This window comes from Aotus nancymaae, unplaced genomic scaffold (genome assembly GCF_030222135.1).
Source record: "Aotus nancymaae isolate 86718 unplaced genomic scaffold, 86718_ANA_hifiasm-v0.15.2.pri h1tg000040l, whole genome shotgun sequence".
Taxonomy (NCBI): Eukaryota; Metazoa; Chordata; class Mammalia; order Primates; family Aotidae; genus Aotus; species Aotus nancymaae.
In genome coordinates this window covers 130657305-130925826 of record NW_026988454.1, presented here as the reverse complement: position 1 = coordinate 130925826, position 268522 = coordinate 130657305, and the positions used below count along the sequence as shown (strand labels likewise).

The 268522-nt window shown below is 50.3% G+C and overlaps 22 protein-coding genes, 2 long non-coding RNA genes, 3 other non-coding genes and 1 pseudogene across 49 annotated transcripts; 14 read left to right on the top strand and 14 right to left on the bottom strand.

The window, feature by feature from the left end:
* The first annotated feature begins 883 nt into the window (after positions 1–883).
* On the top strand, positions 884–3181 carry LY6G5B (lymphocyte antigen 6 family member G5B). Of its 2 annotated transcripts, XM_012436670.2 has the most exons (3): positions 884–941; positions 1092–1220; positions 1806–3181. In XM_012436670.2, exons 1-3 carry the CDS (start codon positions 884–886, stop codon positions 2204–2206), a joined length of 588 nt encoding a protein of 195 aa, XP_012292093.2. In that variant the 3' UTR covers positions 2207–3181. The 2 variants fall into 2 exon arrangements, with proteins under 2 accessions (XP_012292093.2, XP_012292092.2); XM_012436669.2 differs by lacking the exon at positions 884–941 and having other exon boundaries at positions 957–1220.
* Positions 3182–4736: 1555 nt separating this feature from the next.
* On the bottom strand, positions 4737–9379 carry LY6G5C (lymphocyte antigen 6 family member G5C). The gene is made up of 3 exons (XM_012436675.3): positions 8434–9379; positions 7292–7459; positions 4737–5143 (listed from the first exon to the last, which is right to left on the bottom strand). The coding sequence occupies exons 1-3, from the start codon at positions 8549–8551 to the stop codon at positions 5007–5009; spliced, it is 423 nt and encodes a 140-aa protein (XP_012292098.2). The 5' UTR covers positions 8552–9379; the 3' UTR covers positions 4737–5006.
* Positions 9380–14394: 5015 nt separating this feature from the next.
* ABHD16A (abhydrolase domain containing 16A, phospholipase) lies at positions 14395–30500 on the bottom strand. 3 transcript variants are annotated; one of them, XM_012436676.2, is made up of 20 exons: positions 30303–30500; positions 29240–29296; positions 28423–28489; positions 28091–28177; positions 24696–24781; positions 21407–21480; positions 21070–21192; positions 19857–19971; positions 19631–19732; positions 18605–18668; positions 18146–18195; positions 17648–17771; positions 16768–16872; positions 16471–16534; positions 15679–15735; positions 15471–15533; positions 15256–15332; positions 15077–15175; positions 14932–14978; positions 14395–14729 (listed from the first exon to the last, which is right to left on the bottom strand). In XM_012436676.2, exons 1-20 carry the CDS (start codon positions 30432–30434, stop codon positions 14646–14648), a joined length of 1677 nt encoding a protein of 558 aa, XP_012292099.1. In that variant the 5' UTR covers positions 30435–30500; the 3' UTR covers positions 14395–14645. The 3 variants fall into 3 exon arrangements, with proteins under 3 accessions (XP_012292099.1, XP_012292100.1, XP_064217300.1); XM_012436677.2 differs by lacking the exon at positions 30303–30500 and adding an exon at positions 29769–30231; XM_064361230.1 differs by lacking the exons at positions 28423–28489; positions 30303–30500.
* A 4275-nt stretch (positions 30501–34775) lies between these two features.
* LY6G6F (lymphocyte antigen 6 family member G6F) lies at positions 34776–38310 on the top strand. Its single transcript, XM_012436679.1, has 6 exons — positions 34776–34856; positions 35354–35683; positions 35767–36030; positions 37474–37647; positions 37816–37882; positions 38035–38310. Exons 1-6 carry the CDS (start codon positions 34802–34804, stop codon positions 38057–38059), a joined length of 915 nt encoding a protein of 304 aa, XP_012292102.1. The 5' UTR covers positions 34776–34801; the 3' UTR covers positions 38060–38310.
* Positions 38311–39802: 1492 nt separating this feature from the next.
* On the bottom strand, positions 39803–41258 carry LOC105706351 (lymphocyte antigen 6G6e-like). The gene is made up of 3 exons (XM_012436683.2): positions 40940–41258; positions 40123–40248; positions 39803–40023 (listed from the first exon to the last, which is right to left on the bottom strand). Exons 1-3 carry the CDS (start codon positions 40989–40991, stop codon positions 39803–39805), a joined length of 399 nt encoding a protein of 132 aa, XP_012292106.1. The 5' UTR covers positions 40992–41258.
* Positions 41259–42882: 1624 nt separating this feature from the next.
* Positions 42883–45439, top strand: LY6G6D (lymphocyte antigen 6 family member G6D). The gene is made up of 3 exons (XM_012436680.2): positions 42883–42972; positions 43064–43186; positions 44812–45439. Exons 1-3 carry the CDS (start codon positions 42918–42920, stop codon positions 45033–45035), a joined length of 402 nt encoding a protein of 133 aa, XP_012292103.1. The 5' UTR covers positions 42883–42917; the 3' UTR covers positions 45036–45439.
* Positions 45440–46206: 767 nt separating this feature from the next.
* Positions 46207–50049, bottom strand: LY6G6C (lymphocyte antigen 6 family member G6C). Its single transcript, XM_012436684.2, has 3 exons — positions 49768–50049; positions 47943–48053; positions 46207–46874 (listed from the first exon to the last, which is right to left on the bottom strand). The coding sequence occupies exons 1-3, from the start codon at positions 49817–49819 to the stop codon at positions 46660–46662; spliced, it is 378 nt and encodes a 125-aa protein (XP_012292107.1). The 5' UTR covers positions 49820–50049; the 3' UTR covers positions 46207–46659.
* Positions 50050–51569: 1520 nt separating this feature from the next.
* On the top strand, positions 51570–54554 carry MPIG6B (megakaryocyte and platelet inhibitory receptor G6b). Of its 3 annotated transcripts, none has more exons than XM_012436685.3 (6): positions 51570–51630; positions 51823–52170; positions 52327–52435; positions 52787–52827; positions 52969–53048; positions 53176–54554. In XM_012436685.3, the coding sequence occupies exons 1-6, from the start codon at positions 51570–51572 to the stop codon at positions 53278–53280; spliced, it is 744 nt and encodes a 247-aa protein (XP_012292108.1). In that variant the 3' UTR covers positions 53281–54554. The 3 variants fall into 3 exon arrangements, with proteins under 3 accessions (XP_012292108.1, XP_012292109.1, XP_012292110.1); XM_012436686.3 differs by having other exon boundaries at positions 52950–53048; XM_012436687.3 differs by lacking the exon at positions 52327–52435 and having other exon boundaries at positions 52950–53048.
* Positions 54555–55753: 1199 nt separating this feature from the next.
* On the bottom strand, positions 55754–59229 carry DDAH2 (DDAH family member 2, ADMA-independent). 2 transcript variants are annotated; one of them, XM_012436688.2, is made up of 7 exons: positions 58784–59229; positions 57601–57960; positions 57380–57479; positions 57180–57253; positions 56902–57021; positions 56275–56424; positions 55754–56072 (listed from the first exon to the last, which is right to left on the bottom strand). In XM_012436688.2, exons 2-7 carry the CDS (start codon positions 57895–57897, stop codon positions 55956–55958), a joined length of 858 nt encoding a protein of 285 aa, XP_012292111.1. In that variant the 5' UTR covers positions 57898–57960; positions 58784–59229; the 3' UTR covers positions 55754–55955. The 2 variants fall into 2 exon arrangements, with proteins under 2 accessions (XP_012292111.1, XP_064217298.1); XM_064361228.1 differs by lacking the exon at positions 58784–59229 and adding an exon at positions 58459–58771.
* A 93-nt stretch (positions 59230–59322) lies between these two features.
* CLIC1 (chloride intracellular channel 1) lies at positions 59323–66175 on the bottom strand. 2 transcript variants are annotated; one of them, XM_064361229.1, is made up of 7 exons: positions 65654–66175; positions 65129–65217; positions 63157–63266; positions 62837–62962; positions 62566–62672; positions 61266–61447; positions 59323–59727 (listed from the first exon to the last, which is right to left on the bottom strand). In XM_064361229.1, exons 2-7 carry the CDS (start codon positions 65165–65167, stop codon positions 59566–59568), a joined length of 726 nt encoding a protein of 241 aa, XP_064217299.1. In that variant the 5' UTR covers positions 65168–65217; positions 65654–66175; the 3' UTR covers positions 59323–59565. The 2 variants fall into 2 exon arrangements, with proteins under 2 accessions (XP_064217299.1, XP_012292112.1); XM_012436689.3 differs by lacking the exon at positions 65654–66175 and having other exon boundaries at positions 65129–65392.
* Positions 66176–69154: 2979 nt separating this feature from the next.
* On the top strand, positions 69155–91813 carry MSH5 (mutS homolog 5). Of its 5 annotated transcripts, XM_012436695.2 has the most exons (25): positions 69155–69207; positions 69597–69756; positions 70288–70411; positions 72259–72339; positions 72490–72552; positions 73433–73554; positions 73741–73850; positions 74108–74143; positions 74824–74906; positions 76963–77008; positions 82922–83060; positions 83184–83246; positions 87299–87427; positions 87716–87788; positions 87932–88041; positions 88259–88339; positions 88586–88673; positions 88949–89138; positions 89253–89379; positions 89838–89987; positions 90467–90541; positions 90752–90895; positions 91099–91236; positions 91398–91471; positions 91701–91813. In XM_012436695.2, exons 2-25 carry the CDS (start codon positions 69604–69606, stop codon positions 91810–91812), a joined length of 2511 nt encoding a protein of 836 aa, XP_012292118.1. In that variant the 5' UTR covers positions 69155–69207; positions 69597–69603; the 3' UTR covers position 91813. The 5 variants fall into 5 exon arrangements, with proteins under 5 accessions (XP_012292118.1, XP_064217293.1, XP_064217292.1 ...); XM_064361223.1 differs by lacking the exon at positions 89838–89987 and having other exon boundaries at positions 69168–69207; XM_064361222.1 differs by lacking the exon at positions 89838–89987 and having other exon boundaries at positions 69168–69207; positions 90464–90541.
* Positions 91064–106714, bottom strand: VWA7 (von Willebrand factor A domain containing 7). The gene is made up of 18 exons (XM_012436692.2): positions 106363–106714; positions 105799–106047; positions 104914–105195; positions 104281–104377; positions 103162–103272; positions 101920–102115; positions 101655–101824; positions 99539–99651; positions 99210–99326; positions 98241–98426; positions 97122–97254; positions 96862–97014; positions 96658–96750; positions 95984–96285; positions 95766–95905; positions 95401–95575; positions 95059–95287; positions 91064–91448 (listed from the first exon to the last, which is right to left on the bottom strand). Exons 2-17 carry the CDS (start codon positions 106030–106032, stop codon positions 95114–95116), a joined length of 2676 nt encoding a protein of 891 aa, XP_012292115.1. The 5' UTR covers positions 106033–106047; positions 106363–106714; the 3' UTR covers positions 91064–91448; positions 95059–95113.
* On the top strand, positions 91937–94145 carry SAPCD1 (suppressor APC domain containing 1). 2 transcript variants are annotated; one of them, XM_012436699.3, is made up of 5 exons: positions 91937–92453; positions 92700–92840; positions 93355–93450; positions 93557–93646; positions 93732–94145. In XM_012436699.3, the coding sequence occupies exons 1-5, from the start codon at positions 92340–92342 to the stop codon at positions 93825–93827; spliced, it is 537 nt and encodes a 178-aa protein (XP_012292122.1). In that variant the 5' UTR covers positions 91937–92339; the 3' UTR covers positions 93828–94145. The 2 variants fall into 2 exon arrangements, with proteins under 2 accessions (XP_012292122.1, XP_064217297.1); XM_064361227.1 differs by having other exon boundaries at positions 92278–92453; positions 93557–93816.
* Positions 106715–106769: 55 nt separating the features above from the next.
* Positions 106770–122664, bottom strand: VARS1 (valyl-tRNA synthetase 1). Of its 3 annotated transcripts, none has more exons than XM_012436691.2 (30): positions 122458–122664; positions 121734–122153; positions 120169–120303; positions 119940–120078; positions 119576–119700; positions 119399–119483; positions 119057–119157; positions 118801–118928; positions 114845–115009; positions 114522–114603; positions 113881–114000; positions 113680–113788; positions 113500–113594; positions 112359–112449; positions 111984–112108; positions 111794–111897; positions 111550–111708; positions 111356–111446; positions 111116–111221; positions 110960–111030; positions 110750–110875; positions 110287–110391; positions 110138–110206; positions 109973–110051; positions 109714–109841; positions 109261–109416; positions 108871–109077; positions 108688–108799; positions 108230–108555; positions 106770–106913 (listed from the first exon to the last, which is right to left on the bottom strand). In XM_012436691.2, the coding sequence occupies exons 2-30, from the start codon at positions 122118–122120 to the stop codon at positions 106845–106847; spliced, it is 3795 nt and encodes a 1264-aa protein (XP_012292114.1). In that variant the 5' UTR covers positions 122121–122153; positions 122458–122664; the 3' UTR covers positions 106770–106844. The 3 variants fall into 3 exon arrangements, with proteins under 3 accessions (XP_012292114.1, XP_012292113.1, XP_064217291.1); XM_012436690.2 differs by having other exon boundaries at positions 119399–119486; positions 122458–122541; XM_064361221.1 differs by lacking the exon at positions 122458–122664 and having other exon boundaries at positions 119399–119486; positions 121734–122183.
* Positions 122665–124039: 1375 nt separating this feature from the next.
* On the bottom strand, positions 124040–128862 carry LSM2 (LSM2 homolog, U6 small nuclear RNA and mRNA degradation associated). Its single transcript, XM_012436700.3, has 5 exons — positions 128694–128862; positions 128029–128096; positions 124792–124822; positions 124615–124674; positions 124040–124506 (listed from the first exon to the last, which is right to left on the bottom strand). The coding sequence occupies exons 1-5, from the start codon at positions 128694–128696 to the stop codon at positions 124381–124383; spliced, it is 288 nt and encodes a 95-aa protein (XP_012292123.1). The 5' UTR covers positions 128697–128862; the 3' UTR covers positions 124040–124380.
* On the top strand, positions 124363–128640 carry LOC105706363 (uncharacterized). Its single transcript, XR_001104816.2, has 3 exons — positions 124363–124719; positions 128228–128450; positions 128562–128640. It is a non-coding gene; the product is annotated as an uncharacterized LOC105706363 (long non-coding RNA).
* Positions 128863–134518: 5656 nt separating the features above from the next.
* On the bottom strand, positions 134519–140283 carry LOC105706364 (heat shock 70 kDa protein 1-like). 2 transcript variants are annotated; one of them, XM_012436701.2, is made up of 2 exons: positions 139871–140283; positions 134519–136887 (listed from the first exon to the last, which is right to left on the bottom strand). In XM_012436701.2, the coding sequence occupies exon 2, from the start codon at positions 136872–136874 to the stop codon at positions 134949–134951; it is 1926 nt and encodes a 641-aa protein (XP_012292124.1). In that variant the 5' UTR covers positions 136875–136887; positions 139871–140283; the 3' UTR covers positions 134519–134948. The 2 variants fall into 2 exon arrangements, with proteins under 2 accessions (XP_012292124.1, XP_012292126.1); XM_012436703.2 differs by lacking the exon at positions 139871–140283 and adding an exon at positions 138663–138744 and having other exon boundaries at positions 134532–136887.
* Positions 140284–140549: 266 nt separating this feature from the next.
* Positions 140550–142965, top strand: LOC105706366 (heat shock 70 kDa protein 1A). Its single transcript, XM_012436705.3, has one exon. It carries the CDS (start codon positions 140756–140758, stop codon positions 142679–142681), a length of 1926 nt encoding a protein of 641 aa, XP_012292128.1. The 5' UTR covers positions 140550–140755; the 3' UTR covers positions 142682–142965.
* Positions 142966–152373: 9408 nt separating this feature from the next.
* LOC105706365 (heat shock 70 kDa protein 1A) lies at positions 152374–154881 on the top strand. The gene has a single exon (XM_012436704.3). The coding sequence runs from the start codon at positions 152590–152592 to the stop codon at positions 154513–154515; it is 1926 nt and encodes a 641-aa protein (XP_012292127.2). The 5' UTR covers positions 152374–152589; the 3' UTR covers positions 154516–154881.
* A 6477-nt stretch (positions 154882–161358) lies between these two features.
* LOC135268574 (small nucleolar RNA SNORD48) lies at positions 161359–161421 on the top strand. Its single transcript, XR_010336878.1, has one exon. It is a non-coding gene; the product is annotated as a small nucleolar RNA SNORD48 (small nucleolar RNA).
* A 1721-nt stretch (positions 161422–163142) lies between these two features.
* LOC135268569 (small nucleolar RNA SNORD52) lies at positions 163143–163209 on the top strand. The gene has a single exon (XR_010336873.1). It is a non-coding gene; the product is annotated as a small nucleolar RNA SNORD52 (small nucleolar RNA).
* Positions 163210–163532: 323 nt separating this feature from the next.
* On the top strand, positions 163533–163612 carry LOC135268607 (small nucleolar RNA ZL8). Its single transcript, XR_010336908.1, has one exon. It is a non-coding gene; the product is annotated as a small nucleolar RNA ZL8 (small nucleolar RNA).
* A 6394-nt stretch (positions 163613–170006) lies between these two features.
* On the top strand, positions 170007–175534 carry LOC135268395 (small ribosomal subunit protein uS12-like; annotated as a pseudogene).
* An 11552-nt stretch (positions 175535–187086) lies between these two features.
* Positions 187087–191460, bottom strand: NEU1 (neuraminidase 1). Its single transcript, XM_012436706.2, has 6 exons — positions 191210–191460; positions 190626–190818; positions 189354–189616; positions 188334–188516; positions 187938–188160; positions 187087–187841 (listed from the first exon to the last, which is right to left on the bottom strand). The coding sequence occupies exons 1-6, from the start codon at positions 191369–191371 to the stop codon at positions 187615–187617; spliced, it is 1251 nt and encodes a 416-aa protein (XP_012292129.1). The 5' UTR covers positions 191372–191460; the 3' UTR covers positions 187087–187614.
* A 316-nt stretch (positions 191461–191776) lies between these two features.
* Positions 191777–208063, bottom strand: SLC44A4 (solute carrier family 44 member 4). Of its 4 annotated transcripts, none has more exons than XM_012436708.2 (21): positions 207996–208061; positions 206077–206125; positions 204664–204737; positions 204461–204539; positions 203571–203634; positions 203363–203488; positions 203093–203153; positions 201555–201642; positions 201394–201477; positions 200892–201127; positions 200684–200783; positions 199931–200023; positions 199549–199651; positions 195376–195629; positions 195192–195286; positions 194989–195092; positions 194805–194878; positions 194505–194575; positions 194311–194405; positions 194145–194229; positions 191777–192331 (listed from the first exon to the last, which is right to left on the bottom strand). In XM_012436708.2, exons 1-21 carry the CDS (start codon positions 208030–208032, stop codon positions 192210–192212), a joined length of 2094 nt encoding a protein of 697 aa, XP_012292131.1. In that variant the 5' UTR covers positions 208033–208061; the 3' UTR covers positions 191777–192209. The 4 variants fall into 4 exon arrangements, with proteins under 4 accessions (XP_012292131.1, XP_012292130.1, XP_064217289.1 ...); XM_012436707.2 differs by having other exon boundaries at positions 203571–203670; positions 207996–208056; XM_064361219.1 differs by having other exon boundaries at positions 203571–203670; positions 204664–204687; positions 207996–208056.
* A 769-nt stretch (positions 208064–208832) lies between these two features.
* On the bottom strand, positions 208833–225933 carry EHMT2 (euchromatic histone lysine methyltransferase 2). Of its 4 annotated transcripts, XM_021667101.2 has the most exons (28): positions 225871–225933; positions 225158–225224; positions 224841–225059; positions 224502–224755; positions 221035–221119; positions 220903–220943; positions 220616–220771; positions 218401–218538; positions 218161–218275; positions 217901–218002; positions 217532–217680; positions 217296–217439; positions 216970–217205; positions 216708–216890; positions 216512–216594; positions 215938–216044; positions 215721–215843; positions 215528–215629; positions 213921–214025; positions 213656–213810; positions 213403–213570; positions 212816–212960; positions 212366–212443; positions 211871–211986; positions 211668–211754; positions 210086–210164; positions 209740–209915; positions 208833–209337 (listed from the first exon to the last, which is right to left on the bottom strand). In XM_021667101.2, the coding sequence occupies exons 1-28, from the start codon at positions 225910–225912 to the stop codon at positions 209157–209159; spliced, it is 3636 nt and encodes a 1211-aa protein (XP_021522776.1). In that variant the 5' UTR covers positions 225913–225933; the 3' UTR covers positions 208833–209156. The 4 variants fall into 4 exon arrangements, with proteins under 4 accessions (XP_021522776.1, XP_012292133.2, XP_021522777.1 ...); XM_012436710.3 differs by having other exon boundaries at positions 225158–225933; XM_021667102.2 differs by lacking the exon at positions 217901–218002.
* Positions 225934–226187: 254 nt separating this feature from the next.
* LOC135268394 (uncharacterized) lies at positions 226188–231515 on the top strand. Its single transcript, XR_010336749.1, has 3 exons — positions 226188–228018; positions 229202–229362; positions 231176–231515. It is a non-coding gene; the product is annotated as an uncharacterized LOC135268394 (long non-coding RNA).
* Positions 227761–246025, bottom strand: ZBTB12 (zinc finger and BTB domain containing 12). Of its 2 annotated transcripts, none has more exons than XM_012436720.3 (2): positions 230060–230302; positions 227761–229548 (listed from the first exon to the last, which is right to left on the bottom strand). In XM_012436720.3, exon 2 carries the CDS (start codon positions 229526–229528, stop codon positions 228149–228151), a length of 1380 nt encoding a protein of 459 aa, XP_012292143.1. In that variant the 5' UTR covers positions 229529–229548; positions 230060–230302; the 3' UTR covers positions 227761–228148. The 2 variants fall into 2 exon arrangements, with proteins under 2 accessions (XP_012292143.1, XP_012292144.1); XM_012436721.3 differs by lacking the exon at positions 230060–230302 and adding an exon at positions 245546–246025 and having other exon boundaries at positions 228120–229548.
* Between the last annotated feature and the right edge of the window lie 22497 nt (positions 246026–268522).

Here is a 268522-nt window from a genome sequence, read left to right as displayed (position 1 = left end):
GCCACCGCGCCCGGCTTACTCCATCTCTTTTTTTGAGACAGAGTTTTGCTCTTGTTGCCCAGGCTGGAGTGCAATGGCTCAATCTCAGCTCACTGCATACTCCGCCTCCCAGTTTCAAGCAATTCTCATGCCTCAGCCTCCCAAGTAGCTGGAATTACAGGCATGCACCACTAAGCCCAGCTAATTTTGTATTTTTTAAGTAGAAACGAGGTTTCTCCACGTTGGTCTCAAACTCCTGACCTCAGGTGATCTGCCCGCCTTGGCCTCCCAAAGTGCTGGGATTATTAGGTGTGAGCCACTGCGCCCGGCCTAGTTTTGATTTTAAAGTAAAAGTAGCCCTAAAGTCAGTATAACTAAAGGGTGGAACGAGGTGGGACAAGGTCTAGAGTTGCTGCTCGGTGATGTCTGTGTGCCTCCTGTTGGGGGAGCTGAGACTGCGGATGGTTGGTTTCCTGGCTAGTTTCTCCCAACACAGTGGGCACTGGCTCTGTTGTATGAGGAAGACAGCACATAGTGGCAGAGATAGACTCTAACCCATGGACTTTCCATGGGAGGGAATAGGCCTTTGGAGGGTATGCAGGACCAAGGTAGACACTGGATAAAGAACCAGGTAGTGCCCAGGTATTGCCCCATCTGGGACATTGCTCCCACACTCAGGAACCAGACCTTGTGGGTGAGGACACACTGTCCCTCCTGCCAAATTAATAACTTCCTCCCCAGCCAGAATCCTGCAGCAGGCAGGAATATAGCTCTGCACTTAACAGTAGCTCCTGCTCAGACCTTGTCAAAACCACCCTACAGCTCACAATTAAGGAGCGTGGTCACAGGAAGGTGGGGTTTCAGGGCATCCCTCAGAAACTGCCCGTCTCCCCAGAATTCCATAATGAAGGCCCATGTGCTTGTAGGTGTGCTGGTCATGGTGGGCTTCGCGGTGGGAAAGGGTAAGTGGGGCCCAGGGGCAGGGAGGGAGGGAGGGGTAACTGAGTTTAGGATGGGGGTGGAGCTTGGCTGTGGATACTTGGGCTTCCTACTGGCCAGGGTATTTGAGAGTGAGCCAGTGCCCCCATTTATCCTTTCTTCTGCCTCCCCAGTTCCTGTTCCCGACATCCGGACCTGCCACTTCTGCCTCTTAGAAGACCCTTCTGTAGGATGCATTTCAGGCTCAGAGAAGTATACCATCAGCAGCTCATCCCCATGCATGGCGATCACCATCTATTATGGTAAATAAGCTCCCAGGAAGGGGCTGCTAGTGGAGCAGCCAATGGCTTGGTCTCCTCTCCTCTCAGATCAGGGCTGCTCCAGGTGTGGGGTACAAGAAGAGAGGAGGGGCCAAGCGTAGTGGCTCATGCCTGTAACCCTAGCACTTTGGGAGGCTGAGGCCGGTGGATCACTTAAGCTCTGGAGTTCAAGACCAGCCTAGGCAACATAATGAGACCCCGTCTCTACAGAAAAATAGCTAGGCATGGTGGTGTGCACCTGTAATCCCAGCTACTCGGGAGGCTGAGGTGAGAGGATCTCTTGAACCCAGGAGGCAGAGGTTGCAGTGAGCCGAGATTCCACCACTGCACGCCAGCCTGGGTGACAGAGTGAGACCCTGTCTCAAAAAAATAAAAAAGAAGAGAGAAGGATCTTGGAAGGAGTCTAAGGTTCTAGGGGGCCAGCAGAGCTCACTTTTCTAGCTTTTTTTTTGAAGGAGTGTGGGTTAGAAGTCAGGTCTGGGTGAGAGATGGGGAAAGTCAGTGGCTGGCGTTTGTGGACTATAGGAAGCTGTTGGAAGAGGTTATCAGCTTTCCCCTCTTCCTCAGATGTCAAGGTTCACTTCATCATTCGAGGCTGTGGACAGTACAATTCCTACCGCTGCCATGAAAAACGCAACACCTGCTTCGCGGAGTACTGGTATCAGGCCCAGTGCTGCCAGTATGATTATTGCAACTCCTGGTCAAGCCCCCAGCTCCAGAGCTCCCAGCTGGAGCCCGGTGACAGGCCCCTGGCCCTGCCTCTGTCTGACTGGCAGATTCAGTGGTTCTACCAGGCCCTGAACCTCTCACTGCCCCTCCCCAGTTTCCATGCTGGGAAGGAGCCTAATAACCTGGACCCCGTGGCCACACTGCCCCTGAACCTGGGCTTGTCTTTTGCTGACCTGTGCCGCACGTATTTGTTCCTCAATAGTTCAGGACTTTTGGTTCTTCCCCAGGCTGGACTCTGACACCTCACCCTTCCTGAATTCCACTCTGTGCAAGTGTCTCTCTCTGACCCTCAGCATCCTGCACTCCCCTCTCTGAAAACACCCATGTTCTTTGGTCAGTGATTTCTTAGGCCTCCCTCTGTTGTACCACCAGCATCTATATGCTTTTAGTGTAATTTCTCTCTTGAACACTGATACTATTCTTCCTCCTAGAAAATAATCTCTAGTGTGGATTCTGCCCAGACAGGCTGACCTGGGAAAGTCACAGTGGATTCTCCATTCCTTCTCCATTATGAGTGTTCCAGTATCCCCTATCCCTTTCAATCTGGTCACTTCCTTATTTAGATCTAGCTCTTTTTCCTCTGTCTTGTCCCTGTCTCTAAGACCCACTACCAGACTGAACTTGCAGCAAGAAGGATAAGGAGGCCAGGCACGGTGGCTCATGCCTGTAATCCCAGCACTTTGGGAAGCAGAGGCGGGTAGATCACTTGAGGTGGGGAGTTTGAGACCAACCCGGCCAACATGGTAAAACCTTGTCTCTACTAAAAATACAAAAAATTAGCCGGGTGTGGTGGCGCACCTCTCAAATCCCTGAGTAGCATCCTGCTACTCAGGATGCTGAGGCAGAAGAATTGCTTGAACTTGGGAGGCAGAGGTTGTAGTGAGCCAAGATCACACCACTGCACTCCAGCCTAGACAACAGAGTGAGACTGTCTCAAAAAAAAAAAAAAGGTGAGGAGGAATAGAATTCTATGCAGATGTCCTGACTGGGCAATCTTGTGTCCCTGCCTCACTGTCTCTACCACCCCGCTTTTGTCCTGGTCTTGTTCTCTCTTCTGTCCTCTCTTGTCAGTCTCTGGCCTCCTCAGCCCCCTTTCCCCTCACTGAGTCCTGACACCCACCTCCTTAGGGGCCTGTGAGAGGAGAGGGAAGGGTGTGTCTTGCTCAGCTCCATGTCCCCTGTTTTCCTCCACAATAAACTGGGACTGGGCTAAATCTGTGTCACATTGTTTGTGGGGTCAGGCTCAGGTGTGGGCAGGTATAAACAGGTTAAAGAGAGTTAATGCCAGGTGTGGTGGCTCACACCTGTAATTCCCAGCACTTTGGGAGGCCAAGGCAGACAGATCACCTGAGGTCGGGAGTTCAAGACCACCCCAAACAACATGGAGAAACCCCGTCTCTACTAAAAATAGAAAACTGACCAGGCATGGTGGCACATGCCTGTAATCCCAGCTACTGGGGAGGCTGAGGCAGGAGAACTGCTTGAACCTGGGAGGCTTAGGTTGCAGTGAGCCATTGCACACCAGCCTGGGTAGCAAGAGCGAAACTCCATCTCAAAAAAAAAAAACGGTTAATGAGGTGTGGGATGCAGATAGGGTTGCAGGGCCCTTTCCATTGCACTTGGCCTTTGTGTGGCTTCCTCTCGGCCTTCCCTAAAGGGTACACATCCTTCCCCACCCTCTGCTCAGCTGGAGATCAAAGCATAGGGACTGTGGGTCTTCCCAGCTTTAAACATACCCTACAAAACCTAGAAAGAACATTAAACCCTGAAGATGCCAGGTCTTTTCACTTAAAAGAAATTGGCCGGGCTGGGCGCGGTGGCTCACGCCTATAATCCCAGCACTTTGGGAGGCCGAGGCGGGTGGATCACGAGGTCAAGAGATGGAGACCATCCTGGTCAACATGGTGAAACCCCGTCTCTACTAAAAATACAAAAATTAGCTGGGCATGGTGGTACATGCCTGTAGTCCCAGCTACTCAGGAGGCTAAGGCAGAAGAATTGCTTGAACCCAGGAGGCGGAGGTTGCAGTGAGCCAAGATCGCGCCATTGCACTCCAGCCTGGGTAACGAGCAAAACTCCGTCTCAAAAAAAAAAAAAAAAAAAGTAGCATTCTCTGCCCGGGCGTGGCTCATGCCTGTAATCCCAGCCCTTTGGGAGGCCAAGGCAGGCAGATCACTTGAGGTCAGGGGTTCGAGACCAGCCTGGCCAATATGAAACCCCATCTCTACTAATAAAATACAAAAAATTAGCCAGCCATGGTGATATGTGCTTGTAATCCCAGCTGCTCATGAGGCTGAGGCAGAAGAATTGCTTGAACCAGGGAGGCAGAGGTTGCAGTGAGCCAAGTTCACACCACTGCTCTCCGGTCTGGGAGACAGTGAGACTCCATCTCAAAAAAAGAGTGGCCTTTCTGCAGAGAGGTGGGACAATAAAAAATTTAAAAAAAAAAAAGAGTGGCCTTCTCGCCCACCTCCTTCTATCTGGGCCTGGTCCTTTTGCCGCCCCCACTGCCACCAATATAGCCCTCTAAACCCTTCAGCCCCCACACAGCTCTGGTCTGACAGCACTGCCGAGGATGCCCTGGTGTTCACCATAGGAGTGCTTTCATTTCATCTTCCCCTTTTAGGGTCTAGAGCTGAATCACATACCAAGGCAGGGCAGGAGCAGAGCTCAGCAGGGCTAGGGACCCCTACCTGCCCCCATGATAGGGCAGTCAGGCAGGTATACCTCCCTCAGCCTTCACCTCCACCAGAAGAAAGAGACAAACCGAACAGTTTGCACACAAATTTATTTTGGAGAAACACCCAGTGACTAGGGACAAGAGAGGAAACCTGGGGGGGCGGGACTGGGGGGTGCAGAGTTGGAGTAAGGGTGTTGAAGGGCGTCAACCAAGAGGAAGACCAAGGCTGGGGTCCCATGACTGGAGGGAGGCAAAGAGAGCCGGTATGAAGGACCAGAAGTCCTGGCCAACCCCGGATAGAAGTCAGGAAGGTGGCTGGAAACTGATGGAATTTTATGCCAAAGGTTGTTGCAGTCACTCTAAGGTATAGTGCCCTCTGTTTTGAGGGTCATTGCAGAAATCCAGAAGCCAGAAACCGGAGAAGTTCGGGTATTCGAACAATCACTTATCTGCTCCTTACTTTGGCAGTCACTCACCATGATGTCAGAACCACTGACTGGGGAAGGACCACAGGCACCAGTGATACAGAGGTCCCTGGGAAGAGCCCCAAATCCTCTCATCCCCTCACTCATAAACCAAAATAAAGAAAAAGAAAAGATTCCTGAGCCGGGCGCGGTGGCTCACGCCTGTAATCCTAGCACTTTGGGAGGCTGAGGTGGGTGGATCACCTGAGGTCAGGAGTTCAAGACCAGCCTGGCCATCATGGTGAAACCCCATCTTTTAAAAAAAAGAAAAGAAAAAAGATTTCTGGAGTTAGGCAAAGGTGGAGCTGCCCAGTGTTCACCAGTCATGGAACTCCATTGAAGTTCCTTCCCATGCAAGGCTGGAGGAAAAGAGCCATTTGAAGTGTATTGGTTGGAGGGAGAGCTGGGACTTACTGAGCCAAGTGGGAAGAACTAGCACCATAGGAGCATGTGAGTAAAAGCTGGGAAATGTTTTGGAGGTTGAATGGCAGGAAGGAGGTATTTTGTCATTATTTTTCAGACCAAAAGTAAGAATAAGATGATGTCTCCTGCTGTTATAGGTAATAGAGAAAAATCTTTGTGCCTGCATCCCAAGAAGTCATGTACAGGGATGTTTGCTGCTGCCCTGCTTGAGAGAAATAGCCTAAATGCCCATCCACAGTGGGATGGGGAAATCAGCTGTGATATGCCCATGCTATAGGGCAGCACACAGCAGGTCAATAAAACAAGGAAGCTGTTTACAAACTGACATTGAAACATTCAGTTCCCCTGTTAAGTGCAGAATAATGTTTACAATGGGATGCTATCTTGGGGGGAAAGAAGAGGTGAAAAAATACTAAACAGCATATTTGTGCAGGGTAGAATGTGCACAAAACATTGCGGGAGGGGTCATCCTTTTTTTTTTTAAAAAAAGTGGCTACATGTGCAGGGGAGCCAGGTGGGTTAGGGTAGTAGTGGGAGGCTTTGCATTGATGGTATCATATACTCTGATATTTGACCCATGTCTATGCATCAGCTATGTTAAAAGGGTAACGAGGATTTGAACACAGGCAGCTGCATGCAGTGGTTGTTCAGAGCACCATCTCTGGAGCCATCACAAATCCTGGCTCAGCTTTTGTGAGACTGGGGCAAGGTTATGACCTTTCTGCATCTCTGTTTCCTCATCTGTAAAATGGGGATGGTAATCATACCTGCCTCAGTAGATTGCAAGTGTTTAGAACAGTGCCTAGCACATATTATTTATTATGCTTTTCTAACTGAAGAAAGGTAGGGATCTGTAGAAGAGCAGGCATCAAGAAAGAGTCAATTTTCAACAAGGTGGAGATGTCCAGTGGCCAACAGGATATGAGGAGAGCTGTTTGACATAACATTCAGATTCAGAAGGAAGGGCTATGTGGCTGCTGGTTGAAGGCAGCAAAGCAGGTAAAATCCTCTGGGGAGAGTATATGAAGTGGGAAGGCAGCTAAGGACCAAACCTTGGTGAACATGAACCAGTAAGGGTCAGAGAGAATAAGACTCCGTGGAGGAGACTGAAGAAGCAGTGGAGGATGCAGGAGAAAGCAACGCCAGCAGTAACTGCAGAGAGATGGGAGAGCAGGCAGCTTGAGGACAGGCAAGGGCACCTGGAGATCTGGAGGGTCCCCGTCAAGGCTGGGCACCTTGATAGAGTGGAAGCTACTCAGCTACAGACTGAGGAGAGAAGGTAGTGGAAGTGGAGATAGAGTGGCTCTGAAGAAAAGGAAAGAGAGGCTGGGTGCAGTGGCTCATGCCTGTAATCCCAGCACTTTGGGAGGCCGAGGCAGGTGGATCACCTGAGGTCAGGAGTTTGAGACCAGCCTGGCAAACATAGCCAATCCCCATCTCTACTAAAAATACAAAAAATTAGCCAGTTCATGGTGATGCGCACCTGTCATCCCAGCTGCTTGGGAGGCTGAGGCATGAGAATTGCTTGAACTGGGGAGGTGAACGTAGTGAGGAGGTTGTAGTGAGCCAAGATCGTGCCATTGCACTACAGCCTGAGCAACAGACCCAGATACTGTCTCAGGAAAAAAAAAAAAAAAAAAAAGGACAGACAGGGTTGTTGGAGCAGTGTCTTATGGGATCTTGGGGTGCAGTTTAGGAGGCTGAGAGAGTTTCAGTTTGGGAGAGTGCTGGGCCCACAGCAGGAGAAGACCACTTACTGTTCTTTATGTGGAGAGTGATGCAGCTGCTGCCAGCTGGGGTGAGGCAGATGTCAGATCCCAGAAGGCACCCTAGCTCCTTGGTCTCCAAGAGGCATCGGTAGCAGCGCAGGTATTTGGGGAATGGAAGTGGTTGAGGGGGTTCCCAATTGATAGGAACAAACTTACCTAGAATACAGAGAAGTGCTGACCCCACTGACACCCCATTCTCCCTCACACCCCACCACTGCCTGATTCCAGGCCACTCAATCCCACTGTTCCTTCACTTCCTATCTCAGAAAACCACTAAAGCCCCAATTCTCTGCTTCCTTCCCCAACTGCAAGTATATACATCCCCTCTTTCCTGTGGTCCTAAGCCCAGAGCACAGGTTAGCCAGTCCCCAGACCCAGCAGAGCACTTGGTGTGAGGCAGAGTTAAGTGCTAAACAAATGCTTTGAATCCCGTGTCTCTTTGGCTGGTGCTTTGCAAGTGGGGAGGCCAGCAGGCTGGACTGTCTTGTTCTATCCTGTGGATTCTGATTCTGTCATCCAGCACACTCCTTAACCCTCCCTATTCTGTGTTGCTCTCAGATCTGGAGAGTATTTTCTTCAGTATCTCTATTCAGGTCACTGCTGTGGAGTGAGACAGCCCTGGGGTGGTCACTAGAAATCTCCTTCAGAGGCTGGGTGCAGTGGCTCACACCTATAATCCCAGCACTTTGGGAGGCCGAGGTGGGCAGATCACCTGAGGTCAGGGGATCCAGAGCAGCCTGGTCAACATGGTGATACCCCCATCTCTACTAAAAATACAAAAATTAGCTGGTCGTGGTGGCTTGTGCCTGTAATCCCAGCTACTTGGGAGGCTAAGGCATGAGAATCGCTTGAACCTGGGAGGTGGAGGTTGCAGTGAGCTGAGATCACACCACTGCACTCCAGCCTGGGAGACAGAGTGAGACTCAATCTAAAAAAGAGAAAGAAAGAACTATCCTTCAGAGTGCACATCAGTCCATGAGCAGGCATTCCTTACCAAACCCATCCATCCCATCTCTCCTCCTGCCTGGGTTTACCTGAGCGTCCTGGACAGATGTACCCAGACGCTTGGTGTCTGTGGGTTTCTCCATCCATAGGCCAGGAGACCCTTCTGACCCCTTAGAGCCACTTACCAAACGCCAAACTCATCATGACCAGCACTATTAAGACCATGTACAGGGCTTGGGGGGTGCTGTGGAGGCACAGAGGCCCCAGACTCTGGCTCCTTGCAGGGCCTGCCATAAAATGCATGACTGCCTGCTGGCCTCCAGTGTGGGCTTATATTGGTGGAAGAGTGGTTGGCCTGGAGGAAGGAGAGAGGCAACACCAGCTTAGGGTGGAAATCAGTGCCAGGCCAGCCAGAAGATCAGAATGTCCTCAGCCACAGCCACTCTGGTGCATAACATCCTGCTTGAGGGCAGGGGCCCAGCAATAGGGGAATGAGAGGGGGAACTTTCTTTCCTATTAAGTGAACAGATGTTTATTGAATCACTGCATCAGGTGTTGGGATACAACCGTGCACAAAATCTCCACCCTAACAGGGCACAGTCTAGTAGGGGAGACAAGTCAACCAGCAATGATGTGGGGAGGGTAGAGTGCTGCCAGGAGCACCTGGACAGTTAAACCCCTGACCAGAGAGATTTCGGCAGAGGAGTAACTTGATCTGATTTCTGTTTGTAAAGGATTGCCATGGCTGCACATTGCACTTGGGGCAAGAGTGGAGGCTGCCGGGAAGTAGAACGCTATTCCCAAGTCCGGTCACGAGATGGCGGACTGGTCCAGCAGAAGACCGGCAGGGACGAGGAGGCTAGGCTCGTGAACCTGAGATGTATTTAGAACACGACAGATTTGCTTTTGGACTGAACGATGAGTGAGGGAACGGGAGTAGGCTTGCATAAGTGAGTGGCACCATTTTCCAAGATAGGAAACGTGGTTTGTCTAAAAAAAAAAAGCAAATGGGGTGCCCAGTCCCACTTCCCATACCCTGGGACACCTGTCAGGCATCCCAAAATGAAGACACCTGGATCCCAAGCGACACGTACTCAGTTCAGTGTCCCCTTGGGACACTGGATTCCAGGAACCCAGCGCCTTTCCCCACCTCATCCTTGTTCCTGCCCCACCTAAGCAGCTGCGGCTCAGTGGGTCTGATCTCCAGCGCCCACAGAATCTGGCGCTGCGCGTTCGCTCTCCGCGCTTGACTGCACCTCAGAGCTCCAGTAGGACGCGGGGGCGGCCCCTGCCCAAGCTCTGTTCCCTGGGGAAGAAACCTGGGAAGAGCGAACCACGCTTAGGGACCCAAGCGTCCGGCCCCAGCGGACACTCGAAGCCCGGCGCCGCTCCCCAGGCAGGCGGCGCCTTAGCGCCACCCTCCCTCCCAGGCGAATTCTGGAGATCGCCGCCCCAGGTGTCTCACCCATTTCCTCCCCTGGGGACCCCCTGGGCTCCCCAACTTCACCTACACGGTCCTCACCCTGCCAGGTCAGTCTTGACTCGGAGACTCAGGGTTTTTACTTTTAGGGTCGTTGGGCTACGGGTTGGGGGGAAGAGGGAGATTCTTAGCGTCCAGGAACTACATCACCTGCTCCAATTTCCCGTCTGAAGCTTCGGGTCGAGGCTTCGAACTCGGTTTCTCTGCTACCTCCCAGACTATGCAAGAATTATCCAGTCTTTAGGATAAGGGGGAAGATGGGAAGAAACAGACAGAAGAAGCCCTCCTAGAAACTGTGCGGGAAGGAAGAAATATGAGAGGAAACCGCAAGCCACTGAGCGCACCCCCTCCCCCCCGCCCACCCCGAGAACCTTGGAATGAATGAATTTAAAAACTGTATTAGGGCGAAGCTTGTTGGCTCACAACTGTTATCCCATCACTTTGGGAGGCCGAGGCGGGAAGATATTTTGAGCCCAGGAGTTCGCGACCAGTCTGGGAAACTTAGCGAGACCCTATCTCTAGAAAAATAAATAAATAAATAAAAAATAAAGTAGAAAAAAATTAGCCAGGCATGGTGGTGCGCGCCTGTAGCCCCAGCTACTCGGGAGGCTGAGGTGGGAGGATCGCTTGAGCCCAGGAGGTCGAGGCTGCAGTGATTGCACCACAGCTGTCTCAAATAACAATATTGATAATGCTTTTAAAACAAAATAAATTGGCCGGTCGCGGTGGTTCGCCCCTGAAATCCCAGCACTTTGGGAGGCCAAGGTGGGCGGATCATTCGAGGTCAGGAGTTCGCAACCAGCCTGACCACCATGGTGAAACCCCGTCTCTACCAAAAATACAAAAGTATTAGCCAGGAGTGGTGGCGCCTGTAGTCCCAGCTACTCTGGAGGCTGAGGCAGGAGAATCGCTTGAACCCGGGAGGTGGAGATTGCAGTGAGCCGAGATCACACCACTGCACTCCAGCCTGGGCGACAGCCTCCGTCTAAATAAATAAATAGAGTAAAATAAATTGTATTAGAGAAAAGACAGAGTAATGGAGAACTGGGGAGGAGTTGCAGGCACCAACATAAATGTCTTGAATGAGTGAGTACACAGAGTGATAGACAAAAAGAAACAGAGAGCCAAGCCTCCTTTTAAAGCGAAGAGGGCAAAGGCGAAGCAGAGGGGAACCTCACAGCGCCCTCTGAAGCTCCCTCTCGAATATAAGCGCAACGAAAAGGCCAAGGACTAGAGGCTTTGCGAGGCTGAGGCTGGGCTTCCGGAGGCGATCGCCCTGAGAGGTCCGGGAGGACTTGCTGTGGAGTTACAGAGACCGTGGGTCTTGAGGGAACCTGGGGGCAAGACACTCCCCCAATATTCGCAGGGTATTTCCCCGAATTACTATTTCGGGGAGGGGTGAGGTCGTAGCAGGGAGGGGCCTTCTTCGGAGGGGGCGTGGCCTCCGAGTCATTAATCCCGCCTTTGTTTCATTTTGCTCCTCCCCTGACCACGCGGCAGGACAAGCTCAGGCCGCGCTAAGAGCACCGAGAGTTCGTTTCCATGGTGACGGGTTCCGCGGACGTTTTCCTGGGGTGAAAAGAAAGGGCGTTGCAATAGTCGCCATGGCGACAGCAGCAGTTGACGGTATCCTTGCTGAGTGCTCCTACCTAGGGTTAAGGGATACCTGAGGGTAAGCAACCGAATTCCGAAACCAAGGCGGCGGGGGACCGAACGCCAGGGTTAGGGGAATGGGGCGTGGTAAACGAGGGGCGGGGCTGTAGATGACCCGGCCGGGGAGGGCCAGGGTCTGTTGAGGGAGCGGCTCCAGACTGCTTTCTGGAGAGGAACCAGAGAGAGGGACTTTAACCTAAATGTAAATGAATGACTGGATTCCTGAAGGAGCTGGTATGGCGTGTCAATTGGATGGATGGATGGATGGATGGATGGATGGATGGATGGATGGATGGAAACTTGGCTATCGCCCCACCCTCCTGGGCCCTCCACCTCAGAAGCCCTCACTTGCTTATGACAGCTATGGGAGGAGCATATAGGAAAGACACACGCCTCTCCTAGGAGCATATAGGACACACAGCTATAGGAAAGACACACGCCTCTCCTAGGAGCAAACCCTCAACCCAAACAGGCAGCCCAAAGCCAGTCGAGCACCTCACACTGGAGGCACTCAGGACGAAACCTAGGTCAATGAGACAGGGTAGGATGAGGCTTCTTGGCCCAGCCAGGAACCACTTCTTCCCAGGTTTCCCGTCCATGGTCTAACTTTCCTTTCTCCCAGCGCTGTCTTCTCTCCTAGTTTGCCCAGCTCCTCAGGGTTCCTGGACTTTCAGGCCTCACCTGGTGCCCTGCATAGCAGGGTCCAGTGCCCCAACAACTGTGGGGGTCTGTATCCCTGCTGATCATCCCCTGGAACTGCAGGAACTTTGCTATATAGGGTGAGGAGTGGACAGAGGCCTGGTCCCACCCCTGGGTGTGAATTGGTTCTGAAAACAAACACAGCTGCTCTTAACCTTATTGCATGGAGAGTAATCTGAAGTAGGCTGAGGCCACTGGGTGGGGGGTTCAGAATTCACGTTGAACCTCCCTTTCCCTACAATATTTCAGGTATCTAAGGACTCCTCAGGGCATCCACTGTTCTTTACAATTACATGCAGGAAGATGGGGGAAAGTGGCAGTAGGGCAGGTCAGCAGAGTCCCTAATGGCTGTGTCCAGGGAGGGATGTCCTTTGTCCCCAGGGTATGGGAGGTAAGACTGGCATCCCCTATTTGCTTTTTTTTTTTTGAGACAGAGTCTCACTCTGTCACCCAAGCTGGAGTGCAGTGGCATGATCACACAGCTCACTGCGGCCTCCACCTACTGTGATCCTCAACCAAGTGATCCTCTTACCTCAGCCTCTAGAATAGCTGGGACCACGGATGCATGCCTTGCTAATTTTTTTTTTTTTTTTTTTGAGATGGAGTCTCACTCTGTCACTCAGGCTGGAGTGCAGTGGTGCGATCTTGGCTCACTGCAACGTCTGCCTCCCAGGCTCAAGCGGTTCTCCTGCCTTAGTCTCCCAAGTAGCTGGGACTACAGGCTTGCACCACCACGCCTGCTAATTTTTTTATTTTTAGTAGAGACGGGGTTTTACCATATTGGTCAGGCTGGTCTTGAACTCCTGACCTCATGATCCACCCACCTTGGCCTCCCAAAGCACTGAGATTACAGGTGTGAGACACCATGCCTGACCAATTTTTAAATTTTTTGTAGAGATGGAGTCCCCCTATGTTGTCCAGTCCAGTCTTGAACTTTTAGGCTCAAGTGATCTTCCTGCCCCAGCCTCCCAAAGTGCTGGTATTACAGATGTGAGCCGCTATACCCAGCAGCTATTTGCATTTAAGGCGTTTCCCTTAGCTGAACAAAAATTTGGTTTCTAGGGGATTAACTGTTCTGTTGGATCTGGGAGGGTGGGATTCAGAACTATGCAGTGGTCCCAGAGCTTCATTTCCACACTTCCCAGTATTTGCCCCCTGGAATGGAACAGAGGAGAGGGGCACCAGTATCAGCTGTCTACCTGTTTGCTAATGGTAGAACATTATGGAGCTGTGGTCACCTCCCTCTTCTAACTCCAAATTTCAGGCGTCACATCACCTGAGAAGTCTCAGATCCCTACTTCCAGTGGAGACTCAGTATACATTCCCTTAAGGAGTTGCAGTGCTAATGTGGGTACACAGAGCCTCTGCTCCCAGGATTACAGAAGAGCTTCATGCACTGGGGTTGGAGAAGACACAGAAATTTAGCCAGAGACTGTATCTAGGACATCAGAACATTGTCACCCACATTAAGCATCTTTCTCAAAACAATGAACTCAGGGTGATAAACCTTGGGGTCTTTCATTTGGAAAAGAGAAGTTTCCAAATGAAGAAAGCAGCCAGGCAACAAACCAATGGGTGGAAGAGGGACCCATTCACTGTGTTCCACAAGGTCCAAAGATTAGAGATAGATGGAAGTTATGGGGAACCAATTTCCTCAGGTACAACCTAAGCATCTTCTAACAGAGCTGTCCAAAAGGCAAAGTATGGCTCTGAGAACACACAAGTCCTTGGCACCTGGCCCTCAGTCCCTGGCAGGGCCTGTGTTTGTTAAGCTGCAAAAAGGCTGTGAGGACAGAGACTTGATGACATGGCCAGGTGGGTGTGCAGGGTTTGCTGCATAAGACATGGGAAGCAGGCCCTTCTTCACTCCTCATAGAGATAACAAGAGGTGAGCAAGGAAAACTGGGGGGTACTGCTAGTAACACCATGCAGGTCGAACCTGGAAACCAGTAGAAGGGCTGGGTAGGTGAAATTGGATCCTAGAAAGCTTATGAGCTATAAGCAGGAGGGGGCAACCATGGACTTCTGGGGTGGTTGTATGTAGGAAGAACTGAGAAAGGAGGCAAGAGGGGCCAGGGAGGCTGCACAGTTGTGGTAACAGTAGCATACCAGGGAAGGGGGAGGTTTGGGGAGCCGCTGCCTGAGGATAGCTCAGGTTGGGGGCTGAAGGCCTCGGGGGACACAGATGGGAAGGGTTATATTAGCTGTCTAGAGTTAGGGTTTCCCAAAGCCCAGCCCTTTGGGGCCTCTGCTCTCCCCACTACCTGCCCCTGGCTCCCTAGACACTTGAGAAGTCATACAATTAGCCAGATAGTAGAAAAAATACCTTTTTATTAATTATTAGGAATAATCCATTCATGTAATGCAGGATGTATGTTGGAGAAGGTTAAGTACAGCCACACGAATGAGGCGAGACGTGCAAGAGAACAGTGGTGAGAAGGGGGATGTTCCCCCACTTTCCACAAACTATAAACAGCAACATGAACACAGAGAATCACAAATAAGAGGGTCTTTCCTCATGTCTCCTCTCACCCCATTCTTCCATAATGAGTCCCAGTGTGGTCCCTAGAGGTGCCAGGGCATCTGGAAGTTCTGGGCTGGGAGTGGGGTGCAGTGAGTGGCCTCAAAATTGTGCAGATGCTTCCGAGCCTGAGGATAGGAGGTGGGATGGGAGGGGTACAGAGCACTGTAGGGAGGGGCAGCCACTGGACTCCCTCCCTATCCTCTGCCTCTGCACCCATTCTATAAAAGCTGCCACTTTCAATGACTATAGGGTATCCCCAGTCCCTAGTCCCCATATGTGAGCCCTGGCCATTCAGGAATCCTTCCCACTTCCCACTCCTTAGCTCACCAGAAATAAAGCCAGCTGCCGCCGTCCATCTGCACTCATGTCCTCCCCTGCGGAGAGGAGGTGCTCAAAACAGGCCACACCATCTGGGTATTCATCCCCTTCCTAGGCTCTTCCCATCCCCTCTCCTGCCCCAGGACCTCCTTACCCACGCTCCAGGGGAAGTCAGGCCCATGTTCTGCCTGGTAGGAGCGGAGGACGGACAGACACCAGTCCTCTTCCACCTCCCATCGGCTGTAAATTGAGGCTGGTTAGGGAGAGATGACAGCCAGTCAGCAACCTGACCTTGCTGGGCCCCGCCCCAAGTCTCACTGGATCCCTTCTCACCTTCCTCCAGCTGTGAGGAGGCCTCCAACCACTGCCTCACCACTTGAAGACCCTCCTCTGCCATCACTCGGGGATACCTGTGGAGTAAGTGCCGAGACAGGTCAGGGCTGAATTTTTTTCATTCCCCATCCCTGAACCTTCCTCCCTCCTTCCCTGTGCTGGTGTCAATATCTGTGTGTACACTGCCCCCAGGGTGCACACACCCTGGCTCTCACCGATGCTGCAGGAGCTTCAGCAGGAGGTCATTGCCTCGGTTGGACATGATGTCCTCAGGAACCCTGGGGGTGAGAAGAATGTACCCTGGAGGGGCTGGAAGTTAGGAAGAAGAGTCTAGATACCTGGGTTTATGGTGGGCAGAGGTGGGAGGGGCAAGTTCCTGGCCATCTCTGGGATTCGAGAGGGCAGAGGTTCCCAGGCACTCACGTAGTGGTGATGATCTCATCCTTGGTTCTCCGGATCAGCAGTACAGGACCCTGGTATCTTCAGAGAACAGAGCAGTGGGAAGGGAGAGCAGAGGGAGACAGGTGACAACTGGCCCACCCCCGTCCCTGCACTGGTAGCATTCTTACCTCTTGCTACAGCACAGCCTGTGGCCTAGCCCTTCACTCAGGGGTGAGAGGGAATATTTAAGAATGGGCATGGTTCAGGCTGGGCACCATGGCCCATGCCTGTAAATCCCAGCATTTTGGGAGGCCGAGGCGGGCGGATCACCTGAGGTTGGGAGTTTGAGACCACCCTGACCAACATGGAGAAACCCTGTCTCTACTAAAAGAAAATACAAAATCAGCTGGGTGTGGTGGCGCATGCTGGTAATCTCAGCTACTCAGCAGGCTGAGGCAGGAGAATCACTTGAACCCGGGAGGCAGAGGTTGCAATGAGCCGAGATTTCGCCATTGCACTCCAGCCTAGGCAATAAGAGTGAGACTCCGTCTCAGGGAAAAAAAAAAAAAAAAAGGGCATGGGTCAAAGTCTGGCCCTGCAGGGAGACCCCTGCTGTGCCAGGCCTTAACCCTTTGGTTGCCAAATCCTGGGGTGGTCCAGGGTCCCAGGGCACATGGGAGGGGTTAGGCCAGTTGAGGTGGTGCAGGGTCACTCAGGGGATGGCCAGTGGCCATTTACCAACTTGCACTTTAGTACTAATTTCAGCGTTTGAGCACCCAGCAGAGCTGTATGGGGGGGGCAGGTGTTTAATGCTGGACGCTGGCCAGCCCTCACCTGCACAGCTGCTCCGTGTTGTTTAGATTGAGATGCTGCCTCACAGTCCTGGTCACCAGGCCCCCTAGAGTGGGATAAAGGTGAAAGGATGGCAGAGACAAAGCCCTTGCCCAACATAAAGGTCCTCACTGTTCATGGAGAAAGAAAACTGAGGTCCCCAGACAAAAGAGTCCTCCTGCTTCTAACAATGGGGCAACCTACTCTCCACCCAAGGAAAAGGGAGCCATCTCAGTTGGAACAGTTCCCAATTCCAGCCCACCCCTTCCCTGGAAGGGCAGGCCGGGGAGCTGCACTCACTCCAGCTGTCTGGCATGACCTTCAAGGCCAAGGGCACCAAGTCATCAAAGGAGGCATCCAGGATCACGGCACTAACATCTGGGTAGGACATGGCTGCCCACGTGGCTGGTACCAGGGCAGGGAAGAAGAGTAAGAACTGAGAAAGGCTCCTTCCTCCCACCACCTACGCTCTTATCCCACTGACGCTATAGGCCAACCCCACTCCCCCGACTACGTTAACCCTTTTTTCTTTCTTTCTTTTTTTTTTTTTGAGACGGAGTCTTGCCCTGTTGCCCAGGCTGGAGTGCAATGGTGCGATCTCAGCTCACTGCAACCTCCGCCTCCAGGGTTTAAGCAATTCTCCTTCCTCAGTCTCCCGAGTAGCTGGGATTACAGGCGTGCGCCAACATGCCCGGATAATTTTTGTATCTTTAGTAGGGATGGGGTTTCATCATATTGGCCAGCTGGTCTGGAACTCCTGATGTTGTGATCTGCCCACCTCAGTCTCCCAAAATGTTGGGATTACAGGCGTAAGCCACCATGCCCGGCCCCCCTTGTTTTTTTCTTAACCTCCTTTACTTGGTCAGGGATCTATCTGGAGAGGGTGGAGACAGAACACTGGAGACAGTGCACTGAAGACAATGGGCAGGAAACAGTCACGTTCCCTGATCTCCCCACCCAGGACCCGGGTCTGCTTTTCCTTTTAATGACTGGGCAAAAGGGAAGGAAAGGTGAAGTGTATACAAATAGGGTAGCTTCTTCCAGGCCCACTCAGAGATTCTACTTCCTCTCTTTTCTTCCTTGAGCCTCCACCCCACCTCAGGGCCACCAGTGCATTTTCCCACCTCTCCTGGGTGGGCATGAATGTGTCTATAGTGGGGGATGGGAAGGAGGCTGGTACCAGTGAAGCCACCGATGGACCAGGCATAGATGATGATGTCCTGGGGCTGGAAGCCCAGGCGGTGGATGGCAAACTGGACCACCACATCCATGGCATTGGCCTCATTCTGTGGGAACGGCACCCCCTGCAGGAGGAAGTGCAAAGGCAGGGGTGTGTCACCACCAAAGGCCAGCTCACCTGTCCTTTCCAATGTGGACCCCTCCTACAGCCATCTGGGACAGACAGAGAAGGTGTAGAAGGAAGGGGTGGTAGGAGAGGCTGTTCTCTCCAGAAGACGGATGTGTACAATGAGATCCACCTCCTCCTCTCCTGCCAGCCCCCCACTGCAGGGATGGGAGCATGGCTCCTAATGTTGCCTTCACAACCTCCTAGCCCCCAGCCCTCAGGTGAATGGGAGGCCCTTCAAGAAATCCACAGCCCCTCTCCTCCCTCCAATGGCTGACCAGAGGGAGACAGACATAATTCAGGAAAAGGAAGGGATTCCTGAGATGGTCTCACCGTGCTTCCAGCAAAGCCTGGATGATTCCAGCCCAGGACTGAATATCCAGCTGTAACACAGGGGGAGGAGGGACTGAGACCTTGTGGCCCACACCCCTCTCTCCAGCCCTGGGGGAAGGAAGAACAGATGGACCCCCCCAGCTTAGAGGCAAATAACTCCAAGCCTTCCCGGAATAGGAGATGACACCAAAGGTTCTGAGGCAGCACAGGGAGAGGCATGTGATTGTGTGGGGTATGTGGTAGGGGAATGGAACAGAATGAAAAGCACAACAGTTAGGGACAGAGGCCAGGGGAGGGATGTAGGGTTATCAAAGCAAATGGCAAGTGAATTTTTCCCTAAAGCTGAAAGACTCAAAACCTCATCCAGAGAAAAGTGGAGGCCAGGGTAGGTCATCAGTGTGGGAGGCAGGGACATTCCCTTCAAAGGGCAGAGATGAGGAGACTGAGTCACCATCTTACCTTCCAGAGGTGTGGAGACGCAGCCCACCTCATAGAACCCAGCATTCCCCTCACAGCAGATCACCTAGGAAGGAGGCAGGAAGGAAGGGCTCAGGGGCCAAGTTGGAACTGAAAAACTCCCTTTGGGCTGGGAGGGCAACCCATGAAGAGCTTTGCAGGGAAGAGGAAAGGGCAGGTTCCTGTTTTCTCCAAGGGGAATGGAAGCTTCTCATTCCACAGGGTCCATAAGAGGAGAAGCAAAGGGATTACAAATACCCCTCAGAGGCTGAAGTGCTCAACCACCCAGCCGTGTCCACTTTTCCTTGGAAGATTACCAGCTGGAACTCTCAGGAAGGGGACTATGGAGATGTTTTTCCTTTATAGTTTTCGGGTCTGTTATCTTCTGTGACCATTGCTCCTGTGTGGTATGCTGACTGCTCTCCCCATCCCTCTCTGGGCTCGTCTTATGGTCAGATAAACTCCAATGCCATGGTACCCCAAGCTGAAGCCCACGGATGGTGGGATTTGCATGAACTCTCATGGCAGATGGGCAGCGCCAGGACTAGAACTGAGTTCTCTAGACTCCTGGCTTAGTGTTCTTTCCAGGGCTGCTTCCTGGAGGCAGGAGACTTTGAAGCCAGGCTGCCTGGGTTCAAATACCAGCTCTAACACTTACTGTGTGGTCCAGGAAAGGTTTTCTGTGCCTCAGTTTCATCTCCTGTAAAATGGGCTAATATAAACAATACCTATCTCACGGGATTGTTGTGAGAATTAAATATATATGCTTCATATATCTATGATAATTAAATATATATAAAGTGTGGAATGCTATTTAATATTAGTTTTTGGTCCTTGAATGTCGCCCCTCCTTCATCTGTTTCTCTATCACAAGGTTTCACTACATCACAGGGTCTTTAGGGTAGAGCTAGGAGATGGGACTATCCCCAGTAGTGGTTCCTTAGGGGAGGTGCTATAGCACGGGGGTCCCCAGACCTCCACTGCTTTCCTCATACTCACTCCACCTCTGGGCTCCCTGCTCCCTCTTACCAGCTTCTGTCCCTGGGGCTCAGCTGTCCCCCGTCGGTCTACAAACATGGTGTCAATCTCATTGCCATCACAGGCCAGCAGCTTTGCCCGGCGCCCGTTACACTGAGCAGGGGAGATGCAATGGCCAGGTTGCAAGGGGCAGGAGGCCACATCACAGGGATGGGGTGGGGTGGGATGAGGGTCAGAGGGAAGGGCGTTGGGGGATGGGTGGGCAGGGAAGCCTCACCTCTTCCACCAGTCGGGCCTGGCCCTGCAGCAGCACAGGCATGAGGGCTTTCTGGAGCAGGTACACAGAGCCTGGATACAGCATCCGGCGCCCCAGGGTGTGCGCCACCAGGTAGCTGTGGGGAACACAGGTTAACAAACCCTAACCTTGGTGGGGCCTGGGGACTGTGCTGGGGACCATCACGGCCCTAGCACTCACAGACTGTGAGGCCTGCTTCACCCCTGACCTTCACAGCTTTACTTTCCTCTTTCAAGCCTTAATGAAGTATGTACCAGGCTGATGTTTTTCAAACTCTTCTTACTGCAACCTTTGTAAGATAAACATTTTATATTGTGGCTCAGTGCATGCATATCCTGTATGTACAGAATTCTATGAGAAAACTTTTTATATATAATAAGTAAATGCAAAGTTATTATCAGATCATGATTCTGTTAATATATAAGTACAACATATTAAAAGTCCCCAAATAAATAATACTTTAAAGAAGGATGGTTATAATTCAAAACCTCAAATATGGCTTGCCTTCCTGACCAATTAGCACACTGTCAACAACCAACCACTAAGTCCACCCTGTTCTTTGGTATTCTAGAAGCTGCCTCCTAACTCCCAGCAATAGAAAATTCCCAGTGTCTGTTCCACTGTAAGATATAGGTGGTTATTTCCATTCCTTCTGACATCATCAGTACCCACGACTGAGCTTTATTTGGGATTTTCCATGTGCTCTCAGGCACCCAGGCAAGGCAGGAGCCCTTCAGAACATGTTGCCTTACTTAATCTCCTCAGCAACCCTGTAGGGCAGGTTCATCACAGGTGCAGACACCGAGGCGCACAGGGGCCAGGAGCCAAGGTAGAATAACAATGAGGCAGAGGGGCCACGATGGGTACACAGATGCCACCAGAGCCCGCCCCAGCTACAGGTGTGTATCCTCTCCACCCCCACCCACCCTTACTGCTCCTTCTCGGCCTCACTGAAGGAGCTTTTGTTCATATCCCAGTTCTTCGTCTGCTACACTTGAGACTCCAGACCTCTCGGCGCCTCTTTTCTTCAAACATTAATGTGGATAAAAACGACTTTGCCACAAATTATATATACAAAGCATATGACACTAGGCCCAATGAGTGACAGCTATTTTACAATGAAGTGCCCACTCCCACAGCCCTCCCGCCACGACCCCTCCACCCCAACGGGCCTCTCCTCCCTGTTGTTTCCCACCTGGTGATCTGACAAGGCAGTTTCTTAACCCGGTTGAGGAGGGTGTCTGCCGTCCCCCGGTGCAGGGGCTCTGGGCGAAGCAGGGCCACACCTCGGCGGGAAGGGCCCCCTCGAGACTCCTTCCTGAGGAAGGGAAAGATGCAGGGAAGGATGGGGTCAGGAGCAGCAAGCTGGTCGTCTGAGGTCTGGAGGACAGTGGGGGTCTAGGAACAGCAAAACGGCACTAGAAGCAGGCACTATGATCTGAGAGGGCATGAAGGTAGGGGGACAGGGCAGGGCAGGGATTATCTGGGATGATTCCAAGGGGAGGGACAGAGCAAAAGAACTGGGGCCTCACCGGCTGCTGGGTTCTTCCCAGTGGAAGTCCACTGGCCAGCTCCGGAAGTCAAAGTTGTAGTTGGCAAGCTGCCTCTGCGGTGGGCATGTGATAAAGAGGGGAGGAAAGGGGGAACTGAGAACTCAGGGGAGACCCTCCTACCCACCATCAACAACACCTTCGTTATGCAGGGTTCTGATCCCCACACATTAGGGGAAACTAAGCAGAGGTCAATACCCTCCCAATTCTCAGATGGAAATATTTTTTTTTTGAGACAGGGTCTCGTTCTGTCACCCAGGCTGGAGTGCTATAGCATGATCTTGGCTCATCACAACCTCGGCCTCCTGGGTTCAAGTGATTTTTCTGACTCAGCCTCCCAAATAGCTGGGATAACAGGTGCCTGCCACCATGCCCAGCTAATTTTTGTATTTTTTAGTAGAGACAGGATTTCACCATGCCGGTCAGGTTGGTCTTAACTCCTGACCTCAGGTGATCCACCCACCTCGGCCTCCCAAAGTGCTGGGATTACAGGCATGAGCCACCGTGCCTGGTGCAGATGGAAAATTCTAACAGGACCAGAAAATCAGGCGAGATGGTGTGCCCAATCAGGCATCAGGACTGGCCTGTCTGCCCTCTTCCAAGCTGGGAACCTAACATTCTGCTTTTCTAAAAATCTAAGTCTGACCCACCCCTAGGAGGAGTGGCTGAAGGTGCTAGTGCTTTTGAGTGAGGGGGTGGTAGGGACCCACTGGCTGGTCACAGTCTATTCCCCAACCTGAGTCCCTTATAGGGTGCTGCCTTGGAGGCTCAGAAATCTCCCAGCAGATCACACCAACAGACCCAAGGTTGAGTGAGACAGAGAGAAGGGAAGTCACGCCCACAGTGGGCTCTTCTACACGTGGGGCCACCCCTTGAAGGAAGCTCTGACTTCCATCCTCACAACTACCTCCCTTCCCTCAACTCTTGCAGCCATGGCTCAGTGCTGCCCTACAGACCACCTGAGCCTTGGGTCACCCCACTGAGCCAGTCTGCATGCCCCCCACCTTTTTTTTTTTTTTGAGACAGGGTCTCATGCTGTTGCCCAGGATGGAGTGCAGTTGGTACAATCATAGCTCACTGTAGCCTCTAAGTCCCAGGCCCAAGTGATCCTCCTACCTCAGCCTCTGGAGTAGCTGGGACTACAGACATGTGCTACCATGCCCAGCTAATTTTTTTTCTTTTTTGAGACAGAGTCTTGTTCTGTCGGCTAGGCTGGAGTGCAATGATCTCAGCTCACTGCAACCTCTGCCTCATGGGTTCAATTGATTCTCCTGCCTCAGCCTCCTGAGTAGCTGGGACTACAGACGTGTATCACCACACCTGGTTAATTTTTGTATTTTTAGTAGAGACGGGGTTTTACCATGTTGGCTAGGCTGGTCTCAATCTCTTGACCTCGTGATCCACCTGCCTTGGCCTCTGGCCTCCCAGAGTGCTGAGATTACAGGCATGTGCCATCGCACCCAGCCCCAGCTAATTTTTAAAATTTTCTTTAGAGACAAGGTCTTACTATGTTACCCAGGCTGGTCTCAAACTCCTGGGCTGAAGCGATCCTCCTGCCTCATCCTCCCAAAGTGCTAGGATTATAGGCATGAACCACCTCGCTGGTTCCACATGTTTTTTGAGGGCAGTGGGAGCTGTGTCTTAATACTCGACTGTATTCGTCCCCCATCCCCTGAGCTCCCAGCATTCTATTTTGAGGGTTGTTCTTTATTTTCTGCACAGAAATTTTTTTACATTTCAAAATGACTAAGGGAGAACAATAGAAAAATTATACAAAAAGGTAAATGGCAAAACAAAACAAGATGAATAAAAGCGAATCTCAGGCAGGCTTTGCTCAGACCTGCTCTCAAACCTGGACTTAGCCACTTTCTTGCTCTATGACTCTGAATGGGTCACTTAACCTCTTTTTGCCTCTGTTTCCTCAGATTCACAAATGAGGGTAATAATGCCACCTCACTCAGCTGTTGTGAAGATCAGACAAATGCCTCAGCCAGCAGCGTAGTACAGAGGGCATCATTACACAGCTCCATAAATAGTGTGGAGTAGCCAGGAATGCGATGATGGTGGTCATAGCTGTTTGATCCCAGAAACTCTCCATAACAGGAGAGAGCTTTATGGGGCCCCAAAGCCCATCCTCAAAGATAATCACAGTCTAGCATCAGCCAGCCTGGCACAACTTCCAAGACACTGAGCCCTAGCTTTTCTCCCTCCTGGCACCATGCTGTACTCCCAGGCACAGGAGTGGACATACCTGTCCATCTTGTCCCATCTATAAACAAGGCTAGCATGGTATTAAATGCACACAACAAAAATAAACATTTATAGAACCAAGCTGCTATGATACAGAGAAAACTACCTTCTAAGAAACACTGTAGGCCAGGTGTGGCAGCTCACGCCTGTAATCCCAGCACTCTGGGAGGCCAAGGCAGGTGGACCACCTGAGGTCAGGAGTTCAAGACCAGCTTGACCAACATGGTGAAACCCCATCTCTACTAAAAATATAAAAATTAGCTGGGCGTGGTGGCATGTGCCTATAATCCCAGCTACTTGGGAGGCTGAGGCAGGAGAATTGTTTGAACCCAGGAGGCAGAGGTTGCAGTAAGTTGAAATTGTGCTACTGCACTCTAGCCTGGGCAACAAAAGTGAAACTCTGTCTCAAAAAAAAAAAAATACTGTGGGCCAGGCACAGTGGCTCACACCTATAATCCCAGCAGTATGGGAGATAGAGGCAGACGGATCACCTGAGGTCAGGAGTTCGAGACCAGCCTGGCCAACATGGTGAAACCCTGTCTCTACTAAAAATGCCAATAATTAGCTGGGCATAGTGGTAGGCACCTGTAATCCCAGCTACTCAGGAGGCTGAGACAGGAGAATTGCTTGAACCTGGGAGGCGGAGGTTGCAGTGAGCCAAGATCGCGCCATTGCACTCCAGCCTGGGCAACAAGAGCAAAACTCCATTTCAAAAAAGAAAAAAAGAGAAAAGAAACATTGTGAAATGTTTCTACATTTAGCCAGTTCTTTCAGGTGAGGGAGGGGGAAGATCGTTCTAGCAGAATATTCCATTAGAAGTGGTAGGGAGGAAAAATTCCTTAGGTGGACAGTTCACTAATGGAGGGGAGAAGGGATACAGCAATGTGCAAGCAAACACCCAGTGTGGTGGGTGGTAAAATACACCTCCTCTTCCTGCAGAAGCCAGTGCTTGGTGCTCTGAGGGACAACTGAGGAAGCTGCTATCAGGCACCTATACGGCACTTTTCCTAGAGCCTCTCACCTTGTTTTCTGAAGACTGGTTCCGATGTGTTGCTTCCAAGATGGTGATGAACTGTCGGTACTGGGGGTTGGTCCAGCGGCCAATGCCTGGCAGAGAAAGGACAGGAAACAGTGCTAGGAAAACTGGGAAACAGAATGCCTAGGTTTTAGGAAAAGAATTGAAGGTGGGCTAGAGAAGGCCCTGGAAGAAGAGGTGAAAGAAAAAGGAACTGAAGGCATAGGATGTGGAGAAATAGACCTGAGCCAACCCCCTTCCTCCATATCCAGCAACTGGCTATAGGATGCTTCTTCTCCCTAGCTTCTGCAGCTTATGTCTTTATAGATGATCCCTAACCTACCATCTTCCAGAATGTTCATTTTCCTCACTCTTTAAACACTATCATATAATCCTACTGTTCTCCCCTGCGAAAATTAAATTTCTCTGTTTTTCACTGCTGCTCTTTTCCAATGCTTGCTTTCTGCCTCTCTTCTGTATAGTCTAGCCCCTTGCCGTCTGGCTTCATAGTCTCCGACTCCTGCCCATAATTACTTCCTCACTGAATCCCTGACTCTTCCATCCTCATTCTCTCCGACTGTACCACTCAGCATTCTCCCTGTCCCTCAAGAATCCTCCTGCCTTTGCTTCCTGGGCCCATCCTTGATTCCTTCCAATTCCTGAACGGTTCCTCTCCTGACTCCTTTCTGCTTTCCTCTCTGAATCAGAAGCAACTCAGTGCTGACTTGCTCTTTTCTCTTCAATCAAACACTCAGTGATTGCGTCCACTCTCCTTTCACTGCTGAGGCATCTCAAATCCTAACTTCTCTCCTCACTGACCTGGCAGGTGTCATGTGCCAAGCAGACACTGTACTATACACTGGAGACTCAGCAGGAAATGAGATACACAGCTTCTGGCTCTCTGAGAGCAGGCATTCTGGTTGGGGTAAGGTACAGCCAGGAGAAGACAGTACACAAGAACATTTCAGAGAGGAATGAGTGCTACAAAGAAAATAGAAGAATGAACCAGAACTCTGTGTCATCAATGGTAGTTCCCCAAAACGAGATGATGAGAGAATGAAGTGTGCGGCAGAATGATTTGTATGCAGTGACATTTATTCCAAAATGTAAAATGCACAATACATATTGTTTATAAATACCATATTTCACAGATTCTAAGATGCTCCACTCATAAACTGGGAGTTAAAAAAAAAACAAAGAAAAAAAGATTCTAAGATGCATATGTTTTAACCCTTGAAAACTCTGAAATTAGTATTCATTTTACAATTGATGGCAGCTTAGACTTGAGAAATATGTTTCATAAAAGTATGAAAGTATGTGCCAGAAAAAAAAAAAAACCCACACCAAATGACAATTATTACTTCTGAGGAAAGAGGAAGATGGCACTGAAAGGATCCCAATGGGAACGCCAACCCTAACTGGAGTGCTTTAGATTTTGCTGACCGAAAGCATTTAAAGCAAATATCACAGAACTATGTATTTTTAAAAATCACAAAACTATATCTAAAAAAATTAAAAATATTTTGTTCTCTCGACTTTTCTGTATTTTTTCTTTTCTTTTTTTTTGAGACAGAGTTTTGCTCTTGTTGCCCAGGCTGGAGTGCAATGGCGCGATCTCGGCTCACTGCGATCTCGGCTCACTGCAACCTCTGCCTCCCAGGTTCAAGTGATTTTCCGGCGCCGCCTCCTTAGTAGCTGGGATTACAAGCGCCTGCTACCATGCCCAGCTAATTTTTTCTGTGTTTTTTTCTAAATTAAAAATAAATAAAATAAAATAAGACAAAACTGAGTAGTGGGAGCTACTTTCAGACACGGTGGTCAGGGAAGGCCTCTCTGAGGAGAGAGCCCAGCCCTGCAGAGATTAGGGGGCAGAACACCTCAGGCAGAAGGTCCTGGACCCAACTGCGGCCATCCAGCCCCTACCGCACCATCCCCATGCTCAAGCATCCCACATCACCTGACTGTCATCAAATGCACCCACTAGGGCTTGGTGATCTGTTCTGCCTCTTAATTTTTTTAAATTATGAGATATAACTTACGTACATAAAACATATATTCAGTTTAAAAAATACAAAGCAAACATTCACTTGACTATCACCTAGGTCAACAAAGGGAACACAGCCACCTCTCAGCAGGAATCTCCTCCATTCTGTACTCCCCCACCCAGGTAATCACTCTCCTGACTTTCAAGAAAACCATGCCCTTGTTGTCTTTAGTGTTCTACTTCAAACATGTGCATCCCTTTTGAATTTTACATAAATGAAAACATACTGCATACAATATTTTGTGGTTAGCTTCTATTTAACACAACATTTGAGAAATTCATCTGCATTGCTTTTGTTTTTCTGGAGACAGAGTCTTGCTTTGTCACCCAGGCTGGAGTGCAGTGGTGCTATCTTGGCTCACTGCAACCTCTCCCCCCAGGTTCAAGCAATTCTCATGCCTTAGCCTCCCCAGCAGCTAGGACTACAGGCATGCGCCACCATGCCCAGCTAATTTTTTTGTATTTTATTTTATTAATTTTTTTCTGAGATGGAGTCTTGCTCTGTTGCCCAGGATGGAGTGCAGTGGCATAATCTTGGCTCACTGCAACCTCTGCCTCCTGGGTTCAAGCAATTCTACTGGCTCAGCCTCCCAAATAGCTGGGATTACAGGCACCCGCCACCATACCTGGCTAATTTTTTTTGTATGTTTAGTAGAGATGGGGTTTCACCATGTTGGACAGGCTGGTCTCAAACTCCTGACCTCTGGTGATCTGCCCACCTTACCCTACCAAACTGCTAGGATTACAGGCATGAGCCACTGCACCCAGCTTCATCTGCATTGTTGAGCGTAGCTATAGTATATCTGCATTGCTATATAGTGTTCTGTTGCATGGCTATTGCACAGAACATATTTTATCCATCCTATTGATAGCCACTGGAGTTGTTTCCAGTGTAGGATTATTACAAATAGTGTTGTATGCTGTATTCTTGTACATATATATTGTTTATACATGTGCAGGAGTTTCACTAGTGCGGATACATATATAGAATTGTTGTAGGGTATATGCATCTTTTCTAGATAATAGCAGCCAGGCATGGTGGCTCACATCTATAATCCCAGTACTTTAGGGAAGCTGAAGTAGGAGGATCACTTTGAGCTCAGGAGTTTCAGACCATCCTAGACAACATGGTGAGACCCTGTCTGTACACGCACAAAAAAAAGGTAACAGCAAACTTTTTCGTTATTTTGTCATATTTATTACCCAAGTCTTTTGAGGAAAAGATCATGCCTTAAACTATATTCTCTTTAGTGATTCCCTCTCAGGGCCCATCACTAAACTGTATTTGCAGAAGGTACTTAATATTTACCCAGCGACAGTGACAGATAGATTCAAACCAGGTTTCCTCTCTACCTACCTCGGAGGCAGGCCACACCTGCCAGAAGTAGTAGCAATGTCCCAGCATAGTGAGAAAACGGCACCACTTTGGACAAACTCAAGTAACCTGGGAAGGGAGAGGGACAATGTGAGACCCTCTCCACAATGCCCCTCAGCTCCTCTTCCCAGTTCAGCCCCAACCTCCACCCGACACTCCCTCTTTGGAACAGCCATACCCTAAGAGGAAGAAGATGCCTGATGGAAGAGGGAAGCCAAGCCATCCTCACAGGTCCCCTCTCCTCTTTAGGGAGCTGGCTCATCTGCCAACAACATGCCCATTTGCTGCCCCACCACCTTTGAAACCACACTGACCTTTCCTGTACAAGTAGAAGAAGGCGAAGGGAGAGGAGTAATAAGAGATGGACCAGAATACTGAAGCCTGCAGCAGAGAGACAGGGACAGGCAATCAATACACACACACACACACACACACACACACACACACACACACACACACGCCTGCCATTCTAGGCCTACACTTCTGAGCAAGATGGGTAACCTGAGGGATATCGTATAGAGTATTTGGTGTATGACACCATGCACACAATAGGTGCTCGATATTTGTTGAAAAGTAGTGTGTCAGTGTAATGGAGGCTGGGAAAACTAGGTACAGGCTCTATTTTGTTCCTCTGGAATTATGAAAGAATTATGTCTTCCATCTCCAGACATAATTCCATCACATTTAAAGGCCAGTCTCTCTGTCTGCTCAAGTTAATCAAGCCTTTTCAATTGGCCCTGCTCAGGGCAGCCCCTGGCCTGGTCCCCAAGAGATGCGCAAACATCACCATAGGAACTGTGCCAGAAAGAACAGCTGTCCCTGCAGCCAAAGAGGTTAGTTGCCAGGGAGGACAGGTCACTGGGGAACTGCAGGACGCACCTGAAGATGGTCCCAAAAGTAAACATGTTTTCCTCACGGCTCAGGCTGCCTCAGAGAAAGCAATGCTACATGCCAAAGGGGAGTGCCAAGTATGCACACTTAGAGTATGTCTGTGTGTCTGTGTTGGAGAGGTCTGTTGCAGAGCCCAGAGCATCCCCCACCGCAGGTGTGCTACTGCTCCTAGGAGGGCTAAGTTCAAGAGGATAGGTGGGTCTGAAAGATGCAGAGTCCCAGATGCCAGGGTAGACATACCAGTGCCAGGATGCTGTCAGCATGTTTCTCCAGGGCACGGGGCTGATAGTACGTATCCTGCCAAAACAGATGGCCTCCTTAAGGACCCTGCCCATTGGCAGGTCTTTCCCCTTCCCTTTCAGAAGCCCTGCTGCTTGTCCTCCAGTTCTAGCCTCATTGACTATTTCTCTTGAGACATCCCTGGCCCCCACAGAAACCCCTCTTCCTCACCCTCACCCTGAATCTGATTTCCCAGCCCTGATCATGGGAACACAGGGAGCTGGATTTGGAAGCAAAAGTGAAAGCAGCATTGGACGATTTTTGCTCCTTTCCACAGATCAATTTCAAATGGATTGCAGGCACGTGCATATGGGGAGAAGGGTTAGAGAAGAAAGGAAAGACACCAAGACAATTCTAAGAGGGAAAGAAAAGCATCAGAAATAAGAGTAGTTGACTAAGAGAATGTGGGTAGGAGCGGGCAGTTTGTAGGAGACAGTAACACAATGTGAGACAATTGATAAAAAGAAAGAGAATATTTAGAACAGCCTACCACCACTCGCCAGCTCTCCAGCATACAATGACTCTGGGGTCTCCAGGCTAAGTTGGGCGGGGGTTATGGGGAGGACGGGGGATACATGATCTGTAAAAGTCATTCTGAAATTCAAGGCCAGGGTAAAGGGAAGATAAAAACGGAGCGGGGGGAGGCACGAAGAGACATTGAGGAAGAGAAAATTGGGAGTTTGACAGCAAAATTCACCGGCTCCCCAGTCCACGCAGGGTCTCTTCCAGGGCTTAAGACTCAACTAGGACCAGCACGAACCACGACAGACAGGGTGGGGGGACGCGGAAAGGAAAGAACAAGGAGTGGTAGTCGGAATGAGAAAGCGGTAAAGAGCGAAAAAGAAAGGAGGCGGCCAGTCCGTAGGCGTGACTTTAACCCAGGAAGCACACAGAGCGCAGACTTTGCGGACAACTGGCTTGACAAGCAGACTCCCCTTATTTCCCCTCATGGGCACTTCTAGGGAGCAAAGGCCGTAAAGGGTTTGGACTGTACCACGTTCTTCGGCGGGGGGGAACGACTCACCCAGGAGCTGGAATGGGGGGCAGTGATTGCCGTTGGCGTCTCGGGGACGCTGGCCGGGGCCCTTTCGGAGTCCCTCTCCCGGTAGATTTTGTAGAGCCGAGGGCCTAGGACGCAGCTCAGCAGCTTCGCCATAGCCCCGGCTCGGGCCGCTGCTCTTCCAGCAGCAGGTCCCCCTGCCGGCCCCGCCCTCCTCTGCCTTTTGAGGTGTTGTGTGCCCTTGACGTCAACTCGTACTGGCTCCGCCTCCGGGCGAATCGCGACATTTTCAGTGCTTCCTGAGAAGAGTTTCGCGCAGTTGGGGCTACGGGTACAGCAGCGGTCCTAAATTAGTGGAAGATTTTGGAACGCGGAGAATTAGAAAATTATTAGGCATAGTTCAATAACTTTTTTATGTCTCATTGGCAGACTCTAGAGCGACAGCGGAAACAAGGAATGAGATTAAAAGCACTTGACAACAGTAATAGAAAAGACAAGATGTCTGGGAATATATCTAGTATAAGAAATGCAAGATTTTATGAAGAAAACTATAAAAAATTGTTGAAAGGTAAACTGGCCCGGCGCGGTGGCTCATGCCTGTAATCCCAGCACTTTGGAAGGCCGAAGCGGGTGGATCACTTGAGGCCAGTAGTTCGAGACCAGCCTGGCCAACATGATAAAACCATGTTTTTGTATTTTTATTTACTAAAAGTACAAAAATTAGCCCGGCGTGAGTGGCACGCGCCTGTAATCCTGGCTACTCGGGAGGGCGAGGCATGAGAATCTCTTGAACCCGGGAGGCAGAGGTTGCAGTGAGCCAATATCGTGCTACTGCACTCCAGCCTTGGCGACAGAGCAAAACTCCGTGCATATTTCTAAAGAAATAAATAATTGTAAACAACAACAAAAAAAAAGATGACGGAAGAAGAAGAAGAAATAAATAAATGTAAACTGGCCCAGCATGGTGGCTCACGCCTGTAATTCCACCACTTTCGGTGGCCGAAGGAGGATTGCTTGCGCCCAGAAGTTCCAGCCCAGGCAACATAGTGAGACCTGATCTCTACACAAAATACCAAAGGGGGCAAAAAAAAAAAAAAAAAAAAAAAAAAAAAAAGGGCGGGGTGTGGTGGTGTGCACCTGCAGTCCCAGCTACTCAGGAGGCCGAGGTGGGTTGCTTGAGCCCAAGAGTTGAGATAGCGCCACGCACTCCAACCTGGGTGACAGAGCCAGACCCTGTCTCAAAATAATAATAGAAAAAGTAAAAAAAACTTTATTTTTTTTAAGACAGAGTCTCAGCTGGGCGTGGTGGTTCATGCCTGTAATCCCAGCACTTTGGGAGGCTGAGGCAGGTGGATCACGAGGTCAGGAGCTCGAGACCAGCCTGGCCAATATGGTGAAACCCCGTTTCTACTAAAAATACAAAAATTAGCCAGGTGTTATGGTGTGCACCTGTAGACCCAGCTACTCGGGAGACTGAGGCAGAAGAACCACTTGAACCCAGGAGGTGGAGGTTGCACTGAGCTGAGACTGAGCCACTGCACTCCAGCCTGGGCAACAGAGCGAGACTCTGTCTCAAAAAAAAAAAAAAAAAAAAAAAAAAAGACAAAGTCTCCCTCTGTGGCCCAGGCTGGAGTGCAGTGGGGCATGATCTCAGCTGACTGCAATCCCAGCCTCCCAGGTTGAAGCGATTCTCCTGCCTCAGCTTCTCTAGTAGCTGGGCTTACAGGCGCCCACCAATGCGCTCAGCTAGCTTTGTGTGTGTGTATTTTTAGTGGAGATGGGGTTTCACCGTGTTGGCCAGGCTGGTCTCGAACTCCTGACCTCAAATGATCCACCCACCTTGGCCTCCCAAAGTGCTGGGATTACAGGTGTGAGTCACCTCGCCTGGCCAGCCACCGCACCTGACTTATATCTGACTTTTTTTTTTTTTTTTGAGACAGAGTCTCACTCTGTTGTTAGGCGCCAGGCTAGAGTGCAGTGGCGTGATCTCGGCTCATTGCAACCTCCACCTCCTGGGTTCAAGCAATTCTCCTGCCTCAGCCTCCCAAGTAGCTGGGACTACAGGCGCTCACCACCACGCCCAGCTACTTTTTGTATTTTAGTAGAGATGGGGTTTCCCCATGTTGGCCAGGATGGTCTCAATCTCTTGACCTTGTGATCCTCCCGCCTCAGCCTCCCAAAGTGCTGAGATTACAGGCGTGAGCCACCACACTCAGCCATATCTGACTTTTAAAATTTTATTTAATTTATTTTTTTGAGACAGAGTCTCACTCTGTTGCCCACGCTGTAGTGCAGTGGCATTATCTTGGTTCGCTGTAACCTCTGCCTATGGGGTTTAAGGGATTCTCCTGCCTCAGGCTTCTAAATAGCTGGAATTTCAGGTGTGTGCCACCATGCCTGGCTAATTTTTGTTTTGTTGAGGCAGAGCCTCATCCTGTCACCCAGGCTAGAGTGCAGTGGTGATCTTGGCTCACTGCAACCGCCGCCTCCCAGGTTCAAGCGATTCTCCTGCCTCAGCCTCCAGAGTAGCTGGGTTTACAGGTGCCCGCCACCATGCCCACCTAATTTTTGTATTTTTAGTAGAGACAGGGTTTCACCATGTTGACCCTGCTGGTCTCAAACTCCTGGCCTCAAGTGATCCACCAGCCTCTGCCTCCCAAAGTGTTGAGATTACAGGTGTAAGCCACGGTGCCTGGCCTTTATTTTTAGAGTTGAGATCTTTCTCTGTCGCCCAGCCTCAAACTTCTGGCTTCAATCAGCCCTTCCACCTTGGCCTCCCAAAGTGTTAGGATTACGGACATGAGCCACCATGCCTGCCCAGGCTTCTTTTACTCTCACTATGTTGTGAGATTCAACCTTGTTGCAAATCACTGAGTTTGTTCATTCTCATTGCTGATCAGTGTTCCACTGTGTTAATATACCACAGTTTTTCCATTATATAGCTGTACTTCGTATAGTTTTTGGTATGTATGGAATATTTTGTCAAAATAATTTTTAAAATAAATAAATTACATGTTAAAACTATAATAACTGCATGATGGGCTGGGCATGGTGGCTCATGCCTGTAATCCCAGCACTTTGGGAGGCCGAGGTGGGTGGATCACGAGGTCAAGAGATTGAGACCATCCTGGCCAACATGGTGAAACCCCGTCTCTACTAAGAATACAAAAAATTAGCCGGGTATGATGGCACGTGCCTGTGGTCCCAGCTACTCGGGAGGCTGAGGCAGAAGAATCGCTTGAACCCAGGAGGCAGAGGTTGCAGTGAGCTGAGATTGCGCAACTGCACTCCAGCCTGGCGACAGAGCAAGACTCCGTCTCAAAAAAAATAAAAATAAAAATAAAAAAAATAACTGCATGATGATCTTCCTTAGAGTTTTTGCTAGCTGGATGTAGTAGTTTACACCTGTAATCCCAGCACTTTGGGAGGCCGAGGTGGGGGGATCATGAGGTCAGGAGTTCGAGACCAGCCTGTCCAATATGGTGAAACAAACACTTTTTCTACTAAAAAATACAAAAATTATATGGGCGTGGTGGCACATGCCTATAGTCCCAGCTACTTGGGAGGCTGAGGCAGGAGGATTGCTTGAACCCAGTAGGCAAAGGTTGCAGTGAGCCAAGATTGTGCCCCTGCACTCCAGCCTGAGTGAGACTCCGTCTCAAAAAAAAAAAAGTTTTTGCCATTCAGAAGGATGAATCAGTCCGTGTTAGCCTTCTCCATGAGTAATAATGTACTCCTCAGGGGTTCAGAAGAGGTCTGCCGTATGCCAGACAACCACAGGGAAAGTCATTCCAAATCATTTACAGGACACTGACTGGATACACAGTCTTGTGCTGGGTTCTATGGAGGACCAACATGAAAACTCAGTTTCTTCACTCATGACTGACATTTCTTTTCTTCTTTTTTTTTTTTTTTTTGGTGAGACAAAGTCTTGCTCTGTCACCCAGGCTGGAGTGCAGTAGCATGATCTTGGCTCACTGCAGCCTCCACCTCCCAGGTTCAAGCAATTCTGGTGCCTCTCAACTTCCTGAGTAGCTGAGATTATAGGCACATGTCACCACACAAGTGTAATTTTTGTATTTTTTGTAGAGACCGGGTTTCGCCATGTTAGTCAGGCTGGTCTCGAACTCCTGACCTCAAGTGATCCACCCAACTCATGGCTGACATTTCTTAGGCATGAAAGAGACCTCAGAATGTACTTCTAGACTGACAGGAGCTACACAGGCAGGACCACTTCCCTGCATGGAAAGTTGTTACTTGAGCCTTCTAACTGATACAGAATCAGAAGAGCAAAAAGGTCATCTTCAGAGTGGCCTGGACTGGGTCCTTTTCCCTCCAGGACAGAAAGGTGATGGTCACTTTTTCCCTAGTAGACATGCAGATGGGCTTTATCTCCCCAGCATTCCCATCCCCTCCAGAGGCCCATGTCACCCCAGACCCACGAGTGTGGACCTTTATCTGGACTCTGCTTCCTCTCTGGGGATACCAGGTCTTGGAGCAAGAGAACTTGGCAGGCTCTCTCCATGGCGGTCCTATTCCTCCTCCTGTTCCTATGTGGAACTCCCCAGGCTGCTGCAGGTAAGGGGCAAAAGGTAGGGAATTCCTTAGCTATTTGCAAGATGGGGAAGGACTGCTGCTCTTTCTCCTAGGAGCCTGGAGAAGGCATCTGACTTGAAGATAGAATTACTCCAACCAACCTCCTCCTGCCTCTGACACTAGGGAAGATCCAGAGGCAAGGAGGGTCCAGGTTATGCGTTTCCTTTATAAAATACGAAGAATGAGTAAATGCTTCCAGAAAAGTAGAAATGATTAGAAGAGATGTGGGCATTTGCCAATTCTTCCAGCTTTTTCACTCTCGCCCTCAGACCCCCTCACTGGCCGGCAGGGAAGGGAGGAAAGCCCTTACCCTCTTCTCCCCACCTATCTTATTTTTGTAGCTGTCACTTGAGAAATGTGGTCACCAGCCAGGTCCATGCTGGGGGACCCCAGAAGGAGAAGAAGCCAGGGTTGAAGATCAAATGAGGGGTTGTTGATCTGATGGAGGTCTCTGGCCTCATACAACCCTCTTCCCACAGACAACATCCAGGCCATCTATGTGGCCTTGGGGGAGGCAGTGGAGCTGCCATGTCCCTCACCACCCACTGTACATGGGGATGGACACCTGTCTTGGTTCCGCAGCCCTGGAGCAGGCTCCTTCACCACCCTGGTAGCCCAAGTCCAATTGGGCAGGCCAGCCCCAGACCCTGGCAAACCAGGTAGGGAATCCAGGCTCAAACTGCTGGGGAACTATTCTTTGTGGCTGGAGGGCTCCAAGGAGGAAGATGCCGGGCGATACTGGTGTGCTGTGCTGGGTCAGCACCACAACTATCAGAACTGGAGGGTGTACGACGTCTCGGTGCTCAAAGGTGAGTGGGGGCATGCAGACCAGGGGCCACTGTGGGCTAGGAAGTCTGGGCGAAGAACTGAGGGGTCCTTCTCTTCCCCACAGGATTCCAGTTATCTGCAAAGGCTGCAGACGGATCCTCCTGCAATGTCCTTGTGTGCTCTGTGGTCCCCACCAGACGCATGGACTCTGTGACCTGGATGGAAGGGAAGGGTCCCGTGAAGGGCCGTGTTCAGTCCTTCTGGGGCAATGAGGCTGCCCTGCTCTTGGTGTGTCCTGGGGAGGGGCTTCCTGAGTCCAGGAGCCGAAGATCAAGAATCATCCGCTGCCTCGTGACTCACAACAAAGGGGTCAGCTTTAGCCTGGGAGGTAAACTGAGGGAGGAGATGGAAAGGGATGTTCTTCCACCTCATCCTCCCAAGTAGCTGGGATTACAGGCGCCTGCCACCATGACTGGCTAATTTTTTGTATTTTTAGTAGAGATGAGGTTTCACCATTTTGACCAGGCTGGTCTCGAACTCCTGACCTCCAGTGATCTGCCCACCTTGGTCTCCCAAAGTGCTGGGATTACAGGCATGAGCCACCATGCCTGGCCCTAATTTTTAAATTTTTTGTAGAGACAGGGTCTCATTATATTGCCCAGTCTGGTTTCAAACTGCTAGCCTCAAATGATCCTCCTGCCTTGACCTTTCAAAGTGTTAGGGTTACAGGCATGAGCTACCACACCTGGCTGTTTTTACTTGAGAGGGTGAATTACTATGAAGGGTGTGAGGGGAAAGTGTAGTTATGGCTGGTGGTCTGCTCTGTAGTTGGGTGTCCATGTGTGAGCAGGGGGCATTCCATTCTCTATTTTTTTTTTTTTTTAGTTGACAGGATGGGGTCCCATTCTCTATTTTTTATTTTATTTTATTATTAGGCCGGGCTCTGTGGCTCATGTCTGTAATCCCAGCACTTTTGGAGGCCAAGGCGGATGGATCACCTGAGGTCGGGAGTTCAAGACCAGCCTGACCAACGTGGAGAAATCCCGTCTCTACTAAAAATACAAAATTAGCTGGGCGTGGTGGCGCATACCTGTAATCCCAGCTACTCAGGAGGCTGGGGCAGGAGGATCACTTGAATCCAGGAGGTGGAGGTTGCAGTGAGCTGAGATCATCCCATTGCACTCCAGCCTGGGCAACAAGAGCGAAATTCCATCTCAATGAAAATAAAAATAAAAATTAAAAAATTGTATTTTTAGTAGAGACAGGGCTGGAGTGCAATCGTGCAATCTCAGCTCACTGCAACCTCTGCCACCTCCCAGGTTCAAGCTGTTCTCCTGCCTCAGCCTCCCAGGTAGCTGGGATTACAAGCATGTGGCACCATGCCCAGCTAATTTTGTATTTTTAGTAGAGACGGGGTTTCTCCATGTTGGTCAGGCTGGTCTCGAACTCCTGACCTCAGGTGATCCTCCAGCCTTGGCCTCCCAAAGTGCTGGGATTATAGGCTTGAGCCACCACCCCCAATTTTTATATTTTTAGTAGAGACAGGGTTTCATCATATGTTGACCAGGCTGGTCTTGAACTCCTAACCTCAAATGATCTGCCTGCCTTCGCCTCCTAAAGGCATGAGCCACCATGCCCCACCGCCATTCTCTATTTGTTAGCCCAGGGGTGAGGGTGAGAGGCCTGGAAAGGGGCAGAGTAGTGTGGAGGATACTGCGGGCAGGGAAGCTTACAAAGTCTTCTGTTGGAAGAGCCCACCAGACTACGGAGGGGAAGCCTCTCTTTGGGGAACAGGGACAGGGCCCCTCACTGCCTCCCTCCCATCCCTCAGGTCTGGCCCTTACTACAGCCTCCATGGATGCCTCTCCTGCCCTCTGCACCCCTTCCACGGACTGGGACATGCCTTGGATTCTGATGCTACTGCTCACAATGGGCCAGGGAGTCATCATCCTGGCCCTCAGCATTGTGCTCTGGAGGCAGAGGGTCCATGGGGCTCCAGGCAGAGGTGAGTCCCTCCCTTCCTGAGGGAAGAAGAGAGCATGTGGGTATGAGGCAAAGGCCTAGGCTTGTACCCTGCCTCTGTACCCCATCTCCTCCGGGGGTGGGCAAGGAACACAGCTCTAAGTTGTCTGTTGACTTCTCTTCTGTACCCCTGATGGCTCCTTCTCCCCAGATGCCTCGATTCCTCAGTTCAAACCCGAAATCCAGGTCTATGAGAACATCCATTTGGCCCGTCTTGGGTGAGGAACAACTGGGGGACAGAGGCTTAAATCCCGGAGGGGACTGGGGATGGAAGAGGAAACCCTGGGATTGGGTTGGGGATGGAGCCCTCCTTCCTGAGGACATGGAGAGTAGAGGTACCTTTAATCTGTTTCTCTGGAAAACCTCACAGCCCACCTGCCCACAAGACCAGGTGATCTTGGTGACATCTGCTGGGAAGTGTGACCTGCTGTCTCACTGGCCGTCTAGCACCTGCAGGATTCCCTGACAACCTCGGCAAGCAGGGGCAGGACTTAGAGTTCGACTTCATAGTCCAGCTGGCCTCCAGCAGCCACCAAGCTGTATATGGGGAAGGGTGGGGACTGAAGGGAAGGAGGAACATTATTCTGTGATGTCACCTACAAAAAAGTTTGGTCTCCTGTCTTGTAGCAGTCAGTGGACGGATGGCCCTGAGCTCATAGTACTGTGGGGTGGAGGGGAACCTGAGGTTGCTGGTGGGGGCAAGGAGGATGGCTGTGGGCAGGGAGGAGACAGGAATCTGGAGACTTGAGCAGTGGTGGGGAATCAGTTGCAGGGGAGCTGAAGGACAAATGGGAAAAACGGGAAGAGAGAGAGGGGAAGAGACTCAAGTCAGAGAAAGTGGAAAGAGATGGACAGAGAGAGAAAAATAGAAGCACAAAGTGGGAGGATGGAGGGGCAGAGAAAATGGCAAGAAAACTCAACTCATCTCTAAATTAAGCCAGACCCCCACTACCCCATGTCTTATCCTCACAAAGAAGAGAGGGAAGAAGCACTTTCAATCAACCCGACTTCCTCACATGCAAGGGGAGGGAACTGAGTCAGGATAGAGATGCCTGCGCTCGGCTCCCAGCCCGGGGCCGCCTCCTTATCCTTCCTTATCCTAGGCACACAGTCATCCCTGCGGCACTCCACCGGGGCATTCAGAGCATGTGAGCAGCTATTACCACCCTGGCACTTCCTCCCTGCTGCCCTGGGGTCACACCCTATCTCCCGGGGCAGAGGGAGTGTCTCCCGGGGCTGGCAGGCCCAGGGGGGTGTGTAATTCATTGGGCCAGGGCCATGCTGGGATATCTGTGAACCATGGGCAAGTCTGGGCTGGTGAAGCAGGGCAGGGTATTGATGCTCCCAACCTGGCCATTCCGCAGTCTCAGGCAGAAAGGAGCTGGGCTCCCAGCCACACCCTCACGAGCAGCTCCATCAGGTGCCCTTTTGTGTCTCTGCCCAAGCTTGGGCCTAAATGGAGAAAAGCTTTCTGAGAACTCTCGACTAAAGACTTCATGATGCAGGGGCTTAAACTAAGCCACTGGCAGGAAAGAGGACGCGAATAACACAGATGGAAGATGAGGGGAGTGCGGTGGTCCAGGCTCCAGCTCCAGCCCAACCCACCAAGCAGCTAGTTTGCTCTTAGAGCACACACACACACACACACACACACACACACACACACACACACACACTCTGCAGTATCTGCAGTATTACTGGACTCCTAGATAGATCTTTTATTAAAGGTAGTCTTCATAGCTCCCCAAGCCCTCTGTCCTGAGTTCCTGACCTACCACATTAGTCTTTCCTAGCAAGACTCTCCTCCTTACCATACCTGATGCCCCTTTGATCCCCTTGCCCGAGACCCACAGTGTCATCAAGATGCCTGCCTTGCCAGTGATCTGGGCTGATGGGGCATCAGCAATGGGCATCTAGAAAAGATAAAAGACACAGAATAGGTGTTCTTTATGAGGCTGGACTCTGGCCAGGTCCCTCCCCAGGCCCTGTGAGGGGTCTGTGAGGGTGCTGGCTGAGAGATCTGAGGTCTCCATACAAAATTAGGTTCTCGGGCATGTTTCAAAGTGTCTGTGCAGGTGTTTCCAGGGCCGAGGTGATGGCCGAGGAATCCCGGGTTGGGGGCTGCAGATCCACCGAGGCTAGTAGAAGAGGTGTCCTCTCCCGGTGAAGCTGGCCACGAGGAGGGGCAGGGAGGTGAGGAGGCTGGGGAGCTGCCGTGGGGAAGTGGCCCCATTGCACAGGTCCTGCTCACAGCAGTGGTGCCTCATGGTGTAGGAGCGAAGCCAGTAGGTGGCATGGCCCAGCAGAGGGCACTGGGCCCTTGGGAGGCAGCCTTTCCGCTGGATGATCTCACTCTGGTCTGTGGGACAAAGGAGGCATACTGAGGCGGAGGCCACAGGAAAGGTGGGATGGATGGAGGTAGGGAGCCGCCAGCAGGGCCACTGGACCAGAGTCCTACCTGAGGTGCCGATACTGATGCCGCAAGCTTCATCGTCCTGACACTCAGTGGGAACAGGGTAGCAGGGTTTGGCGAAGCCGCAGGTGTAACAGTGGAGCCTTCCCCGGGCAGGGGATGTGGTGAGACCTGTTGAGGCAGCAGAGATTAGGGAAGTGGGAGAGGCAAACCCTCCTTGTGGGGCAGGCAGAGGCCAGGTCCAGGAGAGGGACAGCAGAGAGAGGTGACATGCTAGGTGGAGAGAGGCAAGCTGTGCAACAAGGGAGGAAAGCAGACAGAAGTAGAAAAACAGACACAGAGAAGGGAGGGGAGGTGATGCAGGAAAAGAGACAGAGACAGAGGAAAGAGGGGTACATGGATTGAGAGTCGCGAAGACATGATCAGAAGCCACGAGAATCAGACCAACTTTTATGTTGAGTGACACAAAAAGCCAGACTTGGCAGCAGGGAGGTGGAGAGTAGAGGGGGTCTGGACGGGGGCGCGCCAGAAACAGATAAGAAAATAGAAATTGACATTGACCAAGAGGCCCAGCATAGAAGCAAGAGGTAAAATAAAGGACAGGGGAGACGGGGCAGGTCAAAGATGGAGCAAGGAGGCAACAGTTATTCTCAAATGCCTTTGAAAGGAAACTCTTCCTTTCCCACCTCATCAGGCTGGCCTTCCCAGTGGCTGGCCTCCCTGAAGTCCCCCACTCTCCCAGCTCTCTTCTTGGCCTCTTCCAGCGCCCCCACCCCTCTCCTCCCCAGCCCTCAGGTTCCTCCACATGCCCTGTCCCCGCCCACAGCCCCCTGACCCCTGAAGGTCCCCAGCCCACCCTTACCCAGTGTCCCACAGAGGAACAGGACACAGAGGAAGATGCTGGAGGTGCCCATGGCCAGACCCAGGCTGAGGAATCTGGGAGAGGTGATCTGCACCCTGAGATCCCAGGATTTGTAGAGTTGGAGCCTTTGAGCAAGACAGGGAGGAACCCGTAAACAAACACACCTAGGGAGTGAGTTTGGGGTCGGAACCGTGACTGGATTCTCCAGCCTGGCAGCGAGGCTCCAGCCTGCCCCTAAAAGGAGTCTGCCCTTGCCTGGAGGGTCTCCTCTGCTCTCTCTGTGTGTTGTCTCTGTAACTTAGCTTCCTCTCCTGCTCCTGAGTTGTGTCTGTCGCCCTCCCTCCAACTCTCCCTCCCTCCTCATGTCTCAAGCTGCTCCGTGACTCTCTCAGCTTCTCTCCGTCTTTGTTTTCTCTGTCTTTCTCCCTCAATGCTTTCATGTCTCTGAAGGTCACCCTCCTAAACAGCTCTGGCCTGAATCTGTTTGAGTGTGGAATCAACAATACCCCCACCCACCCACCCACACACACAAAGCCCAGCTGTGTAAGGGCGGACCCCACCTAGCTTCAGATGCCTTTGATCCCCCCAAGCTTCAACATTCCTACCCCATAATTATCCCTGCCAGTTTTACTACCTTGGAGGAAAGAAATAATCATGGGTGGGGCTGGAGGGCCGGATATGCTTGCACTGGGGAGAAATCACTAGAAAGGAAGGCGTGGATAGGATTTGGGGTAGGGGTAGTGTGGCAGAGCCTAGAAGACTGGGGTCGAAGAGATTGGGAAGGAGGAAGGCCCCATTTGGGGAATCAGATCCAGCATGTACCCGGAGGAGTAAGACTAGGAACAGGGAGTGGGGACAGGGGAGACACAGGCACCCAGGAGAGCAGCTCTTTTCAAAAACACTGATCTTGCTGGGTACATGCCCATGAGAAAGAAACTCAGTATAGGCCAGGTGCGGTGGCTCACGCCTGTAATCCCAGCACTTTGGAAGGCCAAGGCGGGTGGATCACGAGGTCAAGAGATTGAGACCATCCTGGTCAACATGGTGAAAGCCCATCTCCACTAAAAATACAAAAATTAGCTGGGCATGGTGGCGCGTGCCTGTAATCCCAGCTACTCAGGAGGCTGAGGCAGGAGAATTGCCTGAACCCGGGAGGCGGAGGTTGCGGTGAGCTGAGATCGTGCCATTGCGCTCCGGCTTGGGTAACAAGAGTGAAACTCCGTCTCAAAAAAAAAAAAAAAAAAGAAAAAAAAAGAAACTCAGTATATCAAACACACACACACAAAAAAAACAAAAAAAACATTGATCTCAGGACCTCTTTACACTTTTCAAAGTTACTTAAGACTCTCAAGAGATTTTCTTTATGAGGTTATATCAACATTTACTATATTAAAAATTAAAACAGATCATTTAAAGTAGGTATTTATTGATTTATTTAAACAACAATAATAAAATATTACACGTTAACAAAATATAGTTTTGTGAAAAATAACTATGATTTCTCCACAGCACAGTGAGAAGAAGAGCATTGCTTTGCATTTTTGTGAATCTAATGTCAGGCTGCATGGGAGATGCCTGGGTTTTCCTATCGCTTCTGCATTCAGTCTTTTGGGATATGTTGTTTTCATTGAAGTCTAGTATATGAAGAAAATCTGACCTTACACAGATAATTGCAAAAGGAAGCCCCTCAAGGACCCTGTGAAAGGGTCTCGGGGGCCCCCAGGGATTCTTGGTCCACAGTTTCAGAACTGCTGCTGAGGATAAAGGAGTTTGAGGACTCCAGAAGATGCTGAGAGCATGCCATGGGGCCCCTCCCTGTCCCCACTGGGGTCCCTGGTGCCTGCTAGGGGAGACTCTTTCCTCCTTTTTTATAGCCCTATAAAACTCAAGGCAAGGAGGATATAAGGCTGACAGAGCTGGGCTGGGGAGGGGGGTGGGCGGGAGGTAGAATCAGGTAGACTGACACAGGCAGACTGCAATGAACCTCCAGTTTGTTGGGATTTTGCTCAGCTCCCTGCTGGGGGCTGCCTTGGGTAAGGAGGCGGCCAGCTAGTCTCTCGCACAGGCCTATTGCCAGCAGGCGCCACCGAGGGCCCAGGTCCAGCGCCTCTTTTCTCCTGCCAGGAAACCGAATGCGGTGCCAGGACTGCGGTGGAAGCTCCAGCAGCTCTTGTAAAGAGGCCGTGACTACCTGTGGTGAGGGCAGACCGCAGCCAGGCCTGGAACAGATCAAGCTACCTGGAAACCGTGAGTCCTCAGTTTCTTCCTCTTCCCGTAGCCTTTCCCTCCCTCCAGCCCCACGTCAATCCTTCTGGCTTCCAGAATCCTCCAGGCTCAGTCTGGCTCTGAGCAGATGGTGTGGCTGTCAGAGGAGAGCAGTCTGTACCCCTTCTGGCTCCTGGCATGGAGCCCCCAAGAGGCCCACAGTCCTTGTGCCTCTCCTTGTGCCCCACCTCCCCACTCCTTACTCTCCCAAAAGAATCTCATAGGCCCATTAGGTCACAAATGAAAAGCTTTGGCCTTGAAAGGCCAAAATTAAAAGCAAACTTCGAATTTCCGGCATTAGCTAAGGACCGGGGAGGGGTGTGTGTGTGTTTGTGTGTGTGTGTGTGTGTGTGTGTGTACATTATTTTAATATTTTATTTTAACATAATTTTGGATTGACAGAAAAATTGCAGAAATTTTTGGCATCTCCTAATGCTAACATCTTACATAACCATAGTACAATTATCAAAACCACAAAATAACATTGATATAATACTACTAACTAATCTACAGACTTTATTTGATTTAGCAGAATCTCATATTGCATTTAGTTCTCATGTCTTTTTAGTCTCCTCTGATCTGGGCCAGTTCTGTTTTTCTTTGTTTTTTATGACCCTGACACATTTGAAGAGCCCTGATAAATTATTTTATACCTGGAGTTTAAAATATCACTTTTAGGGCCAGTGCAGTGACTTATACCTGCAATCCCAGCACTTTAGGAGGCCAAGGTGGGAGGACCACTTGAGCCCAGGAGTTGAGACCAGCCTAGGCAACATAGGGAGACTCTGTCTCTAAAAAAAAAAAAAAAAAGATTCCTTGAGCAGGGCACCGTGGCTCATGCCTGTAATCCCAGCACTTTGGGAGGCCGAGGCAGGTGGATCACCTGAGATCAGAAGTTCAAGACCAGCCTGGCCAACATGGGTAAACCCTGTCTCTACTAAAAATACAAAAATTAGCCAGGCGTGGTGGCGCTGCCTGTAGTCTCAGCTACACAGGAGGCTGAGGCAGGAAAATCACTTGAACTCAGGAGGCAGAGGTTGAGTGAGCCAAGATTGCACCACAGTGCTCCAGCCTGGGCGACTGAGTGAGACTCCATCTCAAAAAAAAAAAATTAGCTGGGCGTGGTGGCACATACCTGTAGTCCCAGCTATTCAGGGGGCCGAAGAGGAAAGATTGCTTTAGCCTGGGAGGTTGAGGTTACAATGAGCCATGGTCATGCCACTACACTCCAGTCTGGGTGACAGAGCAAGATCTTGTCTCTAAAAATAAATAAATAAAATCATTTTTAGATTTTAAAACATTTACATATATTTGATATACTAAAATTACAGAATGTCCCTCGATTTTTATTTATCTGATATTTTGCCGTAAGATTGAGGTCATGCATTTTCAGCAAGAATATGCAGAAGTGATGTTGCGTCCTTCTCACTGCGTCACATCAGGAGTTTACAATGTCAATGCGTTAACTTTGATCACTTGGTTTCAGGGAGGTGTTTTTTAAGGGGGCAGAAAATCCCTTTGGGCTCCTTGAAATCATATCTGCTCTGCCCCAGAAGGCAAGTCCTGAAGCCAGGAGTCCAACACCCCAGTCTCGTTCTTTCTCTCAGCCTCAGTGACCTTGATTCATCAACATCCAGCCTGCGTGGCAGCCCATCATTGCAATCAAGTGGAAACAGAGTCGGTGGGAGACGTGACTTATCCAGCCCACAGGGACTGCTACCTTGGAGACATGTGCAGCAGCGCCGTGGCAAGCCATGTGGCCCCTGCATGCATTTTGGCTGCAGCAGCTACTGCCCTGGGCTGGCTCTTGCCAGGACTGTGGAGGGGGTAGTGGGAGTAGGGGTAGAGAAGGGAGCAAGGGAGCAAGGGTCGTCCGAACATCTAAAATGAGAAGACAAGCATTATTTTCTGAGCCATTAAAATCTATGGACCACTCTACAGCTGACTGGAAAACTGCATCTATCTTTTGTTGATAGGTGGGCTAAAAGGGTAATATGGGGCATCCACGTTCTAGTTTGGGGGTTACCAAGCAGCAGTGGGCTTAATTACAGTGGTGCACCACTTAACCAACTAAACGCCAAAAGACAATGGCTTATCTGCCCTCCATGGCTCCTGGATCCTGTTGCTGAGTTGAATCTTCCTTAGTAATGAGATTCACTGAGTGGGGTTGCCAGGGTTTCGTGAGCCTGAGTCTGTGTTTGCTCCCCTTTCTCCCATTTGCAACTTGGCTCCCAATACGACTATTTTCAATTGAGAAAAGAAATGTAGTCTGGGTATGGTGGCTCGCATCTATAATCCCAGCACTTTGGGAGGCTGAGACGGGTGGATCATGAGGTTAGGAGACTGAGACCATTCTGGTTAACATGGTGAAACCCCGTCTCCACTAAAAATAGTCCCAGCTACTCGGGAGCTGAGGCAGGAGAATCGCTTGAACCTGGGAGGCAGAGGTTGCAGTGAGCCGAGATTGCATCACTGCACTCCAGCCTGGGCAACAGAGCGAGACTCCATCTTAAAAAATGAAGAAAAGATAAAGAACGGGGATCTGGGGGAAGAAAATGAAAAGAAAAGAAAAGAAAAAAGTAATGTAAAAACTGTGATAGGAGAGCTGCTTGGTGCCCTACTTAGTAACCAGGCCAAGTGAGGCCTCTGACTTTAACGTGACAGAAACTGAGGAAACAGGGTCTCAGGCCCCATCCCGGTGTGCCTCTCTTATCCTTTCTGGAGAGCCCTCAAGCCAGGCTGCACTTTATTCTTGGCAATACATCAGGGGTGTGGCCTAAATTTAGGATATGAGTTGTTTCTCCAAACACTGGGGCTTGTGTGCCACCTGGAGACACTGGAAGGGAGGACGAAGACCTGAAAAACCTGTTTCTCCATTTGCCCCAGCCTCAGCCTCCCAGGGAACATCCCTGAAGGATTCCTGTGTAAGGGTGGGAGACTGAGTGTTAGTTGCTGGGAGGTGACCTGACCCTTAGGTCTTCCGATAATAAATGCACATTTCATCAGACTCAGACATTTATTACTCAAAACGGAAAGAGGTGAGTATGGGGATGGGGTACGTATGGGAGCCTGGGTTTGGGGAGTCAGCCCTGTACAGTGAGGTCATCAGGTCCTTGTGGGAGCCTTCACTGGGGACAAGACAGAAACCCCATTTCAGGCCCAGATCCCAATCCCTCCTCAAGTAGGGGACAGTAGAGTGTAGGAAGCAAAGTGGGGAGTCCTTCTAGGAGCCAGTGGAAGCTCTGGAACGAAATGGGAAGGGACTCAGAAAAAGCTGACTGGAGGTTGTGAGGTGGGAAGGATAGGATGGATGAGGAGACCACTTTGGAACACTGTTTAATTAAAGAAATGGGAGCTAGGGAGGGACCACTCTGTAAAGCCAGGGGATACGGGGACACAGGGAGAGAGGCTCAGGCCAAGGCAGGTGGGAGGAGGGGCAGCCGATGGAGTGAGTCTCACTGCAGCAGCCAAAGTCCAAGGCCAGCCAAGGAGGTGAGGAAGACAAGGCCCAGGGCCGGAGTGGGCCGGGGGCCGGCGCTGTTGCAGTTGTCCTTGTTGCAGCAGGTGGTGTTATAGGTCAGGCCCAGCTTGCGGTTGGTTTGGTTGAAGGCCTCATGACAGGGCTCTTCTGGTGTGCCACAGCGCAGGTTGGAGAAAACCCACATCTTACCTAGGGGTGGGAATGGGCAGGGAGTCAGCTAGGATGGGCACCTGGCATGCCTGTGTCCACCTCCCCACCCCTTCCACTCGCCCAGGCTTCCTTCCTTCCCATCTCTGTCCGGGGCCCTCCCCTTCTCTTTTCTCAGTCTGATCTTCTTCCTGCACTTCGTCATCCCCACTCCCCGAATCCTGGTTCTATCACTTGCTGGCGGTTAGGCCTTGGACCTGTTACTGTCTCTTTTTTTTTTTTTTGAGATGGAGTTTCACTCTTGTTGCCAGGCTGGAGTGCAGTGGTGTGATCTCAGCTCACCGAAACCCCTGCCTCCAGGGTTCAAACGATTCTCCTGCCTCAGCCTCCTTAGTATCTGAGATCACAGGTGTGTGCCATCATACCTGGCTAATTTTGTATTTTTAGTAGAGACGGGGTTTCTCCATGTTGTCCAGGCTAATTTCAGATTCCTGACCTCAGGTGATCCACCTGCTTCTGCCTCCCACAGTGCTGGGATTACAGGCGTGAGCCACCACGCCTGGCCATTTTTTTTTTTTTTTAAGATAGTCTCACTCTTGCCCAGGCTGGAGTACAGTGGCACAATCTCAGCTTGCTGCAATCTCTGCCTCCTGGGTTAAGCGATTCTCCTGCCTCAGCCTCCCAAGAAGCTGGGATTACAGGTGCCCACAACGTGCAGCTAATTTTTGTGCTTTTAGTACAAATGGAGTTTCACCATGTTGACCAGGCTGGTCTCAAACTCCTGACCTCAAGTGATCTGCCCGCCTTGGCCTCTCAAAGTCCTGGGATTACAGGCATGAGCCATCATGCTCAGCTGTGTTACTCTCTCTTTGTGAGGCTGTTTCCTCAATAGAATAATAGCACCCACATCTTAAGGTTGTCATGAACATTAATTTTTAAAAAGGCATGCAAAAACATAGGATGTTGCCTGGCACACAATCATCTTTGGGCAAATATTATCATTGCTATAATTCTCTGTTTCTCCACCTCAGTCTTGCCCCATTTGGGCCTCAGTCCTGGCCATAGAGTCTCCCACCTCCCTGCTCTCCCCACGAAGGAAGGGGATGTTACCAAGGTATGCATGTGTTGTCAGGCATTGCTGTCCTGGCTCCAGGCGGCAGGACTGCCGGTCCACACAGCCCAGCACAGGGACCTTGTAGCAGGAGTGACAGCGAATGTCAGCTGGGGAGACATAAGTCAGGCTGAGGTGATGGGGTCTCTGACTTACCTTGAGATAACGCTGAGCTGGGGTGGGGGTGGAGGGTGGAGAAGAGCCTATCAGGTAGGTGCTCCAACCTGTTTGGCTGTTTGGTCTAGTAGGGACAGAACAGGTGAGTGACGCAGGGAAAATGGAAAGTGGGCGGCAGGTGAAGGTAGAGTTGCTGCTTTGTGAAAGGTGCGCGCCCTACATATCTCCCTTCACTCCACCCCATCTGGAGATGAGTCAAGAGGGACAGAGCTATGAACAAAAACAAGAAGCTGGGGATAGATGGAATGTGAGCAAGGTACCGTGGGGAAATAATGTGGGTGGAGGAGGAGACGGAGACCTGAAAGAAGGAGAAATAATGAAAATGACAATCGGTCGGGTGCGGTGGCTCACGCCTGTAATCCCAGCACTTTGGGAGGCTGAGGCAGGTGAATCATGAGGTCAGGAGTTTGAGACCATCCTGGCCAATATGGTGAAACCCCGGTCTCTACTAAAAATACAACAATTAGCTGGGCATGGTGGCATGTGCCTGTAATCCCAGCTACTCGGGAGGCTGAGGCAAGAAATCGCCTGAACCAGGGAGTCGGAAGTTGCAGTGAGTGGAGATGGCACTACTGCACTCCAGCCTGGCGACAGAGCAAGACCCTGTCTCAAAAAAAAAAGAAAAATCATGAAGGTTACAACACTGTCAGAAATGCCTTGGAACTTGAGGCTGGCAAAGAAAGCCATCTGTGGCCAGCTGTAGCAATTTACAGTTTACTCTTCACCTCCTGGAGCTGGCAAGAGCATGGGAAGAGGAACCAGACCTGAATAGAATCCTCTCACCCCCGTAGCTCTTCAGCAGAAAGGAATAATACCCGAGAGACAGATCACCAGATTCCATCTGAGCACCTTATCAAAATGGAGAGGGTGGATACCGAAGGCAGCACCCCGAAGTTCCTGCTTCAGCTAATTCAAGGTTTGGGCTGGCAAGATTTGGTGACACAGGGTTCAAGGGTGGAGGAGCCTTGTAAGTGTACCTCAGTGAAACCCAACTCACCCTGGAGGTGAGTGGCCCGGGTGTCCTCTCTTTAGAAGGTTCAAGAAAACGCTCTATTTCTATGGAGGCTCTTAGATGTCACTGGAACCATCTAGAAAGCTTGTATCCCGAGTAGGGGAGGTGGTATGCAACCCAGGGGGAAGTAGAGGGTATCTAGGAAAGGCCATGGTTGAGAGACTGAATATCTAAGTCCCTGATGGAGTAGATGGGAAGGGTAGGCTACAAAAGGAGCCTGGAGCTGGATGCCTAGGACTTTGAGAGGACACCTGAGCACAGCAGATAGAGGAGAAGGCAGGTGAGCTAGATTCTGGAGAGCTGCATATTGAAGTGGGGCTGGTTGGGGAACTGGACACCAGAGTTTCCAAGGAGGGGACACCTTGGAGTGGGGAACAGGGGACCCAGAGCCCTGGCAGGTGAGAAAAGTGGGTCTTTCTGGGAGGTGGGGAAGATGGATGGCAAGCTGACTTTTTGAGAAATAGAGCAAGGAGGCTGTCATAGGGAAGCCTGGTCTTGGTGGCACAGGAGAGCTGAGCCAGTTGGGGCTGGGGGTGTTGGGATCCTGAGTGGTGGGTAGGGCAGGGCAGTGGGTAGAGCAGGGTGTAAAGGTCCTGACCAGGCAAACCAGGTCCTTGGGGCCCCCAGGTACTCACCTGAGACCCAGTAGAGCAGAGCAGACAGGGTGAGCAGCAGAAGGCCTTTCATGGCGAGGGTCCTGAGAATGGTGGCAGCCACAGGAGCTGATAGAGTAGATTTTGGAAGATCTGGCTCTGGGAGTTGGGTGACCTTTTTGGAACTTATAAACCCAAAGGCTCCTCCCTTCCCTGCATCTGGTAGCCCCTCCCTTCTCACTTACTACATAGCTGACCAGAGAAAAGACAAGGGGTGGGGAGGCACTGAGCAGGACTGAGTGGGGAGTAGGGATGGGAGAGAGGGATGGGGGAGGGCAGGTGCCACTAGTGGCCAACACCATTGTGGTTCTTGGTTTCAGGCCAAGATACCCCTCCTGGCCCCCAGCTAAGAGTCCTGCTGCTCAGTCCTGTGAAGGAGCATCATCAAAGTCCTCTGTGATTTATAGTGTCCATGGTGGTAGCTTCTGCTGGTTCCTGGGAAACGGACAATGGGATGTGGCCCAAATTAATTGCTGAATTTGGGTCCCTGCTGGGCATTGATAGTGGCATGCTGGCAGAAACTGAGGAGGGAATGGGTCAAATTATCTCCATTCAGCCCCCACTTGGCCTTTCCAATGCCCGCTCAGCCACGGGATGGATTTGTGACTCACTGATGGCTTCTGGGATGCCATAGCAACAGAGGCAGGGGCTGGGGCTGCTCGTCCAGGAGAGCCACTGCAGGTCTGCTAAGTAGGGGCTGGCTCAGGCCCCCATGAAGGTTCTCAGGACCTCACCCCGGCTCTACTTGCGCTTGGTGTGGCCTTGTTGCTCCAGTCCAGTGGTAGCAATTGTCCTAGGTGTGGCTGTGTGCACCTGCACCAAAGCACCTCCCCAATCAAAACCTGCCAACTTGGGCAGGGCACCAAGGCAGGAGGAACAGCGTGGGCACAGAGAGGTGAGGCAGAAGCTAAAATAAGAATAGAAACAGTTAAAAAAAAAAAAAAAAAAAGAATAGAAACAGTTGGCTGGGCGCGGTGGTTCCTGCCTGTAATCCCGGCACTTTGGGAGGCTGAGGCGGGCGGATGACCTGAGGTCAGGAGTTCGAGACCAGCCTGGCCAACATGGAGAAACCCCGTCTCTACTAAAAATACAAAAATTAGCTGGGTGTGGTAGCAGGTGTCTGTAATCCCAGCTACTTGGGAGGCTGAGGCAGGATAATCGCTTGAAACCAGAAGGCAGAGATTGAGGTGAGCCGAGATTGTGCCATTGCACTCCAGCCTGGGCGACAAGAGTAAGACTTTGTCTCAAAAAAAAAAAGAAAGAAAGAAAAGAAAAAGAAATAATAGAAATAGTAATAACAGCAAGCACTTACATAGTGATCCTATGTGTTCTAGGCAGTTTACATGTATAACTTTATTTAGTTCTCAAAATGCCCTACAAAACAGGGATTTTTGTTGTTTTTGAGACAGGGTCTGGCTGGCTCTGTTACCCAGGCTGGAGTGCAGTGGCCTGATCACAGTTCACTGCAACCTCAACCTCCTGAGCTCAAGGGATCCTCCCACGTCAGCCTCACCAGTAGCTAGGATTACAGGAGCGCCTGTAAAGTTAAGCAGGCAAAAGCATTTGTGTAAATGGCCCAAGCACGCGTTTTAAGTGAGCACTGTTTGAGGACTCTGAGTTTGCCTGTGAGGATTCCCAAAGGGATCTGGGCAGCTGGTGGCACCTCCCCCTCTCTTATCGGAGCCCCCCAGCCCCTCCGTTCTCCCCAGCCCCAGCTTCCCTCCGGTTCCTTCCCCCTACCCTATGCTGATTAGCTCGCAGCCTCTCCTCACCACATCCTTACTATGGCTGTGTTTCTGCAGCTGTTACTGCTGCTGCACTCAACGGCCCAAGGGAACCCTGGGGGTAAGTGAACCCTGGGAGAGTTGTGATAGACTCAGAGGGGCTGAGGCAAGAAAGGGGGCGCCTAGTAGGGTGTCGTGTGTGGGAAGATTCAAGATGGCTGGAGTGCAGAAGACAGAAGAGAAAGAGGAGAAGGGATGGGGTGTCGTCTTGCCCTATGGACCTGCCCTAACCACAGCCTCCGCCCTCCCCTAGCTTCTCTGGAGGGCCACCCTGGGGACCGGGTGAATCTCTCATGCGTAGGAGTCTCTCACCCCATCCGCTGGGTCTGGGCGCCCAGCTTCCCGGCCTGCAAGGGCCTGTCCAAAGGACGCCGGCCAATCCTGTGGGCCTCTTCCAGCGGGACCCCCACCGTGCCTCCCCTCCAGCCCTTCGTTGGCCGCCTACGCTCCCTGGAGTCTGGTATCCGGCGGCTGGAGCTCCTCTTGAGTGTGGGGGACTCGGGCACCTTTTTCTGCAAGGGCCGCCACGAGGACGAGAGCCGTACAGTGCTTCACGTGCTGGGGGACAGGGCCTATTGCAAGGCCCCGGGGCCTACCCACGGTAGGTCCAAGGCCTGTGAGTTCAAGAATACTTAACTCCCACACAGACCCGTAGGAGGGAAGAGGGCCTTGGCTGGGGGTTCTTGAGTGGGCGAGCTGGCTCTCTGTCATCATACCCCTGACCTCAGCGTCCCTTCCCGCCACGCCGTTCCCCCAGGGTCCGCCGTTCCCCCAGGGTCCGTGTATCCTCAGCTCCTGATCCCGCTGCTCGGCGCTGGGCTGGTGCTGGGACTGGGAGCTTTGGGCCTTGCCTGGTGGCTGCACAGGTGAGCAAGAGCCTGGTTAAATGGGGAGTGACCAGAGGTGGAAGGGGCAGGACCAGAACCTTCGCGAAAGAGAGAGCTAGACCTAGAGCCCTTGCCCTGAGTTGGAGAAGAATGGGAGAGGTGGAAGGTGGGAGCGAGGCCACTGGCTGGTGAGTGCAGCCCCGCCAGAGGAGATGAGCTGGAAGTGCAGCGGGGTCAGAGCCTGGGCTGGACTATCTGTGGGGGTAGAGTCTAAGTTGTTTCCGGTCTGAGACTTCAAGTTGCTGGACTGTCCTTGGCACGGCCTGAATTCCAGGAGAACCAGTAAGACGAGACTGGTGACTCTCGAAGACTCTTATATGTCCCTTACAGGCGCCTGCCCCCGCAGCCGATTCGACCACTCCCTAGATTTGGTGAGACTAACTCCACCCAATTTTCTTTCTCCTACACGCCCGCCCACTCCCCACCCCTCAGTTCCTGAGTCTGAGCCCTTGCTGGGAGCAGACAAGTTGGTCACCTTCTCTCCATCCTTCAGCTCTGTCCCCCCCACATAGCTCCACTTGTGAAAGCCGAGCCCCAGAGAGCAGTAAAGAAGGAAGAGCCCAAGATTCCAGGGGACCTGGACCAGGAACCGGTAAGGGCTTGGGGATGGAAAGGGGGCTGGCCAGAATGTCTGAGGAAAATGGACCAAAAAAAAAAAAGGCCTGAATCCCAAGGAAGACTGTGGGAACCATCTTGTCTTCCTCTCCTTCCTCCTCCAGAGCCTTCACTACGCGGATCTGGACCATCTGGCCCTCAGCAGGCCCCGACGGCTGTCCACAGTGGACCCTGCTGATACTTCCACCATCTATGCAGTTGTAGTTTGAAGGGAAGCCCTTAGTCCAAACCTCCCAAGCTGGGGGCTCCCAGCTCCCCATAATCCCTCTCCCCTCCCTGATCTCTCACCTGGAAGAGGAAGGCACCATGGTATAGCAATAAGCGCTAGACTGGAAGTCGGGAGACCTGGGTTCTAGGCTGTCTCTGCCACTGATGTTACTCCTAAACTTACTCCCATGTCTTCCATAACCTTCATGTCTCCCTCACCACCGTTGTCCCCTCTATACCCAGTCAAGCCCTATCTCCTATCTTAAGACATTAGTAACTCCCAGACAGTTGCCTTATCTCTTCCCTTCCCTTCACTGTCAAGCTTTGGAACCAGGGGCACACACCTGCCTCTTCCATTTTCTTCTCCTTCACTCTATCCCCACTGCTCATCTGTCGAAATTGCCTGTCTGCTCTTCATAAGGTTGCCAATGGCGTCCTAATAACCACACCCAGTAGACATTTTTAGCATTCATCTGGTTTGACCTCTGATTACTCCATTCTTTTTTTTTTTTTTTTTTTTTGAGTCAGAGTCTCACTCTGTCGCCAGGCACCAGGCTGGAGTGCAGTGGCACGATCTTGGCTCACTGCAACCTCCACCTCCTGGGTTCAAGCAATTCTCCTGCCTCAGCCTCTCAGGTAGCTGGGACTACAGGCTCACGCCACCACACCCAGCTAATTTTTTTGTATTTTTAGTAGAGACGGGTTTCACCATGTTAGCCAGGATGGTCTCGATCTCTTGACCTCGTGATTTGCCCGCCTCGGCCTCCCAAAGTGCTGGGATTACAGGCTTGAGCCACCGCGCCCGGCTACTCCATTCTTTAAGCTCTGTTTTTCTTTGCTGCTGGTGTTTTCTTTTTGGACTCCTTCCTTGCTCCATATCCCCACAGTACTTACTCCCCACCATTCTAGGTTTGTTCCTTTCTCCTCCTTTCTCTTCTTCTAGCACACTCTCATCCAGTCAGTCCTCAGCCCCTACCTCTGCAAATGACACCCAGAACTCTCTCTGGCTCAGATCTCAGATTTGGGATTAACAAACTTCCCCTTAGACATTCTGCCTGACTGGCCTCAGGCATTTTTGCTCTCTGGATGTCAAACCTAACTCATTGTCATCTCTGAAGCCACTCACTTAACTCTCCTCTGCATTCTCTCCTTAACAACCCAGTTGCAGGCAGGGCACGGTGGCTCATGCCTGTAATCCCAGCACTTTGGAAGTCCGGGATGGGCGATCACGAGGTCAGGAGATTGATGCCATCCTGGCCAACATGGTGAAACCCCGTCTCTACTAAAAATACAAAAATTAGCTGAGTGTGGTGGTGCTTGCCTGTAATCCCAGCTACCTGGGAGGCTGAGGCAGGAGAATTGCTTGAACCAGGGAGTTGGAGGTTGCTGTGAGCCAAGATCCCAGTTGCCCATCCCAGAAACTGGGAGTCATGCAGGCCTCCTTCTTCTCTCACTCCCACACAATGAGCCATCAAATCCAGTCTTTCTATCTTAACATCACTGTCAAACCCACACTCTATTCCATGCCCAGTGCTGCCATGTGAATGTACTCTCCTCACTTCCTTCCTAGATGACCCATAGCCCCACCTCATCCTCCTACCCTTGCTTTCCTCCCTGAAGTCAGAAAGATCCTCCTCAAGAGATAACTGCTCCTGACAGCCCATATTACAGAACCGAAGTACTCTCCTTAGCTTCAGCTCTGTGCCCATGTGCCCTGGCTTTGGATACAAGGTACTACAGCACTTTGTCCATTCTCCAGGCTTATTTCTGTCATTTCACATGCACATCTTAGAAAATGCCAGCCTCAGAGAATTCTCTCTAGCCCCAAAATGTCTTTGCCCAGTGCAATTCCTTCTTCCTGTATTACCCCTTTCCCTCCTCCACACTACCTGCCTGGCTAATTCTTATTTATCCTCAGTCCAAGTGTGGCCTTTTCTAGGAAGCTGACCCTTCTTGCCCACTTTTGCATATACTTTGATGCCCTAGGACACACCCCCCTTATTTCCCTCATAGAAATAGCCTCTTGTAAATTGTTCCATTACAACCTGTATTTCAATTTGTAAGAAATTTGCGTGTACTGTGAGCCCCCCAACATCAGGAGACTGACCCTTTGGATGTCATTGCTAAGCCTCAGTAAATGAATGAATGAATGAAAATGAATGTCCCTGGAAGTGTCACTTCTTTTTCTTTATCAAACAGGGGTGGACTGGTAATCTACCAGTCTCTGAATCATCTGACACTCAGTGAGTGACCCACCCATACACTCTCTTCTCTGCCCTGGACACATTTCCCATGATAGACATTCTGCCTTGTCCATCTTGTGCCCAAGCACGTATGACATGATTGGGCAATGAGTTGGCAAGTGCCTAACAAGTTTTTTGAATGAGAGGCCTTCTTCCCTGCACTGACCCCAACCTCAGGTTTCATCCCTGCCCTATCCCTTTGCCCCAGTAAAACACCAGTCACAGCCCAGTCTAAAAGATCAATTCTATTTTATTGGTTCTGAGAGGGAGGACTCACCCAGTGGACCCTATCCTTTTCCCCACACTCTGCCCTCCCCCCATATTGAGGCTGTCTCCCTACTACTGCCTACTCAGCATTCTCTATCTAACCCTCCTTCCCCTTCTATTCCCTATACTGTCCTACCCTTGGCCAGCAGGACCCCAAGGCCAGATGCTCAGCTGTGGGGGCGTGTGCTAAGCACCAAGCAGAGGGAGCTGAGCCCAGCGCCAGCCTTCTCCAGTTCTGAGCAGGATACAGGTACCAGGGTGACATCAGAGAGCTTCTGCAGTGCCTGCACAGGGAGGACACAGGGAAGACATGGAGTGGGTAGAGGGGAGTAGGACCTCGAGGCCAGAGCCAGGCCACTCTTCCAGCCAGCTCAGAGTGGCCCCACCCAGGCTTCTAGAGAAGGCACCCTTCCTCCCTCCCACTCAGAAAGCCTGAAACTCTTTTCTCCGATGGTGCTTGGTGTTGGAGTTCCTGCCCTCCCTCACCTCCTGGCTGTTGGGGAGATCCCCACCTCCACGGTGCAGGAGGAAAGGGGGCACACCAGGCAACCCAGGACGAAGAAAGAGACAGTCAGCAGCTGCGTCATCTGGGAGGGTCAGGGAGGCATATGGGTGATCTGTCAGCACCGCCATTGCCTGGAGGAAAGAGGAAGTATTGGAGTCTCAGAACCTCTCCACAACTGAGTCTGCCTGCTCAACCACCACTAAGGGCTGGGGACTGACATTTGTGGAATAATAATGACAGCAAGCACATAGGGCTTACTATGTCAGACATTAAGTACTTTAGCTACCTTTGCTAATTTCCACCTTGGAATCACATGCAGTTATTTTCAACCCCCTACCCTTCCCCAGTCCCTCCCCTCATCTGTCCTCTCCATTCTTAGTCACAGTTTAGGTGCCACCTTTGGGGTTTCCTGAAACTCTGAAAGAGCAAATTAATCACCCCTTTTCCCAGTCCCGCTGTTCTAACTTCTTATTTACTTGTGTGTTCTTTCATATAAGATGGACAGCCCAATGAAGGCAGGGGTTGGGGCTAATTTCCTAAGCCTCCCAGCTCCCTGCCTCCCAGGCCCAGAGCCGCGCCCCCTTTCGTTGGCCCCTCCCCCTCCTCACCCTGACAGCCTTTTGGGCAGCGTCGCTGCTGCCTGCCACAACAGTGCGAGGTCCCCCCATGCCACAGAGACCGCGCAGGTGGGAAGGACCCGAGACTGGCACAGTGGAGACGGCGAAGTCCTAAGGAGAGCGAGGGGAGGTATTCAGGGGCGCGGGAGGAGTGACGGGATACCCTCAAATATAGGCTGCTCTCCGCCTCTCATTCCTCATCGGGCTCCCAGGCCCTTCTGACCCCGACCTGCACCCCGCTCCCTCCCTAGGCTGGTCCCGCTCCGCACCCGGAACGTGTCCGCCACGATCTCAGCTCCTCGGTGATTGGTCCATTTGGAGAGGCCTACGAAAAACTCCCGGCCTGAGTCCGGGAGGCCGCGGAGGTTTGAGGGCAGGAGTGAGTTGGAAACAAGGCTCGAGACAGCCGAGTCTCCCAAACTCTACTTCCCTGTGCCAAGACCCTGGGGTGCCGCCACCCCAGCCTCACCGGTGAAGAGAACGTCAGTGCCATCCAGTGTGGCGTTCTCGTCTCCTATTTCCACAATTCGGAGTCCCAGGTCCTGGAGGGCTTTTCGGACACCATCGACCTTAGAGTAGGAGAAGGCAGGGGGCTGAGACACTCCCATCCCCAATTCTTCCCCAAAGCCCCGACATCCAGCTCCTCCTGCCCTTCCCCATACCACACCTGCGCCGTGGCGCTCACCTCACCTCTGGCCTACGAGCGGGGCTCCAGGGCCGCGTGATTAGAGCCGTGTCCCCTTGGATCACGGCCGTGTCACCAAGCAGCGGTCCCAACGGCAACGACTCCTCAGGTGGCAGTTCTAGCAGCTGTAGCCCCAGTCGCTGCCTCAGTTTACCTCCCAGCACCCCGTGCTCCCTTTGAGCTTTGGCCAGATCCAGAGCGGGAAGGCCAGCCCCCGCACCTTCCCCCGACGCCAGGCTCTCTGGGACGCCCCGGATCAGGGCATGGGAGCAGCGGCCCAGCCCCTCCCCCGGCGTCCCCATCCCATCCACACAGACGCCCCTCCAACCGTTCGGATTTCTTAGTTTTCGTGTTTTTTCACCTGTCTAGGGGAAGAAACAGAAAGGCGGGAGACAGAGAAAAAGACATGCAGACAAGGGCGTTGGGGGCTGTTAAGAGCGCCCAGGTCTTCCTCCTGCCATCCCTGGGCGTCCCTCCCACTCCGCCCCACCCCCTCTAGACCTTCCTCTCCTGTCGACTCCACTCTACCCAGCACCCTCAGGAGTCAGATTCTTTAAGAGGAGTCTGAGGAACAAGGGTAGGATCTCTAATCTCCAAAACACCTGTTGCCCCTGCTCGGGGGCTTCGTGAGGTCCCTGCCGGGCGCCCCTCTTGGCAGCCACTAGGATGCGCTCACTCCCCAAAAATGCAGCGGCCCCGCCCCCTTAACCCTCAGCTGCTCGCTACCGTAGGGACCTGAAGTGCGGCCCGGGACCCGCAGGGGTTATGGGACAGCAGGAGAAAGCTGGAGAATCAGGGGCTGGGGGGTGGAAGTCCTGAATGCCAGAACGAAGGAGAGAGGGGGGCAGGGAGCGAGGAATTACAGCCTAAGGAGTTAAGCATCCTCTCTCAGCCCTGGCCGGTCGAGCTGCCCCTAGCGCGACCTAGTATAAACCAGACCGAGTCCCGGAGGACTGGGAGAGGTCAAAAACGAAATGCGAGGGGCGGGGAAACAGGGGGCGTGGTTCCGGGGAGCTGGCGCCACTCCCGACTCCAGGACCCAGTGCCCCGTCTATGTCCCAAAGTCCACCCCGCCTAGCTCCGCGCCCAGATGCCGGCTCCCCATCCTCTCTGTCCGGTGCAGGCATGGGCTCGGCACCCCCAAACTCCGGCTCCCAAACGGTTCAGGTCTCCCCACCCAAGACTCACCTCCAGCGGCCACCCCCACTTCTGTCGCGCTGATATCTCGGCTGGGGCCCCACCCCCCCGAGAACAGAGTTGGTGGAGAAGGGAGTCCCCGTCTTCAAGCTCGGGGACTGGGAGCTCAGGCTTTTGAGGGGGTTCTAGGGTAGGCGAGCTCCCATACTAAGATGGGGCGGGGGCGCGACGGTCTGGCGGCTCCGGGGCATTGTCTAAGCGGGACGGGGCGGGGCTTCTGCGGGCCACGCCCATTCCGCCCTACTAAGCCTCGCCCATTCCACCCAGACTGCGCCCCCCTTGCCAGAAATCGGCACCGCCCAGCAAGGGCTGCCCAGGCCCACCCAGATCTGGCCGGCCCTGGCGGCGGGTCTGCAAACGCGGCGTAGATCTCAGAACAGCGCTACGGCGGACCGGCACGAAAAATAGCAGACCCACCACAAACATCTCCCTTCTTAATTCCTGGCTTCTGCCCTGAGCTCAAGATCACTGACCCACCCCTCATTCCATGTCACCCACACTTCAAACCCCCTTTGTGTAAAAACACTTGATTTTTATTCTGTACTTTATTACTGAAATATGTTGTCCTACCCATCCCACCCCACAATAAAAATCTCACCCAGGCCCCCTATTTCTTTCCCTCATCCCCTCTTCCACCACACCATCCCAGAACAAGTGCTCCAGGATTCCCTTCCCACTGGCCATTTTGGAGTGTGTCCATTGGGTAGCAATGTGGAAACCACCAGGGCCTTTGTGGAGAAAATGGAGGGGCTTGACGGAGTCCCAGGAGGGGCTTATTTGAGGGCCTTGGCCACTTGCTCATAGGCGAGCTCAATTTCCTCATCATCTGGACAGGTGGAGGCGAATTCTTCCCGCGCGTAGGCATTGCTCAAGTACCGATGCACTCCCCGGAAGGCCTCAGGGATGGTGAATCCCCGGTATTTCTTACATACCACCTGAGGATGGGGAGAGGAGTGGGACCAACATGTTAGCCCAGGGAAGCCACCTTGGCTGCTACACTGGCCAGTCCCTTCTCCCCAGCCTACATGATAAAACCAGCTCAACCCCCCACTGTCTTGTACTGTCTTCGGCCCTCCTTTTCACATACTGAAATCCTGGACTTTAATAACCAACCATTTTTCTTGAGTTTTTAAAAGTTGAGATATGATTCACATATCATAAAATTCTCCTATTGAATTTCCACAGTGACTTTTCCCCCCATACCTCTTCAGGCACTGAAGCAAGTGACTTTTGTCTCTATTATTTTTCATCTGACTTTTTTTTTTTGAGACGGAGTCTTGCTCTGTCTCCAGGCTGGAGGGCAATGGTGCGATCTCGGCTCACTGCAACCTCTGCCTCCCAGGTTCAAGCGATTCTCCTCCTCGGCCTCCCGAGTAGCTGGGATTACAGGTGCCTACCACCATAAGTGGCTAATTTTTGTATTTTTATTAGAGACGGGGTTTCACCATGTTGGCCAGGCTGGTCTCGAATTCCCAACCTCAGGTGATTTGCCTGCCTCAGCCTCCCAAAGTGTTGGGATTATAGGCGTAAGCCACCACGCCCAGCCCATCTGACTTTTCATTATGTAGTCATGTTTTTTTTTTTTTGAGATGGAGTCTGGCTTTGTCACCCAGGCTGGAGTGCAAGTGGTGCAATCTCAACTCACCGCAATCTCCACCTCCCAGGTTCAAGTGATTCTCCTGCTTCAGCCTCCTGAGTAGCTGGGACTACAGGCACATGCCACAATTCCCGGCTAATTTTTTGTATTTTTAGTAGAGACGGGCTTTCACCATGTTAGCCAGAATGGTCTCAATCTCCTGACCTCATGATCTGCCTGCCTCGACCTCCCAAAGTGCTGGGATTACAGGCGTGAGCCACCGTTCCTAACCTTCATCATATATACTTAACTTTCATGTAAATATTTTATTGTCTCAGATTTCAATCCTTTGAGAGCAAGGACCAATCACCATACACTTGTGTATCTTTCATGCTTATTACATAGATGTTCACTACACAGTAGTGTGGCAGACTGAAGTCAGGCCCATGTTGCACCAACGAAACCCTAGCTTTGAGGCTATGACAAAAACATGGGAATCAGCAGTTTTGATCTTCCACAAGAGGAAGTGAAGACTGAAGCTATAAAGAAAGTTAAAGCTTTGACTTTAGGAAAAGCCTGCTGTGTCTAATCTGTGAATTTGGCAGTGATACCGAGACAGGAAGAGCATTCTTCAAAAGTAATCATGGGATGTATTCCTCTTGGCCAGTCTCTTTGCACCCACAGCTTATATCATGAAATATAATTATCTCAACCAGTGGTCTTGCCAGCAATGACTGCCACAAAGGACTGGGGTGGGGTCTGCCATTGGTAGCAATCTATGAAAACCACCCTAAGAAAGAAGCCATCTTTAGAGTGGTTGTCAGGGGAAGCCCATGTTTGAGTTCCTTAAGGAGTGAATCCCAGTGGTCATCCTTTCCTCCCATAATAACCACACACCTGTACTATGTGTAGCTTTGGCAACAGGTTGCAGTCAGCCAGGGTGAGCTCATTGCCATCCAGAAACTTCCTCTGAGAGACGCCCTCATCTTCAGCACTGGTTTCATCCACTTCTTCTGGGAGGGGGGATGTTAAGTAATTGTCTAAAACCTTCAGGGCTTTCAAGAGTCCCTTCTCCAGATCTGTGCAAGAGAGGGAATTGATTAGAACTTCAGGAAAAGATTGACATAATCTGAGAAGGCCCATTGGGTGTGGATACTTATGGTAGTCCAAAATAATAATAGCTAACACTCATGTAGTTACTTTTCTATGTGTTATTCTAAGCACTTTCCATTTTATTTAATTTTTTTAGATGGAATCTCACTCGATTGCCCAGGCTGGAGTGCAGTGGCATGATCCCAGCTCACTGCAACCTCTGCCTCCCAGATTCAAGTGATTATCCTGCCTCAGCCTCCTGAGTAGCTGGGATTACAGGTGCCTGCCAAAACACATGAATTTTTGTATTTTTTTTTTAGTAGAGACCAGCCATGTTGACCAGGGTGGTCTCCAACTCCTAACCTCAGGTGATCTGCTCCCCTCGGCCTCCCAAAGTGAGCACTTTACATTTTAAAAACTCATTATCACCAGGCACGATGACTCAAGCCTGTAATCCCAGCACTTTGGGAAGCTGAGGTGGGTGAATCACCTGAGGTCAAGAGTTTGAGACCAGCCTGACCAACATGGTGAAACCCCGTCTCTACTAACTACAAAAATTAGCTGGGCGTGGTGACACACATCTGTAATCCCAGCTACTTGGGAGGCTGAGGCAGGAGAATCACTTGAACCGGGAGGCAGAGGCTGCAGTGAGCCAAGATCATGCCACTGCACTCCAGCCTGGGCAACAGAGTGAGACTCTATCTAAAAAAAAATATTTTTTTTTGGATCTGGAAATGGACTTACAGAAAGGTGAAATGAATGCTTAAAGTTATACAGCTAGTTGGATTTGTATTCAGGTAGTCTGGATGTAGAGTGATGATTGTTCTTAAGCACAACTCTATTCTGCCAGAAAATAGGCCAGCAGCCAACTAATGTCCCCAGTGGGACAGAAGAGGCTAGGGAACAAATGAGAAAGGTTTAAAAGTCTTGGCCAATGAAAATTCAGGGAAATATAGAGGTAAAGGAAAAATGGGAAGCTGGGGGAGATTTACCAACATCTGTTTCATCTCCTTATATCTGGACTTCCAGGTGTCCCTAATGTCTCCCACCCACTGGGTCCTCTCTATTCCTCCCAGGACCCAGGCCTCTGACCCACAAGACTCACTATCATTGAGTGCTGGGTTTGAATTCTTGATGTAGGCAGAAAATTTGGCAAATATGTCCAGCCCAGCTGTGTTGGACTCAGGGTTCAGAGCTGCCAGCTTGGGGTACCTGAAAGTCAATGGGAAAATGAGGTAAGATGTCTTCCTTGGAGGAAGCTCAGCTAGCTCCCCTGCCCCAGCCCCACCATCATCTCTGTTTTCCATTTCTGCAAACTAACTGTTTCCTAGAACTCCCTGTGCTGCCACCTCTCCCTTTTCTGAGTGTCCCCATACCTGGGAGGGCATAGCACTGCCTCCAGAAATTCCTCAATCTTGTTGGTGTCTGTGTGCACTTCAGTGCCATACAGCAGGAATGGGAGCTGCCCTCCTGGGCACAGCTTCTGCACTGTCTCGGTCCGCCTGGAGAAAGGGCCAGGCATCAGGACTGGAAATGGGGGTCAGGGAGAACCAGAAAGTGGAGATGGAGGGATGTAGGATAAGGGACTCCAAGGAGGAGGGCAAAAATGTTCAAGATAGAAGGACTCAGGTGGGTGAGTGTGTGTTTGCACATATGTGTACACAAGAGGTGTTTTGAGGAACAGAAGCAGGCCTACCTCTTGGTGTCAACTGTGGTAACATTGAAGGTGACTCCCTTGAGCCACAGGACCATGAACAGTCTCTGGGAGAAGGGGCAGTTCCCAATCTTGGCCCCATCACTGCCAGCCTGAAAAGCAACCCCAGCCCAAGGTTATGCCTGGTGCACCCCACCCACCCCCAGTCCAGTCTCTGCACTCCCACTCCCAGGCCAGCTGCTTTCTGCCTAGTCATGACACATACACTGTCCCCTCACTATGGACTCTTTGCCCTTGGGCCTGGGTCAAACCTAAAGCAGATCAATGGGAAATTTTTTTGCAAAGGCAGGCTTCTGGTTCCCCAGAAACTGAGGACAGTGGGAGGGAGGCAGAGGGAAGAGGTCCTGGAGAACTTGGAGGATCCGAATCCTACCCCAGAGAGGGAAGTGTGTGGAACTTCAGTGAGGCCAGAGTTGTAGGCCAGAAGCCTGGATTTCTGGGTTCCTGAAGGAAGCAGAGTCTCTAGACAGGAGAGGTTTGGGAGCCAGAGCTCTAGAGATGTGGAGGGCCCTACAGAGGGGGATTGCCCTCTAATTAGCAAGTGGTGACCTCATTGGCCCAAGGGACACCTCCCCCTAAGCTGAGGGTGATTCATCTCTCTGTCTCCGGCCTCAGCAGCTTCCTTCCTGTCAAGGAAGTGGGGGAAGGGACCTGTGAGGATGAGGCCTGGGCAGCTAAGGCTATCCCCGAACCCGCTGCCAGGGTCTCCCAGCACAAGTCCTCTTACTGCAGATAACCGTCCTCTCACAGGACACAGGGCCAGAATCTCTGCGGCACAGCCTCACCCAGGAGTAAAAATAGCCCCAGAGGCGAGTGTGAGAGTGAGGTGGGAACCACACCTAAGGGGGCGGGCCCAGGCACGCTCGGACTTCCCCGACCCAGGGAGAGGGAATGGCTGCCCCAGACACCCAAGCAGAAGGGAGAGGGAGACACAGGCAGAGATACAAAGATGAGAGGAACAAAAGAGTCCCGGGAAGTGGAAAGAAAGGCAGCAGGAAAGTGGAGGGTGGGGAGACATTCGTGCCAACAGGGAGACACGAACGGAGCAGGGAGAAGAGGACACTGTTACAGAAGGGAGGGAGGGGCACAGACAGGAGGTCCTGAGGCTGGGGAAAGAATGCAGCAGCGGTAGGGAGGGGAGCAGCCGCTAGAGTCGGAGGGGAGCCAGGAGACGCCGAGAAGCCTGCCGCCTGCAGTCTTGGTACCCAAATGCCATAGGACCATCTCTCCTCACCCACACCCGAAGAGAGAGGAGAGAGTTGGGGCAAATCTCCTGCTTCTGCAACCCCCAAATCCCAAAATGCCCAAAACGAGCTTTCCTTCGGCCTGATCTCTCTCCCACCCATCCTAGTGGTAGCTACATCAAACTCACGTCTCTTTACCACCTCCCCTTCTCTCCCTTACCCCAGTCCGGGGGATATTCGATACCACCCCATCACCTCTCCAGCTCTGCTTTCTGAACTCCAATCCCCGTCTCCTGTTTTGTTCCACCCCTCCAAAGCTTCCCAGTTTACTTGCTCTCACACTCAGGCCTCCCTCAACACACCCAGCCACACACACACACCCCTCCCCTACTACACTACTCACCCTGAGATCTTATAGGGCCACATGTCCTAACTGAGGTTCCCTTCTGGGCCCCCACTGTCCCTTCATCAGCTCGCCCACCCCCCAACCCCACCGGAGTCTCTTTTGGGAATTCTTTTTCTCTACTTCCCTTCCTTTAGGTTGCTAGAAACTTGCACTTTTACAAACTTTTCAGGGTTGATTCTAGAACCTTATTACCTGCTAACAAGTTAAGGTCTTCCCCTCCCAACCCCACCCCTGAACCAAAGAGTGCACGTGGGATTCGGGGTGGGAGTCAAGGAGGGAAAGGATTGGGGAGTTAAGGCTGGGGGGGGAAAGGTGAGAGCTGACTTCCAGGAATTTGGGTGGCTGAGGAGAGAAGTGTTCTTACCTTCACGAACAATTCGACCGGCGGTTGTTCTTCAGCCATGGTTGCGTCGGGGACCAGGAAGTGGCCGTCGCTGGGGGAACTGGGAGGGGCTGGGGCCGGGGAAGGCGGGTCTCACACTCAGGGATTCTCTCCCCTAGACCCAGAGCTGTCCCTTCAGCGCAACACAAGCCCAATCAGACCCTGTTTGCTCTCAGACTCCCCACCAGTCCAACGCACCCCACACCCAGCTCCTCCAGCTCGGTCCCCTCCCGGGCTGGATGAGAGAGCCGCTGACTCACCGACCGGCCCCGCCCTGAACCTGGGGAGGGGACTGGAGGGGGGCGGGACTCGGCGAGGTAGGGAGTGGGTCCGGAGGGAGAATCCTCGGATCTCCCACCGGATGGGGATGGGAGTGTTAAGGAGGAGTCCTGAAAACCTCCTTGTCTCTCTGATCTCTCCTCAACACAGGACACTTTTCTGCCTCAGTTTCCCTTCTTTAATCTGAGTATAACCCGACTGACCCTCGTACAAAAAAACGACACTAACAGTTTGGGCACACCCATGAAGATCCAGGGATGGAGTATTAGAATGGAAAGGTGGTCGTTTAATCTTTCTGCATTTCTTCTGGACGTCAATCCAAATTCTGGGTTGCCGGGGCTGTAGTCTGAGAGAAGAACTTGGAAGTGGAAGGCTGGGATTGGGAATAGGAACCATTAGCTGTGCAGCCTGGGATTAGGGAAGAGGTGATGCCAGCACTCCCTGAGCTGCCCAGATGGCGTGTCTCAGTAGTCCTGTGCCCCACACAGTCTACTGTCCCTGGGCCCAGCTCAGCACTAGGATTTGCCTAAGAGTTGCAGTCCTTGTGGCCTAGACTTGGGATCGAAGTAGAGTTAGGGGCTGGGCGGGGTGGCTCATGCCTGTAATTCCAGCACGTTAGGAGGCCAAGGCGGGTGGATCACTTGAGGTCAGGGGTTTGAGACCAGCCCGGCCAACATGGCGAAACCCCGTCTCTACTAAAATACAAAAATTTGCCGAGCATGGTGGTAGGCACCTGTAATCCCAGCTACTCAGGAGGCTGAGGCAGGAGAATTGCTTGAACCTGGGAGTTGGAAGTTGGCAGTGAGCCAAGATGGTGCCAATGCACTCCAGCCTGGGCAACAAGAGCAAAAGTCTGTCTCAAAAAAAGAAAAGAAAGAAAAGAAAAAGAAAGTAGAGTTAGGGATGATAGGGATGGGAAAGGAGACGACCTAGTCTTGTGCTAAGGAAACAAGAAGCTGAGGCAAGGGGCTTTGTTGCAGGGGGAGGTCTATTCCTATAGCTTGGTCAGCTTTGTGCTTCCACTTATCCTTCCTATTGGGGCCCATTCCTGTGCCCTTTGTCCTCTTCTCACTGACAGGTTGCCTTGGAGATGGGGCAGAGGGGTGGGATTATCATGGCCCTGGGATAGAGCTGCCACAATCCTGAGGTATGTGTGTGGGGGATGGGGTAGGGGTGTTGTTAGCTGGTCCTGTCATGGGGATAAAGCAAAGATTGGACAGAATAGTGTGAGTGGAGTCCTTGGGGACACCTAAATAAATAAACAGGGAGGACACAGGAAGAGCAGCTCTCTCCTCAGTAACCTTGATTTCTATTAAACGTTTTATGATCTGCTGAAAAATAGCCCCAGAATTCCAGCCTCCATATCCTGAATTTCTCTCCTGTCCAACCATCTCTTCTCTTTCCTCCTCATCACTCTCTGTCTAACAAAAGACCTACAGTTTCAGAAAACTGTGGTGGAGTACAAGAACACAGAAGCAAAACAGGGCTTGGCTGGCGCGGTGGCTTACGCCTGTAATCCCAGCACTTTGGGAGGCTCAAGAGGGCGCATCATGAGGTCAGGAGTTCGAGACCAGCCTGACCACATGGTGAAACCCTGTCTCTACTAAAAATACAAAAATTAGCTGGGCGTGGTGGTGTGTGCCTGTAATCCCAGCTACTCAGGAGACTGAGGCAGGAGAATCCCCTGAACCCAGAAGGCGGAGGTTGCAATGAGCCGAGATCTCACCACTGCATTCCAGCCTGGGCAACACAGTGAGACTCCATCTCAGAAAAGAAAACAAACAAACAAAATAAACAGGGCTTGAAACTTAAAGAAAGGGAGAGACTTGGGGGAGGAGTGGGGTGGAGTGACGTGATGTGTTGCTGGAAACCAGCAGTTGGTGGTTTCCTCTTGTGCTTCCTCTTCTGTGGGTTTCCTCCTGCCTGTGGGAGGGCCTTTTTCTCTCCTCCCAATAGAAGAGCTATCTTTGGTGTTCATTCCCTTGAACTGTAATGTCCTATAAGGATATAGAATGACTCCATGACTGTGTGTGTCTGTGAATCCCCTCCACGGTGACCCTCAAAATCTGCACACAGGACCCCTTCCCACTGAGGGGAGGAGATCAAAGCAGCTCTACTTCTCAGGGTCCTTTCCTGTTCCAACTGGTCTGTGTCCAAGAGAAACCATATGTAAATGGAGCCAGCTTGAGGATCAAACAGGTTTGGCAGCCTCTCTTTTCTCTCCTACAGCTTTATAGCTACAGCTGCCTTGATACCAATATTGACTTTGGCTGGCTGGCATGACTACCCAATCATGCCTTAATTTACCAAGTGACAGGCAAGGATGCCCTCTCCTGGAACCATCCAGCAGAGCCTCAAGGATTTGAGGCCAGGGCTGTCCCCCAAATCCTGTATCAGAGGTTTCCCTCCATCTCACCTCCTTGTCCCTGCATTTCTCCTATTTCAATATCTCCTTTTTCCCTCTCTGGGCTTCTCTTTCCACTCCCTCCCCTTCCCGGGCTTAGTAAACCAGTCCCTAATCTCTTCACACCCCAGATTGGAAGGTGGGTCCCTCCCTGACACTCCCCAGATCTGTCACCAACCTCCTCCAAGTTTCTATAGCTCCATTGCTCAACAAATTTGCCAGGGGTAACCATTAACCCAGCTCTTAACTCTGTTCCCCCACCTTTCTTGCTGGAGGGGATGTTCCAATTACTGGTTAGCACAGCTAGGTCATCTCACCCCCACCATCGTTCCTAACTTCTTGAATTGGGGGGCTGGGGAGGAATCTCCCCATCTCAGCGTAGTGAGAATAAAGCTGGGGAGGATGGTGCATTTTAAGGGATTATATATATATATATCTCACAACTTCACCCTCAACACACAAACACACACACACACATGCACAAATAAGCTTTACGGAGCAGGGACTTCATTATGTTCACCGCTTTGAGTCCGTGCCCTGGTCCAGAATAGGCACTAAATAAATAGTTGCTGAATGCATGAATGATACCTCTCTGTATTCAGGGGTGTGCAGATGTGCAAAGGGGTATGGGCATATCCCAATAGGGAGGGGTGTGGTGTTCAGAACTACTTGTCTCTGCCAGAATTTGGTGTATTTCAAATGCTTCCACCTCCACTTGAGGGGTTTAAATAATAAATTAAGCCCCGTTGTGCCATTATGGGGGTGGTCATACCCTGCACCCAGGAAACAGACAAGGTAGCGCTGAGACAGGAGTCTTGCTTATTTCCTCTTATTTATTTGAAACACCGCTCAAGTAGATCTTACTTTGTTTGCCAGGCACTTCTAAGCTCTGTATAAATATTAACTCAGAGGTTACAAATATTAACTTAGAGTTGTTGCAGAAAAAAAAGCGCGCCTCTGGCTCTTTAAGGTTGGCCTCCTCATACCCCCGAAACGCTCCCAGAACCCTTCCAGGGACTGGGACTGCAGCCCCTCATCCGACCTTCTCGCGGGCTTCCCATTGTGCCAATCAAAGTCCAGAAACCCTGAGGGTTAGAGGCGCGGCTGCTAAGCAACGGCAGAGGGCGGGAAGTTTGAACGTCCTAGACCCGCCTCGAATGCAAATAGGCCAATCAGCGTCCAGACTCTTCAGCAACGGCAGTATACGCCCCTCCTCCTCACTCTGTCGGATTTCTAGGCTGGATCCGGGCCTCTCCAATCAATAACGGCTAGGAGGGCGGAGCGTGTGCGCGCGCATCCCGCTCACGCACCGGCGCGTCCCTCCCGCAGACTCTAGGCGGTTGGTCAGTGGGGCGTTCTCTCGCGTGTCGCGACCTAGGTGACCGAAAAGGCGGAAAAACGCTGCGATGGAGGCAGCTGGGGGAGGAGGGAGATAAGAGCGTGAGGCTGTGGTTCTGGCGCGTGGTTAGCCCAGGCAGAGATATAAGACGTGCACGACTCACTCCACAGGCCCCTCAGACCTTTTCCAAAGTACAACCTCCGCGTGACAGAAATGAGGATGGGGCATGTGGAGTTTCCCACAGTCTGTGCTTTAGTTAAATACCCGATAATTCACCCCCTCAAAATGTGCCCATACCCGCGTCCACAGCTCTCCACGCCCCCCAGCCCTGTCGCAGAAATACTCAGTTCATTGCCTTCTGCGCGCCACCCTACCCCGGCGTCCGTGGAGCGTTGCTTCTGAACTGCCCTCACTTTTTGCATCCGCAGAGCCTCCATGCTCATGGCCTCCTTAGGAGCGACCCCAAGCAGGACGCCGCAGGGATGGGGACCTAGAGAGGCCTCCGCCCGCTTCCCCAGCCCGGCCGCAGTGCCGGGCCCCAGGGAGGCCGAGGAAGAGGAAGTCGAAGAGGAGGAGGAGCTGGCCGAGGTCTCTGAGGGGAGTAGGAACTTGAATGGAGAGTGGATGGAAAGTTAAAATAAAAGAGGGTTGGGGGCCGTGGCTCGAATTCCACAGCGCTTTGGGAGGCCGTGGCGGGCGGAGCATCTGAGCTCAGGAGTTCCAGACCAGCCTGGTTACAACATGGTGAAACCCCGTCTCTACTAAAAACACAAAAAAATTAGCTGGGTGTGGTGGCGCGTGCCTGTAGTCCCAGGTACTGGTAAGGTTGAAGCAGGAGGATCGCTCTAACCCGGGAGGCAAAGGTTGCAGTGAGCTGAGATTGCGCCATTGTACTCTAGCCTAGATGACAGAGTAAGACTCCATCGAAAAAAAAAAAAGAAAAAAAGAGGGTTGGAAACAACTGGGCGAGTCTCTTACCTCCTGAGTGGCTTTTTCACAGTCACTAAATGGGGCGATGATGCCTATCTCAGAGATTTGATTATTTAATTACATAAGGCATGGCAAACCTTACATCATGAGTGGTTCAAATAGTGGTTTCCTTTCTTCCTTGCTGGACAGATCCATCTGTGTGTGCTGTGGAATTCAGGATACTTGGGCATTGCGTACTATGACACTAGTGACTCTACTATCCACTTCATGCCAGATGCCCCAGACCATGAGAGCCTCAAGCTTCTCCAGAGAGGTGGGGACAGAACCATGAATTCCTCTGCTATTTGGGATTAGAAATGTGTGACACACATACACACACACGAAACACAAACAAATATGTGTACACATATATGTGTGTGTTGTTGTTGTTGTTGTTTTCCAAGACAGAGTCGCTCTGTTGCCCAGGCTGGAGTGCAGTGGCACCATCTTGGCTCACTGCAACCTCTGCCTCCTGGGTTCAAGCAATTCTCCTGCCTCAACCTCCCCAGTAGCTGGGATTACAGGCATACACCACCACACCCAGCTAATTTTTTTTGTTTGTTGTAGAGACAGGGTTTCACCATGTTGGCCAGGGTGATCTCGAACTCCTAACCTTGTGATTGACCCACCTCAGCCACCCAAAGTGCTGGGATTATAGGCGTGAGCCACCACACCCAGCCATGTTTCACTTATATTAATTCACCTCACTGTCTAGTGTATTTTGTATTGCTGTAAAGGAATACCTGAGGCTGGGTAATTTAAAAAAAGAAAAAACTTTTTTTTTTGAGTTGGAGTCTCGCCCTTGTCCAGGCTGGAGTACAGTGGCACAATCTCAGCTCACCGAAACCTCCACCTCCCAGGTTCAAGCAATTCTCCTGCCTCAGCCTCCTAAGTAGCTAGGATTACAGGCATGCACCACCTTGCCTGGCTAATTTTGTATTCTTAGTAGAGATGGGGTTTCTCCACGTTGGTCAGGCTGGTCTCGAACTCCTGACCTCAGGTGATCCACCCGCCTCGGCCTCCCAAAGTGCTGGGATTATAGGCATGAGCCAGCATGCCCAGCCAAAAAAAAAAAAAAAATTATTTGGTTTATGATTCTGGATGATCAGAAAGCTCGAAATTGGGCATCTTCATTTGATGAGGGCTTTAGGCTGCTTCAACTCATGGAAGAAGGGAAGGCAGGGTGTATAGAGGTCCCATGTCAGAGAGAAAGCAAGGGTGAGGGAGATGCCAGGCTCTTTTTGACAATCAGCTCTCTCAGTAACTAATAGAGTGAAAACTACTCACACATACCCACCAACACACTCCAGGAAGGGGATTAATCTGTTCATGAGAAATCTACTCCCATCACCCAAACACCTCCTGCGAGGCCCTACCTCCCAACACTATCACACTGGGGATTAAATTTCAACACGAGATTTGGTGGGGACAAATCATATCCAAACTATAGCACTGACTCAATATATAGTTGCCTCACAGAAGCTCCATCTGTTGTTTTTAGGAATTCATGTCATTATTTAACAAATATTTGTTTTTTGTTTTTTGAGACAGTGTCTCACTCTGTTGATCAGGCTGGAGTGCAGTGGTACAATCTCTGCCTCCTAGGTTCAAGTGATTCTTCTGCCTCAGCCTCCTGAGTAGCAGGGATTACAGGCATGTGCTGCCACACCCGGTTAGTTTTTATATTTTTAGTAGAGATGGTGTTTCACCACATTGACCAGGCTTGTCTTGAGCTCCCGGCCTCCAGTGATTTGCCTGTCTGGCCTCCCAGTGTTGGGATTACAGGCATGAGCCACTGCGCCCGGCCAGAAGTATTTGTGAAATATTCACAATGTTTCAGGTGCTGCAGATATAGTCCTGGGCAAATCAGTCATGTTTGTTCTCCAGGGGTTTGCAGTCTAGTGACTATCCAGAGCACCCTTCTTCCCTCCCATCATCCCATCACTCTTACTAATTTTCTAAATCTCCTTCCTAACTTCTACCTATGTTTCCAATATGCAGAGCACTCCCTACTCCTAGGGAGGAAATGTTTTTGAGGATAGGAGTAGGAAGAGGAGGGCTGTGGGTTTTCTCTTAGTCAAAGACAGATCCTTTAACTCATTTGGTCTCTATTCTTCCAAGTTCTGGACGAGATCAATCCCCAATCTGTTGTTACGAGTGCCAAACAGGATGAGAATATGACTCGGTTTCTGGGAAAGCTTGGTAAGTACTTGGTAAAGGAGAGAGGGAAAATGGGGAAGAACTCATGTATGGAATGTTCCAGGGGCTAGAATTGTTTGAGAGGGAGTGTCAGACAAAGGTAGAAGGACTGAGATGTACAAAATGATAGCCTTTTCTTTGCTTCCCCCACAGCTTCCCAGGAGCACAGAGAGCCTAAGAGACCTGAAATCATATTTTTGCCAAGTGTGGATTTTGGTATTTCCTTCCTTTTGCTTTGCCCAACTCCCTGTTCCCGTGTTCCATCCTTTCCCTCAAACTCTATTTGGACAGATTTTACTGTTGGAATTTTCCCCATTAAGTTAAAGCCTTTTTATCACAAAACCAAAAGGCACTGCCTCAGTGACCCTTATGATCCATAAGGCACTTCCATAACCTTCCTAGGTTTTCAACAAGAACAGGGAGTGTACTATCCTAATTAGATATTAAGGCGTTAGTGTTATTAGTTCCTCTATTAATACCATCTTTTTGGCCAAAATCCCCAATTCGAGATAGATATCTTACTTTCCTCAGCCATTTATCTTTCTCAGGTTGTGCTTTCAGCCAAGTATCTTTATATTATATGTAGAATAAGAAGAGAAGCCAGGTGTGGTGGCGCATGCCTGTAGTCCCAGCTACTTGGGAGGCTGAGACTGGAGGATCTCTTGAATCCAGGAGTTCTGGGCTGTAGTGCACTGTGCCAATCCGGTGTCCACACTAAGTTCGGCATCGATATGGTAACCTCCCGGGAGTGGGGGACCACCAGGTTGCCTAAGGAGGGGTGAACTGGCCCAGGTCAGAAATGGAGCAGGTCAAAACTCCCGTGCCGATCAGTAGTGGGATAGTGCCTGTGAATAGCCACTGCACTCCAGCCTGGGCAACATAGCGAGACCCCGTCTCCATTAAAAAAAAAAAAAAGAATAAGAAGAGAATTAGACTAAGAGTCTGAAAATTTGGTTCTTGCTTTAGCTTTCCATTAACTGCTTATGTGAGTGTGGGCAAGTCAAATCATTTCTCTGGCTTCTATTGTTTCATTCTTAAAATGGGGTGAAAAAATTGAGCTACAAGAACTTTCCCTTTGCTTGCCTCCCTCAAATAGGTCTGGAGATAAGCAAACAACGCCTCCTTTCTGGAAACTACTCCTTCATCCCAGACTCCATGACTGCCACTGAGAAAATCCTCTTCCTCTCCTCCATTATTCCCTTTGACTGCCTCCTCACAGTGAGATTGGTGCTGGGGAATAAGGGCTGGGAGGTGGCAGGTTGGAGAAAGGCACAAGAACCCCAGTGCTAGGGCTGAGTTCTGGGAGGTACTGGCCTAGCCCTAGAAAAGAATAGCTTTCCCTCGTGCTCTGCAGCCCCCAGGAGATTAAGATTTACCCCCACTCCATTGCTGATCCTCTCCCAGGTTCGAGCACTTGGAGGGCTGCTGAAATTCCTGGGTCGAAGAAGAATCGGGGTTGAACTGGAAGACTATAACGTCAGCGTCCCCATCCTGGGCTTTAAGAAATTTGTGTTGTAGGTGATTCACCCCAACCCCAACCAAAGTAATGTGGGATTGGGAGGCCTGAAAAGTAAAGTGGGAGTGGGGTGTGGATGTGGCTGTGACCTAGTGGATAAAGTGCTCTAGGACACCCAGGAGAACCTAAGGAGGTGTGGAACTTTGGGAAGAAGACTGGGCACTATTCAGAGAGGGGAACAAAGGAGGTAGAGTTTTGGAAGGAACTCAGACCCCTCATACTCCAGCCACCTTCCTGCTTGTTTTCTGTCCTCAGGACTCATCTGGTGAACATAGATCAAGACACTTACAGGTAAAGAGGTGGAGGCATGCTGCTGTCTCTGGGGAGGGAGAAGGATTAAGTTTAATGCCCCAATAATCCTAATGAGGCTCTAGTTTCCCTAATCCTGGGGCTATCAAGATCTCTCTCCTTGAAGGAAAGGGAAGGGGGGCTTTGAGGGGAAGAGAGGAAGAAAAGCATAAAGCATAAAGGTATTAGGCTTATTTTCTATAAGGAGAAACTGAGGCAAAGAAAATTAAGGGACAAACCTTATATCAAGATGTGATCTCCATCGGACGCGGTGGCTCATACCTATAATACCTATAATCCCAGCACTTTGGGAGGCCGAGGTGGGTGGATTACCTGAGGTCAGGAGTTTGAGACCAGCCTGACCAATATGGTGAAACCCCATCTGTGCTAAAAATACAAAAATTAGCAAGTGTGTTGGTTTGCGCCTGTAATCCCAGCCACTCAGGAGGCTGAGGCAGGAGGATAGCTTGAACCCAGGAAGTGGTGGAGGTTGCAGTGAGCTGAGATTGCACCACAGCACTCCAGCCTGAGGATACCACCTGTTCCCATTCCATTTTCTCAGTCCTCAGTCCTCATTTCCTTCAAAATCCAAGTTACCCCAAACTCCTCTATTTCTCAGTCCTCAATTCTCATTTCCTTCAAAAATCCGAGTTACCCCAAACTCCTCCATCTCTCCTTGACAGTGTTCTGCAGATCTTTAAGAGCGAGTCTCACCCCTCAGTGTACAAAGTGGCCAGTGGACTGAAGGAGGGGCTCAGCCTCTTTGGTAGGTGTGCCCCATCCCTCACATTACAGAGACCTACCGGAAAAGCAATTGGCTCTAAAGATGTGTCCCAGCCTCTCTTCCCACTTCACTCTCATTGTCAGATGTTTCTTCCACCATAATCCAACTTTCTTATCCTCTTCGTACCCACCCTGAGCTTGAGCATCTCCCCATACTTTGTGGCTGTATAATGTTGTTGCATGTCAGTCATTACTTTACCAATTCTGTGTTCCTTCCCTGGGTTTATATGAATGGACTGCTACCTGTGAGGGACTTTGGGAGGCCTTGTGTATACAGGAAAGTTTTTTAACTGTATAACTGCCTATTTGATTTGTATAGAGTATCAGTTGTCTCTGGCTTTAGGGTATATTAGGGACATCTCCCCAGATATTCATATGGTTTCATATCTCAGTAGGTTGTGTCCAGTTTTTTACATATGTGTATTGGGCTCTTACATTTTTTTTTTTTTTTTTAGATGGAGTCTCGCTCTGTCACCCATGCTGGAGTGCAGTGGCCCAATTTTGGCTCACTGAAACCTCTGCCTCTTGGGTTCAAGTGATTATCCTGCCTCATGATACCTCAGCCTCCCAATAAATGGAAATACAGGCCCACGCCACCATGCCCAGCTAATTTTTTTGTATATTTAGTAGAGATGATGTTTCACCATGTTGTTCAGGCTGGTCTCAAACTCCTGAGCTCAAGTGATCCACCTGCCTTGGCCTCCCAAAGTGCTAGGATTATAGGTGTGAGCCACCGTGCCTGGCCAGCTCTTGAGTTTTTTAAATTTTTATTTATTTTATTTTATTTTTTTTATTTATTTTTATTTTATTTATTTATTTTTTTGAGACGGAGTTTCGCTCTTGTTACCCAGGCTGGAGTGCAATGGCGCGATCTCGGCTCACCGCAACCTCCGCCTCCTGGGTTCAAGCAATTTCCTGCCTCAGACTCTTGAGTAGCTGGGATTACAGGCACACGCCACCATGCCCAGCTAATTTTTTTGTATCTTTAGTAGAGACGGGGTTTCACCATATTGACCAGGATGGTCTCGATCTCTTGACCTCGTGATCCACCCGCCTCGGCCTCCCAAAGTGCTGGGATTACAGGCTTGAGCCACCGCGCCCGGCTATTTTATTACATTTATTTATTTATTTATTTAGAGATGGAGTCTCACTCTGTTGCCCAGGCTGGAGTGTGCAGTTATGTGATCTTGGCTCACTGCCGCCTCCTCCTCGTGGGTTCAAGTGATTCTCCTGCCTCAGCCTCCTGAGCAGCTGGGATTACAGGTGTGTGCCACTACACCCGGCTAATTTTTGTATTTTTAGTAGAGACAAAAATAGGGTTTTCACCATGTTGGCCAGGCTGGTCTCGAATTCCTGACCTTGTGATCCGCCTGCCTCAGCCTCCCAAAGTGCTGAGATTACAGGCGTGCCCCACTGTGCCTGGCTTTTATTTTTATTTTTGAGACAGTGTTGCTTTTGTTGCCCAGGCTGGAGTGCAGTGGTGCAATCTCAACTCACTGCAACCTCCGCCTCCCAGGTTCAAGTGATTCTCCTGCCTCAGCCCTGAAAGCAGCTGGGATTACAGGCATGCACTACCATGCCCGGCTAATTTTGTATTTTTAGTAGAGATGGGGTTTCTCCATGTTGGTCAGGCTGGTCTTGAACTCCTGACCTCAGGTGATTCGCCCACCTCGGCCTCCCAAAGTGCTGGGATTACAGGCATGAGCCACCTCGCCCAGCTGCTCTTGAGTTTTTGGTTTCTTTTTTGGGTGGGGGGTGCGGGGTGGGGGGTGGGGGGTGGGAGGGCCCTTGAGTTTTAACTACACTTGCTTTGTATATTTTTCTGGCTGAGTGTCCCTGTGAGTGTCCATCCCTTTCTCCATCTCCACGTACAGTAATCCCAACTCATTTGTGGCCAGGCACCAGCTTCGTGCCCTCCCAGGCCAGCCTCCTCAACAACCAACACCTCTGACCTGGATGCCTCAGCTTAGACACATGTATATATTCCATTTCCTGCTCCTGCCTTGTAACAAGTTCACTCCCTGACTTATCCCTCACAGGAATCCTCAACAGATGCCGCTGTAAGTTGGGAGAGAAGCTGCTCAGGTGAGTGAGTATCCCACACATAATACAGACTAATGCATGAATTCCATGTGCACACTACATACTAGAGCCTACTAATGGCGGTAGTAGTAATAAAACAACTGCCCTTTACTGAGCACAAGCACTGGCTAAATGCATTTCATCCTTATAACAGCCTTATGCAGCAGCTGGTATTCATGTTATTTTTTGTTATCAGCACAGATTCACATATACCCATTGATGATATATAGATGTGCACACATACAGGCAGCAGAAAACAACCCAAAAAATGTAAGGCCAGGCATGATAGCTCCACCTGTAATCCCAGCACTCTGGGAGGCCAAGGTGGGTGAATCACTTGAGGTCAGGAGTTTGAGACCAGCCTGGCCAACATGGTAAAGCCCCGTCTCTACTAAAATACAAAAATTATCTGGGTGTGGTGGTAGGTGCCTGTAATACCAGCTACTCGGGAAACTAATGCAGGAGAATCGCTTGAACCCAGGAGGTGGAGGTTGCAGTGAGCTGAGATTGCACCACTGCACTACGGCCTGGGCAGTAGAGCGAGACTCTGTCTCAAAAAAAAAAATGCTAATGTAACACATGGCTATGTTAGCATGGTTATCTTTAGTTACAGAAAACATACTTCAAATTTCTGTGATGACTTCAAATTTGTGTCTCTAGTTTTGAACTCCATATGTGAATTTTAATTGCATATCACCACCTGCAGTTTTCACAGGCAGCTCAAACTCAGAGCATCCAAACTGATGCCCATCAGATCTGTTCCTCTTCCTGCATTCCCTTTGCTGGTTAACGGCATTGCTGGCAGTACACCTTCTCAAGCCATGAACCTTGGATTGATGCTTCTCTCTCATCTCTTATATTCAATTATTCACTGAGGCCTATTGATTCTATCCTAAAATGTCTCTCCTAGCTATCTCTGTCTCTTTCCACTGCTCTAATTCTGGTCATCATCATTTTTAACCTGGAGCATTGGCTTTGCCTTAAAATTAGTGTCTCTGCCCCTAATCTCTTCTTTTTCCAATCCACCCTTCATTCTAAAATACCTATCATTCTGCCAGTTCATGTGAGTTAGGAAGAAAAAACAAACAAAAAACCTGTCATTCCAAAACAGAGATCTAAGTATGTCACTCCACATTTTTTTGCGGAGGGGGTGTTTTTTTGAGATGGAATCTTATTGTTGCCCAGGCTGGAGTACAATGGCGAAATCTGGGCTCACTGCAAACTCCGCCTCCTGGGTTCAAGCCATTCTCCTGCCTCAGTCTACCGAGTAGTTGGGATTACAGGCGCCCACCACCATGCCCAGCTAATTTTTGTATTTTTAGTAGAGACGGGGTTTGCCACGTTGGTCAAGCTGGTCTTGAACTCCTGACCTCTGGCAATCTTCCCGCCTTGGCCTCCCAAAGTGCTGGGATTACAGGTGTGAGCCACAGCACCTGGCTGTCACTCCACTTTTCAAATAGCATAAGTAGAAAGAAAATAACATAAACCTCAGGAAGCTTTTCCATTACCTTCAGGATGAAGATTAGCATCTTTAACAGTGTGTGGTGTTCAGGGTCCGTCACATTTACTCCAATTTTAATTTCTAGGCTCACCTTCCCAAACCCCTTCTAAGTCCTTTCCTGCTGGATCTAACTTATATTCTAGTCATTTAGGGCCAATTGCCCTTATGGAAACATGTCATGCCTGTGTTTATCCTATTCCTTCTGGAAAGTCTTTTCCTTGTTCTCTACCAATCGAAATCTTACATCCAGGCCGGGTGTGGTGGCTCAGGCCTATAGTCCCAGTACTTTAGGAGGCTGAGGCCAGCGGATCATTTGAGGTCAGGATATCAAGACAAGCCTGGCCAACATGGTGAAACTCCGTCTCTACTGCAAGTACAAAAATTAGCTGAGTGTTGTGGCACTTGCTTCTAGTCTCAGCTACTTAGGAGGCTGAGTTAGGAGAATCGCTTGAACCCAGGAGGTGGAGGTTGCAGTGAGCCCTGATTGCCCCACTGCACTCTAGCCTGGGCAACAGAGTGAGACTCCGTCTAAAGACAAAAAACTTGCATCCTCTTCAAGGTGCAACCCAACTGTTACCCTCTGGCTTTTACAGGTACCTGTAAGGAGTTGATGTGCACCTTCCTTGTGCTCACATAGTGCTTGTTTATGTTTTTCTAGTTGCACTTTCACATCAGGTTAGAATTAGCAGTCAGTGAATCTTCTTGCCTCCATAGCTATGAACTCTGTCTAGTGACCATTCCTGTTACCTCAGTGTTTGACACATGGTCTTGTATATAGTAGCACTCAATGTGTGAACACAATACACAAATGCAAACACACTGATAACATCATCTCTGAATACTCAGAGTGGAAATCTTTGCTAGCCTCAGGTGCACAATTCTTTCCCTACCTCACCTCCCCCTGCAATGTGTATCTTGTAGGGGTTAATTTAGGATAATCTCTGAGGTCATCTCTGGGTAATCAGCAGGGTAATCAGGTAATCAGCATCTCGAGGTAATCGGCAGGGTAATTTAATTACCCACACATTCTCCAGGGCTTCAGGTGCAGATCTCTAATCTCAACCACAGATGGGAGGGAGAGAATTCTCAGTGGAGAAGAGTGCTGGATTTAAGTTGGGGGAGGAGTGCGTATTCCCCAGATGGAATCAGACAGGGCATGAGATCATATAAATTGAATCATCATATAATCTAATGAACTAAGGACAGATTACTCATTTATTAATATTTCTGTATATATGTGGGGATCCCCCACCAGCGTAGAGGCCCCCCGTGTCTCCGCCATGACGGGGTTTGAGCCCAGACACGTCTCTCTCCACTGGGTGCAGTCGAGTGAGGTGGCTACAGGAAGACGTGGGAAATGTTAAGCTTGCAGAGAGTCACTCTCAGTTCACTGCTTCTAAGGCATGACTGAAGTAATGCCAGATTATTGTGTTTCTCCTGAAGTCAATGTTCTGGGCTAGTTCTATGACTCTATTTACCTGTAGCCATAGAAATATTGAGATCATTCACTGAATCACTACAAAATTGTTCCCCTCCTGATTTATTGCTTGCCCACCTGTCTTAACGTTATTTTCTGTAACAATGGATAAAAGGATAAGAACCTTTTGTGAACTTTAGGTAAACTTGTATGTTGCCCCCTCCCTTGGTTACTTTGAACCTCCTTTGGTTACCTTGTAACTTTCTGTTTTTTCCCCTGATAATGATTCTGTAAGAAAACTGACGTCAGCCACTGTATGTAAAATCATATATAAGAACATGAGCACAAAGAATAAATCGCTGATCTGAGCATATCTCATTTCAGTCCTCCAGACCCATCTTCTCTATCTCTCTTCTCTTCCGCGCACTCTCTCTTCCAGGTATTAGGACCCTCTTGCTGGTCAAGAGACCCCCGGCAGACGTGCCGGTCTCACGGCCAACAACATATATAAATTTAATTTATTAGGAAATACCTCTAATGCACAAAGAGATGTAAATAATAATAATAATATAGGGCCAGATGTGGTGGCTCACACCTGTAATCCCAGCACTTTGGGAGGCTGAGGCAGGAGGATTGCTTGAGGCCAGGAGTTCAAAAACTAAAAACTGGACAGGGCACAAAGAATGTGACTGAATGTCACAATATGCTCTAAAGAGCACTTTCCTAGCAGTCTAGAGATCTGATTTTGAGACTTAGCTGTTCTCATTGGCAGTATGACTTTGGGCAAGTTACTTATCTTTTAAGGGCCTCATTTACGCAGTTGTAAAATTAGGAAGTTTGGCTTAACTAGTCTCTCCCAGTAGTACTAGCAGGACATGAGTCAGAGATACCTAAATGTTTAGTGCAGCTCATGTGCTTTCTAAGGTGGGGATGGGTATTTACAGACTGGCCTACACTGCCCTGGCGGGAGCCCTCAATAACCAAGGAGCAGAGGTACCTGAAACCTACCCTTGAAGCCATCTGGATGCTCTGCTTCATTCTGATCTGGCGTGTTCTAGCCCAAAGTAACTGGCCATAGACTACAATGTAAGAAGCAAATCTTCAGGCCCTAGTGTGTGCACCTGTAGGCTCTTATATAAAATGGCAAGCTTAGTTTCTTGCTCTATCTAGAAAAGAATCTGTGGGCTCACAAGTCCTTACAGAGTCTCACACTCTTCATAGCCAATAAGGAGACAGGGATACCTAGAATTAGACAAACACAGAATTAGACAAAAATAGATGACATTTATTTCTGTGTATGAATTTATTTTAATTTATTAGGAAATATCTCCAACACACAAAAATATGTAAATAATTAGCCCAGCGTGGTGGCTCATGCCTGTAATCCCAGCACTTTGGGAGGCGGGGGCAGATGGATCACCTGAGGTTCAGAGTTCAAGACCAGCCTGGCCAACATGGTGAAACCTCATCTCTACTAAAAATACAAAAATTAGCCAGGCGTGGTGGCATACCCCTGTAATCTCAGCTACTCGAAAGGCTAAGACACGAGAATCACTTGAACCTGGGAGGCAGAGGTTGCATTGAGCCAAGATCGTGCCACTGCACTCTAGCCTGGGCAACAGAGCCAGACGCTGTCTCAAAAAAAAAAAAAAAAGATGTAAATAATAATACTGTTAGGCCAGGTACAGTGGCTCATGCTTGTAATCCCAGCACTTTGGGAGGCCAAGGCAGGAGGACTGCTTGAGGCCAGGAGCTTGAGAACACCCTAGGCAACATAGCAAGGACTCGTTTCTATTAAAAAAAACACAAAAAACAAATGGCTGGGTGTGGTGGCTCATGCCTGTAATCCCAGCACTTTGGGAGGCCGAGGTGGGCGGATCACCTGAAGTCAGGAGTTCGAGACAAACCTGACCAACATAGTGAAACCCTATCTCTACTAAAAATACAAAAATTAGCTGGGTGTGGTGGCACGCATCTGTAGTCCCAGCTACTCAGGAGGCTGAGGCAGGAGAATCACTTGAACCCATGAGGCAGAGGTTGCAGTAACCCGAGATCATGCCACTGCACTCCAGCCTGGGCAACAGAGTGAGACTCCATCTCAAAGAAAATAATAATAATACAAATGTCTATTATGTCCATCAGCCAATTTAAGACATTAGGCTGGGCATGGTGGCTCACGCCTGTAATCCCAGCACTTTGAGAGATCAAGAGATCGAGACAATCCTGGCCAACATGGTGAAACCCAGTTTCTACTAAAAATATAAAAATTAGCTGGGCATGGTGGCACACACCTGTAGTCCCAGCTACTCAAGAGGATGAAGCAGGAGAATAGCTTGAACCCAGGAGGCAGTGGTTGCAGTGAGCTGAGATCATGCCACTGCACTCCAGCCTGGCAACAGAGTGAGCCTCCATCTGAAAAAAAAAAAAAGAATAAGACATTATTGTTGAAGCCCCTTAAATATCCCTCCCCAAACCTTTTTTCTCTGCAGAGTTGACCATTATTATAAATTAAATGCTTATCATTCCTAGTGGGACAAGTTATGTTTTCACAGGAAGAATACGAAAAGACAAATGTCTGTTGCTGTTACCCAGAGACACTTTCACAGCTAAATACAGACATACAAACTCATACCAACTCACCGTCTCTTACTCAGCCACAGAGCGAGCTGCAGTGTTGGCACACAAATACCTCAACACACTGCTCTCCTAAAATATTGACAAGCTTCATTCCATATCCACATGGAATGACACACGGTCTTATCCGCTGAAACTATGATATGTAGACACAATTATGGTCACATCTAGTAATTTTCAGTAGATACATGTAAACACACCTGCATGGGTAGGACACTGCACTTGCCACTACATTCCCATAGCACATTGTGGATACATACTGCCACAATCCCCAGGGACTGCAACACACTTTTTGGCAAATTTAGATCAAGATGATGAGAACAGGTGTAATTTCTAGTACCCCCACCCTCATCTTCACTTCCAGGCTGTGGTTCACACGTCCAACTCATGACCTGGGGGAACTCAATTCTCGTTTGGACGTCATTCAGTTTTTTCTGCTGCCCCAGAATCTGGACATGGCTCAGATGCTGCATCGACTCCTGGGTCACATCAGGAACGTTCCTGTGAGCCCAAGGTGGAGGGCAGGGAGGTGGGGAAGGAGGTTGAAGGCTGAAACTGGGTGTTGGGCTTCTTGAGGGTCATTAGAGTAAGGGAAGGGAAAACAGTGGCTGTAACCTTGTCTGTAGCTGATTCTGAAACGCATGAAGTTGTCCCACACCAAGGTCAGCGACTGGCAGGTTCTCTACAAGGTAAGGCCTTTCTTCTTGAATCCCAGAAGTCCAGGTAAAGCCCCTCAGCCTGTGTTTCAGATTGTCTGTACCCTAGACATGCTGTCCAATTTGATTCTACCCTCTTTTTTTTTTTTTAGACAGAGTCTTGCTCTGTCACCCAGACTGGAGTATACTGGTGTGATCTTGGCTCACTGCAACCTCTGTCTCCCAGGTTCAAGCAATTCTCCTGCCTCAGCCTCCTAAGTAGCTGAGATTACAGGCATGCACCACCTCACTGGGTAATTTTGTATTTTTAGTAGAGATAGGGTTTCTCCATATTGGTCAGGCTGGTCTCGAACCCCTACTTTCAGGTGATCCGCCTGCCTTGGCCTCCCAAAGTGCTGGGATTACAGGCTTGAGCCACCAAAGTCTCGCTCAGTCGCCCAGACTGGAGGGCAATGGCACGATCTTGGCTCATCGCAACCTCCACCTCTGGGGTTCAAGCGATTCTCCTGCTTCAGCCTTCTGAGTAGCTGGGACTACAGGTGCGCACCACTACGCCCAGCTAATTTTTGTATCTTTAGTAGAGACAGGAGTTTCACCGTGTTGCCCAGGATGGTCTCAATCTCTTGACCTCATGGTTGTCCTCATCGGCTTCCCAAAGTACTGGGATTACAGGTGTGAGCCACGGCGCTTGGCCTTTTATAGAGATAGGGGTCACCATGTTGCCCAGGCTGGTTCACTCACTCTGTCACCAGGCTGGAGTTGGAGTACAGTAGCGTTCTCTCTGCTTACTGCAACCTCCACCTTCTGGGTTCAACTGATTCTCCTGCCTCAGCCTCCCGAGTAGCTGGGACTACAGGTGCCCACCACCACCCCTGGCTAATTTTTGTATTTTTAGTAGAGACAGGGTTTCACCATATTGGCCAGGCTGGTCTCGAACTCTTGACCTTATGATCTGCCTGCCTCGGCCTCCCAAAGTGCTGGGATTACAGGTGTCAGCCACTGTGCCCAGCCTTTATTTTATTTTATTTTTATTTTGAGCATTTCCTTTTTTAGTTTTTTACTCCAGACTCATCTTGTATTTTCCTTGCACCAGCCCTGGAATCAGTTTCTCCAAGGAGCCTTGTTACTTTTTGGAGAATGGTATTAGAACCATGAGCTGGGTCAGGTGTGGTGGCTCATGCCTGTAATCCCAGCACTTTGGGAGGCTGAGGTGGGAGGATTGCTTGAGCCCAGGAGTTAGAAACCTGCCTCAATAACATAGCGAAACTCCATCTCTACAAAAAATACCAAAGTTTTGCTGAGAGTGGTGGCTCACGCCTGTTATCCCAGCACTTTTGGAGGCTGAGATGGGCAGATCACGAAGTTAGGAAATCGAGAACATCCTGGCTAACGTGGTGAAACCCCATCTCTACTAAAAATACAAAAAATTAGCTGGGTGTGGTGGTACATACTTGTAGTCCCAGCTATTTGGGAGGCTGAGGCAGGAGAATCGCTTGAACCCAGGAGGTGGAGGTTGCAGTGAGCCAAGATTGTGCCACTGCACTCCAGCTGGGCAACAGAGCAAGACTCCATCATCTCAAAATAATAATAATCACCAAAGTTAGCTGGCTGCGGTGATGCATGCTTGTAGTCCTAGCTACTCAGGAGACTGAGACAGTAGGACAGCTTGTACCTGGGAGGCAGAGGTTGCTGTGAGCTGAGATAGTGCCACCGCTCTCCTGACTGGGTGACAGAGCAAGACTCTGTCAAAAAAATCAAGTATCTGACACTTCTTCTAGGTCCTCTTCACAGACAGAACTAGGAAATATGTGTATGTATACCCATGCATACATATCTGTATTCCTGTACCTATCTATATAACCCATGAGTTCATCCTGACACCTCTGATTCCAGTCAAATGCCACAGAGTTTACTCTAGGTTTCTTCCTTTCCTCATTTGTAACTTCTTTCTATGACAGTGAGAAACCTGGTTTCATTATCTGCAGTATATATACCTGACACATAAAGTAATTTCCTTTTTTTTTTTTTTTTGAAATGGAGTCTCTGTTGTCCAGGCTGGAGTGCAGTGGCACAATCTCGGCTCACTGTAACCTCTGCTTCTTGGGTTCAAGTGATTCTCCTGCTTCAGCCTTCCAAGTAGCTGGGATGACAGGCATGTGCCACCATACCTGGCTAATTTTTATATTTTTAGTAGAGACAGGGTTTCACCATGTTGGACAGACTGGTCTCCAACTCCTGACCTTAAGTGATCTGCCTGCCTCAGCCTCCCAAAGTACTGGGATTACAGGCATGAGATACCATGCCTGGCCAGTAATTTCCATTTCTAAAAATATGAGCAGATACATATGACTATTTGTATCTCCCCTTATCACTTGTTAAAATTTATGCTCTGCTTCAGCCACAGCAGGCTTTGCATTAATTACTCTGCTTAGAATACCCACTGTGTCCCTACTCAGAATGGTACAGTGGGCAAAAGCCAGACACCTGAGTTCAAATCCTAGCTCTTCTATTTATTCACCGTGAGACCCTGAGAAAATTACATCATCTCTTTGGGTTTCAGATTGCTCCTCTGTAAAATGGAGGTAATGCTAGTACCTACCTCATAGGAGCATTTTGAGAAGTGAATGAAATTGACATATGTAAATTGTTAGAACATTGCCTGGCATGTTGCAAACAGTCAGTATATATTAGCTCTTGGCCAGGCGCAGTGGCTCATGTCTGTAATCCTAGCACTTTGGGAGGCCAAGGCGGGTGGATCACGAGGTCAAGAGATTGAGACCATCCTGGCCAACATGGTGAAACCCCATCTCTACTAAAAATACAAATATTAGCTGGGCATGGTGGCGCACGCCTGTAGTACCAGCTACTTAGGAGGTTGAGGCAGGAGAATAGCTTGAACCCAAAAGGCAGAGGTTGTAGTGAGCTGAGATGGCACCATTGCACTCCAGCCTGGGAGTGCAAAACTCTGTCTCAAAAAAAAAAAAAATTAGCTCTTATTCCTACCTCTGTTTATTTGCCTGTGCTCTCACTCATACACAATGCCTGCCTGCCTGCCTTTTGAATAGCCTTAAGATCCACCTTATTTCCTTTTCTCTGCAAAGACATCTCAAACTATCTTACTCCGTTTTAGTCTTACTCTCTGAACTTCCTTGGTAATTTTAGTTAGTTCTGGCTAGGTGCGGTGGCTCATGCCTGTAATCCCAGCACTTTGGGAGGCTAAGGCTGGCGGATCACCTGAGGTCGGGAGTTTGAGACCAGCCTGACCAACATGGAGTAACCCCCGTCTCTACAAAAAATACAAAAAATTAGCTGAGTGTGGTGGCACATGCCTGTAATCCCAGCTACTTGGGAGGCTGAGGTAGGAGAATCGCTTGAACCCAGGAGGCAGAGGTTGCAGTGAGCTGAGGTTGCGCCATTGTACTCCATCCTGGGCAACAAGAGCAAAACTCCATCTAAAAATAATAATAATAATAAATATTTATATATATACACATACACACATATATATGTATATATTTATTTCTGTAACCTGGTCCATCTATTTTATTTTTTAATTTATTATTATTTTATTCATTTTGAGATGGAGTTACACTCTTGCTGCCCAGGCTGGAGTGCAATGGCATAATCTTGACTCACTGCAACCCCTGCCTCCTGGGTTCAAGTGATTCTCCTGCCTCAGCCTCCTGAGTATCTGGGATTACAGGCATGCGCCACCATGCCCGGCTGATTTTGTATTTGTAGTGGAGACGGGGTTTTGCCATGTTGGCCAGGCTGGTCTCAAACTCCTGACCTCAGGTGATCCTCCCACCTTGGCCTCCTAAAGTGTTGGGATTACAGGTGTGAGCCACTGCGCCCGGCCAGGACCATATCTTAATTGTCTTTGTGGCTTCAGGGTTTAATACAGTGCCTGGCATCTAATTTTACAGATGCCATTTTCTGTCTCACTGTTTCTTTTTGCCTTTGAGATCTTCCCTCTTTGTTACTGTGATCTTCTCTGCTGGTCTTTGTTCTTCTGAGTTTGTCCCTATCCCCACCTCAGCCCGAGCTGCATATGGGCTGCCCTCCTTGTTGTGTTTCTCTCACAGACTGTGTACAGTGCCCTGGGCCTGAGGGATGCCTGCCGCTCCCTGCCGCAGTCCATCCAGCTCTTTCGGGACATTGCCCAAGAGTTCTCTGATGACCTGCACCATATCGCCAGCCTCATTGGGAAAGTAGTGAGTGGAAGGAAAGAGCAAGTGCACCCAGGGAGGTCAGGGAGAGAGATGAGAGGGACTGGAGCACGGGGAATGCAGTGTGCAAGATGGGGAAGCATGGGAGTTATTGAGGTCAGTCGGGTAGTTAAAGAATGGGATGGTGAGAGGAGGTGGCAGAAAATCAGGGAAGTATCTGGAGGGTGAGAGTTAAAGAAGGACTGCAGGGAGAATTGGGGCCCAAGGAGAGCTGAGGAACAGGACAGAGAGAGGGTACCGGGTGCTAAGAAGCAGTACCTCTTATCTCCTCAGGTAGACTTTGAGGGCAGTCTTGCTGAAAATCGCTTCACAGTCCTACCCAACATAGATCCTGAAATTGATGACAGTGAGTGTTGGGTGCAGATGGGCCTGTGAGCCCTGCGCAGGGACGGACTACCATCCTTGGCAGGTGGTCACCACAACTGGGGATCTTCATAGCAACCAGGGCAGGAGCCTCACTTTTGATAACCACATCTTCCACCCTTGTAGAAAAGCGAAGATTGATGGGACTTCCCAATTTCCTCACTGAGGTTGCCCGCAAGGAGCTGGAGAATCTGGACTCCCGTATTCCTTCATGCAGTGTCATCTATATCCCTCTGGTGAGGGTAGGAGAGTGGGTGTAGCCTTCAGAGGTCTTTTGGGGGAGATAGGCTTATGAAAGACACACTGGTAAATAAGAAAACATATGGGGCAGCCTGAATAACATGAACACCTTTTTGTGGGGATACAGGGATCTCTTAAGCTTCCCCTAGGGAGAGGAGGTGTCCAGTAAGTCTCCAAGCGGAAAGTAGAGTATCTCCTCTTTACTCTCCGCAGATCGGCTTCCTTCTTTGTATTCCTCGCCTGTCTTCCATGGTAGAGGCCAGTGACTTTGAGATTGACGGACTGGACTTCATGGTAAGACCCTCAACCTCTGTAGGTGAGTGATGAGGAAAATGAGTCAGCAGCTGAGGGAGGGCCTTACCCCATAGCAACACTGCCCAGTATGGGATCTCTCCTCTGTAGTTTTACTCTCAGCTTTACCGGCACTGAGGCAAAGGAAAGAGAAGTTAGGCTTAGGGGCTGGAGGTGAGGTTAGAAAGGTGAGGAAGAAGAGGAGGACCAACAGATGCAAAGCCCACAGTTTTGAACCCCTGTACCCAGTTTCTCTCAGAGGAGAAGCTTCACTATCGTAGTGCCCGAACCAAGGAGCTGGATGCATTGCTGGGGGACCTGCACTGTGAGATCCGGGGTGAGGAGGAGCCAGAGGTTACGTGCATTGTAAGATGTTTTTTAAAAAGCAATAGCCAGGGGCAGGAGGAGAGTGGGCAACTTGGGAATGTTTCCAACAGGCCCCTTCTCTTCCTACTCTGTCTCTCTCACTCTGACTCTGTATCTTTTCCTCTGAATGTCTTGAGGTCTCAGATTTTATCTGCACACCTGTTTCCAGATCCCTCTAGGGGCCTCTGCCTCTCCTTTACTTTCCCCTGGAGCTGACCTCCAGCTCCCTCCTTCACCCCCTCTCAGACCAGGAGATGCTGCTGATGTACCAGTTGCAGTGCCAGGTGCTGGCACGAGCAGCTGTCTTAACCCGAGTATTAGACCTTGCCTCCCGCCTGGACGTCCTGCTGGCTCTTGCCAGTGCTGCCCGGGACTATGGCTACTCAAGGCCCCGTTACTCCCCACAAGTCCTTGGGGTACGAATCCAGAATGGCAGGTAAGAATAGAGGTGGGTGGAGGAATAAACATGAGAGGTCCAAAGGCTCCATCTTCTGGGGGTTCATCCATTTTGATCCACAAGCTATGCTAAGTGCCTCTCCACCCACTGCAGACATCCTCTGATGGAACTCTGTGCCCGAACCTTTGTGCCCAACTCCACAGAATGTGGTGGGGACAAAGGAAGGGTCAAAGTCATCACTGGACCCAACTCATCAGGGAAGAGCATATACCTCAAACAGGTGAGGAGAAGCCCTACAGCCTGGGCCTCTGGCATCTTCTGCATCTACTCCACCCCTACTTGCCACCCAACCTAGGCTCCTGCAGCTCTTTTCCCCTGTTTTCTCACCCTGCCCTTCATGAAAGGACCATGTGCTTCCATCTCACATGTTCTCATTCTCTATTAGAGAGCCATACTCTAATGGAACTTTCCACGGCTCAAATTCTTCCACCCTCCTCTGAGTAGGTACACACCACTCCCAAGTATGTCTCTGCCCATGTCCCATGCCTCTTTACTGATCCTAAATTAGCCAGTGGGGCTATGATCAGGATTGGGGGAGGAGAGACAGAGTCAGTGTATTCTTTACCTTTTTCTCCTGTTTCACTGTCTCTCTCTTGGATCTGTCATTCATGCCTTGAGCTTCACTTTCACCTCAGCCCACAGCACCAGGCCCCAGGCCCTGTCTCCTTCCCTATTCAGGTAGGCTTGATCGTATTCATGGCCCTGGTAGGCAGCTTTGTGCCAGCAGAGGAGGCCGAAATTGGGGCAGTAGATGCCATCTTCACCCGAATTCATAGCTGTGAATCCATCTCCCTTGGCCTCTCCACCTTCATGATCGACCTCAACCAGGTCAAAGGGAGCAAAGGGAGGTGGGATTGAAGGAGTGGGTAATGGGGAAGAAACCCCTGAAAATGCTCAGAACAGGAAAGCATGCCCTCTGCTGCATGTCCTCTATACTAAAAGTGGGAGGCACTAGGGTCAGAGACAGAATCAATACCACAGATACTTCTTATTTTTTTTTTTTAATTTCTTTTTTTTTATTTTAAAGATTAGAGATGGGGTTTCACCATGTTGGCCAGGCTGGTCTTGAACTCCTGACCTCAGGTGATCTGCCTGCCTTGGCCTCCCAACACAAACACTTCTTGAATGCTTGCTTCGTGTGAGTCACTGTTGGCAAAGAAAGGATGAACAAAGCATGCACCTCACCATTCTAGAACTTGCAGTGCAGTGGGGGTGTCGCATATACAGTTTTATTCACAGGTCAACTGTGGTCAGTGCATTACAGGCCTCCAATACTAACTTTCCCTTGTCCACCTTATGCCCAGCAGGTGGCAAAAGCAGTGAACAATGCCACTGCACAGTCACTGGTCCTCATCGATGAATTTGGAAAGGGAACCAACACGGTGAGGAGAGAAACTGATAAGGGGAGAAACTAAGGAGGGGAAAACAGAGGAGGATGAAGGAGCAGGAGAGTGAGGCTGGACCTCTGGAATAGAATAGGGCTGTGTGGGCAGAAAAGAAACAGAACATAAGATAGGGAAAAGCCAGTGCAAGTGCAGAGGGACACATGGGATCCCCATGGTTTTGAACCCTAATCTCTGCCTTCTTTGCAGGTGGATGGGCTTGCACTTCTGGCCGCTGTGCTCCGACACTGGCTGGCACTTGGATGCACATGCCCCCACATCTTTGTGGCCACCAACTTTCTAAGCCTTGTTCAGCTACAGCTGCTGCCACAAGGGCCCCTGGTGCAGTATTTGGTGAGGAGACCAATCTAGCCCCTCGGGGGCCCCTAGGCTCTGCATTTCCCAGCGGTGGAGATTGGCTCCTCTATCAGAACAAGGGCTCCCTCAGTACAGAGGCCACATCCCTTCCCTTTTCTCCCTCCCCACAGGGATTGGCCAGAGGTTTCAGGACAGAAAGCAGGTGATTGACAATACACTGTCTTTTATTCTCTTTTAAGACCATGGAGACCTGTGAGGATGGAAACGACCTTGTCTTCTTCTATCAGGTTTGCGAAGGTGTGGCGAAGGCAAGCCATGCCTCCCACACAGCTGTCCAGGCTGGGCTTCCCAACAGACTCGTGGCTCGTGGCAAGGAGGTGATGAGATCCAAATGCACAACCACTTTCACCTCAGAGCTCCCTTCCATTCCTACTCCTATTGGGGCCTGGGTCTAGGTCTACAGAATTTCTGACCCTTATTTCCCCTTCTCTTCCCCAACTTCCCTCAGCCCTCCGACCTTCTTGCTTGTTGTTCCTAGGTCTCAGACTTGATCCGAAGTGGAAAACTCATCAAGCCTGTCAAGGATTTGCTAAAAAAGAACCAAATGGAAAAGTGAGTGCATGGCCCCAGTGTCTTCACTCTGCATCTTCTCCTATGGCTCTTCTCCCCTTTTCAGGGACTCATCCTTCCTCCAGGACTTTGCCCTTCAGAAACCCATCATTTCTTTCTGAAATCCCTAAATCTTCAAGATCCCAGGTTTTCTGTGCCACAGCCTCTCCTCTCTGCCCAGGGACTTCGTTGTCCATTCTCCCATAAATCTCACTATTTTCTCTTTCTTCAGTTGCCAGACATTAGTGGATAAGTTTATGAAACTGGATTTGGAAGATCCTAACCTGGACTTGAACGTTTTCATGAGACAGGAAGTGCTGCCTGCTGCCACCAGCATCCTCTGAGAGTCCTTCCTGTGCCCTCCTCAGCCTCCTGAGACCCCAGTGGGCTGCCATGCCCTCTTTGTTTTCTTATCTCCTTCAGACCCAGAATTTTTAGTTTCTCTAGAAATTTTGTTTCATATTAGGAATAAAGTTTATTTTGGAGAAAGGTGTTGTTTCTTTAGGCCAGCCAAAACAAAGAGACTAGTAAAGAGCTGAAACACAGAGTAGGAATCCACAGGGGAACCTGCCCTGCCTCAGTAAAAATACAGTGTCATTGCTGTAGGAAGACCCTCGGATTCTACCCAAGGAGACTTCATGAGAACAAACCACTTCAGAGAGGCCCTACAAAAACAGATTAGAGGGAAGACAGAGGGGCCCACGGGAGATGGTCCCTCTTCTCAAGTGGGAACACCCAGCCTCAGACAGACACAGCAGGAAGGGGCCTGAGAGGCTGACAGAAGCAGGATGGGTGCAAGGCAGGGGTGGAGGGGAGGGACCAGCCCAGGCTACACCAGTGGGAGTGGCTCCACTCTTCCCACCTCAGAGCCATGGGGAGCCAGGGCCCTGGCGGGCTGCCCTTGGTGCAGGCTCCCTATACAGTCCTGCTGCTGCCTCTGGGGACAAGCCGCCAAGACCCAGGAGCCCAGAGCTTCTTCCTTTGGGTGAGTATCAACCCAGCAAGAGGTGCCAGGGGAAGTATTTCTCCATAGATCTGCCCTTTATATTTCCACTCAACTTGAGGGCCCACAGTGTTCTTGCCTGCCTCCTCTTGCCCTTCAGGTCCTCAGTGGCCAGTCTGGGCTCACACTCAGTGACCACACAGTGAACCCAAACGGGTGGAGAGGAAGGGCCATGACCCAGAGCCCTGCTATAGCATAAGAGTCAGCCTCTGTGTTTGCCTTTCCAAGCTGCAGAGGATGCAGGCTCTGGAGAGAGAACAGGATGCCCTGTGGCAGGGGCTGGAGCTACTAGAGCATGGCCAGACCTGGTTTGAAGACCGTCTAAGGGAGGCACATCGACAGCAGCTGCATCTGGGGGCCCTCGGTGAGGTAAGGGAGCTGCCCCTCTGTGTGAATTGGGGGAGGGCCAGGGAGGGAGGAGCAGGGAATGTGTAGACACAGCCTGAGACCACTCTGGAGAGGGGAGAGTTAATGGTCAGGGATCATGAGTTGCAGGCAGCATCATAATGACAGGATGCCACCAAGTGTTAAGTTGGTGCTCATTGTTGGGGCTGGAGGAAGCTGGTCTGCATTCCATTCAGAGGGATTTGGATCACTCCATGGAGATGAGGGCGTGGCCTGGATTATTCCAGTGGGGCAGGGATGGACAGGGAGGCTCCATGAAGAGTACTGAAAGGGGTTATTGTGCTATTTGAGCGGGTAGAGGAACTGACATCAGCTCTAAAGAGATGGAGGTGTGAGTATTGGATTTTCCCACCTGCCTGGGAGGGTACTGGGATGAGGGGATCCAGATGAGGAGAGGGATGGCCTGTGGTGACAGGAATAGAGTGGCAGATGGACCTCAGGTTTTTACCATGTTGTCAGCCTTCAACTCCTCCTCTAGAATTTTCTAACAGATTTACACCCAGAGCCTGGTGGCCCCCAGTTAGCCCAGATTCAAAAGGTGAACATCTGTTTGCAGAATCTGATTCAGGAGAAGGTGAGTTTATTGTTTTCAGTTTAGATTTCCGGGAAGTGGGACTAGAGAGGGGAGTTGTTGGGGTCAGTGCTGGCTTAACAGAAAACACAGCGAATTTCCCCTCCAGTTCTCCCCAAGTACACTGAGCAAGGCTAGTTCCTGCACCACCCAGGATTCAAAGGAAAGACCAAGGAAGCCGAACTTGTGGCAGCAACAGGTAAACTTCAAGGGAGAGGGCAGGAGCCCCACCCTACAGGGCAGGGAGGAGCCCAGAGGCCCCGTCTGTTTCTCCTCTCCTCCAGGGGTTGTCAAGGCAGCAGAAAGGAGTCACCCAGCCAAAGGAGGAGATGGCTCAGTGGGGCTGCCCTAAGGGGCCAAGAGGTCCTACCCGTGTCTAAACGTTCCTCTCACTCCCCTAAATCTGGTGAAAGCGTCAGAAGCCCCAGTCTCCTTATTCTGCTTCTTAACAGCTAAAAAATGGCTCCAGGTAGTAAGTCAATAAAGTTCAGACATCTTGGTGTAAAGTGTCTCCTCTACTCCTGAAAACTTTCTTTCATCTTCTTGGTATCACATGTCCTCATTCTCCCCTATATGAAATGCAAAAATGGTCTTTCTTTGAAATCCCTCTGGGGAGAAGATATGTTTATTGAAACTACCCTTCAGCCTTAAATACAAAAATAAAACCGAAGCTGCTCCAGAAAGCAACTTTCTCCAAAAATGTCTGTCTTTGTTTCTCATAGGGTTAGGAAAAGTGCATGGTGGGAAAATCCATTGCCATCTATCCCAGTCTTGCAGGGTTTTCTGTTTTGTTTTGTTTCTGAGATAGGATCTCACTGTTGCCCAGGCTGTAGTGCAGTGATGTGACCACAGTTTACTGCAGCCTTGACCTCCTGGAATCAAGCCATCTTCCTGCCTCAGCCTCCCAGAGTGCTGGGATTACAGACGTGAGCCACTGCACTCAGCCCCAGTCTTGCAGTTTTTAAGAAAGAAAAGGGATGTGGAAAAAAAAAACCTTCATTGGCCAGGTGTGGTTGCTCATGCCTGCAATCTCAGCACTTTGGGAAACCAAGGCAGGTGGATCGTATGAGGTCAGGGGTTCAAGACCAGCCAGCCTGGCCAACATGGTGAAACCCTGTCTCTACTAAAAATCCAAAAAATTAGCTGGGCATGGTGGTGGGTACTTGTGATCCCAGCTACTGGGGAAGCTGAGGCAGGAGAATTGCTTGAACCTGGGAGATGGAGGCTGCAGTGAGACGAGATTGTGCCATTGCACTTCAGCTTGAGCGACGAGCAAAACTGTCTCAAAAAAAGGAAGGAAGGGAGGGAGGGAGGGAGAGAGGGAGGGAGACAGAGGAAGGAAGGAAGGAAAGAAGGAAGAAAGAAAGAAAAAGAAAAAGGAAGGAAAAAGAAAAGAAAAGAGGCCAGGCATGGTGGCTGGCCGGGCACAGTGGCTCACGTCTGTAATCCCAGCACTTTGGGAGGCCGAGGCAGGTGGATCATGAGGTCAGAGTTCAAGACCAGCCTGGCCAATATGGTGACTCCGTCTCAAAAAAAAAAAAAAAAAAAAAAAAATCTAGGAGAGGTAAGGTCCTAAGGCCTATGTGGCAAATGTATCCCAGGTCTTCTTACCAGTGGGGCAGGTTGAAAATAGTTCTGGAGACCCATCCCTGTAGAGCCTGTTGTGTCACCAGGAGTCCAGGCCTAGCAGAAGCAGCACCCCTCCAATTGTGCCCCACCACGGGCTGCCCGATAGCCCTGCCCCAGCCCTGCCTTGAGTCACCAATGTGAAGGGGCAAAAGGCAGGGGTGGCCGTGGTGAAGATAGGGTCATGTGAGTGGGTAGGGGCAGCGAGCTGGTCCTGCAGGGAAGAGGAAGAGAATGAGGGTGTGCTAGAGCTGTACCCACATTAAACCTACATCACACTCCCCCTGCCTTGCCTACCCTGTGATGGAAAGTAGCAGTGCCTCTCACCTGCCGGGCTGGGGCCAGCACCAGGAGCCGGAGGAAAGCATGAGTCGGGGGCACTGGGCTGGCTTCTCGTCCCGCGGCAGTCACAGTCACCATCACCACGGAATCCGGGGCTGCTGAATCTGGGACTTCCAGCCACAGGCGGCCCCAGGCGGACTCATTCATTTCCAGGTGAGCCCTGGAGAGAGGATACGGGCGTCGGGCTAAAGCCCCAGGCTGCCAGAGCCCAGAGCCAAGGGATGCCTGCAGGGGCACGGGAGGGGAGAGGAGGATTCTGAGGGCCAATCGGAAGGGGCCAGGGGCGGGACTTGGGATAAGCATGGGTCAGGCAAGATGCCAGAGGGAGCTGAAGGGTTCAGGGGCCTCACCTGGAGAGGTTGGAGGTGAGGGAGAAGCTGGGGTTGACGGATGTCCTAAGGTCAAGATCCTGAGGGCCCGAGAAGCTGGCGACGCGGAGACTGAGAGGGACCTTGCTGCCCGGGGCCAAGAAACCCGAGGGGCCGCTAAGCTGCAGAGAAGGGCTCGTCAGGGAAGGGGCCGCCTCAACTCTCTCCAGCCCCAGCCGCACCTTCCCCTAACGTCTCACCTCCAGAAGGACAGGGACCACAGTGCTAGGCTGAGGGGCAGCCCTGTGCAGGAGCCGCCCCACTCCGTCCTGGCCAATCAGCTCCAGGGAGAAGGGTCTAGGGGTGGACAGCAGCGTGGCCGGCAGCGAGGCTGTGAGGAGACCTCGCTCTGGGGGTCCCACGGGCTCCAAGGGTACCTGGCCTAGTTCGGCACCCTCGGGGACCCCTCGAAGGATGACGTGGGAGACATGCGGCTGAGGATCCCCAGGATTGGCTCTGGAACCCAGCCCTGTCACTTCTACCAGCAGCTGGGTCTGAAGACCTGGGACAGGGGCGAGGAGGGGAGAACATTGTGAGATTCAGAGACACAGGGAGAAAAGAATGAATGGCCTTCAAAATAAGGGTTCCCTCTGGGGAGTATGGATGGGGAAAAGAGGTCACCTTCGAGGGGTATTAATGGTGAGCATCAGTAGGGAGTTCTGGGGTGCTGGAAATGTTCTATATCCTGAACTGGGCGTATTATATGAAATCCATCAAACTATACACTTTAGTGCACATGTAAATTATAACTCAATATAAAAGTTATGCATATGTATAGATGTCTGTATACATATATACATTATAGATATATAAATATAGAGAGATATTAAAAACTGGGGGTTATGTGGGAGGGGGGCTCAGGGAATAGATGTACCTGCAACTGGCTGAGTCAGGGGATAGAGGCCAGGGTGGGGTCCGTCCTCCATGGGGATCCCAAAGTGGAAGAGGAAGTCCAGGGAGGTCTGGGCTGGGAGAGGGCAAAAGCAGTCAGAACTCTTCCCTAAAGGAGTGTGACTGATAGTGTTCTCTGAGGCCTGCAGTCTCTCCTTCCCCTTCCCAGGAACACCTCCCTCCTTACCTTGCACTCTCACCCCGGGGGTGCCCTCAGCTGTGACCTGGATCTCCCAGGTTCCTGTCTGCAGAGGGTCATCCATGGTCACCATCCAGAACTGCCCAAAGCGGCGAGTGTGACCTAGAGGACCCATGCCTTCCTCCTGGCCCTGGGAGACCCCTGGGGTCAGGGAAGAAATTGTCACATGAAACACTTGCTCTCCCTGAGTACACTCCCCCGATTGTCTATTCCCCAGGCCCCATTCTTCCCTCTGCCTTCAAAGGTACCTGCAGGGTTCTTGATCCAGAAGCTGCTGATGTCTCCGTGGATCCGGACTGTGATCCTCTGGAGCAGCCCATCCACACTGAACACAAGTGGCTGCCCAGGCACCACAACAGGAGGGTCCAGGGGAAGAGTCACCTTGAGGGATGGGCAGGACCAGAAAATGGGGGAGATGATGAGGTATGGGATCAGGTGGGAACAAATACAGAAGAAAGGGGAGATAGAAAGAAACCATGTCACACACGGAGAAAGGGATACCAGTGAGAGAGGGGCATAGGGCCAGGGATGAAGTTATTATGGTCAGTGACAAAGTTGGAGGCAAGGGATTCAGGATTAGACAATCACATCTTGTACCCCATTAAAAGATGACAGGCCAGGTGTGGTGGCTCATGCCTGTAATCCCAGCACCTGGGAGGCCAACACAGGAGGATAACTTGAGACCAGGGGTTCAAGACCAGCCTAGTCAACATAGTGAGACCCTGTCTCTACAGAATACAAACCCCCCCCAAAAAAGATGGTAGGACTTCCTGTGGTAACCCTGAGGGCAGAAAACTAGAGGCCAAGTGGGGAGGGGTTTACTGATATGAAAGGGCAATGCAGGCTGGGCACTGTGGCTCATGCCTGTAATCCCAGCATCGTGGGAGGCCAAGGTGGGTGGATCACTTGAAGTCAGGAGTTCGAAACCAGCCTGGCCAAAAAAATGGTGAAACCCTGGCTTTACTAAAAAAATACAAAAATTAGCTGGGCCTGGTGGTGGATGCCTGTAATTCCAGCTACTCGGGAGACTGAGGCAGGAGAATCCCTTGAACCTGGGAGATGGAGGATGCAGTGAGCCGAGATCACACCACTGCACTCCAACCTGGGTGACAGCGTGAGACTCTGTCTCTCTCTCTCTCTATGTGTGTGTGTGTGTGTGTGTGTGTGTGTGTATATATATATATATATATATATATATATGCAGTGGCTAGCCATGGATCTCAAAGGGAGAGAAACTTCCTTTCCAGCCCCGTGACTAGAAGAGCAACACAGCAGTGAGAGTGATTCCCCTTTCTCCTATTAGAAGAGAGGTGCAACCTGATCACCCTTCAGTTCCTAAGTGAGGGCACTGGCCCCCACTTACTCACCAGGGCAGCCATGCTCTCCCCAACAATGGTTGCCACATCCTGAATGTGCCGGTCTTTGGTGAAAATCACCTCTCCTCCTGAGGCCAGGGCCACTGCTTTGTATGGCTCAAAACGCAGAGGGGACAAGGCCTCACGCCGAGCTCGGCCCTGAACCCTTGATGGGTCTTCAGTCACTAGGAATGTTACCTGAGGCCAGAAGAGAGAGCCCAGTGGTTGAGCTGTCCAAGTGCCATCCACTATTATAAATGAGAATCCCTGTGCTCAAGCTTTCTCCAGAGCTGATGGTTTGTGATAAGGTCTCTGCCTGCCTTCTGGCTGCTGGAGTGGGGTCTCCCAATGACAACCCCCTGCCTTCAGTTAGTAGTTGGCCACCACTGGCTGGGTGTGGTGGCTCACACCTGTAATCCCAGCACTTTGGGAGGCTGAGGAGGGCATATCACGAGGTCAGGAGTTCAAGACAAGTCTGGCCAACATAGTGAAACCCCATCTCTCCTAAAAATACAAAAAATTAGCCAGGCATGGTAGTGCATGCTTGTAGTCCCAGCTACTTGGGAGGCTGAGGCAGGAGAATCACTTGAACCCGGGAAGTGGAGGTTGCAGTGAGCTGAGATCTCCCCACTGCACTCTAGCTTGGACAACAGAGTGAGATGTTGTCTCAAAAAAGAAAAGTAGTTGGCCACTCCCTTGTAACTGTCACAGTGGATTTTTGGTGACTAGATTTCCAGTTCTTCACATTGTTTATTGGGCAGGTTCAAATACAAATTCAGCAATATTAAGGGTAGGGCCTCCTGTGCGTGAACATCATTAAAGGTATCAGGAAATGTTCCGTTCATTGTGTGCTTCTCCCACCATGCACCAAGACTTGTTGGGCCACCATAGTGTGGTGCAACCCTCATTATGAGACTGTCATCGCAGGGTCTCCCCAGTCCCTGGGCAGCTAACGCTGGGTCTCTCATCAGCTCTGCTCACCCGGCAGCGCCGCTCCTGAGTCAGGGATTCCACCTGGTTGGTGAGAAAGGCATCCTTGGGGGAGGCATCCGTGAAGACGAAGATGTCTGAGAGTGGCGGTGTGTGCAGCAGGGCCAGCTGGCAGGGAAAGCAAGGGCCAGTGTTAACAATGGCAGCAGGAGGGGAATGGGCAGAGCCAAGGAGGATGAAACAAAAGGGAATATGGCCAGGGAATCCTGGTGTGAAGCAGATCTAGGTAAGGTGGCGGGGAGCCCCAGGAGGGATCTAGCTCCCCCTGGTGGTGGGGCCAGGAAAGGGGGGATAAGAAGGCAAGAAGGGAGGGGACAGACCTGCAGGGCTGACAGGCACATCTCAGGCTCATCTCCACCCCCCAAGGCATGGATCTCATTAAGCTGTTGCCAGAAGCTCTCAGGGTCACTGGTTGTAAACACAGGGCCAAATCCTGGGAAGAGGAAGGGAGGTTAAGTGAGAAAAGAGCTCCCCTCATTCGTACCAAGAGCCACCTCCCCAGTTAAGAAGCCTGCTGTGCTCCTGGAGTGGACAAGTATTGAAGTAACAAATTCCATTATAAGACTCATAATTGTCAGTGCAGGGTCGAGGAGGGCAGGGCAGACTTAGGTGTCCCTGGTGGGTGGGAAGGTGGGCCTCCACTCCCTTAAAAAAACAGTGGCATTTCCTGTAGGCCTTTATTGGATACATGTGCACATAAAAAAAAAAAAAACCAGCTAGGACCAGGCGTGGTGGCTCATGTCTGTAATCCCAGCACTTTGGGAGGCTGAGGTGGGATGAATGAGGTCAAGAGATTGAGACCAGCCTGACCAACATGGAGAAATCCCATCTCTACTAAAAATACAAAAATTAGCTGGGCATGGTGGTGAGCACCTGTAGTCCCAGCTACTAGGGAGGCTGAGACAGGAGAATCGCTTGAACCCAGGAGGCAGAGGTTGCAGTGAGCCGAGATCACACAGCTGCACTCCAGCCTGGAGACAGAGCTGAGACTCTCCATCTCAAAAACAAACAAACACACACAAACTGGTCACACCTATAATCCCAGCACTTTGGGAAGCTGAGGTGGGAGGATCACTTGAACCCAGGAGTTCGAGATCAGACTGGGTAACGTAGTGAGGCCCCATCTATACAAAGAAATACAAAAATTAGCTGGATACGGTGGCGCTTGCCTATAGTCCTAGCTACTCAGGAGGCTGAGGCAGGAGGATTGCTTGAATCAAGGGCTGCTGTGAGCCATGGTCATACCACTGCAATCCATCCTGGCTGACAGAGTGAGACTCTCCCTCTATCTCAAAGGAAAAAAAAAAGAAAAAAAAAGTTTCCTCATCAGAAAAGAGACAGAATAATAGCACTTACCTCAGAGACTTATTGGGAAGACTAAATGAGTTGATTTTATAAATCTTAGGCTAGCGCTTTGATACATAATAAGCGCTAAGTTCTTTATTTATACCTTCATCAAACATATACTAAGTCTCTATTAAATGCCAGCCACTGTAGGATGTATGCAGACAAATAAGGCTCAACTCCTACCTTTAGGCAACTCTTAGTGCAGTAGGCATTTTATTTGATCATCATTTCAACCCTGGGAGTTAGGCAGGATGAGGCAGGTACTAAACCATTTTATGGATGATGAAATTGAGGCAAATAAAGTTTAAATGACCAGCCTAAAGACACACAGACTTAAGCCAGTCTAACTTCTAATCAATGGGAAAGGAATACAATGCAGCTGGCTATCTCAGATGCTTCCCAGAAGCCTGGCCCAACCAACCCCATCTTCACCCCAATCTCTGTCTATAGGAAATGGAGAGAATTGAAAATGGTTTATTTTGGACACGTCTTTGTAGCAATGTTTTAAAAAAAAGAAAGATTAAAAAAAAAAAGAAAATGGCTTATTAGCATGAAAACCTAAGAAAGCAGAAGCATGGATTATGCATTAAACCCATGGAAAGTGCTGCCATTTTAGAAACAGTGGGAGAAAAGGCTGCTAGCTAATTCTTTTCTTTTACAGACAGGGTCTCACTGTGTCACCCAGGCCGCCCTGGAGTGCAGTAGTGCGATCACAGCTCACTGCAGCCTCAATTTCCTGGGGTCAAGTGATCTTCCTGCCTCAGCTTCCCAAGTAGCTGGGACTATAGGCATGCGCCACCATATCCAGATAATTTTTATTAATTTTTTTGTAGAGACCTGAGTCTATGTTGCCCAGGTTGGTCTTGAACTCCTGGGCTCAAAGGATCCTCTCACCTCCACCTCCCAAAGTTCTGAGATTATAGGCGTGAGCCACCCCAGCCAGGCTGCTGCTAATTTTCTGTATGCTCACAGCAGAGGCTCACTCAGCATTACAGGAAATGCCACTTTAAGGCCACTTCCTCACCACAGCCCTTTATCCCCTACCTTGCATTTTCCTCCCCTCCACTGTCCTAGCCAGACCACACTTACCTGGGTCATGAAAAGGCACCAAGACATAGTGGACAGGCTCCATGGGGCTGCCCCTCCGCTGCTCCACGATGTGGCGAGCCTGGATTTTGGCAGCATTGATCTCCTCACCCATGCTGCCTGTGGTATCCAGGACAAAGCTCAGGCTGGAGGCTGGGGTGATGTCCAGCAGCCTGGGGAGCAGGCCAGAGACACAGTGAAGGGTCTGCACGTTTGTCCCCAGCACCTGGTTTCTCATATGGGGGTCCATCCCCAGGAGGCCACTCACCTGGAGAAATCCCTGTCTCCTAGGCGGCTTCGCAGAAGGCTGAAGGCCTGGATGGAGGCTAGAAGGGCCAGTTTTGCAGCCTGGAGGTGCAGCATGTGGTGAGGAGAGAAGCCTGGGGATGTGCTGTCCTTGTTGATGCCTCCCCGCGGTGGCTGGGAGCTGCTCCGGTCAAAGTGGCCCCCGTGGCTACATTTCCCTGGTTTGGGGAAAGGGATCTGGATAGTGGAGGTCAAAAACCCACTGCCTCCTAAGGAAATCAGGCCCTTTCAGACCTGGCCTGATCCTCTCACCCCTCAGCAAGGGTTCAGCAAGAAATGATGATGGGGCCAGCCATGGTGGCTCACACCTGTAATCCTGGCACTTTGGTAGCTGAGGGGGGTGGATCACCTGAGATCAGGAGCTGGAGACCAGCCTGGCCAACATGGTGAAACCCCATCTCTACGAAAAATATAAAAATTAGCCGAGTGTGGTGGTACCTGCTTGTAATCCCAGCTACTTAGGAGGCTGAGGCAGGAGAATCACTCGAACCCTGGAGGTGAAGGTTGCCGTGAGCTGAGATTGTGCCACTGCACTCCAGTCTGGGCAACAGAGCTAGACTCAGCCTAAAAAAAAATTATAATAATGGCCAGGTGCAGTGGCTCACACCTGTAATCCCAACACTTTGAGAGACCAAGGCACGCAGATGACCTGAGGTCAGGAGTTCAAGACCAGCCTGGCCAACATGATGAAACCCTGTCTACTAAAAATACAAAATTAGCTGGGCATGGTGCTACATGCCTGTAATCCCAGCTACTTGGGAGGCTGAGGCAAGAGAATCACTTGAACCCGGGAGGCAGAGGTTGCAGTGAGCCGAGATCACGCCATTGCACTCCAGCCTGGGCAAAAAGAGTGAAATGCCATCTCAAATAATAAAAATAATGCTTCGTAGAGGAGAATTCTGGAGTAAATCTTAGGGCACGGTGGTCAATCACCACAGCACGTGGTGGATCTCCTGATCCCTCCAGCCAGTCCCCCAAAGCTGCCTATGGCAAAGGAGAAATCCTATCAGTGGAGGAAGAAGCTGCTCCCCTCCCGTAACCCCACCACAGCCTCCTCAGGGGACTTTCCTCCACCCACCTTGTTCCCAGCATCCTCTCCTCCTAGGAGGAGATGCCATAGCAAAGGCAAGCGAGCCTACAGGACAGAGATCTGTCAGGGAGTGGCTTTCTCCCATTACTTCTGGGGAGCTTTCTTGTCTGGTACCTGGAGGCTTGCGGGGATGAGTTCCAAAGTAGCCAGAGGTGAGGAGGGTGAAGCCCAGCCAATTCCCGGGGCAGCTCAACTCCTCGCAATCGGAGCAGGTAGGATCGCTCACTGGGAAGAGAGGGCAGGGCTAGAACCCAAGATTTTGCCACTCCCAGCCTTTATCCCCACCCACCCAAAATTCTTCAGCTTTTCCTCCCAGCCGGGATGAGGCAAAAGCCCTGAAACCTAGGGTCATGAGCCCACAGTGAGACTGAATGTTTGAGACTGGGGCTGTGCTTGAAAACACAGCATGGGCCAGGCGCGGTGGCTCATGCCTGTAATCCCAGCACTTTGGGATGCCGAGGCGGGTGGATTGCTTGAGTCCAGGAGTTTGAGATCAGTCTGGGCAACATAGCGAGACCTCATCTCTAAAAAGTAAATAAATGCATAAATAAAGAAGAAGAAGGCCAGGCGCAGTGGCTCACGCCTGTAATCCCAGCACTTTGGGAGGCCAAGGCAGGCGAATCACCTGAGGTCTGGAGTTCGAGACCAGACTGACCAACATGGAGAAACCTCGTCTCTACTAAAAATACAAAATTAGCCAGGTGTGGTGGTGCAGGCCTGTAATCCCAGCTACTTGGGAGGCTGAAGCAGGAGAATCACTTGAACCCAGGAGGCAGAGGTTGCAGTGAGCCGAGATCTCACCATTGCACTCCAGCCTGGGCGACAGAGCGAAACTCCATCTCGAAAATAAATAAATAATAAAAATTCCCCACAGTGCGTGTAGGGACCAATCCTATGGGGATTATGCCCTTTGTGAGTTGTGGAAAAGAGGCAGTTTTCGGGTAGGAGGATGAGGGGACTGTAAGAGAAGGCCCTGTGTGAGTCAGTGCGGGGAGGAAGCCACGCTTCAGATGGGACTGAGGCCTGGAGAACTGATCCTTGCTATTCTTCCCTGTGTGACCTTGGGGCAGCTGCTTAACCGAGTCAGGCATTGCTTGGACTTGGGGATCTCAGTCCTTGTGGAGATTAAGTAACATCACACCCTCTGAGACCTCAGGATGTCACACGGTGGCTGGGTGAACTGAGGAGGTGGCCCCGTGGGCTCCCACATCACCACCAGGGTCATAGCTGTACCTTGTGCCAGGTTTCGGAGCTCCTGCCTTGGCCAGAGGAGGTGAGGGTGTGGCTGCTGCTCGCCCAGCTCCACCCAATTGCTGTGACTGTAGAAATCCTGGTCCGGAGGATAGGAGAAGGGGAATGAGGCACTAGTCTGATCTTTCTCACCATCTCCAGCCCTAATATGCCACTCCTTCGAGTTTCCCACCCAGAAAATCCCCTACCACCCCCACTGCTCCCACCAGACACCCCAAGTCTCCTCCACTGCCTTCTCTCCATTGCTCGGACCAGAGCTTTGCCCAGGTAGAAATTGTCCCGGTGTCTCTCCCCAGCTCAGAGTCTAACCAAAGGCCGCTCTTGGTCTGCAGAGCCCTACGACATGTGCTACTCTGTTCACCTCTCTGATCTCGCAGCCTTCCTCTCTCACCCTCACTTCTCTCCAGCCACAGTGCCCTCCTTGCTGTTCCCACAGGGAGCACTTCCAGTTTGGAAGTGGGGACTGAGACACAGCCTCAGGGCACTGCTTGCCAGTGCCCACCCTTTTCAGAGTGGAGGAAGCATGATCAGGAAGGCACCACAGGACACGATCCATCCCGGACAGGCATACTGGAAGTGAAGACCCCTCTGACCATGCCCCAACCCTGTTCTCACCTGCAGAGCATGGAGTGCAGCCCCAAGGCGCTGGCGGGCCAGGGTGTAGTCAAGGGCTCTGGCTGCCACTAGGGTCTCCCGCAGAGCCCCTACCAGGCGCGCACGTCCCTGACCCAGTCGCTCAGCATCAAAGTGCAGGTTGGGGTCATTTTTGGAAGTTGGTAGGAAGTCCTGGGCTGCATTGGCACGAGACACCTCACCTAAGGCTGCTCGGAACCGCCGGGAAGGAGACCCAGGTCCAAAGTAGGCAGCAAAGAGGTCATCGGCAAGGAGTGTTCGACCCTGCAGAGAAGAGCAGGGGACGGGGCTCCAGGGAGGCCCCTTGGATTGACTGTTGCCCACCTTATCTCAGCAACCGACACTCAAGGTTGGCTATGAGGGTCCTGACCCCTATTAAGGAGGGAAAGTCCTGGACCTTTCTCTTTTTGGAGACAGAGTCTTGCTCTGTCGCCACTGGAATACAGTGGCGCAATCTCAGCTCACTGCAACTTCTACCTCCTGGGTTCAAGCGATTCTCCTACCTCAGCCTCCCGAGTAGCTGGGACTACAGGTGCATGCCACCATGCCCGGCTAATTTTTATATTTTTAGTAGAGAAGGGGGTTTCACCATGTTGGCCAGGCTGGTCTCGATCTCTTGACCTCCTGAGCCACCTGCCTTGGCCTCCCAAAGTGCTAGGATTACAGGCGTGAGCCACCGCGCCCGGCCAGTCCTGGACCTTTCTAAGTAGGGAGACGCCTAATTTCAGGACCAAGACTACTGGGTGTTGTTGCTGCAGGGGTGGGGCCATAGGTGTCTCTTCTCTTGGCAACCAGAACCCTCAAGGAGTAGAGGCCCCATGGAATTGGGGAATCTGGCAGGGGTATGACAGGACCCAGGATGCTCACCAGGAAGTCCTCAAGACGAAGAGGGGGACGGCCTGGGGGCGGCTGCTCCAGGAAGAGCTGCAGGGTGACGTTGAGTGCTGCCTCCTCAGTCAGGTCTTGGTGGGTGATGGAGCCAGGGGCAGCCAGCAGGCTCCAGATGTTGGGGAAGAAGGCAGATGTGGGGGGCAGCAGCAGCTGCAGCAGAAGCAACGCTGAGGGGCCTGGGTGGGATTGGGGCACCTCCGTGGGGAGCATGGCTGAGACATGGACCTGGGAGACAGAAGGCTCTCAAGGGAGGAGGAAGCAGCCGCGATTCCAAGGCAGGCCGGCTCTGCTGGTCTCCATGAGCACCTGCTTTACCTTAAAAGTCGTGTCTGCTCCAGCCTGGCTTCCCCGCCCTCTCCCCCGTCACCCAGACAACCTGAGGGTCTCATCAGACCAATAGGGACATACACACCTGCCAGGAGAGGGGTCCAAAGCTCCTCCCCCAGGTGCCCCTCCCTAGTCCCTGGATGAGTCCCCAGCCCTGCCGCAGAAACACTCCCCACGCCCAGGAAGCCTGAGTCCTCTTGGGCCCTCCCCTACCTGGTTGCTGGGTCTCCTGGGCAGGGCTGGCCTGGGCGCGACGTCACAGGGCACTTAGGTCAGAGTTATAATTAACCGGGGCTCAGTGAAGGGGGAGGGAGGCCCCAGCAGGGTGGGGGAGGACGGGCAACCCCTGGCCCCTCTGCTCATGCCTGCCCAAGGCCACAGGCAGCAGCCCACACCAGGGCGGGCCTCCCTTGGCTGCAGTGTGGAGGTGAATGAGAGCTGGGGAGGAGGAAGGGAGCGAGCAGCGTGACTCAGACCTGGCACAGTGCCAGGGACAGACCCAGATAAACGCACCCCTCTACCCTCCAGGACCAGGGCTTCACTCCCACCCTGCAGCCACCGAGGATTCAGGAACCCAGCCCCTCTCCTCCCCTCTCTGCCCATCACAGATGACAAGAGGATTTTGTGGGAAAATATTTTATTGCTGCCACCCCGTGGTGAGCCGCTGGGGGTGAGGGGTGAAGCTGGGTGGTGCATCACAGCATCTTCTGGAATAGGGCGATGGCCTCATCCACCTTCCTGAGCTCTGCTTCCGTCTGTTGGAGCTGAAGTGGAACCGGGTGGGGGCGGGGTGAGGACCCAGGTCGAAGCAAAGGGACACCCACACGCCCAGAGCAAAGTTGCAAAGATGAGCAAGGACCATGGGGGGTCAGTGGCTCAGAGGAGGCACGTGCTTGGCTGGCGAGGCTCCCCACCGATTCCCACCAGCATCCCCACTTCCACCTCCTGGGTCTTGCCTTTTTCCACCGAGTGGCCAGTCCCCAAGAACAAAGGAAACTCAGAGCCTACATGCCCCCCACCCATGGTCCCCACCCGAGCAGGAGAGCACAGGCTCCCAGGAAGCTCACTTCATTTGTCAGATGATGATATTGCCCCCCTCCCGAGGCTCTTGGGAGAACCACGTGAGATGAACCACTTCCACTCAAGGCTCTCTAGCTCTTGGCCTCCATGACTGGTTTTCTGTGTCTATGCAGTTTACTTCACTGCCTCTCTCTGGCGGAACCCAGGAGGCAGGGGACAAATGAGACTGGCTTTCCAGGGTCAGCCCAGGAGGCTTGAAAGTAAGTGGTGGGAGGCCCAGGGCTCCCTGATGCCATGCGGATCCCAAGCCCAGTCCCAGGCCTGCAGGTTTCCATATTTCGGAGAGCAGGGTGGGGAATGAAGGGTCTGGCTGGGAGACAGGATGCCTGGTTCTAGGTCAGCCTCCATCTCTGACCTGTTGTGTGACCCTGGGCTGTGATCAGCCCACAGCTGCTCCCCATGTGTAAGGAGAGGCCATTCCATGGTCCCTGCTCAGAAGGCCTGGGCTTCATGCTCCCCAGTGGATTCCGCAGGGTTGAGTACAGAGTCCAGCTTCCAGACCAGGATTGGCTTTTGTTTTTGTTTTGCGGGGTTTTTTTTGATTTTTTTTTTTTGTGTGTGTGTGTGACAGGGTCTTCTCTCTGTCGCCCAGGCTGGAGTGCAGTGGCACGATGTCGGCTCACTGCAGCCTTGACCTCTCGAGCTCAAGCAATCCGCCCACCTCAGCCTCCCATGTAGCTGGGACCCCAGGTGTGTGCCACTATGCCCAGCTAATTTTTGTATTTTTGTTGTAGAGATAGGATTTCACCATGTTGGCTGGTCTCAAACTCCTGGGCTCAAGTGATCCACCCACCTCAGCCTCCCAAAATTCTGGGATTACAGGTATGAGCCACTGAGCTGGCCTGTTTTGTTTTTAAGGCTAGCGGGAGTGGAGAAGGAGCAAAGAAATCTGTAACTGGTTGTGATCAGTTAGTTGTCAACACCACAGCGCTCGGACCAGCCCAGACCAAGGTTCTGATGGAGGAAGTGGATGGTGGAAACGCCCACCCACGCCACACACCTTGGCTTCATCTGCCTCCTGGACTTCGAGGGGCACCTTGACAGGGTAGCCTGAGGCAGCACGGCGTTCCCGCAGACGCTGGGCCTGCCGCTGCGCCTCAACTCGCTTGGCTTGCAGCTTGCTCAGCTCCCGCGCCGGGTCCACCAGCCCCTGCAGCTGCAGGTGGATGGAGCAGCGATCAGAGGCCAGGGCCACAGCGCAACCTTGTGGGGCGGGAGCCCCCAGAGCCAGGACGGCCACTACACCCGCGCTGGCCAGCGCCTGCACGTAGCCTGACACAGCCGACGCCAGGGCACCCGTGGCCTCATCCGCCACTTCCAGGAAACCTGCAGGGGAGGGAGAAAGGTGAGGCCTGGCTCCGTGGAGACAGGAAACCAAGCAGCCACTGCTGGACACTGGGTCCCAGAGTAGGCTGAGGGGACAGTGGGATGGGGTGGACATGGGGGCCTGAGGCTCACAGTCAGGCCGGATCCGGGTGAGGTTGTAGTCAGCCCGAAGGGAGCGCACGGCTCGTGTGATGCTTAGCGCCAGCTCGAGGGCGGCTTCTGCCTCAGGGTCCTTCCAGGAGCACTGTGGGGTGGAGGAGGGGGTAAGGGGACCTGGAGGGCAGGCCAGAATCCCCTCTCCAGGCCAGGCCATACCTCCGAGGGCTCCGGGTAGGGGGTAATGCAGAGGCTAGGGGGAGCTTGCGGCGTCCTCCGGGGCAGTCTCTGGAACAGCTCCTCCGTCACGAAGGGCATGAAAGGCGAGAGCAGGCGTAGGCCAACATCCAGGCAGGTGTACAGGGTCTGGCGGGCCCACTCGGCTGCCACCTGGTCCACCCCATTCAGTACAGGTTTGAGGCACTCCTAGGGGATAAGAAATACAGAACTCAAGGCTGGAGGTCTAGCCTTGAGCCCTCGCTGTGCCTGGGAGGACTGGGAAGGGGATGGGTTGGCTTAGGTCTCAAAGCCCACTCTGGCAAAGCTGAGCCCAGGGCTCTGCTGTCCACCTGCCCGTGCCATCCCCTGCCCCACTCTGCTCCTTCTCACCAAGTAGACGTCACAGAGCTCATAGAGCCAGAAGCTGTACTGGGCAGTGGTGACAGCCGGGAAGTCGTAGGCCTGGAAGCCTTGGTTGCTAAGCCTCACAGCCTCTGTCAGGCGGCTGCGGATCCAGCGGTCCACCAGGCTCTCATGGCCTCCGGGCTTGGGGAGAGAGGGTGTATCAGCCAGTGCTGCAGGGGAGGGTACCATAACCCCTTGGGAGCAGGAGTCACGGCCAAATCTTCACCCAGAGTCTGATGAGTCCAAAGTAACCACGTATGTGCCAGGATCTGGGGAGAAGTGACAGGCTCCAGCCCCCAATGCCCTGGGCTTTCCAGAGCTTTCTAGAGCTCTAACTGCCTCTGTGTTTATCTGTCCCCCCAGCTACATGGAGGCTCCTCTGGACAGGGGTGCAGCCTGTGTGGGTGCTGCCAGCTTTGCTGCCCATCAGGCCCTTACCTGGGAGGTGGGTGAAGGCACAAAATCCTTCCCAAGGCCACGGAGGGCAAACTTGGTGGCATTCCAGAGCTTGTTACAGAAATGACGGTAACCCAGTATCCGGTTCACATCCAGGTTGATGTCACGACCTAGGTCGGGGGTGAGATGTGAGTCCTCATCATCCTCTTCCCAGCCCACGCCCACCAGAGGCTCAGGGTGGAGGAGGGGATGGCCTCACGGAAGGAGGTAGTAGCCGGGAGGAAAGATTTGGGGGCCTTACCTTGGGACGTGTAGGCGCATAATCCAAACCGGAGAGCATCGGTGCCACACTCGGGAATCCCCGCTGGGAAGTCAGCTTTCTATAGGGAAGAGGCAGAGGGAGGAGCATCCTCAGCCAGCCCCATCCACGCTGTGCTCCTGCTCAGCCCAGCCCAACCCTCCATACCTGCCCTTCCTTGGCCTTCTCCACCTCGCTGGGATCGAGGTTGCTGTTCAGTAGCTGGTCATGGAGGCCCTGAGGTTGGAATGGGAGCAGTCAGGTGGCTGCGGCCACAGCCCCACAGCCCTTCCTGGCTGGCCCAGCACCCAGCCCACCTGCAGGGAGACTCCGTGGATGACATCCAGGGGATCGATGACATTGCCTAGAGACTTGCTCATCTTCCGGCCATGAGCATCTCGCACGATGGCGTGGAGGTAGACCTGCAGGGTAGGTGGGGAGGCCTGTGAGACTGTCACCTCATCCCCTGCCTCAGTGCCTGGCCAAGACTGTGTCTGGTCTACCCCACTGTGAACCACAGGCCCCACTGAGTGTCCCCAAGAGCTCATTCAGCGCCTTTATGTGAATCAGAAGTACTCCCTCCTCCGGGAAGACGAAGCCCTGGGCTGGGACACAGGAATCACTAAGCAGGGCCCAGGCTGGATTTCAACCCCCACCAGCCCTCGGGCCAGGCTGGCCCACAGCCAACCCCGTGCCCCAGTCACTCAGGGCCCGCGCTGCAGCACAGGAGGGCAGGAAAGGAGACTGGGGGCTGTGGGAGGGTCTCGGCTGTCTCCGCACCTCTCTAAAGGGCAGTCTGCCCGTGAGCTTCAGGCCCAGCATGACCATCCGGGCCACCCAGAAGAAGAGGATGTCGTGACCGGTCTCCAGCAGCGTCCCAGGGTAGAACACACTCAGGTCTTCTGACTGAGGGCAGACCAGGGTGTGAAGGGAAACCAACACCCACCCTCTAGTCCCCTGTCCCACCCTGCCCTGGCCCCAGAAACTCACCTGGTTGGGCCAGCCCAAGATGGAAAAGGGGAAGAGGCCGGAGGAGAACCAGGTATCCAACACATCCTCATCTGAGGCAGGCCAAAGGTGAGAGGTCAGAGGGAGTGAAGCTCTGCCCCCACCAACTCCCTCCAAACCCTCAAGGCCCTGCCTTGCCTTGCTGGAGACTGATCTTGTCAGCGGACACTCCAAACTCCTTGGCCGCCTTCTCCAGGGCCTCTGCCTCGTTGCGTCCACTCACCCAGTACCGCCCGTCAGGGTCCTGCCACACGTGCAGTGATTACCCGAGAGGGTGTGTCTGCTTCTGCCTCACCCTGCTCCTCCCCCAAACCAAGGACCCAATAAACCCACCACTCCCCCAGGTGTCCCGGCATCCATCTCTGGCCCTCTGCTCACCTCCCCAGGGGGCACTGCTGGGTCGTTGACAGTGACGAAGTATGCTGGGATGCGATGGCCCCACCACAGCTGCCTGGAAATGCACCAGTCCCTGCAAATGTGGGGGTGGGGAAATCAGGGAGGGCCTAGTGGAGCCCAGCCCAAGCCCTGCTCAGCCCTTGCCCAGCCCCTCCCACATGGAGGGCCCTACACACCGGATGTTGTCCATCCAGGCATGCCACGTGCGCTGATGGGCCTCAGGCAGGATGTGGAGGTCGCCCCGAGTCACGGCGGCGCTGGCAGCCTGGGCCATCTCCCCGCAGCGCACATACCACTGTGGCCGCAGCAGAGGCTCTACTACGTCCTTCGACCGGCTGCAGGTACACGTAGGTGAGAAGCCAGGAGGTGAAACCCTGAGGAGCCCTCCCCCTCCCTCCCCTCCCCGGCCCCCACCCTCACTTGCAAAGTGGCACCACCATTGGGTTGTCCTCGATGCCACGGAACAGTCCCTGCTCCTTCAGCGCCACCAGCACCGCCTTCCTGGCCTCAAACCTGGGCAGGCCCTGGGTAGGAATAAGGCTTCATCATGGCAATGGCCAGCCACCCCCCATCTCCCCGACCTGGGCACTCATGCCGCAGGCAGCCTCACCAGGAAAGGCGGAGGCACGTTGATGAGGGCCCCCTGGGAGTCCATGATGCTGATGGCCTCCAGCCCGTGCCGCTGCCCAACTTCATAGTCGTTTTGGTCATGTGCGGGGGTGATCTTCACAGCACCTGAGGGTACATGCGGGTGCCTGGGTCATGACGGACTCCATGGAGTTCCTTCCTACACTCACCTCTTTTGCTGAAGGACGTAGCTCTGAGACCACTTCTGGCCTCTACCTGTCTAATATGGTCCCTTGAGAACCACCCCAAGCTCTGCCTATTTGGCTGAAGCTTATTTTCTTTTTATCTGAGAGAAGATGGACAGCTAGGGTGCAGCTCCAATCTCTTCCTCTCCCCACAGGACCAGTCCTTTGCCCACCTGTGCCAAACTCCATGTCCACAAATTCATCGAAGATAATGGGAAGGCTCCGAGACAGGAATGGGTGGGTCACGTTCTTCCCCTTCAGGTGCTGGGAGCAGAAAAAGATATAAAAAATGCATTAAGTGGGGTCAGGTGCCATGATTCCCTCCTGTAATCCCAGTACTTTAGGAGGCCGAGGTGGGTAGATCATGAGGTCAAGAGATCGAGATCATCCTGGCCAACATGGTGAAAGCTCGTCTCTCCTAAAAATACAAAAATGAGCTGGGCGTGATGGCACATGCCTGTAGTCCCAGCTACTTGGGAGGCTGAGGTAGGAGAATCACTTGAACCTGGGAAGCGGAAGTTGCATTGAGCCGAGATCGAGCCATTGCACTCCAGCCTGGTGACAGAGTGGGACTTCATCTCAAAAAAAAAAAAAAAAGGAAGATTGTATAATGTGATTGTGGGGATTGTGGTGCATCCCTATAGTTCCAGCTACTTGGGAGGCTGAGGCAGGAGAATCGCTTGAACCCAAGAAGTGGAGGTTACAATGAGTCGAGATAGTGCCACTGTACTCCAGCCTGGCGACAGACTGAGACTCTGTCTCAAAAACACAAAAACAAAAAATAAAAAAAATTAGCCAGGTCTGACGCGTGCCTGTAATCCCAGCTACTCAAGAGGTTGAGGCACGAGTACTGCTTGAACCTGGGAGGTGGAGGTTGCAGTGAGCCCAGATGGTGTCACTGCACTCCAGCCTGGGCAATAGAGTGAGACTCTGTCTCAAAAAAAACAAAAAAATGCATGAAGGAGCCTGGAACCATGGCTCAGATCTATAATTCCCACACTTTGAGAGGCTAAGGCAGGAGGCTTCCTTGAGGCCAGGAGTTCAAGACAAGCCTGGTTAACAGCGAGACCTTTAAAAATACACTAAGGACTAGGCCCAAGTCCTTCTTTTCCAGGGCCCTGACTGTCCCAACAGCTGAAAGCCCCCAAACAGTCCCCAGCAGCTCCACCGTCACAGCTGGGAAAGAAGCGAATATCAGTTTCTAAACCAGTTTCCTCTCCTCAGTCAGGGGCTTCAGCCCAACCCCCCAACCCTGGTAAGTATGGGAGCCCTTTTTGGCCAGGATTCCTTCCCCAGCTGTGGACAGTCCCCCACCTGGTATCTGGTATCTTTGGGGTGCACAGCTACAGCCACATCTCCCAGCATTGTCTCAATCCGAGTTGTTGCCACCACCACCTCCTCGTCGCTATCTGGGGTGACAAAAGGCCTTGTGGTCTCGGCCCTGGCCCCTTCCTGCCACTCCCAGCCCAGGATCCTGGTGCCCCTGGCTCCTACCTGAGCCTTGGACCTTATAGGCAAAGGACACGAGGACCCCAAACTCCACCTTCTCTTTGTAGCCAGGCACGGAGAGCAGGGTGCGACCTGTCAGCTCCTTCTTATCCACCTGTAAAATGGGTATTTAGAGGCATGGCCCAGGGGCTGGGGCCAGGGCCAGGGTAGACTGGAGATGGAGACAGGCCAGGTGCGGGGGCACACCTCAATGTCAGAGATGGCGGAGTTGAGGGTGCAGGACCAGTTGACAAGGCGGGTACTGCGATAGATGACACCTTCCTCATGAAGCCTGACAAAAGCCTCTGTCACAGCTGCTGAGAGTTTCTGGAGTGGAGCAGGGAGAAGTCAGAGAGATGGGCCTTGTGTCTGGAGGCCCAGGCAGACAGCCAGGGGTCCAGTGAAGCCTGGCCCGTACAGAGTCCCACTGGCCAGCACAAAGACCCCTCTGAGGGGAGTACTTTTCTTGAGGGGGAGAGGGGACTAAGGAAACACAAGAGCAGGCCACAAGCCTTGTGATGCTGCAGATGGTGGGGAAGACACTCAGTTGCGGACAAGTACTGGTGCAGAGGACCCTGGGGGTTCAGGCTCCATGGGAGGCGGGGTCCTGATCATGTGCAATCTGGAGGAATCTGGAGGTCCCAGAGCTGAGACAGGGAACAGGAAGGGCCATGACGTAGAAAGGGCCATGGCAAGGGGTGGGAAGTGGTTTGTAGCTGAGCCCTCCACGGTGTTTTATGTGGGCCACCTCCTGAGAGAGGGCTGCAGCACCTGTGCGCTCTTCTGTGGGGGTCCCACCCTGGGAAGCCTCCTACTCTTGCCCCAGCTTTGAGACCCCTCCTACGTACAGGGTCCATAGTGAAACAGGCTCGATCCCAGTCCAAGGAGCTGCCGAGCTTCTTCAACTGGTGATAAATCCGGTCACCTTTCCTGGAAGTAAGACAGACAGGCTGGGGCCAGCACTCATGCCTGGGCTGGAGGGAGACATCAGGTGGCTGATGGGGCAGCATGGAGCTCACTCATCCCTCTGAAATTGACCTGGGCCCTAGAGACAACTGACTCTGCTTCTGAGGGTCTGACCCTCTGGCCAGGGGTTACAGGTGACAGAGGTCTTCTGGATAGCAGACAGAGAGGCAGGCCTGCGATGCCCACAGGAATGCTGCATACTCACTCCTCCTTCCATTTCCAGACCTCCTGTAGAAAGGCCTCACGGCCCAGCTGGTGCCGGCTCAGCCCCTGCTCACGCCATAGTTTCTTCTCCACTACCACCTGGGTGGCAATCCCTGCATGGTCACAGCCAGGGTTCCAGAGGGTGGTCTCCCCACGCATGCGGTGCCTGTTACGGGGCATGGAGGACCAGAGAGTGAGCCAGGCCAGTGGAGCCTAGCACCAAAGGAAGCAGAGGCTTCAGGCGGGGAGTCAATGGACTCTAAAGAAGGAGGGAGGCCAGGCGTGGTGGCCCAAGCCTATAATCCCAGTGCTTTGGGATGCTGAGATGGGTGGATCACCTGAGGTTGGAAATCAAGATCAGCCTGGCCAACATGGCAAAACCCTGTCTACCGAAAATACAAAAATTGCCAGGCATAGTGGTGCATGCCAGTAATCCCAGCTACTTGGAAGGCTGAAGCATGAGAATTGCTTGAAACCGGGGAGGTGACGGTTACAGTGAGCTGAGATTGTGCCACTGCACTCCATCCTGGGTGAGAGTGAGACTGTCTCAAAAAAAAAAAAAAAAAAAAGAACAAAGAGGAGGCTCCTGTCAAACAGGATAGCAAAAGTTCTAATTGTTGAAATAAGTTACTAAATAGGAACAAAATCCTATCTGGAAAGAGATACAAGTCAATTTAGTATTTGTGAAAGGTGGCATTTCCTATCAGTAAAATAAGGAGAAACTATTCAAAATATTTGTTTGGAACAATGAGCTAATTATTTGGGGAAAAAAATCTCCCTTTTCCCAATAACAAAAAGTAACTTTAGATAAATTAAAGAATTCAAGCCAGGCGCAGTGGCTCATGCCTATAACCCCAACACTTTGGGAGGCCAAGGTCGGAGGATTGCTTGAGCTCAAGAGTTGGTGACTAGCATGGGCAATATAGTGAGACCTTGTCTCTGCAAAAAGAGAGAGAAAAAAAAAAACCCAGGCATGGTGGCATGCACCTGTGGTCTCAGCTACTTGGATGGCTGAGGCTGAGGCTGCACTGAGCTGTGGTTGTCCTGTGATCATGCCAATGAACTCCACCTGGCCAACAGAGTGAGATTCTGTCTCAAAAATAAATAAACCAATTATTTTGTTTAAACCATGTTCACTAGGAAAAAAAATGTGGCTACCTTAAGTGTTTTATAAGGTATTATGGCCAGGTGCAGTGGCTCGCTCTTGTAATCCCAGCATTTTGGGAGGCTGAGGCAGGGTGATCACCTGAGGTCGGGAGTTTGAGACCAGCCTGACCAACATGATGAAACCCTGTCTCTACTAAAAATACAAAAAACTTAGCCAGCCATGGCGGTGCGCACCTGTAGTCCCAGCTACTCAGGAGACTGACACGAGAATCGCTTGAACCAGGAGGGTGGAGGTTGCAGTGAGCCAAGATCACGCCACTGCACTCCAGCCTGAGCAACAGACCAAGACTGCACCTTAATTTTTTTTTTTTTTAAAGTATTCAGTCTGTTCTCATGTAAACAAACTTGGAGGCCAGGTATGGTGGCTCATGCCTGTAGTCCCAGCACTTTGGGAGACTGAGGCATAAGGATTGCTTGAGCCCAGGAATTCGAGACCAGCCTGGGCAACATAGCAAGACCCTCTCTCAGTTTTATTAAAAAATTGAAAAACAAAACAAAAACACAAACACAAACAACTTGGCCATTTATGTTATGTGTATTTAACAGAATGTGTATTTAACCACACCCAGCCAGTACTTTTTTTACCATATTGATTTAGTATATAAGATATCAGAGACTGGGTGCGGTGGCTCACGCCTGCAATCCCAGCACTTTGGGAGGCTGAGGCAGGTAGATCATGAGGTCAGGAGTTCGAAACCAGCCTGACCAACATGGTGAAACCCTCTCTCTACTAAAAATACAAAATAAAAAAATTAGCAGGGCGTGGTGGTGCACACTTGTAATCCCAGCTACTCAGGAGGCTGAGGCAGGAGAACTGCTTGAACCCAGGAGTTGGAGGTTGCAGTGAGCCGAGATCATGCCACAGCCTGGGTAACAAAGTGAGACTCTGTCTCAAAAAAAAAAAAAAAGATACCAGAAAAAAATTCTTAAAATTAAATATAATAAACCCTGGTTTCCAAAAATGGTAAAGTAATTTTAAAATACTTTCTAAAAAAATTTGTCACCTAGAATATTACTTTGTATTTGTTACTAATTAAAATATTAACAGTGAACATAGTAACAGAAAGCAGGAGAAACATTTATAATAACAGGAAAACTACCACACCATAATTCAATGAAAACATTTACAATATATAACAAACAAAAAAATCAATACCCAGAACAGGTAAAAAATTCTTAAAAAAAGAAAAAGAAAAACTCTGCATATAGGCAAGCACACACACACAAAAAAATCGATAGAAAAACAGGCAAAAGATAAGTACAGACAATTTACAGGTAAACCTGACTGGCCAAGAAACATGAAAATAGGCAGAACTTCAATAGTGATCAGAAAAGTACAAATCATTTTTTTTTTTAACCCATCAGATTGGCAAAACTAATTAGGCAACCCTAATGCTCAGGCTTGGCAAGGATGGGGAAATGAATACCCTCACATGAAATTCATGGACGTATCAATCAGCAAAGCCATTCTGCAGGGCAACTTGGCAGCTTCCATTCATACTTAATATAGGTGTGCCCCTGCCGACCTAGCAGTTTCACGTCTTGATAGCTATGCCAGTGAAACCCTTCCACATATGCTTGAGCAAGCATGCACAGCAGGGGTATCCAGTCTTTTGGTTTCCCTGGGTCACATGGAAGAACTGTCTTGGGCCACATATAAAATACACTAACACAAACGATAGCTGATGAGCTAAAAAAAAAATTGCAAAAAAAACTTAAACTGTTTTAAGGAAGTTTACAAATTTGTGTTGGGCTGCATTCAAAGCTGTCCTCGGCTACATGTGGCTTATAGGCTGCAGGTTGGACAAGCTTGATGTACAGGGATATGCATTCAAGCAAGGTTTTCAACAGAAAAGAAACCAGAAAGAACCATTAATTAAAAAGTTAACTCCAGGCTGGAGCGGTAGCTCACGCCTGCAGTCCCAGCACTTTGAGGCTGAGGTGGGCAGATCACCTGAGGTCAGGAGTCTGAGACCAGCCTGGCTAACATGGTGAAACTCCATCTCTACTAAAAATATAAAAATTAGCCAGGTGCAGTGGCAGGTGCCTGGAATCCCAGCTACTTGGGAGGCTGAGGCAAGAGAATCGTTTGAAGGCAGAGGTTGCAGTGAGCTGAGCTCGCACTACTGCACTCCAGCCTGAGCGATAGAGGGAGTCTCCATCTCAAAACAAACAAACACAAAATATATATATATCTATATATTCACATATTTTGGCCAGCTAATCAGGAGGCTGAGGCAGGAGAATTGCTTGAACCTAGGAGGTGGAGGTTGCCATGAGCTGAGATCACACCACTGCACTCTAGCTTGGGTGACAAAATGAGACTCTGTCTCCAAAAAAATATATATATATATATACAGTTCTAGGTAAATTCAAAATAATGTTATTGTTACTAGAAAAAGAAGGGAGAGGCTGGGTGTGGTGCCTCATGCCTTTAATTCCAGCACTCTGGGAGGCCGAGGCAAAAGAATCACTTGAACCCAGGAGTTGGAGACCAGACTGAGCAAAAAAGTGAAAACTTGTCTCTACAAAAAATGAAATGAAATGAAATTTAAATTAAATAAAGAAAGAAGGGAGAGAAGAGAGTCTGCAAGTGGTGGTGTTGCATGGGAGTACTGGACTAGGAGAGGATGCTAAATGATCCGGTGGGAATGACGGAGAGCAGTGTAGCGCCACTGGGGGGCAGAGGTGAGCACCAACCCAGAAGGAGAGAGGCTGGAGGGCTGTCAGGAACAGGAGAGAGCCAGAGGAAGCAGAGGGAACCAGTGGGAGGTGCAGACAGGAGCTCACCATCGAGTCAGGGAGTCCTGGATGGCGTTGGTGAGTGCATGGCCCAGGTGCAGGGAGCCTGTCACATTGGGGGGTGGGATGCACATCATGAAGACACCTCGTGGATTTGCTGCTGACACATTAGGACGCTGATGGTGGAGAAGGATGGCACATGTTTAAGGCCTCAGGTCACCTCTCCCAGCCCCTCCCAGGCAACATATCCTTCAGTCCTGCCCCACCCCACCCACACTGGGTCTGGGCAGCCGTGCCCACTCACCCCATACTCTGGCTTGAAGAAGCCCTGCTGCTCCCACCAAGGGTACCAGGCAGCTTCCACATACCGAGGGCTGTAGGAGTCGGGCATGGGGCCACTGACATCTGGGGGAGAGCGAGGGAGAGCTCAGTGCCGTGGCTGGGAGACTGGAAAGGGGGTGTGCCAGCAGAGAAGGATCAGGATCTCTGTCGCTCACATCATAGGACAGGCATTTGAGGGGCCTTCGGGAGGGGCAGGGGTCTGCAAATCCTCACCAAACCAAGTGGTGAGAGCAAGAATAGAGTAGGATGGGGTGAAAACTTGTAAGGAGCAGCTGAGGGGTGAGCCCCTTCCCACTCCTAGTACCTTTCTTTTCCCCAGGTGGGGTTGGGAGGTCATAGGTAATGACCCCAGGATCCCGTTTCTCCCTCTTCTCCGGTTTTGGTTTCTTCTGCTTGGGAGGGAGAAGACACAGGCCCAGGCATCAGCCACCCCACCACTGCATGCACCAGCCTTCCTTCCAGCTCCACTCTTGCCTCTCACCTCCCCTGGAGGTGGCTGCTGCTGTTGGATCTTCTGCTTCTGCTGGAATTTCTCTAGTTTCTCCCGTTTCTTTGCCTCTTTCTTGAGCTGAGCAGCTGTCTTTGGGAGAGCAGGAGGCTCGGGGCCTAGAGAGAGGCACAGAAATTCAGACTCAGCCAGCTGGGGACGCTCTTGGATGGTGCTACTAGGTTTCAGATGGGCTATTTCAGATGCCCAAGGTCTCACCCATACTGATCTCCCCCTCCCACTCCTCTCCCGCAGGCCCCTGTGCCAGTGATTCTGCCATTTATAAGAAAAAAAGAAAGTGAGTTGCATGGAAGGTCCCAGGGAATCCCCTTTCCTCCAACTCCTCACCCTTCCTCACCTGGCTGTTGAGAGAGAGGCCTGGCCCCTGAGAATAGAACCACCTCTCCCAGCACGGCTCGGAATTCTGGCTGTTGGACACACGTGACAAACCAGCGAGTCACATTATTCCAAATCTGGCGGGCAGGTGGGTCTAGGACCTGGAACAGGAAATAAATGACTATTCTCAGTCACGCTACAGAGAGGTCTGAGGGGAGCAGTCTTGTTCTTCCCCAGGCCTGCTGACTCACGTATCGGAAAGGCAGCAGCAAGGCTGTGACGGCTGCCAGGTCAGCCAGAGTGGGGGCCTCCCCGGCCAAGTAGGTGTGCAGCCGAAGCCACTCCTCTAAGGGGCTCAGGGCCCTGCCCAGGGCCCCCAGCACAGCCTGGCAGGAAAGGGAAGGAGTATGAGACAAGGTCTGGCCCACCTCCATCTCCCACCACAACCTAGTCCATTTGGCCTCCCTCCACTCCACTCCCACAAATCACCACCACATCTGAGTCCCATTTCCTCACTCAAATAGTGGTAATGAAAACACTTCTGACTCATCCAACAGCAAATCCCTACTCAATACTTATTATTATGTGTTAGATGCATATGTTAAGCATAGAAGTAAAGATTATATAAGGCAACTCAGTAACTGCCAGGCTCAGGACATCAATCGATATTTCTTAAGTACTTCTCCAGGGAATGAGAGGACAACATGAACAGACAAACAGAGCCCTGACCTGGTAGAGTTCACATTCTTGTGGGGGAACAATAAAAGAGCAAATATATAATGCAGCATCCTATTTTTCTTAACTCCTATGAAGAAAAATAAAGCAGAATGAGGGGAACAGGGGCCGGGTGTGGTGGCTCATGCCTATAACCCCAGCACTTTGGGAGGCCAAGGAGGGCAGATCATTTGAGGTCAGGAGTTCGAGACCAGCCTGGTCAACATGGCAAAACCCCATCTCTACTAAAAACACAAAAAATTAGCCAGGTGAGGTGGCAGGCACCTGTAATCCCAGCTACTCAGAAGGCTGAGGCAGGAGAATCGCTTGAACCCTGGAGGCGGAGGTCGCAGTGAGCCAGGATCACACCACTGCACTCCAGCCTGGGTGACAGGAGACTCCATCTCAAAAAAAAAAAAAAAAAAAAAAAAAGAATGAGGGGAACAGGGAATTCCAGGAGAGAGGGACTCTATTTTATTTGTTTGACTGCACAAACATTCTGAATGCAAGGACTCTATTTTAGATAGGGTGATCACAGTGTGAGGGAGCAAGTCAGGGTCTATGTCACATTCATTCATCCATTCAAGAAATACTAATTTTTCATCATGTGCTCAACCCTGCAAGGAGGCAGAGTTGAAAGTACACCAAGGCACAGGTCTCCTTTGGAAGGACTGACAGTTACAATCTGGCAGGCTTATCTCTCCTCTCACTTCCTTTCCTCACTTCATTTCTTTTATCTCCTCTCAGAAATTGTCATCTCTCCTTCACCATCTTTTCCTGCAATTCAAATAACTTCTATCCTCCTCAATTTCAGACTCATCAAACATTTACTAAGAGACTTTAAAAGTGCCCGGCACTAATGCGCTCTGCGCACATCTTTTAATCTTATTAACTCAGTGAGGCAAACATTACATCTATTTGCCTGCGCATTCACAGACGTAGGAAGACCAAGATACAGCGAGTTACCATGCCAGTTGGCAATCTGGGATTTGATCTCTCTTTTTCCACATCTGACGTGCTACCTTCTTGTCTCATTGTCCATTCCAGTCCTTGCTTCCCTCCTCTGAAATTCTGCCCTCCCCCTTCTCTACAACCCCCTCACCTGGGGGTCCTGGGCCGAGTTTCGCAGTCCCAGGGCTGGCAGCGCTGCCCCACAGGCAGCTGGTATTAGCTCCGTGTCAGCATAACTGACCCACTGTTGGACGAGAACAGCCGCCCGGCTGCCCCCTGGGCCCCCCAGGCCTGCTGGCCACAGCAGCTGGGCCACAGCCGTGGCCCCCCACACCCAGAGTCCACCGGGCCCCTGCTCCAGGGCCGGCAGGCGGGGTGGGGGAAAGGGAGTCCTGCTAGCTGGGGGCGGCTGCAGACAAATGCGGGGGTGGGCTCCTCCCCATCCGGGACCCTCCCCAGCCTCCCCATAGCGAGCGGCTATGAGGGCTCGGAGGCTGGGGAAGGCATCTGGGTGAGGGGAGACGTAGAGGATGGACATAGTTATGAAGGAGTCCAAACGAAGTGGAAAAACCTAAGGAAGAAAGAGAGACGGGGAAGACTGAGGAATCCAGGTGGGTCCTATATTTGAGTAGAGAGGGGACACTCACGGGAGCTCCTCCGCCGCAGACACCCGAGTCCCCCAGGACTAAGGGTCTGACCAGGCAGGGCGTCAGAAACCGAGGACCTGGCTCTCAAGAGGGGCAGTAACAGTGGGGAGCACCTGGGGAAGAGGGACGTGGGGGACTACCCGTGATCGCGGGGCTTCGGGAGTGTGGAAGGCTCTCAGGAGCGGGTCGGCGTCCGGTTGGACGCGGGTTCGAGCCGCGTGTACGTACTGGAGGGAGATGGTCAGACTGGGCCGGGAATCCACCTCACAGGCAGGCGCCGGCCGCGGCTGGACCGGCCAAGCGGCCGGGGCGGAAAAGTCGGGCGGGCAGAGACAGATGGGCGGCTCTCCGGGTGACCCTAGCTCCCTGAGACCGCCGCCCGGGTAGCCGGCGCCCACGTGTTCCCCCCTTTGTGACAGAGAGCGTTTCCGGGCCCGCGGGTCCTGGCGGGGGCGGCCGTGCCCCGCCTGCGTGTGCGCGCTCCGCCCTGCCCGACGCTGTCCCGGGGACTGCGCCGCCCACCACCCGCCGCGCTCACGAGGAACAGCGCGGGCGCGGGGCTCTGGGCGCGGGCGCAAGACGACAGGACGCCCGTGGGCACCACGCTCCCGTCAGGCGCTGCCACGGGCACCTTGTGCGGGTCCTCGGACCGGGTGGCGAGGGCGGCGCCCAGCGGGCAGCCAGGGAACTGGCCTAAGAGGGTCTGCCGGCCGGCAGGGGGAGGCGTTCCCTGCGGGTAGCGGGACGAGCCCACCCAGGAGGGAGCTGCCTGATGACCAAAGGGGAGGTCCATCTTCCAAGGCCCTAGCGTCCAGCTTCCTCATGTATGAAAAAAGGGTCATGGTCGGGCGCGGTGGCTGACGCCTGTAATCCTAACACTTTGGGAGGCTGAGGCGGGCCGATCACTTGAGGTCAGAAGTTCAAGACCAGCCTGGCCCACATGGTGAACCGTCTCTACTAAAAATACAAAAATTAGCAGGGTGTGGTGGCACACACCTGTAATCCCAGCTACTTGGGAGGCTGTAGCAAGAGAATCACTTGAACCTGGGAGGCAGAGATTGCAGTGAGCTGAGATCACACCACTGCACTCCAGCCTGGCTGACAAAGTGAGACTCCATCTCAAAAAAAAAATAAATAAATACAAAAATTAGCCAGGCCTGGTGGGCGGGCACCTGTAATCCCAGCTACTTGGAAGCTGAGGCAGAACTGCTTGAATCCTGGAGGAGGAGGTTGCAGTGAGCCAGACTGCGCTACTGCACTCCACCCTGGGCTACAGAGCAAGACTGTTTCAAAAAAAAAAAAAAAAAAAAGAGGGTCATGCTAGATGGTCTCTAAGGGTCCCTTAAGGCTGAGAAGTCTCATCTGTATCACAAACTCATATTTGCTGAATGAGTGAAGTTTAGTAATTGCCAGTCATAACTTTTCTCCAAAATATAAATTACATCCCTTGTTTGTATTTATCTTCTATAGATATTCAGAAAACATGTCCTGATTTGGTTGGATTGGCGAAGTCCGGTAGCATGAAATGCATCTTATAACATTGTCACATTAATGGAAGGACAGCAAGCACTCCAGTTGCCAATATGGTATAAGCAAAACGCCAAAGGGAGAACATGCAGGCAGGGGCATGTTGGGAGAAACGTGGTGTAGTGCAATTGTTATTATATGCTTTATACCAGGGAGAGTAGTGGGAAGCTGAGTTGGATTCTTGGCTGGGTTAACAGAGAGTAACAGGGGCCTGGATGAATTCAACATCCTTTTCCACCTCCCAGCACCCAGCCCCAAACGTAGTACAGAACCAGAACACGAATTTGCATCATAAATTTTATTCCCGATGCGGGAGATTCCTTCCATCCCCAAATGAATCACATGCTGCCCTGGAAATACTTAGGAAACTCTCCCACCATCTCCAGGGAAGTAGTAAGAAAGGCAGGTGCTGGGGACTGGGAAGGCTTTGAAGTTTCCCAGCCTACTTATCCTCCCCTTCTCAACAGAGGATAGCTGTTCCCTATTATTCCTCTCATCCACTCATCCCTTTAAAAAACCCACAAAACCATCATTAGTAAAAACAAACAAAAACCCTTAAGTATTGGGAGTTAGGGGTGCTTGGCTGGGACTTGGGGTTCTCGGTCACCAATGACCGAGAAACTATCACTGTTTCTGCTGCAGGGCTTCCTTCCTTGCCGCATCCTGCAGCAACTGTGTGTCGACCTCGTCTGCTGGCAACTGCACGTATCGGACCACTGAACCCCGAATGAAGCAGTTCTTCACTGATAACTAGACAAAGATGGACAAATGTGAAAACACCCTTAAAAATGTCCTCTAACCACCCAGGGGCCTCCTGCTTTAGAGGTGTTTCCTCTTCTCCATTAGACCCCAACTCACCATGTGAGGATATTTCTCAGGGTCTGTGACACTGATGTCAGTTAGTTTGATGTTGAGATACTAAGAAAGGAATACGAACATCATTATTAACCCTAGAGATATGATGTAAGTACCCAACCCTTAAGCTCTCCCCTTTCCTTCCCCAGGAACCAATTCTGGGCCCTTGCTTTATCTCACCTGATCCACAGAATGGAGGGTTCCACAGATGCTGTCAAGGGCAGAGAGAGAAAAGAATCAAATTAGTTTGTAACAAAGTCAACATAAAGGTGACTTCAGCGCTGGGATGAGAATATGATTGGGAAAAGGCAAGGACTTGAGAAAGTCAGAAAACGTAGAACCAAAAGGGGACGTTCCTAAGCCCGGAATAGAAAGACGGCTAACAGAGTGTTTTATTTTCAACCCCACATCTCCTCTCCCTAAACCAATCCATTCTTTTTTTTTTTCAGAGGGACTCACTCTGTCACCCAGGCTGGAGTGCAGTGGCGCTATCTCGGCTCACTTCAACCTCTGCCTCCCAGGTTCAAGCGATTCTCCTGCCTCAGCCTCCTGAGTAGCTAGGACTTCAGGTGTGCGCCATCATGCCCGGCTAGTCTTTTATTTTTAATAGAAGTGGGGTTTCACCATGTTGGCCAGGCTGGTCTATAACTTCTGACCTCAGGCAATCCGCCTACCTCAGCCTCCCCAAGTGCTGGGATTACAGGTGTGAGCCGCTGTGCCCAGCCAAACCAACCTATTCTTAATAGCTACCATTAAACAATTGGTATGGTAAAGACTAGACCTGTATTCTATATAATAGCTGTTACCTTTACAGCCATCTTTTGAAGTAGTTATTACTTTCCATGGGCTCAGAGAAGTTTTAAACTTTCTGAGTTTGGAACAAACAGGAACTTCAGTCCAAGTCTGTCTGACTCCCAACATCATCAGCAATTTTTTTTTTTTTTTTTTTTTTGGGACAGCGTCTCACTCTATGGCCCAGGCTGGAGTGCAATGGCATGATCATGCTCACTGCAGCCACTTGAGTAGCTGTGATGACAAGCGTGCGCCACCATGCCCAGCTGATTTTTTTTTTGTAGAGAAGGGGTCTCACTGTGAATGTTGTCCAGGCTAGCTATTTTCAAACATTTATTGCTTTGGAACCAGAGCCCCATATGTAGATAAAGGTAGGTAGGTAGCATTACTCTTGATGAGGCAGGCACAAGTGATATCCTCTCCATTCTCCAATCCTCAAGCCCCTTGAGATGCTATTTGAGTAATGGTATCAAAACACCAGTGCTCTTTGGGAGAACGGTGCAAAAATTTAAGAAACAGCCTTTGGCTGGATGCAGTGGCTCACACCTGTAATCCCAGCACTTTGGGAGGCTGAGGCAGGAGGTTCACTTGAGGCCAGCTGGAGAATAGCCTGGACAACATGGCAATACCTCATCTCTATTTTGAAGTTATAAAATAATTGTAATAAATAGCTGTTTTAAAAAGTCCTTATCTTGCCAAAAATAAAGTTAGCAGTTCTCTGTTGGACCCCAAGTTTTGTAAAATTCTCAAAGTACTTAAAACCCAGTGTCTGGGCCATGCCAGGTGGCTCATGCCTGTAATCCCAGCACTCTGGGATGCTGAGGCGGGTGGATGATTTGGGGTCTGGAGTTTGAGACGAGCCTGGCCAATGAAACCTTATCTCTACAAAAAATACAAAAATTAGCCGGGCATTGTGGTGGGCAGCTATAATTCTAGCTACTCGCGAGGCTGAGACAAGAGAATCACTTGAACTTGGGAGGCTGAGGTTGCAGTGAGCCGATAAGAGTAGTGTTACTGCACTCCAGCCTGGGCAACAGAGCCAGACTCTGTCTCCAAAAAAAAAAAAAACCGTAAAGGATAAACAGAAAACTAATGCCTGCACTGCTTTTAAATCTCCTCCCCACTTGTATCTTTTATTTTAATCTTATTTCAGGACTTAGACTAAATGCTATATTTTTTGAGAGACTTCTCCCTGTCCTTCTAGCCACCTAGAACCTTCTATCAGAGAGTCTATTTTCTTCCTAATGGGTGCTTCTCAAATTGTGATTTTGTAGAAATAACGTTTGTTGTTTATGACCTGTTCTTTTTTTGTTTTGAGACGGAGTCTCATTCTGTTGCCAGGCTGGAGTGCAGTGGTGCAATCTTGGCTCACTGCAACCTCCACCTCCCGGGTTCAAGCGATTCTCCTGCTTCCGCCTCCCTAGTAACTGGGACTACAGATATGGGCCACCACGCCCAGCTAATTTTTTATTTTTAGTAGAGATGAGGTTTCACTATGTTGGCCAGAATGATCTAGATCTCTTGACCTCGTGATTCTCCCACCTCAGCCTCCCAAAATGCTAGGATTACAAGTGTAAGCCACTGCGCACCATGCCCAACCAATGGCCTGTTCTTTTTCGAGACACAGTCTCCCTCTGTCACCCAGGCTGGAGTAAAGTGGTACAATCATAGCTCACTGTAGCCTCAACTTCCTGGGTTCAAGTGATCCTCCCACCTCAGGCTCCCTAATAGCTGGGACTATAGGCATGCACCACTACACCTGGCTAATTTTTAAATTTTTTGTAGAAATGGGGGTCTCACTATGTTGTCCAGGCTAGTCTCGAACTCCTGGACTCAAGTGATCTTCCTATCTCAGCCTCTCAAAGCACTGAGGTTACAGGTGTGAGCCATGGTTACACCATGGCCAGCCTAGTATTTACTTTTTTTTTTTCCAGATGGAGTCTCACTCTATCACCCAGGCTAGAGTGCAGTGGCACAATCTCAGCTCACTGCAACCTCTGCCACCCGGGTTCAAGCGATTCTCCTGCCTCAGCCTCCTGAGTAGCTGGAATTACAGGCGCCTGACACCGCACCTGGCTTATTTTTGTATTTTTAGTAGAGATGGGGTTTCACCATCTTGGCCTGGCTGGTCTTGAACTCCTGACCTCGTGGTAACCACCCACCACGGCCTCTCAAAGTGCTGGGCTTACAGGCATGAGCCACCTCGCCCAACCTGAGAGCCAGGGCACCGGGCCAGTACTTAGTATTTTAACTATATATTGCTTTGTATTGTTTTCCAATACACAGCACAATCCCAAGCTTATCTGTAAATTTAAGGCACAAGGCATTTATTTATTGTTAAATTTTTAAATTTTTCTTAGAGATGGGGTCTTGCTCTATTGCCTGGGCTAGAGTGCAATGGAGTAATCATTGCTCACTGCAGCCTCAAATTCCTGGGCTCAAGCGATCCTCCCTCCTCAGCCTCCCAAAGTGCTGGAATTACAGGACTAAGCCACTGAGCCCTACCCATGTATTTCTTCCGCATATCTTCCACCTCTCCCAGCCCTCAAATAGTTCTCAAATTAAAGAGGTTCCAGGGCGTTGGGCACACCCACCCCCAACAGACTTGTTGGAACAGGTACCTACCTCAGGTCATTCTTGAGTTCCACGACCACATCCTTGCCCACAAGGGACTTGAAAAAAGAATAGAAGAGCTATTGGGCGAGAGGGGGGAAAACCATCATGTGAGAAGGAACATGGTAGGGAGGAGTGTCCCTTGCCAGTATTACCAAATACTGGTATTGTGAACCCCACTGCATCTCTGACAGTTCTCAAAACTTCACAGGAAAGAATATTCGGCTGACAGAGGTGAAAGGCTGGAGCCCAAATTATTCTGCACACTGCATTGAGCCCATCACTTAAAGTCCCAGAGAGGCTCTGCCCTGCATACGTCGGCCCGAGTGTGCTCTCTGAGTCGGCCACCTTCTGGGGTCCCTGCCCACTCCTTTCAATGAACTGCAGAAAATATCCCACCCCCACCCGCCAGAAGCCTGCCTGGTCTCTGGCAGGTAAGTGCTCTAAGGTCTAACTTTTCTGTCTCCCGCTGTCCCCAGTGACTCTCTCTCAGGGTTGGGTTTTTTTACCTCATCATGGAAAAAAAAAATCCCATTTGCTTTCAGGCATCTCCTCAACGAACTTGAGGCACAAGACTAAGGACCTAAAACTCCAGCCCAGGGGGACAAAGGCCAGACTCCCCGCCCCAACCGTCCGAGCTCCCCGAGGGCACCACCTTTTGACGTCACAGTACCCACCATGGTTTTGGCGCCGCGGGCAGCGGGCCGGACCGGGAAAAGATCAGGGTGCTGCCAGCAGGTCTGAGGAAACCGAAGCGGGAGCCCGCGCGTGCGGCGAGGCGGGGCCGCGCAGGCGCAGCGTAAAAGGACGCAGAAAGCACCAAGCACTGAAGGAGAGAGCGCAGCCACAAGAGCCGAAAGGAGGAGGAAACCGGGAAAGGGGCGGGGTTCCTGCATTCCTACTTCCTCCCAGGCCGGCCGGCTCCCATTGCGCAGGCGCGGACGCGGGCCTGGGCTACTGGGCGGGTAGCGGGACTCAGCTCTTCGGCTTAGAGGATTTTGTTCTTTTCCAGGATCCTGCTGTCCATAGCGTCATGTCCTCCTGCCTTACAGACACTCCTTGTCGAGAATTGTGGGGAGTTTGTGAAGATTATGAAGTATGCACTTTTCTATATTTGTTAGAACCATAAAATTTAAAAAGTAAAATTAAAAATTGTTTTGAATCTTAAATTCAGTTGAAAAAAAGAGCCAGAGGCGGTGACTCATGCCTGTAAGTAATCCCAGTACTTTGAGAGGCCGAAGCCGGTGGATTACGAGGTCAGAAGTTCAAGAGCAGCCTGGCCAAGATGGTGAAAATAAATATACAAAAATTGGCCGGGCATGGTGGCTTATGCCTGTAATCCCAACATTTTGGGAGGCTGAGACAGGTGGATCACTTGAGGTCGGGAGTTCGAGACCAGCCTAGCCAACATGGTGAAAACCCGTCTCCATTAAAAATACAAAAAAAATTAGCCAAGCGTGGTCACAGGTGCCTGTAATCCCAGCTATTCAGGAGGCTGAGGCAGGAGAATCACTTGCACCCAGGAGGCAGAGGTTGCAGTGAGCCGAGATTGCACCACTGCCCTCCAGCCTAGGCAACAGAGCAACAGGGCAGGATTTCCATCTCAGAAAAAAAAAAAAAAAAAGCCAGGCACAGTGGCTCATACCTGTAATCCCAACACTTTGGAAGGCCGAGGTAGGTGCATCACCTGAGGTCAGGAGTTTGAGACCAGCCTGGCCAACATGGCAAAAACCCATCTCTACCAAAAATACAAAAACGAGCCACACCTGGTGGCAGAGGCCTATAATACCAGTTACTAGGGAGGCTGAGGCAGGATAATTGATTGAACCCTGGGGGTGGAAGTTGCAGTGAGCTGAGATTGTGCCACTTCACTCCAGCCTGGATGAAAGAGTGAAACTCCATCTCAAAAAAAAAGAAAAGTTTTCGATCCAAGTAAAATAGAACTTGAATGTAAAAAAAAAAAAAAAAAATTAGCCAGGCATGGTGGTGGATGCCTGTAATCCCAGCTACTCCGGAGGCTAAGGCATGAGAATCGCTTGAACACAGGAGGCAGAGGTTGCAGTGAGCTGAGATGGCGCCACTGCACATTAACCTGGACTACAAAGCAAGACTCCATCTCAAAAACAAAAACAGTGAAAAAGCCCAGTTGCAGTGGCTCACGCCTCTAATCCCAGCACTTTGATAGGCCCAGGCAGGTGGATCACCTGGGGTCAGCAGTTTGAGACGAGCCTGGCCAACATGGAGAAATCCTGTCTCTACTAAAAACCCAAAAATTATCCGGGCATGGTGGTGGGTGCCTGTATTCCCAGCTACTCAAGAGGCTGAGGCAGGAGAATTGCTTGAACCTGGGAGGCAGAGGTTGCGGTGGGCTGAGATCATGCCATTGCACTCCAGCCTGGGCAACAAAACTCCCACCATGTAGAGGAGACCTATAAATCCCAGCATTTTGTGAGGCTAAGGCAGGAGGATCCTTTGAGCCCAGGAGTTATAGTGAGTTATGATCTCCCCATTGACTGGGCGACAGAGCAAGACTCTCTAGAAAAAGAAAAATTTATGTTGAGGAGTCCCAGAGATCAGGAGGACCTGGAGCACAAATCTTGGTTTTATCAAAGGTGCCCAATAAATACATTTCTCCAAAGGAGCCAACCTCAATCTCCACATTTCTTTTCTTTTCTTTTTGAGATGGAGTTTCCCTCTTGTTGCCCAGGCTGGAGTGCAATGGCATGATCTTGGCTCACCACAACCTCCACCTCCTGGGTTCAAGTCATTCTTCTGCCTCAGCATCCCAAGTAGCTAGAATTGCAGGCATGTGCCACCATGCCTCGCTAATTTTGTATTTTTAGTAGAGACAGGGTTTTTCCATGTTGGTCAGGCTGGTCTTGAACTCCCGACCTCAAGTGATCCACCCTACTCAGCCTCCCAAAGTGCTGGGATTAGCCAGGCGTGAGCCCCCCTGCCCGGCTATTCTCCACATTTCTTACACACTTTTGCCAAGACTGTCCTGTAAAGGACAGAGTAAAACTAAACAGACTGTGGCTCACAAATAATCCATTCTAATATTTCACTGCCAAATGTTTCAAACACAAATGGACAGAAATTCAGTTACATATTCTAACTTATGTCCTCCAAGTTTTTATAAATATGTATGATGACACAGGTAACTTTTTTTTTTTGAGACGGAGTCTCGCTCTGTCTACCAGGCTGGAGTGCAGTGACACAATCGGCTCACTGCACCTCTGCCTCCAGGGTTCAAGCAATTTTTCTGCCTCAGCCTCCAGAGTAGCTGGGACTACAGGCATGTGCCACCTGTAATCCCAGCACTTTGGGAGGCTGAGGCAGGTGGATCATCTGAGGTCAGGAGTTTGAGACCAGCCTGGCCTACATGGTGAAACCCTGTCTCTATTAAAAACCCAAAAATTAGCTGGGCGTGGTGGCGAGCACCTGTAATCCCAGTTACTCAGGAGGTTGAGGCAGAAGAATCACTTGAACCCGGGAGGCAGAGGTTGCAGTGAGCTGAGATTTCGCCTTTGCACTCCAGCCTGGGCAACAAAAGTGAAACTCTGTCTTAAAAAAAATAAAAAAGAAGAAATATTTTCTGCATGTAATGGATGTAATAATGAACTCTGGGAGTGTTCAGATGCTGAATCTCCTGGACCTTACCTATGAGTGACAGCAGGACATCAAGCAGGGTTTGTCCCTCTGTGGGTAACACCTCCCATGGGCACCGAAGAAGGAGAACTGTCCTTCAGGAACAATTAGTGCCTGAAGGATATCTTAGTTTATAGTGTTATTACTCAGCCATTTCCTTTATATAATCCTTCATATATAATCATATATTAGTTTATAGAATTAGTGCCTGAAGTATAACTTACTGCTTACATATATCGAGATTATATAATCATACTTAATACTTATATCTAGCATACTTAGTTCTATATAATCTTTCTATATAATCATATAGGTATTGCAGTCGGAGCTGTACCAACATATTTAGTGCTGATTTATATAATCCTTCTATATAGCCATATAGTAGTTTGTAGTAGGAGGAATGCCTAGAGCAGTCACAGAACAGAAGCAGTACATGGGAAAACAGCCAGACCAGGACGAGAACCAAAGAACCAGGCGGTGGCATCCCTGCCTGAAAGGGCATATGCTGTATGGCAGGCTTGGAGCAAGAGCCTCTCCTCCTGATAAAGGAGTTGTAGTACCTTGCATCCAGTTCATGTGGAAAGTAGGCCTCAGGGCTGAGATCCTGGAAATAACCGAGGGAGAAGAACCCCTCTGGTGTGATAAGTCACAGCAGATGTACACCTTGTCAGTCTTTTCTCCCTTTTGTGCTAGCTCAAATCATCCTCCCATAAATATCTTAAGAGAAGAGCACAAGTCTGTCAGCTCCCACTGCATTGGCTTACAGTATCCTTCTATTAGAAATCTTTTGTGGAGGCGGGTGGATCACAAGGTCAAGAGATCGAGACCATCCTGGTCAAAATGGTGAAACCTCGTCTCTACTAAAAATACAAAAAATTAGCTGGGCATGGTGGCGCGTGCCTGTAATCCCAGCTACTCAGGCGGCTGAGGCAGGAGAATTGCCTGAACCCAGGAGGCGGAGGTTGCGGTGAGCCGAGATCGCACCATTGCACTCCAGCCTGGGTAACGAGCGAAACTCCGTCTCAAAAAAAAAAAAAAAGAAAGAAATCTTTTGAAGTCTTCAGCCTCTGTAGGGTTGTGGGGTGTCCCTTATGCTGTGCTGAGGTGCAGGATCTGAGAAGTAAAGAGACAGGACACTGAAGAACTGGTGAAGAGCATCTGGACTCTGGGGGTGCATGCAACGTGTGAGCGGAGATCATCGAGAGCCCCACATGACCAGGAGCATCTGTATTTATTAAGTACAAGTAGGGGGGCAGGGTCGTGAGGTCATCCTCTATAGACTTAGTAATAGGGCATACATAATCACGTGAGTGACAAGCGAGGGGGCCACCCCATTATGTCACCTGGGCAGAGAGGTGGGCCATGTGCAGTAGGGAGCCATGCTGTGCACAGTAGCAGAGTGTTGTGTACAGAAAAAGGGGTCCACCCCCATTAGGTCACTGAGGCAAGGAGGTGGGCTGTGTGCAACAGGTATCTTGCACAACACTTCTTATCTGGGGGCTGGAGACTTCAAAGGATTTCTAATAGAAGGATACTGTAAGCTTAATGCAGTGGGAGCTGACAGTGGGAGCTCTTTAGATATTTATGGGAGGATGATTTGAGCTAAAACAGAAGCGAGAAAAGACTGACAGGGTGTACAGCTGCTGTGACCGGTCACACCAGAGGGGTTCTTCTCCCTCGGTTATTTCCAGGATCTCAGGCTTGAAGCCTACTTTCCACATGAACTGGATGCAAGGTACTACAACTCCTTTATCAGGAGGAGAGGCTCTTGCTCCAAGCCTGCCATACAGCATATGCCCTTTCAGGCAGGGACGTCACCGCCTGGGTCTTTGGTTCTTGTCCTGGTCTGGCTGTTTTCCCATGTGCTGCTTCTGTTCTGTGACTGCTCTAGGCATTCCTCCTACTACAAAGTACTATATGGTTATATGGAAGAATTCTATAAATCAGCACTAAATATGTCAGTACAGCTCCAACTATAATACTTATGATTATATAGAAAGATTATATAGAACTAAGTATGCTAGATATAAGTATTAAGTATGATTGTATAAGCTAGAGATATGTAAGCAGTAAGTTATAACCCAGACGCTAATTCTATAAACTAATATATGATTATATATAAAGGATTATATAAAGGAAATAGCCGAGTAATAACACTACATACTAAGATATTCTTCAGGCACTATTTGTTCCTGGGGTCTGGACAATTCTCCTTCCTCAGTGCCCATGGGGGGTGTTACCTACAAGCCCTCAGATAAGAAGTGTTGTGCATGACACCTGTTGCACACAGCTCACCTCCTTGCTTCGGTGACCTAATGGGGATGGACCCTGCTTTCTGTACATGACACTCTACTACTGCGCACGACACGGCCCCCTACTGCCCACAGCCCACCTCTCTGCCCAAGTGACATAATGGTGTGGCCCCCTCGCTTGTGACCCACGTAATTATATATGCCTTATTACTAAGCCTATAGATGATGACCTCACTTACGATCCTGCTGTCTACTTGTTCCTAATAAATACAGATGCTCCTGGGCATTTGGGGCTCAAGCTGATCTCTGCTGACAGGTGGCGTGACCCCCCGAGTCCAGATGCTCTTCACCAGTTCTTCAGTGTCCTGTCTCTTTACTTCTCGGATCCTGCACCTCAGCACAGCATAAGGGACACCGCACGACCCTGTGAGGCCCTAAAGCCCTACATCCCTCCACCCTAAGTTGAGTTCTAAACACCAAAACCAGCCTGTAACTGATTACAAGCAGTTATAGTTTGCAACCTATTACATCTGGGCTAAAGGTGTCTGGGGATCAAAAATTATGAGGCTAACTGAAACAATGAGCTCATGAAAATTCAAATTCTTTACGCTTACCAATTTAATCATTCACAATGAGCTCACAATCAGAGAACACATACTCTCTCCATGAATTCTCCCTTTCAAGGTACATTCACAGCCTAAAGATACCAGAAGTTATTTCCTTTAGGAACAAATTTACTGATTGACAAATAAGCACCCACACAGGAAGAATGTTAGGGTGGCTGGAAATAACAGACATTCAAATGCATCACATGGTTTAAAGAGGGGCCTAGTTTTACTGAATCCATTCCAGAGTCAGAAACAGGATGTTAGGAAGTGTGATAGGTGGTGCATGAGACTCCTCCTGAAGAATCCCTATGGGATGGTAACTTAGGTTCAAGTCCAGTCAAGTCAAGAATAATAATGATGTTTGAAGATAAGGGGAATGAAATACACATAGAGGCATCCTAGGATGCTCCAGCTCCAAAAAGGATTAATCTGCTTCTTCAATTGTGAGGCCTGTGGTAGACCCTCCAGGCACATATCCAGCTCCACAGGTAGGCCCAGTGCATCCTCCTTGGTAGAGTTTTGTGATGATGGGGTTACACATCTGCTCCAATTCCTTTCTCTTATGATCGAACTCATCTTTCTCTGCCAGTTGATTGGCCTCCAGCCATGAAAGGACTTCGTTGCATTTATCCAGTATTTTCTTTTTATCAGACTCACTAATCTTGCCCTTCAAACCTTCATCACTCACAGCACTCTTCATGTTAAAAGCATAGGATTCTAAGGCATTCTTTGCAGCAATTTTCTCCCTCTGGACCTCATCTTCAGCTTTATATTTCTCAGCATCCAGAACCATGCGCTCAATCTCCTCCTTGCTCAGGCGGCCCTTGTCGTTGGTGATGGTTATCTTGTTGGCCTTGCCCGTGCTCTTGTCCATGGCTGTGACATTGAGAATACCATTGGCATCAATGTCAAAGGTCACCTCGATCTGAGGAACTCCCCTGGGTGCTGGAGGGATTCCAGTCAGGTCAAAGCGCCCCAGCAAGTTGTTGTCCTTCGTCATAGCCCTCTCGCCCTCATACACCTGGATCAGCACCCTGGGCTGGTTGTCGGAGTAGGTGGTGAAGATCTGTGTCTGTTTGGTGGGGATGGTGGAGTTGCGCTTGATCAGGACAGTCATCACGCCCCCGGCCGTCTCCAGCCCCAGCGACAGTGGAGCCACATCCAGCAGCAGCAGGTCCTGTACCTTCTCAGACTTGTCCCCCATTAGGATGGCTGCCTGCACCGCAGCCCCATATGCTACTGCTTCATCAGGGTTGATGCTCTTGTTGAGATCACGTCCATTAAAGTGGTCCTGAAGCAGCCGCTGCAACTTGGGGATGCGGGTGGACCCCCCTACTAAAACAATGTCATGGATTTTAGCCTTATCCAACTTGGCATCCCGAAGAGCTTTTTCTACAGGCTCCAGGGTGCCCCTAAACAGGTCTGCACACAACTCTTCAAATCGAGCTCTGGTGATGGATGTGTAGAAGTCAATGTCTTCATAAAGTGAATCAATTTCTAGGTTGGCCTGGGTGCTGGACGACAGAGTCCTCTTGGCCCTCTCACAGGCGGTGCGCAGCCGCCTTACGGCTCGCTTATTCTGGCTGATGTCCTTCTTGTGCTTCCTCTCGAACTCTTCTAAGAAGAGGCTCACAAGCCTGTTGTCAAAGTCCTCCCCACCCAGGTGGGTGTCCCCAGCAGTGGCCTTTACCTCAAAAATCCCATCATCTATGGTCAGAATTGACACATCAAATGTGCCTCCACCCAGATCAAAGATCAAGACATGTCGTTCTCCTTGACCTCCTTTATCTAAACCATAGGCAATGGCAGCGGCTGTGGGCTCATTGATGATTCTTAGCACATTGAGTCCAGCAATCACACCTGCATCCTTAGTGGCCTGACGTTGAGAGTCATTGAAATAGGCTGGCACAGTAATCACTGCATTGGTGATAGTGTGGCCCAAAAAAGCCTCAGCAGTCTCCTTCATCTTAGTCAGTACCATCGAAGAGATTTCCTCAGGGTAGAAAGCTTTATTCTCCCCTTTGTAGGACACAAGCACTTTGGGCTTGCCTCCTTCATTGATCACTTGAAAAGGCCAAAGTTTCATATCTGATTGTACAACAGGATCATTAAATTTCCTGCCGATCAGACGTTTGGCATCAAAGACAGTGTTCTGGGGATTCACAGCCACCTGGTTCTTGGCTGCATCCCCGATGAGCCGCTCAGTGTCTGTGAAGGCCACGTAGCTGGGGGTGGTGCGGTTGCCCTGGTCGTTGGCAATGATCTCCACCTTGCCGTGCTGGAACACTCCCACGCAGGAGTAGGTGGTGCCTAGGTCGATGCCTATGGCGATTCCCTGGGCAGTAGCCATGGTTCTCTGAGGCCTATGGAGAAAGAATGAGATACGGTTTTGGCAGATTGCTTTTCAATGTTATTTATTTTTTTGAGACAGGGTCTTTCTCTGTCACCCAGATTGGAGTGCAGAGATGCAGTCATGGCTCACTGCAGCCTTGAACTCCTGGGCTTCAGAGATCTTCCTGCCTCAGCCTCCAGAGTAGCTGGAGACATCATGCCTGGATAATTTTTTTTTCCTTTGAGATGGAGTCTTGCTCTCTTGCCCAGGCTGGAATGCAGTGGTGAGATCTAGGCTCACTGCAACCTCGACCTCCTGAGTTCAAGCGATTCTCCTGTCAGCCTCCCAAGTAGTTGGGATTACGGGGGCGCCACCATACTCAGCTAATTTTTGTGTTTTTAGTAGAGATGGGGTTTCAGTTTCATTATGTTGGCCAGGCTGGTCTTGAACTCCTGACCTCAGGTGATCCGCCTACCTTAGCCTCCCAAAGTGCTAGGATTACAAGAGTGAGCCACTGTGACCCGCCATCTGCCTGGCTAATTTTTAAATTTTGTGTACAGATGGGGTCTCGCTATGTTGCTCAAGCTAGTCTCAAACTCCTAGGCTGAAACGATCCTCCTGCCCCAGCCTCCCCAAGTACTGGGATTATAGGAGTGAATACCTTACCTGGCCTATTTTTTATTATGATAAAATACAAGCAAAATATACCTTTTTTTTTTTTTTGAGACAGTCTTACACTGTCGCACAGGCTGGAGTGCAGAGGTGCAATCTTTGCTCACTGCAACCTCTGCCTCCTGGGTTCAAGCAATTCTCCTGCCTCAGCCTCCCAAGTAGCTGGGATTACAAGTGCCTGCCACCACACCTGGCTAATTTTTTGTATTTTTGGTAGAGATGGGGTTTCACTATGTTGGCCAGGCTGGAAAATATACCATCTTAACCATTTTTAAGTGTATAGTTTGGTAGTGAGTTCAATCACAGTGGTGTTCAACCAATTTCTAGAATTCTGTTCATCTCGTAAAACTGAAGAGGTATACTCATTAAGCAACTCCCATTTTCCCCTCCCCTCAGCCCTTGGTAACTACCGTTCTTTTGTCTTATTTTGTCATGTAGGCTGCACTGCAGTGGTATGATCATGGCTAACTGCAGTCTTGATCTCCCAGGCTCAAGTAATCCTTCCGTCTAAGCCTCCCAAGTAGCTGGGACCACAGACGAATGCCACCACACCCAGCTAATTTTTTATTTTTTGTAGAGACAGGGTCTCTCTATGTTGCCCAGGCTAGTTTCCAACTGCTGGGATCAAGGAAAGCTCCTCCTGCTTCCTATTCACCGAGTGTTAGGAGTGTTAGGATTATAGACTGGAGCCAAGGCACCTGACCTTTTTTTTCTATCACTATGAATGTGACTACTCTTGTAACTTCATATAAGAAGAATTATACAGTATTTGTCCTTTTGTGACTTTGCTTACTTCACTTAGCTTATGTATACAAGTTTCATCCATGTAGTAACATGTCAGAATTTCCTTCCTAAGGCTGAGGAATATTTATTATATTTTATATGCCACATTTTCTTTTTTGAGACGGAGTTTCACTCTTGTCACACAGACTCAAGTGCAATGGCATGGTCACGACTCACTGCAAACTCTGCCTCCCAGATTCAAGTGATTCTCCTGCCTCAGTCTCCTGAGTAGCAGGGATTACAGGCGCCTACCACCACGTCCAGCTAATTTTTTGTATTTTTAGTAGAGATGGGGTTTCACTGTGTTGACCAGGCTGGTCTCCGACTCTTGACCTCAAGTGATACACCTACCTTTGCCTCCCAATGTGCTGGGAATACAGGCATGGCTGGAATCATCACGCCCAGACGCCCAGCCTTTTATTTTTATTTTTTTGAGACAGGAGTCTTGCTATGTCACCCAGGTCGGAGTGCAGTGGCATGATCTCAGCTCACTGCAACCTCCACCTCCTGGGTTCGAGCAATTCTCCTACCTCAGCCTCCCGAGTAGCTGGGACTTACAGGCATGTACTGCCACGCCCAGAATATTTTTGGTTTAAGCCTGAGGTTTGGGGGCCTTGGCTGACACGGGAAGGAGGAGCGCTTGTATTTTAGTACAGATAGAGATTTACTATGTTGGCCAGACTGATCTGGAACTCCTGACCTCAAGTGATCCGCCCACCTCGACCTCCCAGAGTTCTGGGATTACAGACGTGAGCCACCACGCCCGGCCTATATACTACATTTTGCTTATCATTTTGCTTATCCATCTCCCGATGGACAAAGGTTAACTGAATAATGTTGCTATGAACAAACCTATACAAATATATGGAGACGCTACTGTCAATGGTATGGTGCTTTTTGGACAGGGTAGACAAAAGCATTCTCAGCTACTCAAAGGAGGTGGGAAGCAAGTAGCTGTATATTGTTTTCAATTTCCCAGGGGACCTGATTCTACTGTCCTGTTCCTATGTCTGTGATACATTTTATTGTGGGATTCTATCTGTTTATGATCCAAAAGTTGTGTACATTCTGGTCTCTTCAAGAGACATCAGCCTCTACACTCGAGTTTTGCTGCCTTCCAGGAATACTATCCTCTATTAGGTGTTCATCGGCAGTAAATTCAGGCCAGGCTGAAAATGGCTGCTAGAAACCCAATCAAGCCCTCGAGTTTTCTCAAAAGAGATGGCACTCCAGACAGTATCTCCTTCTCCTAAATAAAGCCCCTGTATTCTACAGACAATAACCGATTAATAAAGGGTTTAGGGTCTACCCGTCTCCACACCCGCAGATTCCTAGGCTGCACTCCCTTCCCCCGCCTCCCCGATACCCCGCCTCCCTCATTCTGGCAGCTCTGACCAATCTCAGCCATCTTAGCTTTCCCCAAGTGCTCCTCCTTCCCGTATCAACCAACGCCCCCATACCGCAGGCCTAAACCAACTAGGGAACTTTCCAGTACTTTCCCAAACAAGGACCTACTGGGCCTTGCAGGTTCAGGATCAATCAGATCCCTACTGGCTCACCTAGTCTTGCGACGCCTTCGCTTCACTTTGGAAACGTTCAGATTATGGAGCCCGGCGAGTAGGTGGGGGCTCCCTCAATATCAAACTACGCAGCCGGCGTCCCCCCACCCCCCACCCGGCCCCTCACTGCAAATTTGAGCCGGCTCCAACTCAGTTATCTTATTCCAAACTGGCCCATGAGGTCAGAGAAAGTGTGTCCATTGTAACGTCTCTGTCCATTGTAACGTGGCCAGGCGTCGTCAACACAAACGTCCGCACCCTCCCCTGGACGCACGTCACCCACTCCCCTCACCATCCCCCCGGCCCACAACTGCGCAGGCCCAGCAAGCCCCCAAAATTACAAGCCCAGGGCCAACCCTTCCTGTCAATTAGGCGCTGAAGGGCAGGCGGCCCGCATCGCCAAGGAGACCAACACCCTTCCCACCGCCACGCCCCCTTTCTCTCAGGGCCCCTGTCCCGTCCAGTGAATCCCAGAAGAATCTGGAGAGTTCTGAGCAGGGGGCGGCACCCTGGCCTCTGATTGGTCCAAGGGAGGCTGGGGGCAGGACAGAAGCCGAAACCCCTGGAATATTCCCGACCTGGCAGCCGCATCAGCTCGGTGATTGGCTCAGAAGGGAAAAGGCGGGCCTCCGCTACGACTTATAAAAGCCGAGGGGCGCGCGGTCCGGTAAACCGCCAGCCTCAGAAGCGGGTGTTTCGGTTTTTTGGCGTCTCCTATAGCCACTCCCGCGGTCCCAAGGCTTCCCGCAGGGAACCTGTGCGGCTCCAGGCAGCGGCGCATAGACTTTCCGGCGTCCGGAAGGAGCGAGCTCTCGTCGCGGAACCCGTCCGCCGTTTCCAGGCTCGAATCTCAGAGGAGCGCAGCAGACAGAGCGGGGCACCGGCATGGCCAAAGCCGCGGCGATCGGCATCGACCTGGGCACCACCTACTCCTGCGTGGGGGTGTTCCAGCACGGCAAGGTGGAGATCATCGCCAACGACCAGGGCAACCGCACCACCCCCAGCTACGTGGCCTTCACGGACACCGAGCGGCTCATCGGGGATGCGGCCAAGAACCAGGTGGCGCTGAACCCGCAGAACACCGTGTTTGACGCGAAGCGACTGATCGGCCGCAAGTTCGGCGACCCGGTGGTGCAGTCGGACATGAAGCACTGGCCGTTCCAGGTGATCAACGACGGAGACAAGCCCAAGGTGCAGGTGAGCTACAAGGGGGAGACCAAGGCGTTCTACCCCGAGGAGATCTCGTCTATGGTGCTGACCAAGATGAAGGAGATCGCCGAGGCGTACCTGGGCTATCCGGTGACCAACGCGGTGATCACCGTGCCGGCCTACTTCAACGACTCGCAGCGCCAGGCCACCAAGGATGCGGGGGTGATCGCGGGGCTCAACGTGCTGCGGATCATCAACGAGCCCACGGCCGCCGCCATCGCCTACGGCCTGGACCGAAGCGGCAAGGGGGAGCGCAACGTGCTCATCTTTGACCTGGGCGGGGGCACCTTCGACGTGTCCATCCTGACCATCGACGACGGCATCTTCGAGGTGAAGGCCACGGCCGGGGACACCCACCTGGGTGGGGAGGACTTTGACAACAGGCTGGTGAACCACTTCGTGGAGGAGTTCAAGAGGAAACACAAGAAGGACATCAGCCAGAACAAGCGAGCCGTGAGGCGGCTGCGCACCGCCTGCGAGAGGGCCAAGAGGACCCTGTCGTCCAGCACCCAGGCCAGCCTGGAGATCGACTCCCTGTTTGAGGGCATCGACTTCTACACGTCCATCACCAGGGCGAGGTTCGAGGAGCTGTGCTCCGACCTGTTCCGAAGCACCCTGGAGCCCGTGGAGAAGGCTCTGCGCGACGCCAAGCTGGACAAGGCCCAGATCCACGACCTGGTCCTGGTCGGGGGCTCCACCCGCATCCCCAAGGTGCAGAAGCTGCTGCAGGACTTCTTCAACGGGCGCGACCTGAACAAGAGCATCAACCCCGACGAGGCTGTGGCCTACGGGGCGGCGGTGCAGGCAGCCATTCTGATGGGAGACAAGTCTGAGAACGTGCAGGACCTGCTGCTGCTGGACGTGGCTCCCCTGTCGCTGGGGCTGGAGACGGCCGGGGGCGTGATGACTGCCCTGATCAAGCGCAACTCCACCATCCCCACCAAGCAGACGCAGATCTTCACCACCTACTCCGACAACCAGCCCGGGGTGCTGATCCAGGTGTATGAGGGCGAGAGGGCCATGACCAAGGACAACAACCTGTTGGGGCGCTTCGAGCTGAGCGGCATCCCTCCGGCCCCCAGAGGCGTGCCCCAGATCGAGGTGACCTTCGACATCGACGCCAACGGCATCCTGAACGTCACGGCCATGGACAAGAGCACGGGCAAGGCCAACAAGATCACCATCACCAACGACAAGGGCCGCCTGAGCAAGGAGGAGATCGAGCGCATGGTGCAGGAGGCGGAGAAGTACAAGGCGGAGGACGAGGTGCAGCGCGAGAGGGTTTCAGCCAAGAACGCCCTGGAGTCGTACGCCTTCAACATGAAGAGCGCCGTGGAGGATGAGGGGCTCAAAGGCAAGATCAGCGAGGCGGACAAGAAGAAGGTGCTGGACAAGTGTCAGGAGGTCATCTCGTGGCTGGACGCCAACACCCTGGCCGAGAAGGACGAGTTTGAGCACAAGAGGAAGGAGCTGGAGCAGGTGTGTAACCCGATCATCAGCGGACTGTACCAGGGTGCGGGTGGTCCCGGGCCTGGGGGCTTTGGGGCTCAGGGCCCCAAGGGAGGGTCTGGGTCAGGCCCCACCATTGAGGAGGTGGATTAGGGGCGTTCCCAAGATTGCTGTTTTTGTTTTGGAGGCTCAAGTCTTTGCATCTCCTAATATTTCTGTTTGTCAGTTCTCTGTTTCCTGTGTTTGCAAGGTTGCAACTTTATTGGTGAAGTACTAAATGTAACTTTTTTGGTGAAGTACTGAACTTGCTTTTTCCAATCTCTATATGTAGAGATGAATTCATACTGCCATCTTTTGACCATTTCTTCTTGTAATACACTGAACTCAGGCCATTTTTTAAGTTGGTTATTTCAGAGTAAATAAATAATTCAAGTGATGCCTTGTGTTCCTTTTATTTTGTCGTCAGTAGGGTCTGCATAGGTTGTCCTTCTCATAGCATCTAAAACTGAATTATATTTTTGCTTGCAGTAAGGGCAGAAATTGCAGAAGCATGTGATCGATTTGTGCTAGATAAATGGTATCCTTCAGTAAAGCTTCTTGATTCTGGCTGGGAGCAGGAGTGGTGTCTCAAGCCTGTAATCCCAGCACTTTGGGAGGCTGAGGTGGGTGAATCACTTGAGGTCAGGAGACCAACCTGGCTAATATGGTGAAACCTTGTCTCTACCAAAAAAAAAAAAAAAATTAACCGAGTATGGTCCCAGCTACTAGGGAGGCTGAGGCAGGAGAATTACTTGAACCCAGGAAGCAGAGGTTGCAGTGAGCCGAGATAGTGCCATTGCACTCTAGCCTAGGTGTCACAGATTTCAACTCAAAAAAAAAAAAAAAAAAAAAAAAAAACCTTGATTGTGAGTGGGTTTAGCCTGAGGGTACAGAAAAAGTTAACACTTGGGAGGGTAGCCTCAAGGTAGTGGTTGTGTGGGGGTAGACCTGTGTAAGATTGGTCTATTGGTCTCAAAAGGAGTGGGGTGGGGTGGGGTGGGGTGGGGTGGGGCAATGTTTCTGCAAAAGTGGTCAAAAACGATGCAGTTAGATGGGAGGCCAGTGTTCCTGCCTCCTGTAGGTACACCTGATATGCTCATGAACTTGATATTTAATCTAGATTCAACATGGAATGGAAGGAGTGTCCTAAATTTGAAAGTGAAAAAATAGGGGTACATGCACTGGCTTGCTGAGTTATGCACATGTGCCTTAGTTGTCATCTTTTAAAATGGAAGGGTTTGGCTTGATGCCTCTTTTATGACTGAAAGCATACTGAAATAGAAATGCCACATTCTTAGCAGTTATCACCTACAATTTTAAGTACCCCAGTGAGCACCCGAGCCAGGAAGACCTACATACAGACTCCACTCACATGCACTTTCGCTTGGAGATGCTTCATGCCCCAGCTACTAGCACCCAAGAAGTAATTCCCTCCTTGTTGGCAAACCAAACTCACGGAGTGAGCCCCTTTAAAAATAAATAGTATCTAAGGGCGATGAAAATGTTTTGGAACCAGATGGAGTTGATGGTTGCATAACACTGTAAAGGTCAAGGCTGCAGTGAATCATGACCACAACACTGCACATTCCAGCCTGAGCAACAGAGTGAGACCCTGTCTCTTAAAAAAAAAAAAAAGGCTGGGCGAGGTGGCTCGTGCCCGTAATCCCAGCACTTTGGGAGGCCAAGGCAGGGGCAGATCATGAGATCAGGAGTTTGAGACCAGCCTGACCAACAGGGTGAAGCCCTGACTCTACTAAAAATACAAAATTTAGCCTTTTGTGGTGGTGTGCGCCTGTAATCCCAGCTACTCAGGAGCCTGAGGCAGGAGAACACTTGAACTCAGGAGGTGTAGGTTACAGTGAGCCGAGATTGTGCCACTGCACTCCATCCTGGGCAACAGAGTAAGACTGTCTCAAAAAATCAACTGTATCAATAATTCATAAAAGCACTTTATGAGCTTATGTGTGCCTCAAAGCCCATCAAACCATTCACTAAATACTTGTTAAGAAGAAAATCCAGTGTTATGGGAAAGGACACATACAGGTAGACCTTGCCTTGGAAGTTTGGAAATGGAAAATAAATATGAGTAGTTAGGTTTCCAGACCGGCCTATGGAGGAACACTTATCTCTTATGGTAGTTAAACTGTAATACTGTAGACTCTGTGGCCACAATGTAAATCAATCTTCATTGGAATATGCCTTCGCTATAGGACCTCCTCTCCCCTTCAGAGCTGCAGTAGCACTTATGACTGATCTGCAGACCCTATAGTGACTCTAAACCAGGAGTCACTACCACTACTGTGTCATGGGGTGGGGAAAAGGGTAGTTGGAAAAGGGTGGCGATTGGGAAGGAACTACCAAAGCCTTTGTTGACACACTAGAGAGATCATCAGACATAACATTGAATGGACACAATAAGAGAGTTCCTATGACCCTGTCAGTGAACGTTATTAGTAGGTGTTTTAACAAGAAATACATATGAATTACTGCTTGCCTGCATACCCTAGCACAGAGTACTGTACCTTGAAATATTCACTTTGTTCCATCTGTAAGAGGCAAAAAATATTTATTAAAGAATATTAAAAAAATACACTTTATAACCTCAAGAAAAGAGGTTGAGGGAGCTGTAGAACTAGCAAAGAGAATGCAGTCCCATCTGTGAACGAAGTGATGTTTTGAGTAGCAGAAGAACTTTGAGGGAGGAAGAGTGCAATAGGAAAAATAACTACAGGTGTGGAAAAACACATATTAATAAGGTATCTTCTCGATTCCAATCACCTCCTGCCTTCCTATGCCAGGCCTCAGAAGGCAGCAGGCTATGATAACAAATTTGATTTTATATGGCTTTTGAGCCCAGGATTTTACTTTATTAGTAACATATATACTTAATGTTATTCCTGGTCTTTAGAGTGCTTGTCATCCTCAAAAGATGAAAAAGATACCAAAACAACACAAAATTAACTACAGTATTTTATAGATGTGAGAGAAGTGGGCAGAAATATTATGACTTTAGGCTAGAAGAGGAAATGAGGTTACCTAAAGGGGGAGCCAATATTGGCGATTTCTGAGGGAGCGATCCTTACGTGAGCATAAAAAATGGTGAGAGCCACCATTCCTCCCGCTAACTAATCTAAATCCGTCCCCTTGGGAAATGCTCCTGAGGTATCTATCAGGTGTAGTTCAGCCAGAGGGAGCAAGCCCACCGGGTCCTCGTCCTTTCCTAGCATCACAACTTAAAGGGATGTTTGAGGAGTAGGGCAGCGGAGCATTCAAGACACCGAGTTAAACCCGCCCCACTCCACTGGCCCACGTCCAGACCCATCAAGAACTGGAGGAGAGAAGAGCCGGGCACGGTGGCGCGGGCCTGGGGTCCCAGCTACCCGGGAGGCTGAGGCGGGAGGATCGCTTGAACCTGGGAGATCAAGGCTGCAGTGAGCCGTGATTGTGCCACTGCACTCCAGCCTGGGAGACAGAGCGAGACCTTGTCTCAAAAAAAGTTAAAAAAAAAAAAAAAAAAAAAAAAATTGGAAGGGAGGGCACCGGGGGAGGGATGGAGGAAGTTCACAGGTTGGGATGAAGGAGGAGCCCAGCAACCGAGACTCACTCCTGAGAGTCTAATTTTCTTACTTTCCTGATGCCTCACGGGCCGAGGGACTAGAACCAGGCGCGGAGCTGACGGCAGGGAAAAGCCCACCGACTCCGTCCCCTCCTCTCCCATCAGTCGCGCGACTCGGCGCAGACGGGTGCGCGCTGGCCGCGGGCTGTGGGGACCTTTTCTACTCGCCTTTAGCCACACAATGCATCTGATTTAGTTGTACGAAAGTTAACAAAACTCTCCAATATTTTCGTCTTTTAAGTTACCTAGCATGAGAAAAACTAGAAAGGTCTTTTTTCTTCCTTTAATCCGTTTTTGGAAAAAAACATCCGAAAACACAGGCGCCGGACGGGCAGCCCCGCAGCCAGCCCCGCCCTCGGTCCCCAGCAGTCTTGCCTATTCTTCCCCATTACCACCCCCTACACCCGCTTTTTCGCCCTTGGGGCTCAGGCCCTTTTCCCCGTTGCTGACTCTGCCCGAAGTTTCTAGACTTTTCTGACCTCCAAGGTGGGAACTGCTGTGTCATTCTTAGGGACACTCCCCAATAAACTGCGTCACCCAAGGCTCTCTCCCTCCCCTCGCCAACCCGCCCTAGAACTTCAAGCTTAGTCAGACTCTACATTTAACGTCCAGAAGATTTTGTGAACTGTGTGCCAGCCTTGCCATAGTAACGGGGCTCCCCCCTCCTTTCCTCTCTTTCTGCCTGGGCAGTCTGTTCTATCAGAAAGGAGAGGCAGGGCCGGGAGAGCTGGAAGGTGGAGAAGGCAAGAGATTGTAGGAGCTGTGGTCTTGAGTCTGTAGAATGGAGCAGCAGCCAGGAGGGGAGTCCCTGGCTTATCACAACCCGTAGTGCCCTTAATGCTCGTAGAGGCCAGCACTGTGTTCATTTGTTTTTCTCCTTAGAGAATAAAACAATTAGGTCTAACCACAAAATGAAAATCAAATAAAATCCAGTTAGGTTGATGAGCCAGAGTGGGAAGGAGTACAAAATGAGTGTGAAAACGTGTGGGTCCAATCACCAGTTCTGTAACCTGTCATCTGGGTGATCACATCAAGCCACTGAACTTTTTTGATCCTTGGTGCTGTCTTTGAAAATGAAAAGGTTTGACTGAATGACCTGTGCCAGCAGTTCTTAGGACAGTTTTTACATTAAGCTGAACGCAGCAGCTATAATCCTAATAATGGTCCCCAACTTTTAAACACCTCAATAAGAATGACTACGAGTCATATCTGAGAGTATGGGATCCCCCATAAAAGGAGGGAGGTCATATTTTCTTTGATCACGTAGGGAAAACAAAAGTGTTTTTCCGAGACAGGATCTCTGTCGCCCAGGCTGGAGTGCAGTGGTGTGATCATAGCTCACTGAAGCCTTGGCCTCTTGTGCTCAAGTGATCCTCCTGCATCAGCCTTCCAAATAGCTGGGACTACAGGCACCCGCCACTGCGCCCAGCTAATTTTTAAAGTTTTTGGGGCTGGGCGCAGTAGCTCACGCCTGTAATCCCAGCACTTTGGGAGGCCGAGGCAGGTGGATCACAAGGTCAAGATATCGAGACCATCCTGGTCAACGTGGTGAAACCCTGTCTCTACTAAAAATATAAAAAAATTAGCTGGGCATGGTGGCGCGTGCCTGTAGTCCCAGCTACTTAGGAGGCTGAGGCAGGAGAATTGCCTGAACCCAGGAGGCAGAGGTTGCGGTGAGCCGAGATCGTGCCATTGCACTCCAGCCTGGGTAACAAGAGCGAAACGCCGTCTCAAAAGATAAAAATAAAAATAAATAAATAAATAAATAAGTAAAGTTTTTGGTAGAGGTGTAGCGTAGTGTCTCACTATGTTGCCCAGGCTGATCTTGGACTCCTGAGTTCAAGTGCCTGCCTTGGCTTCCTAAAACACTGGGATTATAGGCCTGAGGTGGAAGGTGGAGAGGGCAAGAGCTGTGGTCGTGAGTCTGAAGAGTGCAGCAGCCAGGAGGGACGTCTACACCCACCACACCCAGTCCAGATATTGTTAATTCTGTTTTAGAGATGAACACGTAGAAACTTGTGTAATTTAGTCAATTTACAAGTGCTTCCTTCTTGAAAAGAAAAACAGCCTCACCAAAGAAGTAGAGCGCATATCCAGAATTTTCCCTTCCCAGATTTTTTCTCTCCATGCTGCTGGAAATGGTCAGGGTTCTCTTTATCATTAAAGCATGTGTCACTCATTCAGTTAAGAATGCCTGGCTCTAGATTTCATATCAATTAATTCTTTTGCTTTCTTCTGGATAAACTTAAAATTATACCATCTTTTATTTTCATTTATCTATTTATTTTTTGAGACAGAGTCTTATTCTATCAGGCTGGAGTGCAATGGCGCAATCTCACTGCAACCTTCGCCTCCCGGGTTCAAGTGATTCTCCTGCCTCAGCCTCCCAAGTAGCTGGGATTACAGGTTTGCGCCACAATGTCTGGCTAATTTTTGTATTTTTTAGTGGAGTCGGGGTTTTGCCATGTTAGCCAGGCTGGTCTCGAACTCCTGACCTCAGGTGATCCACCCGCCTTGGCCTCCCAAAGTGCAGGGATTACAGGCTTGAGCCACCATGCCCAGCCTATACCACCTTTTAAAATGAACAAAATTAAGAAAACTGTTTGAGGAACTATAAAAAGGAGAGGGAGAGGGAAGGAAAAGACCCTGCAGCGTCAGCCTGAAGAAAGCTCCCCTCCCCAACACTGCTGTAGCAGTCATGTTCTTGGCACCCCCTCTTCAGTTCTCTTGCCCCCTTGAAAGCACCTGAACTGGCTTTCAGGTTGGGGAATCTGAGCTCTGATCCTTCCAAACACAGAATTCAATAAAACCCTAATTTTGAAATTAATTACATTAAAGTTCTGAAAAATCTCCTGGGGTTCTTATATATTCACCTTAGACTGCGATTAGACTTGTGACTCGATTTCTGCCTTGGGAAGCACACAGTCTAAAAGGAAAGAAAAGGCCAGTGCAATGGCTCATGCCTGTAATCCCAGCACTTAGAGAAGCTGAGACGGGCAGATCACCTGAGGGCAAGAGTTTGAGACCAGCCTGGCGAAACCCCGTTGCTACTAAAAATACAAAAATTAGCCAGGCACAGTGGCGCGTGCCTGAAATCCCAGCTACTCTGGACGCTGAGGCAGGAGACTTGCTTGACCTCGGTGGGTGGAGGTGGCAGTGAGCCGAGATAGCGCAACTGCGCTCTAGCCTGGGCGACAGAGCGAGGCTCTGTCTCAAAAAAAAAGAAAAAATGAAAATTCAGGTGACCCTCTCCTTGTCAGGAAATGGACAAGGAATATGGACGTATGGGTTTCCAGTCTAGTCCACAGAGGCTTCACTTAAAAGCTAGGTCAACTAGACCAGGCGGGGTGGCTCATGCCTGTAATCCCAGCACTTTGGGAGGCTGAGGCGGGAGGATCACCTGAGGTCAGGATCGACCTGACCAACATGGAGAAACCCTGTCTCTACTAAAAATACAAAATTAGCTGGGTGTGGTGGTTCATGCCTGTAATCCCAGCTACTCAGGAGTCTGAGGCAGAAGAATCACTTGAACCTGGGAGCGGAGGTTGTGGTGAGCTTGAGATCATCCCATTGCATTCCAGCCTGGGCAACAAGAGGGTGGAGGTGGCAGTGAGCCGAAATAGCGCAACTGCGCTCCAGCCTGGGCGACAGAGCGAGGCTCTGTCTCAAAAAAAAAAAAAAAAAAAGAAAAGCTAGGTCAACTATAGCACTGTAGACCCAGACTAGTGCAACTAATTCAAGAAAAGCAGCATTTCTAGTGGATTTTTCTGCTACCCAGAGAACACCAAGATTTGGGGCCCCATCACCACATCTACTTGCCAGGCAGTTGAGACAGTGATGCCCTTTGTTTGCTTCATGCCAATAGAAAGGTTTTTTATTTTCTCCCCCTCCCCCACCCCCCCTTTTTTTTTTCCTCTCAGGAGAATCAGAAAAGTATTTTAAATTGTAGATTTGGAAGAAGGGAAGGAATGAATCCAGAACAGCCAGTGGTAATAGCTGAGGCTGAGGAAGCTTCCAGAGGGAGTGTTGAAGTTAAGGGTCTCTGGAAGTGTTGATACACCACGCAGCTAAGGTGAAAGTTTGGGGGAATCTCCAGCCAGACATTTCATAGAGAAATGTTTGGGAAAATTCCTGAAGTTTAACCAGTTTGACTAGTTTAGAGAGGTGATTCATTAGGGAGCTATTGCTGAGTGTGAAAGTTATCACCTACCTACACATACAGACACATCCAGATTGTTAAACAATTTATTGGTGGGCCGGGCGCGGTGGCTCACTCCTGTAATCCCAGCACTTTGGGAGGTGGAGGCGGGCGAATCATAAGGTCAAGAGATCGAGACCTTCCTGGCCAACATAGTGAAACCCCGTCTCTTAAAAAAAAAAAGAAAAAAAAATTTATTGGCAACATCAGTTTAGATCAGGGAATTAGAAACAAATGAATACTTTAATTCCACAAAGAGGTGTTTTGATAGTGGAAGGTGTGTGTGTTTGTGTGTGCAGGTGTACAAGTGAAGAATGCCAATTGAGCAAAGTGCTCAAAAACATGATTATTCCCTTCATCAATAACTTCTTTCTTCCACCTGTGCTCAAGGAATATTGGCATGGCAATGAGGCTATTTTTTTTCTTTTCTTTTTCTCTCTTTGGTAGATTGTAAACACAGTACTATTCAACCCCCTCACAGTTTCCTTTCAGAAAAAAAGGGGGGGGCAAAAAAATTACTAAATGCAATTGCATTTAAAACAAGAGGAAGGAGAATCCGCAGGAAATTGGAATCTAGTGTAAAAACTTAGACACATTCAACCTGTCAGCATGGCAAAACCCCGTCTCTACTAAAAATACAAAAATTAGCTGGGCGTCGTGGCACGTCCTGTAATTTCAGCTACTCGGGAGGCTGAGGCAGGAGAATTGCTTGAATACTAGAGGCAGAGGTTGCCTTAAGCCGAGATCGCACCACTGCACTCCAGCCTGAGCGACAGAGCTTCAAAACAAACAACCACAAATAACCTGAGATTTTAGAGGAGCTAGTAACCAGAACCTGGGTCACAACCCCTCCTGCTTTCCGACATCACTCCACACAGTTTAATTAAAGAGGACCACCTGTCAAACAGCTGTACTACCTGATATTAGAGTGCTAAACAGCCCCCACACCTCCCTCCCAGGCTCACCATCTTGTTACATTTGACCTAAAAACGGTGGACAGCCTAGGGGTTTCAGGGACAGAAAATCGTATTTGGGACTGTGAGGTCCTAGTCCTACACACTGTCCAGGAGTGAACCAGGAATTGAGGAGAAAGCAGAAAGGGTGTCCCGGAACCCAAGCTAGGAATAGGGAGGGAAACAGAGGAACCCCAAAGGCCTTAAGAATGGCCTACATACTAGAAAAATTTTTTCTAACTCCTGGTTGCAGCAAAGGGGAGCGGCTGAGGGCGGGGGCAGGGATGCGACCGACCCACCCCACCCACTATCCGCTCAGCGCCTCCCTTCCTCCTTGGATGGGTGCCCCGGCCTTGCTAAGAACTGCGGTTTAAACAATTGCTTTCCTTGTGAAAAATTAAAGGCTCCCATCCCCAGATGTCCCATCCTTGTAGGTTAAAGATTATGTCAAAAACTATATTGCATTATCTCTTTACTTCTTCCCATTGCAAATCTAAGATGAAAAAAACATCCGGGAGAGCCCGGCCATTTCTCAGGCAAGACTAAGCCGTTAGGCGCCCCGGAAAGAGGATCCAAAGCTGCCCAATCCTTCACAGACACAGTCCAATCAGAGTCTCTTAGGCACATCGATGCCCCGCCTCCTTCGACAAGCAAGGTAACGTTCGGGTTCTGGTTGTCTCCAAAATCATCCCACCAACCTCGCACCGCCCTAAAATTACAAGCCCAGCGCAGATCCTTCCTGTCAATAAAGGGAAGGCAGCCAGTATCGCCATGGAGACCAACACCCTTCCCACCGCCACGCCCCCTTTCTCTCAGGGCCCCTGTCCCGTCCAGTGAATCCCAGAAGAATCTGGAGAGTTCTGAGCAGGAGGCGGCACTCTGGCCTCTGATTGGTCCAAGGGAGGCTGGGGGCAGGACAGGAGCCGAAACTCCTGGAATATTCCCGACCTGGCAGCCTCATCAGCTCGGTGATTGGCTCAGAAGGGAAAAGGCGGGCCTCCGCTACGACTTATAAAAGCCGAGGGGCGCGCGGTCCGGAAAACCGCCAGCTTCAGAAGCGGGTGTTTCGGTTTTTTGGCGTCTCCTATAGCCACTCCCGCGGTCCCAAGGCTTTCCGCAGCGAACCTGTGCGGCTCCAGGCAGCGGCGCATAGACTTTCCGGCGTCCGGAAGGAGCGAGCTTTCGTCGCGGATCCCGTCCGCCGTTTCCAGGCCCGAATCTCAGAGGAGCGCCGCAGACAGAGCGGGGCACCGGCATGGCCAAAGCCGCGGCGATCGGCATCGACCTGGGCACCACCTACTCCTGCGTGGGGGTGTTCCAGCACGGCAAGGTGGAGATCATCGCCAACGACCAGGGCAACCGCACCACCCCCAGCTACGTGGCCTTCACGGACACCGAGCGGCTCATCGGGGATGCGGCCAAGAACCAGGTGGCGCTGAACCCGCAGAACACCGTGTTTGACGCGAAGCGGCTGATCGGCCGCAAGTTCGGCGACCCGGTGGTGCAGTCGGACATGAAGCACTGGCCGTTCCAGGTGATCAACGACGGAGACAAGCCCAAGGTGCAGGTGAGCTACAAGGGGGAGACCAAGGCGTTCTACCCCGAGGAGATCTCGTCTATGGTGCTGACCAAGATGAAGGAGATCGCCGAGGCGTACCTGGGCTATCCGGTGACCAACGCGGTGATCACCGTGCCGGCCTACTTCAACGACTCGCAGCGCCAGGCCACCAAGGATGCGGGGGTGATCGCGGGGCTCAACGTGCTGCGGATCATCAACGAGCCCACGGCCGCCGCCATCGCCTACGGCCTGGACCGAAGCGGCAAGGGGGAGCGCAACGTGCTCATCTTTGACCTGGGCGGGGGCACCTTCGACGTGTCCATCCTGACCATCGACGACGGCATCTTCGAGGTGAAGGCCACGGCCGGGGACACCCACCTGGGTGGGGAGGACTTTGACAACAGGCTGGTGAACCACTTCGTGGAGGAGTTCAGGAGGAAACACAAGAAGGACATCAGCCAGAACAAGCGAGCCGTGAGGCGGCTGCGTACCGCCTGCGAGAGGGCCAAGAGGACCCTGTCGTCCAGCACCCAGGCCAGCCTGGAGATCGACTCCCTGTTTGAGGGCATCGACTTCTACACGTCCATCACCAGGGCGAGGTTCGAGGAGCTGTGCTCCGACCTGTTCCGAAGCACCCTGGAGCCCGTGGAGAAGGCTCTGCGCGACGCCAAGCTGGACAAGGCCCAGATCCACGACCTGGTCCTGGTCGGGGGCTCCACCCGCATCCCCAAGGTGCAGAAGCTGCTGCAGGACTTCTTCAACGGGCGCGACCTGAACAAGAGCATCAACCCCGACGAGGCTGTGGCCTACGGGGCGGCGGTGCAGGCAGCCATCCTGATGGGAGACAAGTCTGAGAACGTGCAGGACCTGCTGCTGCTGGACGTGGCTCCCCTGTCGCTGGGGCTGGAGACGGCCGGGGGCGTGATGACTGCCCTGATCAAGCGCAACTCCACCATCCCCACCAAGCAGACGCAGATCTTCACCACCTACTCCGACAACCAGCCCGGGGTGCTGATCCAGGTGTATGAGGGCGAGAGGGCCATGACCAAGGACAACAACCTGTTGGGGCGCTTCGAGCTGAGCGGCATCCCTCCGGCCCCCAGAGGCGTGCCCCAGATCGAGGTGACCTTCGACATCGACGCCAACGGCATCCTGAACGTCACGGCCATGGACAAGAGCACGGGCAAGGCCAACAAGATCACCATCACCAACGACAAGGGCCGCCTGAGCAAGGAGGAGATCGAGCGCATGGTGCAGGAGGCGGAGAAGTACAAGGCGGAGGACGAGGTGCAGCGCGAGAGGGTTTCAGCCAAGAACGCCCTGGAGTCGTATGCCTTCAACATGAAGAGCGCCGTGGAGGATGAGGGGCTCAAAGGCAAGATCAGCGAGGCGGACAAGAAGAAGGTGCTGGACAAGTGTCAGGAGGTCATCTCGTGGCTGGACGCCAACACCCTGGCCGAGAAGGACGAGTTTGAGCACAAGAGGAAGGAGCTGGAGCAGGTGTGTAACCCGATCATCAGCGGACTGTACCAGGGTGCGGGTGGTCCCGGGCCTGGGGGCTTTGGGGCTCAGGGCCCCAAGGGAGGGTCTGGGTCAGGCCCCACCATTGAGGAGGTGGATTAGGGGCCTTTGTTCCTCCTAGTATGTTTGTCTTTGATGCGAACTGTTTGGACTCAAGGACTTTGCTGCTGTTTTCCTGTCTTTTCTGTTTCAGCTCTTTGCTGCTTCACTTTTTTGCAAAGTTACGTTGTAATCTGATGGTAATTAGCTGGCTTCATTATTTTTGTAGTACAACCAGTATGTTCATTAGAATTCTTTGCATTTAATGTAAGTTGGTACTGTAAAGGTGTTTTGTTCCCCTCAAATGAATCAACACTGCCACCTTCTGTACGATTTTGTTTTTTTTGCTTTGCAAAGACATACAAAGGCTGAGAATGTATGTTTTTATAATTTGTTTACTTAAATACAAAAAATAAAATGTTAAACTTGTTCTTGTCTGTTGATATGAGGGGATAATGGATATTTGGGGGAGGGATCATGTCTGAATTCCAGACAGTATGAAAATGACAGTACTTCTGAAGAAAGTTATACATGTAAGAATTAGGGCTACAAATATTTTTGTTAGGACTTAATTGTGGGTGTTAAGAGAAATTGCAGGTGCCCGTTTTGATTAGAGTGGGGCTTGTTTCAGGGAAAAGTAGGGGTGGCACCTGCCGAAGGGCGTTGGAGGGGGTGGTTAAGGTGAGTTAACTGGGGTGGGAAGGGGAGGGGTGATGCTGAGAGGGGATATCATGGTCGTTTCTCTCCCTCCTGCACTTAGTGAGTAGAGTCCATAAAAAGATGCTCACTTGGCATAAAAAGTGAGCTTTTTTTTTTTTGGGGGGGGGTGGGGGTTGTTGCTTTGAGGAAAGTTACGCTTTTTTTTTTTGTCTTTTTGTTTTTTTCCTTTTTGTGGAGAACGGGGTCTCACTATATTGCCCAGGCAGGTCTTGAACTCCTGGGCTCAAGCTATCCTCCCGCCTCTGCCTCCCTAAGAGCTGGGATTACAGGCGTGAGCCACAGCGCCCGGCCTTTTTTTTTTTTTTTAATTAAAAGACAGGGTTTCACCATGTTGGCCAGGCTGGTTTTGAACTCCTGATCTCAGGTGATCCGCCCGCCTCGGCCTCACAGAGTGCTGAGATTACAGGCGTGAGCCACCGCGCCCGGCCCACTTTTCTTTTTTTTGTTGTTTTTAGACGGAGTCTCACTCTGTCACCCAGGCTAGAGTGCAGTGGTGCGATATCTGCTTACTGCAACCTCTGCCTCCCGTGTTCAAGTGATTCTCCCTTCTCAGCCCCCTGGAGTAGCTGGGACTACAGGTGCCCACCACCATGCCTGGCTAATATTTTGCATTTTTAGTAGAGACGGGGTTTCACTGTGTTAGGATAGTCTCCATCACCTGACCTCAGCTCATATTCATTTAAATGTGGAATCTAGGCTAGGCGTGGTGGCTCACGCCTATAATCCAAGCACTTTGGAGGCCAAGGTGGGTGGATCACCTGAGGTCAGGAGTTCAAGACCAGCCTGACCAAAATGGTGAAACCCCATATAAAAAAAAAATGTGGAATCTAAACAGTAGAACTCAGAAGTGGAGAAGAAGTGGTGGTTACCAAGAGGCTGTGGGATGGGGGAATGCAAAGATGTGCAAGGGGAATAAAGCCTCAGACAGAAGGAATAAGTTGTATTTTTTTAAAAATGGAATATCGCTCTGTCTCCCAGGCTACAGTATAGTAGAGCTCACTGTAGTATGGAACTCCTGGGTTCAAGCAATCCTCCCACCTTAGCCTCCTGAGTAGTTGGGTCTACAAGCATGTGCTAACTTTTATTTTTTTGTAGATACAAGTCTCGCTCTGTTGCCCAGGTTGGTCTCGAACTTTTTGACTCAAGCTATTCCCTTGCCTACGCCTCCCAAATTACTGGGATTATAGGCGTAAGCCACTGTGCCAGCCTGTTTTTGTTTTTGTGGGGAGGGGTATCTATTGGATGGTATGGTGAACATAGTTAATAGTATGTTGTATATATTTTTATTTCCTTTTTTTTTTTTTTTTTTTTTTTTTTTGAGACAGTCTTGCTCTGCTGCCCAAGCTGGAGTGTAGTGGTGAGATTTCGGCTCACTGCAACCTTTGCCTCCTGGGTTCAAACAATTCTCTTCCTCAGCCTCTGGAGTTGCTGGGATTACAGGCACCTGTCACTATGCCCAACTAATTTTTGTATTTTTAGTACAGACGGGGTTTCACCATCTTGGCCAGGCTGGTCCTGAACTCCTGAGCTTGTGATCCACCCACCTGGGCTTCCCAAAGTGCTGGGATTACAGGCATGAGCTACCTCATCTGGCCTGTATATTTCAAAATTTCAAGTGTTCATATCACAAAAATATTTGAGGTGATATGTTAATTACCTTGATTTAATTACTCCATATTGTGTTCAGAGGTAGTATCACTTTGTACCTCGTAAATATATACAACTAAGGTTTGTCAATTTACTAAAAGAATTTTAAAATCAAATAAAATGGGCTGGGCCCGGCGGCTCATGCCTATAATCCCAGCATTTAGGGAGGCTGAGTCGGGCGTATCACTTGAGATCAGGAGTTCAAGACCAACCTGGCCAACATGGTGAAACCCCATCTCTACAAAAATAAAATTAGCTGGGCATGGTGGTGGGCGCCCAGCACTAGGGTGGCTGAGGCAGGAGAATTGCTTGAACCCAGGAGGTGGAGGTTGCTATGAGCCAAGATCGAACCACTGCACTCCAGCCTGGGTGACAGTAACACTGTCTCAAAAAATAATAAAAATAAAATTCGTGGGGTGGGCAAAACAGCAACAATGAAATGCAGGTTCACACTACGGCTCTGCAAATCCCAACTTGGGTGACCAAGTCAAATTATTTAGACTAACTTAGCTTTTGTTGCCTCCTTTTAAAATACAGCAGTTTGTCTGAATGGTCTCACTTCAAAAGTGCTAAGATCAGCCAGGCACAGTGGCTCATGCCTGTAATCCCAGCATTTTGGGAGGCTGAGACGGATAGATTACCTGAGGTCAGGCATTCGAGACCAGCCTGACCTATATGATAAAATTCTCTCCTACTAAAAATACAAAAATTAGCTGGATGTGGTTGCATGAGCCTGTAATCCTAGCTACTCAGAAGGCTGAGACAGGAGAATTGCTTGAACCTGGGAGGTGGAGGTTGCAAGTGAGCTGAGATCCAGCCATTGCACTCCAGCCTGGTTAACAAGAGCGAAATTCTGTCTCAAAAAAAAAAAAAAAGTTCTAAGATCGTTTTGAGCAGAACTTGTGAGGTAGACTAACATTTTCAGCTATGGTCACCCTAGGTGTACTTATTTAAGTAAGAGTCTGGAGGAGTGAGAGTTTGGGGCTATGGCAGTAAAGAAAAGATGAGCCAAGTTCTTTGTATCAACTCTGTAATCCTCATTCCATTTCCCTCTACATTAGGTATTCTAAAACCTTTTTGACAATTTAGCATCTGGAAGTGGTCATTTGAACTGCATCCAAGGTCAAATTAGAAAGCAACAAATGATGGTTTATGAGCCAAAGATTTTTTTCCCACTGCCTGAATATTGTTGGCATTTAGTAGTTCCTGTCTGGTTCTAAATGATGGTTTTACCTCAGATTTTACAAACAATAGCCTCTTTGTCCTTTTTCATGGATGCTCTAAAAAATAGCAAATTTAACTATGAGGAAAGGAGAAAAAAGCTGCACAGCAAAAAGGGGGAAGATTCCGGTAATGGGCTGTCCTCCCACACAAGCCTTTCCTGAAGAGGTTCTTCCTGATATATCAGTAAAGTGTCCTTAACACTTTCTCCCCAAAACTGAGCCTGGAGATAGCTACTCTAAAATCGGGCCGGGCACGGTGGCTCACACCTGTAATCCCAGGACTTTGGGAGGCCGAGGCAAGGCAGGTGGATCACCTAAGTTTAGGAGTTTGAGACCAGCCTGGACAACCTGGTGAAACCCTGTCTCTACTAAAAGTACAAAAATTAGTTGGCCATGATGGCGCATGCCTGTATTCCCAGCTACTCAGGAGGCTGAGGCAGGAGAATTGCTTGAATCCTGGAGGTGGAGGTTGCAGTGAGTCAAGATCATGCCACTGCACTCCAGCCTGGGCAACATAGCAAGACTATCTCAAAAAACAGAAATAAATAAAATGGTTAAAGTCCCATGTTGCACCTTTGTGTAAATCCTTACCATTTAGGAAAATCAAATGTTTTAGGGATGACATAATACTGGAAATCCTCCTTGAAAGTGTATAAAAGAGGCCGGGCGCGGTGGCTCACGCCTGTAATCCCAGCACTTTGGGAGGCCGAGGCAGGTGGATCACAAGGTCAAGAGATCGAGACCATCCTGGTCAACATGGTGAAACCCCATCTCTACTAAAAATACAAGAAATTAGCTGGGCATGGTGGCATGTGCCTGTAATCCCAGCTACTCAGGAGGCTGAGGCAGGAGAATTGCTTGAACCCAGGAGGCGGAGGTTGCGGTGGGCTGAGATCGCGCCATTGCACTCCAGCCTGGGTAACAAGAGCGAAACTCCGTCTCAAAAAAAAAAAAAAAGTGTATAAAAGAAAAGGAATATAGTAAGTTTCGTTGGTTTTTGGGCCAATTCTTTTTTTTTCGAACTGTGAGTCATGAGCCAATTCTTAACGGCCTGTTTTATTCATAAAAAAGATGAAGTAAAGCCTCTGATCATAGCAGTTAGTACAGGCAGTTTAACTGCCAAAACAGCAGGAATTAGGGCTTTCTGTACTTTTTTTTTTCTTTGAGACAGGTTCTCACTCTGTTGTCCAGGTTGGAGTGCAGTAGTATGATCACGGCTCATGGCAGCTTTGACCTCCTGGCCTCAGCTGATTCTTAGCCTCCCGAGTAGCTGGGACTACATATGCCACCATGTCTGGCTATTTTTTTTTTTTTTTTTTTTTGTATACCTGCCAGGGAGTAGAGGGAATAAATACTTTAGCTTCAAGCATGGCTCTCCACCCTAATGGAACAATAAAACCATTAAGGGATGCTAAAAATAAACAGATGCCAGGCCTCTCCCAGGCCAATTCAGAATCTCAAAGTAGGCAATGTACATATTTAAAGCCGTCCAGGTGTTTGTAATGTGCAGCCAATGTTGAGAAAACCACTAAACTGGGCTGGCCACAGTGGCTCACACCTATAATCCAAGCACTTTGAGAAGTCAAGGCGGGAGGATCACTTGAGGTCACGAGTTCAAAACCAGCTCGCCCAACGTGATGAAAAGCCATCTCTACTAAAATACAAAAATTAGCTGGTGTGGTGGCCAGTGCCTGTAATCCCAGCTACTTGGGAGGCTGAGGTAGGAGAATCCACGCCCACCTAATTTTTGTATTTTTGATAGAGATGGGTTTCACCATGTTGGTAAGGCTGGTCTTGAACAAGGAGACTCATTTTTAAAAGATGAAGATACACTGATACACATCACCAGACATGATATGCGTTTATAAATGAGAGGGATTGGAGTCAAAGAAGACCACTAAAAAACAACAACAACAAAAAAAAAATGAAAAAAATAAATAAAAATAAATGAGGGGGATAGGAAAAGGGCCAGGAAGGTGGGATTTGAAATGATTTATGAGTTTCAAAAATGCTGTTATTTATTTCTTTAGAGACAGAGTCTTGCACTGTCGCCCAGGCTGGAGTGCAGTGGTGCTATCTCGGCTGACAGCAACCCCCGCCCTCCAGGTTGAAGCGATTCTCCTGCCTCAACCTCCTGAGTAGCTGGGATTACAGGCACCTGCCACTGTTCCTGGTTAATTATTATTATATATTTTTAAATTTTCAGTAGAGACGGCGTTTCACCTGTTAGGTTGGTCTCGATCTCCTGACCTCGTGATCCATCCGCCTCTGCCTCCCAAAGTGCTGGGATTACAGGCATGAGCCACCGCGCCCGGCCTATTTATTTATTTATTTTTAAAATTATAAATAGAGACGGGGTTGGGTGTCACCATTTGCCCAGGGTGGTCTTGTACTCCTGGCCTCAAGTGGTCTTTTGGCCTAGGCCTGCCCAAAGTGTTGGGATTACAGACCTGACCTATCAGCGCCTGGCCTGGCTTTTGTGTTTTTGGTTTGTGTTTTGTTTTGTTAAATTGAAGCTTAAGGCGCCTGACAGTCTGCGATCTCCAGCTGGGAGGCAAATTCAGATTTCGCTGTGGGGATGGAGGGCGGAGTCTTGGGAAAGCTGGACTCTAAGCTGTGGCCGCTGCGCTCGCTGGGGAGGAGTCCCCGGGTCATTAACCGATCTTGGGCTGCTGGGAAGCGGCGGAGTAGCAGCGTCCGGGTGGGGCGGGCCGGCTAGCGCCAGGGACTTTCTTCCGCCTGGTCAGACAGATTCCTGTTTTTTTTTTTTCAAAATTCAGAAAGTATCTCTGAATATTTGTCCAGAAGCGTGTGAAACATACTTTTCTGGTCTGTCTTTCACTTTGTGTTATTTCTATGTGGACGAACAATGGGAAAATGCCGCGCGTCCAGCCAGGCAGATAAGAAAACAGCCCATACCGTCAGGACCCCGACCCGGCGCTGTCATAAATAGCGCTCGCCAGCCATTGTCGTTCTCTTCGCGCGGTGGGGTCGTGTGCTGGGAGCGTGGGAGGGTGGTTGTCCTTATACCGCCTGCTGCAGGCCCAGCTGCTGAGTGATGGGGAGCAGGGGATTCCTACGGCGTGCGCTGCCTTTGCGCAGCAGCTAGCGTGCGAGTATGTCGCGGCCCCCAGTCGAGTTGGGTGAACTAACGTTGCAGACTACAATTTCTAGTGTCTCTGCTTGGAACCTACCTAACTCGTGGCCGGGGGAACTCGGCTACCGTCGCCACAGCCTCTGCTGATTCATCGCAGTATCACAACGGTAAGCAGGTTCATGCGAGATGGGGGTGGCGGTCGCCCGGGGAGAGGACGGGAGTGATGATGACCCTAGGTGACTCTGAGTGTGTCGCTGACGCCATCACCGCAGCGCTCTGACTTCCCCTAGGTCCACGATTCCTCGACCTGGGCTCAGCGAGTTCATGGCCAAGATCTCTTGTTAATCTTTTGTTCCTGTGTTTCATTTCCCCATTAGGAATTGTAAGACGTCCATCGCTGTATTATCCTTGAGTAAAGGTGAGTATTAGTTGCTAGAGCCTTTTGAGTGCCTCTTGGGAAAGCTTTGTTCCCAAGCTTTCGTTCATGGGCATTATGCGCGCTCCCCCTCTTTTTTTTTTCTTAGAGACATTGTGTCACCCTGGCTGGAGTGCAGTGGCAAGAACACAGTTCACTGCGGCCTTCAGTTCCCGGGTTCAACTGATTCTCCCACCTTAGCCTATATCCGTTTTTCTTTTTCTTTTCTTTTTTTTTTTTTTGGAGACAGGAGTCTTGCTCTTGTCGCCCAGGCTGGAGTGCAGTTGCATGGTAGCTCACTGCAACCTCCGCTTCCGGGGTTCAAGCGATTCTCCTGCCTCAGCCTCCCGAGTAGCTGGGATTACAGGCGCCTGCCACCACGCCCGGCTAATTTTTGTATTTTCAGTAGAGACCGGGCTTCCCCATGTTGGTCAGGCTGCTCACTGCAACATCCGCCTCCCAGGCTCAATTGGTCCTTTCTCACCTCGGTCTCCTGGGACTACAGGCACGCGCTACCACACCCGCCAATTTTTTATTTTTATTATTATTTTTAATAGAAACGGGCTTTTGCCGGGTGCGGTGGCTCACGCCTGTAATCCCAGCACTTTGGGAGGCCGAGGCGGGTGGATCACGAGGTCAAGAGATCGAGACCATCCTGGTCAACATGGTGAAACCCTGTCTCCACTAAAAATGCAAAAAATTAGCTGGGCATGGTGGCATGTGCCTGTAATCCTAGCTACTCAGGAGGCTGAGGCAGGAGAATTGCCTGAACCCAGGAGGCGGAGGTTGCGGTGAGCCGAGATCCAGCCATTGCACTCCAGCCTGGGCAACAAGAGTGAAACTCCGTCTCAAAGAAAAGAAAAGAAACAGGCTTTTGCCATGTTATCCATGCTGCTCTCGACTCGTGCTGAAGCAGCCCGCCTGCCCCAGCCTCCCAAAGTGTTGGAATTACAGGCGTGAATCGCTGCACCTGACCCTGGTGACTTTCTAGAGACTACTATTAGTTTACATCTCTTTCTTTTGTGACTATTACTTGTATATTTACTTTTTTTTTTATTAGCCTCACTCTTGCCCAGGCTGGAGAGCAGTGGCGTGATCTTGGCTCACTGCAACTTCCACCTCCTGGATTCAAGAGATTCTGCTGCCTCATCCTCCTGAGTTGCTGGGATTACAAGCGACTGCCACCACATTCTGCTAATTTTTGTATTTTTAGTAGAGATGGGGTTTCACCATGTTGGTCAGGCTGGTCTCCTGGCCTCAGGTGATCCACCTGCCTTAGCCTCCCAAAGTGTTGGATTACAGGCGTGAGCCACCGCTCCCAGTCTGCATTTTTACTTTTTATTAAATCCCTGTGTTTTTGTTGAAGGCTGGATAACCTGACTCCCCCACTCATTTTTACTGTAAACAGAGTACAGTGGGGCCTCCCGGTGGAGCTGTTCTCTGCAGTTTTAAATTACTTTCTACTTCTCCCTCTCTAACATGCATCCCTGGACTCATTTGTTAGACCCTTGTATATTGGGACTGTTGTGCTTTCTTTGCAGTAGATCTCTTTCCAGAAGGGCTTCCCTTGATCCAGATCTCCCTAATTGGGAATGATGATCTCACAGACTAGAGTCTCTGATGCTGGTCATGATGTCAAAACTAAGTTCTGACTCATTTAGGGGACTGGATACTTGTGTCTCCAAGAGGGGGCCAATGGGAGGGCCATAATTCTGCTTATTTTCAAATTGTCTTGTTTTCACCTTGTTAGAATGTGAGCTCTGGAAGCCCCAGCCAGGGACAATGCCCCTTCACAGAGATTCTGCACTAACCTGAGTGAAGGCATAAGGTTTGGAGCCTTCCCCCTTGGGGAGATGTGCTGTATGGCTATCACGCCTATATAGTGAGTCCTGCAACTGACCTTCAGGCTGGGAGAGGTGGAGAGCCATGCCTGATCTCCTTCGTTGCTATGGTGAGTGTCCTTTGTTTTGGCTCTCAGTTGGAGTGGTAATGATCTGGTTAGACAAGGTCTCTGAGCTTTTTTCTGAGGATCTTTGAAACCACCTGATATACTCTCCATTCTGCCTGGAATCTCCTGTGCTTCATGCTTTTTTTTCTTTTTCTTTTTTTTTTTTTTTGAGACGGAGTTTTGCTCGTTACCCAGGCTGGAGTGCAATGGTGCGATCTCGGCTCACCGCAACCTCCGCCTCCTGGGTTCAGGCAATTCTCCTGCCTCAGCCTCCTGAGTAGCTGGGATTACAGGCATGAACCACCATGCCCAGCTAATTTTTTGTGTTAGTAGAGACGGGGTTTCACCATGTTGACCAGGATGGTCTCGATCTCTTGACCTCATGATCCACCCGCCTCGGCCTCCCAAAGTGCTGGGATTACAGGCTTGAGCCACCGCACCCGGCCTGCTTTTTTTTCTTTTAAGATAGAGTTTCACTCTATCCAGACTGGAGTGCAGTGGCGCGATCTTGGCTCACTGCAACCTCTGCCTCCCAGGTTCAGGCGATTCTCCTGCTTCAGTCTCCGGAGTAGCTTGGATTACAGGTGCCCGCCACCACACTTGGCTAATTTTTTGTATCTTTAGTAGAGACCGGAGTTTCACCACGTTGGCCAGGCTGGTCTCGGACTCCTGACCTTGTGGTCCGACCACCCTGGCCTCTCAAAGTGCTGGGATTACAGGCGTGAGCCACCGTGCCCAGCCCTGTGCTTCATGTTTTTATGGTCAGTTACTTATGATGAGGTTTAATTGGCTGTGGTTCTGCAGGATGTAATACATGAAACATAGTGCTGGCATCTGCCTGGCCTCTGGGGAGGCCTCGGGAAACTTTATATTGCATAAGATGCAGACGGAAGCAGGGCTGTAGCATGGCCAGAGAAGTAGCAGTGGCGGGGAGGTGCCACACATTTTTAAGCAACCTGATCTGCAAGGAACTGACTGTCATGAGCACAGCACTAAGGAGATGGTGCTTAAGCCATTCATGAGTACAGGGTCTCACTTTGTGTATAGTTTGGTCTTCAGCTCCTGCCTCAGTGAGCCACTGTGTCCGCCCCAACATGTTTTGTGTTTTTTTTTTTTTGGTTTGAGACGTCTCGCTTTGTCATCCACGCTGGAGTGCAGCGGTGCAATCTTGGCTCATTGCAACCTCCGCCTCCCAAGTTCAAGTGATTCTCCTGCTTCAGCTGCCCAAGTAACAGATTACAGACATGCACCACTACACCCAGCTAATTTTTGTATTTTTAGTAGAGAGATGTTGGCCAGGCTGATCTTGAACTCCTGACCTCAGGTGATCTGCACACCTTGGCCTCCCAAAGTGCTGGGATTACAGGTGTGAGCCATAGCATCTGACCAATTTTATTCTATTTTTTGAGATGAGGTCTTGCTCTGTTACCTGGGCTGGAGTGCAGTGGTGCAGTCACAGCTCACTGCACACTTAACCGCCTGAGTGCAAGCTTTCATCTCACTTCATCCTTGGAGTAGCTGATGGCCACAGGCATGCATCACTATCCCAGCTAAATTTTTTTTTTTTTTTTTAAATTTGAGAACGGGCTAGGTGGCTCTTGCCTGTAATTCCTGCTCTTTGAGAGGCCGAGCCTGGTGGATCGCCTGAGGGCAGGTATTAGAGACCAGCCTTACCAACATGGTAAAACCCTCTCTCTAATAAAAATACAAAAATTAGCTGGGAGTGGTGGCGGGCACCTGTAATCTCAGCTACTTGGGAGGCTGTGGCAGGAGAATTGCTTGAACCCCAGAGGTGGAGGTTGCATTGAGCTGATATGATGCCATTGCACTCCACCCTGGGCGACAAAAGCAGTACTCCATCTCAAAAAAAATAATTTGTAGATACGGGGTCCCAGTATGTTGCTCAGGCTTGTCTCAAACTCCTCGCTCAAGTGATTCTCCTGCTTTGGCTTCCCAAAGTGTTGGGATTGACAGGCATGAGCTACCATGCCCAGCCTTGACTTTTAGTATAGATTCAGGGGGTACATGTGCAGTTTTGTTACGTGAGTGTATTGTATGATGCTGAGGTTTGGGGTAGGATTGCCCCCATCACCCAGGTAGTAGGCTTAGTACCCAACAGTTATTTTATTTATTTATTTTTTTTGAGACGGAGTTTCGCTCTTGTTACCCAGGCTGGAGTGCAATGGCGCGATCTCGGCTCACTGCAACCTCTGCCTCCTGGGTTCAAGCAATTTTCCTGCCTCAGCCTCCTGAGTAGCTGGGATTACAGGCACGTGCCACCGTGCCCAGCTAATTTTTTGTATTTTTAGTAGAGATGGGGTTTCACCATGTTGACCAGGATGGTCTTGATCTCTTGACCTCGTGATCCACCCGCCTCGGCCTCCCAAAGTGCTGGGATTACAGGCGTGAGCCACCGCGCCCGGCTACCCAACAGTTATTAAACCTTTGCCCCATTCCCTCTCCCAGTATCTGTTGTATGTCCGTGTATACCCAACATTTAGCTCCGACTTAAATGTGAGAACATAGTTACCTGGTTTTCTGTTCTGCATTGATTCACTGAGGATCCTGGCCTCCAGTTGCATCAGTGTTGCTACAAGGGACATGTAGCATGTCTCTTTTTTATTGGTGCATCCTATATGGTTGTAATGTTCTCTTTGAATTTTCAGGAATTTGCTGGCAAAAAGAATATCTTCTGCCTGGTGCTGGCCATATCCTAAGAACGTAAAACTTTCTTGCATTACCCTGTGTGATCAACTGTCAACTTACTGGGGGAAGAATGCTTGAAACTTGGGGTCACTTCAAGTAGATATTTGTCTTAGACAAGTATCTGGTTTTATCAAAATAATTCTAATAAAATATTTTAAAGTAAATAAGACATGGTTTGGTCTCAGTCAAAATGATATGATACAAAAAGATTAAGGAAAGTGAAAGGTAAACCCCTATCAGAGTTAATGCTAAGAGTTAGACCGTACCCCACCTTAAACCTAATGTTACAGATTCTAGGTTGGATGACAGTATTATGTATAATACACTAGAGTAGACATTTTTGACAATTGAGGGTGGTTTTTTTTTTTTTTTTTTTTTTTGGCAGAGTTTCGCTTTTGTCGCCAAGGCTGGAGTGCAATGTTGCAATCTTGACTCACTGTAACCTCTACCTCTTACGTTCAAGCGATTCTCCTCCCTCAGTCTTCCGAGTAGCTGGTATTACAGGTACCTGTCGCCTCACCCAGCTAATTTTTGTATTTTTAGTAGAGAGAAGAGTTCACCATGTTGGCCTGGCTGGTCTTGAACTCCTGACCTCAGGAGATCCACCCACCTTGGCCTCCCAGTAAGCCACTGCACCTGGCTGCATTAGAGATTTTTTTTTTTTTTTTTTTGAGGCAGAGTCTCACTGTCATTCAAGCTGGAGTGCAGTGATGTGATCTTGGCTCACTGCAATCTCCATCTCCTGGGTTCAAGTAATTCTCCTGCCTCAGCCTCCTGAGTAGTTGTGATTACAGGTGCCTGCCACCGTGCCCAGCTAGCCTTTGTATTTTTAGTAGAGACAGGATTTCACCATGTTGACCAGGCTGCTCGTGTACTCCTGACCTCAGGTGATCTGCCCACTTTCGCCTCAAAGTGCTTTTGAGACAGTCTCTCTCTGTCACCCAGGCTGGAGTGCAATGGAGGCTCCCTGTAACGTCTGCCTCCCGGATTCAAGCGACTCCTGCCTCAGCCTCCCAAGTAGCTGGGATTACAGGCATGAGCCACTATGCTCAGCCCATTTTCCTCCTTTATTTTTATTTTTATTTTTAAGAGATGGGGCTTCACCATGTTGCCCAGGCTGGTCTCGAATTCCTGAGCTCAGGCAATCCACCCACCTCGGCCTCCCAAAGTGCTGGGATTACAGGCATGAGCCACTGTGCCCGGCTGCCTTTCCTCATTTCTTCAGGTCTCATTTTCATATCAGGAGTGGAGCAACTTCAGTAATAAACAGTCCTTCCTGGCCCTTCAAGCTGACCTCCCCGGCTTGCAATTACTCTAAGACCGGCCTGCTACTTTAGCTACTGCAGGCAGTGAGCCTCCTAAGGCCTGGCCTCATCCTGTCTCCCCACAGGAATAGGAGACAGGAATCCTTGGAATCCTTACCCACTGGCCAGTGTGCTGGTCCTCCAGGTGACACTGCCATCTGCCCGTTGTTTAGGCCTGACCTTTGGAATCTGCCTGACTCCTTTCCTATTCTTACATGCTATATCTAATTTGTCAACAAATCATGCTGTCTCTACCTTAGAAATGACATCGGGATCTGTGTCTCACACCTCTACTGCTACTCCATCCTGGTGGGAGCCACCATTGGCTCTCACCTGCAACTGTCCCACCTGGTGTCCTGGCTTCCACTTCTGCCCTGTTACAGCCTCTCTCCACACAGCAGCCAGAAGGTTCCTTCCAAATCAGGAGTCAGGTCATGTTTCTCTTCTGAAGATCCTGCAATATCTCCCATTTCACTCAGAGTAAAAGCCTCCATCTTACAAGGACCACCCAGCAAGTTCTACCTGTCTGGCTAGCTCTGTCATCTTTCTGACCTCATCTACCCCTCACTCTTCTTCCGCCACACTACAGAAAGCCAGGAGCTGCTTGGAGCTGTTTTGTCAATGTTCAGGGAGTAAAGTTTGCCCATTGGCCAGGGTCACAGCGTCAGACTTGAGTGGTACACCCAAACCTGCACCAACAACTCACAGATGGAATTTGTATCAGTTGGGCTGTGAGGAAATTCTAGGGCCCAGAAATAACCTTAAAAACTTTTGGGTCCGGTGCAGTGGCGTGTGCCTGTAGTCCCAGCTACTTTGGTGGCTGAGGTGGGAGGATCGCTTGAGCCCAGGAGTTCTGGGCTATGCCGATCGGGTGTCTGCACTAAGTTCGGCATCAATATGGTGACTTCCTGGGAGTGGGGGACCACCAGGTTGCCTAAGGAGAGGCGAACCGGCCCAGGTCAGAAACGGAGCAGGTCAAAACTCCCATGCTGATCAGTAGTGTGTTTGTGCCTGTGAATAGCCACTGCACTCTAGCCTGGGCAACATAGCGAGACCTCGTCTCTTATATATATTATTGTCTGGGTGTGGTGGCTCACGCCTGTAATCCCAGCACTGTGATCCAGCCAAGGTGGGTGGATCACAAGGTCAAGAGATCGAGACCATCTGGACAACATGGTGAAATCCCGCCTCTACTAAAAAATGCAAAAATTAGCTGAGTGTGGTGGCACGTGCCTGTAGTCCCAGCTACTAGGGAGGCTGAGGAAGGGGAATAGCTTGAACCAGGAAGCAGAGGTTGCAGTGAGCAGCCGAGATTGCGCCACTGCACTCCAGCCTGGTGACAGAACAAGACTGTCTTAAAAAAAAAAAGAAAAAAACCAAACTAACCAAAACCAACAACTAGTAGCATGTAATTTTACATACTGGTAGTGTGTAACATGTTTACATCATACTGGTAGTATGTAAACATTACATACTAGTATGTGTACATATGTAATGTGCCCGGCCTCCCATATTTTTGCACGTCTGAAATATTAGTATCTTAAAAACATGGCTTGGAGGTAGTAAAGCTCATGCCTGTAATCCCAGCACTTTGGGAGGCCAAGATGGGAGGATCACCTGAGCCCAGGAGTTCCGGACCAGCCTGGGCAATATAGCAAGACCCCATCTCTAAAAGATACATAATAAACAAGATAAACAGTAGACCAACTAAATGAAGAATTAGTGAAGTGGAGGGAGACATAATCCATAATGCAGAGCAAAGAAATCAGAGGTGATATGAAAAGGAAGTTTTGAAATATGAAGGATGGAATGAGATGCTCCAACTCCAGAGCTGCTTTCTTTGTTTTTTGGCACAGAGTCTCACTCTTACCCAGGCTGGAGTGCAGTGGCATGATAGCTCACTGCAATCTCCGCCTCCCAGGTTCAAGTGATTCTCCTGCCTCTGCCTCCTGAGTAGCTAGGATTATAGACGTGTGCTACCATGTCTGGCTAATTTTTTTGTATTTTTAGTAGAGACAGAGTTTCACCATGTCAGGCTGGTCTCAAACTCCTGACCTTGTGATCTGCCCGCCATGGCCTCACAAAATGCTGGAATTACAGGTGTGAGCCACTGTGCCCAGCCTGCTTTGTTTGTTACATGGATTTGTTGCATGCAGCCAGAACAGCCACAGAGCCATCATGAGCTCTGCCCAGTGTCATACAGGAGTACCTGGTTTTTGGCATCTCAGGCCCATATGTTTGTTTGTTGTAGTACTTTCTTTTTCATTAATATCCTTCTTTCCCAATTTTTTTTTTTTTTTTTGAGACGGAGTTTTGCTCTTGTTACCCAGGCTGGAGTGCAATGGCGCGATCTCGGCTCACCGCCACCTCCGTCTCCTGGGTTCAGGCAATTCTCCTGCCTCAGCCTCCTGAGTAGCTGGGACTACAGGCACGTGCCACCATGCCCAGCTAATTTTTTGTATTTTTAGTAGAGACGGGGTTTCACCATGTTGACCAGGATAGTCTCGATCTCTTGACCTTGTGATCCACCTGCCTCGGCCTCCCAAAGTGCTGGGATTACAGGTGTGAGCCACTGCGCCCGGCTCCAGTTTTTTTTTTTTTTAAAGACAGAGTCTCGCTGTGTTGTCCAGGCTGGAGTGCACTGGCATGATCTTGGCTCACTGCAGTCTCTCTGCCTCCTGAGCCAGCATGCCTGGCTGTTTTTTTTTAATTGTGTTATTTTTCAAAGACTATATAAAGAAACAAATTATCCTAAGGGTTAAAGTACCTGCTGACTCTTAAAATGTTAAACCTTATTGCCCCCAGTCAGGTGAATCTCAGGTGGAAGTGGGTCATATTCTAGGCTGGTTGTCCTGTGTCTTAAATTCTAAAGAATGTAGTGAAGATAAAGATGTTAGCTGATAATCCCCAGTTATTTGCTGATGGCAGATAATAAATAAACTGGCAGGGGTAGCCCTCTTCAAAGAGCCTTGCAGCATAAGCTGGTACCACCTCAAAACGGGGAGCAAGTCCCATCTCCTAGTGTCACACAGGGAATGACTGTGCTCCACACTGGGTTGATTTCCTCTAAAAGAGGCTAAGGAACTGTCATAAAACAAAACAAAAAAAAACTTAAAAGTTTTGGTTAGGTGTGGTGGCTAATGTCTGTAATCCCAGCCCAAGGAGGAAGGATTGCTTGAGGGCAGTAGTTTGAGACCAGCCTGGGCAGAGACCACTTCTCTACAAAATTAAGCAATTAGCTGGGCATGGTGGCATGCACCTATAGTCCCAGTTACTTGGGAGGCTGAGGTGGGAGGATTGCTTGAGCCCAGAATGTTGAGGCTGCAGTGAGTCACGATTGTGCCACTCACTGCCCTCTAGCTTGTGAGACAGACTAAGACCCTGTCTTTCTAGAAGAAGAAAGAAAAAGAAAACTGGTAAACAATTATATTAGCATGTGTGTGTACTTGTATTTGGCAGGATCACTTCAAAGTATATTACAGAGATTATGACATTTTATCCCTTCCAACTTGAGCATGTATCTCCAAAAAATAAGGATGTTCATCTGCATATTCACAATATGGTTATACCTGAGCAAAGTAAATTTAATTCCCTAATATCACTTAACATTCGCCCACACGCCATGACTCACACCTGTAGTCCCAGCACTTTGGAAGTCGAGGCTGGTGGATTGCTTGAGCCCAGGAGTTCGAGACCAGCCTGGGCAACATGTGAAGACCTCATGTCTTCAAAAACTACAAAAATTAGCAGGTGTGATGGCACCTGCCTGTGGTTCCAACACTCGAGAGGCTGAGGTGGGAGGATTGCTTGAGTCTGACACGTCAAGACTGACGTGAGCTATGATTGCACCACTGCACTCTAGGCTGGGTGACAGAGTAACCCTGTCTTTAAAAGAGGTGTGTTGCTATGCGTGGTGGCTCATGCCTGTAATCCCAGCACTTTGGGAGGCTGAGCAAGGCAGATCATCTGAGATCAGGAGTTTGAGACCAGCCTGGCCAACATGGAGAAAACCCATCTCTACTAAAATACAAACATTAGGCAGGTGTGGTGGCGGACACCTGTAGTCCCAGCTACTTTTCAGAGGCTGAGGCAGGAGAATCACTTGAACCTGGGAGGCAGAAGTTGCAATGGGCCGAGATTGTGCCACTGCTCTCCAGCCTGGTTGACAGAGTGAGGCTCTGTCTCAAAAAAAAAAAAAAAAAAAGGTGTATGGAGGGTGGGGCTAGGGGAAGAGAATGAGAAAGTAGAGGAAAAACAGTTTAAAACAGTTTGAGGGTTTTTTATGAAACAAACTCATCAACCCTTTTTTTTTTAACTCTAATTAAAAAAAAATTATAAAAGTATTTGACCTAATATGCTGTTTCTTGTTTGTTTGTTTGTTTGTTTTTGAGACAGGGTCTTGCTGTATTGCCCAGGTGTGAGTGCAGTGGTGCGGTCTTGGCTCACTACAGCCTCCACCTCCTGGGCTCAAGGGATCCTTCCACCTCAGCCTCCCATGTAGCTGGGACTGCAGGTATGGGCCACCACCCCAGCTCATTTTTAAATTTTTTGTAGAGATGGGGTCTTGCCATGTTGCCCAGGCTGGTCTCAAACTCCTGGGCTCAAGTGATCTGCCCGCCTTGGCTTTCCAAAGTACTGGGATTACAGGCATAAGCCACTGCTCCTGGCCAGCCTTTTTTTACCTAATCATTTTAGCATCCATTGATGACCTTTGCCTGAGTGAATTATTTCATTGGAGTTTTCAAAATGATGACTATTTTTATTTTTTTGAGACAGCTTGAACTCTGTCACACAGGCTGGAGTGCAGTGGCACATTCCTGGCTCACTCCAGCCTCAACCTCCCAGGCTCAATTGACCCTCCCTCCTCAGCCTCCTAAATAGCTTGGACTACAGGCACACACCACCACACACAGCTAATTTTTGTATTTTTTGTAGAGATGGGCTTTTGCCATGTTGCCCAGGCTGGCCTTGAACTCCTAGGCTCAAGCAATCCTGCCTCAACCTCCTAAAGTGCTCGGATTACAGGTGTGAGCCACTGCGACCAGCCACAAGCAGATTTTGTTTGTTTGCTTGTTTGTTTTTGAGATGGAGTTTTCACTTGTCTTGAGACAGGGTTTCACCATGTTGGTCAGGCTGGTCTCGAACTCCTGACTTCAGATAATCCATCCGCCTTGGCCTCCCAAAGTGCTGGGATTACAGACATGAGCCACTGCACCCAGCAAAAGTTCTTTTCTAATTTCCCTCTTTTGATAAAAAGTCTTTCTTCTTGAAGTAATTGATGATAACACTTTGAGTGCCTAGGTGCCAGGAAAACTCATTTTCAGATAATTCTGTCACAGTCATTGATCTCTACCTGATGTCACTTTTTAATTTGAAAAACGAGAGATGCATAATAAAAACATAATGTATATAAGACTTACAATACTTTGTTTTCCTCTTTTTTTTTGAGACAGAGTCTTGCTATGTCACTCAGGCTGGTGTGCAGTGGTATGATCTTGGCTCACTGCAACCTCCACCTCTGGGTTCAATCGATTCTCCTGACTCAGCCCCTTGAGTAGTTGGGCTTACAGGCATGTGCCACCAACCCAGCTAATTGTTTGTTTGGTTTTTTTTTCCCCTGAGACTGAGTCTTGCTCTATTGCCCAGGCTGGAGCACAGTGGTGCTATAATCCCAAAGTGCTGGGATTACAAGGCGTAAGCCATGGTGCCTGGCCTAATTGTTGTATTTTTAGTAGAGACAGGGTTTCGCTATGTTGACCAGACTGGTCTCAAACTCCTGACCTCAGGTGATCCACCCGCTTCAGCCTCCCAAAGTGCTAAAATTATAGGCATGAGCCACTGCATCCAGACAGGCTTATAATCCAAAAGACAATTTGTATGCCAGAATTAAAACAAACAAAACATATTCCATTGAAGAGTCAACTAAAAATATCTTGAAGAAAATTAAAACCCGGTCCTACTTTAGAGACCTGTTGTAGCCAAGAAATTATTAAAGATTTAGTTCAAATTGTAGGAGAATAATAATAAGTAAAAAACAATTAACAAGACTAGAATTCAATAACAGGTTGTGAAAGGAAAATAAATCTTGGGACCCCAAAATCACTAAGCCAAAGGAAAAGTCAAGCTGGGAACTACATCAGGCAAACCTGCCTCCCATTGCATTCTTAAATAAGATAGCTGTAAAGATAAAAGAGCTGCATACCACCCGGGCACGGTGGCTCACACCTGTAATCCCAGCACTTTGGGAGGCCGAGGCAGGTGAATCACTTGAGGCCAAGAGTTTGAGACCAGCCTGGCCAACATGGTGAAACACCATCTCTACTAAAAATACAAAAATTAGCCAGGTGTGGTGGCACACACCTGTGATCCCAGCTAGGGATTACTCGGGAGGCAGAGGCAGAGAATCACTTGAACCTGAGAGGCAGAGGCTGCAGTGAGTTGAGATCATGCCACTGAACTCTAGCCTGGGTGGCTCACGCCTGTAATCCTAGCAATTTGGGAGCCCAAGGCAGGTGGCTCACCTGAGGTCAGGAGTTCATGACCAGCCTGACCAACATGGTGAAAACCCGTCTCTACTAAAAATACAAAAATTAGCTGGGCATGGTGGTGGGCGCCTGTAATCCCAGCTATTTGGGAGGCTGAGGAGGGAAATCCAGCCATTGCACTCCAGCCTGGGTGACAGAGTGAAACTCTGTTTTTAAAAAAAAGCGCTCTTTTTCGCTCAGGCCTGTGATGCCGGCAGGATGGGCAAGTGTGGATTTCGTACTGCTAGGAAGCTCTGTAGCCACCGACGAGACCAGAAGTGGCATGATAAACAGAACAAGAAAGCCCATTTGGGCACAGCCCTGCAGGCCAACCCTTTTGGAGGTGCTTCTTATGTAAAAGGAATCGTGCTAGAAAAAGTAGGAGTTGAAGCCAAGTAGCCAAATTCTGCCATTAGGAAGTGTGTCAGGGTCCAGCTGATCAAGAATGGCAAGAAAATCACAGCCTTTGTACCCAATGATGGTTGCTTGAACTTTATTGAGGAAAATGATGAAGTTCTGGTTGCTGGATTTGGTCGCAAAGGTCATGCTGTTGGTGATATTCCTGGAGTCCGCTTTAAGGCTGTCAAAGTAGCCAGTGTCTCTCTTTTGGCCCTATACAAAGGCAGGAAGGAAAGACCAAGATCATAAATTTTAATGGTGAAAACACTGTAGTAATAAATTTTCATGTGCCAAAAAAACAAAACAAAACAAAAAAACAAAAGCAAAAACCAACCAATAAAAAACAAAAAACGCACAGTGTATACTATGGTTTTTTTCTGAAGCAATTTTTCTCTCTCCTGTTCTTGATTTTTACCAAGGATGAATTTTACTAGGACAAATTTACTTGTAAAGTAAGTTATTATACGTGGCCTGATTATTTGCATAAAATACAACAAGAATAGTGATTGGCCACATAGGTCGAATTTTGCATTAGATTTTCAAAAGTCTCTTGAGGCTAAGAAACCAAGCCAAGGATTTTTCAGACTGTGCCTGTCATACCGATACAAATTGGGTGAATTCCTTTCTTCTCAAGGTCACAAAATACCTTGAGGTTTCTAGGCCTATCATATAGTGGCTGGGCCCAGTGGCTCACGCCTGTAATCCCAGCTCTTTGGGAAGCTGAGTTGGGAGAATCACCTGATCCTGGCAAGTTGAGGCTCCAGTGAGCTATGATTGCACCACTACACTTTCAGTTTGGGCAACAGAGTGAGACCTTGCCACAGTAAAAATAAAATAGTTGACCTCAATTCCTCAAAGCACTCTGGAAATATTGGAAAATACGTGATTCTAGTCAAAACTATGGTAAAATAATTGTATCTAATTGTGTACTAATTGTGTACAAAATAAAACAGATTCTTACTGAATTTACCCAAATAACTATTTTGCCATAAATTAATAGTACTCATAGTTTCCAAATTTTGGAGAAATGAAGTGAAGAGAAAGTCATGTTTTTTTTTCTTTTTTTTTTTGAGACGGAGTTTTTGCTCTTGTTACCCAGGCTGGAGTGCAATGGTGCGATTTCGGCTCACCGCAACCTCTGCCTCCTGGGTTCAGGCAATTCTCCTGCCTCAGTCTCCTGAGTAGCTGGGATTACAGGCACGCGCCACCATGCCCAGCTAATTTTTTGTATTTTTAGTAGAGACGGGGTTTCACCATGTTGACCAGGATGGTCTCGATCTTTTGACCTCGTGATCCACCCGCCTGGCCTCCCAAAGTGCTCGGATTACAGGCATGAGCCACCATGCCCGGCGTTTTTTTTCTTTTTCTTTTTTTTTTTTTTTTTTTGAGACAGTGTCTTGCTCTATTCTCCAAGCTGGAGTGCAGTGGTGCAATTTTGACTCACTGCACCATCTACCTCCCTGGTTCAAGTAATTCTCACACCTCAGCCTCTGAGTAGCTGGGATTACAGGCATGCGTCACCATGCCTGGCTAATTTTGTATTTTTAGTAGAGACAGGTTTTCACCATGTTGGTCAGGCTGGTCTTGAACTCCCAACCTCAGGTGATCCACCCACCTCTGCCTCCCAAAGTGCTGGATTACAAGTGTGAGCCACTGCGCTTAGCCAAAATTTATTTTTTATCACTATTATTTATTGTTTTTGAGAATTTCTCTTACTTTCCTGCCAGCTGAGAAAGATGTTTTAAGAAATACAAAAATTAGCCAGTCGTGGTGGCTGGCACATGTAATCCCAGCTACCTGGGAGGCTGAGGCAGAGAATTTCTTGAACCCAGGAGGTGGAGGTTGGAGTGAGCCAAGATTGTGCCACTGCACTTCAGCCTGGGTCACAGAGCAAGACTCCATCTCAAAAAAAAGAAATACATACTAGGCCAGGTGCGGTGGCTCATGCCTATAATCCCATCACTTTGGGAGTCCGAGGCAGGCAGATCACTTTGAGGTCAGGAGTTTGAGACCAGCCTGGCCAACATGGTAAAACCCCATCTCAGGCAGGGCTCGGTGGCTCATGCCTGTAATCCCAGCACTTTGGGAGGCTGAGGTGGGTGAATCACCTGAAGTCAGGAGTTTGAGACCAGCCTGGCCAACATGGTGAAACCCCGTTTCTACTAAAAATAGAAAAAATTAACCGGGCATGGTGGCGGGCACCTGTAATCCCAGCTACTCGGGAGGCTGAGGCAGGAGAATCACTTGAATCTGAAAGGTGGAGGTTGCAGTGAGTTGAGATCATGCCACTGCACTCCAGCCTGGGCAACAGAGCAAGACTCTGTCTCAAAAAAAAGAAAAAAACCCAGAATATCAGGAAAAGGAAGACGTATACTTCTATTGTGATCATTTGAGTCTACTGTGGTTTTTTTTGTTGTTGTTGTTGTTGTTGTTGAAAAGATGTCGAAGCCTTTGCTTTGATCTTCCTTCCCAATCCTTTTTTGGACAAAAACTAATAGCTGGCCATGGGTGGTCATGCCTACAATTCTAGCACTTTGGGAGGCCGAGTGGGTGGGGAGGTGGAGGATCACTTGACCCCAGGAGTTCAAGACCAACCTGGGCAACATAGTGGGACCCTGTGTCTACAAAAATAATATTTGCTGGGCTTGGTGGCACGTGCCTGTAGTCTCACCTACTCAGGAGGCTGAGGTGGGATGATTGCTCGAACCCAGGTGGTCAAAGCTGCAGTGAGCTGTGATCATGCTACTGCACTCCAGCCTGGGTGACAGAGTAGGCTCCTGTCTCAAAAAAAAAAAAAAAAGAAAATATTGACTTTTTCCTATTCCCTTCTTGTAATGACTTTTGGTTGGAAAGATTACATTAGCAGGAATGTATAATGGTCTCTGGTCCCTGACATTTGCTGTTCAGTCAGTGTTTGTTGTTACTATCTCTTTCCATTGTTTAAGGGATAGCTGAGAAGACAGGGAGAGCCTGAGCTGGTTTTATCCTAAGCAAAGGAGCTGGGAGTGGGGATGAATGTGTGAAGGGAAGGAGGGCCCATGCAAGGTAAAAGAGGGTGTTGGGGAAGGGGCTTCATGCTAGAATTTGGCTGCTAATCCAGCGGGCACTCACCAGGCTGTGATTTGCAAAGTCCACTGTAAAAAGAAAACAAAACTTCAGTACTCTAAGTTTATGCCAAGGGGGAAGTTAAACCTTACAGACTGAGTCAGGTAGCATGTTTGCAATTCTGCTTCTTATAACTCTCTTCCTCATTGCTCTTGTTCTGTAATGAGACCTCCTTTCCAATCACTGATCTTTGTTGTAGATTAACTGCCTCCTTTATTGTCCTGCATTTGACTCAGAACATATGGCACCCAAGACATGACTATTGCATCGTCAGTGTGGAATGTGAAAAATATCTTTCCCCACGGAAAAAAAGAACACACATTGACTAATCAGATCATTGTAACTGTGCAATAAGCCTTACTATAGAACGATGTTGAAACTCTGCTAAGCTTCCGTAAACTTTATGTCTATATAAATGATCCCAAACTTCTACACTTTGGAACACAGACTTCTATTCTTTGGAATCTGTGCCTCTAGGTGGACCACTTCCTCAACCTTTGCACTTGGATAAACTTCATTTTTTTTTTTCACTTTATTTTTTTTTTTGAGATGGAGTTTTGCTCTTGTTACCCAGGCTGGAGTGCAATGGCGCGATCTCGGCTCACCGCAACCTCCACCTCCTGGGTTCAAGCAATTTTCCTGCCTCAGCCTCCTGAGTAGCTGGGACTACAGGCGCACGCCACCATGCCCGGCTAATTTTCGTATTTTTAGTAGAGACAGGGTTTCACCATGTTGACCGGGATGGTCTCGATCTCTTGACCTTGTGATCCACCCACCTCAGCCTCCCAAAGTGCTGGGATTACAGGCTTGAGCCACCGTGCCCGGCTGGATAAACTTCCTAAACTAGATCCTAAGCCTGGTACAGTGGTACATGCCCGTAGTCCCTGCTACTCTAGGAGGCTGAGACAGGAAGATCCCTTGAGCCTAGGAGTCTGAATCTAACCTGGGCAGCATAGCAAGACTCCATCTCTAAAACAAAGATAACAACACTAGATTCTGACCCTTTTTTTTTCCTTTGAGATGGAGTCTTGCTCTGTCGCCCAAGCTGGAGCGCAGTGGTGTGATCTTGCCTCACTGCAACCTCAGCCTCCCAAGTTCAAGCAATTCTCCTGCCTCAGTCTCTTGAGTTGCTGAGACTACATGTGTGGGCCACCACGTCCAGCTAATTTTTTTATTTTTAGTAGAGACAGGGTTTCACCATTTGACCAGGCTGGTCTTGAACTCCTGACCTCAGGTGATCCACCTGCCTTGGCTTCCCAAAGTGCTAGGATTACAGGCATGAGCCACCGCGCCCAGTCTAGATTCTGACCTTTTTAATTATTATATTTTAGATTGACACCGCTTGCCCCGATTTGGTTTTTTTTTGTTTTTTTTTTTGAGGCAGAGTCTTATTTTGTTGCCTAGACTGGAGTGTATTGGCATGATCTCGGCTCACTGAAACCTCTGCCTCCCAGGTTCAAGCGATTCTCCTACCTCAGCCTCTCAAGTAGCTGGGATTACAACCGCCTGCCAACACTCTCGGCTACATTTTTGTATTTTTAGTAAAGACAGTGTTTCACCATGTTGGCCAAGCTGGTCTCAAATTCCTGACCTCAAGTGATCCGCCCACTTCAGCCTCCCAAAGTGCTAGGATTATAGGCGTGAGCCTCCACATCCAGGCAACTTGCCCCAGTTTTTAAACAACTTATTATTTTTAAAAAATATTTCCAGGCTGGGCGTGGTGACTCACACCTGTAATCCCAGCACTTTAGGAGGCTGAGGTGGGTGGATCACGAGGTCAAGAGATGGAGACTATCCTGGCCAACATGGTGAAACCCCATGTCTACTAAAATTACAAAAATTAGCTGCGTGTGGTGGTGCGCGCCTGTAGTCCCAGCTACTCAGGAGGCTGAGGCAGAAGAATCACGTGAACCTGGGAGGCAGAGGTTGCAGTGAGGTGAGATCGTGCCACTGCACTCCAGCCTGGGCAACAGAGCAAGACTCCATCTCAAAAAAAAAAAGAAAAAAAAAAATTTCCTCACAGAGTAGGGCTAACTCATAGGCAGCATGCCCAGAGTCAGCCCACTTTGTCCCATTGGTACAAACAAGCTCTTTCCTTTTTCAGTCTCCTGCCACTTCTCTCAATCTTCTCTGTGTATTTAAAGAAAAAAAAGCGGGCCGGGCGCGGTGGCTCACGCCTGTAATCCCAACACTTTGGGAGGCTGAGGCGGGTGGATCACGAGGTCAAGAGATTGAGACCATCGTGGTCAACATGGTGAAACCCCGTCTCTACTAAAAATACAAAAAATTAGCTGGGCATGGTGGTGTTCGCCTGTATTCCCAACTACTCAGGAGGCTGAGGCAGGAGAATTGCCTGTACCAAGGAGGCGGAGGTTGCGGTGAGCCAAGATCGTGCCATTGCAGCACTCCAGCCTGGGTAACAAGGGCGAAACTCCGTCTCAAAAAAAATAAAAAAAAAAAAATTTAAAAAGCTGGGGAAAAAAGGTTCTTCAACTCATTCTGCAACCTTGACGTACATATCATTCATTTTAGCTGGACACTAGCACTGGTTTAAAAGTTCTGACCCTGGTTTTCAAACTTGAACATATTACAAATCACCTGGAAGGCATGTTAAGGTCTGGTGGCCCCAAGCCCCAGAGCTTCTGATTCCATGGGTCTAGGAAGAGTGAAAGAGGGAAAGGTCAAAAATTTTTTTTTGAAGGTTTTTTGTTTTGGTTTCGTTTTTCGGAGATGAGGTCTCTGTCACTTAAGTTGGCGTGCAGTGGTACAATTAGAGCTCACCACTGCCTCGAACTCCTAGGCTCAAAGTGATCAAGCCATTCTCCCACGTAGCTAGGACTATAGGTGTGCATTACCATGCCTGGCTAATTTTTTTTTTTTTTTTTTTTTTTTGCATGCCTGCCCGCCTGGCTAATTTTTAATTTTTTTCTTTGAGACGGAGTCTCGCTCTGTCACCCAGGCTGGAGTGCAGTGGTGTGATCTCGGCTCACTGCAACCTCTGCTTCCTGGGTTCAAGGGATTCTCCTGCCTCAGCCTCCCAAGTAGCTGGGACTACAGGAGCGTGCCACCACACCCAGCTAATTTTTTGTATTTTTAATAGAAATGGGGTTTCACCATGTTAGCCAGGATGGTCTAAATCTCCTGACCTCATGATCTGCCCGCCTTGGCCTCCCAAAGTGCTAGAATTACAGGCGTAAGCCACTGTGTCCGGCCTAATTTTTAAATTTTTTAGACATGGGGTCTCGCTATGTTGCCCAGGCTGCCCTTGAATTTGATCATCCTGCCTCAGTCTCCCAAAGTGCTAGGATTAGGGATCTGAGCCATCACACCTTGCCAGGAAGGTGGTGTCTCTCTCTCAAGCCTCCCTCTACTTCTATTTCTACCAGGCAGTGGTTCTGAGATGGGAGACCCCCCTCGCATCCTTCAATTTCACCTCCTCCCTCTCCTTCCCCCGTCCAGATGGGAAGGAGGGTGAAGAAGAAAAAAAAATTAAATAGAATACCAAAGAGCTGGGAAAATTATTCCCTTTTTGGTTCCCAGTGTCTCCGCTATTGGTTAACCTTGAAAGAGCTGCAAATCAATGTTATCTCTGCCAGCTGGAGCCCAGCACTGGTTCACACCCCCATGTCTCCATGGACCAGGCTCCCTCCTGGAAACACCTCTGCCAACAGACAGCTTGTTGCTTTTGTCTTCTCTCTGTAAGCCCCCTCCCCTGACAGTCCCCACTCACGCTGCACATGAATTAGCAAATCAATGAAGCCAAAAGATTGTAAGGTCGGACGTCCAGCAAATGGACAATGACATAGTTCTGCCTCAGTTTCCCCTTTAGCATTGTAAGCCTATACAAGGGGAGAGAAGCTGCAGCGTGGGGAGCTCAGTGAATGAGGCTGTAGTCCCCCGCAGCTCCTGGCTGAAGAAAAAGCCACTTCCTTCCTCAGTTTGGTGTTCGAGAAGTTTGTTCCCCGATGCTCCTGCTTCAGGTCATGGATCAGACATTCAGACTGTCATTTCCTCTCTGTCTTCCACTATTTCTGGTAAATAAAATTGTCAGCAAAACTTTGTAAGATGTGCAGTGTTCATTTATTTAGAGACAAGAGTCTCACTCTGTTACCCAGGCTGAGGCACGATCATTGCTTATGCAGCCTCGAACTCCTGGGCTCAAGTGGTCCTCCTGCCTCAGCCTCCTGAGTAGTTTGGACTACAGGCATACACCACCATGCCCAGTTAGTTTTATTTTTTGTGGAGATGGGGTCTCACTATGTTGCCCAGGCTGATCTCAAACTCCTGGCCTCAAGCGATCCTCCCGCCTCAGCCTTCCAAAATACTGAGATTATAGGCATGAGCCACTGAACCCGGTGACAGTTTTAGTGGTATTAGACATGCAGCTGACATTGTAATTGCTGCAGATGCTGTACTCCACTCTTCCTTGCTTCACATCTGTTTACTGATCTGCATTAGAAAGGCCAACCCCACAACCACAGTACCTATATTGGTCTACTCCTGCTTCCCACAGGCCCTCTGTATGTGTGTCCCATGAAGAAACAATGTGGTTTACTGACCAAGGGAAAGTATTATATCAGTTTACTCTCAAAACTGCTAATTAAAGGGGAAAATTAAGCATTTATCCTGCCTTTCCTATATAAATCATGTTTCAGGGTAATCAGGGTAACCAAATAGCCTTGATGATTTTTTTTTTTTTTTTTTTTGAGACAGAGTCTTGCTCTGTCACCCAGGCTGGAGTGCAGTGGTGTGATCTCAGCTCCCTGCAACCTCCACCTCCCTGGCTCTATGATTCTTGTGCCTCAGCCTCCTGAGTAGCTGGGACTACAGGCATGCACCACCATGCTCAGCTAACTTTTGTATTTTTGTTTGTTTGTTTTTGAGATGGAGTCCTGCTCTGTCACCCAGGTTGGAGTGCAATGGGGCCATCTTGGCTCACTGCAACTTTCCGCCTCCTGCGTTCAAGTGATTCTCCTGCCTCAGCCTCCTGAGTAGCTAGGATTACAAGTGTCCACCACCATGCCTGGCTAATTTTTTGTATTTTTAGTAGAGACAAGGTTTCACCATATTGGCCAGCCTGGTGTTGACCTCCTGAGCTCAGGTGATCCACACACCTCAGCCTCCCAAAGTGCTGGGATTATAGGCATAAGCCACTGTGCCTGGCCTAATTTTTGTATTTTTTAGTAGAGATGAGGTTTTGCCATGTTAGCCAGGCTGGTCTCAGACTCCTTAGCTCAGATGATCTGCCACCTAGGCCTCCCGAAGTGCTAGGATTACAGGCATGAGCCACCGCACCCAGATGATGAGCTTTTTACTGAGGAATTCCAACTAATAAATGAAGAAATAACAGAATTTCAAAATTACCTTTTTGCAACCCCTCATGAAATAACTTAATCAGACAAAACTCATCTGTGGATCAAATTGTCAGTTGAAAGGTGGGTGTGCGGGCGTGGTGGATCACACCTGTAATCCCAGCACTTTGGGAGGCTGAGGCAAGTGGATCATCTGAGGTCAGGAGTTCAAGACCAGCCTGACCAACATGGTGAAACCCCATCTCTACTAAAAATACAAAAATTAGCCAGGCATGGTGCCGTGTGCCTGTAATCCCAGCTACTCAGGAGGCTGAGGCAGGAGAATCACTTGAACCTGGGAGGCGGGGGTTGCAGTGAGCTGAGATCGCACCACTGCACTCCAGCCTAGGTGACAGAGTGAGACTCCAATCTCAAAAAAAAGAAAGGTTGATGGGGAAACTTCCAAGAGAGAGGAAACTTCCAAGAGAGTCAGGCTATGGCCATCTAAACCCACTTCTCAATCACAGCTTAACTCAGAGGGACAAGCAGTGCAGGTACAATAAGAAGCACTTAGGAAGGACTCTTGCTCCTCCAAAATGGAATCTGAATCCAATCAAACCTTCAGAGGTTTAATAACTGAAAATACAAGGGATGGAGGAAGAAATTAAATGACACTGACAAAGCAAACTGACAAATCGGGAGAGTGGGACATTCTACAGGACAAATAACCCTGTTTCTGCATAGATGGCATTTAAAAAAACAAAAAGGGAAGAAGAGGTGGACTACTATAGATTAAGTGATTTAAGAGACATCAAAGTGCAACGTGAGCCAAGTGTGGTGGTACATGCCTGTAATCCTAGCTACTCGGCCTAGGCAGGAGGGACTGCACGAGCCCAGGAGTTAGAGACCAGCCTGGACAACAGTGAGACCCTGTCTATACAACAAGAAAAAAAAAAAAGCCAATGTATAGATTCTCTTTGGATCCTGATTCAAACAAATCACAACTATAAATATTTTTGAGACATTTGATGTAATTTGGAAAATGACAGTATTATAAGATGACACAGAGTTATTGTTAATTTTTTGGGTCTGCATTAGCGTTATGGTTGTATAACCAAAAGTTCATTTTGTTATTATTATTTTTGTGAGTCAGAATCTCCCTCTGTTGCCCAGGCTGGAGTACAATGGCGCTATCTTGGCTCACTGCAACCTCCACCTCCCAGGTTCAAGTGATTCTCCTGCCTCAGCCTCCCAAGTAGCTGGGATTACATATGCACACCACTACTCCTAATTTTTGTATTTTTAGTAGAGACAGGGTTTCACCATATTTGTCAGGCTGGTCTCAAACTCCTGACCCTGTGATCCGCCCACCTCGGCCTCCCAAAGTGCTGGGATTACAGGCGTAAGCCACTGTGCCTGGCCTCATTTCACTATTTTTATTTATTTATTTTGAGATGGAGTCTCACTCTGTGTCCAGGCTGGAGTGCAGTGGCACCATCTTGGCTCACTGCAGCCTCTGCCTTCTGGTTTCACGCGATTCTCCTGTCTCATCCTCTTGAGTAGCTGGGATTACAGGTGCCCGCCACCATGCCCTGCTATTTTTTTTAGTAGAGATGGAGTTTTGCCATGTTGGCCAGGTTGGTCTCAAACTCCTCACCTCAGGTGATCCACCTGCCTCGGCCTCCCAAAGTGCTGGGATTATAGGCATGAGCCGCTGCGCCCGACCAAAAGTTCATTTTAAAGAATGACATGCATACTTAATAATGTAAGGGAAAATGTCATGAGGGCCGAGATTTTCTTTTTTTTTTCTGAGACAGACAGAGTCTGGCTCTGTCGCCAGGCTGGAGTGCAATAGCACGATCTCAGCTCACTGCAACCTCTGTCTCCCAGGTTCAAGTGATTCCCCGCCTCAGCCTCCTGAGTAACCGGGACTACAGGCGCACCAGCACACCGGGCTATTTTTTTGTATTTTAGTAGAGACGGGGTCTCACCATGACCAGGATGGTCTCGATCTCCTGACCTTGCAATTCGCCCACCTTGGCCTCCCAAAGTGCTGGGATTACAAGCATGAGCCACTGTGCCTGGCCCTGGGATTTGCTTTAAAATACTTCAGCAAAAGAAAGGAAAAGAAAAAAGGAACAGAAGCAAATGTAGCAACACCTTGATAACTGTCGAAATTGGACGTTGGGTACATGGGGTTCATTAAACTATTTTCTCTACTTTTGTGTGGTTTTACAAATGTCTCTAAATTAAAAAAATTAAATATTACATTACTGATCGCAAATTCTGGATAAAATATAACAAAATTATGCCATGCCTTGACATATACTGGGATTATTCTACCACTTCCATCAGATAGAACAAATTACCAAAACATTTCTTAGAGAAGCAGTTGAAAGTAAAACAAATCTCTAACTGCAAATGAATGTGGCCCTCAGCCCACAGTCTTTAACTTATTTTTTCGAGACAGATTCTTACTCTCTCACCCAGGCTGGAGTGCAGTGGTGCGATCTCAGCTCATTACAACCTCTGCCTCGCGGTTTCAAGCAATTCTCCTGCCTCAGCCTCCCGAATAACTGGGATTACAGGCACCTGCTACCACGCCCGGCTAATTTTTATATTTTTAGTAGAGATGGGGTTTCACTATGTTGGCCAGTCTGGTCTGGAACTCCTGACCTTGTGATCTACCCGCCTTGGCCTCTCAAAGTGCTGGGATTACAGGTATGAGCCAGCACGCCCAGCCCCTTTAAATTTCTTAACATCTCATCTAGGCTTTTCCTTCCACATGGATTTTTCTTCCACATAGAGGAAAGCAAGGGCTCTCTCACTCACCTACAGGCTGCCCAGAGTCTTTTCATAAGCATCTGCCTGAGGAGTATTTTCTTATATAATCTGCCATAGGAACCTAGTGCTTACTTCCCTGTCAGGCCAGCCAGGACAGGATTCTTATCTGCATTTCACACACTTGTACCCTATTTCATGGAGAATAAGTATCCTAACCTATGTTAGAAATAGAAAACAGTGGCCGGGCATGGTGGCTCATGCCTGTAATCCTAACACTTTGGGAGGCTGAGGTGGGTGGATCACCTGAGGTCAGGAGTTCAAGACCAGCCTGGCCATCATGGTGAAACCCCATCTTAAAAAGAAAAAAAAAATTAAGAAAAAAAAAGGAAAAAATAAAAAATAAAACAGTGTGGGTTTTAAAATACCTTATAGGTTGGCCGGGCGCGGTGGCTCACGCCTATAATCCAGCACCTTGGGAGGCCGAGGCGGGTGGATCACGAGGTCAAGAGATCGAGACCATCCTGATCAACATGGTGAAACCCCCGTCTCTACTAAAAATACAAAAAATTAGCTGGGCATGGTGGTGCATGCCTGTAATCCCAGCTACTCAGGAGGCTGAGGCAGGAGAATTGCCTGAACCCAGGAGGCGGAGGTTGCGGTGAGCCGAGATCGCGCCATTGCACTCCAGCCTGGGTAACAAGAGCGAAACTCCGTCTCAAAAAATAAATAAATAAATAAATAAAAATTAAAAAAAAATAATAAAATAAAATACCTTATAGGCTGGGTGTGGTGGCTCAAGCCTATAATTCCAGCACTTGGAGAGAACAAGGCAGGCGGATTGCTTGAGCTCAGGAGTTTGAGACCAGCCTATGCAATATAGTGAAACTTTGTGCTAAAAATTAAAAAAATCAGCTGGGCATGGTGGCACACCCTACTTGGTAGGCTGAGGTGGGAGGATCACCAGGAGATTGAAGCTGCAGTGAGCTGTGATAGCACCACTGCACTCCAGCCGTGACAGAGTGAGAGCTTATCTCAAAAATAAAAACAATCTTATGGTGCTCCCTTCAAACTCATTACACCTAGGAAGATCAGCCTGTTTCTCTGTGATAAGAAGGAATGTGGCCAGGCATGGCAGCTCATAGCTGTAACCTCAGCACTTTGGGAAGCTGAGGCAAGAGGATTGCTTAAGCGCAGGAGTTCCATTCCAGCCTGGCAACATAGCACAACCTTGTCTCTACTAAAAATAAAAATAAAAAAATTAACCAGGCATGGTGTCACGCACCTGTAGTCCCAGATACTATGGAGGCTGAGATCCGAGGATCACTTGAGCCCAGGAGGTTGAGGCTTCAGTGAGCTGTGATGTGCAACTGCACTCCAGCCTGGGTGACAGAGTGAGCTAGAACTCATTCCCAGCCCCACAAGTATACATGAGGAAAGCAGACATGAAGATATGCATTGACAGAACCATAAAGACTTTACAAATATTCATTCTCCTTCATTAAAAATTTTAAGTTACAAACATTTTCACTGGTAGTCAATGGGGGTGGTACACCTAGTCCACACCCTGAAACCAAACATCCTGCCACTCGGGGACTTTCACCAGCCCTCTTGAAAGCGGTTATCTTACCTCAACACCAAAGAGGAAGCTCGGCCTTCCCCAGTTCCCTGAGTTCACATTGATTCAATTTTACGGCTCACTAGCCCTGCCCCAGACAGGACCAATCTGTGTCCCGGGAGGGCAGAGAGGGTGGTGGGGCCACATTTGGCCCCATGGGAAGAAAGTATTCTCAGGTGAGGTCAGGACTTCTTTTGTGAAGGGGAAGCCTGGCTTTCAGTCCTAACGGAAGTGATTTCCCTGGTAAAGGGAAAGTGATTTTGCCAAGGTGGAAGTCTAAAGGAAGATGGAACTGTCTTTTAGGCATCTCCAGCAGATCCTCTACAGACCCGTGGTCCTGAAGGCAGAGTCCTGGGCCTAATACCCCTGTGGCAGTGGCACAGCTCAGAGTGTCCCATAGACACTGATTTTGGCCAAGGAGATGCTCTCTGTGTAGTGGCTCCGGCCTTTCTCATACAGGACGTAGAGCTGGGGGGCCTGCTCTTCTCTGTCCATGCTACCCTCCAGGGTTGCCAGGGATGAGTAGCCGCTGGGCCCTGGCCACAGCTGAACTGTCTCTTTCCGCCATGAGGTACCATTGCTGAAGCTCCAGCGCAGGGTCAGGTTCACTCCTGGGGAGAGCAGGAGAGTCAGGGAGGGAGGGTGTCTGCCCAGGTCTTGTCTAGACATAGGGCTCTCCCGGCTGACCCCACCCATGAGGCACTCACGGAACTCTGGATGTGCTGGGTTGGAGAAGAAGACAATGCCAGAGCTGGTGACTACAGCTCCTGCAGCTACCACAGGGTCCACGAGCTCAGGGTCAAAGGTCACATCACGGAGCCTCAGTGTATCACAGGCATCATAGCTGCGGAGGACGACCCGGCAGTGGCAGTGGTAGTTGTTCTGATTTCGGGCATTGATGACGACTGAGCCATCTGGGAGCTCATAGGGCTGAGGGGAGAGGACAGGACCTCAGGGAGGGAACAGGGCCAATGCCCCTGTCCCTGAGGGGAGCAAGGGTGTGCAGCACTGAGCTGAGCAGTCAGACCTTGGGTCTGTGTGAAATGATGCTCTGGAGGGCAGGGATGGTCAAATGGGTAGGGAACATCTCATGGACTCCTGACCTGGCATTCATCAGGATTGAAATCATTTTCCCGCTTGGGCTGGCCATAGGGGATGCCGCTGACCCCACTCCCATAGTGCCAGGAGGCACCATGATCATCACTGAGGAGACAGAAGACTCCATCCCGCTCCAGCGTCCCATGGCCACACACGATGAGGCGGCCCTTCCGTGGCTCCCGCTGTTTCTGTGGGAAGGAGAACTGGGTGTTAGAGAAGGAGAGTCTAGGGGCTCAGAGGCAGGGACAGGGAACTCACCACTTCCCAAGTGCAATCACATGTATGGTCCTCTTCAGTTTGGCCCTTGCCCACTGAGGGTTCCAGTTGGATCCCACAAACACACACAGTTTGAATTAAGAAGCTCTCTGAGAGCTGGGTGCGGTGGCTCACACCTGTAATCCCAGCACTTTGGGAGGCCGAGGCGGGTGGATCACGAGGTCAAGAGATCGAGACCATCCTCATCAACAAGGTGAAACCCCGTCTCTACTAAAAATACAAAAAATTAGCTGGGCACGGTGGCGCGTGCCTGTAATCCCAGCTACTCAGGAGGCTGAGGCAGGAGAATTGCCTGAACCCAGGAGGCGGAGGTTGCGGTGAGCCGAGATCACGCCATTGCACTCCAGCCTGGGTAACAAGAGTGAAACTCTGTCTCAAAAAAAAAAAAGAAGCTCTCTGAGGGTGTACAGCTAGACATGTGCACCGGGGGCCCAGCCACAGGGTACACGAAAACTTAAACTCAACCTGTGCTCACTCACCAAGATGTGCACCCCAGCGCGGGCTTGTGTTTGTCCAAAGTGGGAGTGTCTTTTTCTACTTTGTGTGAGGGTATCGCGTGGACTAGCACAGTCCTTTTGACAACACCAAATGGGAAGCCAATAGCAAAGTTCCCTCCTCCCCTGATAGCGTGTTTCTCCCAGGATGCTCTGTCTTTCAAGGAATCCCACCCAAGCCAGAAAATATGACTTCAGAGGATCTTCCCCTTGGAAAGGAGTTCAGCCCCCTCCCCTATCTCCTAGGACAGAGACCTGAATACCAGAGCCAGGTCCAGGGGCAAACACTTCAGTGCCAATATCCAGGGAGAGATTCCGGGGTGTGCTCCAGGAAACACCATCATCCTTGCTCCATACCAACATGGTAGAGGCCACCTGGCAGCCAGCCTTGTGGGCACAAAGGGTGTAGAAAAGAAATACCACTCCTGTCTCAACATCGCTCACCACCGCCCCAAGGTTCAGCCCATCGGGGACATCCCCGTCGTTGACAATGAACGCTGTAGGAGACCATGTGCTGCCTGAAAAAAATCAGAGGAAGAAACTCAGAGTGAGCACTCTGCAGGTACCCTTTCTACCACTTCCCATTAATTTCCCACCTCCTGCTGGGGACCCCAGGCCTTCCACTGGCCGCAGGGTGCAACCTAACGATCTAACACTTGCACTACCTATACCTCTTGTTTTTCTCCATTGCATTTATCACTTTCCAACACACAAAAATGTTTGTTTTTATACTTGTCTGTCTCCTTACAATAGAATTTAAGTCCTAGGCCAAGCGCAGTGGCTCAGGCCTGTAATCCTAGCACTTTGGGAGGCCGAGGTGGGTGGATCACCTGCGGTAAGGAGATCAAGACCAGCCTGGCCATCATGGTGAAACCCCATCTTAAAAAAAAAAAAAAAAAAAAAAAAATTAAGTCCTGTGAGGACAGAGATTTTTGTTTGTTTTGCTCATGGCTATATTCATAAAACCTAAAATAGGCCAGTCGTGGTGGCTCACACCTGTAATCCCAGCACTTTGGGAGGCCGAGGTGGGCGGATCACGAGGTCAAGAGATCCAGACCATCCTGGCCAACATGGTGAAACCTTGTCTCTACTAAAAATACAAAAATTAGCCGGGCGTAGTGGCATACGCCTGTGGTCCCAGCTACTCGGGAGGCTGAGGCGGAAGAATCGCTTGAACCCAGGAGGCGGAGGTTGCAGTGAGCTGAGATTGTGCCACTGCACTCCAGACTGGCGACAGAGCAAGACTCCGTCTCAAAACAAACAAAGAAAAACCCTAAAATAGTGCCTGGTATAGGTATATAGTAGGTACTCAATAAATGTTTGCTGAGTGAATGTCCAAATCCTTGGTGATCCCAATTTCCAGAGCAGAGCACTGTCCTAGACACTCTCCCTTCTCAGGTTCCCCCTACCCTTCAGGGACCCAGGCATCCAGCCCTCTAAGTTCCCCTATCCTCAAGGTCCTTGGGCCCATTGGGCTGTCCACCCAACCAACCTAGTACCGGCTGTTTCACCCAGGCAACTTTATACCCTGGTCCATGGACCTCCGCAGGGCGATGAACTTGGCCCCCTCATCGGATGAGGACATTTTCCTCGCCTCAGCAAAGGCGAGGAGAGTGCCCCGAGGAGTGGCTGTGATGAGTGGGATGCGGAAGGTGTCCACCGAGCCGATCTGTCTCCCGCTCACCCACAGCAGTTGCTCCATGGTCACCAGCGGCTGTACCTGTCACGGGAAGAGGAAGGGTCAACAAAGACAAACTCAGGTCTTGATGGGAGAGGGAGGATCTAATAGGGTCTGGGATCCCAGAACAAGAAAGAGAAACCCAAAAGAGAGTTTCGAGCAAAGCTGGCGGCTCGGTGCAGGGGACAGACTAGGAGAGGAGAAGGAGCCTTCAGGGAGGGAAGGGGACCCCAAAAGAGGAAGGGGCTCGAATGAGGAGGAAGACTGCGACCCGGAGAGGGAGAGGGGTTGGAAGCAGTCGGAGGAAACCAGGTCTGGGAGAAGGAAAAGGGTCCTGTTGAGGAAAGGCGGCTTAGCCGCCCGCGTTCCGGGAGACACTAGGTGTCGACCACCTGCGCGAGTCGGGGATGGGGCTATGCGAGGGGTGACTCACCAGACCGAAGTCGTTCTCAGCCCCGGACCGGGAGTCTGCCAGAGACAACAGCAGCAGGAAGATCGCAGCAAACACCCGAACCCTGCAGCCTCCCCAGAAGCCCAGAATCCGCGGCCCCCAGAGTCTGCCCGAGAGCTCCGTGCTAGGTCGTTCGCCAGTCATCTCTCCCCACGGCGGCTGAGAGCCCTGCAACTAGACTCCACAGGGTCGGGCGTCAGCTGACCCGGACCCTTTAAAGCGCAGATGTCACCCTTTAGCCCGCCCCCGTCTGGCGGGCCCGCCGCGCTTCCGGGGCTCTAATTGGTCTTCAAGCAGCTCATCTCCTCCCACGTGATCACGTAGCGTCTCAAAACTTGCCTTTCCGATTGGCCCTCTTGGAGGCCCAGAGCGCGTGACCCGAAAGGGAAGCGGACTGGCTGGGGTGAAGAAGGGCCCTGCACCATCCATATTAGGATTTTTGATTGGCCGCGGCACCAGGGCGTCACAGGGGCGGGGCCTATGTTAAAGAGCCCGGCGGGGGAAAAAAAGACCGCGCGTAGTCGTGGAGAGAACGATTCACAGACTTACTGAGAAAACAAAATATCTTTAATAAAATCTTTTTTTGTTTGTTTTGTTTTGAAGACGGAGTCTTGCTCTGTTACCCAGGTTGGCGTGCAGTGGCGCGCTCTCGGCTCACTGCAACCTCTGCCTCCCGGGTTCAAGTGATTCTCCCGCCTCAGCCTCCAGTGTAGCTGGGATTAAAGGCGCCCGCCACCTCACCCGGCTAATTTTTGTATTTTTAGTAGAGACGGGGTTTCACCATGTTGGCCAGGCTGGTCTCGAACTCCTTACTCAGGTAATCCGCCCGCCTCGGTCTCCCAAAGTGTTGGGATTACAGGCGTGAGCCACCGCACCTGGCCTAAAACCTTTTTTACTACAAAATGGAGACCCATAAGGCGAAGTGAGGCTGGACGGCTGGACGGTGGGGGTGGGGTGCAGTCCTGGATCAGGGCCGGAGCTCTCACTTCTTCCTCTTCTTGTTGCCCGGGGGCACCTCGTTCTTCTTGCCTAGAATCTTTAGAAGGCTCTTTGACATGTAGTAGGGCCGGTCCAGGGAGCCATCGTTGCGCTCCAGGTCTTCCACTGTGATGCAACAGAGACCGGTTAGAGCGGAGCCTGGGGCCGGAAAATCGGGGACTGGGAAGCAAGCTGCCTGCCGGGTTTGGAATCCAGGCGGTCCCACCACCCCTATCCCCGAGCAGGTTATGTAATCTCAGTTTCCTCATGTGAAGTGGGGTCGGCAATATTATATTTCATAGAGTGATGATAAGAATTAGCGGAAAAAATGCATGTCAGTCGCTTAGGCGGAGCCTGGCAAATCCTGAATGGATGCACGCTGTAGAGTTAAGAAAATCCCCTGCCACTACAGCCACCTGCTGGCAAGTCTCTCTAATGGCTTTTTTTTTTTTTTTTTTTTTTGAGACGGAGTTTCGCTTTTGTTACCCAGGCTGGAGTGCAATGGCAGCATGATCTCGGCTCACTGCAATCTCCGTCTCCCGGGGTCAAGCGATTTTCCTGCCTCAGCCTCCCGAGTAGCTGTGATTACAGGCATGAGCCACCACGACCGGCTAATTTTGTATTTTTAGTAGAGACCGGGTTTCTCCATGTTGGTCAGGCTCGTCTCGAACTCCCGACCTCAGGTGATCCGCTCACCTCGGCCTCCCAAAGTGCTGGGATTACAGGAGTGAGCCACTGTGCTCGGCTTTTTTTTTGGAGTCAGAGTCTGCCTCTGTCGCCCAGGCTGGAGTGCAGTGGTGCGATCTCGGCTCGCTGCAACCTCCGCCTCCTGAGTTCAAGCGATTCTCCTGCCTCAGCCTCCTGAGTGGCTGGGATTACAGTCGTTCACCACCATGTCCAGCTATTTTTTTTTTTTTTTTTGAGTCGGAATTTCGCTCTTGTTACCCAGGCTGGAGTGCAATGGCGCGATCTCGGCTCACTGCAACCTCCGCCTCCTGGGTTCAGGCAATTCTCCTGCCTCAGCCTTCTGAGTAGCTGGGATTACAGGCACGAGCCACCGTGCCCAGCTAATTTTTGTATTTTTAGTAGAGACGGGGTTTCACCTTGTTAACCAGGATGGTCTCGATCTCTTGACCTCGTGATCCACCTGCCTTGGCCTCCCAAAGTGTTGGGATTACAGGCGTGAGTCACCGCGCCCGGCAGCTATTTTATTTTTAGTAGACACAGGGGTTTCACTATGTTGGCCAGGCTGGTCTCGAACTCCTGACCTCAGGGTGATCCACCCTCCTCAGCCTCCCAAAGTGCTGGGATTACAGGTGTGAGCCACCGTGCCCAGCCTTCTAATGGCTAACTTCTACCTGAGATTTCCTAGGGGAAGATGGCGCAGACCTCTCCATCAGAATGCTCCTTCTTGGGAGAGCCCACCAGCCTGGGGGCTCACTCTCTCCCTTCTTCCCCAAACTCCTGGCCTCAGGATGTCGCAAGAAGCTCCCTCTGGTTCGTTTAGCTCACCAAAGCACTGTTTCTAGAAGCATCAAATCTCAAAAAAAAAAAAAAAAAAAAATGCTTGGGCTGGGCACGGTGGCTCACGCCTATAATCCCAGCACTTTGGGAGGCCGAGGCGAGTGGATCACGAGGTCAAGAGATCGAGACCATCCTGGCCAACAAGGTGAAACCCCATCTCTACTAAAAATATAAAAAAATTAGCTGGGCATGGTGGTGCGTGCCTGTAGTCCCAGCTACTCGGGAGGCTGAGGCAGAAGAATTGCTTGAACTCAGGAGGCGGAGGTTGCGGTGAGCCGAGATTGCGCCATTGCACTCCAGCCTGGGTAACAAGAGCAAAACTCCATCTCAAAAAAAAAAAAAAAAAAAAAAAAAAAAAATGCTTGAACGGCTCAGTACTTTGGGTTTGGGGACAGGCGGCTGGGATGTCACTTACGGAAGCAGAGGAAGAGCGTGTCCACACACATGCCGAAAACGCTGAAGAAGCCGCTGGCGATGACATAGGCTCCCAGGATAGAGGTCTGGAAGACACACGGCTCATTGGGGTTAAAGCGTTCCTTTGGGGAGTTGGGGGTCGAGCAGCAGAGAGGAGAGTCACTCACCATGATGGGTAGCCAGTAATAGTTGAGGTGGGGGCTCTCAAAGTCTTTACCCAGCCCCTGGATGCGACCGGAGAAAAAAAAGAAGGACAGGACACCTGTGGGAGAATTCTGGGGGGTCAGTGCTGCTCCTCTGAGACCACCTCTTCAGCTGCCCAGCATCCCACCCTCTGCCCCCACTCCTCCTGGTCCCTTACCGACACCTCCGACCACCAGCAGCTTCCCAAAGAAGAGCAGCAAGTCTGTGACTTTATCCAGGACAACCACCCTGTACCGGAAATTAGGGGAAGTTGGGGGTGAGAGGTCTGGCAATGCTGACAGTAGAATAGGCTTTGTCATTTGTGGGGACGGTGCAAAACGAAAATTGTTCACATTTCAAGGTGGCAAAAGTAGAGCACTAAATCAAGTCTAGGGCCCTGCTGAGCCCAGCACGCCCATGAAACCAGCTTTGGGTGGGAGATGGGAGGAGGGCGTCGACAGGTGGGGAACAGCCTAACCTGACAATGTTTCGCATGAGTAGCATGAAGGCATTTTTGGCTGAGACACAGAAATTCTTCCCATAGATGGCGATCTGAGGGAGGTGGGAAGGTCAGAGTTACCAAGGCGAGCGTGCCTGGACCAGGATGGGGGTGTCTAGGCCAAAGGGCACCAGAACAAGAGGTTGCTTGCAGTGTGGCTCACCATGATGTATGCATTGCGGTTTAGAAACTTGATAAATTTTTCCAGACACCAGAGGCAGCACTTGAAACAGCACATGATGCAGCGGGCTACAGGGTTCTGCACTCCTGGGAGCGAGGGAAGCTCATGTTTGCTCACCGGCCTCTTACGGCCCCTCCCTAACGGCCTTCCCCAGCTCCTGACTCCTACTCCAACGCCAGGCTCACCTCTCAGCTTGTGGTCAATATACTCCAAGATGACCCTGGCTATCTGCACAAGGGTCAGGATGAGGGCTCCAAATGCCAACGACCCGGTGTGGTAACTGCAGAGGGGTGTTATGTAGTTAGAGACAGCCCCAGGACCCCTGGGGCCCCCATGCTTACAATGACCAGACCCCTGCCCCATGCTTACCGGAGTGTGCGGATGAAGGCAGAGAACAGGGGGAAGGTGGGGATGTCCTGGGGCTTGTGGAAGGCCCAGTAGAAGGAGGCAAAGGCTCCGGCCAGGACGCACTGGCCCAGGGCCAGTACCCAGTTAAGGGTCCAGAAGAGCCCCAAGACCCCATAGATTTGCAGGTTGAAGAGAGAACGCTGGACGAGACCTGTGGATGAATAGCCCTGGAAGACGCACATCAGCCCTGGGCACGAGGAATTCACAGGCTGGGCCTGGGAGGGTAGAGAGGGATAGAGTAGGCTCAGGCTTCAGGGACCTCAGTATGGAGCCTGGGCGTTCCATTCCCAGTAGCGTCTGCCCCTCCCAGAGTCGACAGGTGGGAAGTAGCAGCTTCCCTTAACTGGGGGGTCAAGTTCTGTCCAAGAGTTCCATCTCCAGGTTCAAACTCAGTGTGGTCTGCCTATTGCATGAGTGTAATCACTCCCTCAGTGTCAATCAGAGGGGATTGTACTCGCTCAGCATTCCCCTCCCAGAGCAGCTTCTGCAGCATCTACCAAAACCCTTTCCAGCAAATAGAACAGGCTGGGCATTTGATGATATTAAGGAATTATTGTTAATTTTGTGAGGTGTGATAATGATATAGTGGCTAGGCTTTTAAACAGTTCCTGTCTGTTGAGATCCATCCCGATGTATGTACTGGTGAAATGGTATGATGTCCAGAATTTGCCTTAAAAGTCTCCAGAAAAAAATTTATGAGGCTGGGCAGCATGGCTCATGCCTGTAATCCCACAACTTTGGGAGGCTGAAGTGGGCAGATCACCTGAGGTCAGGAGTTCAAGACCAGCCTGGCCAACATGGTGAAACCCTGTCTCTACTTAAAATACAAAAATTAGTTGGGAATGGTGGTGCCTGTAATCCCAACTACTCAAGAGGCTGCAGCAGGAGAATAGCTTGAACCCAGGAAGCAGAGGTTGTGGTGGGTTGAGATCGCACCATTGCACTCCAGCCTGGGCGACAAAAGCAAAACTCCATCTCAAAAAAAAAAAAAAATTACAGGTGAGGAAACAGATGAAATAAGAATAGCAAAAAGTTGAGGGTTGTGGTATCTTGGTACAGGGATTCACTGTGCTATCATCTCTACTTTTACATATGTTTCGAAATTCATAAAAAGTAAAAAGCCACAAAACAACCCTTTCTAGCAAATATTAAAAAAAAAAACATTTTTTTTTTTTGATACAGGGTCTCACTCTGTCGCCCAAGCTGGAGTGCAGTGGCTCGATCTCAGCTCACTGCAACCTCTGCCCCACGGGTTCAAGCAATCCTTCTGCCTCAGCCTCCCGAGTGGTACTGCAGGTGTGCGCCACCATGCCCACCTAATCAAAAAATATTTTTTTAAAAAGTTAAATTGCTGGGTGCGGTGGCTCACCCCTGTAATCCCAGCACTTTGGGAGGCCGAGGTGGGTGGATCACGAGGTGAAGAGATTGAGACCATCCTGGTCAACATGGTGAAACCCCGTCTCTACTAAAAATACAAAAAATTAGCTGGGCATGGTGGCGCGTGCCTGTAATCCCAGCTACTCAGAAGGCTGAGGCAGGAGAATTGCCTGAACCCAGGAGGCGGAGGTTGCGGTGAGCCAAGATCGCACCACTGCACTCCAGCCTGGGTAACAAGAGCGAAACTCCGTCTCAAAAAAAAAAAAAAAGTTAAATTAATTTTTGTAGAGACGGGGTCTTACTCTGTTGCTCAGGCTGAAGTGCAATGGCATGATCTCACTGCAGCCTCAATTTCCCAGGCCCAAGTGATCCTCCCACCTCAGCCTCTCGAGCAGCTGAGACTACAGGTGTGAACCACCATGCCCTGATAATTTTTTTCCACTTTTTATAGAGATGGGGGTCTCACTATGTTGCCCAGGATGTGCATGAACTCCTGAGCTCAAGTGATCTTTCCACCTCAGCCTCCCAAAGTGCTGAGGCATGAGCATGAGCTACTGTGCCTGGCCAAAAATCTTGTAATTTCTGACACTGAGTGTATGAAATTTTATAACAAAAAAATAAATAAACCACTTTCCGTGCTGTATGTAATTGTGGATTTCTGTCAATTTTTTTTTTTTTTTTTTTTTTTTTGAGACGGAGTCTCGCTCTCTGACCTAGGCTGGAGTACAGTGGCATGATTTCAGCTCACTGCAACCTCCACTTCTCGGGTTCAAGCAATTCTTCTGCCTCAGCCTCCTGAGTAACTGGGACCTCAGGTGTGTGCCACCATGCCCGGCTAATTTTTGTATTTTTAGTAGAGACAGGATTTCACCCTATTGGTCGGGCTGGTCTCGAACCCCTGACATTGTGATCTTCCCACCTCAGCCTCCCAAAGTGCTGGTATTACAGGCTTGAGCCACCATGCCCGGCCTTCGGTCAATCTTTACCTCTAGATCACAAGCAAGTTGAAAACAACAATCACATCATACCTGGCGCAGTTGCTCACGCCTGTAATCCCAACATTTTGGAAGGCTGAAACAGGCAGATTGCTTAAACCCAAAAGTTTGAGACCAGCCTGGACAACATAATGAAACCCCATCTCTTAAAAAGAAAAATTAGGCATGGTGGCACTTGCTTGTAGTCCCAGTTACTTGGGAGGCTGAGGTGAGAGGATCGCTTGAGCCTGGGAGGTCAAGCCTGCAGTGAGCCATGATTGCATCACTGTACTCCAGCCTGGGTAACAGAGTGAGACCCTGCATTAGAAAAGAAAAAAAAAGAAAGAAAAAGAACCACATCATTTTGGGCTTTGTATACCGAGTGCCTGATGCATAGTGGGTCCTCTGTACATGTAAATAAACCTCCCCACTTTTTTTTTTTTTGAGACAGAGTTTCGCTCTTGTTACCCAGGCTGGAGTGCAATGGCGCATTCTCGGCTCACCGCAACCTCCGCCTCCTGAATTCAAGCAATTCTCCTGCCTCAGCCTCCCAAGTAGCTGGGACTACAGGCACACGCCACCATGCCCAGCTAATTTTTTTGTATTTTTAGTAGAGACGGGGTTTCACCATGTTGGCCAGGATGGTCCTGATCTCTTGACCTCGTGATCTGCCCGCCTCAGCCTCCCAAAGCGCTGGGATTATAGGCGTGAGCCACCGTGCCCGGCAAACCTCCCCTTTTTAATAGGGATGGGGCTAATGCCTGCAGCACAGCTCATGGTCCCAGCTCAGACAAGGTGAAGACATGACAGGTTTGAGAAGAGTGAATTCCCAGCAGCCCAGTGCCACTCCCTGGAAACCTCACAGGGGAGTTTTGGGAAGCAGCTTCTCTTCCAGGTCCCCCCCAGGGAGTCCCACCTGGCTACTACCTAGGGCTCTGTGTTCCAAAGGAGGAAGACTTAACAAAGCAAAACAATCCAACCTGTTATCGAGCTCTTAGCAGGTGCCAGGCATTGTACTAAGGACTTTATGTGCCCAGTTATTTCATCTTCTCAGCCACCCCAGGGATGGGTATCGTGATTATGCCTATTTTATGGAGGAGTGGGGCCGCGTGTGGTGGCTCACTCCTATAATGCCAGCACTTTGGAAGGTTGAACTGCAGCTTGGTTATCTGGCTACCTCGGGGCAACCCCAGGCATTCAAGACCAGCCTGGGCAACACAGCAAGACCTTGCCCCTATAAAAACCTTAAAATTAGCCTGGTGTGGTGTCGCACATTAGTAGTCCCAGCTACTCAGGAGGCTGAGGTGGGAGAATTGCTTGAGCCTCGGGGGATGGAAAGTGCAGTGAGCTGAGATTGCACCACTGCAATCCAGCCTGGGTGAAAGAGCGAGACCCTATCTCAAAATAAAATAAAATAAAATAAAATAAATAAATAAATAAACAAACAGGAGTGGACTGAGACTCAGAGGGTGAAGCGGTTGATGGTCCTCAAGAGAGAGAAATGTCCTGGGGCGGGGTTGAGTAAGTCCTAGTATCCAGGCCTGGCTCTGCCTTCAGGGACAGCATGCCAGCTCTCCCAGCCTCAGTTTCCCTCCCTATATGATGGACGGCTCAACAGGAGGAATATGTATTCTGGGGACTGGTTCCTTCTAGCTCTGCTGGGGGTTGGGTGTGGATCTTGAATTAGTTTCTTGCCCTCAGTCTTCTCCTGTACAATGAGGAATGTGACCCCTCCAGCCCCTCGGCCCTACTAGTCCCACCTCCATGTCCCCCTACTTCTTACCATGGGGTTGCATGATGTATTTATTGGCACGTTCTCACAGCCGGGGGAGCTGACGTTGGATGCCCAGAGCACATACTGGGGTTGCCCCGATGTAGCCAGGTACCCAGAGGGGAGTCAAGGAAAGCATGGTCACATGAGGTCCCCACAGGCCACTCACTCCTTAGGGACCTGTTCATAGTGCAGATCGTTTGCTGCACACAGAGGGCTGAAATTCAGCCTGTGCGCACTCTTTCAATTCTGTTCAGGCACAGGCTGCTGTGTTTGCCCAGAGAAAGAGGTACCTCTTCCAGTGACGACAAGGCTCTGTACGGGGCAAGTATTGCTTTGTTTTCCATCACCCCCCAGGACTCCAAGAGGGGCTGACTGCGTGGGCAGAGGATACAGAGCGGTCATGGCCCAGTAGGCGATGCAGATGAGGAGGAGGACAAAGGTGACCAGCGGGTAGAACATGGTTGACATCATGTGTCCCACAGCCCTGCAGGGGAGACAAGAGCTGTCCACTGGCACCGCCCCAGCTATCCATCTTCTCAAGGGGCTGACCCCACCTCTGCCTTCATAGGGGCCTGCCCCACTCCCTCAGGGTGGGAGCAACTGGGGCAGTGAAGTTGTCTTTCATATCTGTGTCTCCAGGGCCTGATGCAAGGCTAGGCGTAGTGTAGGTGCTCACTGGATAAACAGAACTGAATAACTCAGGCTCACAGGACCCTTAGAGGAAACTACACTCACAGAGAAGCCACCTGGGGCAGCTTTGGGTGGAGTAAGGGAAGGTCACCCCCAAGGGTGATCCCTTGGCAGGTGTGTGTGGCAGTTCCTGGTCGGGAGCAAGCTGCTGCCCCCACTGGCCTGGATTCCCGCCATTCCACTCAGCCACCACCACTCCCACCAACCTCTCAAGAAGGCCTATGTCCTGTTCTAGGCACTCATTTAATCCTCATGACAACCCTAGAAGGCAGGAATTATTGTTACCCCCATTTTATAGATGGGGAAACAGAGGCTCAGAAAGGCGAAGCCACAGCAGTGTTCGCCACTGTGCCATGTTTCCCTTCTCCTCTGAGGCTCCCTGCCACCTCTCTAGCACCCCCGTCCGGGGTCCACCCTGTCCTCAGCCCCATCTCCCTCCCAGGCAGGCCCTAACTTGCTGGCCTCCTTCAGGAGGGCGATGGCGATACGAATCCGCTGCCGCAGGAAGATGAGCACCAGCAGCAGGATGGCTTCCAGCACAGCCAGCACGATCACTGCAGAGGACGGGCAGGCAGACCTAGGTCAGGGCCAGGGTCAGGGCGGGGCAGGGCCCAGGGCAGTCCTTGGGCAGCTGGTGGTTTGGGGGTGGGCAGGACACTCACGGGCAGCCAGCCAGGTCTCCTGCACGCTCCGGTAGGCACTGAGGTTGGTGGTGAAACCCAGCTGGGAGATGGAGGCGCCCTTGTCCCGCAGCACTCGGTACTCCTCCCAGCAGTAGTAGATGGCGTAGGCCAGCACGCCCAGCACCCCCAGGATCAGCACCAGCACCAGGGGCCCGGCCACCAGGCGCAGAAGCAAGATAAACAGTAGGCTCAAGACCAGAGCCACCCCCAGGGCACTGTAGGCAGGGTGAGGACAGTGAGTTTCAGTTCTGACCCCTCAAATCTTTCCCCGTTCAGAGGCCCCCACTGCCTTTCCATACACCACCCGATGTCCCCAGATTAGGCCTCTTTCCCTTATAAATCCCGTTGGGCTTGGAATCCATTCCGAGCTCTGGCTCCTCCTTCTCTGTCCAAAGCCTGTGTTTCAGACATTGGGCAAGGGGATAGAGGATCAGAGAGGGAAAAGGCAAGGACTCGAGAAGAGGGGACTTTGGTGACTCACACAAGAATCCAATACCAGGACTGGGCAAAATCTTCAAAGATCTTAACACTGATGTCTCGGGCATTGAGGCTGTCGATAAGACCGCTGTTGGGGAGACAGAGTTAGATAGGGTTGTGGGTGGAAGGGGTGTGGCCACGATGTCAGGGGAGGGAGGTGCCTACCTGATCCCCTGCTCTATGGTGGTGCCATTGGTGATCCCTGGGAGCACCGGTGGAGTAACGTTGGTCCATGGAAAGCAGCGACCCAGAGCTGGAGGGGAGAGTCGGGCTGCTGGGTGCGGGAGGCCAGGAGCTCTGTCTGGAGGGTCTCTGGCCCCCTCCCAGTCCACAGTGCCGTCAGGGGAGGGAAGGGTGATGGGCTTTGCGTTCCTCAGTGGGCTGCTTTTGGTTTCACAGTCAAATGGGCTCCTGCCCCGTGGAGCCCAGTCCATCCCCTTCCTCCCCTCCCTGCTGCTGCCTTGGTTTGGACCCTCCTCTCTGCTGTCCTCAACTCTTAGAACACTCTGCCACCCTTCCATCCACCCTCCACCCGAGTGGAGTGCCAGGGAGACCATGGCACAGCCTGGACTTGGTCACTCCAGGGCTCTGGGTCCCTCTGCGATTCGGATATTTCCAGAGGCTCTGCCCCAGAGACTGTGTCCACACTCCCTGGCCAGGCTTCCAGACCCTGCTGTCCATGTCCAAGTCCAGCCCATGTTCCCTTCTCCTCTATATCTTTGCACTTACTGTGCCTCTCTCTCAGGGCACTCTTTCCACCAGAAATCCCATTCATGACTCCCTGTTCAACTCCAGCTCCATCTTACCTCCTCCAGGAAGCCTTCTGACCTCATCCCTACCTCCTTTGCCTACAGAGCCACTTACCGCCATCCTTGCAACAACTTTGCCAGGCAGGCTTGCTTTGTCATTTACATTCTATTTATTTATTTATTTATTTATTTATTTATTTATTTATTTTTGAGTCAGGGTCTTTCTCTGTCACCCAGGCTGCAGTGCAGCTGCACAATCATAGCTTACTGCAACATTGAACTCCTGGGCTCAAGCGATCCTCCCCACTTAGCCTCCCAAGCAACTGGGATTACAGGTGTGCACCACCACACCTGTTGAATTAAAAAAGTTTTTTGTACAGATGGGGTCTTGCTATGTTGCCCAGGCTGGGCTTGAGCTCCTGGGCTCAAGCAATCCTCCCACCCCAGCCCCACAAAGTGTTGGGATTACAGGTGTGAGTCACCACACTCAGCCTGTTTATTTTTTTAGAGATAGGGTCTCCCACTCATTGACCAGGCTGGAGTGCAGTGGCACAATCATAGCTCACTGTAACCTCAAACTCAAGGACTCAAGTGATTCTCCTGCCTTAGCCTCCTGAGCAGGTGGGACTGCAGGCATGAGCCACTGCACCCCGCTGTCATTTTCATACAGTCTCTTTGTGAACAACTCTCATCTCTTCGCCTAGAATGTAGCTGAAGCAGGGAGCAGTTGTTATGTTCCTTGCCTCTGTCCCCAGCACCTGGCACATAGTAGGTCCCCAAAACACTGGTCTGACTGCAAGGCCACATAACAAGAGAAAAATGAAGACCTGATGCTAATTCCAGTTTTGCCACCAACAAGCTATGTGACTTCACTGTCTCTGGCCTAGTTTCTTCATTTGAGCAATACAAACATTGGACTACATGGTATCTGAGGAAGGAATTTGTGCTTCTCACCTGGAGCAGAGGGGAGGAGGAAACTGGGGCAGAGTTCCTGTTGCAGGCTTGTGATCACTGTCTGTGGCAGGAAGTGGGGGAAAGGACAGACAGATACACAGACACAGAGCAGGATGAAGAAGCGGGTCCCCTCACCACCACCACCATGGGGCTCAGCCTGTCCCACACTCCCCAGGAAAGCCAACCTGGTGATTACCCAACTCCTCCTCCCACTTGTGCCCACCCTGGGCCCTCCTGGGTGACAGTGTTGAAGTTAGGGGCAATATTCACCATATTCCAGGGTACTCCTGGTAGACAAAAGTTCCTGTTTTCTGTGTAGAAGACTTCCCCAACAGTCTGCGAGAGCTGGCTTTTTTCCACAGTCCATGGGGCCTCTGGGCAGGAGGACACACACACCTGGGCGTGGAGAGAATGCTAAGGGACTGGAACTTGAGACCCTGGGTGAGATCTGGGGCAGAGGCAGGGCCCAGGCTCTGACCTGGGGTGTGGGACACTGTAAGCCATTCTCAGCCACTGAGATGATGTTGCTGGATAGGATGCAGCTGAAGATGTTGAAGTACAGGAGATACGGCTTATCTCTGTGGGAGGGGAGATTCACGTGCACCAGGGCCTGGTCAGGTGTCGGGGGAGGGGAGGGACCACTAGGGTGGTTTCTCAAGAGAATAGCGGGCCCAGCATGGCCCAGACCAGTCACCCTCAGCTCCTATCCCTAGCTCAGCTGGGGAGGTAGGGAGACGCCTAGAAGATCTCTCAGAGTAATTCAGCATTGCAACTGCTGACAAATGGCTCAGAGCATGAACTTGGAGCTGCATGATGTCATATCATCTTTATGACCTTGAGCAAATCACTTGTTCTTGGTCTTGGTTCTACTACACATAAAAAAATAGTGCCTGCCTCATGAGATTTCAACGAGCTTGTGTGTGTAAAGTTTACTGCCTGCCTGGAACATAGTAAATGCTATATAAATATTACAGGTTTTATTACTTATTGGACATCTGCATGTGAAGACTGTTGGCATTGCTTCTGGAATCCTCCTTGAATTTCAGATAAGGAAATCAAATCTCAGAGAGGTTGAGTAACTTGTCCAAGGCCACACAACCAAAACTTGACCCAGTTGGGGATCCAAACACCAATCTCTGAACTGTAAAACTCATGCACTTAACACGACTCTCCACTGCCTCCCATTTCTGGGGGGACTCAAGAAGCTAACTGTCCAGCAACGGTTTTCAACGTGGCCTGGAGTGGTCAGATTCAGGGAGGCTGAGGTGGGGTGGGGACAACAGGGGAAGGTTGTGGAAGAGCACGGACAGGTCTGGAGCCTGAGTTGGGGGGTGTCTCCTGCCCTCCTCTTCTTGCCTTTATACTCACTTGTTCTCCCCCATGCCACAGTAGGCCCCAGTAGAGTTCCTGGGGTAGAGGACTTGCCGAGGGTCTCCATACACCCAGGCTGGAGACAGAGGCACAGATGAGTCACTGGAGGGCAGGGACTTAGTGGGGCAATTATGGGAATGGTCCCTCCCTGGGTTACTGCCCCCACCCTCTACCCCGGCTCCGAACAGCGGGAAACTCACCCACAATCCCCACCACGATGTAACCTAGAATAAAGAGCAGGAAGAGGACGCAGCAGATGACGTCTGTGCAGCTCCTGAGAGAGAAATGGGAGTCTGAGCTAAGGAGACTTGGGAGGTGGGGCTTATGGTCTCAAGGGGTCAAGGGTTAGAGAGTTGGGGGATGCTGGAGTGTGGGCATCGGTAGGCTTTATTTTTATTTTTATTTTTTGAGATGGAGTTTTGCTCCATTGCCCAGGCTGGAGTGCAGTTGCGCGATCTTGGCTCACTGCAACCTCTGCCTCCCAGGTTCAAGTGATTCTCCTGCCTCAATATCCCAAGTAGCTGGGACTACAGGTGCACGCCACCACGCCTGGCTAATTTTTTTTGTATTTTTAATAGAGACAGTATTTCACCATATTGGCCAGGCTGGTGTCGAACTCCTGACCTTGTGATCCACCCGCCTCAGCCTCACAAAGTGCTGGGATTACAGGTGTAAGCCACCACACCCGGCCTGTTTTTATTTTATTATTTTGTGACAGGATCTCACTCTGTCATGCAGACTGTAGTGCAGTGGCATGATCTCAGTTTACTGCAACCTCTGCCTCCCAGGCTTAAGCAACTCAAGCAATTCTCCTGCCTCAACCTCACGAATAGCTAGGATTACAGGAATGTGCCACTACCACCCGGCCAATTTTTGTATTTTTAGTAGAAAAAGGGTTTCACCATGTGGCCAGGCTGGTCTTGAACTCCTGACCTCAAAATGATCCATTGCCTTGGCCTCCCCAAAGTGAGGGATTACAGGCATGAGCCACCATGCCTGGCCCAATTTTGTATTATTTTATTTAGAAAACCTAGTGAGGCACAGTGACTCATGACAGTAATACCCGCTACTTGGGAGGCTGAGGCAGGGGAATTCCTTGAGGGCAGGAGTTTGAGACCAGCCTGGGCAACATAGTGAGATTCCCATCTCAAAGAAATTAGCCTGGTGTGATGGTGCATGCCTGAAGTCCCAGCTACTCAGAAGGCTGGGGCAAGAGGATCACTTGAGCCTAAGAGGTCGAGGCTGCAGTGAGTCCCCATCTCCAAAACACAAAAAGAAAGAAAACTTTTTTTTTTTCTGAGTGGGTAAACTTTCTTCTGAGGTTAAAGACAGAAAAGCATACAACTCGCAAGGGCTCCACTGGGTGAGTTCTCCCCAAACGCACACACTTGTGTAGCAGGCACTTAAGAAACAGAACATCCCCCCAGAACAGGGAAGCCCTGGATGCCTGCTCCAGACACAGCAATCTGTGCAGGGCACAACCCTCCTGGGCAGGAGTTTCCTTTTTTCACAAGTGTCTTACTAATAATATTTTAGCAAATATGAAGCAAATATTGGATTCCACACCGCACCCACCACCCCCAGCAGCCCCCAGGGCAGTGCCCAGAGCTCACCTGTTCTTGATGGGGCCTCGAAAGGAGGGGTCGTATTTGACTGGCTTCCCTGAGGGGCATGGGAAGGGGTGTGGAGGGTGAGTCTCTCTCTCTGCATATCTTGTCCTCCTCCCAGCCCCAGGACCCTACCCAGGCTTCAGGTGTTTGGAGGGAGATGGACTAGGGCAGGACTGGCAGGAGGGGAAAACTGGGGAGCAGGAAGGGTAGGATCCAGGCCTGGTCAGCAGCTCAGCAGCTCCCTGGGAACTCCACCCAGGTGGCCACAGGGAGGGGAAGGAAGGCCTTTGTAGTTTCCGGCTCACACCTCAAGGCAGTCAGCCTGGGAAATGGCCTTGGTCCCCTGCCCACCCTGGCACGGTTTTCCTGAGTCTCCCTCCAGCTGGGATGTGGGACTCCCGGTGGTTCTCATGCCCTCATCCTCAGTCCTCTCTCCTCCCTAATCCCTCCCCAGGGAGCACACAGACCCACAGCCCCTCAGGGAGGTCATAGCCTCTTCCCACATCTGCCCCAGGCTCTGCCCTACACTCTGGCTTAAGGCTATGGGGAAAGAAATTGGAGCCAAAGATGTCAACCCTAGCAGAGCCTGGGGAGGGAGGTGGCTCTGTACATCCTCACTCTGGTGGGACCTCAGTCCCCTGGCCACGGTGTGCTCCGGGCTCTGGGCCAGCAGTCAGAGTGACACCTGAGCCCGGCCATAGAGATTGCAGACACGTCGAGTTCCTGGTCCTCCCTGAGTACACACACAGGGAGGAGGGGTGCCGGGTAGTCAGGGTTCCTTGTGGGCACTGAGTCCGAGGGAGGGTGAGGGCTGGGCAGGAGTCTGGGAAGGGGCGGGTGGGGTCCGCTCTCCCCAGGTGCCCTGGACTCTGTCCCTCCGTGGCTCATGGACAATGATTGACCCGAAGCCGCTCCAGGAAGTCTACTTGGGAGTCCTCACTGCTGACTCCCCTGTGCCCCAAGGGACTCAAGGCCTCTCCTCAAGGAGGCCCCTCCTGGGGGTTCCCTCCCTTTCAGACCAGAAGCTCAGACCTCAGAGTCCCAAGGGGCCTCCGCAGGTGAGTCCCCGGCCTTCATTGCTCACGAGGATCTGGAGACTGGTCCCCAGCTTCCTCTCTCCTCAGAACCCCAGCCCTGTTACTTGCAGAGATTCTGGAAACAGGCTCCCTGCCGTTTCTCCCCTCAGGCCTCACTCCTCACAGGAACCCCAGGGGCCCTGGCCTATTCCTCAAAGTACTCCAAGACCAGCTCCTGCTCCTAGCTCCTCACAGAGACCCCTAGGTAGGCCCCCAGCCCCCTTTCCACAAAGACCCTCAGCCCCAACTCCTCTCAGGGACCCCCCAGCAGAACCCACTCCCCCTGCCACTTCTCCCGGAGACCCTGGCAGGCAGAGCCCAGCCCACTCAGGGTCCCCTCACCCCTCATAGGGAGCCGGCAGGCCACAGGCAGCTTTCCTTCTCAGGGACCCAGAGTCCAGGCTGAACTTCCTCCTCCTTACAGGGACCCTAGCCTCACCCGCCGCAGGTTCTGTAGCACAGGACACTCTCAGCCTCCTGCCCCATTCAGCTCAGGGCCCCAACTTGCCACCTTCCATCCTGGCTTTGTTTCCCAGGGCCCTGCCCTCAGGGACCCAGAGTCCAGGCCTGAAATCCCCCTTCTGCTCCCAAGGACCCCAGCCCCAACTCCTCAGAGGCACCCAGCTCCACTCCCCATGGACTCCCCAGCAACAGCCCCAGCCCCCAGCCCCATCCTCCTCACAGGACCCTCACTCCCTCCCTCCATGGCTCCCGGTTCCCGGGTCCTCCCCTCAGGAACACAGGACTTTCCTTAGTTCCTCTCCCTGGAGCCAGCCCCAGCCACTATTCCCACAGCACCTGTCCTTCCCTCCCTCCACAGGGTCCCGGGCCTCGCCCCAGACTCACCGTAGGCCTCGTCATCCTCGTCCCGCTTTCCCCCCATGGCTCAGTCTCCGGAGTGATTGGAGCCCTGGAGACCTGGCGTCTCACCTGCCGCCCGCCCCGCCCTCCCACACGTCACAGCCCCACCCCGCCTGTGGTCCCCGACACACTCTAGTTCCTTCTTCTCAACTCTATGCTCAGCGGGAAGCTGCAGCCTGGGACAGGGGCTCAGAGCTATTTCCTGGGAGCACTGCGGAACACAGTGTGAAGGACCTGGCATGCCCTGATAAGAAAACGCTTCATGATCTTGTAAACTACCTTAACTGCCGTACACTGCCAACATACTCCTGCCAAAGATTAAAGTGTGGAAATTGGCTTTTTTTTTGAGATGGAGTTTTGCTCTTGTTGCCCAGGATGGAGTGCAATGGCACGATCTTGGCTCACTGCAACCTCCACCTCCCAGGTTCAAGCGATTCTCCTGCCTCAGCCTCTCGTGTGGCTGGGATTATGGGGGCCTGCCACCACGCCCAGTGAATTTTTTGTATTTTGAGTAGAGACGGGGTTTCACCTTGTTGGCCAGGCTGGTCTTTAACTCCTGACCTCAGATGAATTCACCCGCCTCTGCCTCCCAAAGTGCTGGGATTACAGGTGTGAGCCACTGTGACTGGGAAATTGAAATTGGCCCTTTATAATCCCTCCAATGGATGTTCATGGTGGCCACCTGCACCTCCCACCCCACCCTGCACCGGCTGTCACATCAGCCACACCCATCCAGCCTACTCTCCATCCCTTTCTGGCCCCTGAACCCACCTTCCCTCTGGCTGAGTATGCTTCCTTCCCACCCCAACACAACAATCGCAGTTTATTACCAAATCCAACATTTATTGAGAACAAAAGGAACCAGTTGGCAGAGAGGCCCAACTTCAATTCATCAAACTTCAACTGATGACGGGGAACAGGGGGGTGGCCCTGAAGCTGCCCTTCCAGGGAGGAACCAGCTCTGGGAGGGAGGGGCTGTCAGACCTCCAGGGCCTGGCTGGGGTCTCTGGTCAGGAATGTGTGAATGGGTGGTGGGGAGAGAAGACGGCAGCACCCCCAGGCATGGGCTGTGAGCAGCTGGTGGCAGAGGAGGCGGCTGAGCTGTGGCCATCCATGCTGAGGAGGGAGGAAGGGTGTGGTCCGTTCTCAGGTGTTGACAGGGGGCAGGGAGCTGAGCTCGGGCAGCAGCTCGGGGTGTGGGTCCAGGCGGGCCAGACGGCTCTGCTCTAGGGCAATGGCTTCGGCTGAGTGCTTGCACTTCTCAGAGCCACACTGGCAGGTGAAATATTTGCTTTTGATGTCCCAGAATCGGTCGCCATAGTCAAACCTGTCAGAGGAAAACAGGAGCTTGTGGGACCTGGACCCAGCCGAGAGCCCACCCCAAAGACCCTGTGGATCACACTCCCTAAGAGGGACCCTGCACCCACCCCATGTTCTCCAGATGGGCTCTGAGCCCCCTGTATGTTCTATGGACTTGCAGCATCAGCACTGCCTGGGGACTTGCTAGAAATGCAGAATCCTGGGCCCCATCCCAAACCTACTGAATCAGATTCTCTCTGGGAGGCTCAGGACTGTCACCAAGTCCTCCAGGAGATACTTATGTACACTGAAATCTGAGAAGCTCTGCACGAATCCATGTCTGGACACCAGGTACACACCAGCCTTCAGGTCCCAGGTTTGCTGCATCTCGAAGCCCTGGCAGAGCCCCTAGAGACCCCTAGAGTCTCACCCTAGCTCCTCCCCAGTCCGGATGTCTCGGGAACTGAAGAAGGCGATTCGTGGAAATCGCAGGTCTTGGTGCAGCATGAAGACCCGGACAGGAATGATGTTGGGGTCACACAGGTGGTTGATGAAGCGGCTGATATTGCCATAGTAACGGGCATCAATGCAGTACACCTCTCCATCCTGGGGGGGGAGGATGGCACTCTTCACATCTCCCCCCACCCTGCTTGCCTGATTGCCCTCCCCACCCACTGACTCCCCAGTCCCTCCCCAGGTTTCCATTTGCTGACTTCTCAGGGGCTCCTGAAAGCCAGTCCTGGGGAACAGCAGGGTAAGGAGGGTTTCCTGCTCACCTTGTTGTCTAAGTCGAAGAGGTAAGAATCATCCTCTCTCACGTCAGCCTCAGCATCAGAGATCAGCTCCCCGACATACCTGTGGGACAGGAATCCGTGGTTCTGAAGCTGTGTGGGCTACTAGGTGGCTCCAGGCCCCTATCTTCTCACAAGTCTGTGGAATCTGGAATAGGCAGGGCTGGCAGGTGTAGGCTAGGGAAGGCCTGGAGCAGCAGTGGTGGAAAGGGCAGCATTCCAGGCTCGACAGAGGAAGCCTCCAGTCAGCATAGCGACAGACGCAAAGCTCTGTGATTAAGGGAATTAGTGTGCAGGGGCAGTTGGCCTGGGTGGGGAAGTTCGGGTTTGGACACAGAGAGGTTTGTGAACTAGGAGCCACCCAGCAAGAATGGGCAATGTAGGACAGAAGAGGGGTCAGGGCTGCAGGAGTGGCAAGGAGCTCAGGGCATGAGTGGGGGCAAGAGCACCTACATCTGGACACCAGAGAGAGGAGAGGAGTCAGCTGTCTAAGGAGGGGTGAGCAGACACCAGGAGATCGAGACACATGCAGACGACGTGGGGTGGGGAGTGACTGAAGAGACAGCTTCAGCAGAGTGGGAAGGCCAAAGGTCGATTTTGGCAGGGACAGGCAGTGGAGTGGATGGTGGGGAAACTGAGGCCCAGCAGGAAGGAGCTGCTTGCCCGAGAAGTTGAGATGACATGATGGAGAGAAACTGGATGGTCTCTTGAACAGGCAAGTAGGGCTAGAAGACTATATTTTTTAAAGGCCAAAGGATGGCCGGGTGCGGTGGTTCACGCCTGTAATCCCAGCACTTTGGGAGATCGAGGCAGGTGGATCATCTGAGGTCAGGAGTTCGAGATCAGTCTGGCTAACATGGTGAAACCCCATTTCTACTAAAAATACAAAAAATTAGCTGGGTGTGTGGCACGTGCCTGTAATCCTAGCTACTCAGGAGGCTGAGGCAAGAGAATGCTTTAACCCAGGAGGTGGAGGTTGCAGTGAGCTGAGATCGCACCGTTCACTCCCTCCAGCTTGGGCATTGAAAGTAAAACTCCACCTCAAAAAAAAAAAATAAATAAAAAAAGAAAGGCCAAAGGAGACCAAGGTGAGACTGAGGGTCGTGGGATAGGAGCTAGGAGAAAGGGGGAGATTATAGATGCTGGGCAGAGAAAGAACTGATGGAGAGGGAGAGGCCCCTGAGGTGGTGGACAGAAAGGTAGCTGTTATCACCTCCACTCCACAGACAAGACAAATAAGGCTGAAAGAGGTTAAGTAACTTGGCCACGGACATCCAGAAGCAGAGAGGGGCTCAAACCCAAGTCTGTCTCCCAAACTGGCACCTTCCCTAGCTAGGAAGGGCAAGGAGAGGGTGGAGGGGAGGGAACACAGGCTCTGTGGTCTGGGCAGAGTGGAGGCAGGTGCCATCCTCAGTTGTGGGGATGGGGGTCAGAGAAGGCTGGCTGGAGAGTGGCCAGATGGAGACATGTGACCCATCAGGGCAGGGGGCCGAGAGGGAGGCCTGGCAGTCAGCAGTGGGCGTGTGTCCCTTTCCCACCAGATGTCAAGGTGCCACTGGTGACTTACTCGCAGATGAAGGTTCCCTGTGGGATGGTCTGCAGGGCGCGGACCCCCCAGCCCATCTTGGCTGTTCGGTAGAGCTGTAGCCGAACCCTGGGTATAGGAGAGAGGGCACTGTTGGATGGAGCCCTCCGTCCAAAAGCCCCAGGGACAGGGAGGAAAGGGTGAGGTGGGAGAGAGAGAGAGAGAGCTGTGGAGCAGGGCCTCACTTGATGCCACTCTGTACGACGCGGTTCTTGCAGTTTCTCCAGCAGGAGCATGCCTGGTTACACTCGAAAATCAGTGGGGGCTCGATCTTGTTAAATTCCTGGAGCAATCGCCCATCCTGGGGTGCAAAGGGAGGGGAAGACAGTGGTTTCTCGGTGGGGGCTACCTCAGCTGCCCAGGAACCCCAAGACTCTACAGAAAAATCCCCCACTGAACCCAACCCAGAGACATGGAAGATGGGATTGGGGAGGCCACAGAGACTCTGAGATCCCAGAGCAGGAAATGCACAAGCATCATCCCTGATTTGCATAGACCTGGGCACACGCCCATTGCTGTCACAGCGATGTCCCAGGATTCCCAGGCCTTGCCCAGTCCTCTCAGTTACTTCTCCCACAGAGTAGGAGGTGAGGGACAAGGTCCCAGGGAGGTGGCCTGTTGGAGGCTGGCTCCTCTGAAGGAGAGGACAGGTCTCTGTGGCCAAGGCGAGGGGCACGCACCTTGTCATACCAGCACCGGATGCTGAGTTGGCCGCACAAGCAGTTGGAGCTGGAGCAGTCGTCCACACATGTGCAGTGCTGGGGCGAGGAGGCAGGGGTCAGCTTAATCCCACGATTGGTCTGGGCCCCTCTACTCTAAGTTCCCCCGACCCCTTAACCACTGTCCTTTTCTTTGGGGTCCATGTTTTACAACATGGGTGGTGATGGTCCTAGGGTGACAGGTCATTAGTATGTTGCTGTGGTGGTGTCCCCAGGGCTACTAGGAGCTCATATGACACCTTCCTGTGACATAGGACAAGGATCCCTCCCCTGGGGTGGATGTGACCCCACACCAGGGCTCCCTGTCAGCCAACACTCCCTTGGCCAGGTGGCCTTGTTGGTTCAAAGCTTGTCCAACTGTACCTGGCAGCTCTCAGTGTCCTTCTGGGGAGGCCTGGGGCCCCCACTCACCTGCAGATGGGTGATGTTACGGTCGATGTTCATGGTGGACGTCTCGCAGTTTTCTGAGATGTACTTGTAATCCTCAGGGCAGGGCTCCCCATCCACACCGTTGACACAGGGAATGGGCACGTTCTCATAGCCCCGAGCCACATCCCTGCAGAAGACGGGGAGAAGGGGCTGGGAGGCTGCAGAGGGGGTGAGGGGCTGCTCCAGGTACAAGGAGAGAGTTGAGGAGGTTCCTGGGCCTGGGGCAGGGGAGTAAAGTTGCCAGGTGAGATGCAGGACAGTTAGTTAATACGGAATTTCAGATAAACAAGAAATAGCTTCTTAGTACAGTATGTCCCCAAAAATTCCATGGGACATTCTTGCACTAAAAAAGTATGCATCTGTGCATCTGAAATTCCAGTTTAACTGGGTGTCTTCTATTTTTATTTGCTATATATCTGGCCACCCTAGTGGGGAGGGGGCCTGTGGGTGGTTCTGGGGATTCAGTGGTGCATGGGGAGGGGCCGGGGAACGTGAGGATGCAATGGAGCCCACGGAGGGGCAGGTGGAGAGGAGGCGGTTCTGGGCGTAGAGAGGGGCCCAGGGCTCACCGGCAGATGATCCTTTCTGTGCGGATGGCCCGATTTCCTACCCCGAGTCGGAGCTTGCGGTTGAGTTGAAGCGCAAACCACACATCGGAGCGCTCGGGAGTCAGATCCCATGCCGTGTCCCCCTCCTTGTTCCGCAGCTCAGGGTTGGCTCCACGTGACAGGAATAATCTGAAGAGGGGACAGGATGCCCAATGTGGGGTCTGAGGTTGCAAGATGTGGGAGCAGGGGTATCAAGGGCAGGGCAGGGGCTCACAGCACGCAGTCATGGTAGCTCTCCCGAGCTGCGATGTGCAGGGGCGTGTCCCCATGGTAGTTGACCGCATGGAGGTCGCAGCGCGCATTCAGAAGGACTTCAGCAATGGCGGCGCTGCCAGTGAAGGAGGCCCAGTGCAGGCAGATGTTCTCTTCCTGTGGAGGTAGGACGGGAACAGATGAGGTGCAGGCAGCTGGGCCCTTGAATCCAGCCTCCACCTTGCTCAGGGGCCTGGAGCTGCCCTACCTCAACCACTCTCACTCACGTTGTCAGTGAGGGTGACGTCAGCGCCCCGCGTCAATAGCATGCGGATCACCTCGATGTGCTTGTGCTCTGCAGCCCAGATGATGGGCGTCCACCCACCACTGTCCTGTGGGTGGGAAGGGAGTGAGGGTGGGGGCAGCTGGCTCTGCTCGCCAAAGCAACAAATGGTTAAGATTCGCTGTGTGTGTGAATCCCAGCTCCACCACTCACAAGCTGTGGGACCCTGGGTAAGCCACTTAAATGTCTCTGGCTCAAAGTTTCTTCATCTAAAAAATGGGACTAGTAGGCCAGGTGTGGTGGCTCATGCCTGTAATCCCAGCACTTTGGGAGGCTGACACGGGTGGATCAGAGGTCAGGAGTTCAAGACCAGCCTGGCCAACATGGCGAAACCCCGTCTCAACTAAAAACACAAAAACTAGCTGGGCGTGTTGGTATGCACCTGTAATCCCAGCTACTTGGGAGGCTGAGGCAGGAGAACTGCCTGAACCTGGGAGGCAGAGGTTGCAGTAAGCCAAGATCGTGCCACTGTACTCCAGCCTGGGTGGCAGAGTGAGACTTGGTCTCAAAAAATAAAGAAAAAAAATTTCCTAAGTCTGCCCACTCCAAAGTCCTAGAAGCAGTGACAACCCAATAGCAATAAACACTCCTAGGTACACAGATCATATTCTCTAAAAAATGTTTCCAGGCTGGGCACGGTGGCTCACGCCTGTAATCCCAGCACTTTGGGAGACAGAGGCAGGCAGATCACCAGGTCAGGAGTTCGAGACCTGCCTAACATGGTAAAACCCCATCTCTATTAAAAATAAAAAATTAAGCCAGATGTGGTGGTGTGTGCCTGTAATCCCAGCTACTCAGGAGTTTGAGACAGGAGAATCACTTGAACCTGGGAGGCGGAGGTTGCAGTGAGCGAGATCAGGCCACTGCACTCCAGCCTGGGCAACAGAGTGACTTCATCTCAAAAAAAAAAAAGTCTCTCGTACAAAGGAAGCAGAGTTTCTTGGATTCTATTCTGAGTCTGGGTCAGCAAATGCGCTGAAGGGTCAGGATGCTCTCAAAGGCCACTGGGTCATGTCACAGCCACAGGGCCCTGCTTCAAGGGGCTTTTCCTGGACAAAGATGGAATAATTCAAAGACTAAGAAGAATACCAATAAATGACTAAAACACATCAAATGTATGACGACCCAAGAGTTAAAAAAAGCCTCACTGGACACTTGCAGAGATTAAGGCAGGAACTGAGTGTTCTGAAACCTTTTTTTTTTTTGAAATTAAGATAGGGTTTCACCATGTTGGTCAGGCTGGTCTTGAACTCCCGACCTCAAGTGATCCGCCCACCTTGGCCTCCAAAGTGCTTGGATTACAGGCGTGAGCTACCACGCCCGGCCTCTGAAACTTGATAAAGAGAAAGGGGCCAAAAAAAAAAAAGAGACAAGAATGAAGAGAAATACGAATGAGGAGGAAGAAAGTGATGGGGACAGACACGAGCAGCATGAGACAGAGTGAGAGGGCCAGAGCTCAGACATAGGAGAAAAGGGGCCCAAAGCCTGAGGCCCAGTCAAGGAACACAGGCACCAGGGACCTAGAGGGGCTGGGCTGGGTGGACCGCTGACCTGGGCGTTGACGTCCACCTGTCCCGTGCTCAGCAGCAGACTGACCATCTCCAAGTTACCGATTTTGGCTGCGTGGTGGAGGCAGGTGGAACCGTCCTCCTCCTGAGGGAGACATGGGCAAATGAGCCTCTGGCTGGCACCCCAAACCTGGTCCCTGACTCTGGGGGCCATGCCCTGCTGCCCGCGCGTGCACCTTGCTATAGACGCAGCCGCCACGCTGCACCATGTAACGGGCCACCTCCAGGTGGTTGTTCACCACGGCCTCCATCAGTGGCGTCCGCTGCTGTTTATCCACTGCATTTATGTTGGCTCCAGCCTGTGAGGAGGGGGCAGGAGGGCTGGCACCAGGGGGGGACAGGGCAGGGGAGGGGTCTAAGGGCCTAGTCAATGAGGCATGGGCCCGTGCTGACCTGCAGCAGCACATGGCAGATCTCCACGGAGCCCTTCTGGGCAGCTGCATGCAGGGGCGTACGCTTGCTCTGCTGGTCGCTCTGGAAGTTGGGGTCCAGGTTGTCCACTGCGGGGAGAGCCCGCCACACCGGGAGAGGGAGGGACAAGTGGTAAGCAAGCTAGGGGGCAGGTGGCATTTCTTTCAGGAAGGCTTCTCAGGCCCCAAGCTGGGTCAGGGCCCCTCCTGGCATTCTCTGAGCTTGCCTCCACCACGGCATTTATCAGAATAAGGAGTTAAAGGCATCAGCTCTGCCTGAATGCAAACCCTGCCTTGTCTCTTACTCACTGTGCACTGTGCAAGGTCCCTAACCTCTCTGTGCCAAGGCTAACAAGTGTAAGCACTCAGAACAGGACCCAGCACCTATGAGTCACCACTGTCCCCATCGTCACGGGTTACATGTGTCTTCCCCACCACATTAAGTCCTTCAGGGCAAGGACTGTGTCCTTCATGACTGTCCTCCTGGCCCTGCGCCCAGTGCCTGGTATACACATGGAGCTCGGTCAAGGTCTGCTGAAGGAATGGGTGGCACTCACACAGCATCAGGATCACCTTCTGTAGCTCGCCCTGCTTTACGGACAGGTACAACTGCCGAGGGTGGAAACGGAGCTTCTTCCGCCTGCCAAGGGAGCATGGGAGTAGGGAGAGAATGGGGGCTCCTCAGATTCCAGCGTCAGCCTCAACGCACTGGCCCCAGCCCCGGCTGCTGTGGCTGACCAACTCCCCACTCACCTCTCTGACTCCTGGATGACCAGGGCCTTTTCCAGGGCCTCCCGGCCTGGACCCAGTGGCAGCCCCACAGCGGAAAGGCAGCCCCCATTGGGCAGGGTCAGGGAGGGTCCTGAGCTGTCGATGGTGTCGGCCAGGGGATCGCAGGGTGGGCGCCGGGGCTCCCCATGGCCTCGCATCCGGGCGCTGTGGAAGAAGGAGCTCATGTCCGGGAGCAATAGGGGTGGGGCAGGGAACAGACAGTAGAGAAGCAGAAGGCCAGTACCTGGGCTGGGAAGTGTCTGCTCTCCCTGGGGCATCCTGGGACAGGGGTGGGGGTGCAGGAGCTGCAGTGCCGGCTGGTGGGGTCACCCCGTCACCCCGGGGGATGGTCACTTCCTGAGCCTCAGAAGCATCCTCCCCACAGTGGGGACAGAAGACCATCCCATTCAGCTGGGACACACAGGCCTTGTGGAAGCGGTGGGCCACACGGAAGTCGGGGTGGCACTCCAGGAAGGTGCCCTGGGAGCAGGGAAACGACATGGTCAGGTTCCTGGGGGCCCCTCTGTTATGGGGCATGCTACCAGACTATCCCAGTGGTCAGTCACTCACCGCTGTGCAGAAGTAGCCACAGCCCGGGCAGCAGTGGTGTTTGACCATGCGGGCGCGGTGGGTCTCACAGAGCACCATCAGGGCCACGCGGCTGGATGGCCTCATGGTCTCCCGCTTGAGGATGGCGGCGTTGCAGCCCGACAGCTGTACGCAGTGAGGATGGGCGAGAAGAGAGGGTGAGGACAGGACCCAGGACTGGACGCCCTGGCACCTCTCCCACCAGCACATGGCCCCACCTCTCCGTCCACACTCTCCGTGGCCATGCACTTGTGCCCTGCCCTCTCGCTGATGCGGTCAATCTTGGGTGCCTCCATGCGGCAGCTGCACAGGGGCAACTCCTCAAACCCACGCTCTGTCTCCAGCGAAGATGTGTCATTGGACACCCCTTGGATGGAGGAAAAGAGGAGCTGAGGGAGGCCCTGGACCTCACTCACTGGGACCCCTGGCGGGTCCTCTCATTCCCACCCTACCTCACCCTCCATGCCCCAGAACCCCCAAAGCCTGGCCATGGACACCCTGGCTCTGGCGTGGTTTCCCTCCTCCCCTTTCCCTCCTGCCCTGAGGTCACCCCCTAGTGGCTCCCTGTCCCAGCAATTGGCAATTACCAGCGTGGTTGGGGGAGAGGGTCCCCTCGCTGGGCAGCTCCAGGGACCCTAGAGGGACCTCCATGTACTCACTGGGGCCTGAGGAGCCCACACCATTCACTCCTGACACAGAGACAGAGAGAGTGAGAGTGCGAGCTCACAGGTACCTGGACGCGTGGGTACATGCAGGTGGACATGCAAGAGCGTGTGTGTGCGTGCACGCACTTGGGGACTGGGCGGGGGCTGGAGGAGGACACCCAAAAGCAGCAGAGCCTCCTCACCTCGTGGCTCCTTGGCCCTCGGAGGCTCCCGCTTGCGCCGTTTCCGAGATGGCTTCACCCATGGGCTGTCTTTTCGCCATTTCTTCTTGGCCTTGCGTCGGCCACTAGAACCACTCTGGGGAGGGGGAGGAGGAGTACTTAGGAACCCTCACCCCCAGGGCTCCCCCTACCACCTTTAGGACCAGACATCCGGCCCCACAGTCTCCCACTCCTCTGGAGATGTCAGCCTCCATCTCTTACCCTATCTGACTGATTCCCTGACTCCTCATCTTCCTCCTCTTCTTCCTCTTCCTCCTCCTCTTCCTCCTCTTCTTCTTCTTCCTCCTCTTCCTCCTCCTCCTCTTCACTTAGTTGTTCAGTTAGAGCTTCAACTTCCGACTGGGAGAGAGGCAGAACAGGACATATCCAACCCTCAGGACTCAGACAATGAGGTGGATAAAGAAAACCACCACCACCATTGCCACCTCCCACTACCCATGATGGTTCCTGGAGAAGATGAGTGTGGGTAGATGAGACAAAGGGCTACATAAAGAGAGGGTATGTGGAATGTTATACAGCAGTGAAAAAGGTGCCACAGTTACAGACAGCAATGTGCACAGATCTTGGTAATAAACATTAAGTTAAAAAATAAAAAGCAAGTACCAGAAGATAAACATAAAGTTTAATACCCCTTTTGTGACGTTCATAAACAGGCAAGACCACCAATGGTTGCTAAAACCGCTACGCACAAAGTTCACGAGAAACTTTATATAAAAGGTTCAGACTGATGTCACCTGAACCCACTGGTCAATCTTATTGCTAACAAGAAAAATGACCAGATGCTCCATGCATCCTTATGTGATGCGGCCAGAAGCGCTCACACCCACTGTCAAGTCTTCTTGGCACCGGAAGTGATTATGCTTCTAAATCTATTGGTTTACAAGAAATATGGGCAGAGAGAATGTGTCAATCTCCACCCAACCAGCCAATTCCTAAATATGAGAAATTCTGTAGGACAACTGACCTGGTTTCTTCAAGAAATAAATGGCAAGACATATTTATTTATTTTTGAGACAGAGTTTTTTGCTTGTTGCCCAGGCTGGAGTGCAACGGCACAACAGCTCACTGCAACCTCTGGCTTCTGGGTTCAAGTGATTCTCCTGCCTCAGCCTCCCGAGTAGCTGGGATTACAGGCACCTGCCGCCACACCCAGCTCATTTTTGTATTTTTAGTAGAGATGAGTTTTCACCATGTTGGCCAGGCTGATCTCGAACCCCTGACCTCAGGTGATCCACCTGCCTCCCAAAGTGCTGGGATTATAGGCATGAGCCACTGCACTTGGCCCCAAAATTTTTTTTAGAAGATGGGGAAACCTAAATACCAAGAGAGACTTAAAACAAATGTTAATCAAATCAAGGTGTAGGCCTCATTTGGATCTTGACAAAAACCCATTTATGAGACAGCTGAGGAAATGTGAAGACTGACAGGATATTTGATGGTATTAAGAACTCATTGGTGGCTGGGCGCGGTGTCTCACGCCTGTAATCCCTGCACTTTGGGAGGCCGAGGCGGGTGGATCACGAGGTGAAGAGATCGAGACCATCCTGGCCAACACGGTGAAACCCCGTCTCTACTAAAAATACAAAAAATTAGCCGGACGTGGTGGCACATGCCTGTAATCCCAGCTACTTGGGAGGCTGAGACAGGAGAATTGTTTGAACCCAGGAGGCAGAGGTTGCGGTGAGCTGAGAATGCACCACTGCATTCCAGCCTGGGCAATGAGAGCGAAACTCTGTCTAAAAAAAAAAAAGAACTCATTGGTAAGTTTTTTTTAGGTGTGAAAACAGTAGTGCAGTGATGTTGAACAACGAAAGAGACCTTATATTCACAGATATATATGGAAATATGTCTAGGTAAAATGATATGAGGTCTGGGATTTGCTTTAAAATAACCCAGTGGGTGTGTGTACTGGGAGAGGTACAGATGGGTCAAGACGGGCTGGGTAATGATAATGGCTGGGGCTGTGTGATGGGTACATGGGCGCTCCCTAGTCCATACTTTTGATTACACTTAAAAGTTTGCATGATAAAACATTAAATAAAAAAAAGGCAAAACTAGAGAGACTGAACATTATACTGTGTAGGCAAACATACAAGATAAAACCGAACAAAGAGCATGGGGATAAACAAATAAATGACAAGATTTTTCTGTTTTCTTTTTTTAAATTGTGCATGCCTGTTAAATGGTAATTTCATTAGCTGAAAAAAAAAAAAAAAGAATACTAAACCCAATGTGCAGGGGTGGCCACCTTTGTGGATGGAATGGGCAGAGCATACATTGAAAATGAGTTACAGACAGCATGGGGCAGTGACTTAGTGGGTGTTCAGAAGATAAAAAGGACAGAAAGGAGAAAAACAGGAAACAAGGAGGACTGGCTAGTGAGCCCCAGGCCTGGGGAAACGCAGCTCTGCCTCACCTTGCTGTCAGAGTCCACGCGCTCATCCACAGAGTAAGAATCATAGTAGAGACTGAAGTCATCACCCACCACTGTCTCCCACTCCTCCAGGGACCCGGGGTCCCCTTTCGCCAGGGTCACTTCTCCTGAACGCCGGGCAGAACCTAACTCCTCCGACTAGAAAAAGATTAGAAAAATTGAGGTCACTGACACCCTGCCCATTTCTCTTGAGGACAGGATGCAGCCCTACTCCTGAGCCTCCCTCGGAGCAGCCCCCCAGAGGGAGAGGCCCTGGCTCTGCTGCTCACCAGGCCGCCTCCTGAGTTCAGCTTCCTCCTTTTGGCCACATCTGGAAGAGGAGAGAGAATGGTGTGGGGCCTATAATTGAAACCTTCAGAACAGGCCACATCAAGCCACAGGGGGTGGGGGATGGGACTGACCTGAAGTCACCTTTCCCAGTGAGTGGACGTCATCGCTCATGCGGAAATGCTGTACTTCAGGGGGCCGCTTCTCAGGGACTGGGGGCTATGGGCCAAGAGGGAGCACACTGAGGGTCAGAGAGCACCTACGGTTCTGTCTGGGTTAGCCTGGAGCCTAGGCAGGGGTGGGTTAGTGAGCCACACTTCCAAATGCCATCTGTGGCTCCAGTAGCCACAAGGTGGCAATCACAGGTGCTATTTCCCCAGAGGAAGTGTCAAGCACACTCACACTCACTTATCTCTGCAACCACGCAGAGCAGGCCCTTTTCCCTTTTACAGGTGAGAAAACAAAACTCAACAAAGTTAAAGGCCTTTTATATGTTGCCATGTACACAGCAGGACTATTCACAACAGCTGAAGTGCAGAAGCAATGCAAGTGCCACTGACAGATAAATGGATAAGCAAAATGTGGCATCTAGATACAATTACATATGTGTATTAACATTCAGCCATAAAAAGGAAAGATATACTTTTTTTTAAGAGACAGAAGAGGTCTTGCCATGTTGCCTAGGCTGGACTTGAACTCCTGGTGTCAAGGGATCCTCCCCAGAAAGTGCAGGATTATAGGCGTCAGTCACTGGGCTTAGCCTTTTAAACATTTTGTTTTTCCTGAGACAGAGTTTTGCTCGTCGCCCAGGCAGGAGTGCAACGGCGGGATCTTGGCTCACTTGCAACCTCCACCTCCCAGGTTCAAGTGATTCCCCTGCCTCAGCCTCCAGAGTAGTTGGGACTACAGGCGTGTGCCACCACGCCTGGATAATTTTTTGTATTTTAGTAGAGACAGGGTTTCACAATGTTGGCCAGGATGGTCTTGATCTCCTGACCTTGTGATCTGCCCACCTTGGCCTCCTAAAGTGCTGGGATTTCAGGAGTGAGCCACAGAGATTGGCCTTAACCATTTTTTTTTTTTTTTTGAGACAGAGTCTTGCTGTGTCACCCAGGCTAGAGTGCAGTGGAGCGATCTCGGCTAACTGAAACCTCCGCCTCCTGGGTTCAAGTGATTTTCCTGCCTCACCGCTCCCCCACCCCCATAGCTTCGATTACGGTGCCTCCCACTGCACCTGGATAATTTTGGTATTTTTAGTAGAGATAGGGTTTCACCATGTTGGCCAGGCTGGTCTCGAACTCCTGACCTCGTGATCCACCCGCCTCAGCCTCCCAGAGTGCTGGGATTACAGGTGTGAGTCACTGCGCCAGCCTTAAACATTTTTTTAAACTTCTTTTAGAGATGGGGTCTCGCTATGTTGTCCAGATGAAAGGAAAGAAATTCTGACATGCTACAATATAGATAAACCTTGAGGACATTATGCTAAGTGAAATAAGCAAGTCACAAAAAGATATATACTGTATGATTGCCAGGTGCAGTGGCTCCTGACCTCAGGTGATCCTCCTGCTTCAGCCTCCCAAAGTGCTGGGATTACAGGGGTGAGCCACTGTGCCTGGCTAAAAATGTTTTTTAGATGGTAAATTTTATGTGACACTAGTTCCTTCTTATCCAGTTTCTCAGCAGTGATGGTAGTGTATTGTTAGAATTGTGCTTTTTTTTTTTTTTTTTTTGTCTTGCTCTGTTGCCCAGGCTGGACTGGAGTGGCATGATCTTGGCTCACTGCAATCTCTGCCTCTCAGGTTCAAGTGATTCTCACGAGATTACAGGTGCACGCCACCAAACCCGGCTAATTTTCTATTTTTTGTTTTTAGTAGAGATGGGGTTTGGGCCTTGTTGACCAGGCTGGTCTCAGAACTCCCGACCTCAAGTGATTGCTGGCTTCCGCCTCTGAAAGTATTGAAATTACAGGCAAGCCACGCCCGGCCTATTGTTATGATTATGCTATTTTATTATCATTGTTGTTAATCTCTCACTCTACCTCACTTATAAATTTTTCTTTTCTCTATTATTTACAAAATGAGCTGCAACTATAAAAATTAAAGTTTATCATAGTGAGAAAAGAAAAGTAGCTCATAGCAATCCTGTACTATGTGAGGCAGGCAAAATTGCAGGCTCAGAAAGAAGTGAGTATGGAACACTAGGCTTCTTGCCTGGAGGCAATTGCTTAAAGATACTTGTACCTGACTAGTGAGCTGCTTCACCCATTATCTTCAAGTGCCTAAAATCTGTGAGATAAAGAACTATGTATAGCATATCAATAGCTGTTATTCTAATGTAAACTTCTGGTAAACAATTTAGGAACTGACTCTTCTTTTCCTGTTTTTTCAATTGTTTTTTTCTTTTTTTGAGGCGGAGCTCAGTTACCCAGGCTGGAGTACAGTGGCGCAATCTCAGCTCACTGGAATCTCCGCCTCCCAGATTCAAGGAATTCTCTGCCCCAGCCTTCCAAGTAGCTGGGATTACAGGCGCCCTCCACCATGCCCGGCTAATTTTTTGTATTTTTAGTAGAGATGGGGTTTCACCATCTTGGCTAGGATGGTCCTGAACTCCTGACATCGTGATCCACCCACCTCGGCCTCCCTTGCTGGGATTACAGGCATAAGCCATCACGCTCCACCTATGTTTTCAATCTTTTATTAAAACTTCTCTCTCTTTTTTTTTTTGTGGCTCCTTCCAGAAGAGGGCTAACCTAACTCCTAGGTAGTGTGCCCAGATTCAGCCTCCTTTTTTTTTTTTTTCCCAATCTCTTCATGTCATCCAATCTTCTTTTCCTTTAAAAACCTACTTGTGGGCTGGTTGCGGTGGTTCACGCCTGTAATGCCAGCACTTTGGGAGGCCAAAGCAGGAAGATTGCTGAAACCTAGAAATTTGAGACCAGCCTGGGCAACATAGTGAGACTGTCTCCAAAAACAAAACAAAACAAAAAATCCTACTTGTAACTGCTGCTAATCAGAGTGTATTTTCAGGGCAACTTGAATCTTTGCTCCTGAAGGCTATACTCAAAACTGGCTTAAATATACTCTACTTAATGTTAAGTTTGCCTCAGTCTTTTCCTTTAGGTCAACAATAGGTATGAACAAGAGTCCTAGCACTTGGTCATAAAGCTTCTGGGCCTCTGGGGCCTTTGTCACTTCCCCTCCTCTATTATTTCTGTGGCCCCCATCTCCTTTCCCACTGGGATTCCCAGAAAAACCTTTACAAATAGAGCAGTGACCGCTGAGTTCCCCAAGGGCTTGCTTTGAGGTAGAAAGGAAGAGTAGTTTGAAATTCCCTTACCTTGTCATTATCATAAGAGTAATTAAGACATTAACTATATAATTGACTCTTTAACATCAAACTCTCACCACCCAAGAATGTAAACTGCAGGAAGAGAGGAACCTGTTTGCTGGTTCACAGATTAACCCCCGTCTAATATTTGACACACAGTAGCCCCTTGCTTAAATATGTGAATGTGTAAATGGAGTAGAAGCCTTAGTGAAACTGTAAAAGAGCTTACCAAAGGTTTATGGTTGATTATCCCAATCTCTCCCATTCCACTCACCTGTCCATTTCCTGGTTTGGACATGGTTTTTCGGGCTCGGTGGACCTTGGGCTGCCCCTCTGGGCTGGTGGTGGCTGGAGGGGGTTCAGGCCCTGCTGCTGCAGTTCCCTGGGCTCCCGGCATACTCAGCAGCCTCATAGCCAAACTCTGGACAGATGGAGGTGATTTTCCTGCCCCTGTCATTGACATCTTGGCCCGGCTAGGACAGGAACCCCCCTTGCTGGGGGAAGAGGGGAATGACTTTGTAGCATGGCCTAGAAAACAGGCAAACAGAAGGCAAGGTAAGGACTTGGGAGTCAGAAATTTCCCACCCACCCCTCAGGCTACCCAGCCTCTCACCCAGCAGGATCCGGCCCCCATGGAGGTCCCCATCTCCCTCCAGATTCTCGGGTTCATCCCCAATGAGTGGTGTAGCCCCTACAGGGGTGTCAGCCCCCTCATCGCCAACAGTGACAGTGACAGAAGCTGGAGATGAGGGGCCAGCAGGCTCCAGGGAGTCGGGGGTGGCCTTGGGCAGGGTCTCTTCACTACGAGGGGTGTCCCCCAAAGAGCCATGAACTGTAGAGGAAGAGAAAAAGTTCAGAGCTAAGGGCTCAGGAGATCCTGTATTTAGGGAAGGCGACTGTCCAACTGGGGCCCGTTTTAGCTACACTCACCTCTCTCAGTGGCTCCTCTTGTCTCCTTTTCCAGCAGCAGCGCCCCCATCTCAGCGGGGGCCTCCCCCTGGGAGGGGAGACAAGGGACAGGAGGGCTGGTCAGCCCAGTAGAGAGTTGGGGGGTCCAGGATGCCTGGGCCCTGGGAAGAGAGAGCAGGCTCCGGGGCCTACCTCTTCCTCTATGGGGGCCCCCCCTTCCGCGGCCTCGGCTGCCCGGAGGGGCCGCACGACCCCTACCCCGAGCCCGCATCAGCCCCCTCCCTCTCGGTAAACCCCGCATCTCTGGGGCCGAGAGAAGAGGAGGGGGAGGGGGCGGGGCCTCCGCGCCCCGGCCCCGCCCCCTCCTCCCGGCTGCACGCGCCGCTCCCCCTTTGTCCCCCAGGCCGCGGGGACCCCGAGCACCAACCCCTCCAGCACCCGCTGCCCCCCAGCCCGGTGGACGGCCCCTCGTGCTCCTCGCGCGTGCTCCTGGGGCCCCGGCGCCCGCCGCCCACTCAGGGGCAGCCGGCGGCTGCACGCGCGCCTCCGTGCCCACTCCCCCCACCTCCCACCCCCTGGTCCCCTCATCCGCCCCCGGTGCTGGCCCCCCGGATTGCTGCAAGTCCCGCCCGGGCCCCCCGGCCCCGTTGCACCCCCGGAGCATTGCACGGGCGCGCGCTTCCCCCGGGCGCGCGCGCGGGCATGCACCCGCCTCTCCCCCTCCCCTTCCGCACCTCGGCGGCCGCCGCCGCTGCAGCTCCCGCCGCCGCCGCCATCGCCGCTTGCGCTGGGGGCCGAGCCGGCGCGCGGCCGCCCCGGGTCACGTGGGCGAGGGAGGGCGGGCGAGGAGGAGCCTTAAAGGAGCCGCTACACGCTTTTTGGCCATTTTCCCCTGAGAGCGGCCTCGGAGATGGCTGTGAATGTCCTAAGCTGGAAGCTGCAAGGGAGAATTCCTGTAATTCCTGGCCTCAGCTCTGCAGGGACCCAGGGCGAGGCACGCCTGGGCCCCAGGTGTGGCGTCTCCGTCCCCATCTGGTTTTAGGTAACAAGCGGAGCTTCTGAACCTCCTGGCTCTCGGCAGCGGCTGTATTTCCTCTGGCCTGCTTTGGCTTTTCCCGCCTCTGGTTGCTTTTCTGCCTATTTTCTGGGTTACCAGATAGAAGGCTCGGCCTCAGTTTTGGCCTCGCCTTTCTAACGAGCAAGAAGGGGGCGATAGGGACGCGAAGGACACCTTTACTCTTGGCTGGTTCTAGCATGCTGCTTCATGTCCCCTGGAGCAGCGTGCCCTTTTGAAAACCCGTGGCTAAATGTCTCTTCTGTTTATATCAGGCGTGTTACACCTCCACACGTATTAGGGATCCAGGTAAGCCCAGCGGCCCGAACGTCTTTACTGTCTGATGACACTGCAGTAAGTAACCTTTTTTGCCGAACACTTCATAAGCACAGTCAGGTACTCCGTGGGTCATAGCCCAGCGGACAATTTAAGTATAAATGATATACACCAAGATATACAACCTCGATAGCTGTATTTACGGTATCCTTCCCTTAGGTATTACATTTTGGTCGAGTTTGGAAAATATCTGTATGATTTCACACGCAGTATTTGACTGAGACAGGTGGGGCACCTGAGGCCAATTCAAGGCCTTCTGGGAACTGTAGTTCTCTTTGGTTAACTATTCCAGAGCTTTCTGGGAATTGTAGTTTTTCCTGCACCTTAATCCAAACTTAGCTTCCTTTTTTTTTTTTTTTTTTGGTTTTCTTAAGACATGAACCATTTACCCCAAACAAAATATAACCAAACAGACTCCTGCTTACAATTTCCGTGGGCACGTTGGCCACATGTAGCTCATCCCTAGCACTGATCTTAAGCCCCTCAAATAGAGTTCATGTGCATCCCCACGACTGCCAATCACTTGTACTGTGAGGTACCTGGGGAAGTGTTGAGATTGCAGAACTGGTGGAGGGCTAGGGGCCGGGGCTTGGAGGGAGTCCCTGGCCAGAGGAGCTCACTTGTCACACTCCTCTCCCATCACATTGGGCTCCTTCAGGCAAGGGGCATGCATGAGTTGTGACCTCTAGGTACTGAGAATGCAGCATAGAGAGAGGCTGTCTAGAGCAGGATAGTCATATACACGCAGTTGCCAGAGTGTAAAGAAAAGTTTTTTTTTTGTTTTTTATTTTGTGGAAAACAAAAGCAGAAAAACTAAAACCCCAAACTCCAGAAAAAATCCTAAAAAATATGTTTTTTTCTTAAAAAATACTGTATAAGTCTCTACTCCTCTCCCTCCCTCCCAACAGCCCTTCTTAGGTTCTTTCTTCTAAGTACCCTACCCCCCACCCCCATGACTATCCACTGTTCTTGCTATTGTACCTCGACTTCCCAATATCTACCCAGGATGCGCACCCCATGTTCTCTTACCTGGTCTTACTTTGCTCTCCCTCAAATTTCGGCAAGCCTCATACTCGCAGTCCCATTTCCCCAGCATGCAAGAACTGTCTCCCCCTTCCTTTTCTGGGACTCAATATTATCTTCCCCTTACCACTCCCTCACCCCAGGTCTATTCTAAGCAGGAGCATGTCCTCCTGCCAAATTCCCTCCCTGTTCCCACCCACCCACCCACCATTCTTACCTCAAGAAATGTCAGAACCTTCCCCTGGGCAGCCTTAGCCAGGAATAAAACATTTTTGTCTTTGTCTTCCCTCGTTCTATAGGACCCTTTCCCCTCCCTCCACATATACATGCACCTCTAAGAGAAGGAAATCTTTCTCTGGGACCCCCATATTACCCTGGCCTACTCCAAGAACCCTGACCCCAGCTCCAGCTTCTTGCCCTTTCCAGAGCAAGTCTTCTCTCCAAGGAATCATCTTCCCTCTCAAGATGCGTGAGTGTGCTCAGCCTCCCACTCTACCTTTCTGCCCCAGACCCCCCACCCCCCAATTCTCCTGGGCCAAAGAGCCCTCTTCCCACCCAGCCCAGGGACCCCCAGGCTCCTGGCCTCCACGCCTGCGCGGCTAGCGGATGAGGACGTTGATCTCGGCCACGCTGGCCTCCAGCACGTTCTCGGCCGTGGTCTTGCCGTGTTGCTCCTTGAGGTGCCGCCTAATGGCAGGCTTGTGGGCGAAGCGCACGTCGCAGTAGGAGCAGCGGTAGGGCCGCGCTCCCGAGTGCAGGTTGAGGTGGTCGTGCAGGGTGGACTTCTGGGTGAAGCACTTGCCGCAGATGCCGCACGAATGTGACTTGACACCACGGTGCACGTTCATGTGGCGGTTGAGGTTGCTGCTGTGGTTGAACTGCTTGCCACAGCGAGGGCACATGAAGATGAAGTGCTGCGCCCGCATGTGGAAGACCAGCTTCTCCACGCCCTGGAACACTTCCGGGCACTTGGTGCATTTGATGTTCTTTAAGGGGTTTCCACCTGAGAAGCCCCCAGGCAGGGGTCCCCGGCTGCCCCCCGCCCCTAGGCTGCCCCCCGCCCCCCGGGCAGCCATGGCCACCGCTGCTGCTTCCACCAGGCCAGAGGTGGCCCCCACGCTGGCCCGGCCTCCGGGAATCAACAGCAGGCCCTCCCCTTCTGCGTCCTCGGACAGGCTATAGCAGGCCTTCACCACACCCTGCGGTGGGGCTACAGTGCTGGGGGGCACGCTGCTCTGGGCCAGCTCCCCAAGGTGGCCACCCACGGAGCCTCCAATACCCAGACCCCCTCCCAGGCCTCCAGGGGGTTTGAGCCGGTGTGCCACCTCCAGGGCCGACTCCACCTTGACGATGCAGATGTCAGACACGTCCTCGTCCTCATCCTCATCCTCTTCCTCGGCTTTTAGCTCCAAGTCCTCATCCAGTGGGAACTCCAGCTTCACGGGCCGCAGGAGTGGAGGGGGTAGAGGAGGTGGGGGTGGGGGCTTTGGGGCTGGCTTTGGGGTCCTGGCTGGAGGGAGGAGGGACTTGGTGGCGCTGACGCTGCTCACAAGGCTGGCCTCACTGACCCCATCCTCTTTGAGGCCTATTTTGGGCTCAATGAACTGGCTGAGGGCATTCCGGCATTTCTCCACCACGTGCTCCATCTGCAGGTAGGAGGCTGCCGTCAGGTAGTTGACGATGTCCCTAACAGCGAATTCCAGGGCGCCCGTGTAGCAGGAGAGGAGCAGGTCGGCCACAATGCGTGCACTGTGCATCAGGGAGACCTGCAGCTCCGAGCTGGGGTTCAGCAGGAATTGATCCCGCAGGAACGGTGAGCAGGCGGCCAAGATGACCTTGTGGCCTCGAAACTTGAGGCTGTCGGCCACAATGGTCACGTCGCAGAACCGCTCCTCTGCCCGGAGCTGGTTCATGTTTCGTAGCGTAGCGGCCTCGTGGCCGGGCAGCTGGAAGCGCAGGACTTCCACCCCAGAGGCCATTGTGGCGGGGGCGGGCAACCCTGGTTGGGAAGGAAACCGGTCAGAGACAAAGGTCTCTGGCTCTCCGAAGCCAAGGCTCCAGGACCTTCGCCCCCATTCTTGCCCGGCCCCCCAGCATCCGATCTCCCGGTCTTCAGATCTCTTCCTCAATTTCCCCAACCCTGGGGAGGCGCTATCCCTCTAAGAGAAGGGAGGCGTGGTTCTCGGGGGCGGGGCAGCGGCGTCCACACCCCCCAGCCCAGCAGCCCGCTAGGATGGGGCGAGCCCGCGCTCCCACGGAAGAAGGACGGAGAAAAGCGGGGGGCCAGAGGCCTGGGGCTCTGGACTCCGAGGTGGCCCGTGTTGCAGGCGCTTCTCACCCCGCCCCCTTTACCGGCTGCCTCATTCCTCCGCCCCCCCTTACACGTTTGCACGCGCTTTTCACGTCCTCCCCCCCGCCGCCTGCACGCGTCGTGCACGCCCTACCCCCACGCTCAGAGCTCCGTGGCACGCCCCCCCAGCCCCACGACCCTGAGTGCACGCGCCTCTCACCTGGCCCGGTTCCGCGCGCTGTTTTTTTAATCCCCTAATTTCCCCACCCCCCCGGGGCCGGCAGCGCCCCCCACACACGGGCAGGGCCTGGGCAGCGCGCAGGCGCGAGGGTGCACGGGGCGCGCGCGCTCGGGGCCGGCTCCGCGTGGGCGTAAGGGGGGAGGGGCGGGGGCGGCTCGTGCCGTGTGTTCCAGGCCCCGCGCGCGCGGCGGCGGCGTCGGCTTGGACTTGGGGAGGAGGAAGAGGGGAGGGAATTAAAGGAGCAGGATCCCCCCTTCCCGACCCCCCTTTCTTCACCAGCACCCCCACGCGGTTAAAGGGCCGGACGGCCTTGCCTCCCCTTTGGCTGGGATTATTTGTCCGCCAGAGCGGAAATACGTTCCACACCCCCCTCTTTCTCGCTCCCCCTCCTCTGTGCCTCCCGGCCCCGCGGCCAGTCTGCGCGTGCGTGCTAAGTGCCGCGCAGAGGACGGCTCGCTCGGGCCCGCCCCTCAATCCCGGCTGCCCACGGCGCTACCCGCTCCGCGCCCTCGCGGGCCCCGCCCGCACCGCATCCCGCAGCGCGCGCGCACCCGTTCTCTCGGCTGCTGGCCCTGCCACCTGCTTTCAGCGGTGGTGCCTCTCCGGTCCAGCTGTGCCGTGCGGGGCCCTGGGTGTATCCGTGGCACCTCTCAGGGCCCCAACAGCCCCGTGATTAACAGAGCTGTTGGTAGCTTGTTACCCACTCCTGCCTGCTTTGCTGAGTGTGTTCACGGTTGCTCCAGCTACATTTCCAGGCTTTTCCAAATCTTGTTAAGCTAGTAACCACCCCAGCCCTTCAGGCCTAAAATATGATTTAACTTTCCACAAAGCCAGACGATCCAGTGCCCTCAACTTTCCTCCACTCCATGGCAGTTCTTTAAAATCAAACACCCCCTCCCCTCCATTCTCAGAATTGATCCCAACTTCTTGCCAAGGCAGTTGGCCTCCACTTGAGCTACTGATGACCTTGCCCATTTCACCTTTAGTATATAATTAACCGTAGGATTAATTTTAATTATGTAATTTATTATGTTAGTATGATTTTACTCTAATCTTCCACCCCACTGTCCCCCTCATTCTTTACCTCTCCTCCAGACTGACAAGGTCCAGCCTTAAACAAAACTCGCCTTCAGCACTGCGCCCGGGCCTTTCTCCGTCTCAGACTAAGTTGCAGTCTCCACAGCTTCAGTGGCAGCACTTAGGAGCGTCTTGAAGACTGGTCCCTTCCCTTCCACTTCCTGGCACCTGTTACCTACACTCACTCCCCACCCATCCAAGTCTGTGTGAAGATGCCACTGTTTCCTGCCAACTGGATTTCTTTTTTATGTCCTTCAGGAGACTAGTGCATTTTCCTTACATTTCAATTCTGATGAAGTGTCTTATGTGTTCAATATCTGGTTTCCCCATGAGACTATAAACTTCTTGGTTGCAGGAATTATGTTGTGGGTTATGTTTTGCAAATAAAAATCATGCAGTAGGCCGGGTGTGGTGGCTCATGCCTGTAATCCCAGCACTGGGAGGCCGAGGCAGGTGGATCACCTGAGGTCAGGAGACCAGCCTGGCCAACATGGTGAAACCCCATCTCTACTAAACATAAAAAAATTAGCCAGATGTGGTGGCAGGTTCCTGTAATCCCAGCTACTGAGGAGGCTAAGGCAGGAGAATCACTTGAACCCAGGAGGTGGAGGTCGCAGTGAGCCGAGATCATGCCACTGCACTTCATCCTGGGCAACAGAGCCAGACTCTGTCTCAAAAAAAAAAAAAAAAAAAAAAAAATCATGCAGTAAATGGTTGTTGAAGTAATTCCTTTTCAGTTTAGCCAGCATCCACCCATAAAAAGTTTGTTCTAGAGCTAAAACTGAATTCTTGAGCTCAAGAGATGCTGTTTGGCAGGAGGGTGGAGGCAGCGTAGACAGGGTTTAGGTGGTGCCTTGACTCTTTACCTTTTTCTTTTAAATTCTCTGATTTTTATGCCCAAAACAGTTCCCTCTATCGAATTTAAGAGTCTGTTCTAAACTGCCCTCTTTGTAGTTAGATGTAGATTTGAGGAAGAACACATGATTTTATGTCAGATGCACTTAGGCTTAAAGCCGTATTTCTAGGAGTTTCTGAGCCTACTCTGGCTCAGAAGGCTGCCAGATCTGCAAATTGTTTTTAAAAAATAAAAGCCATATTCCTGTACAAAATGAGGCCCATTGGGCAGGTTACTTCTCTGAATCACAACGTCCTTATCTTTGTCTCCCCCGCCCATCCTTGGCTCAGTTGAAAGCGTCTTTATCTTGAAGGCCTTGATTCCTCACAGGACTAACATGAGGTTTAAATGAGCCTGGTATGCAGTAGATGCTGACTAAACAATAGCTATGTTGCCCTTTGCATAATTTGGTAGACAGACTATGAAATTTCCAAAAGAACTTTATTTTAGTGGGAATTTCGCTCTTGGCACCCAGGCTGGAGTGCAATGGCACGATCTCGGCTCACTGCAACCTCCGCCTCCCAGGTTCAAGCAATTCTGCCTCAGCCTCCCGAGTAGCTGGGATTACAGGTGCCTGATACCATACCCACTAATTTTTGTATTTTTAGTAGAGACAGGGTTTCAACATGTTGGCCAGGCTGGTCTTGAACTCCTGACTTCAGGTGATCCACCCATCTCAGCCTCCCAGAGTGTGGGGTTACAGGCGTGAACCACTGCACCTGACCTAAAAGAAAATTGTTTTTTTTTTTTTTTTTTTAGATGGGGTTTCACCATGATGGCCAGGCTGGTCTTGAACTCCTGACCTCAGGTGATCTACCCACCTCAGCCTCCCAAAGTGCTAGTATTACAGGCATGAGCCACTGCACCCGGCTAAGAAAATTGTTTTTAAAAATTCTGTTTTTTGGCTGGGCGCGGTGGCTCAAGCCTGTAATCCCAGCACTTTGGGAGGCCGAGGCGGGTGGATCACAAGGTCAAGAAATCGAGGCCATCCTGGTCAACATGGTGAAACCTCGTCTCTACTAAAAATACAAAAAATTAGCTGGGCATGGTGGTGTGTGCCTGTAATCCCAGCTACTCAGGAGGCTGAGGTAGGAGAATTGCCTGAACCCAGGAGGCGGAGGTTGCAGTGAGCCGAGATCGCGCCATTGCACTCCAGCCTGGGTGACAAGAGCAAAAACTCCGTTTCAAAAAAAAAAAAAAAAAAAAAAAAATTCTGTTTTTTTAGGCTGGGCGCGGTGGCTCATGCCTGTAATCCCAGCACTTTGGGAAGCTGAGGCGGTGGATCACCTGAAGTCAGGAGTTCAAGACCAGCCTGACCAACATGGTGAAACCTCGTCTTTAAAAAAATAATAATAAATAAAAAATAAAGAAAAAACATTCTGTTTTTTTTTTTAAATCTCATCTCTTATTTTCTGCATTGCCAAACTTCTCAGAAGAATAGTTCACATTCCAGTGAGAGCAGAAATACAAAAAGCTCTCAAGTTAAGAATTAGAGTTTGTAAAGGTTTGTTTCCTGTCTCCTTCTTGCTACTTTTCCTTTCTGGGAATGTGGATGGGACAGGGAGCCTAATCTCAGCCCATGGCTTAAGACAGGTAGTCCTTGGTGGCAGGCAGAGTTGAGAGCCAATGAATCCTTCAAGCATCCAGCCCACCCAGTTACAGCTCTGCATAGAAACAAGCAGAGGTGCACACACCATCTTTTCCACGTAGTCTGGTGGAGGGGGTTTACAATCATCCTTTCCCTTCTTCCCCAACTTCTGCCCGTATAAAACCAGAGCTCTCCTGTCCTTAGCTTGGAGTACCAAATGCCTTGGTGTGGTATCAAGAACAGATAAATTTAGGAGATACATTTAGGATTCTTGGGTCAAGCTCGGTGGCTCATTCTTGTAATCCCAGCACTTTGGGAGGCCGAGGCAAGAGGATCCCTTGAGCCCAAGAGTTTGAGACCAGTCTGGGCAACATAGCAAGACCCCATCTCTACAAATAATAAGAAAATTAGCAGGGCATGATGGCATGTATGTGCTCGTGATCCCAGCTACTTGAGAGGCTCAGGTGGGAGGATTGCTTAAGCCTGGGCAGTTGAGACTGCAGTGAGCCATGACAGTGTCACCGTACTCCACCCTGGGCAATAGAGCGCGAACCTGTCTAAAAAATAAAAAAAAATTTGCCGGGCTTGATGGCTCATGCCTGTAATCCAAGAACTTTGGAGGCCAAGGAGGGCGGATCACCTGAGGTCAGGAGTTCAAGACCAGCCTGACAAACATGGTGAGACCCCTTCTTAAAAAAAAAAACAACTGGATGGGTGTGGTGGCAGGTGCCTGTAATCCCAGCACTTTGGGAGGCTGAGGTGGGCGGATCACCTGAGGTTGGTAGTTTGAGACCTGTTTGACCAACATGGAAAAACCCCATATCTACTAAAAATACAAAAAAATTAGCTGAGTGTGGTGGCAGGTGCCTGTAATCCCAGCTACGAGGGAGGCTGAGGCAGGAGAATCTCTTGAAACTAGGAGGGGGAGGTTGCAGTGAGCTGAGATGGTGCCATTGCACTCCAATCTGGGCAACAAGAGGGAATCTCCATCTCAAAAAAAAAAATTGTATTCTTAGTGGGCTTTAGAAATAAAATCTAGGGGCCAGGCGAGGTGGCTCATGCCTATAATCCCAGCACTTTGGGAGGCTGAGGTGGGTGGACCACGAGGTCAGGATTTTGAGACCAGCTTGGCCAACATGGTGAAATCCCAGGCTTCTTTCTCCTTTGATCTGCACTCAGCTCTGCTCTCAGTCCAGGAACCCTGGTGAAAACTACAGGAAGTTTTGGCAATGCTGGAAGAGGCTCACTGCTTGGGGAAAGAAGCCATGTGAAAACAAAGCGCCTGCACCACTCCCATCCATTTGCAAAACCACCTTTTCTGAACTCCCATCCATCCCCCTGAATGCTGCTCAATGCTGGCTCCTCCTCCTTCCTCGGAGCTCAATCTCCCCAGCTCTTCGGAGCCCCCAGCCTCAACCTGCCTCCAGAAAATCCCTTCCCTCCCCCACTTACCTTGGAGGGAATTTAGGTCTCCCTGCAGCCCACCACCTTAGCCATCATGTCCTCGACACACCCATATTGACTTTGCCCAGCTCAGGCCTATCTGGGGAAATGGAAGCAGATTCTCCCAGCACCTCGTCAATCCTAGATAGAACAGGACTCTTCCACTTCTCATCGAACACACTATCCTCTGAGCCTTACCTAGTCTGCTCTGCTACCCTCTGCCATCCTTGCTGCTTGAGGAACTGACTTTCGGGCCTATGAAACCTGGATCAGGTTGTCCTCCCCAGGCCTGCTTGTGTCCCTGCAAATGACTTAATCCATACCCCAAGCTTTTTTAAAAAAATTGTTCATTTTATTTTATTTTTTCATAGAGTCTTTCGTGAGAGTAGAAATACAAAAAGCTGTCAAGTTAAGAATTAGAGTTTGTAGGGCTGAGCGCAGTGGCTCATAGCTGTAATCCCAGCACTTTGGGAGGCTGAGGTAGGCAGAACATTTGAGGTCAGATGTTCGAGAGTAGCCTGGCCAACCCCGTCTCTACTAAAAATACAAAAAAAAAGTTAGCTGGGCGTGGTGGCAGGCGTCTGTAATCCTGGCTACTTGAGAGGCTGAGGCAAGAGAATCGCTTGAACCCAGGAGGTGGGGGTTGCAGCGAGCTGAGATCGTGCCATTGCACTCCAGCCTGGGCGACAAGAGTGAAACTCTGTCTCAAAAAAAAAAAAAAAAAAAAAAGAATTAGAGTTTATGTAAAGTTTTGTTTACAAACTCAAATTTCAAAGTTCAAAATTCAAATTGTAAAGTTTTGTTCAAAATTCAAAAAGTATAAGAGTGTACAAGGCTGGGTGAAGGCTGGGTGTGGTGGCTCACACCTGTAAACTCAGCACTCTCCAAGGCAAGAGGATCACTTGAGCCCAGGAGTTCTGAGACCAGCCTGGGCAGCAAGGCAAAACCCAGTTTCTCCAAAAAAAAAAAAATAGGTGTGGTAGTGGGGTGTGCCTATGGTCCCAGTTATTTGCAAGGCTGAGGTGGGAGGATTGCTAGAGCCCAGGGAGGAGAAGGCTGCAGTGATCCTTGCTCGTGATACTGCACTTCAGCTTGGGTGACAGAGCAAGACCCTGTCAAAAAAAAAAAGTGGTTTCTATTGCTTAGGCTGGAGTGCAGTGGTGCAAACAAGGCTCACTGCAGCCTCAACCTCCCCAGGCTAATTTATTTTTATTTTTGTTTTGAGACAGAGTCTTGGTCTTTCACCAGGCTGAAGTGCAGTGGCACAATCTTTGCTCACTGCAACCTCCGCCTCCCGGGTTCAAGCGATTCTCCTGCCTCAGCCTCCTGAGAACAACTGCTTGAACCCGGGAGGTGGAGGTTGCAGTGAGCTGAGATCACACCACTGCACTCCAGCCTGGGCGACAGCGTGAGACTCTGTCTCTAAATAAATAAATAATAAAATGTATCATGAAGAGTATGGTTAAAAAGTGAAATAACACTTTTTCCATGTTTACAACACACTGGAAATGGCATCTTTTGCAACTAATCATTTGGGGAAAGTTTTAGATAGTATAAAACATGCAAAGGATACATAGTTTGCAAAATTCTTTTAATATGAGCAAAAGGGTTTGCAGATTAAATGCTTCTCGAAATCAACGTGCACATGAATCATCTGGAGATCTGTTTTCATTCAGAGTCTGAGTCAGTAGGTCTGGGTAGAGCCTGAGATTCTGTGTTTCTTTCTTTCTTTCTTTCTTTCTTTTTTTTTCTGAGACAGAATCTTGCTCTGTTGTCCAGGCTGGAGTGCAGTGGCATGATCTCAGCACACTGCAGCCTCTGCCTCCCGGATTCAAGCAATTTTCTGCCTCATCCTCCTAAGTAGCGGGGGCTACAGGCATGCGCCACCATGTCTGACTAACTTTTGTATATTTAATAGAGACAGGGTTTCACCATGTTGGTCAGCCAGGTCTCTAACTCCTGACCTCAGGTGATTCACCTGCCTCCAACTCCCATAATGGCAGGATTACAGCCTCGAGTCACTGAGCCCCACCTTGTTTTTTCTTTTTTAATTAAAAGTGGCAAGGTGAGTCTTTCCATGTTGCCCAGGTTGATCTCGAATTCCTGGGTTAAAGCAATAGTCCCGCCTTGGCCTCCCAAAGTGTTGATAATACAGGTGTAAGCCACCGTGCCCAGATAAATCTTTCATAAAAGTTACAGTCAATGGATGCAGCAAATTTCACTGTTGTCTTATTTTAAGAAATTGTCGGCCGGGTGTGGTGGCTCACACCTATAAACTTTGGGAGGCCAAGTGGGTGGATCACCTGAGGTCAGGAGTTTGAGGCCAGCTTGGGCCAACATGGTGAAACCCTATCTCTACTAAAAATACAAAAATTAGCTGGGCATGGGGCAGGCATCTGTATTCCCAGCTACTTGGGAGGCTGAGGCAGGAGAATCATTCTAACCTGGGAGGTGGAGGTTGTAGTGAGCCAAGATCATGTCACTGCACTCCAGCCTGGGCCACAGAGTGAGACTTCATCTCAAAAAAAAAAAAAAAGAAATTGTCACAGCCATCTGAACCTTCAGCAACCACCACCCTAATCTGTCAGCAGCCATCAACATCAAGATAAAATTCTCCACCAGGATTAAAGACTCACTAAAGACTTAGATGATTGTTAGCTTTTTTTTTTTAGCAATAACGCATTTTAAAATTAAGGTTACATACATTGCGTTTACACATGTGCTATTGTACACTGAATAGACTACAGTACGATATAAACATAACTTTCTTGTGCATTGGGAAACCAGAAAGTTGTTGGTCTGACTGGCTTTATTGAGGTGATCTGGAACCAAGCCCAAAATATCTCTGCGGTATGACCGTGTGTACTTCATTTGCTTATCGTAATAGTTTCATTATCTATGCATTTATAGGTGTTCCCAAGCAGTTTAGTTTTGTGTGTTTGTCCATCACACAGATGAATCATACTGTATGTGCTCTGGGGCTGCCCTTTTCACTCAACATTATGGTTTTGTTGACTTGTGTAGCTGTAATTCATTAATTATCTTTATTTATTTATTTTTTTGAGACGGAGTCTTGCTCTGTCGCCAGGCTGGAGTGCAGTGGTGAGATCTTGGCTCACTGCAGTCTCCACCTCCTGGGTTCAAGCAATTCTCCTGCCTCAGCCTCCTGAATAGCTGGGACTACAGGTTCGTGCCACCATGCCCAGCTAATTTTTTGTGCTTTTAGTAGAGACAGGGTTTCACCATTTGGCCAGGATGGTCTCCATCTCTTGACCTCATGATCTGCCTGCCTCGGCCTTCCAAAGTGCTGGGATTACAGGCGTGAGCCACCATGCCCAGCCCTCATTCATTGTCTTAATTGCAGCTTATACTAGAATTTGTTTGTGCACCTATTTTCAGTTCTTTTGGGTATATGCCTATACCCCAAAGTGGAACTGCTGGATTATATGGCAATTATATGCAATTATATGTTAAATCTTATTATTATAATTTTTTTTAAAAAAGGGTCTCTGCTGACCAGACTGGAGTACAGTGGTGTGATCTCAGCTCACTGCAACTGCAGCCTCCCAGGCTCAAGTGATCCTCTCGCCTTAGCCTCCCCAAGTAGTTAGGACTACAGGTGTGTGCCACCATGCCCAGCTAATTTTTGTACTTTTGTAGAAATGGAGTTTCACTATGTTGCCCAGGCTTGTCTGGAACTCCTGAGCTCAAGGGATCTGCCTGCCTTGGCCTCTCAAAGTGCTGGGATTATAGGTGTGAGCAACCATACGTGTCCCCACACTTTTTTTTTTTTTTTTTGTAGTGATGAAATCTTGCTGTGTTTCCCAGGCTGGTCTCGAACTCCTAAGAGCAAGCAATCCTCCAGGCTTAGCTTCCCAAATTCCTCTCAGCCTGGAATTACAGGCATGAGCCACTGCACCCAGCCTTTATGTTATACTTTTTGAGGAACTCCTAAACTGTTTTCCACAGCAGCCGCACCATTTTATGTTTGTTAGGGTCACAGCAAGGCAAGCCCATAGAGCCCCTCTCCGTTCTTCCCTGCTAAGCTGAGCTCACAACAAAAACAACCTCAAGACTTGCAAACAGGGCACCAGGGTTCCAGGATGTGGTTGCACCCGGCTCTCAAACCCAGGATGGGTGACCCAACTGAGCAGAATGTTAGCACCTAAGAACCAAGATGCAGGCCGGGCGCGGTGGCTCAAGCCTGTAATCCCAGCACTTTGGGAGGCCGAGGCGGGTGGATCACGAGGTCGAGAAATCGAGACCATCCTGGTCAACATGGTGAAACCCCGTCTCTACTAATACAAAAAAATTAGCTGGGCATGGTGGCGCGTGCCTGTAATCCCAGCTACTCAGGAGGCTGAGGCAGGAGAATTGCCTGAACCCAGGAGGCGGAGGTTGCGGTGAGCCGAGATCGCGCCATTGCACTCCAGCCTGGGTAACGAGAGCGAAACTCCGTCTAAAAAAAAAAAAAAAAAAAAAAAAAAAAAAAAAAAAGAACCAAGATGCAGTTTTTTTTAGAATAGCACCCGGCCACCTGCAAACCCCCTATATGATCCCCATAGTCTGTAAGCCAGGCAGCTGCCTGGCAGGTTGAAGTAAACTTGCTAAACCTGACCCTGGGTCTGCCTCTCCATCCTTTCGGTCAACCTTACATTTTGGTGCCAAAACCTGGGACAGGAGTAGGTGTTAGCTGTTCTTTCTCTCTCTCTCTCCCTGCTCCCACAGCTAGCCCTGCCATCCTGAACCCCTTTCCAGACCCAGGAGGGAAACCCCAGACCTCCATTGCCAACTGCAGTTATCTCCATCCAAATCATTACCTCCCAGCCGGTAAATTAGATAGAAGTTTGCCTCCGTCTGGGTTCCTTGACCATCTGTTTTTTTTTTTTTAAGACGGAGTTTCACCATGTTGGTCAGGCTGGTCTTGAACTCCCAACCTCAGGTGATCCACCCGCCTTGGCCTCCAAAGTGCTTGGATTATAGGCAGAAGACACCATGCCCAGCCGACCATCTGTTTTCTGTCTGAAAGTCCCAGCGCTGGGCCAATGACACCTTTCCAGACCCAGGGGCCTCAGTTCTGTCATCTTGGGGATGCCTAATTCGACAGTGACTGTTCTGAATTCACTGTCTCACGTTAAGGAAACAGGGCAGAGGACGCTCTCTCCTGTCTTCCTTCTCCTCGGCAGCCCCCTCCTCTTCTGGCCTTTTACCACGGGGTCCGGCCAGTTCGTTCCAACTAAGACATCCCTTAGGATGTCTCCTCTGGGATCTAGACACCCTTGGCCTTTGGTCTGAAATCAGGCCCAAAAAACTAATTTTCTATTGCAATACAGCCTGGCCCCAATATAAATGAGACAATGGTTCTCAGTGGCCTAAGAATGGTACTTTCAATTTCAACGTTCTCTGGGAGGGACCTTATAATTTCTGCCACTGCAATGGTAGATGGTCTAAGGTTCACTATGTTCAGGCTTTCTTTATACTACTCCACAACCGCCCCCTCTCTGTGAGTCCTGCTCCACTTTCCAAATCCTCCTCACCTGCTCAAAACCCACCTCAATCCCTCCCTCAACCCTGGTGGATAATACGTCCTTTTTCAACCTGGCTGACTTCGCTCCTCTCCTCCAACACCTTGAGCCTCCGCCAGGACACCCTGAACCTCCGCCTTACACCCCAGCTAGCTCCAGCTATTCCCTTGTCCCCTCCGCTCTCTAATCCCCCTACTTCCTACTCTGACTCCTCTCCATCTCCACCCCATACCTGCTCCTAGACCGGCATCCCCCATAGCCAGCTCCCTTACTCCCGCTTCAAGAAGTGGCGGGGATGGTTGTCCACGTTCATGTCCCCTTCTCTCTATCTGATCTCTCCCAAATTAAAAAACGCCTCAGGTCCTCCTCCTCCAATCCAGACACTTACCTCAAATAATTTAAATATCTTACCCAGTCTTATAAACTTACCTGGCATAATCTCTATATTATCCTCTCCTCTCCTCTCCTCCCCAGAGAGAGGGAAAGAGTGTGGCTTGCGGCACAGGCACATGCTGATGCCCTTCATCGACAGGACCCTACTAAACCCATAGGGGCGGCTGCTGCCCCCGAGAGGAACTGGCCTGGGAATATTAGCCTACAGATCCTGGCCGCGCATCCTGTAACCATATAATTACCTGCCTTATTGCAGGCCTTAACAAAGCTGTAAATTTTTTAAAAACTCAAAGAAATTTCACAAGACAGACAAAAATCCTGCCCAGTTTCTTTCCTGCCTTACAGAGGCCCTCCAAAAATACACCCGTGTTAATCCTGCTCTTAAGAAGGCACCATAGTTCTTAACAGTCGTTTTATCTCCCAGTCTGCTGCAGACATCCAGCACAAACTTTTTTTTTTTTTTTGAGACAGAGTCTCGCTCTGTTGCCAGGCACCAGGCTGAAGTGCAGTGGCACAATCTCGGCTCACTGCAACCTCCGCCTCCCGGATTCAAGCAATTCTCCTGCCTCAGCCTCCCGAGTAGTTGGGACTACAGGTGCATGCCACCACACCCTGCTAATTTTTTTTGTATTTTTAGTAGAGACGGGGTTTCACCATGTTGGCCAGGATGGTAGCACAAACTTAAAAAGACTAAAGATGGCCTTCAAACCCCACAACAATACCTCCTTAACCTGGCCTTCAAGGTCTTCCATAACAGGGATGAACAAAGTAAATAGACAAGGCCTGTAGAGATCGTGCTAAGTACCAGCTTCTAGCAGCCATTCACCAACCTAAACAGCCTGGCTACGGCACCCAGGGGCACAAAAGACCTCATAGCAGTTCACCTCCGAGGGCATGTTTCAAGTGAGGCAAGGAAAGCCATTAGGTGCGGGCATGTCCCAATCCACGGGTGCCAAAGAGCCCTTGCCCCATCTGCCAGCAGACAGGCCACTGGAAGTCTGACTGTCCTCTCAACAGGCAGACAGAAAAGCCTGTACCTCCAACCCGCAACCCCGTCACCAAGACAAAAGGTGAAGAATCGCTTGCACTTCCGGAGCTTCTAGGCTTAGCCCCTGAAGACTGATGGGGTCCAGAGCCCCCGGCCCCACCCACCATCACTGTGTCAGAGCCCAGGGTAACTCTGTTAGTAGCAGGTAAGCCAGTCTCTTTTCTAATCAATACCAAGGCCACCTACTTGGCTTTACCTAAATTTTCAGGACCAACTCGTCCCTCACAGGTCTCAGCTGTGGAGGCTGACGGACTCATCTCATGTCCACAGGCCACCAGACCCCTTACTTGTTCCTTATTTAATACCGTTTTCTCACACTCTTTCCTTATCGTGCCTCGCTGTCCTACCCCCATTCTAGGCAGGAACCCCCAGCACTAATGGTCCCCTTATTCACCAACTCCTCCAAGCCGCACACCTCCCAGCTAAGGCAGGAGTTATACACTGCCAAGGACACCAAACAGGATCAGGGAAAGTCTCAAAAAGGAACAGCAAGGCCGACAAGGCAGCAAAAGAAGCCTCCCTTTCTCCTACCCCTCTCCGCCTCATCACTCCCACAATCCAACCCCAGTATTCCCCCACTGGAAAAGCTTCACTACTACAACAAGGAGCCTCCTTCCAAGGGAACTGGATAGTCGGAAATCAAACTCATCCTCCGTCAAGAGCAAACCAAGGAAATTCTGACGTCTCCTCACCAGTCCTTTCATATGGGTGCATGCCCCTCACCTTCTCCTTTACTCTAGTCGCCCACCAACTTACCACACAAAAAACATAACGCCAAACTGTCATGTATGCTCCGTCACTTCCTCTCAAGGAGCCCTCCACCCTCCTCCCATCCCCGCACACCAGCTAAGAGGATCAGTCCCAGGAGAAGACTGGCAAGTAGACTTCACCCACACGCCTCCTGTCAAAAAAACTAGGTTTCTTCTTACCCTATAGACACCTTGTCTGGGTGGCTGGAAGCGTTCCCACCTCCTCAGAAAAGGCTGCAGTAGTCTCCCAAATTCTTTTAACAGAAATCATCCCTAAATTTGGTCCCCTGCACTCCATACATCAGACAACGGCCCTAGCTTCATCTCCCAAATCACCCAACAAGGCTCTCAGTCCCTCGGCATCCGGTGGTGCCTGCATATCCCATACCAACCCCAGTCATCTGGAAAAGTCAAAAGGGCAAATGGGATCCTTAAAACTCAGTTAACCAAACTCACTCTTGAAGTCCAAAAGCCCTGGACCTCCCTTCTGCCCATAGCTGTAGCCCACATCAGAGCCAGCCTAAAAGCACCCTCCTTCCTCAGCCCATTTGAGTTAATGTATGGACGCCCTTTCCTCTTACAAAACAGGCCCCTCCTAACTCTCAGCTAGGAGAATATCTCCCAACACTCTCCCTCATCCAACACCTCCTCCGTGAACACGCCGACTGGACCCTCCCAAGACCTCATGAAGGCCCTGTTAACCAGGCCTTACTCCCAGGAGAATATGTTTTTCTAAAAACCCTTAATCTCACAAGCCTTAAACCAAAATGGAAGGCCCCTTCCACAGTCTCCTCACTACCTCCACGGTGGCCAGACTCTCAGGACACACTTCTTGGTATCATCTCTCCAGGTTAAAATGGGCCCCCAAGGCCCCCACTGGTCCGTCTGCTCCTTTCCCGCCAACCACTCCTCAATACTCCAGTGTCATTCTCGGGCCAACCAGATTCTTCCTCACATCCATTCCAGAGGGACTGCCACCGGACAAATAGGCAAAATTACCCCATCTCTATTTGTTCCTGCTCCTTTCTTACAAATCAAGTGTTATAACACCTTTAAATGAAAATTGCTTACAACACCCTCCTTCTGGGAACTGCCTTCCTCACTCTCTTGTTTGCAGGAGGTATATATACTGTGGCCCCCTCAATGTGAACAGCAAGCAGAGAGCCTTCATTGCCGTAATTTTTTGCCTAATCATTGCACTAATAGCAGGAATAATATTCGCTGGTAAATAACTACCCCCTCTTTTTTTTTTATGTCCTGTCTCTGTTCTTGTCGTTTCACTCTCTTCCTTCACTGTCTCACGGAGGACATTATATCGTTCTTCCCTAAAGAACCTGCTCTCTCCTCATTTTTAGGTTGGATAACTGACCTTGCCTTCCAAGGCACCCTGTGCAACTTCGCCCCAGATGAAGTCCAGTTTTTTACCTTCATCCTTACCCTTTGCTTATTTGCTACTCCTATCCCCCCTCACCAACACCTACCCCATTCCCTTGCCACGCTACCTTCGCCACACTTTCAACTCAACTCAGTTCCAACTAAACCAGTTTAACCCAGCTCTGGCAAGCAACCGTTGGCTGTGCCTGTCTGTCTCGGACACTGCCTACACTGCCATCCCGGTCCCCACCCAAGACTGCATCCGTACCAGAGTAACGTATCACCCCCACTTTCAATTAGGGGGACTTTTCAATATGATTTACAGCAACTGATACAACTCTCTGAATCCTTCACATAGAATATAACAAACCTCAATCTCCCACTGGACAAGCAGTTCTGTTATTACGCCCATATCTCACCTCCCTTACTCCCTGTATCAATCAAACTCAGCCTCTACTAAACCCCATCACCACACAAACAGCTCTACTCTCTCCAGCCCCACAGTGCTTTCAACGCCATTCCCCCACCGGCCACCACCTAGGCCACCTGCCACCCAAGGGTGTAACTTCACCTCACAACTCAAACCCTCCACTGATCATACCAACCAAAACATATTCAAAACTACTCTCCGCTTTTCAATCCCCCCAGAACTCAACATCACCCTGCTCCTTAATAAGAAGTCAGGCTTCTGCAATGGCAGACACCTTTCCTGCTTAAATCTCCATCCCCGGCTGCCCTCCTGGAAAACTGAGTCACCTGAAACTCAGGATTGTCTCCTCCACCCATTCCTTGCCAATAAGTCCTCTCACTGGATGCTGGTAGACACCAAACGCTTCTTACTACACTGGGAAAATAAAGCCCCACAGGCACCCAAACCCCTCACAGTGCAGCCCTACAACCACTCACTGCAGCCACACTCACAGAACTTTAGAAGTATGGCTCCTGAAAAACAACGAATTTTCACGTCTTTTCAACATGCACAAGCAATTCTGTCTGCCAAGCCAAGGTGTCTTCTTTTTATGCGGCCTCCCCACTAACTGGACTGGCACCTGCACCCTAGTATTCCTCAACCCAAAAATTAGTGTAGCCCCAGGTAACTAATCCTCACGCATCCCGGTCAACACTCCTATCCGGCACAGCCGGGCAGTGTAGCTCATACCTCTGCTTGTGGGACGAGGAATAGCTACAGGAACTGTGGGCATTGCAACAGGAACTGCCGGGCTTTCCAGCTCTCTCTCCTACTATTGCTCCCTCTCCAAAGACCTTACACACAGTATAGAGGACATGGGCAAGTTCATTTCTACCCTCTAAACAAAAATAGATTCACTGGCTGCAGTTGTCCTCCAGAACCGCAGAGGCCTCGATCTACTTACCGCCGAAAAAGGAGGTCTCTGCGTCTTCCTAGACGAACAATGTTGTTTCTATCTCAATCAATCCAGAATAGTACAAGATGCAGTCAAAAGACTCAAAGACTGAGCCCCCCTCCCCCACACACAAAAAAATTCTTCTGCCTGGCCCTCCTGGCCTGGCTGGTCTCTCAGCTCCTGGGCCCCTTTGCTGCTCCCTTTCCTTGGCCCAGCTATAACTCTCCTCCTTCTCTTGGTCTTTGGCCCTTGTCTCTTACGCCTTTTCACTCAGTTTTTGCAGAATCAATTACAAGCCTTTACCCGCGGCACAATATAAGACATGATGGTGTTCCAGGACTACCAACTTGCAAGCCAGGCTCACCCCAACAGCTCCCTACTCAGCATGAAGCAGCTAGAAAGGCGACCCTTCTCCCTTTCTTTTATATATATAACAAAAGGCTGGAACGTTAGGGTCACAGTAAGGCAAGCCCCGTTCTCCCCTGCTAAGCTAAGCTCACAGCAAAAACAGCCTCCAGCCTTGCAAACAGAGCACCTGGGTTCCAGGATGTGGTTGCACCTGGCTCTGGAACCCAGGATGGTAACCCAATTAAGCAGAATGTTAGCACCTAAGAACCAAGATGTGGTTTTTCTTAGAATAGCAGCCGGCTACCTGCAAACCCCCTATATGACCCCCATAGTATGTAAGCCAGGCTGCTGTCTTCACTGCCTGTCAGGTGAGGCAGCTGCCTGGCTGGTTGAAATAAACTTGCTAAACCTGACCCTGGGTCTGCCTCTCCATCCTTTTGGTCAACCTTACAATGTTCCCACCAAGACATTCTACACAATTTTCAATTTCTCCATATCCTTGGCAACACTTGTTATTTTCTGTGTGTTTTTTTTAATAGACATTCTAGTTGATGTGAAGTAGTACCTCATTACGGTTTTATTTTCATTTACTTAATGACTAATGATGTTGAGCATTTTTTCAAGTCCTTGTCCATTTGTGTATCTTCTCTGCAGAAATATCTATTCAAGTCCTTTGCTTTTTTTTTTTTTTTTTTTTTTTGAGACAGGGTCTCACTCTGTGGCCCATGCTGGATTGTACAATCATGACTCACTGCAGCCTTGACCTCCCTGGGCACAGGTGATCCTCCTATCTCAGTCTCCAGAGTAGCTGGGACTACGGGCACACGCCACCATGCCCAGCTACTTTTTGTTATTTTTTTGTAGAGACAGGGTTTTGCCATGTTGTTCAGGCTTAGAAGGCTTTCAAGCACAAAATACATTACATTAGGATAATGCCTGGGAGTAGAAATAGAAGTATGAAAATGTGAATTCAGAAGAGATAGAACAATGTGAAATTTTTGACTGTTAAAGAAGATTACAATTGGGCCGGGCGCGGTGGCTCACGCCTATCATCCCAGCACTTTGGGAGGCCGAGGCGGGTGGATCACGAGGTCAAGAGATCGAGACCATCCTGGTCAACATGGTGAAAACCCCGTCTCTACTAAAAATACAAAAATTAGCTGGGCATGGTGGCGCATGCCTGTAGTCCCAGCTACTCAGGAGGCTGAGGCAGGAGAATTGCTTGAACCCGGGAAGCGGAGGTTGCGGTGAGCCGAGAACGCGCCATTGCACTCCAGCCTGGGTAACAAGAGCGAAACTCCGTCTCAAAAAAAAAAAGAAAAAAAAAAAAGAAGATTACAATTATGTACTTTAAAAATGAATCATGGGCCCGGTGCAGTGGCTCATGCCTGTAATCCAACACTTTGGGAGGCCGAGGCGACTCATCACTAGAGGTCAGGAGTTTGAGACCAGCCTGGCCAACATGGCGAAACCCTGCTTCTACTAAAAATACAAAAATTAGCCGGGCTTGGTGGTGTGTGCCTGTAATCCCAGCTACTTGGGAGGCTGAGGCAGGAGAATCTCTTGAACCTGGAAGGCAGGGGTTGTGATGAGCCAATATTGTGCCACTGTACTCCAGCTTGGGCGACAGAGCAAGGCTCTGTCTCAAAATAAATAAATAAAAAATAAAAATAAAAATAAAATGAATCATGAAGGGTATGATTAAAAAGTAAAATAACACAATTTTTTGAAAAGATCCATGTTTACAACACACTGGACATGGCATCCTTTTGCAACTAAACATTTGGGGAAAGTTTTAGATAGTGGCATAAAAACATGCAAGGCAGTACATAGTTTGCAAAATTCTTTTAACATGAGCAAAAAGGGTTTGAAGATTAAATGCTTCTCAAAATCAACATGCACATGAATTATCTGGAGATTTATTTTAATTCAGAGTCTGAGTCAGTAGGTCTGGGTGGGTCTGAGATTCTGCCTTCCTTCCTTTCTCCTTCCTTCCTCCCTTCCTTCCTTCTCTTCTCTTTCTTCCTTCCTTCCTTTCTTTCTTTTGTCTTTCTTTCTTTTCTCTCTCTCTCTCTCTCTCTCTCTCTCTCTCTCTCTCTCTCTCTTTCTTCTGACACAGTCAGTCTCGCTCTGTTGCCCAGGCTGGAGTACAGTGGCATGATCTCAGCACACTGCAGCCTCTGCCTCCCGGGTTCAGGCAATTCTTCTGCCTCAGCCTCCCAAGTACCTGGCACTACAGGCACGCACCACCATGCCCGTCTCGTTTTTGTATTTTTAGTAGAGATGGGGTTTCACCATCTTGGCCAAGCTGGTCTCAAACTCCTGACCTCAGGTGATTCGCCTACTTCTGCCTCCCAAAATGCTGGGATTACAGGCATGAGCCACTATGCCTGACCTTTTTTTTTTTTTCTTCCAATTTGAGACTGGGGTCTCACTATGTTGCCAAACCTGGTCTCAAACTACTGGGCTCAAGCGATTCACCTGATGTAGTCTCCTAAAGTGCCGGGATTACAGGCATAAGCCACCATTCCCGGCCAGATTCTGCATTTCTACAAGCTCCTACTGATGCTGCAGATCCGTGGACCACAGTTTGAATAGCAAGCATCCATATATTCCCAAGAGTGGAGTTGCTGGATGTTGAGGTCTGCACCTGTTTAGCTCTCCTGCTAATACCAAACTATTTTCTGAAGCAGCTGTACACCAGCCATGAGACTGTTGCCTCTTGGGAAAAAAGATCTCTAAAGGCTTCAAATCTAATGCACACTCTTCAGTGCTCATCTCACTTGAGCTTTCTGCAGTCTGTGACATATTTGACCATACTGTTTGATCCACTGCTTTCCCCTGGTTTCTATGACACCCCTGTATCCAGGCTCCCTTCCTGTAATTTCAGTCTGCTCTGTAAACCTTCACTTTTTTCCTTTGTTGACCTTTTCCTCTGTTGATCTCTTTGGCCTTCTTGGTCTTTATCTCATTCTTTCTGGGTGGTACCATGTGTTCTTTAGAGACTGGTTACCAGGCCGGGTGAGGCGGCTCATGCATGTAATCTCAGCACTTAGGCTGAGGTGGGTAGATTACCTGAGGTCAAGAGTTCAAGACCAGCCTGGCCAACATGGTGAAACCCTGTCTCTACTAAAAATACAAAAAATTAGCCGGGCGTGGTGTGTGTTCACGTAATCCCAGCGACTTGGGAGGCTGAGGCAGGAAAATCACTTGAACCCAGGAGGCGGAGGCTGCAGTGAGCTGAGATCGCACCACTACACTCCAGCCTGCGTGACAGAGCAAGACTCCACCTCAAAAAAGAAAAAAAAAAAAAGAGAGAGAGAGGTTGGTTACTACACTGATGACTCTGTAATGGTTAATTTTATGTGTCAGGCCAAGCACAGTGGCTCACGCCTGTAATCACAGCACTTTGGGAGGCCAAAGTGAGAGGATTACTTTAGCCCAGGGGTTCAAGGTCACCCTGAGTTAGATGGTGAAAACACTGTTTCTAAAAAAAAAAAAAAAAAAAAAAAAATTATGTGTCAACTTGGCAAGGCTATGGTACACAGTTGTCAAATATATATATGTATGTATGTATGTATGTATATATTTTTTATCTTAATGAGATAGATTCTTACAATGTTCTCCAGGCTGGACTTGAACTCCCAGGCTCAAGTGATCCTCCTGCCTCAGCCTCCTGAGTAGCTGGGACTACAAGCATGCCACCAAAGCCTGACTGTAGTCTGGATACTTTGGTGAAGGCATTTTGCAGATAACATTGGCATCCTGGCTGAGCACAGTGGCTCATGCCTGTAATCCCAGCACTTTGGGAGGCCGAGGTGGGCAGATCACTGGAGATCAGGAATTCACAACCAGCCTGGCCAACATGGTAAACCCCTGTCTCTACTAAAAATACAAAAATTAGCCAGGCATGATGGCAGGCACCTATAATCCCAGCTACTTGGGAAGCTGAGGCACGAGAATCATTTGAACCCAGGAGGCGGAGGTTGCAGTGAGCCAACACCATGTCATTGCACTCCAGCCTGGGCAACAAGAGCAAAACTCCATCTTAAAAAAACAAAACAAAAGAAAAGCAATGACATCTATACTCAGTTGACATTGAGTAAAGACGATTACTTTTTTTTTTTTTTTTGAGACAGAGTCTCGCTCTGTTGCCAGGTTGGAGTGCAGTGGTGGCGCAATCTCTGCTCACTGCAACCTCCAACTCCCTAGTTCAAGGGAATCTCCTGCCTCAGTCTCCTGAGTAGCTGGGATTACAGGTATGCACCACCACGCCTAGCTAATTTTGTATTTTTAGTAGAGATGGGGTTTCACCATGTGGGCCAGAATGGTCTCGATCTCCTGACCTTGTGATCTGTCTGCCTCGGACTCCCAAAGTGCGGGGATTGTAGGCGAGAGCCACTGTGCCCAGCCAGGAGATTGCTCTTGATAATGTGGCCTGAAGAGCAAAGACTGAGGTTCCCCAGAGAAGGAATTCTGCCTCAAGACTGTCACATAGAAATCCTGCATGAGTTTCCAGCCTGCTGGCCTGCTGTTTGAATTTTGGACTTGACTTGCCTCCGCAACCGCATGAGCCAGTCCTTAAAATCAATCTCGTTGTGTGCGTATATCCTGTTGGTTCTGTTTCTCTGGATGATCCTGACTGATGCAGACTCCCACGTTCTACGCCCAGCCAGAGCTGTCTCCTGTTTCCAGTCTGGAATTCCCATCTTCTCCAGGTGTTCTAAAGGTACTTAAGACATGGTATGTCCTGGACAGAATTTGTTCTTTTTCTCTTCAGACTTGTTTCTCTTCCTACAGTCACAAGTAGCGGTGCCGCCATCAATCTTATCACCCAAGCTAAACGCTTGAGATTCAACATAGACTCCTTTCCCCCTTCAACTCTCCTATATACTTGGCCAGCAAATCCTTTACCCATCAATATAATAAACATATGAGTACATTATGTGCCAATACTGAGCTAGTGCTGGTGGCAAAAGGAGAGTAAGACATTTCCGGCTGGGCGCGGTGGCTCACGCCTGTAATCCCAGCACTTTGGGAGGCCAAGGCAGGCGGATCGCCTGAGTTCGGGAGTTCGAGACCAGCCTGGCTGTCCAACATGGTGAAACCCCTCTACTTAAAAAAAAAAAGAGACATTTCCTCCCCTCAAGAAGACTATAGTTAATGAATAAGCAATCATGGTGCAATGTGATGAGACACCTGGTGTTCCGAGGGTCCAGAGGAGGGCTCAGGGGCCCCGTGGTCATGCCTCAACATTGGTCCTGGCTTCCCCTTCCCCATTTCTGTGCTTGCTTTTAGCCCCTGGTGTCTTGCTAGGACTCTAAATGTCTCTTAACTGGTCTTCCAGCCCCTACATACTGATTCCAGAATAATATTTCTGAAATGCAAATCAAATCATGTCACTTCTTTTTTTTTTCTTTTTTTTTGAGATGGTGTTTCGCTCTTGTTACCCAGGCTGGAGTGCAATGGCACGATCTCAGCTCACCGCAACCTCCGCCTCCCGGGTTCAGGCAATTCTCCTGCCTCAGCCTCCTGAGTAGCTGGGATTACAGGCACGTGCCACCATGCCGTGCTAATTTTTTGTATTTTTAGTAGAGACACGGTTTCACCATGTTGACCGGGATGGTCTCGATCTCGTGACCTCATGATCCACCCGCCACTTCATATCACTTCTTTATCTAAAATTCCATATAGCAAATCGCCCTATAAGCTGTAAATGCTGGTTCTACTCTAGGGCATTCTCTCCTTCCTCCCTGGTCTAGTGTTACTGTGTTGAAAGGTCCTGAACTCCTTGCAGTTCCCTTGGTGTGCTCTGGGGTTTCGTTGCTCACTTGGATGCTTTCCTTGGATTGTGTCTCTTCCTTGTCAGGCAAATGCTCATCTTTGAAGGTTTATCTCAAGTTCTTTGATGAAACATTTCTGAGCCTCTAGAGAGACCTAATATTCCTCTGTTTGTGTCCCTGTGAACTTTATATGTACTCCTATCTCAGCTTGTATCAGTCAGGATGGCTAAGTCATGCTGCAGTAACAAACAACCCTGGAGTCTCAGTAGCTTAACACAACAGTTTTATTTCTCTCTACTGCTACCTGGTGAGTCAGTAGGAGTGGTGTTGCGGTCTCTGATCATCACAGTCACTCAGGGATTCAGATCAAAGAAGGCTCCATCAAAAGAGGGTTCTGGAGTGTCTTTTGTTACTTTGGCAGTTAAATACTTGTGTTTGACAGCAACAACATATGTGACTTCTGCTCTTATTTCACTGGCCAAAGCAAGCCAATTAGGCCTCTTGTAGTGGCCTAACTTCAAGAGGGCTGAGAAATTCCATCCTATCATGTGCCTGGAGGGCAGAAAACGGGAAAATCGATGAAGAGCTTCAAGGGCTGCCTCAACTTGGTGTAGTGCTGACTAGCTCGCATATCTCTCTCCTGATGGACAGCGGGGGAACCAAATGTGTCACAGGGTCCCTGCCCTTCAGCAGTTTGTGCTCCAGGAATGTGGAGAGACCAGTATATCAACGGATTGTAACTCTGTGTTAATGTTACAGTCCAGGTTTGCTGGTGTGGAAGGAGCTTGTGGAAGAAGGACTGTAGGTTATGGGGAGAGGAGGATGGAAAGGAACGGTTTTAATTTTGGTGACCTCGAAAGCAGAGCTTGAGACAGGAGCTGGGCATAGGTAGTTAATGTAGGTGATTCCAGAAAGCAGAAGTGAGGCTATAGGGAGTGTGAGATCCCGAAGGAGGAAAGGCCAGCTTAAGAAAGTGATGTCAGCCGGGCGCGATGGCTCATGCCTATAATGCCAGCACTTTGGGAGGCCAAGGTGGGCAGATCACAAGGTCAGGAGTTCGAGACTAGCCTGGCCAGTATGGTGAAACTCCATCTCTACTAAAAATACAAAAACTAGCTGGCCGTGGTGGCAGGTGCCTGTAGTCCCAGCTACTCAGGAGGTTGAGGCAGAATCGTTTGAACCCGGGAGCCGGAAGTTGCAGTGAGCTGAGATCAGGCCACTGCACTACAACCTGGGCAACAGAGCAAACTCCGTCTTCAAAAAAAAAAAAAAAAAAGTGATGTCAGCTGGGCGTAGTTGCTCACACACATCCTTAATCTCAGCACTTTGGGAAGCCAGGGTGGGCGGATCACCTGAGGTCAGGAATTTGAGACCAACCTGGCCAACATGGTGAAACTCTGTCCCTATTAAAAATAAAAATTAGCTGGACATGGTGGCACACGCCTGTAATCCCAGCTACTCGGGAGGCTGAGGCAGGAGAGAATCTCTTGAACCCGGGAGGCAGAGGTTGCAGTGAGCTGAGATGATGCCGTTGCACTCCAGTCTGGGCAGCAGAGTGAGTCTCTGTCTCAAAAAAAAAAAAAAAAATGATGTCACTGTTGTGTGCAGTGGGGTTCGATTCCACCAGGCCCCACTGAGGAGACAGCTGAATGTCTCCAGATGTCCACCTGAAGGACAGAGGCAGGAGCATCGGTCTACTGCTTCCCACTCTGCAATGATTGCAGGTTCACTCTGGGGGATTAGTTCCCTCCCTTTTTCGCTTGTCTTTGCCCACTGGGCACTGAGGCACTGAGGAAGGCTGAATTCCCAAAGAACTGTCCTCCTCAGCCACAGTTGAAACCAGAGGTGGGCGGAGGAGACATGATGCATGGTGTTGGAAGTAGTGGTCCCCATGGGTCTCATGTTTATTGAATTATTACTTTTGGCCAGTTGCTATGTTGGTGCCAATTTACGTACCTTCCGCCAGCAATCCAGTGAGGTAGGTTTTGTGGTAGTTTATGGAAAGATAGTAGCATGCCATCTGGGGAAGGGTAAAAGGTGACCCTGGCAGGGTGGTTTATGTGATCATTTTTCTTTTCTTTTCTTTTTTTTTCTTTATCAAGCCGGTGTTTCACCATGTTGGTCAGGCTGGTCTTGAACTCCCGACCTCAGGTGATCTGCCCGCCTTGGCCTCCAAAGTGCTTGGATTACAGGCATGAGCCACTATGCCAGGCCTTTTTTTCTTTTTTTTTGTGATCATTTTTCTTTTTCTTTCTTTTTTGTTTTTGAGATGGAGTCTCACTCTGTTGCCCAGGCTGGAGTGCACCAGCATGATCTTGGTTCACTGCAACTTCTGCCTGGGTTCAAGTGATTCTGCTGCCTCAGCCTTCCCAGTAGCTGGGATTACAGGTATGCACCACCCTGCCCAGCTAATTTTTTTTCCTTTTGTATTTTTAGTAGAGATGGGGGTTTCACCTTGTTGGTCAGGCTGGTCTCGAACTCCTGACGTCGTAATCTGCCTGCCTTGGCCTCCCAAAGTGCTGGGATTACAGGCATGAGCCACCCCTCCTGGCCTATGTGATCATTATTCAAAAGTCTTGATCTTTGGCTTTTGAACTCAGAAATGGAATTTTTAAAATGCAGATATGACTTGGCTCTAAAGAACTGACTCACGGCTGGGCGCGGTGGCTCATGTCTGTAATCCTAGCATTTTGGGAGGCCAAGGTGGGTGGATCACCTGAAGTCAGGAGTTCAAGACCAGCCTGGCCATCATGGTGAAACCCCATCTTTAAAAATAATAATAATAATAATAAATAAATAAATTAACTGACTCACGCTAGTAAAACTCATGAAAGACTAATTTACAAATGGCTAATTTATTAATTTTAGTGGTAGTTGTAATTTGTAAGGTTATTCAATACTTACACTTCTGGAGCTTTCTCCTTCATTCATGTGATAATTTCAACAGTGCCTGTGGTGTGCCGGGCTCTTGGTGTCTTGTTTGGTCTTTTTAAATTTGTTTAATCTCAGTCATTTAATAGTGACTAAGTCACTATTTCTTTCTTTTTTAAAATTTATTTATTTAACTTTAGGTGCATACTATATCTGGCATTTCTCCCCATGTTATCCCTCCCCATCCTCCCTTCCCTCCCCACCCCCCGCTGTCTCTCCTCTACCCCTCCCAACTGCCCCCAGTGTGTGATGCTCCTCTCCCTGAGTCCACATGTTCTCATTGTTCAACACCCATCTATGAGTGAGAACATGCGGTGTTTGCCTTTCTGTTCTTGTGTCAGTTTGCTGAGAATGATGGTTTCCAGATTCATCCAAGTCCCCACAAAGGACATGAACTCATCATTTATTATGGCTGTGTAGTATTCCATGGTGTATATGTACCACATTTTCTTTGTCCAGTCTATCATTGATGGGCATTTGGGTTGGTTCTAGGTCTTAGCTATTGTACACAGGGCTGCAATGAACATATGTGTGCATATGTCTTTATAGTAGAACGATTTATAGTTCTTTGGGTATATGCCCAGTAATGGGATTGCTGGGTCAAATGGAATTTCTATTTCTAGATCCTTAAGGAATCGCCACACTGTCTTCCACAGTGGTTGAACTAATTTACACTCCCACCAGCTGTGTAAGAGTGTTACTATTTTTCCACATCCTCTCCAGCATCTGTCTTCAGATTTTTTTTTATTGATCACCATTCTAACTGGCGTGAGATGGTATCTCAATGTGGTTTTGATTTGCATTTCTCTAATGACCAGTGATGATCAGCATTTTTTCATATGTTTGTTGGCCTCATATATGTCTTCTTTTGAAAAGTGTCTGTTCATATCCTTTGCTCACTTTTGAATGGGGTTGTTTTTTTCTTGTATATCTGTTTTAGTTCTTTGTAGATTCTGGTTATTAGCCCTTTGTCAGATGGGTAGATTGCAAAAATTTTTTCCCATTCTATTGGTTGCCGATTCTCTCTAATGATGGTTTCTTTTGCTGCACAGAAGCTCTGAATTTTAATTAGATCCCATTTGTCTATCTTGGCTTTTATTGCCATTGCTTTTGGTGTTTTAGTCATTAAGTCCTTGCCTATGCCTATGTCCTGGATGGTTTTGCCTATGTTTTCTTCTAGTGTTTTTATGGTGTTACATTTTATGTTTAAATCTTTGATCCATCTGCAGTTAACTTTAGTGTAAGGTGACAGGTAGGGGTCCAGTTTCTGCTTTCTGCACATTGCTAGCCAGTTTTCCCAACACCATTTATTAAACAGGGAATCCTTTCCCCATTGCTTGTTTTTGCCAGGTTTGTCAAAGATCAGATGGTTGTAGATGTGTGGTGTTGCCTCCAAGGCCTCTGTTCTGTTCCATTGGTCTATGTCTATGTTTTGGTACCAGCACCATGCTGTTTTGATTACTGTAGCCTTGTAGTACAGTTTGAAGTCTGGCAGTGTGATGCCTCCAGCTTTGTTCTTTTTGCTTAGGATTGTCTTGGCTATGCGGGCTCTCTTGTGAGTCCATATAAAGTTTAAAGTGGTTTTTTCCAGTTCTGTGAAGGTCATTGGTAGCTTGATGGGGATAGTGTTGAATCTATAGATTACTTTGGGCAGTATGGCCATTTTCACGCTATTAATTCTTCCTAACCATGAGCATGGAATGTTTCTCCATCTGTTTATGTCCTCTCTTATTTCCTTGAGCGGTGTTTTGTAGTTCTCCTTGAAGAGGTCCTTTACATCCTTTGTTAGTTGTATTCTTAGGTATTTTATTCTCTTTGTAGCAATCGTGAACGGTAATTTGCTTTTGATTTGGCTCTCTTTAAGTCTGTTATTGGTACATAGGAATGCTTGTGATTTCTGCACACTGATTTTGTATCCTGAGACTTTTCTGAAGTTGCTTATCAGTTTGAGAAGATTTTGGGCTGAGACGATGGGGTCTTCTAGATATACAATCATGTCATCTGCAAATAGAGGTGACTAAGTCGCTATTAATTCAAACAAGGGTTAAACAATTTTCTTTTTTTAAAAAACTTTTTATTATGGAAACTTTCAAACATCCACCAAAGTAGGGGGAATAGTTTTCAAAACTCTACGTGTAGATCACTCAGCTTCAACAAGTTTCTTTTTTTTTTTTTTCTACTTTCCATGGTAGTGAATAAAGCTTCAACAGTTTTCAACAGTTTGCCAGCCTTGTTTCACTTGCCTCTTGCACCCCCGACTCGTGCATTTTAAAGCAAATCTCAGGCCAGGCACAGTGGCTCATGCCTGCAATCCCAGCACTTTGGGAGACTGAGGCAGGTGTATCACCTGAAGTCAGGAGTTTAAGGCCAGCCTGGCCAACATAGTGAAATCTTGTCTCTACTAAAAACACAAAAATTAGCCGGGCGTGGTGGTGCGCGCCTGTAATCCCAGCTACTCAGGAGGCTGAGGCAGGAGAATCGTTTGAACCTGGGAGGCAGAAGTTGTAGTGAGCCAAAATCATGCTGCTGCACTTGAGCCTGGGTGATGGAGTGAGACTCTGTCTCAAAAATAAATAAATAAATAAATAAATAAAATAAAGCAAACCTTACACTTTGGGTCAGTTTATCTATAAATACTGATGTTTGTATATCTAGCATCCAAAGCATTTTAACTGGCTAGGCGTGGTGGCTCATGCCTGTAATCCCAGTACTTTGGAAGGCTGAGGCAGGTGGATCACCTGAGGTCAGGAGTTCGAGACCAGCCTGATTAAGATGGTGAAACCTCATCTCTACTAAAAATACAAAATTAGCTGGGCTTGGTAGTGGTGGGCACCTGTAATCCCAGCTACTTGGGAGGCCAAGGCAGGAGAATTGCTTGAACCCAGGAGGCAGAGGTTCCAATGAGCTGAGACCACGCCATTGCACTCCAGCCTGGAAGAAAAAAAAAAAAAGAATTTTAACGAACGACCAAGCCCTGTGAATAAAAAACAAACAAACAACAACAACAAAAAACTTTTATTTAATTATTATTATTTTATTAGATAGAGTCTTGCTCTGTTGCCCAGGCTAGAGTGCAGTGGTGTGATCTCGGCTCACTGCAACCTCTGTCTCTTGGGTTCAAGTGATTCTCATGCCTCAGGCTCCCGAGTAGCTGGGATTGCAGGCATCTGTCACCACACCCGGCTAATTTTTGTATTTTTAGTAGAGACTGGGTATCACCATGTTGACCAGGCTGGTCTTGAACTTTTGACCTCAGGTGATCCACCCACCTTGGCAAAGGGCTATGATTACAGGCCACTTCGCCCAGCCAAAAAAGAATTTTAAAACAATATCACCATAATACCATGATCACATCTAACAAAATTAACCACATTCCATGACATCTGCAGTGCTTTTTATGTTCACATTTCCCTGATTGTCTCAGAGATACCTTTTTTGTTTGTTAGACTCAGGTAAGCAAGGGTCACGCATTTGGTCAACACGTCTCCAAAGTTCAATCCATTACAACTCCTCTTCCATTTATACATGACAATTATTTGTGGTAGAAGTCAGATCTTTTGTTATGCCACATACTTTAAAAATGGAAGCAGGCTGGGTGCAGTGGCTTGCACTGTAATACTAGTACTTTGGGAGGCCAAGGCGGGCAGATCACTTGAGGTCGGGAGTTTGAGACCACCCTGACCAACATGGTGAAACCCTGTCTCTACTAAAAATATGAAAATTAGCTGGGCATGGTGGCGGGCACCTGTAATCCCCCCCTACTTGGGAGACTGAGGCACGAGAATTGCTTGGACCCAGGAGGTAGAGGTTGCAGTGAGCTGAGATTGCACCATTGCACTCCAGCCTGGGCAACAGAGCAGGACTCCATCTCAAGTCCAAGCACTTTGGAAGGCTGAGGCGGGTGGATCACCTGAGGTCAGGAGTTTGAGATCAGCCTGGCCAACATGGTGAAACCTTGTCTCTATTAAAAATACAGAAATTAGCTGGGTGTGGTGGTAGGCACCTGTAATCCCAGCTACTTGGGAGGCTGAGGCGGGAGAATTGCTTAAACTCGGGAGGCAGAGGTTGCAGTGAGCTGAGATCATGCCATTGCACTCCAGCCTGGGTGACAGAGAGACTCCATCTCAAAAAAAATGAAAGAAAATGTGCTCTTATGCAAGTGAGAAATGTTCTGAAAAAAGAAAAAGAGAAATATTTTAAATGAAAAATTTGAGCTTTTCCATAAAAACTTTTTAATGAATTCCCAGGTATAGTGGTTCACTGGAATTCATGCCTGTAATTCCAGCACTTTAGGAGGCCTAGGCAGGAGGATTGCTTGAGGCTAGGAGTTCAAGACCAACCTGGACAACATAGCAAGACTTCATCTCTAATTAAACTAAACAATTTTAAAAAATGTAACCAGGCATGGTGGCACATGCCTGTAATCTCAGCTACTTGGGAGGCTGAAGTGGGAGGATTGTGAAAGCCCAGGAGTTTGAGGCTGCAGTTAGCTATGAGCAGGTCACTGCACTCCATCCTGGGCAACAGAGCAAGACCCCATCTAAAAAAAAAGTTCTGGAGGCCAGGCACAGTGGCTCACACTTGTAATCCTAACACTCTGGGAGACTGAGGCAGGAGAATCACTTGAAGCTAGGAGTTTGAGGCCAGCCTGGGCAACATAGTGAGACTTTGTCTTTATAAAAATAAATAAATGAATAAATTAGCTGGGCATGGTGGTGCATGCTGGTTGTCCCAGCTTCTTGGAAGGCTGAGGTGGGAGGATCATGTGAACCGGGAGTTCGTGGTTACGGTGCGCTGTGATTGCACCACTACAATCCAGCCTGGGTGACAGAGTGAGACCCTGCCTTTAACTTAAAAAAAAAAATCCTGGAAGGAGTGGGTGGTGGGTGGTATATAGACCCATCTATGAACTGAAGCCAGATGATGGATACGTACATGAAAGTTCATGTTACTATTCTCTCTACTTTACATATGTTTGAAATTTTGCAAAATAAAACTTAATCTGCAGAGAGACTGTATCAAGGTCTCTTGTTAATAGTCCAGTAGGGTGTTTCTTTCTTTCTTTTTTTTTTTTTTGAGACGAAGTCTCACACCCAGGCTGGAGTGCAGTGGCGCAATCTCAGCTCACTTCGACCTCCGCCTCCCAGGTCCAAGCGATTCTCCTACCTCAGCCTTCGGAGTAGCTGGGAGCACAGGCACGTGCCACCACGCCCAGCTAACTTTTTGTATTTTTAGTATAGGTGGGGTTTCATGGCGTTAACCAGGATGGTCTCGATGTCCTGACCTCGTGATCCACCTGCCTCAGCCTCTCAAAGTGCTGGGATTACAGGCATGAGCCACGGTGCCCTGACAAATTTTGTATTTTTAGTAGAGAGGAGTTTTCACCATGCTGGTCAGGCTGGTCTTGAACTCTTGGCCTCAGGTGATCTGCTTGCCTTGGCTTCCCCAAGTGCTGGGATTACAGGCATGAGCCACTGCGCCTGGCCTTGAATAGGTATCATATGTCCCAATAAAAAGTACAAGCAGAAAAAAAAAAAAAAGTACAAGCAGTAATAAAAGGGATTTGGTGAAAATTAAGTTGCCTTCTTTACCTCCCACCCCGTTTTCCAGCTCCCAATTCTCCTAGAGGCAACTCTCCTATCCAGTTTTTTGTACTTTTCCAGAGAAATTATATACACGTAGAGAGCCTATGTGGCTACTATCCTCTTTTCCCCCCTTTTTTGCATAAATGGTGGCATCCCAAAATACAGTTCTGAATGTCTCTCTGGTTTAAAAGTATATATTGTAAGGCATATGTATCTGGAGACATTCAGCTCTGTGCACACAGATAAACCTCAAACTTGGAGACTGTGTAGTATTCGGCTGCCCCATAGCACAATGTGCTGTGTCTGTCCCCTATTAATGGACATGGGCTGTTTCCAAATGTTTGCACTTGGTAACAGTGAATGCTAAAGCAAATATCCTGGTACTTCAGCCTTTCACGCCTGTAGGGTAGCAGATCTCCTTTCGATGCTCCTAATTGTCGGAGGTAAACTTAAGGGGAGTGTATTTTGCTGTTGATTCTGTGGATGACAGGTGACAAAACAGGGTGAGTAAGGCTATGAAATAGCTAATGAATTTGCCAAGCCAAACCTGAGGTTCCAGGCTGTCTTAAGTCAAAGGCTGAATTCCTCATACCACACTGGGGCTGGGGCCAGAGGCGGGTGGTGGGAGCTCTTCTTGGGCATAACCTTTCATCTGTGTTGGGCAAGAAAGCAAGGCATGAATGTGTCCTTCTACCTGGCAAGTTCCCTCTTCACCCCTTGGCAGTGCTGAGGGAGCGAGGGCAGGAGGCTCCTCCCACGTGAGCCCTGGGGGCTGTGCTTTTGGCAAGAGAGGACTGGTACCCAGGACTGGGAAGGGGATGAACGTCTCCCCACTCCTCAGGATCCAGGAAAACATTAAAGAGAAATTTTCTATGACAGGTCATGGCTGGGCATAGTTGTTCATGCCTGTAATCCCAGCACTTTGGGAGGCTATAGTGGGTGGATCACCTGAAGTCAGGAGTTTGAGACCAGCCTGAAACATGGTGAAACCCTATCTCTACTAAAAATACAAAAATTAGCTGGGCGTGGTGGCACACACCTGTAGTCCCAGCTACTTGGGAGGCCGAGGCAGGAGAATCGCTTGAACCCAGGAGGCAGAGGTTGCAGTGAGCTGAGTTCATGCCACTGTACTCCAGCCTGGCAACAGAGTAAGACTCTGCCTGAAAAAAAATAAAAATAAAAATAAATAAAATAAATAAATAAATAAAGGGCAGAGGAGGTTAATGAAGTCCCCGCCTTCCACCAATGCTAAGCCCAGAGCTGGGGTTGGGGTGGTGAGGACAGGAGTCAGGGTAGTTCAGCCATACACCACCCCTCCCCCTGCCCCATCCCCAGCTGACCCCTGAGCACCTGAGTTGTGTTTACCACCTTCTCACCCGGGTTACACAGGGCAGCCTCCCCGATGGGTAGCAAGAAGTGGGTGATAACATGCACCATGCCCCTCCACCACCCAAGGGCAGTGAAGACCTCAGTGGGATGAGGTAACAGCTGTGATGTGGGCAGACAGACACCCTGGTGTATATACCTCAGGCCTGTGAGTCTTTAGAGGTTGAGTTTTTGTCTGAAAGCCGTACGGCGCCTACAGGAGGTCAGGGACAGGCCTTCCGTTTCTTGGGAGGCCCTACCCCACCCCTTAGTTCCTCGTTCCATTCTCAGGAATTGTTTGTGCAATGGATGGACAAGGATAGGAGGTTCAGGTCTAACGCAGTGTCTGGGCCTGCAGGGTGGCCTCGGAGGCCCAGGGCCCTGGAGGAGCCTGGGCATGGGGAGTAGGCCCCTGGGGCAGGACATAACCCTTTCTGAGGCTCTAAGGGTGATGTATGTGGTGGAGGTTCCTCAAGATCACGGTTGGGCAATCACTTCAAAGTTAGTAGGCAGTGCCTGCTAGGATGGGGGGATGGTGTGTGTACCCAGGAACCTAGCAGAGGTCTTTGTGTGGAAGTGGGTGGGTCTGACCCAATGTAAATATTTTTATTAAAAAAGAAATGGATGAGAAACCAAAGCCAATTCTGTTGCTGACCTGAAAGATGCTATTTACTTGGTGTAGAAATAGGACAGGGGAAGGCGTTGGCGTTGACCTTACTTGTATATCTCATTGTTTCAACAAAAACTCCTGGATCCTTCCTCTGGGGAGCTTGGGACAAGCGCACAAGTAACTGGAAGGTGGGAAGTGGCGTGGACAGGTCTTGTGGGAGTCTGGAAGATGAGGGATTTGCGAAGGATGGAGAAGAAGGTGTTATAGGAGAGGGGGTGCCAAGAGGAAAGAGCCTGGGGAGAAAGGGCTTGGAGATGCAAGGGGCTGGGGTAGACTTCAGGGATGCGCACGGAGCTCCCAGCAGTCCCTGAAGAGAAGATGTGAGGAACAGCCACTACCACTTGGTGGCTACGAGTGTGGACCTGGGAGCCATGCTACCTGGGTTTGAATCCCGGCTCTGCTGCTTAATACTTGTATGAACCTGGGGCAGCTCACTTAATCTTTCTGAGCCTCAGTTCCCTCGTCTGTACAGTGGGAGTAACAACAGAACTGTGTCATAAGCTCGTTGTGAGGATTAAGTGAGCACCGACATTTAAGACTTAAAAATAGTGTCTGGCACTATGTCCTGCTAATATGAAGTCTTTTTCCCCTCGAAGCAGACCTGGAGACAAAGATTCCAGTGCAGACAGTGTATTCTGGAGGTGATTTCAGGAAACATGGGTAGTGGAGTGTGATAGAGAAGGAAGGCAGTCAATGAAGGGTGTGTGATTGGGCAAATTTACCATTGTGGGTGAGTGGAGGTCAATCCCACTCAGGAAACCTGGAGTGGTGCAGAGTTATCCCGTGGTCCGGGGCAAGAGAGCCCGGTATTTATACCAATCAGTCATTGGCTGAGGGGCCTTAATTCTCTGTCGTTTCCAGCTTTCTGTGCACAGATAGTGCAGGACACCAAAAACAATCCTTGTATAGAAACAGAGACGCTGCAGTTGGAAGTCAGTGAGCACCACAATGGTAAAGCCCAAGGGATATGGTGGGGCGAACACAGAGCCACTACAAGCACCAAGAGGCTTGCAGAGCAATACTGAGTCCCAGCTACAGTCACACATTAAGGCTCTGAACCAGGCCAGGTCAGCCTAGTTTTCCAGTTTGGGGGCTGACTTGCAGTTGCCACAGAAGGTTGAGGGGTGGCAGATCCTAGGATGCCGGCAAAGTCCACGTCCAAGTGGCCAGACTGGATAAGGAGTAGACTGGCCACCGCAGTGGGATCGGCCCATGCTACCTGCCACTTTTCCTCAGACATTTCCAGCTGTGAGGTGCTCAGCTCTCCGGGGAGAATAAGGCATCCTGAGAGGACATCACAGCATCATTTCTGAGTTTTTTTTTTCTTTTTGGGATGGAGTCTCACTCTGTTGCCCAGGCTTGAGTGCAGTGCCGTAATCTCGGCTCACTGCAACCTCCACCTCCTGGGTTCAAGTGATTCTCCTGCCTCAGCTTCCAGAGTAGCTGGGATTACAGGCACGCGCCACCACACTTGGCTAATTTTTATATTGTTTTTTTAGTAGAGACGAGGTTTATTTATTTATTTATTTTTCAGACGGAGTTTTGCTCTTGTTGCCTAGGCTGGAGTGCAATGGCACGATCTTGGGTCACTGCAACCTCCACCTCCTGGGTTCAAGCGATTCTTCTGCCTCAGCCTCCTGAGTAGCTGGGATTAACAGGCATGTGTCATCACACCTGGCTAATTTTGTATTTTTAGTAGAGACAGGGTTTCTCCATGTTGGCCAAGCTGCATTTCTGAGTTTTTAACTGTGACTAGGGGGATGGGTGCGGTGGCTCATGCCTGTAATCCCAGCACTTTGGGAGGCTGAGGCAGGTGGATCACTTGAGGTCAGGAGTTGGAGACCAGCCTGACCAACATGGTGAAACCCCATCTCTACTAAAGATACAAAAATTAGCCGGGCATGGTAGCATGTGCCTGTAATCCCAGGTACTCGGGAGTCTGAGGCAGGAGAATCCTTTGAACCGAAGAGGTGGAGGTTGCAGTGAGCTGAGATCGCACTGCTTCACTCCAGCCTGGGTGACAAAGCAAGACTCCGTCTCAAAAAACCAAACCAAAACAAAAAAAACCCACACACACATAAACACAAAAACAACAACAACAAAAAAAACAAAACCAATTCTGACTAGGGAATGAAGTACAGAATTGGGGTATTGATTTCTTCTTTTTGGAGTTGTACCCCTGGAAGCAGATATTAGAAGCCTAGAATTGATAAGAAGAAATTTAGATGAGATGGAAGAAGTTGGTAGGAAGCTGGCAGGAAAGGCAGGTCTGTTTTTTTAAGATATTATTCACCTCCTTCCTTCCACCTGGAGTGAAAACACGGTTACATTTGCCGGGCTTTTGAAACAGAGAAGGCAAGGTCGCCCTCATCCGGTGAGGTCTACTGAAAATCTAAGCGGGGTGCCGAGGGGAATAAAGATCTGGCCTCTTCAGCCCCACAGTCACTCGGGTCATGGTCCTTCCACATGGGCCTCCTGGAGAGCTGACAGTGGACAATAACTGAGTTTTTGCCAATGGAATATGAGTGGAAGAGTGTGGTGGGATGCAGACTTGATGGAGATCGTGTTTCAACCCCGCAGACAAGGACAATTTCCAAAGGCATGAACCGCAGATGGAAAGAACCTGGAGGCCTGAAGGAGGCTGATGAGCAGCTCTGCCAGCCAGGGCCACACAGGCCATGTCAGTCTTGTCTGCTTACCCTGAGGCTCTTATTTGAAAGTGCAGTAAGGGCTGGGCACAGTGGCTCACGCCTGTAATCCCAGCACTTTGGGAGGCTGAGGCGGGTGGATCACGAGGTCAAGAGATCGAGACCATCCTGGTCAACATGGTGAAACCCCGTCTCTACTAAAAATAAAAAAAATTAGCTGGGCATGGTGGCGCGTGCCTGTAATCCCAGCTACTCAGGAGGCTGAGGCAGGAGAATTGCCTGAACCCAGGAGGTGGAGGTTGCGGTGAGCCGAGATCGCGCCATTGCACTCCAGCCTGGGTAACAAGAGCGAAACTCCGTTTCAAAAAAAAAAAGTGTAGCAAAATTCTATCTTATTTAAGGGTCTATCTTACTATATTTTAGGGTCTCTTCTATCTTACTATATTTTAGGGTCTCTTCATTACAGAAGTTTAACTTGTATCCTAATAAACACTCCGCCCTGAGCGTTGCCTTGGGCTCTCACATTGATTTCTGGCTAGGTATACCAGTTAGACATGGGTTGGCTTTTTCTAACCAAGCTAGAATAACAGGGGCTTAAATGGTCTGAGCATCAGTGGTCCATGTCAGTCCTATTCGCTCTGCAGAATTGGAGAGCAGGTCTTCTTTAATTTTGTTTCTTTATCATCATCCACATGTGACTTTCATTTTGTGATCTAGGTGGCTGTTCCAATGTCCACCATTCTGTCCACATTCCAGCCGGTGGAAAAGAGAGAAGAGAAATTGAGGAGTAAACACTTCTCCTTAAGAACATACTCTGTGGGGCCAGAAAACTTGGGAGTTTTTTTACTTAAGCAAGAAGAGAGAATGATTCTGCCACACTGTCCTAAGTTGATTTAACTCAACAAATATTGGGAGAAGCTCATGAAAGAAGGTCCTTTCTTTTGAAGGCAGCTGTTACATATTAGTTTGATGACTTTAAAAGGCACCCAAAGTTTAGTGATTTAAATGTTCAGTCAGGTTAGGCTTCATTATGTTCTGGTAAGCAACAACCTAGAAATTTTGTTGCCCTAGGAGGGCTTATGAAATATAGCCATCTGCCGGGCACGGTGGCTCACGCCTGTAATCTCAGCACTTTGGGAGGCCGAGGCGGGTGGATCACGAGGTCAAGAGATCGAGACCATCCTGGTCAACAAGGTGAAACCCCGTCTCTACTAAAAAAATACAAAAGATTAGCTGGGCATGGTGACGCATGTCTGTAATCCCAGCTACTCAGGAGGCTGAGGCAGGAGAATTGCCTGAACCCAGGAGGCGGAGGTTGCGGTGAGCCGAGATCGTGACATTGCACTCCAGCCTGGGTAACAAGAGGGAAACTCCATCTCAAAAAAAAAAAAAGAAATATAGCCATCAATCTCTCCTATTCTGAAGTGTGTGCCCCTTCACAATGTGACTTTGCCATCTTCCTATCTAGAGGTAAATTATATGCCCCCAGCCTTAAATCTGGGCTGACCTTGTGATTTACTTTGACCAGTGGTGTTAGAAGTGTTAAGTGACAGGCTGGGCTCGGTGGCTCACACCTGTTATCCTAGCACTTTGGGAGGCTGAGGCTGGTGGATCACCTGAGATCAAGAGTTCGAGACCATCCTGACCAACATAGTGAAATCCCGTCTCTAAAAAAAAAGGAAGCGTGAAGTGACTTTTGGGATAGGCCTCGAGAGACCTTGCAGCTTATGTTTTGGATTCCTCAGAATATTGCCCTGAGACTGCCATGCTATGAGGGCTGGGGATAAAAGACCCTGGGGAGGGAGGGCCATCTGTCCTACCGTTTGAATCAGCCGACTGCAGCTGCATGGAAGACCAGCAGAAATGTCTGTCCAATATGAGAAAGAAAAAATCATTTTTAAATTTCCTACATATTGGGTAGTACTTTTTTCCTGCATCTGTAGAAATGCAATGAATTAAAATAACAAAGTTTATTTTTTGGTCATGTTACTTACCCACTGAGTCATCAGGGTATTGTGCTTTTTTAATTTTTTTTTCGTTTTTTGAGACAGAGTCTCCCTATGTCACCCAGGCTGGAGTGCAGTGGCGTGATCTTGGCTCACTGCAACCTTTGTCTCCTGAGTTCAAGCAACTCTCCTGCCTCAGCCTCCCGAATAGCTGGGATTACAGGCAGACGTTACCATGCCCAGCTAATTTTTGTGTTTTTAGTAGAGACCGGGTTTCACCACATTGGCCAGGCTGGTCTCCAACTCCTGACCTGAGGTTATCTGCCTGCCTCGGCCTCCCAACATGTTGGATTACAGGTGTGAGCCATTGCGCCCAGCTGGTATTGTGTTTTTGATATCACCCAGGGATCTTGGCTGATGGAGCAGCCACCACCTCAAACGTTACCATACAGAGGGGAAGAGCAGGGTGAAGATTACATTGAGCTTCCATCAGGAAGTGATGCATATTGCTTATACTCACATCTCATTGGCTAGAACAAGTGGCTGAGGAAATTCTGTCCTACAATGTGAGTGAAAGAAGACAAAGCCACAATGTTTGTGAACAGTCCTAAATACCGCCCACCCTTAAGATAGTTTATTCCTCTCTTGTAACAATCTAAGTAGGTGAGCAGGGCTGGTATGACATCTGTGTCAGATACCCAGGCTCCTCTCTCTATTTGCTCTGACATCTACAGATGTTGCCCTCATCCTCCTAGTGGAGGACGGATCCCCACTAGGTTTATATTCCAGCCCATGAGAAGAATAGGCACATCCCCTTTTTATTTTAGGGACATGGCTTGGAAATTACATCCTTAAGTTCTACTAACATCTCATTGGCCAGAACCAAGTCACCTGGCTACCTAGCTGCAAGGGAAGCTAGGAAATGTAGTCTTTTTTTTTTTTTTTTTGGAAATGTAGTCTTTAGCTGGGTGACTATGTGTCCCCTAACCATCTCTCTCCCTCTCTCTTTTTTTTTTTTTAAGAGATGGGAGTTTCACCATATTGGTCAGGCTGGTCTCAAGCTCCTGACCTCAGGTGATCCACCCACTTCATCCTCCCAAAGCGCTGGGATTACAGGTGTGAGCCTACGCACCCAGCCCTAACCATCTCTTGCTGTGGAAGGAGGGAGAGGAGAAGAGATACTTGAGGGGTAGAGGAGGCACTAGTAGCTCTGCCGCAGCAGCCGCTCTGGAGTCTCCAACACCAGGGTGTCCTGGTCTTCATGCACTCAGCCCTATCCAAGGGGAGCCCCACTTTGTATACAGGTGTTTCTGAGAACTAATTATTTTTTTTTTTCTTTTGAGAGGTAGTCTTTCTCTGTCCTCCAGGCTGGAGTGCAGTGGCACAATCTCAGATCGTGCAACCTCCACCTTCTGGTTTCAAGTGATTCTCTTAAGTTTCGCAAACTTAAATGATCACTTCAGAGAGGTTTCATCTTTATTTTTTGTTGATTTTATTTATTTTTACCCTACATTGTTTAAAAAGGTATTGAAAAGACTTCAGTGGGTCAGGGAGACTAACACACTAGCTTCAAGTTTTTTTGCTTCCTGCATTTCATACAAGTGCAGGTTATGATTTAAAGGCAAATCCCAGCCCCCTAGAAACTTTGATTCCTTTGAGTAACCAACCGCAAATTTATTTACTTTACCAGTTGGGAATTTCATCTACTAG

Coding starts and splice junctions, on each gene's coding strand:
- LOC105706364 (XM_012436701.2), bottom strand. CDS start 136,874: ATGGCTACTGCCCAGGGAATCGCCATAGGCATCGACCTAGGCACCACC.
- ABHD16A (XM_012436676.2), bottom strand. CDS start 30,434: ATGGCGAAGCTGCTGAGCTGCGTCCTAGGCCCTCGGCTCTACAAAATC. Junction 19,733..19,856: donor AGGCCCGACTGGTGGAAGAG/GTGAGGCTTCCC, acceptor TCCCCTGCTCAG/TGTAACGGGCGCCGGGCAAA. Junction 15,534..15,678: donor GATGAGATCATCACCACTAC/GTGAGTGCCTGG, acceptor TCTCACCCCCAG/GGTTCCTGAGGACATCATGT.
- LOC105706365 (XM_012436704.3), top strand. CDS start 152,590: ATGGCCAAAGCCGCGGCGATCGGCATCGACCTGGGCACCACCTACTCC.
- VWA7 (XM_012436692.2), bottom strand. CDS start 106,032: ATGCTCCCCACGGAGGTGCCCCAATCCCACCCAGGCCCCTCAGCGTTG. Junction 96,751..96,861: donor CCCCGGGGTGAGAGTGCAAG/GTAAGGAGGGAG, acceptor GCCCTCTCCCAG/CCCAGACCTCCCTGGACTTC. Junction 96,286..96,657: donor CCTGACTCAGCCAGTTGCAG/GTACATCTATTC, acceptor CCCCTGTCCCAG/GTCTTCAGACCCAGCTGCTG.
- LY6G5B (XM_012436669.2), top strand. CDS start 992: ATGGGGGTGGAGCTTGGCTGTGGATACTTGGGCTTCCTACTGGCCAGG. Junction 1,221..1,805: donor GGCGATCACCATCTATTATG/GTAAATAAGCTC, acceptor CCTCTTCCTCAG/ATGTCAAGGTTCACTTCATC.
- NEU1 (XM_012436706.2), bottom strand. CDS start 191,371: ATGACTGGCGAACGACCTAGCACGGAGCTCTCGGGCAGACTCTGGGGG. Junction 189,617..190,625: donor GCGGAGGTCCATGGACCAGG/GTATAAAGTTGC, acceptor GATTTTTTTCAG/GCAGCACATGGTCTCCTACA. Junction 187,842..187,937: donor CCCAGCACATCCAGAGTTCC/GTGAGTGCCTCA, acceptor TGCTCTCCCCAG/GAGTGAACCTGACCCTGCGC.
- LOC105706366 (XM_012436705.3), top strand. CDS start 140,756: ATGGCCAAAGCCGCGGCGATCGGCATCGACCTGGGCACCACCTACTCC.
- SLC44A4 (XM_012436707.2), bottom strand. CDS start 208,032: ATGGGGGGAAAGCGGGACGAGGATGACGAGGCCTACG. Junction 201,643..203,092: donor CCTCCTCCCCTCTGCTCCAG/GTGAGAAGCACA, acceptor TCTCCCCTCCAG/CTCTGGGTCGCTGCTTTCCA. Junction 200,784..200,891: donor GGAGACCTGGCTGGCTGCCC/GTGAGTGTCCTG, acceptor CGTCCTCTGCAG/TGATCGTGCTGGCTGTGCTG.
- LY6G5C (XM_012436675.3), bottom strand. CDS start 8,551: ATGCATTTTATGGCAGGCCCTGCAAGGAGCCAGAGTCTGGGGCCTCTG. Junction 7,460..8,433: donor CATGATGAGTTTGGCGTTTG/GTAAGTGGCTCT, acceptor TCTGTATTCTAG/GTAAGTTTGTTCCTATCAAT. Junction 5,144..7,291: donor CACTCTCCACATAAAGAACA/GTAAGTGGTCTT, acceptor GTCCTTCCCCAG/TCAGTGGTTCTGACATCATG.
- VARS1 (XM_012436690.2), bottom strand. CDS start 122,120: ATGTCCATCCTCTACGTCTCCCCTCACCCAGATGCCTTCCCCAGCCTC. Junction 110,207..110,286: donor TCCACGGAGTCTCCCTGCAG/GTGGGCTGGGTG, acceptor TTCCAACCTCAG/GGCCTCCATGACCAGCTACT. Junction 108,800..108,870: donor CCTACCCGGAGCCCTCGGAG/GTATGGCCTGGC, acceptor TCCACCCCACAG/TGCTCCTGGAAGGACCCTGA.
- LY6G6F (XM_012436679.1), top strand. CDS start 34,802: ATGGCGGTCCTATTCCTCCTCCTGTTCCTATGTGGAACTCCCCAGGCT. Junction 35,684..35,766: donor CGACGTCTCGGTGCTCAAAG/GTGAGTGGGGGC, acceptor TCTTCCCCACAG/GATTCCAGTTATCTGCAAAG. Junction 37,883..38,034: donor ATCCATTTGGCCCGTCTTGG/GTGAGGAACAAC, acceptor AAAACCTCACAG/CCCACCTGCCCACAAGACCA.
- LY6G6C (XM_012436684.2), bottom strand. CDS start 49,819: ATGAAAGGCCTTCTGCTGCTCACCCTGTCTGCTCTGCTCTACTGGGTC. Junction 48,054..49,767: donor TCTGCTCTACTGGGTCTCAG/GTGAGTACCTGG, acceptor ATGTCTCCCCAG/CTGACATTCGCTGTCACTCC. Junction 46,875..47,942: donor GACAACACATGCATACCTTG/GTAACATCCCCT, acceptor TCCCACCCCTAG/GTAAGATGTGGGTTTTCTCC.
- CLIC1 (XM_064361229.1), bottom strand. CDS start 65,167: ATGGCTGAAGAACAACCGCCGGTCGAATTGTTCGTGAAG. Junction 63,267..65,128: donor CGGTCGAATTGTTCGTGAAG/GTAAGAACACTT, acceptor GTTGCTTTTCAG/GCTGGCAGTGATGGGGCCAA. Junction 61,448..62,565: donor AAACCCAGCACTCAATGATA/GTGAGTCTTGTG, acceptor TCTCTTGCACAG/ATCTGGAGAAGGGACTCTTG.
- LOC105706351 (XM_012436683.2), bottom strand. CDS start 40,991: ATGGGCACCTCCAGCATCTTCCTCTGTGTCCTGTTCCTCTGTGGGACA. Junction 40,249..40,939: donor GTTCCTCTGTGGGACACTGG/GTAAGGGTGGGC, acceptor CTGCCTCAACAG/GTCTCACCACATCCCCTGCC. Junction 40,024..40,122: donor CATCAGTATCGGCACCTCAG/GTAGGACTCTGG, acceptor TTTGTCCCACAG/ACCAGAGTGAGATCATCCAG.
- ZBTB12 (XM_012436721.3), bottom strand. CDS start 229,528: ATGGCCTCTGGGGTGGAAGTCCTGCGCTTCCAGCTGCCCGGCCACGAG.
- MPIG6B (XM_012436685.3), top strand. CDS start 51,570: ATGGCTGTGTTTCTGCAGCTGTTACTGCTGCTGCACTCAACGGCCCAA. Junction 51,631..51,822: donor GGCCCAAGGGAACCCTGGGG/GTAAGTGAACCC, acceptor GCCCTCCCCTAG/CTTCTCTGGAGGGCCACCCT. Junction 52,828..52,968: donor TCGACCACTCCCTAGATTTG/GTGAGACTAACT, acceptor CCCCCCACATAG/CTCCACTTGTGAAAGCCGAG.
- MSH5 (XM_012436695.2), top strand. CDS start 69,604: ATGCTCATGGCCTCCTTAGGAGCGACCCCAAGCAGGACGCCGCAGGGA. Junction 73,555..73,740: donor CCTTTGACTGCCTCCTCACA/GTGAGATTGGTG, acceptor ATCCTCTCCCAG/GTTCGAGCACTTGGAGGGCT. Junction 83,247..87,298: donor ACTGGCAGGTTCTCTACAAG/GTAAGGCCTTTC, acceptor TTTCTCTCACAG/ACTGTGTACAGTGCCCTGGG.
- LY6G6D (XM_012436680.2), top strand. CDS start 42,918: ATGAACCTCCAGTTTGTTGGGATTTTGCTCAGCTCCCTGCTGGGGGCT. Junction 42,973..43,063: donor CCTGCTGGGGGCTGCCTTGG/GTAAGGAGGCGG, acceptor TTCTCCTGCCAG/GAAACCGAATGCGGTGCCAG. Junction 43,187..44,811: donor GATCAAGCTACCTGGAAACC/GTGAGTCCTCAG, acceptor TCTTTCTCTCAG/CCTCAGTGACCTTGATTCAT.
- SAPCD1 (XM_064361227.1), top strand. CDS start 92,340: ATGGGGAGCCAGGGCCCTGGCGGGCTGCCCTTGGTGCAGGCTCCCTAT. Junction 92,841..93,354: donor ATCTGGGGGCCCTCGGTGAG/GTAAGGGAGCTG, acceptor CTCCTCCTCTAG/AATTTTCTAACAGATTTACA. Junction 93,451..93,556: donor AGAATCTGATTCAGGAGAAG/GTGAGTTTATTG, acceptor TTTCCCCTCCAG/TTCTCCCCAAGTACACTGAG.
- EHMT2 (XM_012436710.3), bottom strand. CDS start 225,800: ATGCTCCGGGGGTGCAACGGGGCCGGGGGGCCCGGGCGGGACTTGCAG. Junction 214,026..215,527: donor AGGTGGACGTCAACGCCCAG/GTCAGCGGTCCA, acceptor TCCCACCCACAG/GACAGTGGTGGGTGGACGCC. Junction 211,987..212,365: donor TCCGGTGCTGGTATGACAAG/GTGCGTGCCCCT, acceptor TTTGCACCCCAG/GATGGGCGATTGCTCCAGGA.
- LSM2 (XM_012436700.3), bottom strand. Junction 124,675..124,791: donor CCCTCCATTCTGTGGATCAG/GTGAGATAAAGC, acceptor TTCCTTTCTTAG/TATCTCAACATCAAACTAAC. Junction 124,507..124,614: donor CTGAGAAATATCCTCACATG/GTGAGTTGGGGT, acceptor ATCTTTGTCTAG/TTATCAGTGAAGAACTGCTT.
- DDAH2 (XM_012436688.2), bottom strand. CDS start 57,897: ATGGGGACGCCGGGGGAGGGGCTGGGCCGCTGCTCCCATGCCCTGATC. Junction 56,425..56,901: donor CTGCCCAAAAGGCTGTCAGG/GTGAGGAGGGGG, acceptor TCTTTCCTCCAG/GCAATGGCGGTGCTGACAGA. Junction 56,073..56,274: donor ATCTCCCCAACAGCCAGGAG/GTGAGGGAGGGC, acceptor CTCCCTGTGCAG/GCACTGCAGAAGCTCTCTGA.